The sequence below is a fragment of the Thamnophis elegans genome, chromosome 3, assembly GCF_009769535.1.
Source record: "Thamnophis elegans isolate rThaEle1 chromosome 3, rThaEle1.pri, whole genome shotgun sequence".
In the NCBI taxonomy this organism is placed as follows: Eukaryota; Metazoa; Chordata; class Lepidosauria; order Squamata; family Colubridae; genus Thamnophis; species Thamnophis elegans.
Window position 1 is genome coordinate 67094660 of NC_045543.1, and position 232198 is coordinate 67326857.

At 38.2% G+C, this 232198-nt stretch overlaps 2 protein-coding genes and 1 pseudogene across 4 annotated transcripts; 2 read left to right on the forward strand and 1 right to left on the reverse strand.

Moving 5' to 3' along the window:
- Positions 1 to 38714: 38714 nt before the first annotated feature.
- On the forward strand, positions 38715 to 56643 carry HACD4 (3-hydroxyacyl-CoA dehydratase 4). Its single transcript, XM_032214314.1, has 7 exons — positions 38715 to 38808; positions 40848 to 40961; positions 44416 to 44543; positions 51280 to 51392; positions 52542 to 52648; positions 54416 to 54547; positions 55752 to 56643. Exons 2-7 carry the CDS (start codon positions 40865 to 40867, stop codon positions 55832 to 55834), a joined length of 660 nt encoding a protein of 219 aa, XP_032070205.1. The 5' UTR covers positions 38715 to 38808; positions 40848 to 40864; the 3' UTR covers positions 55835 to 56643.
- A 3013-nt stretch (positions 56644 to 59656) lies between these two features.
- Positions 59657 to 200568, reverse strand: FOCAD (focadhesin). Of its 3 annotated transcripts, none has more exons than XM_032213512.1 (44): positions 200516 to 200568; positions 196005 to 196087; positions 195075 to 195149; positions 191864 to 192018; positions 185268 to 185372; positions 182774 to 182875; positions 181345 to 181549; positions 180580 to 180786; positions 177721 to 177808; positions 175266 to 175465; positions 172533 to 172790; positions 158586 to 158690; positions 157738 to 157839; positions 156493 to 156623; positions 154867 to 154993; positions 134964 to 135098; positions 131664 to 131714; positions 130905 to 130988; positions 129818 to 129953; positions 122243 to 122431; positions 120493 to 120614; positions 109054 to 109146; positions 105813 to 105901; positions 103749 to 103790; positions 102743 to 102851; positions 102043 to 102159; positions 95012 to 95250; positions 92471 to 92560; positions 85380 to 85527; positions 85113 to 85232; positions 83040 to 83162; positions 82017 to 82094; positions 81293 to 81364; positions 80252 to 80354; positions 79700 to 79780; positions 78801 to 78929; positions 77141 to 77256; positions 76526 to 76786; positions 74365 to 74454; positions 73116 to 73293; positions 67106 to 67203; positions 63336 to 63584; positions 60647 to 60722; positions 59657 to 60094 (listed from the first exon to the last, which is right to left on the reverse strand). In XM_032213512.1, exons 2-44 carry the CDS (start codon positions 196059 to 196061, stop codon positions 60021 to 60023), a joined length of 5409 nt encoding a protein of 1802 aa, XP_032069403.1. In that variant the 5' UTR covers positions 196062 to 196087; positions 200516 to 200568; the 3' UTR covers positions 59657 to 60020. The 3 variants fall into 3 exon arrangements, with proteins under 3 accessions (XP_032069403.1, XP_032069404.1, XP_032069405.1); XM_032213513.1 differs by lacking the exon at positions 200516 to 200568 and adding an exon at positions 200370 to 200471; XM_032213514.1 differs by lacking the exons at positions 191864 to 192018; positions 195075 to 195149; positions 196005 to 196087; positions 200516 to 200568 and adding an exon at positions 187550 to 187694.
- Positions 200569 to 208843: 8275 nt separating this feature from the next.
- LOC116506181 lies at positions 208844 to 210575 on the forward strand (annotated as a pseudogene).
- Positions 210576 to 232198: the final 21623 nt, after the last annotated feature.

Genomic DNA, 232198 nt, shown 5'->3' on the forward strand with positions numbered 1-232198 from the left:
GGTCGCAGTCAGTGTTGGTCGGAGGGCAGAGGTCAACCCCTAGGCCCCTCAATTATGGGGTGCCGCAGGGCTCGGTCCTGTCCCCCCTCCTATTTAACATCTACGTGAAGCCGCTGGGTGAGATCATACGGTGGCACAGGATTAAATACCATCAATATGTGGACCATACACAATTGTATCTGTCCGCCCCATGCCAAATCAGTGAAGCAGTAGAAGTGATGTGCCAGTGCCTGGAGGCTGTTAGGGTCTGGATGGGAACGAACAAGCTTGCACTCAATCCCGACAAGACTGAATGGCTATTGATGCTCCCTCCCAAAGATTGGCTAGCTATTCCATCTCTCAGTCTGGGGGGTGAAATTATATGCCCCTCAGAGAGGGTTTGCAATTTGGGAGTCCTCCTGGACCCACAGCTGACTTTAGATCACCATTTGTTGGCTGTGACCAGGGAGTCTTTGCCTAGGTCTGCCTGGTGCACCAATTGCGACCCTACCTGGACCGGGAGGCATTTCATATAGTCACTGACGCCCTCGTCACCTCAAGACTTGATTACTGTAACACGCTCTACATGGGGCTGCCCTTGAAAAGTGTTCAAAGACTTCAGCTAGTCCAGAATGCAGCCGCGCAAGCGATTGTGGGTGCACCTAGGTACACACACGTTACACCTCTCCTCTGCGAGCTGCACTGGCTGCCCATCAGTCTCCGGACACGGTTCAAGGTGCTAGTCGTTACTTATAAAGCCCTGCATGGCATCGGACCTGGGTACCTGAGAGACCGCCTCCTGCCAATTACCTCCCAAAGACCAATTCGATCGCACAGGCTTGGCCTTCTTCGGGTCCCATCTGCCAGCCAATGTCGGCTAGCAATCCCCCGGGGGAGAGCCTTCTCTATTGCTGCTCCGGCCCTCTGGAACGAGCTCTCCATGAAGATCCGGACCCTTACTACCCTCCCAGCCTTCCGTAAAGCTACTAAGTCCTGGCTGTTCCGACAGGCCGGGGGCTGTTGAAGTATCCAGCCCCGCTCCAATTGTGAATGTTGTGTATTTTTAAATTGTTGTATTGTCCTACTTATCCCCTTTCCCTGTTTTATTGTGAGCCGCCCGGAGTCCACGGGAGCGGGTGGCATACAAAACTAATAAAACAAACAAACAAACAAACAAACATTTTTTATTACTGTTATTTTTAAAATTTATTTATGGCCTACCTTTATTTTTTATTACAAATAACTCAAAGTGACAAACATATCCAACACACCTCACTTTTCCTGTTTCCAACAACCTGTGAGGTAGATTGGGCAGAGAGAAAGTGACTGGCCCAAAGATCATACAGCTGGCTTTCATAGCAAAAGCAATAGCAGTTAGACTTATATACAGCTTCATAGGGCTTTCAGCCCTCTCTAAGCGGTTTACAGAGTCAGCATATTGCCCCCAACAATCCGGGTCCTCATTTTACCCACCTCGGAAGGATGGAAGGCTGAGTCAACCTTGAGCCGGTTACATTTGAACAGCTGAACTTCAGAACTGCAGTCAGCTGAAGTAGCCTGCAGTGCTGCATTAACCACTGCGCCACCTCGGCTCATGACTAAGGCAAGACCTGAACTCATGACCTCTCACTTTCTGGCCTGGTGCCTTAACCACTAGACCAAACTGGCTCTTCAGTTCAATATTGTGACAATGTCACTGTGATTTGTCAACTATGGTTGTGACAGAACGTGCAGCGTAAGTATTTATATTGAGCATCTTTTATGTGTGGATGGGAAGGAATAGGTCCAACTCAGCCCTAGCAAGACTGGATGACTATGAATTTGAAGATTCTCTGAAACTGGAGCACATTGGTGGTCAACTCTAGATGTTGTACCACTGCCATTAACTGAGTTAGTCTCCTGCTTGGGCAGGGGTTGGCCTAGAAGACCTGCAAATTCCCTTCCAAGTCTGTTTTTATCTATTCTCTTATGTAGTTTATTTTGAATTCCCCCCCCCCCATAATCAGGAGACACTCCCCCAAGGAAAAATCTTCCTGAAGGAGTAAGGAGAAATCCGCATAAGAAAGCACCCTGATCCCTTTATTTTCCTTTAAATCGCTTATGCCATCTGTCAGCACCACTTATTAAGATGGAGACAGTTTCCCTCCATTCATAAAATACAATGTTTCCTTAAATAAATTAAGGCGGAGATATAATATATATCTCATAACTTCCGAAAGTCAGGAAAGTAATAAACTAGAGGCGCTGAAGATCGCTCAAGGTACTAAGATCCCAGACAGACGGAGATAGACTACTGAAATCAAACCTTTAACCACAGATTGGCAATAGCGGAGATATGTTTTCTCACACGACCTTAGATAAACCAAAGAAAGTAATAATATGAAGGTCTAGGAACCGTGATGGCGAACCTATGGCATGCGTGCCACAGGTGGCACACAGAGCCAGATCAGCGGGCATGCGAACCATTACCCTAGCTTGGCTCCAGCGTGCATGCATGCGCTGGCCAGTTGATTTTCAACTGACCCAACCACACTGCCCTTCCCTTCGCAGGAGTCTCCACGAGATGCCAAGTAAGTTCAGGGCTGGTGCAGAGGCTCTGGGAGGGGGTTTTCAGCCTCCAGGGGGCCTCCGATGGGGGCATGGGGGCGTTTTTGCCTTCCCCAGGCTCCTAAAAGCTGTGCACGCATGCGTGGAGCAGCTGGGGGGGGTGTCACACGCACATGCACGGGGGCACGGCATGGGGTGATTAAATTATTGGTGTGGGCACGTGTGCATGCGCGGTAGCATGTGCATGTGTACTATTGGAACCTGAGGTGAAAATGGTTCGCCATCACTTCTCTAGTAGGTGGCAGTAAAAAAAGCACAGAAAGCAGGAATCAATCATTGCAGCCAATCTACATTTAAAAGCCATGGGAATTTAACACTTATTCCCATGCTTCTTGCACCCATAAAAGCCAATGACAAAATCCATGTGCCTAACCAGGAAGATCTTCTCTGATAAAGGAGATAAGAAAACAAAAATTTTCCTCTAAATTCTACTGATCATAATTATACATCATGCTCACATTTGTTTCACGGAGGCCTCAAATTCTTATAAAAATCTTGCTGATGTGCCAGTCAGTTGCCAGCTGCCCCCAAAACAACTTTATATTGCTTTTGGAAATAAAAAGAGAGACCTCCTTTACAGCAGCTAGCCTTCTGTTTTGATTCCTCTTTTTCTGACTCCAAAGAAAAGGGACCCCAAGAAATTCTTCCAACACTCTCATCATGACTTATGACCATAATTGTCAGGCTCCATTGCGGTTGTAAGTTGAGGACTACCTGTATTGTTATTCATAATTGTTTATACTCTTTTTTGGAATATCATCTATATATGATCTGGTTTGTGCAATCAGGTTAGTAAAAAGATCCTACAAGATTTATCAGTGGAGAATTCTAGACTCTCAGAAATTATTTTACAGGGAACAAGTAAATACTGAAGCCATAATATCTATTACAACACCAAAAAACCCCTATTTTAAATTCATTTTAAAAATAATTAGGGACGATGAAAGTTTCATCTGATTGTTAACTTTCAGTTAACAGTTTTGATTTGATTTAATTTTGGGGGGAAATGTACACATTCAACATTCTGTTTTCCAAATATGACCGCCTTTCAGAATGGTTTGGGGGTATACATAAGGGAAAAAAAAAAGTGAAAATCAGAATACAGAGAATCAGTAAAGAAACAGAAAAAAGAAATTTCAATATCCTAGTGGTATAAATACAAAGATGCAGCAGACTGAGGAGCATCTTTCAAAAGAACCAATCTTCCAGATTCCACTTTTGAAAAGAGGTCACATTCCTTCATCTTCATTATGAAGACACAATTTTGGTTTCTGCAAATCTGTCTAGTGATGTTCTTCACCAAAGTCTCATCTCAGCACTGCGATCAACTTCACAGCAGACTACAAGAAGCCAACAAAGGAAACCTGGAACTCTTGGGAAGTCATATGGGAGCCACCATTCCCTTCCAATGTATTGGAGATATTGTAGACTTCTCACCTCTCAATGAAGAACATTTAATGAGCATGAATGAAGTATCTCAGGAAGAGGATGCCAAAATAGCGATAAAAGAAATGCTCCAACAAACAGACCTCATCTTCAAACAAGTTCCTGCTGAATTGTTTTGGGATGAGAATTCTCTAAGAAATTTCCATACTGGATTGGATCAGCAGATTAAGAATCTGGAAACATGCCAAAATGCAGAGTTAGGCACTGGCACCGTATCGAGTCCAAGGGATCAGAAACAGCAGCTCACCAGATTAAGAGTGAAGAGGTATTTTCAAGGGCTGAATGATTTCATGACAGATAAGAAACACAGCTCCTGCGCCTGGGAGATTGTCCAGATCCAACTCAGAGAAAGTTTCCTATTGATTCATCAACTTATCCAAAGGATTCCAACTCAAGGTATCAAGTACTTCTTAAACACTATTTTTCATTAGAATTGAAAGGGAAATGGGGAAATTAGGAAAATTTACAGTTACTTCTTATGATATTTACATCAAAATTCTGTCTTCCCCCCAAAAATTGATGATTCTTTTGAGAAACAATGTATGAATTACCTGACTATTATGTTTGATGTCATTGTCAATATCATTGACAATATTTTTGTTAACAACCTACATTGAGAGTTTTCTGTAATCTTATATAGGAATAATTGCTACACTCTTTGTCCACATTAACTATAGTGGTTCCCACTGAATATGTTATGCTAGGAATTTTCTGTTTCACCTCTGAATTTTCCTTCAAGTTACCTTTAGATCCCTAATACAAGCAACTATGAAGAATCAACTTTTCTCAACAAGTGATGGCCCAATTCAATTGTGAACCCTGTGAATCTAGGATTATCAAATGGTGTCCATAAAAAAAATCATTCTATAAAAATATCTCACTCTACAATGCTCCACCATTTGGAATTACAATACAGATTCCCCCCTCCCCCTGTATTATATGGTTTATTTTAAAAGGCCTCTGACTGGCGATTTTGCATCTAAAAAAGATGCAGATGTGGTGATTATAGCTTTAATATATAGCTGGACCTAAATCTTTAGCATTTAGACTACTTCTTTTGATTAAATTACTACAATCTTTGACCTTTGAATGTTACAAAAGGGAAAAATTGAATGGCAACTCAATCTGCTATAAGAATAATAGGGCTACGCAAATAAATGCATAACACAATTTGTTCATGAGGGAAATGCCTCTCTGGATCTACTTCTCAAATGGTGAAGTAGAAGCAGTTATGTCAAGGCGTGTCCTGATCATCTGAGCACCATTGAACGATTTGTATGGCTCTAATAAGTAAAATCATACAATTTTCATGAATCCAACATTTTAGGAATTCCTTGGTTTAAATTAGGCTAGGTGGAGAAATATAGTACATTTTTATTCCAAGCATGGATACAACAATGTTTATTAATTTGAATTAAAATCCTTAATAGTTTAATTGTTAACATGAATAGGAATTTCTAACTGTTTTTCCTTTTCCTTCTAGCCTGACTTGCTCCCTATGATGCAATATGAAAAGCAGCAATATGAAGCCACTCAAATTTCACTCAGTGCCTTTCACTTATTCCTAGAAAGCGTCTGACATTTCCTCTTTCTACTTTCTCTTTGACTGCATTGCTTCACCATGTTATGAAATGAAAAGCAAAATAAAACAATTGCCATTCAAAAAAAAATAAAGGACCAAAAACATGAAAATCCATAGAAAAAGTCCTCCCGAAACAAAAGGAATGATTTTCTGCAAAATTTGTCAGGCTTCACTTCTACAGATTCCAATGTGGACTTTATCCAAGAATTCTGCACGAAAAGATAAAATTGTGTTCTTTCGTTCACCCCATTCCCTTAAATGTAATGCATGTTTCTTGGGTATTATATGCAGGGTAAAAATACATGATCTTAAAAACAAATGAAACCAGTAGAATTTAAATTGTGCCTAACTGGACTCAATGATACAAGGAGGTTTCAGTTAACTAACAGGGACAGTTGACATGAGACGAGAGACGTACTGGAAAATTTATCACCATTGTAACCCAGGGAAACCACACCAACCATAATGGAACCAGATGAAAGTAGTTTCCACTATATTTTGTATTGAAACACAGCAAAAGATGCCGCAATGCACCTGCAGAACTGATTCAATGACTACGGAAAGTTCTGTGATTCATTTGACTCTCCGAGACCACTTGAACCACAAAACCAATAAAGAGAAGCAATTTCACGCGAGATAACAAGCCAATATTGCTAACTTTGCTTTCTTTGGAGACAAATTATGCAGAGATATTTTTCTAGGGATAAAATTAGGTAGAAAATACTCCAATGGAATAGATGCGATCCAATATAACTACTGAGTACAGATGTTGAAGGGTCGTAGAAATAGTACTGGTGAAACTATTTTATTTTATTCTTTTTAAAAAAATATTAATTTCACTAGAGAGTTACAGTATTATTTATTTATTTATTTATTTATTTATTTATTTATTTATTTATTTATTTATTTATTTATGTTTTGTCTTTGTAACAAAACAATGTATACTGTATAGCAATGCGTGTGGCCAAAATTTATTTATTATTCATTTATGTACATTATTTATCTATTTATTTATGCTATATGTTTATACTATCCTAGTCTTCATTGCTATGTTATAAAATTCAAGAAGTCTCTCTATTAAAATGCTAACTTCAAATAAAATTGGTAGTTTGGATTATTTCATCTATTTTAGTGTAGGCATATAGCTTCCCTCCAGTGGTGATTTGCTAACCGGTTTACTACCGGTTAGGTTGTGCTTGTGCACACGCTCGCGTGCATGCACAGAAACTTCAGTGCATACCCAGAAGCGTCCAGGTGGATGGGCGGAGCCTCCTGCCGCCACCACTACCGGTTCAGCAAAACCGGGACAAATCAGGAGCAACCCACCTTTCCTTCCTTCCTTCCTTCCTTCCTTCCTTCCTTCCTTCCTTCCTTCCTTCCTTCCTTCCTTCTTTCCTACCTTTTATGTGGTAGGATTTTATGCAGCTTTATTTGGAAAAAACTAAATTAGAAATCAAAAAAAGCAGAAATCCTCCTTTAACAAAGTTGTAAAATGTGTTAATTCATGAAGCTGTTTCCGTAGTATTTGATCACATCTTGATTGACACAAACACTGGCATGTTGTCATATAAGTGTTTAAACTATAATCTGCATTGAAATCATAACACATGATTTACAACGGGAACTTCAGGGCTAGCCATTACCGGGGAAGGCGGGTCCGCTACGTCACAGCGATCCCCCCTTCCGGCCCTGTTAGTTCCACTCCAGGGCCAGATGGCGAGAATTGTCAGGGCCCTGGTCTCAGGCTGTTGTTGCTAAATGCCAGGTCTGTGGTTCATAAAGCTCCCCACATCTGGGACCTAATAGTAGACGAGGGGGCAGACCTGGCATGTATTACTGAAACCTGGCTGGGCCCGGAGGGAGGAGTCCCCCTCACTGAAATGTGCCCAGAGGGATTTCAGGTGCTCCATCAGCCGCAACCCCAGGAAGGGGTAGGGGAGTGGCTGTCATCGTCCGAAGATCATTAGTTCCTCGTAGGATCCCTGTTCCAGAGCTTGTCAGGTGTGAGTCCTTGTTGTTGAAGTTGGACCTTGGGGGTCAAGTGGGCTTGCTGTTAACATACCTACCTCCCAACAGCATTGCAACAGCCCTCCCCTCGCTCCTCGAGTCAGTAGCCGAGCTGGCGGTAGAGTTCCCCAGGCTTATGGTGCTGGGGGATTTCAACCTGCCTACGCTCGGTGAACGCTCTGATAGGGCACAGGAGTTCATGGCTTCCATGACAGCCATGGACTTGACCCAAGTAATCCGGGGTTCGACTCACTCAGCGGGTCACACACTTGACCTCGTATTCCTCTCGGAGCAGTGGAGGCGTGATCTAGAGTTGAGGGGTATTAAGATCTTGCCCTTGTCATGGTCTGATCACTTCCTACTGAGGCTTGACTTTCGGAAACCAATCCCCCACTGTAGGGAGGAGGAACCGATTAGGTGGTTCCGCCCCAGACGCCTGATGGACCCTATGGGATTTCAGACGGTGCTTGGAGTGATACCTGACACTCTTGTCCACAGTCCGGTTGAGTCCTTAGTCGCTGCTTGGAATATAGCAGCGATGGAGGCTCTAAACCGGATTGCGCCTTTGCGACCTCTCCAAGGTAGCGGATCCAGGAGAGCTCCTTGGTTCACCGAGGAACTCCGGGAGATGAAGTGCCAAAAGAGACACCTAGAGTGCCACTGGAGGGCCAGTAAATCTGAGTCAGACCAAGCACTGATGAGAGCCTATATCAGAGCCTATCTCGTGGCAGTGTGGGCGGCGAAATGTTCGCATTTTGCCACTCTTATTACATCCGCTGAATCATGCCCAGCCACCTTGTTTAGGATAACCCGCTCCTTCCTGAAAGGGAGGGATGCGGATGAACCTTTACAAGGTAGAGGTGAGGAATTTGTCCAGTATTTAACAGATAAAGTCGCTCGGATTCGGACAGACCTGGACTCCAATTGCACGGTACCAGCCGAGGTACCGGGGGAAGGTCTTGAGCAGAGCTTATGGAATGAGTTTCAACTTTTCGCACCTGAGGAAGTGGACAAAGCCATGGGAGCAGTGTGCGCCTCCACTTGTATACTGGACCTGTGCCCTTCCTGGCTGGTTTCGACCAGCAGGGAGGTGACACGTGGCTGGATCCAGACGATAATTAACACCTCTCTCCAGGAGGGATCCTTCCCGCTCCTCCTAAAGGATGCGGTGGTGAGACCCCACCTGAAGAAACCGTCTCTGGACCCAGACATTTTGAGCAACTATCATCCGGTCTCCAACCTCCCCTTTGTAGGGAAGGTTGTTGAGAAAATGGTGGCCTCTCAACTCTGACGGTCCTTGGATGAAACCGATTATCTGGATCCCCTTCAGTCTGGTTTCAGGCCTGGTTACAGCACGGAAACTGCTTTGGTCGCGCTGATCAATGATCTCTGATGAACCAGGGATAGGGGTCAGTCTTCTATCCTAGTGCTCCTTGACCTCTCAGCGGCCTTCGATACCATCGACCATGGTATCCTTCTGCAACGGTTGCAAGAGGTGGGAGTGGGAGGCACCATTCTTGGGTGGTTCTCATCCTACCTCTCGGACAGGTCGCAGTCAGTGTTGGTCGGAGGGCAGAGGTCAACCCCTAGGCCCCTCAATTATGGGGTGCCGCAGGGCTCGGTCCTGTCCCCCCTCCTATTTAACATCTACGTGAAGCCGCTGGGTGAGATCATACGGTGGCACAGGATTAAATACCATCAATATGTGGACCATACACAATTGTATCTGTCCGCCCCATGCCAAATCAGTGAAGCAGTAGAAGTGATGTGCCAGTGCCTGGAGGCTGTTAGGGTCTGGATGGGAACGAACAAGCTTGCACTCAATCCCGACAAGACTGAATGGCTATTGATGCTCCCTCCCAAAGATTGGCTAGCTATTCCATCTCTCAGTCTGGGGGGTGAAATTATATGCCCCTCAGAGAGGGTTTGCAATTTGGGAGTCCTCCTGGACCCACAGCTGACTTTAGATCACCATTTGTTGGCTGTGACCAGGGAGTCTTTGCCTAGGTCTGCCTGGTGCACCAATTGCGACCCTACCTGGACCGGGAGGCATTTCATATAGTCACTGACGCCCTCGTCACCTCAAGACTTGATTACTGTAACACGCTCTACATGGGGCTGCCCTTGAAAAGTGTTCAAAGACTTCAGCTAGTCCAGAATGCAGCCGCGCAAGCGATTGTGGGTGCACCTAGGTACACACACGTTACACCTCTCCTCTGCGAGCTGCACTGGCTGCCCATCAGTCTCCGGACACGGTTCAAGGTGCTAGTCGTTACTTATAAAGCCCTGCATGGCATCGGACCTGGGTACCTGAGAGACCGCCTCCTGCCAATTACCTCCCAAAGACCAATTCGATCGCACAGGCTTGGCCTTCTTCGGGTCCCATCTGCCAGCCAATGTCGGCTAGCAATCCCCCGGGGGAGAGCCTTCTCTATTGCTGCTCCGGCCCTCTGGAACGAGCTCTCCATGAAGATCCGGACCCTTACTACCCTCCCAGCCTTCCGTAAAGCTACTAAGTCCTGGCTGTTCCGACAGGCCGGGGGCTGTTGAAGTATCCAGCCCCGCTCCAATTGTGAATGTTGTGTATTTTTAAATTGTTGTATTGTCCTACTTATCCCCTTTCCCTGTTTTATTGTGAGCCGCCCGGAGTCCACGGGAGCGGGTGGCATACAAAACTAATAAAACAAACAAACAAACAAACAAACATTTTTTATTACTGTTATTTTTAAAATTTATTTATGGCCTACCTTTATTTTTTATTACAAATAACTCAAAGTGACAAACATATCCAACACACCTCACTTTTCCTGTTTCCAACAACCTGTGAGGTAGATTGGGCAGAGAGAAAGTGACTGGCCCAAAGATCATACAGCTGGCTTTCATAGCAAAAGCAATAGCAGTTAGACTTATATACAGCTTCATAGGGCTTTCAGCCCTCTCTAAGCGGTTTACAGAGTCAGCATATTGCCCCCAACAATCCGGGTCCTCATTTTACCCACCTCGGAAGGATGGAAGGCTGAGTCAACCTTGAGCCGGTTACATTTGAACAGCTGAACTTCAGAACTGCAGTCAGCTGAAGTAGCCTGCAGTGCTGCATTAACCACTGCGCCACCTCGGCTCATGACTAAGGCAAGACCTGAACTCATGACCTCTCACTTTCTGGCCTGGTGCCTTAACCACTAGACCAAACTGGCTCTTCAGTTCAATATTGTGACAATGTCACTGTGATTTGTCAACTATGGTTGTGACAGAACGTGCAGCGTAAGTATTTATATTGAGCATCTTTTATGTGTGGATGGGAAGGAATAGGTCCAACTCAGCCCTAGCAAGACTGGATGACTATGAATTTGAAGATTCTCTGAAACTGGAGCACATTGGTGGTCAACTCTAGATGTTGTACCACTGCCATTAACTGAGTTAGTCTCCTGCTTGGGCAGGGGTTGGCCTAGAAGACCTGCAAATTCCCTTCCAAGTCTGTTTTTATCTATTCTCTTATGTAGTTTATTTTGAATTCCCCCCCCCCCCCATAATCAGGAGACACTCCCCCAAGGAAAAATCTTCCTGAAGGAGTAAGGAGAAATCCGCATAAGAAAGCACCCTGATCCCTTTATTTTCCTTTAAATCGCTTATGCCATCTGTCAGCACCACTTATTAAGATGGAGACAGTTTCCCTCCATTCATAAAATACAATGTTTCCTTAAATAAATTAAGGCGGAGATATAATATATATCTCATAACTTCCGAAAGTCAGGAAAGTAATAAACTAGAGGCGCTGAAGATCGCTCAAGGTACTAAGATCCCAGACAGACGGAGATAGACTACTGAAATCAAACCTTTAACCACAGATTGGCAATAGCGGAGATATGTTTTCTCACACGACCTTAGATAAACCAAAGAAAGTAATAATATGAAGGTCTAGGAACCGTGATGGCGAACCTATGGCATGCGTGCCACAGGTGGCACACAGAGCCAGATCAGCGGGCATGCGAACCATTACCCTAGCTTGGCTCCAGCGTGCATGCATGCGCTGGCCAGTTGATTTTCAACTGACCCAACCACACTGCCCTTCCCTTCGCAGGAGTCTCCACGAGATGCCAAGTAAGTTCAGGGCTGGTGCAGAGGCTCTGGGAGGGGGTTTTCAGCCTCCAGGGGGCCTCCGATGGGGGCATGGGGGCGTTTTTGCCTTCCCCAGGCTCCTAAAAGCTGTGCACGCATGCGTGGAGCAGCTGGGGGGGGTGTCACACGCACATGCACGGGGGCACGGCATGGGGTGATTAAATTATTGGTGTGGGCACGTGTGCATGCGCGGTAGCATGTGCATGTGTACTATTGGAACCTGAGGTGAAAATGGTTCGCCATCACTTCTCTAGTAGGTGGCAGTAAAAAAAGCACAGAAAGCAGGAATCAATCATTGCAGCCAATCTACATTTAAAAGCCATGGGAATTTAACACTTATTCCCATGCTTCTTGCACCCATAAAAGCCAATGACAAAATCCATGTGCCTAACCAGGAAGATCTTCTCTGATAAAGGAGATAAGAAAACAAAAATTTTCCTCTAAATTCTACTGATCATAATTATACATCATGCTCACATTTGTTTCACGGAGGCCTCAAATTCTTATAAAAATCTTGCTGATGTGCCAGTCAGTTGCCAGCTGCCCCCAAAACAACTTTATATTGCTTTTGGAAATAAAAAGAGAGACCTCCTTTACAGCAGCTAGCCTTCTGTTTTGATTCCTCTTTTTCTGACTCCAAAGAAAAGGGACCCCAAGAAATTCTTCCAACACTCTCATCATGACTTATGACCATAATTGTCAGGCTCCATTGCGGTTGTAAGTTGAGGACTACCTGTATTGTTATTCATAATTGTTTATACTCTTTTTTGGAATATCATCTATATATGATCTGGTTTGTGCAATCAGGTTAGTAAAAAGATCCTACAAGATTTATCAGTGGAGAATTCTAGACTCTCAGAAATTATTTTACAGGGAACAAGTAAATACTGAAGCCATAATATCTATTACAACACCAAAAAACCCCCTATTTTAAATTCATTTTAAAAATAATTAGGGACGATGAAAGTTTCATCTGATTGTTAACTTTCAGTTAACAGTTTTGATTTGATTTAATTTTGGGGGGAAATGTACACATTCAACATTCTGTTTTCCAAATATGACCGCCTTTCAGAATGGTTTGGGGGTATACATAAGGGAAAAAAAAAAAGTGAAAATCAGAATACAGAGAATCAGTAAAGAAACAGAAAAAAGAAATTTCAATATCCTAGTGGTATAAATACAAAGATGCAGCAGACTGAGGAGCATCTTTCAAAAGAACCAATCTTCCAGATTCCACTTTTGAAAAGAGGTCACATTCCTTCATCTTCATTATGAAGACACAATTTTGGTTTCTGCAAATCTGTCTAGTGATGTTCTTCACCAAAGTCTCATCTCAGCACTGCGATCAACTTCACAGCAGACTACAAGAAGCCAACAAAGGAAACCTGGAACTCTTGGGAAGTCATATGGGAGCCACCATTCCCTTCCAATGTATTGGAGATATTGTAGACTTCTCACCTCTCAATGAAGAACATTTAATGAGCATGAATGAAGTATCTCAGGAAGAGGATGCCAAAATAGCGATAAAAGAAATGCTCCAACAAACAGACCTCATCTTCAAACAAGTTCCTGCTGAATTGTTTTGGGATGAGAATTCTCTAAGAAATTTCCATACTGGATTGGATCAGCAGATTAAGAATCTGGAAACATGCCAAAATGCAGAGTTAGGCACTGGCACCGTATCGAGTCCAAGGGATCAGAAACAGCAGCTCACCAGATTAAGAGTGAAGAGGTATTTTCAAGGGCTGAATGATTTCATGACAGATAAGAAACACAGCTCCTGCGCCTGGGAGATTGTCCAGATCCAACTCAGAGAAAGTTTCCTATTGATTCATCAACTTATCCAAAGGATTCCAACTCAAGGTATCAAGTACTTCTTAAACACTATTTTTCATTAGAATTGAAAGGGAAATGGGGAAATTAGGAAAATTTACAGTTACTTCTTATGATATTTACATCAAAATTCTGTCTTCCCCCCAAAAATTGATGATTCTTTTGAGAAACAATGTATGAATTACCTGACTATTATGTTTGATGTCATTGTCAATATCATTGACAATATTTTTGTTAACAACCTACATTGAGAGTTTTCTGTAATCTTATATAGGAATAATTGCTACACTCTTTGTCCACCTTAACTATAGTGGTTCCCACTGAATATGTTATGCTAGGAATTTTCTGTTTCACCTCTGAATTTTCCTTCAAGTTACCTTTAGATCCCTAATACAAGCAACTATGAAGAATCAACTTTTCTCAACAAGTGATGGCCCAACACAATTATGAACCCTGTGAATCTAGGATTATCAAATGGTGTCCATAAAAAAAATCATTCTATAAAAATATCTCACTCTACAATGCTCCACCATTTGGAATTACAATACAGATTTCCCCCCCCTCCCCCTGTATTATATGGTTTCTTTTAAAAGGCCTCTGACTGGCGATTTTGCATCTAAAAAAGATGCAGATGTGGTGATTATAGCTTTAATATATAGCTGGACCTAAATCTTTAGCATTTAGACTACTTCTTTTGATTAAATTACTACAATCTTTGACCTTTGAATGTTACAAAAGGGAAAAATTGAATGGCAACTCAATCTGCTATAAGAATAATAGGGCTACGCAAATAAATGCATAACACAATTTGTTCATGAGGGAAATGCCTCTCTGGATCTACTTCTCAAATGGTGAAGTAGAAGCAGTTATGTCAAGGCGTGTCCTGATCATCTGAGCACCATTGAACGATTTGTACGGCTCTAATAAGTAAAATCATACAATTTTCATGAATCCAACATTTTAGGAATTCCTTGGTTTAAATTAGGCTAGGTGGAGAAATATAGTACATTTTTATTCCAAGCATGGATACACCAATGTTTATTAATTTGAATTAAAATCCTTAATAGTTTAATTGTTAACATGAATAGGAATTTCTAACTGTTTTTCCTTTTCCTTCTAGCCTGACTTGCTCCCTATGATGCAATATGAAAAGCAGCAATATGAAGCCACTCAACTTTCACTCAGTGCCTTTCACTTATTCCTAGAAAGCGTCTGACATTTCCTCTTTCTACTTTCTCTTTGACTGCATTGCTTCAACATGTTATGAACTGAAAAGCAAAATAAAACAATTCAGTTATGAACTGAAAAGCAAGATAAAACAATTGCCTTATTCAAAAGAAAGGACCAAAAACATGAAAATCCATAGAAAGTCCTCCTGAAACAAAAGGAAAGATTTTCTGCAAAATTTGTCAGGCTTCACTTCTACAGATTCCAATGTGGACTTTATCCAAGAATTCTGCACGAAAAGATAAAATTGTGTTCTTTCATTCATCCCATTCTCTTAAATGTAATGCATGTTTCTAGGGTATTATATACAGGGTAAAAATACATGAACTTAAAATCAAATGAAACCAGTAGAATTTAAATTGTGCCTAACTGGACTCAATGATACAAGGAGGTTTCAGTTAACTAACAGGGACAGTTGACATGAGACGAGAGACGTACTGGAAAATTTATCACCATTGTAACCCAGGGAAACCACACCAACCAGAATGGAACCAGATGAAAGTAGTTTCCACTATATTTTGTATTGAAACACAGCAAAAGATGCCGCAATGCACCTGCAGAACTGATTCAATGACTACGGAAAGTTCCGTGATTCATTTGACTCTACGAGACCACTTGAACCACAAAGCCAATAAAGAGAAGCAATTTCAGGCGAGATAACAAGCCAATATTGCTAACTTTGCTTTCTTTGGAGACAAATTATGCGGAGATATTTTTCCAGGGATAAAATTAGGTAGAAAATACTCCAATGGAATAGATGCGATCCAATATAACTACTGAGTACAGATGTTGAAGGGTCGTAGAAATAGTACTGGTGAAACTATTTTACAAACTATCTATTCTTTTTTAAAAAAATATTAATTTCACTAGAGAATTACAGTATTATTTATTTATTTATTTATTTATTTATTTATTTATTTATGTTTTGTCTTTGTAACAAAACAATGTATACTGTATAACAATGTATGCTGGCCAAAATTTATTTATTATTCATTTATATACATTATTTATCTATTTATTTATGCTATATGTTTATACTATCCTAGTCTTCATTGCTATGTTATAAAATTCAAGAAGTCTCTCTATTAAAATGCTAACTTCAAATAAAATTGGTAGTTTGGATTATTTCATCTATTTTAGTGTAGGCATACAGCTTCCCTCCAGTGGTGATTTGCTAACCGGTTTACTACCGGTTAGGTTGTGCTTGTGCGCACGCTCGTGTGCATGCGCAGAAATTTCAGTGCATACCCAGAAGCGTCCAGGTGGATGGGCGGAGCCTCCTGCCGCCACCACTACCAGTTCAGCCAAACCGGGACAAATCAGGAGCAACCCAACTTCCTTCCTTCCTTCCTTCCTTCCCTCCTTCCTTCCTACCTACCTACCTACCTACCTACCTACCTACCTACCTACCTTTTATGTGGTAGGATTTTATGCAGCTTTATTTGGAAAAAACTAAATTAGAAATCAAAAAAATCAGAAATCCTCCTTTAACACAGTTGTAAAATGTGTTAATTCATGAAGCTGTTTCCGTAGTATTTGATCACATCTTGATTGACACAAACACTGGCATGTTGTCATATAAGTGTTTAAACTATAATCTGCATTGAAATCCTAACATATGATTTACAACGGGAACTTCAGGGCTAGCCATTACCGGGGAAGGAGGGTCCGCTACGTCACAGCGATCCCCCCTTCCGGCCCTGTTAGTTCCACTCCAGGGCCAGATGGCAAGAATTGTCAGGGCCCTGGTCTCAGGCTGTTGTTGCTAAATGCCAGGTCTGTGGTTCATAAAGCTCCCCTCATCTGGGACCTAATAGTAGACGAGGGGGCAGACCTGGCATTTATTACTGAAACCTGGCTGGGCCCGGAGGGAGGAGTCCCCCTCACTGAAATGTGCCCAGAGGGATTTCAGGTGCTCCATCAGCCCCAACCCCAGGAAGGGGTAGGGGAGTGGCTGTCATCGTCCGAAGATCATTAGTTCCTCGTAGGATCCCTGCTCCAGAGCTTGTCGGGTGTGAGTCCTTGTTGTTGAAGTTGGACCTTGGGGGTCAAGTGGGCTTGCTGTTAACATACCTACCTCCCAACAGCGTTGCAACAGCCCTCCCCTCGCTCCTCGAGTCAGTAGCCGAGCTGGCGGTAGAGTTCCCCAGGCTTATGGTGCTGGGGGATTTCAACCTGCCTACGCTCGGTGAACGCTCTGATAGGGCACAGGAGTTCATGGCTTCCATGACAGCCATGGACTTGACCCAAGTAATCCGGGGTTCGACTCACTCAGCCGGTCACACACTTGACCTCGTATTCCTCTCGGAGCAGTGGAGGCGTGATCTAGAGTTGAGGGGTATTAAGATCTTGCCCTTGTCATGGTCTGATCACTTCCTACTGAGGCTTGACTTTCGGAAACCAATCCCCCACTGTAGGGAGGAGGAACCGATTAGGTGGTTCCGCCCCAGATGCCTGATGGACCCTATGGGATTTCAGACGGTGCTTGGAGTGATACCTGACACTCTTGTCCGCAGTCCGGTCGAGTCCTTAGTCGCTCCTTGGAATATAGCAGCGATGGAGGCTCTAAACCGGATTGCGCCTTTGCGACCTCTCCGAGGTAGCGGATCCAGGAGAGCTCCTTGGTTCACCGAGGAACTCCAAGAGATGAAGTGCCAAAAGAGACACCTAGAGCGCCGCTGGAGGGCCAGTAAATCTGAGTCAGACCAAGCTCAGTGCCTTCCACTTATTCCTAGAAAGCGTCTGACATTTCCTCTTTCTACTTTCTCTTTGACTGCATTGCTTCAACATGTTATGAACTGAAAAGCAAAATAAAACAATTGCCTTATTCAAAAACAAAGGACCAAAAACATGAAAATCCATAGAAAAAGTCCTCCTGAAACAAAAGGAAAGACTTTCTGCAAAATTTGTCAGGCTTCACTTCTACAGATTCCAATGTGGACTTTATCCAAGAATTCTGCACGAAAAGATAAAATTGTGTTCTTTCGTTCACCCCATTCCCTTAAATGTAATGCATGTTTCTAGGGTATTATATACAGGGTAAAAATACATGAACTTAAAATCAAATGAAACCAGTAGAATTTAAATTGTGCCTAACTGGACTCAATGATACAAGGAGGTTTCAGTTAACTAACAGGGACAGTTGACATGAGACGAGAGACGTACTGGAAAATTTATCACCATTGTAACCCAGGGAAACCACACCAACCAGAATGGAACCAGATGAAAGTAGTTTCCACTATATTTTGTATCGAAACACAGCAAAAGATGCCGCAATGCACCTGCAGAACTGATTCAATGACTACGGAAAGTTCCGTGATTCATTTGACTCTACGAGACCACTTGAACCACAAAGCCAATAAAGAGAAGCAATTTCAGGAGAGATAACAAGCCAATATTGCTAACTTTGCTTTCTTTGGAGACAAATTATGCGGAGATATTTTTCCAGGGATAAAATTAGGTAGAAAATACTCCAACGGAATAGATGCGATCCAATATAACTACTGAGTACAGATGTTGAAGGGTCGTAGAAATAGTACTGGTGAAACTATTTTACAAACTATCTTTATTCTTTTTTTAAAAATATTAATTTCACTAGAGAGTTACAGTAGTATTTATTTATTTATTTATTTATTTATTTATTTATTTATTTATTTATGTTTTGTCTTTGTAACAAAACAATGTGTACTGTATAACAATGTGTGTGGCCAAAATTTATTTATTATTCATTTATATACATTATTTATCTATTTATTTATGCTATATGTTTATACTATCCTAGTCTTCATTGCTATGTTATAAAATTCAAGAAGTCTCTCTATTAAAATGCTAACTTCAAATAAAATTGGTAGTTTGGATTATTTCATCTATTTTAGTGTAGGCATATAGCTTCCCTCCAATGGTGGTGTGCTAACCGGTTTACTACTGGTTAGGTTGTGCTTGCGTGCACGCTCGTGTGCATGCGCAGAAACTTCAGTGCATACCCAGAAGCGTCCAGGTGGATGGGCGGAGCCTCCTGCCACTGCTACTACCGGTTCGGACAAACCGGGCCAAATCAGGAGCAACCCACCTTTCCTTCCTTCCTTCCTTCCTTCCTTCCTTCCTTCCTTCCTTCCTTCTATGAGGTAGGATCTTATGCAGCTTTATTTGGAACAAACTAAATTAGAAATCACCAAGTTTCTTTCCATGAATGTATAGAATTATGGTATTACAACTGTACTTTTTATAATAATTATAAATCATATAAATACATTATGAAAGATAATATCATACAAATTCATGAAACCCAAATTTTAGTCATTCTCCCACAATCAAAAAAATCAGAAATCCTCCTTTAACGAAGTTGTAAAATGTATTAATTCATGAAGCTGTTTCCGTAGTATTTGATCATATCTTGATTGAAAAAAACACTGGCATGTTGTCGTATAAGTTTTGAAACTATAATCTGCATTGAAATCATAAGACATTTTTATTATTGTTATTTTTAAAATTTATTTATATCCTACCTTTATTTTTTATTACAAATAACTCAAAGTGACAAACATATCCAACACACCTCACTTTTCCTGTTTCCAACAACCTGTGAGGTAGATTGGGCAGAGAGAAAGTGACTGGCCCAAAGATCATACAGCTGGCTTTCATGACTAAGGCAAGACCTGAACTCATGACCTCTCACTTTCTGGCCCAGTGCCTTAACCACTAGACCATACTGGCTCTTCAGTTCAATATCTTGAACTGTTTGAAGACAGTTCAAGATATTATTTTCATAGGTGATAAAAATAATGTTTCTTCTCTCCACAATACAATTGCCTGCTTTTTATTGTTCCTTCTTTCAACCAAATTAAATATAAAAATGTTAATGCAAATCCATTTTGGACAATTCTTGTGCTTGTAGGGCACAAATAGGATTTTGACTCAGTGACGTTAAAGCAGATAAAACCACAATTCATTGAAGTGATTTAGGATTCCCCCAGTTTTCATTGTCCCCAGTTCAACAGAAGATAATGTCAAACAAAATAATATTTATCACAAAGCAAGGGCTAAAATTTTAAGATATTTCTATAGTGTACTGTACTTCTGGTTCAGTGTCAAGTTCAACAGAAGTATTAGATTTTCAGCTTTAGTTCTACATTGTAAACAATGACTTGCACTAGTTTTTTTCTTCATAAAATCATTTTTTTTCCTTTTGTCATTAAAGATTGGTGTATTCTTTGTTATAAACAGAACAGAAAAAGAGAGAGGCAGAGTTTGCTTACAAGGAGTTCCAGTTCAGTGGACAGCAGAAAACAGCCAGCAAAATATTGTTTTTATTCTTATGTTGTAAACCTATGATTTTGGGCAATTGTGTGGAGCAATTCCGCAATCAGATAATCAGATAAATGAAAACAACATGATGATGTTCAACTGAATAGACACAGAGTATAACCTGGGTTCCTGTCCTGTAACTGGGCATAGAATAAGGTTCTGCATAGACTACTTCAGTTACACCAGGGGTGTCAAACTCATGGCCCGTGGCCCAGATTCGGCCCACAGGGTGCTTAGATTTGGCAGTGGACCTGTGCTGGAAACAGTGAAGGCAGTGGTAAAATTCAAATTTTTTAAATACCGGCTCTGTGGGCGTGGCTTGGTGGGCGTGGTAGGACTTGGTGGGCGTGGCTTGGTGGGTGTGGCAGAGGAAGGATACTGCAAAATCTCAATTCCCACCCTACTCTGGGGCCAGCCAGAGGTGGCATTTTCCAGTTCTCCGAACTACTCAAAATTTCCACTATTTGTTCTCCGAACTACTCAATGTTTCCGCTACCATTTCTCCAGAACCTGCTGGATTTCACCACTGAGGGAAGAGCTGGCCCATGGTGCCTCTGCCAGCAAAAATGGAGCCCGGGCTGGCTGTGAGTGACCTCCGCAAGCTCCATTTTTGTGGTAATGGGCTGCAGAAGGGCATTGCAGTTGAAAATGGAGCCTGGGCAGGCCATGCACAGCCCCGCCAAGCTCCATTTTTGCTAGCAGAGGTCTACAGGAGGCCATCGCAGCTGAAAATGAAGCTCAATGAATGACAGCGAACTGGCCACATCCCTGGCCATTACACTAATACTTGAAGTGCTCTATCGATGTAGAAAGAAAACATCATCGTTCAGATACCCCTGATCAGGCTTTCATCCCAGTTCAGACAGAAAATAACCAACCCCATTACAAGAAATAGCCATATGCAGGCAGTTCTCAACTTACAACACTTCATTTAATGAATATTCGAAGTTACAATGGCACTGGGAAAAAGTGACCATTTTTCACACTTACAATCATTGCAGCATCCCCATGGTTACAAGATCAAAACTCTGACACTTTGAGAACCGATTCATATTTATAATAGTGGCAGTGTCCTGGGGTCATGAGATCACTTTTTGTGACCTTCTGACAAGCAAAGTTAAGGGGGAAATCAGATTCACTTAACAACAGTGTTACTAACTTAACAACTACACTAATTCACTGAATGACCATAGCAAGAAAGATCACAAATTCACTTAACAGATGTCTCGATTAGCAACATAAATTGTGGGCTCAATTATGGTCGTAAATCAAGGTCTACCTGTATGTTTGCATTGTTTATTTATAGTAGTTCTCACTTAACAATGAGCACTAAGCAACACAGTCATAAAATGCAATATCATGTGACTGGACTAATTTAACAATGGCTATTGCGTTATTAAGCAAATCTCTTGTAGTGCCAGAATTCCACTGTCATGTGGTCACTATTTGTGACCTCCTGTCAACTTTCCTGTTAACTTTGCTTGTCAGAAGTCAGCAGTCAAGGTTACAAATGAAGATCACTTGACTGTGGGACACTGCAATCATCATAATTGTGAGCCAGTTTGTCAATCATAATCTTGTGCTAGTGGGCACAATTCAATGGCTGCAACTATGGGGAAGGATCATAATTCCCCTCATTCAGTGACATCTTAACTATGAACAGTCTTTGAATGGTTGGTCGCTAACTGAGGACTACTTGTGAACAAACCACCATTCTGAATGAAGTATATTCTTGCTATTAGCAAAGAATATTTGGGGATGATTGGCGAACTTACCAAAGATGGTTATGTTAAAATGTACCTGTTTTACATAAATAAACTTTCTATATATCCTGTTACACAGTTCAATCATTATTTTAATAAAATAAAAACTATTATTATTTTCCAGCAAATTTTCTGGAAAAATTAAATAAACAATTTCCCCTGGTATTCACTTTCTTTCATTTTAATCAGCGCCATTTATGTAGCAAAAATATCTGAATACAGAATGTTGAATAGAGACCCCAAATCTTCTCTAACTCCAAATGGTAAAAGTAGTATTGACTATTTTATATATTTGGATATTATTATGGATGGAAATGTATTTATAATTGTTTATGCAGATATATCAAATTTATTCTGATCTCGTAAGTAGTTATCACTACATTCAATTGTTCCTTCTTGAAAAACAGTGTGATACAAATTCAATGAAGTTGAACTTTTTTTCTGGAAATATTTTGAAGGAAAAAAAAATCCTATTATCTAGACTTCCATTGTTTCTTCTAGACCTAAAAATGGGGGAGGAAGAATTGTCTTTTAACCAAGTTCTCAAATTATTAATTCAAATGACTATGACACAATCCAGAATATCCTTGCAGTATCTCTTAATTAGTTGTCTACCAAATGATAAAAACTGAGATTCCTGTCTTCTTACTGAAACAGGAATTGAGCTTTTGAGTCATCTTTGGCTTCCAGCTATCTATCCCTGAAGTGAGGCCACATATAGGCCTAGAAACCAAGTGGCTATGAGTTCTAGACCTGCTTTAGGCATGAAAGGCAGCTGGTAACTTTGGGCCAGTCTCTGTCACTCCAATTCACCTCACAAGATGGTTGTTGTGGGGAAAATAGGAGAAGGAAAAAGTACGGTGTAAATTTGCCGCCTTGAGTTATTTACAAAAAACAATAAAGGCAATATATAAGTAGTCCTTAACTTACAAGCGTTTGTTTAGTGACCATTCAAAGTTATAAGCGCTGAAAAAAGTGACCTATGACCATTTTTTATACTTATAACCGTTGTAGCTTCCTCGTGGTCACGTGATCAAAATTCAGACACTCAGCAACCGGTTCATATTTATGACAGTTGCAGTACCCCGAGGTCATGTGATCATGTTTTGTGACCTTCTGACAAGCAAAGTCAATGGGGAAGGCAAGATTCACTTAACAACTGTGTTACTAACTTAGCAATTGCTGTGATTTACTTAACAACTGTGGGAGGAAAGGGTATAAAAAAGGGTTAAATGCACTTAACAAATATCTCGCTTAGCAATAGCAATTTTGGCCACAATTATGGTGGTAAATTAAGAACTATCTGTATAAATCAAACAAACAAACCAGTGGTGGATTCCCACCCGTTCGACCCAGTTTGGCCAAACCGGTAGTGGTAGGGCGGCCTGGGTTGCTGGAACCAGCAGCGACCCAAGCCTGCCACGCCCCTGAACTGGTTCTCTGGTCGGCGCCATTGGTGGTGCCATCTTGTTTTTTAGTTCTGCGCAAGCGCAGAACAATTTCTATTGAACTCTGCATGCGCGCCTAGCACGCATCCAGTGCATCCAGCATCCACACACGAGCAAACCAGCAGTAGCACCAGCCAGAACCCATCCCTGAAACAAACTGCTTGGAATTTGCAATACAATTCACAGTACCCAATTCTTGAATGTACAGCTGATTCTGACTCCAGTTGTGCATTTACACTTCCAAATCCATTAACAGTATTCATGTGCAGATAGGTTTCAACCTATTTGATCCCTGCAGGATTGAGAAACTGACCTCATTTAAAGAGGCAATCAGATTAGCTGCAGTAAACTCCACTAGATTATTTTTTTAAAAAAATAATTTTAATTAAAAGAAAAATTAGCAAAGAAAATTCCACAGCTTGAAATCACAGGCTGACAACCCAAAACTGAAAATGAAATTGAGAGGGAGGGGGGGAAAAAGAAGAAGAATGCATATTCCGGTTGAACAGATTGGGAAATTTTTCAAGCTAAAATGGACTAATTGAAAACAGAAATGGTGATATCTAAGGCAAGAATGTAGTTATTACTCTGTGACAGATGAGTTTATTTTGAATTAAAATTGAGTTAAATAATTGAGTTTATCTTACAAAGAATGTACCCTGTTTTCCAAAAAATAAGACCTCACAAGATAATAAGCCCAATCGGGCTTTTGAGCATGTGCGCTAAAATAATCCCTCCCCCGAAAATAATCCCTCCCTGAAAATATTGCAACACAGCAGCAGCCATGAGGTGACCATGCTCACCGCCTCCTGCACCTCAAAAATAATAAGACTTCCCCGAAAATAAGCCCAAGCACTTATTTTGGGGGTCAAAAGAAAATAAGATCCTCTCTTATTTTCGGGGAAACGCAGTATACAGTTCTTGGTGATCATCACAGCAGTCCTCAGTCTTTTGGGCCCCAGGGGCCACTTTTTCCATGGAGCGGAGGGGGCGTGGTTTTGCATACTATTTGCATCCCACAGATGAGGCTTTGCTTGTTTGCGTGGCCCAGTTGCTGGCATGTCACGGACCAGTTCTGATCCAAGAACCAGGGGATGGGGACCCTGGATCTATTATGTCCAGTGCAGCCAAATGTGAGAATGTTGATGCAATCAAACTTTGCATCATTCTAAAGCTGATACTTCAGTATCAGATACTTGTGCTTCAAACAAAGCAAATGCATTTATAAAAGTCATCCTTTTTAACCCTACCATTACAAACAATCCTTCTTCAACTTGAAATTCTGTGTGTCATTTGAGATTAAAACTTCTAACCTTGAATTATGAGATTTGTAGTCCCGACACTTTCAGATGGCCCAAGATTGGAAAGATTGCTCTGGTTTATGCCATAATAAGTAAATGCATAAGGAAAAGTTTGAGACAATTCTAGTTGGATTCCTCCAGTTTATTCCCAACAAAATTATAAGCATCACACATGTAAGTAGAATCAAGCCAACTAAGTACATCTCCTAAGAAAAAGATGGGATCTAATGCTACCATGTTTTTTGCTGCAAAACTCCAGAGGACACCTAGGTGGCATCGGAATTGTCTACAATGTTTTGCTGCCATCTAGTGGTTCCCCCAAGCTAAGATATAAAATACAGGTAGTCCTCAACCTACGACCACAATTGAGACTCAAATTTATGTTGTTAAGTGTAAAATTTGTTAAGTGAGTTTTGCCCCATTTTACGACTTTTCTCACCACCTTTGTAGAGTGAATCACTGCAGTTCTTAAATTACTAGGACAGTTGTTAAGTGAATCTGGTTTCCCCCTTGACTTTGCTAGTCAGAAGGTTGCAAAAGGAGATCACATGACCCTGGAACATGGCAACCATCATAAATGTGAGTCAGTTGTCATGCATCCCAATGTAAATCTCATGACCATGGGTATGCTGCCAAGGTCCTAAGTGTGGAAAATGGTCATAACTCACTTTTTTCTTTGCCATTGTAACTTAGAACGGTCACTAAGTGAATTGTTGTAAATCAAGTACTACCTGTACTTTTAACAATTGATATTCCAAAGCAAATTGCCTTGAAGATTAAAGTTAGTTATCGTTTGGGTTATTCATATTTTGCCTTTCTTTCAGGAGCTACAACATAGTTGTAATCAGGGAGACAGGGGGTAACATAGGATTTGCCAACCCATTTCAAGGACCCTGTTGTTAATTAGTTGTGAAGTAGTGTCTGAACCATCGCAACCCCATGGACAACGTTCTTCCAGGCCTTCCTGTCCTCTAGCATCCTCTGGAGTCCATTTCAGCTCACACCAACTGCTTTGATGACTTCATCCAGCCACCTCATTCTCTGTTGTCCCATTCTTCTTTTGCCCTCAATCTTTCTCAGCATGAGGCTCTTCTCCAGTGAGTCCTTCCTTCTCATTAGGTGGCCAAAGGATTTGAGTTTCATCTTCAGGATCTGGCCTTCTAAAGAGCAGTCAGAGTTGATCTCCTTTAGGACTGACCGGTTGGATTGCCTTGCAGTCCAAGGGACTCGCAGGAGTCTTCTCCAGCACCATAGTTCAAAGGCCTCAATTCTTTGGTGCTCAGCCTTCTTTATGCTCCAACTTTCACAGTCATATATTGCAGCTGTATTCAAGGACCCTACAAACAACTAAAGAAAGGGTTTCCCAGGCTAACTTACAGTATTTCATAGACTTTGGGTGAAAAAAAATTGAAATAATGTTGTAGCTCCTGAAGGAAAGAAAGAAAGAATATAAATAACTCATCCCTGATGCTGATATGGATAACATTTATGTAGCCTTAACTCCAATGTTTTCTGTATCCCAAAATACCTAGCAGCTACAACCTGTGCAGTTGACAAACGGAGTCAGGAAAAGGTAGCATAATGCCGGACTAATTTTCCCGCTTCCAATGCAATGGATGGATTTCCATAAGGGCTGCATAAATGAGGAAAATGAGGAAGTTTTCCTAATGGGGTGACATGATAGCAGTGTTCCAATATTTGAGGGGCTGCCACAAAAGGGAGGGAGTCAACCAATTTTCCAAAGAACATGAAGGCAAGACAAGAAACAATGGATGGAAACAAGAAGACAAGCAGCCTAGAAACTAAGGACAAATTTCCTAACAGTGGAAGAACTTGCCTTCAGAAGTTGTGAGTGCTCCAACCCTGGAGATTTTACAGCCAGGAGTAGAAAATCTCCAATTCTGTTATTCTGTAAAAGTAAAAAAGTCATGGATGGGTCAAGCTCAAACAAAGGTGAGTGTGCATTTGAATTACTATATCACACTGAATATTCAGATTATCCTAAGTATTTTTAATGAGCATCTAACTGACTAGTTCGCCCTGTGTAGAAGACGGTGCGAATTACTGTCTTGGCCAAATAACCTCTCATAAACTGGAAGACAAGCACACAACTGGACCAGAGGTGGTATTCAGCAGGTTCTGACCAGTTCTAGAGAACCGGTAGTGGAAATTTGAGTAGTTCGGAGAACTGGTAAATACCACCTCTGGCTGGCCCCGCCCCCATCTATTCTCTGCCTCCCAAGTCCCAGCCAATCGGGAGGGAATGGAGATTTTACAGTATCCTTCCCCTGGAGTGGAGTGGGAATGGAGATTTTACAGTATCCTTCCCCTGGAGTGGAGTGGGAATGGAGATTTTACAGTATCCTTCCCCTGCCACATCCACCAAGCCACACCCACCACGTCATGCCATGCCCACAGATCCAATAGTAAAAATTTTTTGAATCCCACCACTGAACTGGACTGCAAATCCCATAACGTTCAATCATGGAAATTGTAGTCTAAAATCTGCAAAAGGCATTGAGGATTACTTAGCTAGTATTCATCAATCTTCTGTCCCTAGAGATTGCATAAGTACAATATAGCTTTCCTCATCTCTGACAATTAGCTAGACCAGCTGGGGAAAAATGTATGCTGTAGTCCAAAAATAGACAGAGAATACATCCTCACCCCAATTTCAAATTCCATCTCATCAGTCATCTTTGATGCATTCTGTCTGCTCCACTGGGGATTTACAATACCTAATTAAAAAGAGGGGAGAAAAAAACCTGATTTATCAGTCTATGCATTGGTTTCTTAGCTGTTAACGATGAAAAGCATGTGATTTTCAAACTCTTTTTTAACAACGGGAATCACTCAGCAGCTGCAGAGTGACGATAGGAAAGTGAAAGTGATGACAGAAAGCCGAGCATTTGATGCTGTGGTAACTTTACCTCTAACAAATCGAAAGACAAATCTCAAAAGCTCCAAAAATAATTTGGAGTTATATTAAAAAAGGAAAATATCCATCTTTATCTTCATCAATCACTTTTTGCACATATTGATAGACTTACTGAATTTAATCAGTTAACATTAAATTATTCTCTCATTCTCTAATAAGGGAAAATAATATAATGCTGTTAAATTAGAGAGCTTTTTTATTAAAAAAAGAAAGTCCTAAAATAAGAGTAATTACAGGGATTTTTAAAATAAGTTTTATAGATTATTCATTTAGTATTTGAAGTTGGTCTGTTATGTAACTTGTCAAACTTCATACTCATCTTTTAAAATACGTTACAATAGGTTTATCAAGAGCCTGGGAAATCAGAAGATTCAGGAGTTCAAATGAGTATAAAGATTTATTGCATGCTTAAGCTCTCTACAAGAATCTGATCAACTAACAGTCAAGAGAAATGAGATAAGAAAGGCATTCAAAGTGGGCTGGACTTAGATCTCTTGCAGGCATGCAGGGATTCATGACTTATGACACATTTGACCCTTCCCTAGGGATCAGCCTGGTCACCAAGATTTTGACATTAGATTTTATTATTAATACTGTAGTCTATTTAAAATGTGCTTTCATATCTATATGAGGAAACTTTCTGTTTAAATAGCATTAAATAGCATTAAATAGCAACCCTTCCTCCTTCCTTCCTTCCTTCCTTCCTTCCTTCCTTCCTTCCTTCCTTCATTCATTCATTCATTCATTCATTCATGTCCTCTCTCCCACCAACACTGGCAAGGCAAGCTATTTGTATATAAACATAGGAAAAAAAACCATTCCCTTCCCTTCTAACACTAATGATGTTACCTAGCTGGGAAATGAAACGTCTGCAAGAAAACAATCAAAGTCAAAGAGCACCAAAGAACCCACAATTCAACCCTCAATTACAAAATATTAACTTCTCTTGATAAATCAAATACCCATTAAGGCTGGTATGAGGCACAGGTCACCATATGAATGACTTTGATTACTGTTGTGCAAAACAATCCACTCTTATTTTTACTTTTTTTGGTAATTGATTTGATTGATTGATTTTATTATATTGATAATAAAATCAATTTATTTATTATATTTAATGGAAGATGGGGATGATGGTGGTTGTAGTTCCACCTAGATAGCTCAAACTGAAAGTCTATATTTCAATCTACCATGAAGGGGAAGAGGGTAATTCAAAAATTACCAAGCTAAATCATTGAAAATGAAAATGAAAATGAAAAATGCTAGGACTGGGGAAGTTTTCTGCAGCTCTAATAAATAAACTCAGGAAAATGGTACCCAGACTCAAACATCTCAAAGAATCCTTGAAGAAGGTCCAGGGTCTTGGCTTTCCATACGGGTCACTGAAAAGGCATCACCATGATCTCAGGTTGCTTCCAGTACATTGTCCTCTTGCTTTTACTTTCCTCTGGAATCAGAAGTCTCAACTGTAACCATATTGTGAAATGCCAACAAGATGAAACTATGAACACCATAAAGCTTTTGGAGTCAATGGGACCAAAAATGATTCCCTGGCAATGCTTCAATCAAATTCAAGACTTTGCCTTCCCAATAGGCAATGATACTGGGTCCATCAAAGAGGATGCAAGAGCAACCGTTGGTCTGATGCTGGAACAGATTAACAGAATATTTTCACAAAACTTTACCAAAGCTGAATGGAACATGACAATCACTGAACATTTTCAAATATCTCTGGACCAGCAGCTTGTGCAGTGGGAGAAGTGCTCAGTTGCAGAGACTGGAAAGAAAGCAACATTTAAAGATGTCCGTACAAAACTCAAACTGAGGAAGTACTTTTTAAGACTAGACAGGTTCCTAAAGGATGAAGAATACAGTTCTTGTGCCTGGGAAGCTGTGCGGCATGAAATTATGGGCATCCAGTTTGTATTCCTTGACCAACTTTTGAGAACTCTTCAACACTAAAGGTAAGATATTTATCTGATGTTTATTTTAAAACATGTAATAAACTATTCATCTTGAATTGTTTTCCTGTTATAAAAGTATATTTACCATGTTTCCCCGAAAATAAGACAGGCTCTTATTTTTGGGGAAACACAGTGAATATATTTTTACAGGGTCTTATTTTCTTTTTACCCCCAAAATGAGCACTTGGCCTTATTTTCAGGGAGGTCTTATTATTTTTGAAGTGCAGGAGGCCGTAAGTGTGGTCACCTTATGGCTGCTGCTGTGTTGCAATATTGTTGAGGAGGGCTTATTTTTTTTGGAGGATTTATTTTAGCGCATGCGGTCAAAAGCCCGATTGGGCTTCTTATCTAGGGATGTCTGGATATATATTACAATGTTGTATTTATTAGCCTGTTTTTTATACCAAAAATAATAATTTCACATTCTCCGAAGCAACCTTTCATTGGTTTAGTAAATTTATAGACCTCCAGGAGGCAGTATATAACTTGTCCCATCCTGCTTGGGATAGGTGCATGGTGGTTCATATGATTCGGATGCTTGGTGGACAAGCAACAAGTTTGAGACCCGAGTGTTGCCCTGGGATAGGGCGAGCTCCTGTCCTTCACTCCAACTGGTATCCCCTGGGCAATAGTGATGTCACTGTCTAATTTTTTAAACCCCTGAAAAGCCTCGGTGCTTCTGACATGAATGCAATGAAATCCTTCTTGTGATCATCATCATCATCATCATCATCATTATATATATATACATACATACATACATACATACATACATACATACATACATACACACACACACACACACACACACACACACACACATAGCCAGATCTTATTCTACAGAATTTAGATCTTCTATTGGAGACTAAACTCATGGTCTGTTAGATGACTATAGAGTTGGGGTTTTTATTTAAGAGGCACAGTTTATCCTTCAGAATATGCATTTATTACCCATTTTTAAATTGCCACTGTTTCTTAACGTGAGCTTTTTGGACGTCAAATGCTAAAACTACATCTATCACCTAACATTTTTCTTTTTTCTTCTGCATTACAGGTTCAACAAAATTTCTGGGATGATAAGGGACACACAGCCTCATCTTGAAGCAGATACGCAAGAACAAAGGACATCACAAGAACTCTGGAACAATCATTTAACAAGAACCGAGACTTTAAATATAGTTGAGATCAAGCTTTCAAACTTGACTTCTCAATCACCTGAATACAAGCCAGCAAACCTTCACCAATCCTATAGCTTCAGATGTGATTGTCATCCTGGAGAAGTAACTACTTGAAATTTAAACATAGCATTTTAAAATTATTTATTTATTTACTTATTTTATTTATACAATTCCAGATATTATTTATTTTTAATATTTAACATTCTGTCTTTTAAAAAAAGAGTATTTAAGTGACGCATCCTTCAGATGTTATTTGTACTTAGGGGTATCACCCAAACATTGCTTCACTATTTAATTTTTCTATAGTTGTAAGTAGAAGTGCAGGCATGAAATGGAATCCTGATTTGTATTTTGTCAGAACAAATACCTTAATACATTGATTTTCAGACATAAAGAAAGCCTCAAACAAGGTTGAAAAGATCCTTTCCCCAAATGACGCCAGAATACAGGTAGTCCTCAATTTACAGCCACAATTGAGCCCAACATTTCTGTTGCTAAGTGATACCACTGTTAAGTGAGTTACCTGTCTTGTCACAGATGTTAAGTAAATCACTGTAGTGGTTAGTAATACTGTTGTTAAGTGAATCTCACTTCCCTGTTGACTTCGCTTGTCCAGTAGCAAAAGGTGATCACATGATCCCAGGACACTAAGACCATCATACCTATGAATCAGTTGTCAAGAATCTGAATTTTGATCACATGACTACGAGAACTACCTGTACATTCCTCAGTTTTTCCTGCCTAGAAAAACTTTGGAACTGGGAAAAATAATATTTTTAAGGATTGCTTTGACTGATAAACCTTACCGTGGCTTTCAATTGCTAGATAATTTTATCATCACTGAAACAATTCCCTGTTGTTATTATCTGACATTCATCCATGATGGTCATTTGTTGTATAGTATTTGCATTCTTTTTACTGCCTTTTATCGGTTCTACAATTTTATCAGCTATAAAATGTTTTAATAAAGTTTCCATTGTAGTTTTATAGGAAAATAATAATATTTATTTTCTAAATAAAGAGCAATCTAAATGTTCCTGAGCTTTTCTCCATTATATATAATATCAGAAATGAAGACAGCTGAAAAAGTTGAAGTCCTTTGATCTTATTTGTAAACACTCCTTCATTTACTAGTCAATCAATCAATTCATTTAGATTCAAGTTTTCAGAGATGGTGAAAAAAGTAAGGTTCTACATTTAGGCAAGAAAAACCAAATGCATAAGTATAGTATAGGTGGTAGCTGGCTCAATGATGTAACTATGAGAGGGATCTTGGAGTTCAGGTGGACGATAACTTAAATATGAGCCTGCAGTGTGCTGCCGATGCCAAAAAACAACAACACAGTCCTAAGATGCATTAACAGAGGGATAGAATCAAGATCATGTGAGGTGTTAATATCACTCTATAATGCCTTGGTAAGGCCATATTTGGAATACTTCATCTAGTTTTGGTCACCACAATGTAAAAAGGATATTGATACTCTAGAAAGAGTGCAGAGAAGAGCAACAAAGATCATTAGAGGACTGGAGGTTAAAACATATGAAGAACGGTTGTAGGAACTGGGTATGTCTAGTTTAATGAAAAGTAGGACTAGGGGTGACATGATAGCAGTGTTCCAATATCTCAGGGATTGCCACAAAGAAGAAGAGGGAGTCAAGAGGCAGCTAAAGCACCTGAAGGCAGGACAAGAAGCAAGGGGTGGAAACTCATCAAGGAGAGAAGTAACACAGAACTAAAGAGGAATTTTCTGACAATTAGAACAATTAATCAGTGGAACAATTTGCCTCCAGAACTTGTGAATGTTCCAACACTGGAAGTCTTTAAGAAGAGATTGGGCAACCATTTGTCTGAAACCATTTCCTGCCTGAGCAGCGGGTTAAAAGACCAATGTAATTTTAGGTTGCATTACTGGAAATATAGTATAGTGCTAGTGAGAAGGGAATTGTCTCCACAAGTTATGAATGCTCCAACACTGGACATTTTAAAGAAGAGATTGGACAACCATTTGTCTGAAATGTTATAGGGTTTTCTACTTGGACAAGAGGTTGGACTAGAAGACCTCCAAGGTTCCTTCCAATTTTTTTATTCAGTTATTCTGGGATACATCATGGCAAAGCCATATACACATAGTAAAGGGGATAAGCAAAATATATCAGTTATGGCTATCAATCCTTTACTTTGTTGCTTACTATCATGGGCTCAAGAGATGTCAGTACCTTTAGTAAACATGTAAAATACCCTTCAATAAACCCTTTTCCTAGAGATCATATGGAAGCATGCAGGTTTTGTCAATACTGCAAAAATGGTTTGCCTTATGGTGGTCCAAGTGCTAAGTTCTAAGTACATATACTTTTATCCAAGTATTAGGCTAGCCAATTCGATTTAGCTATTCAATATCAGTTAAATTTGAATTTTTTTAAAATGAAAAATTGTACAGAAATATTGTACATGAAGTCCTCAATTTACAACCAGAACTGGGTCTGGAATTTTGGTTTTAAGTCATTGCGGTCATAAGTGAAGGCTCCCATATGACTGGACCTAAGTTTTTGATTGTTTTTATGGTGATTGTTAAGCAAATCACATGGCTATTAAGTGAATCCATTTATCCTGTCAGGAACCAGTGAAAACCATTGCAAGTTGAGGTCATGTGACCGTGGGATGCTACAACTAGTCATAGATACAAACTAGATACAAGCCAGATTGCCAAGCACCCAAAATTTAGTCCTGTGGCTGTGGGAGAGGATGGTTTGATGTTTATTGATAGATGGAACTATTTTACGAATCACGCACCCTTTCCAATACCGTCATAACTTTGAATGGTCATTAAACTATTGGTAGTAAGTCAAGGACTATCTATACAGGTAGTCCTTGACTTACGACCACAACTGAACTCAAAATTTCTGTTTCTAAGTGAAACATTTGTTAAGTGAATTTTGCCCCATTTTACTACTTTTCTTGCCACAGTTGTTAAGTGTTGTAAGTGAATTAACAAGCATGTTAAATTAGTAACATGGTTGTTAAGTGAATCTGGTTTCCCCATTGACTTTGCTTGTCAGGAGGTCACCAAATGGGATCACATGACTTTGGGACACTACAACCGTCATAAATATGAGTCAGTTGCCAAGGATCTGAATTTTGATCACATGACCATGGGGATGCTGTAAGAGTTATAAGTGTGAAAAACAGCCATAAGTCACTTTTCCAGTGACGTTGCAATTTTGAACGGTCACTAAATGAACGCACAGGTAGTCTTCACTAAGTCGAGGACTACCTGTACATTGGTGCTGCATTACCTTTAAAAGATGTTATACCTCTGCTGTGCACTAGAGGGCAAAATGAGACCAAGGCTCTATAAAGAAACTTCACTGATGCTGTAAAATTAATCACATTTGTAATGTAGTGGATTGAACATAGTTTAACAGTTGAAAAGGTGAGATCTTTCAGAAAATGTGCTGGGCAATATGCCTAACCACAGTTCCACCCAATTAATCAACTGCACACCTTTTCCAGGATTTTAATCCATTCCGCTTCCCCACACATTATCTTTCCCCCAGCTCTGGAGGAAAGTTCTGCAATCATTCACTTAGAGTACTTAGTTCTAATTTTTCTCAATGGTTGGAGTTTCCTTTTGTTTAAGAGAAAGAAGATTGACCCATTAAGCTATTGACCCATTTGCCCCCCCCCCCAAAGGCCTTTTTAAAAAAATAATTTAAATGAGACTTCACTGCATATGCTGAGAGGTGGCTTCCTTTTGAAGACATATTGGTGAAAAGACTTCGTATAGTTACTTATATTTTACAAATTGCCCTCATTTACAGACCACAATTGGGACCGGCAACTTGATTGTTAGGTGAAGCAGTTGCTAAGTGAAACTGTGACTGTGCTTAAGACCTTACTTCATCTTTCCTTTGCTTTACAGACATGCAAAGGTTGTAAATACAAGGATTTGTCAAAACGTGATTTTTTCATCACTATCGTAACTGTGAAGGATTGCGAAACAAGGCAGTCACTAAATAAGGACTACTTACATTATTTATTAAGCATTTGCAGCGTTTCCCCAGTTACAGTATATCCAAATAGCCCATCATGCCAATTCACCGAACAGTCCCTAAGTGGAGTCAATTGATTGGCTTTATTATTAATATTATGAATTTATTATGAATATTAACAGCTTGCAGGGAGAATCGGTTTCTTCATACTTATTAGATAATAATGTTAATTCTTCTCTATTCCACCATGTACCTTTCCTGAAGAAGTTCAGCAATGCATTTGTGTCTAGGCGTTTGTTTCCTAATTTAGTACTTTCCTAAGAGGAAAATATTTCAATTAAAGTACTATAAACTTTCAGACTTCACCTTGTTAGCAGCGCCTTTGTCAACCTTGGCTGATTTCAGAAAATGAAGCTGAGCTGGACCTGGATATAATTTGGATAAAAAATTACCAGAAATATCAGGGCTGTAGGCTAGAACTCAAACTTAAAACAATTAAGCTCTTGTTTCTTTTTGGCAACCACTAATTTTAAGAACTCAAGTCTATAAATGTTTTCCTATGATGGATATAAACAATTGGCACAATATCTTTGTTGTAATTACCCTGTGGTACATAAATTGCATTACGTTTATTAATGCTGATTGACAGGTATCATTAATCATCATTTATAAACCTAACCCATCAATGGCAGAAGGAAGTGTGAGACAATCCTAAGAAGCAAACATAACTAATTGGTGTGCAAAACTCACTGGCAGGCAAAAAGGAATAAAACCTTAACCAAGATAACGTGTCCAATCTGACTCAAAGAAGATCTCACCTGTTAACCATTTATTTATCTTAGTTTGTTTGATTTTATCCTGGTTGAATAGAATAGAAAATTGAATTAAAAGCCAAATATTAAAAAGAAGTAAGAGAAAAGAAATAAAAGAGGCTATTAAATCACAAGGACTCACACTTTTCCTGTAATGAGAAATGTATGAATAGATGAGATTCCTGAACAAAGGAGAATTAATGGTGGTATCTGAACATACTTCCCATATTGTTTCTTTCATTTTGTGTAGGTGGATCATGTTAATATATTGCAGGCTAAAGTAATGTCCCACATCTCTCTTTAGGCTATGAGTCTGTTTCTCTTCTTGAACTACAGATGAAAGATTGGGGACCAAAACATATGAAAAATGGCTGCAGGGTTTGGGTTTGGCTAGTCTAAAGAAAAGGATTACATGAGAGCAGTATTCCATTATTTGAGAGGCTGCCACAAAGAGGAGAGGGTCAATTTATTGAGCAGGGGACTGGACTAGAAGATCTCCAATGTTCCTTCCAGCTCCATAAATGCAGTCTAATTGCCAAGCACCTAGAGTGGTGTCATGTGACACCCCCCCACCCCACCCCCCGGGTTGTTAAACATCAGAACTTTGAATCTGGGTTGTAAATCCAGGACTATCTGTACACAAATTTGAAATGGATTCAAGAGTAGGCATTGGAGGTGACCATAGCTATGTTTGAATAACACAGAGAACCATAAATTTGCCAACTGTATTTTAACATAGCTTGTTATGAAAACTGTGCTGTGCTGCTAACTTTGTGGCTTCAGGTATAGTATAAAATCAAAATGCTGGATTACGGAGGCATCTGTATATCTGGGGGCAAATTGCCAAACAAGGGTTGCATTGTCATGGCATGATGTAAGTTCTACCACATTTGTAGTGCATTATGATACACACATTTAGGGCAGAGCTTGTGGTGCAATGTTGCATGCTTGTTTCATGAAATCCAGGACTCTGCAGACCCCCTCTGTTGAGTGAAGTCAACTACTGTAAGTAAATAACAACAACAACAGTAGCAATAACAACAACAATAATAATGGGACTTTCGAATAGAGACGGATCATCATTTGGAATACAACACACCAGATATCACAGTTGTAGAGGACCGAAGAGTACAGTTTATTGATATTGCTGTACCAGGAGATACCAGAGTCGAAGAAAAAGAACTAGAAAAAAATCACAAAATCGGTGACCTGACCATCAAAACTACACGACTATGGATGAAACATATAACAGTGATACCCATTGTCACTGGGGCATTTGGTACCATGTCCAAGAATTTTATAAGATACATCAAGAAATTGCAGCATCCTGCAATAACACCAGCATAACTGCAAAAAAACTGTGCTGCTGGGAACATTGCATATTTTAAGAAGGTAATTGTTTGATACCTAGGGCACTGATAGCAACCCGTATCAACCATTAGCACCAGTCAATGGTATTTGTGATGCACTTTTGAATGTTCAATTGACTGAGTTTCATGTTTAGTAAATAAAGTATAATAATAATCGGGGCACTTGGTACCATGTCCAAGAATTTTACAAAACACATCAAGAAATTGCAGCTTCCTGCAATAACACCAGCAGAACAACAACAAAAAAACCTGTGCTACTAGGAACTTCATATATTTTAAGAAGATACTTGGTTGGTACCCAAGACACTGGCAGTATAAACCATTAGCACCAGTCAATGGTATTTGCGACACATCTTAAAATGTTCAGTTGACTGAGTTTCATATTTAATGAATGAAATAAATAATAATGAAAGAGTTGTGCTTTACTTAAACATGGGAAAACGCCCTGTGTGTGAATATGAAGTCAGAGGAAGATGAACTTGGCAATAAACTTTGGGACAAAAGAGGACCATAGGATGGTTGAAATCACAAAGACCCCATCCTGTGTCATGATTATAGCCGACTTACCAGGGCTTCTTACTCAAACTAGAATCTCCCTCTAGCCCTCAGCCCAGACTAAATTGTCCCATCCCAGAAGTAGCATAATATTTCTTGCCATCACATTCCATGCAAATATTGAGACATGGTGGGGAGGCTGCCAGTAACATGGGAGAGCAGCCTTGGATCCACATCATTCTGATTGATTTGCCAGGTCTCACCTGGTATCACTTCCTTATCTAATGGCTCCTAATTAAAAAAAAAATCCAAAGCATCCCAACAGGTTTTAATTGGGTATGCCGTGTGCTCTAATTGATAAGGGGTGGGAGTAAAGGGGGAAGCCCTCCATTGCTGTTGAAGCATTTTTGTGAATTGGGTCTCTGTCGTTCCTCCTTGACAGCCCAATATAGCTACACTTTAAGCAATAGCAATAGCAATAGCAGTAGACTTATATACCGCTTCATAGGCCTTTCAGGCCTCTCTAAGCGGTTTACAGAGAGTCAGCATATTGCCCCCAACAATCTGGGTCCTCATTTTACCCACCTCGGAAGGATGGAAGGCTGAGTCAACCCTGAGCCGGTGAGATTTGAACCGCTGACCTGCTGATCTAGCAGTAGCCTGCAGTGCTGCATTTAACCACTGCGCCACCTTAGGTTAAGGGTGTTGTGTGAAGGCTCCGTGTGCGGCCAAATTTTCCTCCCCGCCCCGGGACGGCAGGGAAGCTGCCCCGTGTATGTGTGTGTGTGTGTGTGTGTGTGTGAGGCCAAACATTTTTCTTAGTCCGCTTGGAAGAGAAGTAAATAAAAATTCGCCTCCGTTGATGGCCTTCTTGGTCAGTGAGAGCAGAATTGCGCAAGCATTTTGTTCGGGTTGCCGGGGAAATTGCCTAAGTTTTCAACGCAAGGCTGCAAAAGAGGGAAGCCGCTGACATGCCATTTCTTAAACCGGGCACACAGAGGCATATTTCTTTGACAGCTGCAGCCGCAAGGAAAAGGCAAGGAAAGGGTCACCATCCCTGCAGAAACGCGCAGCCCGGCGTCGCCATTGCATTCCTAGCTTGAGCAAAACCTTCCGGCCCACACACACAAACACAAACACACACACAGCCTCCGCTGTTTCGAAAGAAGGGACCCCCCCCCCGTCCCCACCCCACGCTGTTCCTTCTGATCCATTAAAAGTTCAGACTTCGGACACCATCGCCGGCTTTGGCCGCACTGGCTAGAGACGTAAACGGGGAGGAAGGGAAGGGAGGGAAGGAGGAGGGAGGGACGATTTCCAGCTCGCCTCAGCTCAGGGTAGGGAATCGGCCAGGGGTGAAAAAAGGAAGGCGCGACCGTCGGAGAGCGCGCGAGCCCGTAAAACCCTCAGCCTAAGGAGCGGAGAGCCGGAGCCGGAGTGCCCCGGGGGTAAGTAAGGGCTTGGTGCGAAAAACTGACAGGACTCCCCTTGTCACTGGGGGTTTCCTCCGCACGCCGCGCGTGCGCAGGGAGGTTCTAGTGAGAGGGTGAGGGTTTGTTTGAGGCTCTCTTTCCCCTTTTTGGGACCCCCCTCCTCCTTTCCGATGTTTCTGGGCAGTGGGTTGCCTCTGCAGTCTGGAAAGCGTTGCGCCTCCAGAGAGGATCCAGGACACAGAGGCTTTTGAGACGTGTGGGGTGGATTCCATCGCTCGTTTTAATCTAATTCAATCTAATTTAATCTAATCTTTATTATTGGGCACAGGTAGTCCTCGGCTTGCAACCGTTCGTTTAGTGGCCGTTCAAAGTTACAAGGGCACTGAAAAAAAGTGACTTGTGACCGTTTTTTCCCCCCTACACTTAACTGCAGCATCCCCATGGTCACGTCATCCAAATTTGGCCACTTGTAACTGACTCAGATTTATGACAGTTGCAGGGCCCCTGGGGTCACATCGGCTTTTGAGACCTTCTGACAAGCAGAGTCGGTGCAAAAGCCAGATTTAACAACTAACTAATGCAGCAACTACAGTGATTCACTAAGCAACTGGGGCAAGAAAGGTCATAAAGTGGGGCAAAATTCACTTAAGAACTGCCGCGCTTAGCAACAGAAACGTGGGTCTTAATTGTGGTCATGCGTCAAAGATTACCTGTACTTTGCCAGCTCTTCGAGCTACCAGTGGGAAGATAAAGAGATTGGCTGGATGCCGATGGAGTAGTTGAGTAGTAATGTGTTATAGTTGAAAGGAAGTCAGATGTCTTGATCAGGGTTGAATCATCCTCCAGCTACACTGGTTTCTCGTCTTCTGCACTAGAGAAGGCAGCTGTCAATTTTTTAAGAATATTTTTTATTCCACCTTTAAGTACCGTAATTCAAAGTGGCGAACGTACCAATACGCCCATTTCCTCCTATTTTCCCACAACAACAACCTTGTGAGGTGAGTTGGGCTGAGAGAGAACGACTGGCCAAAGTCAACCAGCTGGCTTTATCGAAAGCATGCAAAAAGCAGTGGCACTAAGTGCTTGGCTGCCACCAAAGGAGAAATTTGCAAAGAAGCAATGAAGTTGCTTCCTCAAATGTTATGTGCAAATAAGTGTGAGCCCTGTTGCTATATATATAGACAGGCTTCTCTGGTTTAGGAACCATGTCAAAATGCCACAGCTGACCCTTGTGGTTAACTCAGTTCCTAATATCTACGGCACACCAAAACATCCGTTGCCTTTTTAAAAAATGGAAGGAGTGGGTGACAAATATTTGACTAAGTTTGTCATGTGCCTATATTCTTATGACCCAGAAAAGAAGGGAAGTGTAACCAGTTGGTCTTAGGATATCGATATTGATTTTGGCCCCATCCAAAAGTAGCCTTTTGAGGGGTCCTTGATGTACTCTAATCTTGGTTGTTTTCTTGCAGGCGTTTCATTAGCCTAACCAGGTAACATCATCAGTGCTAGTCAATGAAATTATGTGTAATGAAACATCTGCAAGAAAACAACCAAGCTCAGAGAGCACCAAGGGGCCCTTATTTCAACTCTGAGCTACAAATATTTTCTTTTATTGGCAGTCTGTTGAATTTTGTTTCAAATGTTGCTGGTGCCCATTGTTGTTTTGCTTCAGCTAATGAAAATTGTTCTTACTCTTTCAGCTTTCTTAGCTTAAATGAGGGCTTATCATTATTTATTTTGAGTTTTTCTACTCTGTGGTTTGCCATGCCACCACACACACATACAAAAATAGAGGGGACACATTATCAGAAAAATAATTTTTTAAATTTCCTAGTACTCTAATGCAAATAAATAAAAAATAATGGTATGAGCATTCAAACTTTTAAATGTGGTTTTCTTTCTTCCTTCGTTGCTTTGGCATAATTTGTAAGATATTAGTGTGATATAGAAAATGCTTTAAAGAAAATAGAGAGCAGGTAAGATATGATTCTTTGCTATTAGAATTCTGAGATCAGGCTTTGGTGTTTGAATTAGTATTTTTGTCTTTTCAGAAAAGAACAGAAAAACAATGAATGCATATATATTCAGCTATTATTTAATTCAGTTTTGTGGACATTCATGGATATTTACCAACATGTTCATCAGATTTCTTTCATTTGGGGAAGGTAGGCTCATGTCATACATTTTACTTTTTGCTAAAGCTTGTTAATAAACAAATTAAGTATTAACTGAAGTAGATCTAACAGTGATATTGCTCTAGAAATTTGGACTTGAAAGTATAGAACCCTTTTTACCCATATATAATACGTATGTTAAATTCCCGCCCCCAAATGTAAGAGAACCATTGTATTTATATTTTTATTCACTGAGAAGCTATTTTGAAATTTAAAAAATAGTGACAATAGAACTATAAAATCAATCCAAATCAGTTTTCTGGTTGTTGTTTCTTAAAATTACATTCAGGAAACCATGGTTCATTTGTTTTTAAATATCCATTTATCTCTCTGATGATGGTCTCTTCATATTTTTCTTTGAAATCATGAGGAAAAAAAAGGCTATCAAAATGACAGCCTGACCAAGCAGTCTAAGTCCTGCCCCTTTTAAAATTGTGCTTTATAAGATGTTGCACACAAAGGGGATGAGGTGAAGTGCCCTGTCATGCCTGCCATTTTGGCATTATTGACACCTTCGCTTACAGATAAACCCTGGGGAAGAAAGTGTAGGCACTGTGGGCCTAATCATGTCTTTATTGCAGTGTTTCCTTCAGACCCACATTTCTGACTTCCTGGTGTGGAACAGATGACTGAAGGTGAATTATAAACATTAGCCTAAATGGAAGTGTAGTTCTGTTCACAGTTGGGATTCAGATGGTTGTGTGAAATAGGGTTGATTTGATCCCAGTTCCTGAAAAGTGGAAAGATTTTCAAAAATAAAGAACCAGTATTATAGATTAAGGCAAAGGTGCTCTAACTCTACAGTGTCAAACCCTGTAAATTGGAGGTGTGAAACTCGCGCTGTCATGGCGTCCTCACATTACATATCACAACTTTTTCCCCTTCACTAAATCGGGAATGGGCCTGGCCAGTGCATGATGCATCCAACCTGTGGGCCACAAGTTTGACAACCAATGATAAATGCAGATTCATTCCCCTTATGAATAAAACAAACTATGATTATGAAACTATGAATAGAACAGGCCAATGGGGTGGCTCAGCAGTTAAGATGCAGGGCTTGTCTGCTGGAAAGTCCGCAGCCCGGGTTTGAGACCAAGTGTCACGCAAGCTCCTGTTCTTACCCTAGCTCCTGCCAACCTAGCAGTTTGAAAGCATGCAAATTCAAGTAGATAAATAGGTAGCACTTCAGTGGGAAGGTAAATAGGTACTTCAGTGGCCACATGACAGTGGAAATGTCTTCGGACAACGTTGGCTTAATGGCCTTGAAGCAGAGATAAGCATTGCCCCCCTATAGTCACAAATGACTAGTGGAGTCCTTTACCTTTTTTTAATGAAAAGAACTGGTAGTTTGGGCAAATGGTTAGATCCATGGGTTTAGCCATTTCTCAAAAGTCAGTCCAGGTTTTGCTGTCCATATTAAGGTAGATAGATATTGGATAGATGGATGGATGGATGGATGCAGAGAGAGATCTATAAGTTGCTTATAACCTCCTTGAATATTATGACCTATAGTTTGAAAAAAAAAGTTAACTAGGGAAGTAGCGGTGTGAGGCAACAATCTGGTTAAGGCAGTACAATTATGTGTTACTTTTGGCAATTTCAATTACCCAAACCTGGGCCTTTTTCTGGGTGATTCTGAATGGAAATGAGATTAAAAAACAAATTGTCCCCATACTTTTGCAATATATATTCATTGACAATTATCAATCTTAATTACGTAGGGATTGGTTTTGGAAGAAAGTTCTTCTCTTACATGTTTTGAACTGTTTTTGTACTTTTCATTCCCTTTTCAGTCTTAGGATCCCCCAAATCCCCTAATATTTTATCCTTTTGTGTACAAAAAATTATCTGCTACAATGTCCTACCTGTCAATGACTACTTCAGCTTCAACCACAACAATACATCAGCACACAGTAGATACAAACTTAAGGTAAACCGCTCCAAGCTTGAGTTCAGAAAATACAACTTCAGCAACAGAGAGGTCAATGTCTGGAATGCACTACCTGACGCTGTTGTTACATCCTCAAACCTCCACAGCTTTAACCTAAGACTGTCTACTGTTGACCTCACCCCATTCCTAAGAGGTCTGTAAGGGGGCATGCATAAGCACACCAAAGTGCCTACCGTCCCTGTCCTAATGTCACCATTTATTTGTATCCATTTCATATATTCATAATCATGTTTATGCTTATATCTGTTATCTCATACATGCTTGCCAAATAATAAATAAAATTTAAAAAAATTCAATATGGGAACATCCAAGCAGGCTTGACATCTCCCAATTACAGGCAACTTTTAGCAAGATTAATTTGGGGTTCTTTCCTTTAAAACTCCATTTTCTGCATGTCCACGTTTATGCAATTCTGAAGCAATTAGTATAGTTATTCCAGTAAAACTCAAACAATTAATCATCTAGGGACTTTTTTTCAACCTTTTAATTCCTAACACATTGCATATGCCCAAACCATTTAGTTTAATCAACTGATCAAAGTTGATCACGAATATTGGAAAAAGAGAGAGGTTGTAAGTAATTATAACTGACTGTTCACTTCCTATATAACAGAAATGACATCAGACCAATCCAGCTAAAGTAAATCATGACTAAGTTACATTAAATGCACATTAATCAAATGGATTAAAGTCCCAGTGAATAACAATTGCTGGGAGACCCGCGATCTGAAAACCCTATAGCATTTAATTGCACTGTAAAAGCTTTGAGCCCATTTTTAGAACATGTGGAACTTATTACTTAAAGGAAACCCTAACATTTTGCGTCTGAAAATGCAGAGGAAATGATCAGTCAGTGTATAATCAAGGATTGATATAGCAATAAATCAAGTCCCAGCAAAAAGAACTATATTGAATAATGGCCTATTATTTTAATCGATTTTACATGAATATAGTCTACGTAAAACTGAACTAGATTAGAATGCACAGCAGCTCAAATGTTACTACAGACAGTACTTGGGATAAAATTACTAGTAGATTAACAGAATGATTTGTTATCCAAAGAAAAAAGAGAGAGAATAGAAGCCTAGCCATTTTTAGGAGGGGGCAATAATTCAAATTCCTGGAAATTTAATTCATAAATTTGGTCTTGAATTACTTTCCCATATTGTCACCAAATTAAATGCCATGTATTCTACAGGCCCATGTTCCACAGGCATGATTTCCACATTTCATCTATTCTCCTTTGAAAACCTTGTAGAAAAAATTTGCACAGTATTCTCTGTGCCAAAACATACACAAAGACAAAAACATCCAAATGTTCAGGAATTATTATTTATATATGTACAGGAAATCTTCAAAAATCTTTAAGGCCAGTTTTGGAAAGTGGGCAAGTATTAACATCCTATCCTCTTGAAGGTCAGTGGGAAGAAGGAAGAATTTGACAAAGGGAGTGTCCTAAAAGTTTAAATCAGTGTTTTTCCTTTTGCATCTGTAGATTCTGTTGCAGACACTTTCCACTCTATTGGACTTGGGATGCGTATTTGCCAGCTAGCCTCTATACTAGAGCTTCTGCATATTTGGTTTGGCATTGAGAAGGATCAGTTTTTCCCAAGATTCTTACAGGTATGGGCAAACTTATCATCATATTCAAGAAGATTAGGACTTTGGTATTTGGAATTCAATCTTCTTTGATTATTCTTACTGTTGCATAAAATCTTACAGCAGACACTTATGATGAACCTGAACAAACCCAACTTGGAAAGTCAATGAGAGAAAGTTCATACATGACTGTTTATTCACTATGGGAAAGTAAACCTATCTGTGTGCACTTCCGGGGTTATACAGTACCTGAAAGCTGCCTTTGATAATTTTCACACATGCAGTTTATGTTGCCACTAACTACTGAAGGAATTAGGAGGTGTTGCCTTTGTTTTCATTACTATGTGGGGAAAATAATTGAATTAATTTCAATCACTCTGTAAAAATAGTGAACTTATCTAGGAATCCAGATATGAATATTATTCATTGGAGTATCATATCCAAATGGGGTGATTGCATGTTTCTCCTCTCAAAAGCACCTAAGTGCTAGTTGCATATGAATTTCAGGTTACACATCTTCTCACTAAGTTTAGCTCCTGTCCTTGGATCAGGGAGAAGAGTCTCTACTTCCTGCAGATGTTCCTGGAATCTAGTTTTCATCGTATCCAACTACAAAATGAGCTAAATCATGCAGTCAGGTTTTTTTTAATGTTTCATGTTTTGTTCTTGCCAACCTTCCACCCAGCATCTTTATTTATTTATGTATTAAATTTATATGTGGTTTATGATCACACTATCATACTAGAGCCAAATCAATCAATCTTGGTAGCTAATACTCAGATGTTCTGAATCGTTTAGATAGAGGTAGTCCTCAACTTACAACAGTCCATTTAGTGACCGTTCAAAGTTATAAAGGTACTGAAAAAAGTTCCGTTCGTACTTTTTGTACAGACAGTACTTATGATTGATTTTCACCGTTATGACCATTGCAGCATCCTTGTGGCCATGTGATTTACATTTGGATGTTTGAAAACTGACTCACGTTTATGACAGTTCAGTGTCCCAGAGTCATGGGATCCCCTTTTGCAACCTTCTGACAAGCAAAGTCAATGGGGAAACCAGATTCATTAACAACCCTGTTACTAATTTAACAACTGCGGTGATTCACTTAAGAAATGTGGCAGGAAATGTCATAACATGGGACAAAACTCACTTAACAAATGTCTCTGTTAGCAACATAAATTTTGGGCTCATTTGTGGTCATAAGTTGAGGACTGCCTGTATAATGGCTTTGGCCACTGCTACAATAAGCCACTGGTTACTTCAAATTATCTTGAAAGTCCTGGCAAAATAACACACTGTTTAATTACAGTTATCAAAGGCTACCAGGAAGGAACACATAAGATATCCATTCCAATAACCTTATTGGAGCAAAAATGAATGAAGAATAATGGATCTAACACAGTGAAATTATGGCTATTTTCCTTTTCTGCCTTTTTCTGCCCGGAGGTTACACTTCCTTTTAATAGAGGTCCTAATTGACTAGATGCTCATAGCTGCATACAATTAAGTTAAGGGATACACATGGCCCTAAAGGCCACAGGTTGTCACCTCTGCCCCTATCAAGTCAAACGAGCATTTGGAAAATGGTTGTTTTGCAAAACAGTCAATTTTGGATACCAAAAGACCCCTGCAAAAGGAAAAGGGCATAAGTCAAAGAACAGAATTTGGAATGGTTTTTGTTTTCTTTTCTTTTTTTTAATAGAAAAACTGGTTAATTAGTGACTTGAAAGGAAAGGGAGAGAAACAAATTAACCAGAATGAAGATAGTTTATTTGCATTTCTTCAATAGAATTTGGATTTGAGAAAATGAATTTGTAGGATAAATAAGAACGAAGGTATAATCAATATGCCACACCAATGCACAAGATAATGACATTTTAAAAATAATTTTAGAATATGCTGTTTTTCTTTAGTGGATAGATTGACAGCTTTCATTTCAGCCTAGGCTTCTGATTATGCTTTGGGTGTAAAGAATGGCTGTAATAAATATAATGCTGAGTCAGAAGGTGCTTACTCCCACGTAACACACATTAGATTTAGCGAGATTGACAATACAATATACTCAGATTATAATAGAAGATGCATTGTAGGATGACCTATTCACTACATAGATAGGGAATTATAAATGTTTAATTGTTTACCTGGAGAACATAGTTGTTGGACTGTATGAGATTTACTTTTGACTTTTTAGGATAGCACTTTTCAATATTTTTCTCAGTCTATATCCCCTACATAACCCCTTTTTACTAGAACTCATAGTCAGTGGTGGGATTAATTTTTTTTTACTACCAGTTCTGTGGGCGTGGCTTGGGCGCGACATGGTTTGGTGGACATGGCAGGGGAAGGATGCTGTAAAATCTCCATTCACTCCCCACTCCAGGGGAAGGATACTGCAAAATCCCCATTCCCCCCTGATCAGCTGGGACTTGGTAGGCAGAGAATAGATGGGGGCGGGGCCAGCCAGAGGTGGTATTTACCAGTTCTCCAAACTACTCAAAATTTCCACTACCGGTTCTCCAGAACTGGTCAGAACCTGCTGAATATCATCTCTGGTTCTAAGTCTGAATTCTGGATACCATTTTAATGTTCCCAATTAAAAACATGGGTAACAAAAATGCTCAGTTCACAGTAGATCAGCGTTTTGGAAGAAAGCTTAGTATAGATGAAAAATATGATCAGAAGACAATCAGATAGTTTTAGCAAATTTTATAAAAGCTGTCGTTTTTGATCGTCAAATGATTCTCTATACACTAAACCTGCATCATTCTTTTCTCATTAAAACTGAGGAAACTATCTTCTAATACAGGAATAGGCAAGGTAATGCCCGCCAGATATTTTGAATTTAAATACTTATTAGTTAACATGGCTATGATGTCAAATAGCAATTCATTATTGGACTTGGAATTCAAAAGATATGCAGGGCAGAAGTTTGACTATTTCTGACATAATGTTTCGGCTCAGTCTATCATTTTCATGTTTCCTAGTATTCTATATGGTGACAATATTTAGGCAATATAAAAATGATACCAAACTGTCACAGTATTAAATAGGCAACAGATGTACAGTACTGATATCCAATCATTTCTAGTTCAAACCTTTCCTCTGCTTCTTCCTAACTGATCTTAGACAAACTAAAATAAGCTACTTTTTGACCACACCAAAAAGAAGAAAAACGTGTTTATACAAATCATTAAAATCATTTTTAAGCAGCAAATTAAAATGAGATATGATATCATATTATCTAAACTTGCCTCCAGGGATACAAAGATAATTCAGAGGTTGAGAATTGATAAATTTGATTTGGCCAGCTTTAAGAGTCTGTTATATACATGTGTCCTTCCTATGAGCATTTTTATTTTCTTTTGCAACACTCAAGGCAAAATAAATCCAGAGCTTTTCATGCATAATTTCCAGATTCTTGGAATATAATTTAATGACAGATTAGCATCTTTAAATCTTATCTTCTTCCCAAGAACTTGATTCACTAGCTTGAAAGGTATTGTCAGCGAAGATGACCGAAGTATGTGCACAAATATTTTCCCAAATTTATTGTAAATTGTGCTATATAAATGTACATTTTTTGCTTGAGTTTCTTGAGTTAGGTGTGAAATTTAAAGATTAGAGTCTCTTGATGGCACAAGACATTTCACATCCGAGATAAAAAGCAAGATGTTGTTCTCCCTCTCTATTATAAGAACTGATCAGCCCAGCAATTCAATTTATTTTGACACGGGTGCTGCTGAGCTATGGCTTCTCTTTTGTGGGTGAGGGTGGAAAACTAGTTAGGGAGCCCAGTGCTTTGCCTTCCAATTCTTGGATACTTTTTCCTGGATTTAGGATCGGCTGCTTGAGACAATTGTGCTTAAAGACAAAAACTGGCTTTATTTGGATGAGCTAATTCTTTCCCTATATACTACATGTTTAAACGGGATTCAGCATTTTTATTTCATTTTCTGTGACTGTCTATTTTGTGGTCTCACTAGCTCTTGCTTGCTGACAAATGTTATATCTTGCAGCTATGTCAATGCGCCATTGTTGCTATTTTGTCATGCTGTTATTTGCAATCAGACCGTGCGATATTCTTGCAGCAGCTAACCAGGTGGTCCTCAACTTCTTTTCAAAGGTGGCATTTGCTGTCTGTTGCTGGTTTTTCAGTTTTGTCTTTGAAGCATATGGTTCTTAAGACTTGATCTTGTACAGTCAGGATTAGACCCTCTGTCTCTTTCTTCAATTTTTCCAGCTCTTAGTCATTGTCAGATTATATGCTTTGACTGCTATTTTTTTTTATTTACTGGCCATGTAATACTTTGCCTTGCCATGTCTCCTTCCTGTTTTCCATTTGGTCTTTCTTGTAGGGCAGTTCGGTCTCTCCAGTACTCAGTAAACCTTCGTAGCATACTAGCTTCCATGTCCTTCAGATATTCTTCCAATGCCCTTTTCTTCGTCTTCAACTATTTGGTGTACTTGCCACCTTCCATTCTCACCTATCTTTCTTGGCATGTAGAATCTGTCAATGTTCCTACATGGATGAAAGGCAAGATTGATTGTCATTATGTTTCCAGTCATTACGTGCAGAGCTAGGCACTGTGGTCTTTCATAGTTGACAAATGGACATTTTTGTTAATATATAGATTTTATAAACACTGTCTAAGGCTTTTTGGTATGGCACCAACTGGAACCACCATGACTGGTGTATGCCATAATCTTTCAACTTTGATTTTTGGATCTTGATAGTTTATGATCGTATCCAATTCTTGCCCTTCCATTCTACCAATCCTTGGTATTGCGACATCAATTACCCACTTTCTTTTTTTTTCAACCAGAGTTTAATCTTGTATGTTATGAGCTAAGACCATATCCGTTTGTATTCAAAAACTCACACTATTTTAACCTGCTCATTTTTACAACTTTTTCAACTATCTATTCTCACCACTTTTTCATTATTGGCAAATGATTGTTTTAACAGATGTTCCAGTGAATCATTTTGGTGACTGCAGTGCCACTGTTTATAATATGTTTGTGCATAAACTGAGTATATGATTGGAGTATGTAATGAATGAGTATCACTCATTTAGTGCTATTATAATGTCTAACAGTCACCGAACAAACGGTCAGCAAGCAGGAATTATAACACTGAACATTTTGTTCAGTAATTCAAGACAGGATATATCATATTCCCAAAGCCATTTTTTTGTCCACAAGTTTGTGGCAATGATTAGGCCATTAACATACTGACTGATCTAAAGTCTCTCTGAGACTTTCCCTAATTGAAGGTGAACTGTAACCTGCATTCTTGGTTTCTGCCATCACCCCTTTTAAAAATGTGATCTTTCTGGGATAATCAGATTAGAATTGTGTCTGGACATGACACACATTGAATAAATTGCATTTTTCATGGGGGTGGGGAGATGGGAAGGCTAGAGGAGGAAATCTTTCTCGCTAGAACAGAATGTGAACAGAATTTCCTAACCAAGTTAGGATTTGAAACACACTATATATTTGTAAACGTTGTTTTAATTGTGGGCTATTAATTGATTTAGGATCTGCTGTTGAACTGATTAAGCCACAAAGTAGCACCTCAGAATCCTGAATGTCTGCTTAAAAAATGGGGAATGGAGTATAAAGGTAGAGGGAATTCAAGAACAATAGTACAAATGAAAAAGAAGGAATTTTTGCACACATTTTATAAGATAGTGGCACATGTTTTCAGTGTTTGGCATCTGGTTTTAGAAAACAGGATGTGGAATTTGGATTTCGAACTTCAGTCTTTTTAAAAAATGAAAACCAACCAAATGAATATGAAAATGCACAATTTCAAAAAAGTATCTACAGGATGAAAATGTGCAATTTCAAAAAAGTATCTACAGGTACCGGTAGTCCTTGTTTGCAGTTGGGACCAGCAACTGTCATTAAGTAAAACTAACTGGGAAATCACAGGTGCTCAACTGTGCTTTCCTTTTCTTCACTCCCTGCCCTTTGTTAATGCTTATTCTAGTGATTCATAGCATGATTTTATGGCCTTATTTCATCTTTCCTTTGCTTTTACAGACCTATGATGGTAATAAACGTGAAGACGTTGCAAAGTTACTTTTTCATCACTGTCTTAACTGCAAAACGTTGCTAAACCAAGCAATGAAAACAAGGATTACCTGCATATATTTAACTAAAGAACTAGTGTTTCACCCCAGTTCAAATATGTAGCTAAACTTAATTCTGATTTGCATAAAATAAGTCACCTTCACACTGTATTCATATACTCAAGGTTCTGCAAACCTGCTACCCATTTTTTTATGGCAACTCAGTTGTTTGGAAATTTAGTGAGAGGGCAAATAATGCTACTTATTAATGGATAATAATCTACTTTGCAAACTAAAGTTTTCTAAGTTAAAATAGCAGAAGCATTTAACGTCAAAATTAAAATATAGAAAAAGTGTATTTTATTGTCTTAGTATTTAGTGCATCCAATGCTGCACTGCTGCAGCTGTGTTTATATAATACTCTGATTAGATAAATATTTTTTAAATTCATCGTGGTATGTGAATTCCGCCTCCGTGCTTATCAATATATCAAAACCAGAAAATTAGGGTGAGTAAATAACTTAATTGATTGAAGGGCTTATGTCACACAACTACAGGCCACTTGTCTTCTACGATACAACTTTTACCATAATGGAAAATAGTATCTCCTATGGCTGCTTTTATCACACTGATAGTCCCAAGAGAATTAATTGAGAAATAAACTATTTGACTTTTTCCAGATCACAGAAAGAATTGTCATCTTATTTGTTGCAATAGCAAGTCAAGAAGAAGTTCAAGGGAAGGGCATTGTATGTGTCTTATTTTTCCTTTGGAGTTGCACTGATGTCATCAGGTGAGAATTTAATGCCACTCCTGTGGAAACACAGCCAAGATGTTCCCCATATTTATCTTCCCTGTATGGAATTCACTGAGAGGTTTCCTTTGCAACATAGCTCAAGAAGATAAGGATGTGCGTTCTCTTACCAAAAACATTTAACTTTTCTAGCTATAGATCACATATTGTCTTCTTTTATGGAACATTATCAATAGAAAGCAATAACCAGAATATTAGAATCCAAGATTTTGATAATATCAGAATACCCAGACCATCTGAATACTGCAAACACATTATTAATTAAATCATTTGCTTTAGACTCTGTTGATTCCTGAGAATTGAGGCAACACAAAAACATTGTATGATTCAGTGAGCAAAAATGTAAGCAAACTAGTTTCTCGAGGTTCCTGCAATTTATTGGAACTAATAAAAAACAGAAGGTCACTGCTGATTAACTGTGATTTCTGTGAAACCTAGCAAATGTTAAAAGAGTTGACCAATCAAATCATCCTTCCCAAATATGCTTTTACCTTTTGGTCTGTTTTCAATTTGGCCAGGCAGGTCAGGGATGCTGCAGTCCCCATTTGGCAAAGAAGGTCAACTGGCGAGAACAAGGACCTTCTCTGTCGTAGGTCCCAGCCTCCTGGAATATTCTTCCTTTGATATCCAGTTGAGTCCAACCCTGTTAGCCTTTCATAAGGTTATGAAGATAGAGTTGTATTCCTGAGCTTGGAGCCTTGAGTGTGCAAAGGGCTTTTTCTTTTCTTGGTTGCATCAACATCCATAGTAGCAGCTTTCTTTGGTGCCAACTATATATTTTTGTAGTGTTTTAATTGTTCTAATAGTTTTAATTGTTCTTATGTCTTATGAAGTACGCCACCCAAGATTACTTGTTGAGATGAGTGGTTATTAGAAATCACATACATACATAGTACATCAATCAATCCTCTTGACCAGGTTTCAAATATAATCATTTCATCATTTCTAGTAACAGTCTTCTAAGTTGGAACAATGGCATTTATAACACAACTGCAGGGAACCTGGGTTATGAAGGCTGCATGGGATCTCTCTGACCCATAAGCAACCAGTACTAATCATAATGATACCATATGCATTATTTATTTGATAATATGGCACACAACTCCCTTGCCTTGATTTTCCTTCTAGGTACACATACTGCATATTATTGGAGACAGGGATATACTTTCAGGGACTTGCTTGGCTCTACCATTCGCTGTGGATTCCCTTCTATCCTCTCTCTGTTTTGGCTCAAGGTAAGAAGAGGAAGAGGCTATAATTTCTGAGATTGCAATTCTGCACAGGTAGTCCTCACTTAATGACTCTAATTGGGGCCAACATTTCCATCACTAAGCAGAATGATCATTAGGTGAAACATTACATGAATGCATAGCAGTTCTGGCAGTGGTTGTTAGGGGAGGACCATGTTGTTGTTAACTGAGGACCTCATTTTTTTGTCATGCCGTTATACTTGCCTCCATTCAGCGTCCTCCTCGCCTATGGAGGCACCCATCTCTGCCCCTTTGATCATTAGCCACACTCCATTACACTCCACTCTTGGCCATCTTTTTCCTCCTGCGGCTAATGATGCATTCCTAGTTGACCCTTCGTGCAAACTTGTAAAGAGTCAGCAAGTGGCCTCAGCCAGGTACACCTCAATAATGGGAGGAAGATGATGGTAAACATCAGCTGAGGGTGGCAGAAGCAGGCGATGGTAGAGTGCAAGATGGCCAAAAGGGCAGAGATGGGGGAGGGAAGATATGTGGGGAGGGAGTTGAAGTACATGCTGTAGTCGTTTGTAAATATGGATGGGCTGTCTGGCACCCATATGACCACAGGGGTGCTTCAGCGACTGTATTTTTGAGGACTGGCTGTAACTGCCATTCATTCAATCCTACTGTAACTTGAAATAGTTGCTTAACAAATGGTTGTTAAACAAAGACTGTTTATACCTGTATATACCTAATTAGCAGTAAGTTTCATTGGATCATTCAACTTACAACAGTTCATTTCGTGATTGTTCAAAGCTATAGGTACTAAAAAAAATGACTTATGACCATTTTTCACAGTTATGACCTTTGCAGCATCCCCTTGCTCACATAATCAAAATTTAGAAGCTTGGCAGCTGACTCATATTTATGACAAATTGCAGTGTCCCAAGGTAACGGGATCTCCTTCTGTGGCCTTCTGACAAGCAAAGTCAATGGAGTAGCAAGATTCACTTAATAATTGTGTTACTAACTTAACAACTGCAACAATTCACTTTACAACCGCGGCAAGAAAGGTAGTAAAATGGGGCAAAACTCACTTAACCAATGTTTCACTTAGAAACCTAAATTATGGGCTCAATTGTGGTCATAGGTCGAGGACTACCTGTAGATGTTTATGGGCTTGTAGAATGTGTTTATTATTTGCAGTAAGATAAATATGATGGCTCTCCACAAGAAAATATTTCCAATAAAGAGTCACATACTTTGCAAGGCAAATATTATCCAGCAACAATTGTTCCAAAAGTTGATAATTTTTTCTGTGATGCTACCTCTTGGAAAAACGATTTCTCTAAAACAGCATGGTGTGTGTGTGTGTGTGTGTGTCTCACAGGAATACTCCTTCAAATCAGCTTCAGTTCTTTAGAGTAGAACAGGAGCATCCAACCTTGGCAACTTTAAGATGTGTGAACTTCAACTTCATGGTGGATGGGGAATTCTGGGAATTGAAGTCCATAAGTTGCCAAGGCTGGGCATCCCTGAGGTAGAAGAAAGGATTTGTGCTCTTCCAGGTGTACTGAACCACAGCTCCCAGCTATTGGCTATATTGTATAACTATGAAAATTGGGATTCAATTTAATCTGGAGATTAGCCACTCGTGTTCTATAATGGAAATTGCTAATTGTGAATCTCTAGTCCTGCTTGAAACCTGAGCCTAACCTATATCCATATGAATTGAATGTATTATGCAGAAATGAGACATTTCTACGTATTTGGAAATTTTCACTTGGCTGATTTTTCTTTTTTGTCCCCCAGCATTTGCCATATATGAATCATTGCCTCACTTTGAAACCTCAGGCACTTACTCCATCCGAATAATCTTTCCATTTGATCTAACTATTTACTTTCCCTATGTACTGAAAATGTACCTGGCAATGTTATTTGGGGGTAAGTTTTTTTATTTCTTAGCAAATATACCATAAGATTTATCTATAATGCATTGGCAGGATTGGATAATACACTCTCATCCCTCACTGGGGCCTGATTGCTATAGGAAGTTCTTTATTCACATAAGCCTCTGCTCTCTCATTATACCAGTGTGGAGTTTAGAGGTATTCAGCACAGTTACATCAGATTCATGGTCAAACTATATACTAACTCTGAAACAGCTATAAACAGATGGGTACAGTATATATTAATGCAAAGTTCTCTTCAGCCATAGTGTGTTTTCCCACAGATACTGAATCCCAAATGGAAATAATCATGCCTATTTCTTTAAATGATTTAAATGACAATATATTTTCTAATTGTCAGAAGTGGGCTATTCTATCGGGAGCCATGGTCGCACAGTGGTTAGAATGCAGTATTGCAGGCTAATTCTGCTGACTGCCAGGAGTTTGATTCTGACTGGCTCAAAGTTGACTCAGCCTTCCATCCTTCCGAGGTGGGTAAAATGAGGACGCAGATTGTTGGGGGCAATATGCTGACTCTGTAAACCGCTTAGAGAGGGCTATAAAGCACTGTGAAGTGGTATATAAGCCTAAGTGCTATTGCTATTTTGTGTGTTCGGCTATTTGGATATATGTATACTTATATATGTACTGTTCAGAACACAAATTAATATTGCCTAACACACAGATGTCAAACTCACTGTGTCACGTGACATATTGCAACGTTTGCCTTCGCGGAGCTGGGGTGGATGTGGCCTGTGCATGATGCATCCGGCCCACAGACTGTCAGTTTGACACCCCTGATCTGAATGATCAAAAAGAATGAGGATTGTCCTGCTCTCATGGTGATTTTCCTAACACCATTTCAAGTAATTTTGAACCTAATTTCCATCTTCATTTTGGTAGTAGGCCTAATACAGATTTTAGTTTTTCTGAATATATTAAACAATAGGAAACAAAGAATCTTGGGGGACTAAGCAAAGATCCCCGTGGTTACTGAATCAGGAAAATGTGCTATTTTTTTAATAAAATATAAGTTGCTGTAAGTTAAATTAATAATTTCATTCATTTTAATATAAATACATTTGAACCAACTTTAAGGCCTGAAGATTTGGGAGAGAGACTATTATTTGATAAGAGTAATGCTATTATGTTTTTTTCTTTTCTTTTTATGTTTCAAACCTGCTTTGGTTTGGGTTTAGGTGCATACTTCATTATCCAACATCTTTATATGGAACGGAAGACTTATCTAGGAAGCAACAACATCAAAGAGAAAAGAAGCTAACTCATGACAAATTTCATCTTCTATGAAACAGCCTTTGCAACAATTACTAAAATATCAAGATCTAGTCATTTGGAGATTTCAAATTTTAAAAAGCATACTACACTTTCTTAGCAATTAGATTGTGGCTCACAGACTTTGTATACAGAGGCACATCAGGCAGAATCAAAAGAATTCCTTGACTGCTTAAAGTTAAACATTTTCAATAGCTTCTCATTATATTCAGTGGAATGCAAAAGCTACGTGCTCTGTTGCTGTTACAGTTAGGCAGGATGTTATGTACATGTATGTACATAATCTATATCTATACATACATACATACATACATACATACATACATACATACATACATACATACATACATACATATATACAGAGAGAGAGAGACAGACAGACACTCGAGAATTCTTTTAAAGTTATCTAGGAAGTGTTCATTGTTTCGGACACTGCCAAAAAGCACCACAGCCGAAAATGACCTTATTCTTCCAACCTAAGTTTTTATCAGTTGGTACCTTTGAAGAAATATTATGTAGAAACCAGAAAGAATGAAATAATTTGATAGCAATAATTAACCTTTTTAAAAGTAAGATATATTGTCGAGCACTTTGTGCGCACCTGAAATTTTGATTACGTGTCTGGCGATATGTTGCAGGTTGTAACATGTATCCACCCAGCTACAGATAAAACAGGAATGGGCTTTCTATAACTCAGAACCTTATTTATTCCCAAATCTGTATTTTGCTATTATTCTGGAGCTTCTTTTTTTTTAAATAGTTTTTATTAAACATTATTACCTTTAAAAACAGAAAGAAAAATACAACAACATAAGAAAAGACAAAACATACATAACAATATAAAGTAAATATACAGCCTTTTGTATCGGCATTCATTAGTTATACATTTTTTTTAAGCGTAAAACATACAGATACAAATACAATTTTAAACATACAACCCCCCCCCCCCCCCCCAGTGACAGTCATTCACAGCCCAACTTTTTTTTCCCCTTCCTCATTGTTAGGTCTCTAAGCCACATCTTCTCATTACAAAGTTCAGGGATCTATTACAATACCCATGTTCACTTTTAACTTTCCCCATTTTAAGTCCCTGCTGTTCTCCTTGTCGCCCACATATACCATAAGTTCCAGCTAAGGTAATGTTCCGTTTCTCCTTTGTCCCTCAGCCAACCCGTCATTCTATCCATTTCTGCACATTCATAGATCTTTTTAATTATAGCATCTTCCGACGGTATGGTAGTGGATTTCCAAAATTGTGCATAGGTTATTCTTGCGGCCACAATTATATGTAGGCTCAAATGCCATATTGAACTGCTTATGTTTTCTGGTTTAATGCTTAGTAGAAGGTTCTCGGGTCTCCATTCCATGTTTGCCCCGGTAATCTCTTTTAGCCATTTTTTAATCCTTTTCCAATATTTCGTGGCCTCAGTACAGGACCACCAAATATGGTAGAATGTGCCATCCTTTCTTCCACATTTCCAACACAATGGAGATAACCCAGGGAACATCTTGGCTAACCTCGTTGGGGGGGAGTGCCACCTATAAACCATCTTGTATATGTTTTCTTTGAATGCTGTAGATATTGTAAGTTTAATGGTCTTACGCCATAGATCCCACCATTTGCCCATTTCAATTTCATAGCCAAGGTTTCTCTCCCATGCTATTAGAAGGCTTTTGTCCATCTCTTCATTAGCATCTTGGCAGGTCAAAAATTGGTAAATCTTCGATAACATTCTCTTGTCTCCACCAAACAAAATCTTATCTAGCCCCTGAGGGTTTGGGTAGATCCCAAAACGTACCTTATCACTTTTAAACCTGTCTCTAACCTGTAAATATTCCCACCATTCCAAATTCCTGTCCTGCTGCTCTAATTCCATCTTTGTTTTCATGTTGCCATCTTCTGTCATGATATCTTTATATGTTATGTTTCTTGTCCAATTAAATACACTGGGATGTGTTAAGGCCTCTAATGGTGCCAATCAGCACGGAACCCTAAGATAGTATTTTTTCCTCATCTTTTCCCAGACCCCCATCAAAATCTTCCGAATATAATGTCCCATGAAGTACCTATGGGGGGTGTCTCTTTCTTGCCAGAGGGAGGCATGCCATCCCTGAGGGAGGTCATGTCCCTCTATAGCCAATAGGCGCCTTCTACTCAACATCACCCAATCTTTCACCCATGTCATAATTGCTGCATTATAGTATGCTTCCCAGTTGGGTACTCCAAAGCCTCCCAGTTCTCTACGTTTTTGCAATATTTGGGCTTTAATTCATGCTTTCTTGCCTTGCCATATAAATCGAGTCACTATTGTCTCCAAATATTTTAAAAAAAATTTGTCCAATTTAGTTGGTGCCGTTTGAAACAGAAACAAAAATTTTGGTAATACATATGTCTTGACTGTCGCAATCCTGCCCATCAGAGACAGTTGTTTGCCACTCCAATTAGTCATATCTTTAGATACCTGCTGTAGCAATTTCATATAGTTATCTACCTTGATAGAGGAACATCTCTCCATGAGCCAAATTCCCAAGTATTGTACTTTGTGGGCCATGTTAATCCCTAACAGGCTTTGTACTTCCCTTTTCTGGTTCAGAGTCATATTCTTAATTAACAGTTTTGTCTTCTCTTTGTTTATACGTAGCCCCGCTATCCTACCGTACTCCTCTATTTTACGTAAAAGTTGTATCCCAGAAGCCATAGGATCCTCCAGGATAAAAACAAGGTCATCGGCATTCTGGAGCTTCTTAGGATCATGCCATTGAATTTAATGGCTTCTTCTCATTAACAAATTCAAGAGGCTTCTTGTCAGCCACATGATTTTAAATATGTTTTTAGGATTTTCAAAATAAGTATGCTAAGCCTTTCAAAACCTTAAAACTCTGATTTCTTGTGTTCTTTCTCTCAATCAGTCACATCTTTGAAATGCTCAGGTTGAAAAATTATTTTTAAAATGGTGCTCAACCCTGTGATAAAGTGTATGTGTGAATGTGTTCCTTATGATTAGACTTTATATAATAGTAGCAACATTTTTGAAAGTCCTCCAAACTTCAATACTGATTGCGCTCTCCTTGTGACTTCTTTTTAATCTACATCTTTCCTTGGGCAAATCCTCCCTTCCCTTGTTCCATAGTTGCACTCCATTTCATAAATGCAGTAACCAAAGATATTTAAAGGAAGAATAAAGTATGCTGAAATGAGTGGAGATTTTAGGGAGATAGAAATATTGAAGTTCAAAACATTGGGAGATGGGTAGGGATAATAGATAGAGAAATCTTGATATTAACCAGGTACAGAAACCAGAACTTTTTATATGAATGTTGTTGGATCAAACCCCAACATATCTCCATCAGTTCTCCTGTAGCTCTTTTTCTGGGAAACTTTCTTTTGATCTGAGGCTTAAACATAGACTAGGGTGCTAGGATCCTCTTCCGTGTCTTCTCTATCACCATAACGGAAGTATTTTTTTAAAGCCTATGACCTGATATTTTGAAGCAAATTTAAATGCTTAAGGCAAGAAAACCTATCTCTTGGCCATACAGAGGCCTAATTCTGATTAAAATGGCACACCTCTGATTGAACTATAGCCCTCCATACTTGTAGGCTCATTAATGTGTATGAATCTCCATCTAAAACATTTTTCCCACAGAGAAAACCAGTGCAAAATAGGGTCATTTATTTCCATGTTGAAGGAACCCTTGGGGAAATACTTTCTTGTCGGCCTAATTTCCTTGGTACCGATAGTGGCAGTAGGAATATCAATAAACAGTGGTTAGCCGCATTGTCTAAGAAATAAAACACATTCAAAAGTTCAATTTTTCAAAACAATATCTTTAATCTTAACACACCGAAGTTGTCAAGTGCAATGGTGACCAACCTTTTGTGAAATCTACTTGCCTTGTTTAAACTCCCTTACCTCCCACTTTCTAATAGTAATTCATTCATTCTTTCATTCTTTCTTTCATTCTTTCTTTCATTTTCCTTCCTTCCTTCTTTCTTCTCTTTCTCTCTCATTAATAGAACAAATGGTATATATGCAAATACGGAGGATTTTTAAGTATCTTTCCCCAGGAAAGATAACAATATGTCTATAACAGAAGCTTGTATTCCACAGCATAAAAGGTTTTTAGCAAGGTATGTATCACCAACAGATACGGTATCTGTTTCTTCAAGATCCCTACCAGCCATAAGCTTTTGTCCATACTGCTTTCTTCTTAAACTCTGGAAGAGATCTCAGGGCCAATAAAGAAGCTGTTAAAAGAACACACACAATATCAACAATGGAAACAGAAACAAGTCTTCTACTGTTGCCTGCTTGAAAGAATTTGAAAGTCAATTAACTTCACGGGTAAACTCCCTTGGATTAAATCAAAGGCCCATCAAGCCCAGCCTTCTTTTTTTGAGAGCAGCGAGTGCTTACGGGAAACCCACAAACAGGAACTGAACAGAAGAAACATTTGAGTTCTTCACATCAGAAGGTAACTACTATAAGCCAATAAGAGGCTCGTCCTCTAGGAAAAGTATTTATATGAAAAACATTTCAAAGTCCCTGAAGTAGTCTTTTTTAGTGGATGTTAACCAAATTGTCGCAGCCAATACAGGCAAAAGTCTGAGACCTGAAGTTGAAAGAGCCTACCCCCAACTGTCCCACAACATTATAATGTGATGTGTAAAATAAGTTTAAATAACTACCTTTTGTAAACATGTTTTGCTTTTAAATTGATATAAATCACCTTTTAAAAAAAGCAAGCGTTATTATTTATCTAAGTTGGAAGTCTACAAATAACTCAGTTTCTACCATACCTTTCAAAAGATCTCTGGAAGATTGAGTGAGTATTTCATTAGCATTCTCCATTAGGCTAAACAGCCAGTCAATAAACTGTGAATAAATTTAAAACTCAAATGTTAGATTTTTTTAATTTTTTTAAAAAAATATCTCAATTAAGCCTTCTCAACTTTGTCCAGACATGTTGGAATATAGTTATTGCCATCTCAAAAGTCACCGATTATGTGGGTTGGTGCAGATGGGAAATGTAGTTCAAAGCATTGGGAGGGAGAGAGGGGTAACAAAACATCGGAGAAACCTGCTTTAATTAAAGTTGACAAGCTGATGCAGAAATTGTCATTATTGCTTAAAAAATATATCTGGACTTCAAATATAAAGTCCAAACTGTTTCATATGAAATGCATTTTAATGGCAATTCAACATAATCAAGATGAGAACAAAGAAATGTGTGAGTATTTAACCATTCCTTTGAAAAGCAACTTCACTCCCCCACAAAAAAACACAACTTCTTAGAAATGAGACACATTAAATGGATTTATAATCTATCACGTAATCTAATCTATCACATAATCTAATCTATCACATAATCTAATTTCAAGTTCTCAATTCTACTGGCCAACTGTGATTGATATTGCATGCTGATCTGTGTAATTATTAGAGATAAGAGTGAGAGCTGCATGTTACCTTGCAAGCAAGGAAGAACAGCATTGCTGCTATTCTTTCAGGACTTTGAAAAATTAATCGCTGTTTGTAAACTCCCTGCAATGCCATACTTTAAAATCCTACTTTGTAATCCTAATATTATAAATCTGTCAGTGTTGGGCAGCATTTCAGAGTGAAAGGCATGCTAAATTGCATCTTTACGCACTTCCTTAGAGCAGCATTGTCTCTTCCCAGGAATCTATGGCTACTTTCCAATGCAACTCCATAGCTCGTGCAATCCTGGAAAGTTTGAATTTCATTTAAAGATCTGTCAACAGGTTTCATATCGTGCTTCAGTGTGTTTTATGCCCAGCCCTAATTTCAATCATGCCAAGTTCTTCTCATGTGGAGTGCTATTCACTGGATGATTTTGGGAGGATGCTGCAATTATCCACATGCCACTTAGAGAAGATACACTGGGTTTAAGCTGCCAATATTCCAAACATCTCTTCATCAGACTAACAAGTTCATAGCTAGGAAAGAGGTTACAATGGTCTTAAAAATGTATTGGGAAAGATGAAGATGTGATGGTAATTCTTTCTTTCATCATCAGTTCCTTCTATAAAACACATATAACTATAAACAAGCAGAAATTGAAGCCAGATCCCAATATTAGAATGCAGACATGGTGGTCTTCTTGTCAAGAAGAGAATATACCAACAGGTATGACACTTAATTTCTCAAAATATTTATGGATTTATTTAACGATTGCACTGATATACTGCTGCAATCTACAGATTCCTATTTCTACTATATGTGAGTCCAGCTGCTGGCAGATCAGAAAGGATCCTGCAAAGGATTCTTTCACATTGTGAGATCAGACTTGTGAGTGAACTAGTGTCAAGATATGATAGTGGCAGACTAGTTTTCATGATTTCTGTGCAAAACATGGATGAGTATTTGACTCCATTTAAAAAAAAAAACTTTTACTCTACATTCTCTCAAGTTTATTTTTATTACCTATGCCAGCGATGGCGAACCTTTTTTGGCTTGTGTGCCATAAGGGGAAGAAGCGCAGGGGGGGTCATGCGCGGGCATGCCGCACCCATAATGCAACACGTGAACCCCCCCATGTGCATGCACACATGAGAGGCGCTCCCCCCATTTTTCCATGCTTTTTTCACCCTCCCCAGGCTCCAGAGACTTTATAGGAGCCTAGGGAGGGTGAAAACAGCCCCCCCGGAGGCGCTCTGGAGGCTTCAGGGACCTTCAGGAGGCTTCCTGGAAGCCCCCAAATGGCAAAAAAGGACCCTACAAGCAAACCAGAAGTCACTTCCAGTTTGCTCGGAGGGTCGGCTTAAGCCCTCCGGAGGCTTCAGGGACCATCAGAAGGCTTCCCTGAAGCCTCCGGAGGACTAAAAAGGAACTTACTTCCGGTTTGCTCATAGGGTCCTTTTTAGTCCTCCGGAGGCTTCAGGGAAGCCTCTTGAAGGTCCCTGAAGCCTCCGGAGGGCTTAAACCGAACCCACAAGCAAACCGGAAGTCCGTTCCTGAACTTCCTGTTTGCCAATAGGGCCGGTGTTTTGCACTCCGGAGGCTTTATAGGAGCCTGGGGAGGCTCTTTTCGCCCTCCCCAGGCTCCTATAAAGCCTCTGGAGCCAGGGGAGGGCGAAAAATGGCTTTAAAAAAGGCTGAACTCAGCTGGCCAGCGCGCGGATGCGCGTTGGCCAGCTGACAGGGCACCACCTTGCACGCCCTGACAAATGGCTCTGCATGCCACAGGTGGCATGCAAGCCATAGGTTCGCCATCCATGCCATAGGTTCGCCATCCCGGACCTATACAAACATTTTAATTGTCCGATTTTAGCTGGTGGAACTTTCCATTCACTGTTGTTCTTAGTAATTATTATGTAATTATTACTCTAAATGACTTTGGTGATTTGCAGGATAAAAGTTCCACCCAGACAGACTGTCTTCTGAATGGCAATACTGAGTTCAAGCAATCAAAAAAAAATTTCAAGCCCATCATGAGTTCAGTGGACATGTGCAACCTAAAACACGTACCTTTGGTGTCTGCTCTTTCCAAGGCTCTTTGGTCAACAGAATTTGCAAGCTACCTGGAAGAAGAGTGAGTATCTCTTTGACTGCCAAAGTATCCACTGGACGCTTGCCTAAGCCACGTGCAAGGACTCTGTCTATTGTTTCACACTGCCAGGCAGACCAGTCTGCACTAAGGCCAAGTAGCATTGGCAAGGCATGATCAGCCCAGGCAACCACACAAGCGGCGAAAATCCACAACAGGAAGCTGACAGCCTGAACAGGAAACAGATGCACATTTTGCTAAGGGGATCAGTGAAGTCTGGAAAGGACTAGAGTCACAATAATTTATAAATTATGGAGTTCAAACAATTAAGAAGAAGAACGTTACCAGAACATTTTAATGGTCTTAAAGCTAGTATCATTTTTTTAACATGAGCTATATCAGGCTGGAAAAAAAACTTTTATTTTTAATTTCCAGAAAGACCAAGTGAGCTTGTACAAATGACTAAGTACAATATTTTATAGTATATACTACTATGTTGTAAATAAGCCTGTTCGTCTAATATAAAAAATTCTGCAAAAAGTTCTATTGGGGCACATTGCAATAACTATAGTACAGCGAGTTCCAGATTTCAAATCTGGAGGATCATATTTTATTAGTGTCAAGCCCTCGGAGTTATGACCGGCACCAGGCAAGAATGTCTGGGTCTGTTCTTAGCGCCTGCAACGCACCTGCTTGCAGGCGCAAGAATTGCAACCCCCAGATTGGCTGCCCACCTCACAGCAATCATATAAATAGCTGTCAGGCGTTCCCTGTCAGTTGTTGTTGTTACGTGTGTTAGCAAGTTAATAAAGCATTCTATGGAAGCTGAGGCGTCTGTCTTATATTAGCTTAACCAGAACAAAGCACTGGCGATGAGGATGGCGACATTCTCGACTGCGTGCATGTTCACTGAATTCTGCCCTGAACGGCAACCGTGGGAAGCCTTTCTCGAGCGCTTCAAGTGTTTCCTTCAAGCACAAGATTTTGTGGAACTGTCACCTGACAGAAAGAGGGGTTTCTTTCTAAGCTCGTGTGGACCAGAAATATTCGCTACGGTTTGCACTCTAGTTGTGCCTACCCCTGTCCACGCTGTTCAATGGGACATTCTGTTGACCAAGCTAAAAGGGCACTATGCCCCCGTGCCATCCCACTTTGCCTGGAGACACGCTTTTCGCCAATGCATGCAGAGAGACAATCAGTCCGTCAACCAGTATGTCGTGTCTCTGAGGGCATCAGCTGTCCACTGCAAGTTCACAGATCTGGTAGAGGCTCTGCTCGAGCAATTCATTTATGGAGTCCGTGATATGCGACTCCAGCGCAGGTTACTAGCCCAGTCTGAACTTTCCCTTAACCTGGCCGTGGACGAAGCACAGGCATCCAAAATGGCAGAGTGCACGTCTGTTCTCCAGAAATATCAGCAGAACAATGCCTCATTCTCCAAGCCTTCCTCTGTCCATCATCAAGATGGGGACAACGGCCTAGACTTTGAGGGAGGTGATGAAATCAGTTGCCTCAGGGTGACAGGACAGAGGCCCAATTATGCCGGCGCAGCAGGGAAGAACTCCCTCAGCTGTGGGGGAAAACATCTCCGTTCGCAATGTAAATTTAAATCCACAGTGTGCCACCGCTGCGGGAAAAAGGGACACTTAGCCTCCTTTTGCAGGGCACCTCTACCATGTCTACCCTCCTCAGCGGACAAGATCAGGGCCCGGCGCTGTGACAGAGTCTACAAGGGCCGTGATGACTGTTTTACTGTCTCCGACAGGGAAAGCGCTTTTGACAAGTGGTCTGTCAGCTCAGTAACAATCAATCACCAGGGCCAAGCGAAAATTCACCTCACTATTGTGATTGAGGGACAAGACTATAGAATGGAGTTGGATACCGGATCTGCCAAATCCATCATCTCCTGGGACATGCTCTGGAGGATCATGCCTTCCATTAAACGGGACCAGCTGGCTGCCTGCCCTTGCCGCCTGAAAGATTATCAGGGCAACACAATCCCAATTATTGGCTGCGGGCACTTTGGAGTGTAGTATGGGCAGTTCAAGGGCCGTCTTCCCTTAAACGTGGTGGCTAAGCCCTTAGCTTCCCTCTGGGGGCTTGATTGGTTCCAGGCTTTAGGCTTGTCTATCGAGTGAATCCATTCTACTAAACCCAGGAATGAGTTTGATGACTTAATGCAAGAGTTCGCCGATGTATTTGACAGCTCTTTAGATGAATATAAGGGCACCTCTATTTCCCTAAATCTAGATCCCCCAGGTTGCGCCCATCCGCCTCATTCCCCTATCCCTGAGGGGGAGGGTGGATGCCGAGCTAGACAAGTTGATAGCTCAGGGAGTACTAGAGCCTGTGAATCACGCCCCCTGGGAGACCCCTATTGTTATTCCTTTAAAGGCCAACCGCTCAATCAGAATCTGTGCGGATTTCAAGTCAACGCTAAACAAAGCGTTGCAAGCCCACCCCTATCTCGTCCCAGTTGTGCAACATGTGTTGCACTCGTTGGGACAGGGGAGGGTCTTTGCTAAAGTCGACTTGGTGCAGGCCTATCAACAGCTGCTGGTAGATGAGGCTACCATGGCTGTGCAAACAATAGTAACTCACCGTGATGCATTTAAATGCCACCGATTCCAATTTAGAGTCAACGTCGGCCCTGGTCTCTTTCAGAATCTCATGGAGCGCTTGCTCCATGGGGTTTCGGGTTTGATTTCCTATTTTGACGATGTTCTGGTCGCTGCCACCAGCTGATCAGAACTCATTGGAAAGCTTTGGGATGTGTTCTGCAGTTTCAGACAGTCTGGCCTCAAGCTGAAATGGTCCAAATGTTGATTAGGGGTCCCCTCAGTGAATTCCTTGGTTATCTGATTGATAGTCACGGAATCCATCCAACACCAGCTAAGGTAGAAGGTATCTTGACCACCCCAATTCCTAAAACAAAGGCTGACCTACAAGTCTTTCTAGGACTTCTTAATTTCTACTCCATTTTCCTCCCTCATAAAGCAACAGTCACAGAGCCTCTCCATCACTTATTGGACAGCATAACTCCATGGGTTTGGACCAGCCATGAAGCACATGCGTTTGTGGCTGTCAAACAGTTACTGACCTCCTTGGCTGTGCTGGTCCAGTACAGCGAGCACCTCCCATTGGTACTGGCATGTGACACCTCCCCTTTTGGCTTCTTGATATTCCTCAGAAAGAGTTTACTGTATTTTTCGGAGTATAAGACGCACCCTTTTCCCTCAAAAAAGAGGCTGAAAATCTGGGTGCGTCTTATACACTGAATGCAGCTTTTTTGCCTCCCTAAACTCCGCCTCTTCACCAAAATGGCTGTGCATAGCTTTTAGAAGGCTTTCAGAGAGCGCCTGGGGGCTGGGGAGGGCAGAAATGAACGAAAAGCGGCCTGTTTTTTGCCCCCCCAGGCCCCAGCAGCACTTTATAAGCTTCCTAAAGGCTATCCATGCCCTTTTTTGACAAAAAACAGGCTGTTTTTTTGCTCGGTTTTGCCCCCCACCCCCGGGAGCACTCTACAAACCTCATAAGGGCTATTCATGCCCTTTTGTTGAAGAAAAAAGGCCCTGTTTTTGCAAAAAATGGGCCGTTTTTGGGAGGTTTGCAAAGTGCAAAAAAATTTCCTCTTCAAAACCTTGCTGCATCTTATACTCTGGTGTTTCTTATACTCAAAAAATATGGTAAATCACACATTTCAACCTGTTTTCCTTGTCTGAAAACAAAATGTAATTTTTCAGCAATGTACCTCTTGGGGAGAAACATTTTGCATAGAGGCCGTATTTAAGGAAACTTTTTTAATATATCCCATGAATTCCAAGAGCCACTCCATTCGTTTTAAGACTCCTGTAAAAGCAAAAGCAGAGAGGTCAAAATCACACACCCATTTTCAAATGTTGTAATCATAATCTTATGGACGTTTTCTCCACATGTCCAGTCGTAACACAAGTAAGAGTTCCACAACCACTCGAAAAATATGGTAAATCACACATTTCAACTTGTTTTCCTTGTCTGAAAACAAAATGTAATTTTTCAGCAATGTACCTCTTGGGGAGAAACATTTTGCATTCCCTTCAGATATATTGAAAAATGATGTGCATACTGGATTTAAGGGCCTAAATAGTTACTATTAGAGTATTGCTTTAAATACTTTCTAATGGTCAATAGGTGGCAGTAGCTAGTTACTTCTTGGATGGGAGGCAACCAGGAAATCCCAGAATAGTTCCAGATTAGACATGAAACTCAAAAAGCATATCAGAAGATGGCAATAGAAAAAAAAACTATTGAAATAAAGAGAGGTACGAGACAAGGTTGCCCATTATCACCATTACTCGTTGTCTTAACATTAGAGGTCTTAAACAGAAAGATTAGAGAAGAAGAAATAAGAGGAATGAAAATTAAGAAAGAAGAATATAAGCTACAAGCGTTTGCAGATGATCTAGTTTTTATTCTTGAAGATCCATTAGAAACAGCACCCAAACTGATAGAAAGAATAGAGGAATATGGAAAAGTAGCAGGCTTGAAAATAAACAAAGACAAAACAAAGATTATGACAAAGAATATGCCAGCAACACAAAAGGAAGAGTTGTCAGAAATTTGCAGATTCAAATTACAAGTAAGGTTAAATATTTGGGGATATACTTAACACCTAGATGCAGTACTCTTAAGGAGGACAATTATACTAGACTAAAACAACAAATAGAGACTGATCTGAAAATTTGCATCTATCAATGATGGGAAGAATTTCTACAATTAAAATGAACATTTTACCTAGAATTTTATACCTGTTCCAGACAATCCCAATCAGATTGGGTAAGGACTTTTTTCAAGATTTAAACAAAATAGTTTTGAAGTTTATTTGGCAAGGGAAAAAAGCTAGAATAAAACTTAAATTTTTACAAGATGCTAGAATTAGAGGAGGATTGGGCCTACCTGATTGGGAGTTATACTACCAAGCAACAAACTTTATGTGGATTAAGGAGTGGATATCATTAAAAAATTCTAGATTATTGAATGTAGAAAGTCATGATTTACTGTTGGGATGGCATGCTTTCTTATGGTATAAGGAAACTAAAGCACATGGTTATTTTAGAAGACATTATATAAGGGAGGCGTTGTTATTAAACTGGGAAAAGATAAAAAGATTACACTACTTAAAAATTCCAGTCTGGATATCAACAATTGAAGCATTTTGATATCCAATAATATATATATAAAAAAACAGTTAGATATGTTGAAATATTGCATGCAGAGGGTGAACTCAAATCTATCCAAGAGTTGAAACAAGAAGGGATAGAAATGAGCTGGTATTCATATGTACAGATACAATCTAGATATAATGAAGATAGAAAATCCAAAGGTTTTTACAATAAAATGACTGAGTTAGACAAAATTTTAACAGGTACTGATGAAAAAGTAATTAAAAAACTATACGGATATTTATTGGAGGTTAAATTACAAGAAGAACAAGTCAAAGAAACTATGATAGCTTGGGAGAAAATTTTTAGGTATGGGATTGATTTAGAGAAATGGCAGAAACTGTGGTCTCAAAATTATAAAATGACAATGTCTACTGCATATAGAGAAAATTTGTATAAGATGTTTTACAGGTGGCATTTACCCACAACGAGAATTGCAAGAATGTCCAAGAATAAATCAGAAAAGTGTTGGAAATGTCATCAGATACTGGGCTCATATTACCACATATGGTGAACTTGCATTGAAGCTAAAAGATACTGGACTAAAATCCACATGTGGTTGGAGAAAATGACACACAAACAAATAGACTTTAAACTAGAGGTCTTTTTATTGTGGATCATACCAGAAATTTATAACAAAGGCTTAAAATATCTGATTGTAAATGTGTTAACAGCAGCCAGAATCGTATTTGCAAAAAACTGGAAAAATGAAACAATACCAAAACAGGAAGAAGTTATTCGAAAAATAATGGACTGTGCTGAAATGAGTAAATTGACACTTAAATTAGAGAACAAGATGACGAGCAATTTTATAAGATATGGGACTTGTTTTATCAGTGGCTGGGGGAAAAAACTTGGAAATGAAAAATGTTTTACTCATGCTTTAACTGAAGGAGTTAAATGATAACACAATCATACTGTGAAATAACTTAACAATGATACAATGAAAAACTAATATATCTATGAATTGAATACTTTAGAATTTTTTGCTTTAAAAGGGATAAGAATAATAATGATTTATGTATACTTGATAGAGGATTGGTGATATAATGTATAACGTTAAGAGCATATTACAATGATATCTTGTTGTTGATAAATAATTTTAATAAGGGAATAATTGAAAATTGGTATATATGTAGTGACAATTTAGAATAGTTTGTTGAAAAATGAAGGAATAAGATTTCTGTTTGAATGTATGATGTACAAGGATAATAATGAACATAAGCATACCTGATAGTTGATTGGTGGAATTATGCATAATTGAAAATAAGTGATATACAAATATAAATGGTTGGTAAAAAAAAAATTTTCTATCACATGGGATTATATAAAGGTATACTGTTATCAAATAGACAATCAAGAATGTAAGGGAATCATAATTTACTGGAAAAAAATAATACTAATTGTAACTGAACATATACTGTACAATGAAAGTGAGGTATTTAGTTATACTAGATGAAAAATCTGAGATGATAAATGTTATTCGAGAATATGGATGTTAAAACACCTGTAACCAAACGACATGCTGTATGTGATGATGGTTTTATTTTTGTTGTTTTCTTTTTTTGTTTTTTTATTGTTGTGTGTATGTGTTGTCTATGTAATAAAAATTTAAAAAAAAAGAAAAAAAGAAAAAAAAACTATTATGTAATTGCCAAGAAACTGACATGGCTATGGCTGTATAAAGGAGTGGGACCTGATTCAGTGGAAACTGCTTTTATAATCACTATTTTGCAGCTGCAGAGAAGCCAGATTGGTGTAGTATCAAGCTAAAAACTCAAGAGATTGCAACTTCTACTTCCATCTTAGGCATGAAGCTATCTGGATGACTTCAGGCTAGTCACACACTCTCAACCCTAGGAAGCAGGCAATGGTAGATCACTTTTGCAATCTTGCAAAGAAAACCACAGAGACTTGTCCTGCCAGGCACCAAAAGACAAGACTGACTTGAAGACACATAAACACACAGCCACAAAGACTGTTTTAAATGTAAGATACTTAATTCAGTATCACCTTTCCTCCAGAAACTATGAAGCCTGCAGATTTTTGAGAATTGCTTGGAGGCAATAATGGACTGATCAATGGTCGAATAATCAAAGATGAGTTAAGAAAAAACACCTTAATCTCTTTTGACTAATGCAGCAATTTTAAGAACACATGTGTCTTGGAGTCATCCCTCCCCTCTCTCTCCAAATAGCCTCTATAGTGACCAAAAAAACCCCTCAATTTCAGATGGTGCAGGAGCTATGACTGCATGAAGTCAAGGATTGTTTAGCCTCACGGATCCCTTCTATAATAATCTCTCAAATTACTGCACTGGATGCTACACTGAATTATTCTTGAAGATGGTCTGGCAGGTGCAATTGATTAGAACTTATTTAATTAATTGTTAAATTATTGAATGAGTTCTCAACCACAGTACAGGTGATCCTTGACTTACGACCACAATTGAGCCTAAAATTTCTGGAGTACTGCATCCAGTTCTGGTCATCACAATATAAAAAAACATGTTGAGACTCTGGAAAGAATACAGAGCAGAGCAACAAGAATGATCAGGAGGCTAAAACATATGAACAACAATTACAGGAACTGGGTATGTCTAATGAAAAGAAGGACTATGGGAGACATGATAGCACTGTTTCAATATATGAGGGGCTCCTACAAAGACGAAGTGGTCAAAGTATTTTCCAAAGCATCAAAAGGCAAAAGAGAAACAATGGATGGAAACTAACCAAGGAGAGAAGCAACCTAGAACTAAGGAGAAATTTCCTAATGGCGAGAGCAATCAACCAATGGAAGTTGTGGGTGCTCTATCACCAGAGGCTTTCAAAAAGAGACTGGACAACCATTTGTCTGAAATTGTATACGGTCTCCTGCTCAAGCAGGGGGTTGGACTAGAACACCTCCAAGGTCCCTTCCAACTCTATTACTTTATGTTCTATTCTGTTTTATGTTCTATGGCAGGGGTGTCAAACTCGTGTCATCACGGCAGCATCACGTGATGTATCGGGACTTCCCCCCTTCGCTAAACTGGGCAGGGGTGGAGCCAGCATCCATCCGCAGTCCTTGAATTTGACACCCCCATTTTCTGGAGATATGGCCATTCATACAGGCATTTTAAGAGTTGTAGGATAATAACTCTTCCAAATTAGATTGTCTTACAGATTTTTTTCAATAAAAAAATGTTACTTCAAGTTTTAATTCCTATCAGTTTTTGGAACTGAGATGAAGATCAATGCTTCTTTTATAAATAATGGCTTCCACCTTGTTATTCTTTCATGAATCCCATTTCTATACAGTATTTTTCTGATGGTGGATTTATGAATATTGGATTTAACCAGGGTGAGAGAAGCATAAAGATCCTTAATGTTGTTTGTGACTCCTTAATGACTTCCTGGTGATCTTATGCTGTGCTCTTGGATCAATTTGGACAGGACAATTACTCTTGGGAAGATTCACTATTGCCCAAGTCTTCTCTGTCTCAACACTGTGTCTCTGACTGTACATCACCAGCCTAGAGCTTTCTAAAGTATTTGGATGTAACTTTTTTTTTACAGAAACGGATAGGTATCAATAACTTTTTAATAAAAGTCTTCAAAAACATTTTAGAGCAGGATAGGGTGTGCTTTTAGAATTTGTATAGTAATGTTGTGGCAAAGTTTGTAAGGTTTATATAGGGCAGGAGGGGTCCGGAAGTGAGATTCAGCCAGTTTGAATGAACCGGTAGCTCCAACAATCAGCTGAGAGTGAATCGGTTTGCTCCGACGATCAGGATGCCCAACCCGCTCTCCTTTGCGCTTTTCTTACCTATATCCTCTCAACTGATTAGTGCAGCAGAGTGGATTGCCGTGCTTCAGTTGTGTTACTCCCCAAGAAATAACTTACCTTTGGTAAAACTCAGATGCGTGAAGCGCAAGTGTGCACGTGAAACACTGAACCAGTTGTTAAACCGGCAGGATCCCACCACTGGAGGGATCCAAATCTGTTTATTGAAATACTCAAATACAATTGGCTCTTATTATTTTAACTGAATTGACTGGATGGGGTGGGAGAGGGATTACTTGAGCATAGTGCTCAATGAACAAATTTATGAAATAAGTGAAACAAATACCAAACTTTGTTGTTATTTCCCCCCCCACACACACACAGTTTCTCTTTATATATTAGTAGGGCCCACACAAAACTCTGATAAAATTAAAGGGAAAAGTTATACCAACATGGGGTAGGGTGGGGTGAAGAAATATTTTTTAAAAGGACTGTAAATAATATGCACCAGGAATTTATGCTGACCTTGCACAATTTATGTTGCACAAGGCCAAATGCAGTCTACTAGCACTTCAATAAATCTCCATCTTTCTGACGTCTGCCTGGAACTGGGGGAGGGGGAGGGGATATTGGCAGCATGCATAGTTCTACAGAAGGACTTGGGAGAAAATAATTAGCAAATGTGAATAAAAGGAGCTTTGAAACATTACTTTACTATTAGTAATTATAATAAATGGAGATTAGTGGATCACCCAGATTTTTTTTTCTTTTTGGGGGAGGGGCATGATTTCTTACCAGTGTTTTCATGGCTCAGGATTCGTGCATGATAAAAGCTGTGCAGCAGCATCCAGACAATGGTTTCTTTCTGCTGGCACCCAGCCGCAACACTAATCACATCGTTCCATCTCAGCAAAGGAAATCTGCCTTGAGAAACTAAATAAACTCTGACAAATGCAACCTTTTCCAAATTGTTCTGCAAAACAAACCATGAAATGGATGAAAAATAGGAAACAGGCTCTATGGTGTAAGCTCTTACTCATTATTATTTGAAGACAGGAAACATTTCCTCATGATTTCTCAGGAAAAAAAGGGACATCGCCTAATCAGAAAAGAGTTCTCCATTGAAAATGTTTCTGGCGATGATCCTGAATGTCACATTAACAAAATGTCACATTTAAAATGTTTTTGAGCATACCCTAATTGAAAATCAGGAAGCAGTTGCATACATCTCCTTCCCAACTCTTCATGAATTAAATCATTTTTTCTTCCCTTCACTGCCCATTTTATATATACACACACATGAAAATCATAGCAAATTTAAATTGTGATTACTTTATAATTCATAAATTGTAGCCATGGATTTAAAGAGTTCTCTAGTTATGGGCACGAATAAACTAGGTTGTGTAAAATGTAACATAGTGTTGCACAATTATTGTTCTGAATCAATGCTTAATACTACTAAACAAAAGAAAGAAGGAAATCAGGCTTGAAAAATAAAAAACAAAAAAACCTTTCACAATAGTACACCGTAGTTTATAAACCATGATTCATGAGGTCAGAGCATTTCAAGAATAACTCGGAGAGCAAAAATAATGTTACATGTACACATAGGACAGCAACACTTCACTTCATATAAACTACACAAATATTGGGAGTTGCATCTTTCTGCGTGTGTGCGTGTGTGTGTGTGTGTGTGTGTATCGGTCTCTTTCTCCCATGTGAAATCATCAATACTGATACTGTCTCAGACTGGCGGGGATAGCAGTAATAAATTAAAGCCATTCTGCCTATCTCATCAGGACCAAAATAGACTAGTTCCTGGCATTCTACTTACTTTAAGAAAACCATGTACATAACTTTATTTTTGTGAATGGTATCATCTTTCAAACTATTGTTTTAATGTTATTTGGATTTTAGTTCAGTATCTACTTCCAAACTGGACATGGAACTGGAATGATAATGATAATGTTATGCAGAACAGTAGACAGACACAATTATCTGCATCTCCATAAAAGATTCATAAGGCTAAAATGCATCTATCTACCTTTGAAACTTCTGTAATCCGTTCAACTTCTGTATCAACCATTTCTGAGAGACATTTTGCTGCAAGTATATACATCTTTACATCATTCTGCTGAAGAAATAAAAACAAATGTATGTTTTAGCCAAAGCCAAGCCAGAAAAATCATTATGTTATGACATCTCACCTTCTTCTGTTTCAAATTCTAAACCTCCACTTAATGTTATTAGTGATACCAATGTGAATAAATAATACCTTGTACCAGAAACAATAATGCTTTAAACACAAACCAAAACTATCTTGAGATTACTGGAAAATGAAGGAAGGACAATATTGTGACAAATACAGTATCATACATGCCCACAGTATATCTCTATTTATTAATTGATCAAACTAGTGATTCTTAGTGCACAGGATTATATGAATGTGCCTATTGTACAGAATGTGCCTATTATTAAAAAAACCAATCCTAATTTATACCCCATCAATTTATTTCCCAGGTTGTTTTGTAAGACTAAAATGTTCAGAAGCATCACAATTAAATTAAGGCATACTATATATGACCAGCACACATTTTTGGGGGAGGATCTTTTCATGTCCTCTGGACAACAGTTTATAGCTGGCTAATCCTTTCAATCCAGAAGCATCCAAAGAATAGTGAGGTGCTCATTTCCACATATGACTAAAATACTATCAGTGCAAACATAAAAATAGTATTACTGCTCATACTAATATTGGAATCTGTGTCTGTTGGAACATAAACTATCATTCATCATCTTCCTACTAATGAAGTAAGCAACAACATCTTGAAAAAAAAAGACTGTACTGAGATTTCCTGAATGTAGCCCATGCTTCAATAAGCAAGAAAACTAGACAAAAGCAGAAGAAAGAGGTAAGGCAGGATATTAAAGGCAATATAAACAGGGTAGTTGTAAGGAAGAAATATGCCCCATTGCCATGACAGCTGTTAGGGAGGTACAGACTTAAATCACTGTCATGTATGCCTCCATTTTTTTAAGATCAAGAGAGTTAAAAAAAACACCTGCTTGTGGCCTGGAAATTAATACTCTTTGGTTCAATAACTTTGTGTTATGTTACTGGTAACTAGCCAGGCTCTTTAAAAAATCAAAATTGTTTTGGGATGTTTTTATTCTGTAACTAGATACACTCAAATTATGAAAACATAAAGAATCTAATGTATGAAAGGATTATATTTCTGCTTCTTTTAATACTGGATAACTTACATTTGCCTTCTTTACAATTCTGCATATATACATATAATTGTCTACTAAGTTTTTTTTCCTCATTTCATGTCACTTCATCCTTCTTTACATTTTCCTAGACTTCAATAATGTAATATTAAAAAAAGTATGCCTTGATAAAATAAAGATGCCTAATTGTAAATGTTCAAATTTGCAATAAATATAAAAATAAACATACTCTTGATCAACAGAATGCAATCATTTTAGAATGATTTTAGAGGAACTTAGTCCCACGCACATGAGAAGATGAGGAAGTTGGGATTAGTATGAATCACCCCACTGCCCACTTTTTCCTCACATGTGTGCAAATCAATATGTGAAAAGGGCTTCAGTGTTGTCCATTAAGACTAGAGTCCCTTACAAGTCCGGCAATCCTAATTCTAAATTCGTGGGCAAAATTAAATATGACTTCGCTCTATTAACTAAAAATAATAGCATGGGTCATTTCAAAATCCATTTTACATATTTGCTATATTAGGCCTTTTGCAAAATAACATTTCAATTACTCTTATTCACGCAGTACTTATGTTTCTAACATGAACTCAGTTCAGTGAATATCTTCTGAGTGGAACCCCAACTTAATTGAGTTAATAGATACTTTTTGAAGCAATGGAATCAAATGTGATTCTTAGGATCAACAGTACAGCAATCAGAGAAAAAGACATTTCTAATGTTGATCTAAGTTGTTCTCAAATTAGATGCACACTCATTTTAAAAAGTCCAAGAGATTATCCTACAGCCTACTTGTGTAAGGCAATATCTATGAAAGCTCTGATTAAAATATTGTACGCAGTAAAATATCTGCATATGTCACAGCTCATTCTTTTTCATCTAGCCTTTCCAGTTCGCCAACCTCTTTTGTCTTCCCAAATGAGACCTTTTTCAGCAAAGTTGTAATACTTCAAATGTTTACTTTTTCTTACCCAAATCTCATCTGGCAAAAGCTCAAATATCTTCTCAGCAGCCTTGCAAAAACAACTCCAGCTGTGCTGAGTTGGGCTAGGCGATTTCATAGCTTGGCTGAGTCCTTGCAAAATATTCCAGCAAAGGTCTGGTTTTTTTGACTGTTTCTTTGTCTCGAAATGCTGCACCATAAACACTTCAGTGAAGATCTGTTGTTTGTCTTCGGCTACATATTTCATCCACAGAGGTAAGGAAGCAAAAAGGTATCTCTTGGCTTGTATCTGATGAGCAAATTCAGAGCATTAGGGATTCACAAGAATCTAATATGCATAACAATATTAAATCATAGTTGATTGTTTACTTTATTATTTTCAATAAATACCTTTGAAAAATACATGTATGTATCTGAAGAATACATAAACCAATATGATTTAATATTACATTTGTGGATGTGTCTTTTTTTTTCATTCAGAGAGTAGGTTAGTTTAAAAAAAGAGTACAACTCTATTACACTAAGATAAGTCCCCCCCCCCCACTTTCTATTGAATGGAGAGGAACCATACAGTAAAAGGAACTGACTTTTCACATCCACCCCTATGACTGGGAAATAGAACAATTAGAGAAACAACACATACACTTAGACTGTAGACCAGAGGTGGTGCCACCCACATGCCTAAAATCATTGCCGCATTCTGAGATGATTGAGCCTGGGTCACAGCTAGTTCAATACACAACTGCTGTATTTCTTCTCCTAAAAGAAAAAAAGGATGGAGAGAACTGAAGCCATAAGACAACATAGCAAAAGGATTGGAATAAATCACCAGCCTCAACTTCCTATACCAGAGGTCTGCCACCTTAAACACACAAAGAGCCATTTGGACCTGTTTCGCACAGAAAACAAAACACCGGGAACCACAAAACTTGAATGGGTGTGGCTAACTCAATGTCACTCCCACCCACTCACACAACCCTCCTAGCCATGCCCACCTAACTAATCATTAGGGCAGAGAACCGGTTGTTATTGCCCTGGAAAACATAATAGAATACAAGTAATGTTTCAGGGACCATTGAAAAGCAGTACAGTGGTAATCCTTGTCTTACAACAGTTCATTCAGTGACCATTCAAAGTTACAATGGCACTGAAAAAAGTGACTTATGAACATTTTTCACAGTTACAAATTTTGTAGCATCCCCATGATCACATGATCAACATTCAGACAGTTGGCAACTGGTTCATATTGTTGCTATGTCCCAAGGTCATCTGATCACCTTTTATGACCTTCTGGCAAGCAAAGTCAATGGTGAAGCCCAATTCTCTGAACAGCTGGGTTACTCACTCAATCAACTGCAGTGATTCGCTTAACAACTAAGGTAAGAAAGGTTGTAAAATGGGGCAATAAACTCAATAAATTTCTCACTTAACAACAGAAATTTTGGGCTCAATTGTGATCATAAGTTGAGGACTACCTATACACTCACTAATGGTGATCCTGGTTGAAAAGACTAAATAAAAAAAGCAATTCAACTGACCCAAATTTGTTCTTTATGTGGGGGAGGGTGTGTGTGCCTGGTTCTGCGCAAAAATGTAAACCAAGTGAAATGAACTTTATCTCTTATTTACTTATTTCAAAGACATGAAATATTTATTTCATTTGTTTACATTTACCATTTATTTTTGCTATATTCCAACAGATACCCAATTCAATAGACTGCAATTACATTTTGATTTGATATTGAGTTACAAAAAATATTCTAAAAGAGTAATAAAATTAAAATCCAATTACAGAAGCATGATAAATAGAAAAATTTGCATTAGTCGACTAAGGCCAAGTAGGACTTTAAACAAAATTTAAATATGTTAGAATAGAAGAACTTGACTTGAATTTAGATTTAAACAAACAGTACAATGAAAATGATATTTACATGAACCGAGAAATAAAGGAATCCATAATCAGTTCTCTGCCCCGCCATGTATCCAAGTCCTGTCATATAGGAGAGGACGCTGCACTTTTGCTCTAATTGTATTTCCTCTGCCCCTTGAAATCTATGATGCAAATTTAAATTTCCAAACGTCGCCACAAACAAATGGTGTAATGGAGCCCATTAAGTTACAAGGAAATTCATAAACCGAATGTATAAAATTTTCCACCTTCTATGAAGAATGCTTAATAATGGATAAACAGGAATAAATAAAAAACGTTGTTCTATACTAAAAGAAGAGATCTGATTAAATTATTTATCTACTCAGAGGAATACAGACAGGATTCAGTCATTTATTCTTTAAAAAAAGCATACCAAAATCTAGCCGCAGCAGAGGAGCGAGAATTGATGCCCAGTTCAAAGGGGGATACTGATAGCTCCCTCCAATCAATGCAATGGGTGCCATGGCTGCCTTTAAGAAGCTTGGATGGACTTGTTCAGGCCCTAAAACAAAGCCTCCAATTATTACTTTAACAATTAGATACCTTGAATAACTGATATGTCTTACAATGATAAAAACAAAGAACCACTGGATTATTTTTTGTGAGTTTTAACTGTATTTTACTGAGTTTCCAAAATACAATCATTTTTATCTCCATAGTAATATCTGATATAAAAGCCCTTCATCAGGGTAAGGTTCAGGTCCATTTCCCTCTTTTCTTCAGATATACAAAATAAGTATACAAACACTGTCCAGATACCCCTCCATTTCCTCCCAAAGAATCCCAATTTGATATGCAAGAAGTTAAAACTGACACAAGCAAATAGCATTTGCCACTCTTTATTCCAGAGTCCAGGGGTCCCCAACACCCGCTTCGCGGCCCACTGTTAGGCTGCCATCCGTTCAGAACCGGGTCACAGGAGTGGTGGGGAGCGAGCGTGCACACGCAGCTGCATTTGTGAAAGTGGGCACAGACCCTTTACTTTCTATTATGAATATCTTCTTGTAAATGGTAAAAATTGGGATTCTTTGGGAAAAAGTGGAGGGATATTCTTGGCTGTGTCCATATTACAGACATTCAATATGTGTAGAAGTTCACATCACAATGTAAGTCTTCTCCGATTGTAAAAGAGAATGCTGATAATTTCTATAGTAAAAAAAATGTTAGGACCATACTTTCAGTTATCATGTTACATTTGTGGGAGAGAAGAGAAATAATTATTTCATTTCCTCACTGGGAGATGTTTTCCCCATAGAAGAATTTTTCATTTACCTTTCTTTCCGCCTTCTATAATAAAATCAATGGTTGCTCTAAGGAAACTTTTCTCAGGGAGGTAGCTAAAGTCAGAAGGAACTGTAAAGACAAAGGCAAGTCAGGTTAACCAGTTGCACATTCACACTTGACAATTTTGTAACAGAATATAGGAAGGTGCCTATAATTCAAAACTAAGGTCCACGCATAATATTTTTGTAGTGTGCTGGAAATAGTAGACAGGACCATATCAAAAACTAACTTTCATTTCATTTACATTTAATGAAATGAAAGCTAATATGATTAACTCTTCATCCCAGGGCAACTTAGAGCAGGAAAAAGCAGGCTGTGGGAAATTCAGTGAGAGCTAGAAAACCAGAAACAAAAAAAATCTCTATTAGAGTTATCAACAGGTGCCCCCTCTCTCCATGAACTGAAAAAAGGACACTCTACTCAAGTTGACCTCATTGCCTCAAAAATAAGTCCCAGCCTAACAAAACTCTTTATTATTATTCTCTCTTTCCACTGACATTTTTATGAATCTACAAACTCATATGAGAAGCTTCAACTTACCAGATGTTCGACTACGGGTTGCAGACACATTAGAAAGGTACAAATGTCCTAACATCCATGCAGCATTTACCTGAAGGCCTATCACCCCAGAAAAGCTGATTACCTAAAAGGAGAATCGTCACAAACGAACCCAAATTATAATTCATTTTATGTAGGTTATCATAATTATAAAATGAATGCCACTAGTTTAATGTGTTGTTTGCATAAGATAAAGGCACACTCAATATTTAGGTGAGTAGACCATATTCTGCACAGAATAAAAGTTGCTTTATTCTTTGAGGAAAAAAATAGGCATGTGTTGAAGGAAGGAATGCCCCAATAATGATCATTCAATTATCTATGGATATTTTCTCGTAGCAAAGCTAATTTCTATCCTCAATAAGAAACCTTAATCAAAAATAAGAAGAATAACAGCAAAATACCAACTATATAAAACTATTTGGGGATTGTTGCCTGATTATACCCATATTCGGAAGTCATTCTGTTCAAATGGAAGTACACTTCTATGAATATTTAATAGGTGTGAAATACAAAATACAAAGCAAGGAAACCAATTATTCCAAAATTGGAAAGGGAATTTTAATCAGTATGACCATAAATGCATGCTGCTATTAAGGTGTCCTTTTTCTTAATGATTATTGGAGTGAGACAGGCTGGAATAAAGACTACTGATAAAGCTGAAGATGAAACTATGGCATGTTAGATCCAATGGATAGTGGATAGCAGCTTCAATGACTATTTCCCAACCTCGTTAAAAGACTGATATGATTACTAACCATTTCCAAGCCAACTCTTTCAGAAAAAGAAATGGGCCCAGGAAAGAAATAAGCAAGGTAAGCTCAGGAACAAAATATGTGTTTGAATCATATTAATTACACTGGTAATTAAATTATTCCATTATATTTAATCACTTTACCATGTCACAAAAAATGTCACAGCAACTTTTGAAATAGAGCACCTGAAGACTTAAAGGACTGCCTAGATAATCCCATACTTTACCCCAAAAGAATTTCACAGCAATGTCAACAGGTTAAGCCATACCTGAGTCAGGGTTCGGATGACTTCATTAAGTTTGCTTTGAAACTGAGAAGATTGGATAGCTTCTGATTTCAGCTATTTTTTAAAAAAAGGAAAAAGAAATGGGAGAACACTGATGGATGAAAAAATAATTGCACAGAAAGCCAAAGCTGTATGGTGAGGGACTTTTATGTATGTGCACACATACATACATGCACACAAATGTTTTGCTTTAATGTTTATTTAATATGAAAACAATTTTATTTTCTAACACCATCTAACGCATGCTGCCAAAGCAATGTTGGGTACGGTCTAGTGGTTAAAGCACCAGGACAGAAAGCAGGAGAGTCTAGTCCCACCTTAGTCATGAAAGCCAGCTTTATGCCACAAAGTCACTTTATCTCAGCCCTTTTGCAACGCTATGGGGCTTGTTCAATTCACCAGAAAATATAATGTAAGCCGTGAAAAATCAATACCATATGGTAAATTCCAAATAAAAAGATTTATTGCTCAAGCCTAAACACAAGAATCTAGCCCATTAATTGGTCAGCACTAAATTGGTGCTAGATAAGAATCAACAGAATTCAAGAGGGCCCGGACTTGGGGCATCTGTGGACATGTAACAAGTTTAGGCTGAGTCCTTTTTCGATTCTGCTTCTCCTACATCTATTCTATAAAGTTGCCTCCCTATTCTTAAATTTGAAAACTATGTAAATTCAAGATGGAAATTATCATGCCCTTATTTTACCTGTATCATGGTACTTTCAGAACCCACTAGAGAGACCAAGCCATTGACCGCTGCTAGTCTTTGCATTGTAGGGGCTCCCTAGAATCAAAGCAAAACCAAAGTTTGTAAGAGAAAAGGCGAATGTTCTTGAACTGCTTTCTTGCAAGAAAAGGTTCCCCCCTCCCCAAATTCTTCCACCCACTGATCCAATGACAGACATCCTGATACCAAATATGCTATCATCAGCATTGTGAAATGGATAGCTTTCTACACATCATCTCAGGATCCAATTCATAACTTATTCAGCCTTTCAATCATTTCAGAAATGATGTGCAGCTATGGGACTCTGTGGTCAGGAAGAGATGAATAGCACAAAAGGGAAGAGAAAAATGACTGCTTAGAAACTTTCACCTTCAACCACTTTAACCCTCGAAATCTTTGTGGTTGCTTTTCTATCTGTTAAAAAACAATACTGCGGTAAAGCAACGGGTTGGGGAGAACAGATGGACAGGGAAGTGTTAAGTAGCTTCACTTAACTTTTACCATGCCACTGGTTTTCAGTTAAAAGCAGTGTAGGAACCAGGAAATGCATCTGCTGATATAACTTTGGCCCCATGTCAAACTTATATCAAACAGAAGCTCATTCAGCTCCACTGCATGAATCCTGGAACTTCAGATGTACTTCAGATGAGTGGGGGAGATAGAAACAAAAGAATGGAATTGAACACAAAAATAGTTTGTCACGAAAGCATCTGCCTGCGAAGGCTCCTGGATTGGGGCTGAAAGGCAAAAGTGGAAGCAGTATGCTCCGTCCCATAGTTGGGAAGACCTGGTTGCCCTGATAGACCGGTCTCAAAGGGGGGTGGGATGGATAGAATCAGCCCATTCTAAGCCTCAAGACGTCCCATTAACCACAGCTAGCAGAAACAAACTGCTTTATTCCATAGGTTTGTTTTTTTTTTTAAAAAAGAAGCAGACTGGCACATTGCATCCCCAGGAATGGTTCAAGCTGTCAGTCAACTCATACAGTTCCAAGTGCTTTACCTCAGCAAGTACAGTTTTCATCCAGGCAGGAAATAGCTTATTGCTGAGAACGTCTGCTTTTCCATGTCCGCATATAGATAATCCATGAACAAGGCTCCCCAAGGCTAAGGCAAAACCTGGTGTCTGGAGCAGAACAAGATATAAAGCAGGCAGCACATCAGGAAGGCCGTTTGTTTTGCATTGTTTCAAAAGTGAGAGAAAAAGAGTGAGGAAAGTGGGGGGGGGGGCAGAGAAATCCTTAATTTAAGAAACATACTGTAGTACTGTTGTGAGTTCTTTAAAACAAACAAAATCAAAATGCTTTTATGTTGTTGCAGTCAAGCATGGAAAATGAACTTGGACTGTATAGTATTGGACACAGAGCAGCCCTTCTTCCAAACCAGATAAAATACTGCTTAAGATCAAGTGTAATTAAAAGTGAAAAAAAATCTTAGCATTCACAAACAAAAATATACCAGATTAAAAGATTGCAAAGCCATGAATGTCTTCATTATATTGTAAACACCATCCACTTTGAAGTGACCCATTTCGGTTTACTAGTGTTCTTTATATAATTGCATTAAAAATTAGAAGGGTAGACTCTTAGCAGGGAAACAGTTGACATAATGACATCAAAGTACTGAATAAGATGACCATGTTTCATGGAACAGCCTTTTTCAACTGGTACCCTGCAAATGTGTTGGGATTATACTCTTAAATTTTTCAATTATTTGGACATTGTAAGAAGAAACCATGTTAATTGACAGTGGCAAAAAAAATTAAGAGTGAATAAGAATTTTTATTTAAATTTTTTATTATGCTTTTTTGAACTGCAACTCACTTCATTGATTGCAAGTGAAGGATTTAAATTGGGCAAAGGCAGGAGAAAGAAAAGTAAAAGTGATTATACAGATGCAATTTACTTATAAAACAAATCACAAGTATCTTATTAATTAGCAATTGTAATGTATTAATATATGTCAGTTTTGTATCCATTAAGTCCTTTGCACAAAGACTTTTTCTCCCATTTGTCCTAGATAGAATCCAGAAGGAAGAGGCTGAAGCACCACACTAGAAACCAAGAAACCAGAAGTTCTGGTCCTGCCATAAGTACAACCCCAGTTACTCTCTCACAAGTCTAGGAAGAACACAACAGCAAACCACTTCCAAAAATCCTTGCAAAGAAAACTGCAGGTACTTGTCCAGGCAGTCACCAGAAGTCAATAACTCATGACCTACACATAAAAATTTCAGATAGGTATTGTTGGCAGATGATCGCATACATCACAATGGAAGCAAAGCAATAGCAATAGCACTTAGACTTATATACCGCTTCATAGCGCTTTTACAGCCCTCTCTAAGTGGTTTATAGAGTCAGCCTCTTGCCCCCAACAATCTGGGTCTTCATTTTACCCACCTCGGAAGGATGGAAGGCTGAGTCAACCTTGAGCCTGGTGAGATTTGAACTGCTGAACTGCAGCTAGCAGTCAGCTGAAGTAGCCTGCAGTACTGCACTCTAACCACTGTGTATATGAAATGCTTCTAATCTTATGTGTGTTCTTGTTAGATCCTGATAGGTCACAAATTTTATTTCAGGATTCAAAACAAGGATAAAGTAATATCAAAGCATTTCAATCTCCCAACAAATTTCCAAGTGACTATTTTGGAAAAGCAGAACTTTAACAGTAGGTTATTTACACATTACAATTGTTAACAGATAAGGTACTTGAAATATGCCACATCTGTAACCCTGAATCTGAATATTGTAACTATCTTTCCCTCCCTTTTCCTGCTTCAACTTCATTCAAGTTTAAATCCTATCTCAGTCTGAGAACTGAAGAAGTTTCTTGGATGAGAATTGAAATGGTTTCAAGGGAGAAAAACCAAAGTCGAATTCTTTTTTGGAAAAGCACCTTTGGGACAACTATCACCACAACTATCCACAGACATACAGGTTTCTTTCTGCCTCCATTTGAAGAAGCAGTTTGATTAGCTTTTCAGATCATTCATGCTATTGCAGCAAATATTAGGATGACATAAAACATTACAGAAATATTTTGAAAGCATAAAATCGATCTACAAGCTTTATATGACCTGCTGATTCATTTCTGTTAATTTCTGCAGCTTGTCCATAACATCTTCAGCCTCTGTAGCCTCAACAATCCTAGTACTGAAAGCAGAAACACAGACACAGGCAATTGTGTAGGCAAGGATCTAGAAAATAGAAAAAGTAAGAAATGATTAGAATGAATTCATTATTTAAAAGTATGTTTTATGCACACACAATCTGGGAAAGACAAACATGCTGGAGAAACAGCAGATGAAAAGCAAGCATTGGGAAAGTAAACAGCATTCTCTTACTTCCTGTAATGTTCGGCTTTGGTCTTCTGCATCATCCAAGTACTTGCAAAGTTTACGCAGAGAGGTAGAGATGTGAGCTTCAGAATCTGTCAAGTTGCTGTGACTCATCAGTGACAGAACAAGTCCTACCCCCAAGATACATCCAGTGCTAAATATAGGAAATTATAGAAAAAGAAAGTGTTAAGACAGTCAGAATTCTAATTTAACCAGATATAGAGAATTTTATTTTTTCACATTCCAGTAAATTCTGGATTCCTATTAGTGTCATTTGTAAGAAATCATAATGATGTCAAAATGATTACACATGTGATGACATGATCACATGACTGATATAATTACACACTTGTGTCCTGCATAGAAGTCATTGCATTTTCAAGACGACATGATTATAAAGTTGTGTCTTGTTTACAAACTTTATACAAATATTAATGTTTATGTAATTTGGGATCAATATTACAACTTCATTTTATATTCATATGTTAAAGTTACACACAGCCTCAGAACTATATTTTTAGATGCCTGTTTAAACAAGTATGTGCAATCATTATTCAGTTCACAGCAGTTCATAGATAAGTTAAGAAACTGACATATCTGAAATGAAATTCATTACAACAGATCACTCCAGGTTCTGCCTGACCTATAGTTATAATAATTTATTAAACTTGTATGCCACTCAACAGTGGTCCAAGCATAATTGGATCCACTAAAAAGCATTGAGACAATGTGAAGAGATATGTATGACAGCCTTTTCAGACAGGTGATTCTCATCAAGTAACAAAATACATCGCTCTTACTCCACAGTGTGGAAGTCCCTGCTATTCAGTCCTTCTACTGGAAACAATGAGAAATATCTGTAAAGCTGTATGATATTAGGCACATCATGCAGCACATGTGGAGACTCATAATGAACATCCACAATGCAAGAACTGTGTAAATTTGGAAAACACCTGCCATTCGCTAGTATTAGCAGCTACATAAAAATAAAAACAATTATATCAGTGATGGCCCCGATGTAGTCATACCTTCATAGAGCTGAAGCATATTTATTCAATTCATGAAGAAGATATTTAAGAAAAAATTAATGCTGGTATAACAATTTCTCACTGTTGTTGCTTTAATCCAGGGGTATACAAACTGTGGAACTTTAAGACTTGTGGATTTCAACTCCCAGAATTCCAGCATGGCTGGCTGGGGAATTTTGGCAGCTCAAGTCCACAAGTCTTAAAGTTCCCCAGTTTGGACACCCCTGCTTTAATCATTCAGTCCTATCCAACTGTTGGTGACTTCCTAAGCAAGTGCTCTCTACGCTACCCTGTCAAGCACATTCAATTGTTGGATGTCCATCTTTGTATCAATTTTGATGCTATCCATCCAGCGTGTTCTTAGTTTTCCTCTTCTCCGTGTTTCACTAACCATTCCTAGCATCATTGTAATTCCTGATTACTTATGTTTAAAAATTACATTGTGAGCAATCCACCACTAGATGGCAATAAAGTCTTATAGGAAGGCTGCCACTGTCCCCTATCAAAAAATGGTATGTGAAACTATAAAAAATACCCATCTCAACAAGCTGGGTCCCATAAACATTTTTATTTAGATTATTTAGAAGCACTTATTATCAATACATTCCAGGAACCATAGATTCTTATGCTTCTAAAAACAGAGAAGAACTGTTTTGAGACTTCCATCAAATCACAGAAACTCCTGTGTGATTACATCAATTCCCCTTTCCTCGTCCAGCTTCTGTCCACCATCAAAATCTTATGTTAAAGAATCAAGGGAATCTCTACCAATAGTTGGGAGAGGAAGAGAGGAACTCCACTTGTGAGAGTGACGCTCATTTAACAAGCAGATTTGATGTAGAAAGGTTCTTGGGTTTTTAAAATATATTATTTCATTACAGTCATAGCAAACACGCATGACTATAAATGGTTTGAACTCGACACCTTAAAGATCATTTAAAAACGTATCAAACTTTGTAAAATGTTAAGAAAAATAAACAAGGAAACTTCTCCCCAAGCAGTTCCATCAAGATGGTGAACGTTCACACAATGGGTAAAATCAGAGAGAAATGGAAGCACAATCGGAATAATGATTATGGTTAATAGTAAATATTTTGTTGCAAGTTTGTTGTATAAAGTGTTGAGTAGTCATGTTTTGAATACTCCCCGCTCTAGTTTCGCTTGTGTAAGAAATGGTATTGTTAGTGTGGAGAAAGTGAGGGGGGAGGAAACAAACAGAAAACAAAATGGAGGAGCACAAAAAATAAATGAACAAGAACAACAAAAACAAATCCTCAGAAAATCAACAGGTTCAATTAACTGAACATTCTTCTTATGAAAACTGTACAGTGTTCTTTCAGAAAAATTTCTTTCCCTTCCTCTTAAAAGATATTAGATGGCAGTGGTTAAGCAATAGCCCTAATTGATAATATATTTAATAGTAATATATCAGATAAAAGGCAAACCCTTCTTTACGTAATACATAATTAAATTATGGAGATTGATGCACCTAATTTAGAGAATTAAGGATATTAAAGAATAGGGTTTCCAATGGTTTCCAGAGGGGAACTGAACCATTTTAGAGATATTTAAAGCAGGATTCCCTCCAAAATGCTTCCAAAACAGAATCAAATTTGGAACTTCCTGAAAGGCAGATAATGAACCTGTAAAAAATGGCAGCTTTATTTTCATTTTCTGTGATGTCAAATTTCATACTGATCATATCCTATCCACCCTGAGAAGCATAAGCTCTGCTATACCTTTTTCTTTCTCTACTTGGACCTTAATTGTTATTTTGAATGCTGTGTTCTCTCTGTAGTTCTCTAGTGTATATTTCAGTAATTACTGTTTCTTGAATTATATACCGTTCTGCCTCACAGTGCTCCTTCTGTGGGCCTTTTATTTAATTCCCTGTGTACTCTGTATTGTATGGGCATTTTATTTTACATGCACATCATTATGAATAATATAGTATACATATTCATAGTGCTAATAAATAGTTATTTACTCTCAGTTCATTGGGAGGGCAGACTACATAATCCACATGGGAGAATTAAAGAAGGGAGAGATTTCATCTTCTAACAAAATCCCAGTAGGAGATGACCAGACTGAGCCTAAGGGAGGGGTTAAACAGATCATCAGTCTTGAGTCCCTTCAGGGCCACAAGAGATCTAAATCCACCCCCTCTTGAATTCCATTGACTCTTATTTACCGCCAATTTGTTTTAACCATTAAGAGTTCAGATTTTGTAGAGAATAGTAGCATACAATAAACCTATATTCATTTGAACTGCCATCAGATTTAATTTTTTTCCCCATAGGATCAATTATATGAAAACCACATATTTAAGGAACGTCCACTACTGCCTAAATATGTCCACTTTGTGAAATCCTTGCATTCCTTTCTCTGGGATTTTATAGACCCATTTTTAGAAAAAAATTGCTGTACCTACTTTTGTAGACATCCTAGGCTGGTCAATTAGAGCCACAATGTTTAACTAATTTTAGAGCCATTCATCACACGAGCAAGCAACTCTGGGCAGCACACAACAAAAGAAAAATTTATGATTTCAAAATTTAGTCCACATTTTGCTCTGAATCAAATTGTCCAGAATCTAAAATGTTTCAGTCAAATCAGACTGTTTTCCAAATGATCACTTCAGCATCTGAACTGGGTGGTTGTTATATGCCCTAACGTTTAACAATTAAATTCTAAAAAAAAAACAAAACAATAAGGTATTTTAATGGATAAAATATGAATTCGTTATGTACATCCCTACAAAAATTATTTGGCCTATATGAGTACTTAGTTTCTTGATACAGTTTTTAAAACTGTACTTTAGAATGAGGTATTAAGATACTCTTTCTTCAATTATTTTATGAACTAGGAATATTTGCAACCTAAAATGACATTCAGTATCGGTAATAACCAGATTTTTATTTAGCTCATTTTGCCCCAAACCATACCTAAAATAGGAGGCAAAAGATCCTACTCTTTCATCTCCCCACCACTGCACTATACCTCCATCTGCTCTTGGCTGGCAGGGAAAGCTAATTTGGCTACAATAATCAAGCTTTTATCTTATGCTACATGGGCACTCAGACATGAAACAGTGGGCATTGCAAAGCAATGTGGCTAATGCATCTCCCTTTTACCATATGTGCCTGCTATCATGCCAGAAGACAGTCGAGCTATGCCAATTTGATTCTAAACTCAGCTCTCCTTAGATTACAGTGAGGGTAGCATCTAATCAGTGCCAAAGAAAAGTCTAAAATCTCTGCCAACGAAACATGGAATCTGCATACATTTGCATACATTTGCACAGCTAGGTATTTCCCGTTTGCTTCCAAGTGTCAGATTCTCAAATAGCAAAAGAAAGTAAGAAGACTGAACACTTATTCTTTGTGGCATAAAATAAGAGAGGAAAAAAGGAAGGAATTGAAGGATGAAAAGGGGGGGGTAACCTAGCTGAGGCAACTAGATACTGAATCAGGACTGATTCATTAATGCTTACAATTTAAATAGATTTTGGAAGTGTAAACCTGAAATTCACCTCTAAAATGGCCTTTTTACCTAAACATTGATTCTGACAATTGCTTTAATGGTCAGGATACACCTCAGGGGCCATGTAATTTTAAATGTTTTTTCCCAGCATCACCGTTCCATACATCTTAGTCTTTTCCCAGTTTCCCAGCCTTTTTGTTCAACACCTAAAGTTGTAGCCTGCTGCTTGGCAGACCTAAATAAGTTTCCTTTCATCCATACTTTACATCCAATCTCCAGCTGTTAAATTAACACAATAGCTCCTCCAGATAAAGGAGCAGGGTGAGACAGCTGCTCCTGAAGCTCAGACTGTATTATAAGCACATGTCTGTTCTAACAACAGGTTCCAGAGATGGTAGGCTTAACTCAACCTTACCAACAAAAGCTTCAAAAGTACATTTTATTAATTAACTTGTCAAGGATGAGTCTTCTGTCAACACTGGCCGACTTCATGATGCCATTACTGCGCTCTATTTTATCTTAAATGCTCCAAATCCTCAGTGTTCTAGGTCTAGGACAGTGATTGTGAAGCTTTTCGGCACCAAGTGCCCAAACCGGAAAGTCTGTACGTGCGCTGGAAACCCAAAGATAAGCTGGGCGGTGCACATGAGCGCACTGGCCAGCTGGTCTTCAGATTTCCGACACTCGCATGCATGCTTCTGGAAGACCAACTGGCCGGCGCACATGTGCATGCTGTAAACAAGAAGAACAGCTGGTGATGGTGCGTGTACCCACAGAGAGGGCTCTGTGTGCCACCTCTGGCACGCATGCCATAGGTTCACCATCACGGGTCTAGGATCTAAGTGACACTGCATAGTTATCTTTATTATGTACTTTGCTTTTTCTGCTTAGCAGAAAAGCAAAGAAAATGTATTTGCTGGGATGGCAAGAAATGCCATCCCAGCAAATACATAAACTAAGTTCCATTTATTGAACAGACCCAGAACACATAGAAATATATTTAGGGGCTGTGTTCTAAATTCTAAATATATCCCTTAAATTAAGTTGATACAAATAAGTCTGCAGGAAATACCATATATATATATATATATATACCTCCGTGGAATAAGAATAAAAAAATTAAGTGCCTGAAACCATTTTCCCATGTACTCATAACAAAAAGGATATCCTTCTGTTCATATGGAATACGTTTTTCCCTATACAAATCATACTTCAGTTTAGGAAAAAAGTAATGAATGAAGCAGTCCTATAGTTTTCTACATATTGCATGGAATTTATAAATTCTTCCACAGCTGTGGGAAGAAAACAATGAAATCCAGTAACACAGAAGACTGGGTGTCTCGGTTTCAGAGGGTATGACTGTAGATATCTGCCTTTTGGAGATGTTTTAAATCTCTACTATATTTATAGCAAGCGTATATTATATATGTAGCATGCCCCACTTTGTACCATGTAATAGGCAAGGTTTTTTTACTGCACAAATACTGTGAAAATATATAACAGAAAACTTTATAAAGTACAGTTAATTATTCAACATATGGAGCTGTTCTAAATACATATAAATCTTATGTCTCATAAGAAGCCCAGCTATAATACAATATGGTAAATCTCTACCATCACTGTTTTCAACCTAACCTCATTACTGTTCCCAAAACAGTGTGGATAACATGAGTAAAATAACAGAAATTGCAATACTAAAAAAAGGAAAACACGTGGCATACTAAAGCACAAAACTGCAATAAAATTAAGCAATCTAAAATTTAAGCATTTTAAATTTAAAAGGTATTTTAAATATATATATTTATTTCGTTTATTCAAAGAATCCCCTTTGGGATGCATCTCATTTTAGTACAACAAAAAAGCATATAACTTTTTTATAGTGGATAATCAAGCAAACATTGTTTATTCCTTCTATTTATACCATTTTTTTCCGTAAAGTGCTCAGGAATATGTACATTGCCTATAGTTTTATCTTCAAAAACATTTTAGAAAGTAGAATTAAGATAATATTATGCAACTGGTATGAGACCAATAAAGAGTCACAACTAAGCTCTATGATCCAGTTTTAACTTTATTAAACCTGGAACTGAATGATGCTGGTGAATTACAGTTCCTAGTATTCCTGTCAATAGTCATGTTGTTTGGTTATTGGGTGTTATAGCTCCGCATATAGAGCAGGGGTGTCAAACTCGATTTCATTGAAGGCTGCATTTGAGTTGTGTTTGACCTCAGGGGGCCAGGGTGGGCATAGCCAGCTTGACATTACTCATGTTGGGGGTGCCTGTGGTAACCCGAGCACTCTGCCAGCGAAAACAGGCTCCCAGTCTCAGTTTTCAGCTACGACAGCCTCCTGCAACGCTCTGCCACCAAAAACAGAGCTTGGGAGGGCCACGTGCAGCCCCCCCCCCAAGCTCCATTTTCACTGCCAGAGGCAGTGCAGGCCACTCCTTCACTATTTGCAGGGCAGATCTGGCCTTGAGGTGACACCCTGATCTAGAGGAATATAATTCCTGCCCTCGATCTATGCACAACTTCACCCTACACATCAAAATACAAGCATAACAACAAATATATAAATGTACATACTTGTACTCAAGACTTGTGTCGAAGCAGCAATCTTCTAATGCCTCCAGGGACTTCATCAATAGGAGATTCATTTGTTTGTCAGCTACATCACTAGGGGAGGAAAAGTAGTGGTAATATATCCTAGCTGATACATTGTAAGTCCTGTAAATTATTACAGTGTTTCTTGATCTGATAATCAGTTGGCTATTATTATTTATATATTTTTTCCAGTCTGATACAAATCAACATTTTGCATCCATGGGCAACAGAACTATATGCACACACACAGAAACTAGCTAACTACACAACATACAATGTGGTGTAGTAAGAAGGTGGATTCCAAGGAGAGGGTGTGTGCATTCCAAAGGAATAAGAGGCAACTAAGTCCAGATCTTATGTATGGAAGAAAGAGGGTAAAGACAGGACCTCCCTAATCATTCACAGAGTATATTGTAAATGCAGACAGTGAAGTCCTCAGTCTGGCAAAACTTTTTCTATAGGCATGAAACAATACGGAACTCAACTTGGAAGAATCATCATGTGTCGTTATTTTTGAGATACACACACTTCCAAAAACAGCATCCACAATCATGCCAATGGGAAGTGTTGCTAACTTCTCTTTCTTCTCTTTTGATTTTTAACAAACATATCTCAAAAGACCAAAAGAGAGAGAACTTCCTTATCCTTTGACTCCATTCTCTATGCAACAGAAGCTTTAAAGGATGAAAGGATATGATTCAAAATCAATTTCTAGACAATTTTTTCTTTCAATCTTTCCATCCTTCTGATTACTATAAAGTGCAAATCTATTTCCTTTCCACTCTTCTCACATGTTAAGTGTTGTAGCCTAAACGATCTTGCAAGAGCAGAGATAAATAGTTATAGAAAACCGAATCAGCTTTATTCTCTCTCTCTCTCAATTTCAAAAATAGCAACTTTCTTAAAAATGTAAGTTTCCTTTTTCTGCTGAAACTATCAAAGTCTGCACTTTTATATGGTATGTCTCTCAATGAAAGAAATCACTGTGACCTAAGATACTAAGTCCCAAATAGGATGAATGGATGGATGGATGGGGAAATTATCATGAGTAGTTGCTTAGTTCCACATTATACAATACTGTGGTGTCTTTTTTTATTAACAGTAGAGAGATAACTTTGCTCCCATGTATAATGCACTGATGTAATTTTATCTATTTCTTTTTAAACTACTTTTGATTTTATTGCTCCTATACTGTGTTTTCCAAGCAGTTTTTTCAACAACAATGGGAAAATATATATATAACTGTAATCTCATGAATTAGTTCAGGTAGTCCTCAATTTACAAGTATTCACTTAGTGATCCTTTGAAATTACAATGGGACTGAAAAAAGTGACTTATGACTGTTGCAGCATTCCCATGGTCACGTCATTTACATTTGGATGCTTAACAATTGACTCACATGTATGACAGTTGCAGTGTCCCAAGGTCATGTGATCACCTTTTGCAACCTTCTGAGAAGCACAGCCAATAGGAAAACCAGATTCACTTAACAATTGTGTTACTAATTTAACAACTTTCACTTAACAACTGTGGCAAGAAAAGTCGTAAAATAGGGCAAAACTCACAACAAATTTCTCACTTAGCAACATAAATTTTGGGCTCAATTGCGGTTGTAAATTGAGGACCACCTGTAATTACTTTTAAGCAAAATGACAGGGGAGAGCAAGATATATTCATTTCAAATATTAGTAGACACGTCTAGTTTTGAAGTATATTGAATACCCAAATAAAAAATAAAATTACAATCCAATGCGGCAAACAACCACTATAGGGATTAAAAAAAGTTTTAGTCATCCTTTTCTTCTCCAAATAAAAATTTGATTATTACTATTTTTAATGTGAGTAGCTGCTTTGTATCCTTTCATTCTGAGATTGGAATAATCCAGAATTTTCTCTTGTTTTCTACTCAAAAGTAATATTGTTTTTCATGATGCTCATTAAGCCTTTCTTGGGATATCAATGTAAAGTCTGGACTGGATGAGGAAGCAAATCTGTTTTGCTGTTGTTGCTGCTTATACAAAATGTATCAAAATGATCCAGTATTGGAATACTAAGAAAGCCCTATCCAATCTGGGGACATCCAAATGTCAGACATTTTATATGATTTCCAGCCAGCAAGATAACAGTAATGCTGGCTACGGAGGATGTGCTATAGCAAAACACACCTGGAGGATACTAGGTTGGGAAAAGCTTAGACTACATGGGTTAAGACTTTTGATTTTATTTTTGCAGAAAAGTCCACACTGAAGGGGCTTTCTCACTGTGAACGTAATCCATGAGGAGGCCTCAGACACCGCTGCAATCTTGAAATAGGGAAAGCGATAACTTACATGGCAGTGAAATAAGCGGAAGAAGGAAGAAGATGGGGGACCAAGGAAGTAGTTCAAAATGAAAGCATCTTGCAGAATGACTTGGGAATTGTGAAAGGCAGAAGGCTATACATGTTGCTCTGCATAATATGAATATCTAGTGTGGGAGGAAGCAAAAGTTATTTGCACACCTGCCATAGGATGGAATTCATACCTGACTTTCTCTTCACATAACCGTGAAATAAACATCCCCAATGCAAGGCTCATGTGGATTTGAACAGCCTGAGACTCATCTGCATTTGGTTTCCCAGGTAACATGGCAATCAGTAAATTCAGGACTTCCTCAACCCTTTCCTTGTAGGATACAATAAAAACCGGCACCAAGAGAGACAAAGAGGTTGCTGCACAGGAACGAGCAATAGCACTTGCGGTATTTTCACCAGAGTAGGATTTCTAGGACACAAAAGAAAAGTCCCAAAGATTCTTAGTTTTATCCTTTTGTTTCTGCGTATAAAAGCTTTCAGCACATTGCAGACCTATCTAGGAAAGCGAAAGGAAGATATAATAATGATTTTGACAGTGTGACTCTGCATACCTTTGCCTTTTATTTGGTAATACTGAAATAAGCTTTACTTGAAGAAAACAAAAGCAAATCTGTATTTTCTAAAATATACAAATATAAATTAAAATTATCAATTCATCATATAACTTTATTGGAATTTCCTCAGCAGGCAGGAGATGAGGAGAAGAGAATCAACATCAATAAAAGCACTATGTGAAAATGAAAAGAATACATAATAGTTGCAGAAACATCAAATACCAAATGCAAGGGAACTAAACACTTTAATAATTAATACACATTTCAGTGTATTTCTTAAAGTGTATAAACACTTTAGACTCACCTGTCAGTTTGTAGGTACTAACAAAAGTTTATAACAATTAAATATACAGTCTTGGAGGAAGAAATATCCTGAAATCTTAAAACTCACTAACTATGATTAGTGCCTTACTTTCAATGGGATTTACTTTTCAATACATATCTATAGGACTGATCATCAAAACACACTAAATTATATCTTTCCTTTGAGGCAACATTACCATGGCTAAATTACATAGAGAAGCACACTTTGCATAATGAGAAAAAAGAAAGCAACTGGAACAACAGAACAGTATGAAGTCAAGTGACATTTATTTCAAAGCAGTGAAATCAGTCAAATTTGTAAAAAAAAATGGAACAGTTTATAGGTGGATTTATAGAAATACAAGGGAAGTTAGAGAAAAATAGTCATACTGAGCGTTAGGGAATTTATGCCTTGGGAATTGTTTTAAGCACAGAATTCAGATAACTACCAAATGAACCTGTTTGGGAACAACTCAAGATTTTTAATTTCATTTAATTAACCATACAAAAAACAAAATAACAAATTAAGTTATAGAAAGATAGTGAGATAAAAGAATCCTTAAAAATTAGAAAGGAAAACATAGTACATAGAGAAGGTCTTCATGGACACATATGCATTCATAAATGTTCTACATAAACATTTCAATGACTGCTGGCCATATTTCATTATAATCACCCATAACTAATTTATGCTGATAAATGATTCGTTTGTAAACTGTTAACATCAGTTCTGCAGACTATTCAGTGGTTGGAGTTGTATTTTATCTTCCTAGTGCTTAAGAATAAGACTAGCAGCTATAAGCAAGAGAATCAACTTTCTTTATTCAGATGTCAATTTCTGTACAATAGAAATATACTTCAAAAGATAATAAATATCTGAGATTATTAAATCTTGTCTCAATGCTGAATTAATATATATAATAGCTTCCTCTACAAATGAAATTATTATGGGACACTCTACAAACATATGGTTAAATGAAGCATTACTCTCAATGTACAGGTACTCCTCGAGTAACGAATGTAGTGGAGCCTGTCAATTACATTCATAACCCAAGGATTCATAGGAGTGAATCACATACCTTGAACATGATCACTCCCTACTTTCGCAATGCACAGGTCGTTAAGTGAATAAGGTATTTCAGGGTGGAGAAGGCCATGGGGAGCCTACTGCTTCTGACCACCCAAGACCTCCCCAGACCCACTGAGATATCTCATGCTCCCCTCACCACATCCTGCCCTACTGGATCACTTACGTTACATAAATATTGATGATCAATGCAGCTGTCTCCTCACCAGCCTGTGTATTGTGGTTTTGTCTTGAGCAAAGATTAGCCAAGGCCTAGAACAGTGATGGCGAACCTATGGCACGCGTGCCACAGGTGGCACGCTGAGCCATTTGTCAGGGCATGCGAGGCGCTGCCCTGTCGGCTGGCCAGCGCGCATATGCGTGCTGGCCAGCTGAGTTCACCCTTTTTTAAAACCGTTTTTCGCCCTCCTCAGGCTCCAGAGGCTTTATTAGAGCCTAGGGAGGGCGACAAGAGCCTCCCCTGCCCCCTCAAGGCCCTCCGGAGGCTTCATGAGCTTCCCTGAAGCCTACGGAGTGCAAAAACAGGCCCTATGGGCAAACTGGAAGTTTGGGAATGGACTTCCTGTTTGCTTGGAGGGTTGTTTTTACTGGTTCCTGAAGCCTTCAGAGCGCTTAAAATGAGCCTCTGAGCAAACCGGAAGTGACTTCCTGTTTGCTCGGAGGGTCGTTTTGACTGCTGCCGAGGCTTCAGGGAAGCCTCCTGAAAGTCCCTGAAGGCTTCCGGGGGTGGGGGGGAGGCTATAGAAAGCCTCTGAAGCCTGGGAGGCGAAAAAAGCATGCAAAAATGGGGGGGGTCGCGCCTGTAGTGGGCCCATGTGCATTGGGGGGGTCACGCATTGCATTATGGGTGCGGCACACCTGCACATAACCCCCCTGAACTCCCCCCACTTATGGCACCCGAGCCAAAAAAGGTTCGCCATTGGTAGCCTAGAAGGATGAGAGGTTGCATCCCTATAGGCTCTGGTCAGCTTTGCAAAAAGCCTTTGCCAACAAGAACGAGCTCCATTCTTGTTAGCAAAGGAGTTGAGGAAAGTCCTTTGCCAATGAAAATGGAGCCCCAGAGAGATGCACTCGCCTCTCCTGGGCTCTCTTCTCAGTGGCAAAGGACTTGAGAAAAGGCCTTTGCCGATGAGAACAGAGGCCCAGAGGGACAGATGCGTCCCTCCTGGCCTCTGTTCTTGGCGAGAAAGGCTTTTTGCAAAGACAGCAAAAAGCTTTGCAAATGGAGGCAAGGCTTTGGTGCTTCAGGTCTTCCCTCCGTTTAAAAAGCCTTTTGCTGCAGTTCTCATCCAGGCTTCCGTTTGCAGAGGACAGAGGCCTAAAGTTCAATGAGATCATGAGAAATCAGTAGTGCAAGATCTCACACGACCGATCTTGTATAATACTTAAGGCCTCCGTTCTCTGCACTCACACTGAAGGCCTGAAGCACCAAAGCAGGCCAAGAAACCCAAGGCTCGCTAAATCTTCCCAAGATAAGTATCCACAGGTCTAGTGCCTGTGGAGACATGAGGAGGGGGGGAATAGTCACGGTGAATGTTGCAGAGCCTCTGTGATCGTTCTTAAGTGTGAACCACTGCCATGGTACCGCAACATTTGTAAGTTTGGGACTGTGTTGTAAGTACTTGAGAAGCTATGTCATAACTGTGAACGGTTGCTAAGTAAACTGTCATAATTCAAGGATTACCTGTATCTCCCTCAACATGATAATTTATTCAATCCTTTTCTATATAATTGCAATGGAGACTAGTAAGTATAAAATATTTTGTTGCGCAAGATGTAATCTAAGATTTACTAAAGTTTTTGGCTTTGATGTTAACACCTCTTCCCACTGTCTCTTCCCAGAAAATAGAAATTATTAATTTATTATTCCACCTGACCATTAAAATTTGCATAACATGCCAAATTTTCTAATCAGCAACAGAATTTTATAAAGAATAATTGTAACTTGTTACAGCTGTAATTCTGGCTTGCAGTAGATTAGATATTTCTAAGGCAGAAAATACTACAGATTCAACTTGAGGTGTCAACAAATACTGCAGTTATAAATACTACCAGTGATTTTGTACCAATTAATACTTGGCCTTTGAAGTAGAAAACAAAATTTTTCCATGCTTAGATATTAATTGAGCCTTATTTTAAATCCTAGCTTCTACCCCAGTTTTTGATTTTAAAAAAGTTCTTATATTGTGAGATTTGGATTATTCAACAGCATACATTTAGCATGAGAAAAAGGATAAAACAAGGAAAGAATTACCATAAATCTCAAGTTGATAAAGGAATTTGACATCTATTTTGCTCCCAAGATAGTCCAACTAACCAAAGTTATATTGTGTGAATATCTCTAGAGTGGCCCATTAGACTTTCTATTAGAAAAATTCATCCCAGATTTGATTCTAATCAGACATGGAAATGATTTAATTCAACACCTGAAAAAATTATGTTCATACCTCCTTAACAGACATCTAGTGTCTTTTCAAAAAGGGTTATTATTTTGATCCACCTACCAATTCAGCACTTAACTGAAAATCATTTAGAACAGATCATAGAGCTATAGCAGTTCCACCCCCCCAAAAAAATAATGTTCCCAAATATGTTGGCCTTCAATTCCCACAATCCACTGACAAACACCAATTTAGTTCATGTAAGAATTGTGGGAATTGATTTGTAAAACCTCTAAAAACCAGCAGGTTGAGAAAGGCTGTCCTATCATATTTCCACCATCCACAATTGCCAAGCTACTTAGATGAGTCCATAGCTCCTTGGGAAAATCTGCAATTAGTTATTTGCTGGATCTTTCCAGCAGAAAGTCAGGAAAGAAAAGAGAGGAAAATGGTGCCCCCATTCACTTCTGTATAAAAGCCTCTGTACAAAAGGATCGCCATCTTATTTAACTGAAGTAACGTGCGGAATGTCGTTCTATTAGAATAGATGAGAATGCAAATGCTACTTCTTCTGTTCCTGTCCCTCCTATCAGTCCCAAGACTTTGTGGGGAGGCACAGCCTATGTTCATAATGTACACAGGGAGGTTTATTAAAGAGAACTACAGAAGCAGCAAAAGGGAGAGAGAGAGAGACCAAGTGACCAGAGCCCAAAGCAGAAAAACTAACTACATGTTCATTCCATCTCCCATAAATCAGAAGAATCAGATCCTAGGGGAAAACATCAGGTTGTGAAGCTATATGAATGTTCATCTCCTATAAGATGAATGGGTTCTACAGTGCAGTTTTTTTTGCCTTAGGGTTCCCTTGAGTGCCCATTCATTCTAAAGAAGTAGATTATTAGTAACTTACACCTAATTGGAGATATATTATTAAAACGATTCTATGATACCATAAATGAAAATGTAACTTTTTAAATTTTGTTTGACTGACACTATATGTTAACTGACAAGGGCACCTGGGTTTGGTTCTTTCTCTCTCACACATACAATGAAATTGCTGTAACACTATTGCATCATTCCTTGAGTGCAGCCTTTTGTAACAAGATAGTCTCTTTCACAGCATGGAAGAAGTGATATCAAAGATTCCCAAGACAGGGGTGGAGATTAACATAGACATACCATTTTTAGAGTGATAATTTCAATGTTGCCAGCCATGTATATTTTTTCCTTAGAGTGCTCTAACTTACAAACTTGAAAGCTGCATGCTGTTCAAGCTTTGTTATCAACCATTTTGAACCTCCCTAACGCTATTCTGCTCATCCCATTCATTCAGACTCCTCCTTACTTCACTAAAACATCATTTTAAAGCTGCACTGTGCTTATGTTCCTCCAAAAGCTATGCCTTTTCTGTTTATAATTGACCAAAATGATATACAACCTTTTCATCTTTTATTTCTTCAGCAGTTACGAATCGGTAGCTACTATCTATGGCAAAGAGGGTCCATCTTTCAGTGGTGAAGGGCCACAGATTAGAAGACAATGATCACAGTCAGCATGGAACTGAGATGATAATATCACCAAAGTTGATTATGGCAGGATTTTGAGAAGATTCCAGGCCTGATGCTTTTTTGGTAGGGTAAAGTTTAAAAGGAGGTTATATAATTATATAATTGTTTTATTTTGCTATCTAAGGAATTTAAGCTACCCAAATTTTATTTAAATTGGTATGCCACCCATCTCTCTAAAAAGAAACTCTGGGTAGCTTACATAACCATAAATAACAGAGTAAAGCAATTATAGGATTACAACGTTAGACATTAAAAGCTAAAATGTTAAAATTAATATTAAAACAGATACAAAAAGCAATGCATAGATAGGGTTGATGTGAGCTCTTGTACTAATCTACTAACCCCCTTTAAAATAGTATGTCCCCATTGGGGCCCCATGCCAGTTGGCAAAACCAGGTTTTCAGACTCTTTCAGAAGGTCATGAAATTGGAGGCAGATGTCAACTTGGAGGACATATTTCAAAGGGCAGAAGAAAAGAACCTTCTCTTGGACTCTGCCAGCTGCAATTCCTGGGCCGATGAGATCTAGAGAATGCCCCTTCTGCCAGAGTAAGTGGGGTGGGCCAATCCCATTGGGTTGAGACATTTGAGACATTTCCTCAGATAACTTGGTCCTATTGCATCTAGGGCTTTAAAGGTTATAACCAACACCTGGAGTTGCACCTGGAAGTAAAGCTGCAAACAGTGCAGTTTGCACAACAGTGGTTTAACATGGGTCACCTCAGATCCCCTAAGACTGTTTATGCTGCTGCATTTTGTACCAGTTGTACCTTCCAAGTATAGTCTCATGTAGAGTGCATTGCAGCAGTCCAAGCACAAGATGGCCAGGGCATGAGTGACTAAATGCATGGCCTCACAAACTAGGAAAGGGCACAACTGTTGCACAATCTGAAGTTGTGCATTGTGCAAAGACTGTCCCAGTCATGACCACCACTTGCTCTTTAAACAGGAGTTGTGAGTCCAGGAGGATGGCCAGGCTTCACACGGATTCTGTCTGGGAAAGAGCAATCCTAGCAAAAAACTAAAGATATTAATCTCTAGGATCCTGAGGCTGTAGCTGCCCAAAGCCACTTGGTTTTACCAGGATTCAGCTGATTTTTGACTGCTTTTTGATGCCACTGACAGATCTACACTGAAGGCATGCCTACGATTAGAGAATGAGACTAGATTCCATGTACTGTATTATTTCAAATGTAAGGTCATTCTAAAAGCCGAGACGAACAAAGTAAAATCCAAATCGATTTCTTTCTCCAGTACAATAAAGTACAGTTGTAATAATGATTCTTAGTTAAAAACTGCTTTGACCTACCTGATAAAACCAAGGAAAGATTCGGCCCTTGGGAAAATAGTGACTGTCTACAATGCTAAGGAGGGTATCGATCACCATGGAAAGCCAGTGTTTTGTTGGAAGAAAGTCTGGCTCAGTCTGCAGAGAAGAAAAGCACTGAAAATTATCTAACAATATTTTTTGTTTTTTTTAAATCTGGTTATTTAAATGATGTAATAATTTTATGAACTGCCCAATAATAGAACACTAGGCACCATTATAAAAAAATACTCCTGAATTAGTATCTATATGTACATATACACATAAAGACTGAATGACATTATATTTATGTGTGTGTGTGTGTGTGTGTGTACACACAATATCTTTTGCGTGCGCACGTACACACACACACACACACACACACAATATATTGTTTAAAAAGAATTGCTGTACAATTCAAATTTTATTACTGTGAGAAGTAATTTTCATTGTGGTCGAATGGATATAGGAATGCAATTTTAAATAAGCAATTTATATAGATTTTTTTAATCATTGTTCTTGTTCTCATAGTCATGAACTATTCATGTTTCCAGTAATATTTTAAGCAAGTACATTTAAAACTCATGTACGCGATTGTGCCTTATACTAGAAATAGCACAGTAAGAACATCATGGCCAGCTATTAATGTTTACATATACAGTATTTGTTTTACAGTTAGAGCAATCAAGTCATTTTAACTCACATCAAATTGTTCCTCAATGTCTGAAGAAAGTTCTTTTTCATGCTTTGCAACAGCAACTGCCAGTCCTGTTAATGCTAGAAGACAATTCCCTTTAACTACTGGGCTTTCTCTGTTGAAATTCATGTATCAGTTGTCAATGAAATAAAGGAAAAAATAAAGGAAGGAGAATGAGGTTAGAGAAATAGAATGAAAAGTAAGACCATTTCAATAATCTGGTATCTTCTAAAACGTTTAAGATTTACAAATTTTAGGATTACCACGCAACATATATAATTTGAATTATGAAAGTAGTAGGTCTAGCATAGCTAAAAGATTTCACGTTAGGAAAAAGAAAATTGACTTTTATTATCATTTAGTATACTCTCCATGAACTACAATAGAGGTTTAAATATGTATGGGTTTTGGAGGACGGGATTAAATTACAAGTTAAATCATTTTTAAAAAGGTTTGAAATTGTTTGCGTACATTTCCTAGAAATGGCTTCCAGTATCAGTATTCAGAGATGATGGATGAAAGGACCAGGATTAATTTTTTAAAAAAAATGTTTAAAAAAACCCCAAAGCCCTTCCTTCCCATACCAGGATCCTGATCCAGATTAGGCTATCCACCCTTGCTTTTGAAAAAGACCCTTTTCACTAATTGAACCAAGGGTATCACATTTAGTATGTCTCCAGTAATGTTTTGTAACTGTTATGTTAATACCCATAATAAAGATAACAGAGAAATTACTTTATATTTATTTAGATAGTGAAAAGAACAAAAATATAAATGTGTGTGTGTGTGAGAGAGTAAAAAAATCTATGAAAGCAATTTTGTTTTCCAGATGTTCATCTTGTATGATGGGATAGTGTTTTTTTAGGGAGATTTTCTTTTAAACAACCTTTGGTTAGATAGTGCTTCTTAAGGAAAGCTTCTCATTAGATGGACATAATCATATTTGTTTAAAGTAGATTGAACAACAACAACAACAAAACATCCTGCATTTATTAAGAAGCAAAGATCTTACTTGGAAGCTCCTTTGACTGCATCAGTTAGCATATCTCTAACCCTGTTAAAAGAGAGAAACAAGAAAGTAAAGAATGTGCTATGGAATTAGACAGTTTTAACTGGGGGGTGGGGGGGAATGGAGTATCTATCAGTGAGTATCCTAACAGGTCTGAGTTGGATAGAAAGCAAAATATGGGGGAGACTAGAGATGGAAGAACTGTAATTGGTTGTAAAATCATCCCCCAATTAAGATCCTGTTCCAGGCAATATCTAAGAAATGGGTGTGCACTCTTGATTGTGTGCATCAACTGAAATTCTATTATTGAATTATATACAGGATTGCTCAAATACTGAACTGATATATGTACCGTAGTTTTCTAGAAGAGGCAGTGATCCATCAAAGACAGATCAGTAGGAATTTCTAAAGTATTTATTGAACAGAATGAAAACAATAGATTGAGATTTATAATCTTTGCAGTGATAGGGAAATTTATTTTTTGCATTGTTTGCAGATTTCTTGGAGATTCTGAATATTCCAGTCACTAGAATTGGTTGATCTGTTAAAGCAATAATGGATTTGCAGAATAAGGAGATAATTGACATGTAGACTCCTAAGCAGCCTCTCTCACTGTTTCACTTCAGATTATTTTATCACAATTCTATATCAGTATAAAACAATACATATTCTTTGGACCATATTTTGTTGCATAGCCACAGAGGCTACATTATTGCATTATGTTAGGCAAACTCAGAGAAACTTTATTTATTAAAAGGTTCCTCAAGTAATGCGCCATTGTAAAAATTAACCAATTCTCACTAATAAGAAAATGTTTATCTTAATTATCTTCTGATTTGTCTCTACACAGAGACAGATTAATCTTTTTTAATTTAGTTTTTTTACAGGGACATAAGAATATTATAGGGATGTGGTGGCTCAGTGGCTAAGACGCTGAGCTTGCCAATCAGAAAGGTCAGCTGTTTGGCAGTTCGAATCCCTAGCGCCACGTAACGGAGTGAGCTCCTATTACTTGTCCCACCTTCTGCCAACCTAGCAGTTCTAAACCACGTAAAAAATGCAAATAGAAGGTAACAGCGCTCCATGCACCTTCGGCATTTAGTCATGCCGGCCACATGACCACAGAGACATCTTTGGACAGTGCTGGCTCTTTGGCTTTGAAACAGAGATGAGCACTGCTCCCTAGAGTTGGGAACAACTAGCACATATATGTGAAGGGAACCTTTACCTTTACCTTTAAGAATATTATAAGAAAGTTCACCATAATCAAATCATCTTCATTTATCGCTAGTGCAATTAAACCCACAGTTCAACAGTGAGGTGTGGTCTTCCTTGAGACTAGATAACTGCCTTTATTATTAAGATAAACTTAAAATTCCAAAATCTGAACCAGAAAAGCTTGAATTGCATACAATTTTCCATTTCATAACTGAATTTCTATTTTTGTTCTATTTCATGTTTAGAGGCACAGTTGACATTACCTTGAAAATAATCTATCAAATTTGATGTTTTGGATTATGTTTTTAACAACATTTAGATTTCTATGTGGCAAGGAAACAGCCTAATGTTGGATAAATATTACATGTATGTATTTAATATACATATATTTCTATATTGCAATCACAACCAGGCATATTTTTATACTGAATCTATACATTTAGATACACTGAACGTAAGAAACTGAAGTATGGTCACTGATATTACTTTTATTAAACGCAAAGTCATGCGTTTAAATGCTAAGCACATTTTCTATATGCATCAAATTACTGAACAGTCAGAAAGAAATTTCAGAACAAGCAGCTTGTTTAGGGATGTGGTGCCAATTCCGTCATCAAAATTCTTCAGACGTTCTTCATACAGAAAATAACTACTGGTGCAAAAACAATTCTTTGTGATTACCCTTGGTATTTGCCATTTCTCTGCAAGACCGTATCTGGTTTTTATCATTAACACTTTTAAAGTTAGTAAAACTTACAACTTTGAATCCTTCAAATTATACTACTTGTTTCTTTCCACAATACCCCACCACTGTTCTAGGTGACAAGGAATAGCTAGTCATTGCCTTACCAGAGCCAGGCTGTAAATTGCTTGTATTGTACTTGTTCTAGTTCCTCTTTTCCATGCTTTAACTGCATCTCTAATTCAGCTTGCCTCCCCTGTATAATCATAACAAAAATCAGCAGGGGCACTTACATAGGTAGTAACACAGTGATTTCTACAGGGAACACACAACAGATACAACCTTTTGCCTGAGCACTATTCCACAGTTAAATCCAAATGCCCTTTATGGATCTTTTCTGCATAATAAGCTGTGTCTTAAGTGATGGAATCTGAAATTTTAGGTTTGAAGAATGAAGGTGCATCTCTTCAAGAGCCCAATATATTCTCATTACTTTCATTAATGATTGCCACTTTTGGGGAAATTCTCTAAAAAGCAATGTATGTTTAGACAGTTCAGTACGCTTTGATGCTATAATTTGAGAAAAGTTGCTTGGTCCATTATTTCTAAACAACTATAGCCTTCAGCTTAAATATCACAATAAATATCGAGGAGATGCAATTCTAATATTAAGAAGAAAGTTTCTAAATTTCCTAAGTGTACAGAAATGGAAAGAGACTATTTCTTGGAACACTCTGCAAATTCTGCTGTGATCTAAAGATTAAAAAATATATATGCAATACTGAATCTTTGTGAGAAAGTATACTAAAATAAGTATCTTTACCAGTTATTTGTCACATTTTTCTGGTATGTTCAAATTATAAAAATATAATTTTTAGTAAGGTGGATAAATAACAATGATAAAATTCTTCACAAAGTTATGTTTGTGAAGCAAACATTCCTTCATTAATTGAGATTGGCAATTATTTCTTCATGGTAATGGTTTGCAGAGGTTACCCTAATCTTTTGAAGTTATAAATACTCACATATATACAGGCAGCGACACACACACACACCTACAAATTTAACAGCTATTAGGTTCTGGTAGTTCATGGCTGAACTACCACAACCTAATAGATAGCTTTGTTCATTCAGCTCTAGTTAAGTGAAAAGTTAAACACAGATTCAAAAAGAATTTTTGTACAGCAGTTACAAAGCAGGAAATTTCCATGATTTAAGTTAATTTAAGATTTTTAAATTTAAGTTTTTTTAAAAAGTAACAGTAAACATTAAAAAAAAATCTTAGAATTAGAAAGTTGGATGCTAGTGGACTTGTTGCAGTGCTATGAAGACCAAACGTACTAGCAAAATTCATTGAAATTATTCTATATTCCTAATAGATACAGAATTCTACTCAGTGTCACGTAATACTTCCTTTACTTCCTCTTGTTCTTCCTCAGCATTACACAATAAATGAAGCAAATTTGGTCCAGTTCTTCCAAAAGCATCTAAGTACACAACACTGAAAATCTGTTCTATTACTGATATTCCAGCTACTCACATTCAATATTGGATACACACCTTTATTAGGTAAAGGTTTTCCCTGTCCAGTCACTTCTGACTTTAGGGGGTGAGATTCATTTCTTTGCTGAGAAAGCCAGAATCATTTCTGTGGTCATGTGGCCAGCATAACTATACGTGGAGGCACACAGAATACTGTTGCCTTCCCACCAAAGTGGTACCTATTTATCATCTTGCATTTGCATGCTTTCAAACTGCTAGGTAGGCAGGATCTGGGGCAAGTAATAGAGGGTCACCCTGTCATGCAGCACCTCATATTAGTTATCTTAAATCCCACTGAAATCAATAGGATTTAATTTTAAAAAATCAGTGTGGATTTAACCCTAGCCTATAGCCTTGAAATGGGAATCACTTTGGCAGGTTCTTCAATGAGCTGGCAGGAACAGATACCTTTCATTAAATGTACATACTGAAAATTAATGTTATTTTTTCATCTTAAATCCAGACTGTGGCATACGGTTATAATAAACACTGCTTTATTTACTTACTTGACTTTATATATCCATTGAGTTTATATATCATTCCAATTCAGAACATATCTTTCAGAAACCCTACCCTACCTTAAACTTGGAGGATATATGGGTGTTACATGACTGTGGGTCATTTTATGAAAGCTGTTAAATCTTATTCTCAGAATTTTTAAAAAAAATCTTAAACCAGTGATGGCTAACTTTTTTCTCTTTGCGTGCCAAAATTGTATGCACACGTGCGACAGTCCCCCCTCCCACACATACGCGCACATGTGCCCCACACCCCATTTTGGGCCTAGCAGGTCTCCCTGAAGCCTCCTGGGACCAAAAACGGGCCACACGTGACCCCTCCCCACACATGCGCACACATCTGCATACACGGCAGAGACCAAAAAATCAGCTGGCTGGTGGGAAGTGTGCACGTATGCACAGTGGAGATGAGCTGGGTAACAGCTTGCACACTTGCCATAGGTTCGCCATCACGGTCCTAAACCATGTTTCTCAACCTAGGGAACTTTAAGATGTGTAGACTTCAACTCCCAGAAAGCTGATTACGGAGCTCTGGAGTTGAAATCCACGTATTTTAAAGTTGTCAAGTTGAGAAACACTGTCATCAGTGGTGAAATTCATTTTTTTTTTTACTACCAGTTCTGTGAGCGTGGCTTGGTGGGCGTGGCAAGATCTCAATTCCCTCCACACTCTGGGGCCAGCCAGAGGTGGTATTTTCTGGTTCTTGAATTACTCAAAATTCCCACTACAAGGTCTCCAGAACCTGTGAGAATCTGCTGAATTTCACCCCTGACATAGACATTTATACTCATATCATATCAAGGAGACATTTTATACCCATATTTCTCTAATGTTAAACTTAGACCTCTCAAGAGCCCAAAGTACAGGTAGTCCTCGACTTACAATAGTTCACTTAGTGACCAAAGTTACGATGATACTGAAAAAAGTGACTTATGACCATTTTTCACACTTATTACTGTTGCAGAATCCCCTTCGTCCTATGATTTACATTTGGATGCATGACAACTGGTTGCAGCATCTCGGAGTCACGTGATCCCCTTTTTGCAACCTTCTTACCAGGAAAGTCAACAGGGAAGCCAGATTCACTTAACAATCATGTTACTTATTTAAGAACTGCAGTGATTCACTTAACAAATGAGGTAAGAAAAATAGTAAAATGGGGCAAACTCACTTAACAAATTTCTCACTTAGTAGCATAGATGTTGGGCTCAATTGTGGTGGTCGAGAACTACCTGTAACTGAAAGCATCAGGCATACTTACTTATGTATTTAGACAAAAAGTTCACCCCAAAATGTAAGAAAACTTAAGAATAACCATTGATATACTGTATATGTTAGTATCTCATACTTGTATAATTGCATGGTATGCTCTCTCCATAAATCCAGCCCAGGAATGAGGCAGCAACAAGGAATGATGCCACTCTGAAGGCTGAATGTTAACCTGCATATCAAAGAAAAGGGAATAAACTGAACAAAAATATGCAGCTACGAAGTAAAACATACACACAAGCACACACACGATCTCAAATTTATACTGGATCGCTGCCATTATCAGATTTTTTTTCTTTGTATCTAGTACCAGTTTTGAAGTTTGTATAAATAAAAAACTCATATATTTTTATATTTCCTTCTGGTTATTCAGTTTTACAGATTTTTCATGCAGAAAAATGAAATTGTAATTCAAAGGACAAAACAACTTGTCGTGAAAGCCTCATTAGTCTTATCTGATGGGAAATTGCTTCTCCGTCTTCTACCAAACAGTTAGGGAATTACTACATGAATAAATAAATAAAGTACTGCACTTTGAGAAGGCTTTCAAATGCAGTTTATGTAGCAAAATAGACATCTTGTTAAAGATTTCATAATACAATGTCTCCAAGGTACCACAAGGACTTGTAAACTATAAATAAATTTGGTCTTTAAATCCATAGTACACTAATTGCACTATATTTATAAATTATTGAATATTTTACAATAGAATCTTAGTCATAAGGAAAAATTATCCATATATAGGAAAGGAAAGCTTTTACCTCAATTTACTTTGGCTAAGTATCATTTAAGATATAACAGAACTACAGTCAGCTTTTTAAAAAAGAAACTAATAGGACAACTCCACATTTCTTTGTAAAATAGTTTTACTCTAGCAAATTGCCTGGGATCACTTCTATTTGTTCTGGGACTTCAAAGACCCCTACATTTTAAAAAGAAAAAGAGCACTGTAATTAAAATGATTGTGCTGCATTGTTATGTCTCATAATATTGCATGGCAGGCAAAAGAATCAGTTTTTTGTTCCTGTGTCCAATTATTTTTAGTATGGCCTCAACCAAAAACATTGGAAGTTGCCATGACAGCCATTTGGAGCCTATTAAACACAAGTTATGAGAACTTGGCAGTTTTCAGGTCAACATAAATTCAGGACATAATGCTGACTACTATGTAACAGATACACAGACACATCTTGGTCTACAAACATATACATTTTGATTTGTTTCACCAATATGTAGGAACTAAATTTTGTCACTCCCCACTTCCAATTTTATTCTTACAAAAGTCATTTTGTGGAACTATCCAGAGATAAAGTAACTGATCCAACATTACTCAGCTTCATGGTTAAGTGTGTATCTGAACTAGAAGCTCACCAATCCAGGTCCAATGTACACAAGCCAGCTCCAATTATAATACATTTTTTTCCAATACCTACTGTTATATTTTTATTTAAAAACATTAGAATTATTTATTTAAAAAACCCAACTTCAATTTTATGTTCAATTCAGTTTCTTTCAATTCTTTATGTTCGATCCCGTTTCTTTCATTTCAATCACAGTGCTTAAAAGTCAGCAACAGATTACACTCGGGTAATTTGAATAAGAAATATTAAAAAAAATAAAGGAGTACCATTCTAACAAGAATAATAGAGGTTTTAAATCTTAAAAATCAAGGAACACTGAGGAAAGGAGAACTTTCAAAACCACCTGTTGAAGAATGAAATTAATTAATTAATTCCAGCTGAGGCAGATCCATACTACATTGGGCTACATAGATAAAACTTTGACCTACAATCCTATCTCCCAAAGTTCTTTTGATAAATAAAATAAAGTGGCAATCTTTCAGAACTTGTCTTTCTATGTAAGCAACAAACATCTTAAACTATGCTCAGAAAAAAAGGACAACCTGGAAGCTTGTGCAATATAGTAACATTGTTTTTAGTGCTGTTAAAAAAAAGCCCAAAGTAGTTTAAATATTCTGCACCATTTGAAGTATCTGAACACTTTTCAACATTAACCCTATTGTAAAGTATGTTGCAATGATCAGCCTATCTAGGATTCACCCTCATCATCTTAGTCCTCATGCAAGCTATTACTTTCTGCAGATGCCTTGGCATCATTTGAAAATGGAACATAGAGCTAACTATCATCTGCACAATCTCAATTCTCTGAATGCCTTATTGGCTATTTCATGAAAATCAGCTACCAGATTCTGGTTGGAAATGATGGAGTTGTTACCAACACATCTAAAGAGGAACAGATTGGGGAAGCTAGACGTAGCTATTAGAGAGAGAAAAGGATTAAAAATAGAGTCATAGGAAAGTGTCTACGGAGATTCTCAGTCATTCAGGTCGTGGTTGTTCCCAAGGTGCTTTTGCAAAAGATATCTGAACTTTCTGGGTTTTTTTTTTCTTTGAAGACATTTCGCTTCTCATTCAACAGTGCAGAAAGCATAGCTCCACAACACAATCCTTTCAGCAGTTCCAAGGCTCCATAACCTGAGGTAACCTGAGATAAACCTCCAAATGGCCTCAACGATTCTCTAAAAGGATGCAAATGACCAGCTGTCTGCAAGGAATATAAATCCTTCCATTCCCCACCATCCAGTCAGAGCTGAAGAAGCTTCTTGGATGAAATGTGAAATGTCTTCAAAGAAAAAACAAGAAAGCCCAGTTGCCTCTTGGAAAAAAAAAACACCTTTGAGAATCATAGGAAGTTCCATAATTCAATAATGAAAGTTTTAATTATCCTAGATTGCATTTCTGGAATATTTATCAAGGTAAGATGAGACTCATTGCAAGGATAAGCAAGAAAATGACGATCTTTTAAATACCATATTACCTATGGGAATGTTTGTGTAGTTCTGTTTTATCCAATGTACAGGTAGTCCTTGACTTGCAACAGCTCATATAGTGACTGTTTGACATGACAAAGGCACTGAAAAAAGTGACTTATGACCATTGCAGAATCTCCATGGTGATGCGATCAAATTTAGATGCTTGGCAATTGACTCATATTTATGATGGTTGCAGTGTCCCTGGGTCATGTGATCATCTTTTCCCACCCTTTGACAAGCAGAGTTAATGGGGAAGGCAGACTCACTTAACAATCATGTTACTTACTTAACAACAACAGTGATTCACTTAACAACTCTGGTAAGAAAGGTCATAAAAGGGGGCAAAAGTCATCTAACAAATGTCTCACTTAGCAATAGAAATCTTGGGCTCAATTGCAGTCATAAGTCAAGGACTACTTGTAGTCAAAAGAATTAGCTTCAAAGTTTTAACTTCTGTTTTAGATTATTAGAATTGGTTTCTTCTGTTTTAGATTATTAGAATTGGTTTCTTCTGTTTTAGATTATTAGAACTAGTTTCTTCTCCAAACCTTGGCAAACCGTAATTAATCTTAACTAACAAGATGAAATGTATGTGTCTAATCATGGCACATTGGAATAGAAGGATTCTGCTGATGGTTCTGTTGTCTCCCAGTGGAACTTGTGAAAGTGTCCCTGATTTTCTCTCTAATAGGACTGTTTTCCCTGAAATGTTGCATACTGAGCAATTTTCTACATCACTGTCACATTCTTGTCATCTGGAATAGTTGAGGATGTCATAGCAACCACGGGCCTCTTAATTAATGTGACAAGATATACTCATGACGTATTATTTGCTGGAACAGATGAAAGTGATCTACAAAAAAGGCAGAACGAGAAGTTCAAAAGAACCACATTATTGATGGATCACTACTCATAAACTTTGCGCAGGAATGGAAAAAGGGTTATTAACATGGCCTTTGAAAATTACTAGATTCTGCTGCCACAAGCCATAGTGATCTTGATGAAAATCTGGTTGATCTGTGGAACAGGGATAGGGCAACAGTTGACAGCAGTTGACATAATCAGTCCCAAGCACCCTCTCATACTGCATGAAGTCCAGGTTTTGATTTTCTGGGGAGCTGACAGCAGTGTTTGAGTAGATAATTAGTGTAACAATGGAAAAGGACTTAGCATTAAGCCAGCAAAGGATCAAAGGATGGTCCATACATTTATTAGATATCATTTGGATTATTGAGCTCTAAGGGGATTGTTTAGTTTAGAATGTTAGCAACATTATCTGGGTCAGGATGCTAATGTGAACAGCTATGTTCAGATTATTCACATTGATATTTTTGAGAAGGAACAAAAAAAAGACAGCACCATGGAGAGCTCCAATATGGGAAGGGGGACAGGGAAGGGGGGAGCTATTGAAAGCCAGAACATTACATATGATTCTTTGACTGAATCTTATATAGGATGTTAGCTTTCATTTGTTTTTATCATAACCTAAAGAGGATCTTATCTTGATCAATACTAAATTGACTGTGGTATGATGAAGATTTTAATATTTGAGAGTGTTAATGTGTCCTCCTCAATACCACAATGGGAATTAGTCTCAGGGTGATGATGTCTCCCCCCCCCCCCCCCCGGAGAAGAAGGTTTTCAGCTAGTTCAAAGAGATGCTTCTGATGCCAAATCCTCTTACTGGTCAGAAAGACTATATCAATAATTTCTTGTTTTAGGAAAAGGAATAAGATTTTAGAATCAAGACATATCTCTATCATTAGAACAAGGCAGGCATCTTCCAGTGAATAAGATTATGGAAGAGGTAACATTATGGAAGAGGTACTGGTATAACTGTAACATTTTGCACAACATTTCCCTGATAAAATAAACAACTAATAATAAATAAGCAATAAGGAACAATAAGGAATTGGACTAGAAATGAGAGGGGACCTAAGTTTTGTTTCACTCTCTGTCATTGTCAGGTGGAAGCAACCAGAACTACTTGTGAAAACCCTCCAGGTCGTAACTTCTGGAGAGATTCAGAGAGGCAGCCTACACGACAGCTCTTCATTTTTTTGCCATATTACTGGTTATACGTTTTGCAGAGCCACCTTCAGGCTGCAATTTTTTAAATCCAGAAGTCTCAATCTTTGCTTTTTAGAGTAAAGTTCTAAAGCAGTGACATAACAAACAACAGAGTCTTCTTGGATTTATTTATTTATTTTGGATCCTTTATAATCTGACTTCAGTTCTGATTTGGAAAGAGAAACAGTTTTGAATCTCTTGGTAAGATGATTAATATTGAGCCTAAGCCAGGTAGTATTGCTCATTCTGAAGCCTTTTATCTATAGCATTGTTCACTGTACCTTTCTGCTAAAGGAGATATTACAGAGTTCTGACCAAAAGCATATTCAAATTTTGCACCTGGTGTGTGTGTGTGTGTGTGTGTGTGTGTGTGTGTGTGCGCGCGCGCGCATATATATGTATGTATATGTATGTGTGTGTGGGTATGTGTGTGTGTGTGTGTGTACACACACACACACACACACATATACACATACATACATACACACAACTTTGGATTCCTGCTCATAAAACTGTCTTTAATTGAAAATAAATTCTAAAGAATGTGAAGGATGCTTTATATACTAAATCAATTTCTATTGATAGGCACTGTATACCCTAACAAAGATTATCCAAAAAATTACATCAGATAATGGTTATTGTATCAGTTGGATATAAGCATATAAACATGATATATACATATGCTCTTCATACATATTTAACCATGTTAGCCAACTTAAATGCTCAACTAGATAAAATGTCTCATTCATTGTGTGAATATGTCCATATGTTTTGTATATAACATGAGCATTCTGCCTAACACTGACATCCGTTATTTACCATATATGCTCAAGAAACACAAAACATAATTTTAAAACAGCAGTTTTTAGTTTTACACTTTTCACCGAAAATAGTGTCTTCAGATGCATCTTTTAATAAAAATGCCACTTAAAAATTCATTTAGAAAGTAACTATCATAAGCTTCTCTGCATGCAATTTACATTCCAATCCCAGCTACAAAACTCCACACATTGAAAAGAATCAGTGGTGAAATTCTTTTTTTTTTTTTGCTTGATGGGTGTGGCATGGGAAGGATATTGCAAAATCTCCATCCCCACCCTACTCAGGGGCCAGCCAGAGGTGGGTTTTGCCGGTTCTCTGAACTACTCAAAATTTCCACTACTGGTTCTCCAGAACCTATCAGAACCTGCTGAATTTCACCCAGAAAAGAACTCATTTAACTGCTCCTAAATTAACTTTTGAGAATTTAGTTCAAACGCATCCTATGGATTCCTCTCTAAGCAAAATTAAGGAGTTCCTTAATAAATTCTTACAGAATTAATAAAGAACTTGACAAAAGAGAAAAATAGTAAGAATGTTTAAAACTCATGAGAAATCTCTACAGTGGTGTTTTGGTAGGTAAAGGACAATAATTCATGTAGAAAAGCAACATGTTGAATGAGTTTCTTAGAATATAATAATGATAAAGCTGTCATATCATAGAATTATTTTATCTTCAGAATCATAGAATTATTTTATAATCATAGAATTATAATATATATATATATATATATATATATATATATATAATATCATAGAATTATTTTATCTTAAGAAAGTATGTGTATGTATGTATGTATGTGTATAATTAAGAGGTATCAATGCAGTAATATTTGAAAAATGATTACCTATATGAATTCAAGGGGAGCTTATTATATAGAGTAAATGAAAGCATTATATTTAGAGGGGCTAAAAAACTTTAAGAGTGGGCAATTTGATCCCTTCCGCATATACAGTACTTCTCAGCATTCCCAAAGCCATCCACACAGACTGGAGTTTCTAGGAACTGTTTGGAAACATCTTTAGAGGCTTAAGTTATTTATCATCAAGTAGCAGGAAGGAAACATGAGGTATCTGTCAGCAATCCCCACAGTAGTGTGCTAGACTTCTTCCTGGAATCTTAGTTCTTACCCTTTCTTCTGGGAGAAAACTCCACGCAAGAATTCTTTAATCTGTGGAGTCTTTGGTGCTCTCTGAACTTGGTTGTTTTCTTGCAGATGTTAGTTGCCTGAACTGGATGCATATAAGTGATATGCAGTTTTGTTTCCTCTTTGTATGTTACACTACTTAGTAAACCAGGTTTACTAATTCTGATCAAAAATAATGTTTCCAAGATCCAGACAGCTCCAGGCTGTTGATCCCTGATGTCCAAAGACATTTGAGCTTCACAACTAATACAATACAAAATGCAAATCACGTGGAAAACGATGAAAGTTAATCTCTAGGGTGTATTGTCCATAATGTTTGGCTCTGGACAGTATTTAAATACTGTAAAATGAAGCACTACAGTTTTTAACAATAATGAAGAATAACAAAGTGGCAGAGCTGACTCCCATTGGAACAGAGATATATTAAATCAGAGACAAGTTGAGAATTCTCAAGTTTCAGATTTGTCCCCTTCAAATCAAGTAATCAACTGAGAGCCTTTCTCAAATATTTCTAATGAAGAATTAGAATTATTGTGGAATTATTTGACCCCACTGCATCCCTTTGTTAAGAAAAAACCCTTCCTTCCTTTTTTTTGCCTTTCATTCATTCGATTAAACACGTTATTTTATCAAGAAAAGCAGTGGAATAGTCTTGCAAATATGTGAAAACATACTGGGTAAACATAATAATGGCAATGCAAAAATATTTAAGATACAAATATTAATGAAATCTGAAGGTTTTCTTTTAGATATGATGGACAAGCCAATTGAAAAACAATTTGGGGTGCTATTCCTTCATATGGTGATGGCTGCAAGAACTGCACTTGCCAAATACCGGAAAGAAAAAGGAACACAGGCTGTTGAATAATGTACTTTGAAATAGACTAAATTAGCAGAGATGGCAAAATTAACTGCTTTGATTAGAGATAATGGACTAGGCAGCTTTATAAGACACTGGAAACTGACTTTAGACTTTCTATGAGCTAAATATAATAACAGATGGCTAACAGAGGGATTTGAAGATTAGTGTAATGATTAGTTCAACCTGTTGCCTTCTTTTTATTCTTTCTTCATATGAAAAATCAGTAATTTCTCCTCCCCTTTTACATACATATATATGTGTGTGTGTGTGTGTGTGTAAAAGGGGAGGATAATTTACTGCTTTTTCTTTTCTTTCAGCACCCAGACATATTTTTTTTTCTTTTTTGTTGTTGTTAGGGTTGAATGTATGCTTTTGTTGCATTTCATTTTATTTGTTTGTTTCACTGTTTTTTATTTTATTTTTATGATAAAATAATAAATAATATATAAAAAAAGAAAAGCAGTAGAAGTGAAATGTTATTTTGCAAATACTATATTTACAGCTGCCGGAAGCTGGCTACTTTTTTTTGCCAAAGAAAAAAATGTTTCTGAAAATGAAATTACCATTTCAAATAACTTTTATTAAGCTATAGCAGGAGCAAGGTTTCATCTTAACATCTTGCATCCTACAGAAAAAAAATTGCCACACAAATGATATAGCTCTGAATCATGTTTCCAAAGCCTAGAACAGCATATGCAAAACACTCTTCTCTCTCATCATTTTCTCAGTTTTTTATTTTTCCTCTGATTCAAATTTAATACAAACATGTGTATTTCTGAATGCCTGTCAAGCCAAAAGGAAATTTAGCCCCACATGAAACAAACAAAAGCCTTGAAGTTATAAAATAAAACACAGACATTTCCTTTTATAAGATAAAAATATACTCCAAACTCTGAAGGAGAAAAGAAAGATTTTTGTAGTTGATAGCAAATAAAAAATGAATTCATAGCAAAAAATATTTATTATTATTGTCAATTTATTTGCCGTGCATCTCGCAGTTCAAAGTGATTCTTAAATAAGAATCTCCTATAGAAAAAGAGAAGAATGTAAGACAACACAGAAGTTCGGGGCAATTAATAAAACATTTCGGATGAGACAGACAGATTTATTCAGGTGATTGTATTTAAAAAAAGTTTTGGTTTTCCTTTTGAATCTAGCAACCAAGAGCCCAACGTCTACCTCCAATAATCCTTCTAACTACCTCTATTCAACTACCTCTAACTACCTATAAGCAAAAACACTATGAAGAACTGAAGCTTATTTTTCAGGCTAGAATGGCTCAACTGCTAGATAATTCCCATTACTGCTAAGTATTACTTTAGTTAACTTCCTTGCCTCTTCTTATCTGAAGCACAAAATGTGGAAGAAGAGTCTGGCATTTAGCAGAAAAACAGATTCATCCAGTGCCAGGTTTTAATTACATTTATAAGCAATTATTACTATTTCCTGAAATCAAGGTTTTTATTTAACTTTTATGCTGTAAACTGCCCAGGGTCATTAACATGAGATGGGCACCAAATAAATAAGTAAAAAATAAATAACAAACAAATAAATATAAATTTTCAAATCCAAGCCTGAGAACACAATTATCAAGAATTGCATTGTTCTTTCTTTTTTTTTTTGCCTGAATTCAAACAATAGAATTTAAATCTACATTTTCAATCGTGACTGTACATTGTTTTACAATTATTTTAATATTCACTCTTCAACTTTAGTACTTCTCAATTGTTCTCCATTATATTTTGGTGCTATGGGTTGCCTTGTCCTAATAGATAAACAACTTTGCAATATATTAAATAAATCAGGGAATAAACTTATTTTTATGCTATTTTTCCTACCAAAACCATTGTAAGCAACATAAAAATAATATTTTCTGTTAACAGAAGTCAATTTAAGACTATAAGATATGAAATATATGACGGAAACAAATACCTTCAAATTATTTTAAGTGATTGCCTCCTGATTATCCTCAGAAATTTGGCTCTGTGAAGTAAGGCTTACTGAACACAAAACAAGACAGATTTTTATAACTTCATTATTAATTCTATAGGGAGGTGGATTCTTCAAGAAAAAGAGGCCACATGGTTTTTACTAATGACTGAGAATATCCAAGCACTGTACATGTAGCTGGAGAGCTGAGCCACTGACATCTTTCAACAACCCAGGAAAGTGTGAAAGCTAAGAAAGTTAGAACTTGGAGTACTGTACAAGCTAGTCAAAACAGACAAGAGTACTGGAAAAGATTCTACACTCTTTAGCTGAAAACTGAAAAGTGATAGGTAGTGTTAATATGAAAGCAAGATCCCTGCGCCAGATTTAGATTTTTTAAATTGTGTATTTTATCTCAGTCTGACCTCTATAGTATTTTACATCAGAATTCAGCAAAGACCCATAAAGGTGTAAGAGAAGTGCCACTGGATTAGATTTTTTAAAAATAGGAATTTCAGAAGAATAGTTGCAATGTTGCATCTTAAAGATCAATAAGCACAGCATTCTGCAGGTTTACAGATTTAATAACTACTCCTGAACCTGGAATTCTTTAGACCTATCACAGATCAATGACATGATAGTAAAATTTAGAATGCAATTATATCATATCGTGCACTGTGTGTTCTGAAAAAACAGTGGGGGAAATGGGGTGACAATTATTTAATTCAGCTTCCCAAAGTTCTGCCCTTCCAAAAGTGTTGGAAGAATTTTCAGCTTTGATGGACAGTGGAGGAAATGAGGTGACAATTATTTAATTCAGCTTCCCAAAGTTCTGCCCTTCCAAAAGTGTTGGAAGAATTTTCAGCTTTGATGGCTAATTTAAGGGATCCTGAGAATTACATTTCCAGCCTTTCTGGGTGGCACAAGACTGCTCTAATACCTGTAGTTTCTACAATTTAAGAAATGTTAAAGAAAATAAAATAGAAACTCTTCTTCAAAAGTTTGTCTACTCTCATAAAGTTGAGTAAAATTCAAAATGTTCTTCAGTAACTCTTCCTTAGTCTGCAGGGTACCCATTATCCGAATAGAGGTAGATGTAAATTTTTCCTGGCAACCCAGCTGCCATTCAAATGCCAGAACAGACAGGAAATAATTTTACATAGTTAGCTTGCTCAGAAAACCTTCCTCCAGTTATAAAAATAGCACCAATAATATAGCAGTTTGATGCAATCTGACAGAAATGCCAACATACCCGTCACATGATTTCATACGTCTTCTATCTGCTCTCTGCAATTTCTAAAAATCAGTTGTTGTAAGTAGTATAAGAATTACAGTTAATTATACATCCTTTCCTTATTTTTTGTCCCTGCCTTAACTCATATTTCATGCAGGAAAGGTACAGCTTCAGTTTATAAAACTTTAGTGCAACTTCAGTTCTATTAATATAATGCCCCAAGATGCTAAGAACAATGAAGAGACATACTGTGTTGTTGTTGTTATACAGTAGTAACAAGACATATGGGTGACTCCATAGGTTGCCATCCCCTAATTGTTTTTCAGGCAAGCCTGAAACTGTCAAGAATGTCAGCTGCTTAAGCAAAACTGTTTAAAAGAGTTGAAGATAAAACTCTGATGCTCTGGTTTGTGTTTTAGAGAAAACACTTCAACTCAGAGAGCATTTCATTAGATAAATTTATGTTTTCCATTCTCCTTAAGTTGACTTAATTAAGAGCAAATTACAACAGCACATTGCTTGCAGCTACCATTTCATAATTAAATATAAGCAAATGGAAGCTCAGGTAGAGAAATAAATGCTTTGAATGGTTATGCAAAAAGAAGGAGAATGGCACCATTTACCTCATGGATGAGAGCTATAAACATCTGGTGGAAGTTTCGCCCCCTGCTGGCTAAAAACCGACTGATAGGTTTGCCGTCTTTGCCCACATGAATTGGAAGATCATAACTCAGTAACATGCCAGCTGAAAAAAGTGTTTATACGTGCATTTAATTGCTGATAACTGTTCCAAAAACATATGTTAACATTATTGTAAAATTATATAAAACTGTAATACAGAAAAGGTGAAAACGGGGATTTCAGAAGAATTTGGTAATTATTTCTTAAAGGGGAGGGGGAGATGCAAATTACCGATTTTCTTTTCAGTATATCAGAAAATATATTTTTTCTTCTATTCAGGACTCACTTTTCTTATAGCAAACTTATTCTATAATACACCCATGAATGGGCATGGAGACCTGATCTATACCAAGTTAACATGCGGAATAAGAGGAAAGCATTTTCCAAAGGCATTTTATTACACAAAATTTACCTATTATCTATCTATTCGCATGAACTATGTTGCTTTTGTTTAGACTTTCACTAGATGCCATTGGAATATTTAATAATTCATGCACTTGGATGAGGCATGGTCTGGATGAAGATCCAGGTCTTCCCCACTCTTCTAAATAACAGCAGAGTGAGGGAGGGGTCATCTGGTTTTTAGGGGAAGTCTCATTCCAGAGGGCAGCTGCTGCTACAGAGAAGTATGCTTCCAAAATCCTAAAAGATGGCATTATTTAATTGAAGGAATCCAGAGCATGCTAACCCTATAGAATCAAAATGGCTGGGCAATCCCTCAAGTAATCAGGCCCTACAAACTATAGGTAACAACCTAGATAGTGAACCTATGGCACACGTACCACAGATGACCCACGGAGCCATTCGTTAGGGCACATGAGGCATTGCCCTGTCGGCTCCAGTGTACACCATCTAACTTCAGCCTCATTTTCGGCTATTTTTTGTCCTCCGAAGGTTTCCCTAAAGCCTCTGGAGGGCAAAAAACAACCTAACGTGCAAACCAGAGGTTTGGGAACGAACTTCTGGTTTTCCTGTAGGGCCGTTTTTTGCACTTCTGGGCACTTTTCACACTTCATCCATTTCTTAAATTCCAGGTTACTCATAGGACTATTTTTTGCCCTCCGGAGGCTTCAGGGAAGCCTACTGAAGCCTCTAGAGGGCCTCCGGGTGGTGGTGGGAGGTCGTTTTCACCCTCTTCAGGCTCCTAGAAAGCCTCTGGAGCCTGGGGAGGGTGAAAAACGGGCCCATCATGTGCCAAAAGCGGGGGGAGGGTGGGGGTCACATGCATAGAGTTATGAGTGTGGGCATGCCCACGCATGACCCCCCCTGTGCTCCCCCCGCTTTTGGCACGTGATGGGAAAAGGGTTAGCCATCACTGACCTAGAATATTAGTTTTGGTGACATTTCAATCATAGAATGCTTTGCTTTATGTGCAATATATTTTAAGTCTTTTAAACTATTCAAGTATCTTATTATTCAGGCTTTAAAAATTTTGTTGTGGCTTTTTAAAATCCCTGCTCTTAGTAATCAGAACTGGAATAAGAACACTTAGTAGACAGCATTACTGGGTGACTGCGCAGTGTTCTTGTTTTTTTAAAAAAGAAATGTAAAGGCAAGGCATACATGGTATTTATTCTGAATGTCAAGTTATGCCAATTGTGACATTTAAATGTTTTAAATGTATGAATGCCTCCCAGAGTGACATAAAAATAAAGTCAATAGGTACACAAAGAGACACTGAAAGAATCTTACCTGCAATGCCAGGTTTGAGCCCAGGCTGCTTGTTCCTCTCATGCATTTTTATCATAAAGTTTGGAACACTTGATAGTGTTTTTCCATGGTCTGACCGCACTGCATTACCTCGCAGTGCAGAATGGTATATTCCACGAGGCATGTTAGCCATCTCTTCTTTCACAAGTGATGTTGCAAACTCTACAAAAGCTAAAGGGGAGGAGGGGAAGAAGTGAAAAGGCAGTGAGGAGACTGAAAGAAAACAAAGGGCAACTGACTGGAGAAAGCAGAACCACCCAACCAAAGCAGAACCACAATGATTATCTGGGAATGTTATATTGAAATAAGTGGTAACTCCATTTTCAATCACAGCTTCAAGGTCATGGTTTCTGTAATTCCTAAGCAAGACTTCATATTCACCTCCCACTCAAAATGTCAGCTCAGGAAGCCTTCAATAAATGGTGTCAGATGTTCCAGCTCAGGAACAAAAACAAACAGCCCAAAATGGCTTATATGTTGATCAATGGACCCTTTGTCTGACCATTCAAATGAGACCCCCAATTTGAAACAACAGAAGTGACTTTAGCCTTACAGCATCCAAAAACTATCCCACAATGCTTATTGTGATTTAAAATAAACAATGCAAGACAGATACTGTGAAAAATAGATAGATGCAACAGGGTTAGGTTGATCAAAGATAGCAAAGCTGGGGTTTTAAAATCACGCTAAGTGATGAAATTTTTAACAATTGTTATAATTGGGAAACTGAAATGCAAGGGCCTCTGTAGTCAGAGGGACCACAGCAGGTCACACCACTCATTGCTTCATCATCAATAGGCAAAGTAAGGCAACATTTGTTAGGTTTAACAATCTGTATGTGTTTTTTATTACATAATGAGAACTTGCATTTTTTTCCCTCAGAGGGAAAAAACAACTGTTTCTCATTAGCTGGGTGGATCTGATGTACAGTTTTGCTAAAACATATACAGAGCTCGGTATCTTATAAACTGGAGCTAGTATTGACTGAAAACTTATTCATATACTCATTCCTGCAAGCCAGACATACACAAAGTGTCACAAATCAGTTAACAAAATCCAGTCAGATTCTGATGCTCTTTTACTTTTCATCCTCCAATCTTTTCTTATTTCATCTATTCTCCTGAAAACGACCCACTCTCCCACCCCACTTCCTGCCTGTTATTTCTCTTAATAACAGCGAGAGGGAAGTGTCAGAAAAAGCAGTCCATTATTTATAGGAAGACTAGGACAACTTTTCAAATCTACTAGCAGATCAAAAAATTAACATGACCATAACACCAAATCTGTGCTTCTATTTAGGAATACTTTGGTTATTTCTTGAGATTTTTGTTCATGCTGCCTAAAGTGCATCCGTCAAACATATCTTTGGGGGTTTCCTCTTGCCCCTATTAACTATATATTTTGGACAACTGACAGAGATTCATATAAAACAATTTAATAAAGGAAGAGAGGAAAAACTCCTTATGCAAACATTCCAATAGACATTACTTAGAAATGTTATCCAGAATAATTTCTTTTATAACTATTTAAACCAAACTATTTATTTTACCGCAAATACCAACAGTTCCTTTGTCAATACCATAGATCCTTTATTTGTTACAATAACTTTTATTTACTGCTTAAGAATCAGTTTTATAAATGATACCAAGGTTAGGATTATTGTTAGGAATTCTATTGGCTACATATTGTCTTGAACAAATAAATACAAATACAATAGCAGAGTTGCAAAGGACCTTGGAGGTCTTCTAGTCCAACCCCCTGCCTAGGCAGAAAACCCTATACCATTTCAGACAAATGGCTATCCAACATCTTCTTAAAGACTTCCAGTGTTGGGGCATTCACAACTTCTGGAGGCAAGTTGTTCCACTGATTAATTGTTCTAACTGTCAGGAAATTTCTCCTCAGTTCTAAGTTGCTTCTCTCCTTGATTAGTTTCCACTCATTGCTTCTTGTTCTACACTCATATATGATATATTTATCAGCACAAATACAACACTAATGTAACAAAGGCAACAGTAAAAATATTGGGTTTCTGTCTGGATGGTCTTTTATGACGAGCCGATGGACAGAGAATGGAAGCAGTGAACTTCCTCCCATATTTGGGCATACCAGGGGTTGTGACTTTAAATATATACCTTTCTCCCTGGCTCAGCTGATAAGGAGAAGAACCCTGTGGCTTAATGGTTAACACATCTGCCTAAGATGCAATACAGCACAGGTTGCAATCCCAGTAAGGGTATGGCTAGCTGATGAGAGCTAAATAGCTTGAAATAGATCTATACTAGTCTCCCTTTATTTATCTATCAGCACAAATACAACACAAATGTAACAAAAGGCAACAGTAAAAATATTGGGTTTCTGTCTGGATGGTCTCTTGTGACGAGCCGATGGACAGAGAATGGAAGTAGTGAACTTCCTCCCATATTTGGGCATACCAGGGGTTGTGACTTTAAATATGTATGTATGTATGTATGTATGTATGTATGTATATGTATATATACATACATACATACACACACATACATACATATATACATACATACATACATACACACACATTATTATCATTATCAATCAGTTATTTAACTGTATCCATTATCACTTCGTTTTATACATGATGCTCTAAATTTAACTAAACTGACTTAATTTTTTATTATAAGCTTTCATTACATCAACCTGTGTCTTTCCAGGAATAGTGCAGTCTTATGTCTCTTGCCATTTGTGGCATTAGTATTCTGGTTATTTCCTTAGTAAGTTTTGTATGGACTTCTCTTCACTTATTGCATATCTTGTATAAACTCAAAACCCTCCATCTGCTTCTTCGATCAGCTTATCTTTGGTTATCACTAGTGCTTCTGACAAAATTTCTCTCCTTAGTTCCATCAATTCTTCTCTCTTTTCTTCTTCTATACTTTGAGATCTGGGGTAGAGCTCCAGTCCATCTATCTCCCCTTTCCATATTCCACTCTTTCCATTTCCAACCACGCTCAGTTCACTGTCAGTATCAACCATTTTCTTTTCTCTTTGTTTATTTATTCCTTCAGTTTTTAGAACTCTGATCTCCACTTTATTCATTTGGTGAACATCCTCAATTTTTCCATCAAATTTTGCTGTTCTAAGATCTATGTTCTCCAATCTCTTCTCAATTCTCTGTTACTTCTAATAGTTTTTGAATTTCAAACACAATCTTTTTCAATGTTAAAAGTTTCTTTTTCATGTTGCACCATTCTTCCAACCTGTAAACACTGCCACTCTGGCATTCAAAACTTTTTATTAAATTTAAAGCAAGTTCATTTACAATCTTTCAAGACAAGGCTTTGTTTTCACTCCACTTTAGCTGCCAATGAAGCTCCCGAGAAGGACCTGTATAAACAACCCGTGCTCTTCTCACTCTCTGTAAACAAGCTGAAGAACCTTGAAATGCAAAATCAAATTATCAAAGAGAAAAAAGAATAGACAATATTTCCAAGCTTTCCAAGTCTCCAGCCTCCAAGTGGCAGTGTTACTTCCTTTCCCTCTGTTATTACAGCCCTCTTTGTATTCCTTTTATATCTTCTTTATATTCCAGGCTTAGAAAACAAAATTCTTAAATGGAGCAAAAAAAAAACAAAACCCATCCAATCCAGCATTATAAAAATAAGGAAAAATATTTTAATCCATAGGTATTAAAAAAAGAATATAAAAAGTAGTAGAAGAAAAACTAATCCATTCAATTTAAAGAATAGGAAACATTTGCAAAAGTTCCAGTCGTATAAGAAAATTTTTTAAAAAGGGATAACACACTATCTAATGTAGCTTAATTTAGCCACTTGTTCTCTTCTGTTTTCAAATGTAATTTAGCTTTAATTTTTTTTTGGAGGGGTAGTCTCTTTTATAATAATATTTCCTCACCAGATGAACACACTTTCTCTTTCCATTTTCCTTCCATTCTGGAACTGTCCCAACTTCAGCAGCTTCAATGGCTGCACTTCTATTGCCGGCAAAAAAAGATTCTCCTGGATCAATCAGGGACTTTGTGGTGTCCAAGATCAGCAGGACGTACTCTTCCCTATCACCGTCTCTTCAGGACAGTTTAGGTCCAAAAGGACAGTCCAACGGCAAAAGTATCGACTGTGATCTTGGGAGCTCTACGTCAGATCCTCCTCTCTCACTTCACGTGATTTTGAGTCTATCCCTCTGTTTATGTAGCCCAGAATTGTGTTGGCCTTTTTGGCAGCTGCTGCACACTGCTGGCTCATATTTAAATGGTTGTCCACTAGGACTCCAAGATCCCTCTCACAATTACTACTATTGAGCAAGATACCACCTATACTGTACCTGTGCATTTCGTTTTTCTTGCCTAAATGTAGAATCTTACTCTTTTCACCATTGAATTTCATTTTATTAGATAGTGCCCAATGTTCAAGTTTGTCAAGATCCTTCTGTATCTTAAGCCTATCATCTGGAATATTGGCTATTCCTGCCAGCTTGGTGTCATCTGCAAATTTGATGCGTTCCCCATTTATTCCCTCATCCAAATCATTGATGAAGATGTTGGTACCTTTTTGGTACTTTTTTCCAAGCACATACAAATATAAGGACATCCATCAAACACAGGTTAGAATCAGCCAAAAACCAGGCCCTAAGATGGATCAAAACAATATTTATATTAAATTCTGTTCCAGATTCACAGGTGGTGGCTATGTTTAAGGGAACAAAGTTTTCTTTTTATGAACTTTTTGCAATTCTACTGCTTTTAAATTAGTTCTACAGTGTTCCTTATCTGAATAAATAATTTCCAAAACTATGCATGTAAATAAAAACATATAGGGATACATATTTGTGTTTGGTTTCTAAACAATTGGAAACAAGGATTAGAGAAACATCCTAAACTTTCACTCTAATTCTATTTCAATTCACTCAGGAAACATCAAACCTGAATTGAGTGTCTTGCCTCCTTCAACTCTGTCCCATACCCAGATCACCAACTTTTATAAAACAAACACCTCTTCAAGCTGAGAAGGAGTGTGTGAAGGCAATTACTACTTGGACCTTATTTCTTCTTATTTATTTATTATCAAAATTTATATGCCACCCAATCCCGAAGGACTCTGGGCGGCTTACAAAAAAAGAAGAAAAAAAAGAGAAAAAAGGACAGTCTAAAATCACAAAACCACATGCATTCATTCTAATCAGGGCTGGACCTCAACAATGAGGTCAACAGCCCCAGGCCTGCCAGAACAGCCAGGTTTTTACAGCTTTCCTGAAGGCCATGAGAGTGGGTATGGTCCAGATCTCTGGGGCTAGTTGATTCCAAAGAGTCAGAGCAGCCACAGAGAAGGCTCTCCTCCGGGGGCCCGCCAGCTGACACTGTTTGGCTGACGGCATCTGAAGGAGGCCCAATCTGTGGGATCTTTCTGGCCACTGGGAGGTATGTGGCAGTCGGTGGTCTCGAAGATACGCTGGCCCTAAGCCATGTAGGGCTTTAAAGATAATAACCAACACTTTGAATTGTGTCCGGAGACCAATGGGTAGCCAGTGCAACTCGCGGGGGACAGGTGTAACGTGGGTGTACCTCGGTGCACCCAATATCGCTCACGCGGCCGCATTCTGGACTAGCTGCAGTCTCCGAACGCTTTTCAAGGGTAGCCCCATGTAGAGCACGTTGCAATAATCCAGCCTTGAGGTGACAAGGGCGTGAGTAACCGTTTAAAGTGCCTCCCGATCCAAATAGGGCCGCAATTGGTGCACCAGACGAACCTGGGAAAAGGCCCCCCTGGTCACAGCCGATAGATGATGTTCCAGTTTCAGTTGCGAATCCAGGAGGACCCCCAAATTGCGGACCCTCTCTGAGGGGTGTAAATTTTCACCCTCCAGGGTTAAGGGTAGACTGTCTAAGCTGTCCTTCGGGGGCAGCATCCAAAGCCACTCAGTCTTATCAGGATTGAGTACAAGTTTGTTCACCCCCATCCAGATCCTAACAGCCTCCAGGCATTGGCACATCACATCTGCCGCTACACTGAGCTGGCATGGGGCAGAAAGATACAGTTGAGTATCATCTGCGTATTGCTGGTATTTTACCCCGCGCTGTCGCATGATCTCACCCAGCGGCTTCATGTAGATGTTAAATAGGAGGGGGGACAAGACCGAACCCTGTGGCACACCACATTTGAGGGCCCTAGGGGTCGACCTTTGCCCCCCGACCAACAACGACTGCGACCTGTCAGAGAGGTAAGAGGAGAACCACCGTAAAACGGTGCCTCTCACTCCCACCTCCTCCAGACGTCGCAGAAGGAAACCATGGTTGATGGTATCAAAGGCCGCTGAGAGGTCAAGAAGCACCTGGATAGAGGAATGTCCTCTATCCCTGGCCCGCCAGAGATCATCGGTCAGGGTGACCAAAGCGGTTTCCGTGCTGTACCCAGGCCTGAAACCGGCTGAAAGGAGTCTAGATAATCCGTTTCATTGAAGGTCCGTCGGAGTTGAAGCGCCACCACCTTCTCAGCAACCTTCCCCCAAAAAGGAAGGTTGGAGACAGGACAATAGTTTTTCAAAATAGCTGGGTCCAGGGAAGGCTTCTTGAGGAGGGGTCTTACCACTGCTTCCTTTAATGGTTGCGGGAAAGACGCCTCCTGCAAAGATGCATTAGTAATTGTCTGGAGCCAGCCTCGTGTCACCTCTCTGCTGGTCGAAACCAGCCAGGAGGGGCACGGGTCCAGTAAACAGGTGGAGGCATTCATTGCTCCCATGGCCTTGTCCACTTCCTCAGGGGTGACAAATTCAAACTCATCCCAGAAAATCTGATTAAGACTAACCCTCAGCATTTCGGCTGGTACTGCCCAAGGGGAGTCCAGGTCTGTCCGAACCTGAGTGATTTTATCTGACAGAAACTGAACAAACTCCTCAGCTGTTCCCTGCAGGGATTCCCCCGCCTCTTCATCTTTCAGGAGGGAGCGGGTCACCCTAAACAGGGCGACTGGGCGAGATTCCACGGACGCAATAAGAGCGGAAAAATGTGTACATTTTGCTGCCCGTATCGCCACTAGGTAAGTCCTGATAAAGGCTCTTAACAGTGATCGATCAGATTAGCACAAATGATTGCTTGGTATATTTTACTTAGACAGGTAATCCTCAACTTACAACCACAATTGAGCCTAAAATTTTTGTTGCTAAATGAGACAGTTGTTAAGTGAGTTTTTCCCCATTTGATGACTTTTTTTGCCACATGTATTAAGTGAATCATTGATTTTGCTTGTTAAAAGGTCACAAAAGGGGATCACATGACCCCGGGACACTGCAATCATCATAAATATGAGTCAGTTGTCAAGCATCTGAATTTTGATCACATGACCATGGGGATGCTGCAATAGTCATAAGTGTGAAAAACACCCACAAGGAGTCATTTTTTTCAGTGCCATTGTAACTTTGAATGGCCACTAAATGAACTATTGTTAAGTCGTGGACCAAAAGCGCCATTTCCAAACTGAACTTTTAGAAATAATTTAAATAAACTATATGTTTGATGTTATAAAATTTTAAAACTATTACAAATTATCATGCTTTATGAATATGCTGTACCTTGTAAAACAGGAGGAGGAGTGAGCATCAACAACTTGATATATGAGTGGCCAGGCACAGACAAATCTGCTTCTTCTTCTTCCTCCCCCTCCTCTATCTCTACGTCCATTTTTTGTTGATCCAATTCTGGTCTTGCCTGTATGCATGATAAATCATGAAAAAGAAAAAAAGTGCCTGCAATTGGTTATACAGAATCGAACTTTAACAACTGAAAATAAGTTTCCCTAAGTCCACTGAAAGGAAGGGCAACTAAACTTGGACCTTCCTCAGTTTAATTCCTTCTAAACATAACTAGAGTTCACATAATTCCCAGACTTCATAGTTATTGGAGAAGTTGTTATAAATAAATTTGGTCCCACTAAAGGCTTTATTTTCTTTTCTAAAAAAATATTGCAACCTTCCTATAAGTGCTATAACCAAAAGATGTTTGAGTCCTCTCAGATTAAAAAAAACTGGAGTTAGGAAATATCAACTCTATACAGACTAAATTGTAATCTGCTAAATTTTGAATTGATGCATTATGTCAGGGGTGTCAAACTCAATTTCATTGAGGGCCACATCAGAGTTGTGTTTAACCTTGGGGTGGTTTGTTCTCAGAAACTATTATTAAAATCTTATTAGAAACAATCTCCTAAGTCAAAAGAAAAAAAAAACATGATACATGTTGCTTCTCTGTAAATCTTTTACAACTGTATTGGAGCACACAATCGCCCTATTAATTGACTATTAAGGATGAGAGGTAGGGGTTGGGGTATTTTTTGGCTTGGCTTATCCACCCCATTATGACTTTATTGATCCAGCTCCTGCTTACTATGCAGCTGGAACATCTGATTATTTTCAAAACAAATCTTCCCATTTAAAGAAGACTTTGCTTCCAAACTTCCACATGCAACAGGTAGAAGGATATGAGTCCAGGCAACTGGAATATATTGTAATACAAGAGACATAGTAGCAACCATACAGCCATTTCCTATTAAGATCAGATGAATTACTGAATGTCCAAGCAAGGTTTGGACACTGTTTCCACACTGTTTTGTATTCCTGTTGATTACAACACTTACCCATAATTAAAGTAAGAAAGATCTACCTGTTCAGGAAGATGGAGGATGGTGTATTCTTCAGGATGAAATTCAGAGAGAGATTTATATGCAGAGATAGCTACAAGAGAATCCTAAAGAAAAATATTGCCATCACATCATTGCAAATAAGGATGGATAAGGAAAAATACTGTATTGATCTATTATGTTAAATGCATCATTGATTTCCCAAGTAGAGAATGTAGGACAAGTTCTAAATTGTCTTGAACCTTGTGGTTAAAAGCAAATAGTGTGTGCTAAAAATCACATATCCCAAACTTACTGAGCAAAAGAAACCTTTTTTTTTTTACTGTACATAAGTTGTATTATTCTGCAATAGTTAGATTATAGTAGGGCTTTGGGGTAAACATCTGAGATATTACTTAATGGTAAGATCAAAACTTTCAAAATAAAAATTGACTGTCTTATATTTTGAACCTTCTGACTGTTAAATGTTTTAGAAATAAAGAATGGTGACTTGCCCAAAGCAACACACAGTTCATTTACTATGACTGTATTGTGGTCTTGATGAAATTTGTGGATTTTTATGGAAAATTATCAATATCATTGACCAATCATAACTAGGCAATAAAGAATTAAGAAGGTATGCAGTAGTTGTAGAAAAAAAGATTGCCTTTTTAATAACATGTCATAATCATGATTATGTGACACATAATTGGACAGAGAAACTAGATGCTTAATGCAACACCAGAAAATATTTAAATAAGCCTAGTACCTGGCCAAAGTCAGTTCATTTTCTAGTATCTCACCTTGCTTTGTGTGTGGCTCCATAGGAAACTGACAACTTGAGCTTTAAACTTCTATAACGTCAAATGTAGGAGAGAGAACAAAATCCAACTTATAAAGATTCTTTTTATTAAGGAAACATGATAGAAAATTGAGGTAAATAACACATTGTAAAATAAACCAAGACAGGCATTTATGGATTAGCATTTTATTTGAGGCAGTGCCAAGGGAAAAATATTTCTTTGCGGCCACTGGAGTTTAATTTAAAATAACAAGAAAGGTTTTTGCAATTTAGCTGGCTCCAAAATGAAGACTAATAGTCCTTATTACACTTACTGAGAAAATTTCAAAGGTCAAAAATTATATTCAAGATCCCATATTCAATGATGTATAATAAAAATGCAAAGTACTACTTGAGGTTGAGGGGGAGGGTTGACCTTTAAGTACCCTTAAAGAGGCAATTCACAAAACGTTTTCAATGTTACAATCTCAACCATGTAAACAGATTTAAATGCTTTTAGAAGCATAGACGTTACCTATTAAAACATTCTGCTCAGTCTTTCGTTGACAGAATAATTATATTAAATATATGCAACTGCATTTGCAATATGAACACCAGATACAGCCAAATGACCCTAAGAGAGCCATCTTTCTGCTCATTAGAGCAAACTGTGTGTATGTGGTGAGGGGGGGGGGTAGGGAAAACATAGCACTAGAATTTACTCAATATTTAACTGGATTTTACCAAATTCTTTGGAAAATATATCTATGGAGTAATATGACACAAATCCCCAACCTTTTTGGGTCTGCGGACTGGTGGCAGCGGCTTCAATGGTAGAGGAAAATGGGTTAGGGTTTCACAGTGCAACCGAAACCCTGTGCATACACAAATGAAGCTTCGCATGCTTGCCTGCTACTTCAACAGCCCAGTTCAAAACGGCACAGCCTAATAGTGAACCACAGCCCAGGATTTGGGCATCCTTGATATAAGAGACTGCACTGTAAAGTAGCTGATTATATCCTTTTATCAAAGATCCCAATGATCTTCAATACAAGGATATAATCATCCTATTTACTCGCTTTCAGATAATTTATTTCCATCAGGACAAAACAAAACAAATTGCAGTCTAATATTATACAGGTAGTCCTCAATTTACAACCATTCATTTAGTGACTGTTCAAGCATCCTAATTTTGATGATTTGCAATGGCACTGGAATAAGCGTTTTTCACACCTATGAACGTTGCAGCATCCCCATGGTCAAATCATCAAAATTAGGATGCTTGGCAACTGGAGTGTAGTTAGGATGGATGCAAGGTCCTGGGATCACACAGTCACATTTTGCAACCTTCTGACAAGCATAGGAAATGGGGAAAACAGTTTCATTTAATAACCAGGTTACTAATTTAACAACTGCAGTGATTCACTTAATAACTGTAGCAAGAAAGGTTGTAAAATGGTGAAAAAGTTATTTAACGGTCTTGTTTAGGAACATACATTTTGAGCTCAATTGTGGTTGCAAGTTGAGGAGTACCTGTATAGCTGTAATATACCAAAAATATATCAAGCAATTATCTGTATGTAGCTTAAGTGTATGTTCATAGACTAGGAAAACTACCCTGATTTTATAATGGCTAATTCAATTAAAATATCTGCCTATAAGACAGCTGTTATTAAAAAGTCAAATTTTGTATAGGCATCTAAAATGGAATGTATTTTTCATAACTCTTCCACATTAGATTGGCATTTTATGAAATAAATTGAATACCTAACTGCCGCTGTTACAAGATTTGATTCGATTGTTCATTGCTCATTTACTTTTTTTAAAAAATGTAGGCTGGAAAAATGCACCACCCCAATGATTACAGTGTTGTACAAACTCTGCAATACCAAAAGGTTAAATTATTTGGAGGTTTTCACCTCAAGGAAATAGCATGCTTAGTGGAATGAACATTTGGGATCTGTTAGACATTTAACAGTTAAATTCGTACAGAATACAGTTATCCACCTAGCTATTTGTAGATTATTTATAAAATGTAGTATGCTTCTGAATACTAGTTGCTAGGCAACATAAGGAGAAAGTGCTAATACATTCATATTGCGCCTATGGAAGTATAGAGGATGGCTTCTTTAGAATAGAATGCTGAGCTAGATAAGCTTTTGGTCTAATCTGGAGAAGGCTTATTTACTTGTGGCAAACAAAACTATTTAAAATTAAAGTAATTTTCAAGTTGTTATAGAGATGGTTCCAGCCAATGAGAAAACTAAGGGCAAATTCCTATTTAGATTGATTCTTCCTGAATACGATTCCTTTTCCATAAGTTATTAAGAAATCCTCAATAATTCCATGAAAGCGCCAGACTTTCAATTTTAACAAAATGATCATAAAAACCTTCAGCTCTTCAGTCCATTCTAGTTTTAATCGCTACTCAGCCATGAAATATAGGTTGTCCTTGACTTGCAATTTGTTTGTTTAGTGACCGAAGTTACGCCACTGAAAAAGTGTTCCTACAACCATTTTTCAACTTATGACCGTTGCAGCATCCCCATGGTCATGTGATCAAAATTTAGACACTTGGCAACTGACTTATATTTATGACAGTTCCACTGTCCTAGGGTCCTGTGATCCCCTTTTGCGACCTTCTGACAAGCAAAGTCAATGCGGAAGCCAGATTAAGTTAACTGTGTTATTAATTTAGCAACTGCAGTGGTTCACTTAATACCTGTAGCAAAAACTGTCATAAAAAGAGCGCAAAACTCACTTAAGAACTGTCTCACTTAGCAACAGAAATTTCAGGCTCAATTGTGGTTGTAAGTCGAGGGTACCTCTAAACATTAGTTCTGGCCCCGAGTAGTTCTATGATTGGTCTGAACTTCTCAAATCTCCAATGTATTTAATGCATCTTACTTAGAAATAAAGATAAAATCTCCTTTAGAGTACTGGCAACAAAAAAAATGGCTTGCCACTGCTGTCTGTTGGAATATTTTTCAATTTCTTAAACTTACCTATGTCTAGCGAATTCAAAGTGCTCTGCTATCCAAATACTAATGAGGTCCAATCCTGCTTAGCTTTTTTGAAGAACACCAAGGTTGATTGTTATCTGCTAATCTATAAAAATAACAATTCTTCAAAAGTTGAAGGAAAAATAGCAAAGGAAATCTGGCTCTACTGCTTTCCAATAATGCCATTAGAACATTGCCTTGACTCTGCAGTTCAATTGCCTTCACTTATGTTCATAAACAATCTTCAAGGAAGTATTAACTTGATTGCCTTATTTAAAATTACGGATTTTAAAAAAAGTAAATCAGTATGAGACACATACCTCATATTCACTCGAATTTACCATTAACGAAGGGACAAGAGAGAACAGTTCATTGAGTGTTTTTAAAATAAATGGCCGGGTATCACAGTTCAGTTTTGGTGAGAGTGCATTCCATGTAGAACGAATGCAAACAACCTAGAATAGAGAAACAAAGGCTGCTTTAAGCATGGCAGAGGCTCTGTGTGTGTGTGTTTAAAATATGTTTAACGATATATGATATATGGATTAGAAATAGCACTTACAAATTGCATTTTGTAGGCACTCCGGATGTGCCATGTTTCAGATAGAAACTTAATTATTATTAAGCAACTAAAATTTAACCAAAATTAAGTCCATTTTATACTGTTGATATTTACCATGGATATAATAAACGTATTAATGAAATCCAGATCTTGATAGCTTTAACAGAAGATTGAAAAGTATAATTAACATGCATATATACCATCATAAAATTCCCTTTTGCTTTAAGCAACATTATGTAAAACACAGAATGGGAATAAGAATAGTAAGCAAAAGAAATTAAAGATATGACATAAGAAAAATGAACACAGTCGGAACTAGTTTATATCAACAACACACACTACATACTGTGTACCAAAAAAAAGACACCAGGTCTTATTTTCAGAGGATGTTTAATTACTGACTCACCTCAAGGCGGTGGCACTGACAGCCCCGCCCAGCAGGAGCCTGTTGCTGGCCCACTTCTCCTGCAACTGCTTGTTATCAGCTGCAAAGGGCTTTCCAGAAGGCCTCTGCAGCTGATAACAGATTGATTTGGAGCTCTGTTATTGGCTGCATGACAACAAAATGGAGGCCAGGGGCGATGTATGCGAGCGGTGGCAAACAGCCGTAAAAGTGAGCCTGCAAGATGAGGCAGATGTTGGGGTGTACGAGGCCTGGTAAGTAGGACAGCTCCACCACCACTCCATTCCTACCCTAGCTTAATTTTTACTTGTGTGCCTCACACCATCTGGTGCACCTTAGTGGACAGGGTCTTAACTAGGGCTTATTTTGGGGGTAGGATTTATATTGGGCTCATGTGTAAAAATCAAGCTAGGACTTACTTTTGGGGTAGGTCATCTTTTCAATACTTTTCATACTTTTTTGACCTTGTAAATTACATTCTTCCTTCCAGCATGTCCATAGACTGTCACAAACATTGCCTTTGCTTTATTAAAATTCTCATCTCTCTCTTTTCCAGGATCTCATCAACTACCAAAATTGCCCAGTTTCCCCCTACTCTCAATCCATTCATCCTATTTTCATTTTTGTTTCACAATTTGATCCTCAATACCGGTTCTGTGGGCTTGGTGGGCATGGCAGGGGAAGGATACTATAAAATCTCTACTTCTACCTCACTCCAGGGGAAGGATACTGCAAAATCCCATTCCCTCCTGATCAGCTGGAACTCGGGAGGCAGAGAATAGATGGGGGCAGGGCCAGTCAGAGGTGGTATTTGCCAGTTCTCCAAACTACTCAAATTTTCCTTTACCGGTTCTCCAGAACTGGTCAGAACCTGCTGAATACCACCTCTGATTCAGGCCCCATTCTTGACTGTACTTGTTTTCCACATTAAATATCTCTCTCCTATTGAATTGAATGTTCTGTTTATTTCTCCTGATATACAGTATAACTGTCACTCTCATATAACTCCTATATAACAAAATGAGTAAACTGGTCAGAACATGTTGTTATGCATAGTTTTGCTTCTTTTGATAATCATATATATGTTCCATTAACTCCACATTGTGGCACACAGTAAAATCATTATTTTATATATTCCAGGCATAAAACCTCCATATGTCAAGTTTCCATTCACACTATTAGATTAATCCAGTTTATAATGCTTTTTTAAACAAGACTTTTTCCCCACTTTCTGAAGTTGTTATGCTTTTAGTTTCTTTCAAATCTGACTACCTTTATTAATCTGTTAGTTCTTTCTCTTTCACTTTCCTTCTTTCCTTCCCTCCTTCCCTTTCTTTTTTCTTATAGTGTTCTGTTTTGATTTGTTCCTCTTACATTCTAATATGCCATGGTCATCATAGGTAAGCCCACAGATACTGACATATCCTTTGCTCCTCATATCTGTGAGGCCAAAGTTAGAAAGGTGTAGACAAGGTGAACAGTTTTAGCCACACCTATGGCACATGCAGTATTCCTTGCTAATGGTAAATGCAATACAAGTCTTCAATACATTTTGGCCAGCATGCCATACGCACAAACAAAATCCACTTTTTTTCAGGCACGTTCATGTCATTCTATGGGTATATAATACAGTGATTGCCCTGCAAGATAATATAGTATTGCCTAAATTCCAATAATTAGAAGGGATAAGCAATGTAGAAATATACATATAGAGGGCCTATTTTAAAAAATCTCAAATAATTACACAAATTTGTTGTATTTATTCATAGCTAGAAATTAGCCCTTGCAGGATCACTAGAGTGAAAAATACTTTGTGTTAATAGGATAAGAAAAGATCCATCAATAAATAGGAAAATCTGACTCATATATAAAATCAATTTTGGTGAAACACATAGTTTTTTATAGTTGGAAATAACAATTTACCATTAAAAGGACATCAATTTGAAAAAGTTAGAGTAAGAACTACAATTCATTAACATTCCCTTAACATACAATAATTTAACAGTAAAAGGTGAATCATGGTTGAAACTGTTTTCATCGGACATATTATCAAAACTGAAATTTGTTTTGGCAAAAATCTCTGAACAAAGTGAGCACCATCTGTCAATGCAGGTAAGGTTCTAAAGAAGCAGCCTTAGTAGAACTCAAGATTTGAATAAATATAGCCCTAATTAAAAAAGCCTATAAATTATAGAGGTATGCTAATATGTTGTCCCCATTTGTGCATAAATCAATGGAACTGAACATTCACTCATGGCAAAATTTATTACCTTTAGGCAATCTAATTGTATTCATTACTAATTATCTGACCATTATTGACCCAGGACAAGCTACTACAATAAAAGTTGCTTCTGCTTCAACATTTTACCATCTCAGAATCCCCTATGGAATTTTCAGCCTTTAAATCCATACACTTTCAAAACTCTATATTTTGATATAAAAGATTTTTAAAAAAGAAATATGCTACCATTTTATGACAGCGATTTTGAGTCTAACAAACTGTAACTTGTGTCCATGCATGAGCCTACTTGCTTCAAAATTATAGCTTAATAAGTCAATGCTGAAGCAGTTTGTTTTCTAGATGAGCCCCCAGAGAGCTATATGAATGAAATTCAAGAAAAGCAATAATTTAGAGAGGTGTAATGCACATCTAGACTAGGCAATGTATTACTAGATGTCAAGGTGGTATTAATACCATTTATTAAGTCAACTGATTTTTAAACACAGAAATCTAAGCTCTAGTCAGTAAACACAACAACATATATCCATCTACTGCCCAATAGAATTTATTACATGGTCATGACTGAAAAAGCCATCAAGCAAATAATTAATGTGCAATCTTGGGAACAATAGAGTTTTTTGAAGAATGCTGTGTATGAATAAAAGACACTACCTTATTACCATGGGACAACTATTGTCTTTCATGTTCTATGATAGGCATCTCCTTTTTATTTTTAGTATGAAATTCATATACTCTTGCTACATTGAAGTTCTTCTTTAGATATGGTTTCAAAGGACCAGACATTTAAAAATTTTGAGTAGAGTAAGGCATCACAGAGAAAAGATTTCAGTTTCAGGATTCCCAACTGTATTGTCAACATCCTTACTGACCAGGAAATCTAGAAGTTGTAGTTCTTAGAAATCTGAAGAACGCCAGAGTAGATAAAAACTGCAATTCAACATAGATGGCAATGTCACATATAGAGGAAACAAGGGCATTAATAGCTGATCCCAAAAGGTAATCAATATATTGTAAAATGTTCATTTCAGTTTTATGGTTTTGCTAAGGGATGTAATATTATAGACTAAGGGTTTTGCTTCATTTCTTTTTTAATGTGTACATTTTGATTAAGCTAAACAGTGTTTTTTTTAAAAAAATAGTAATATCAGCAATAATATTAGCAGTTCTACTTCAACACTGAAGTTTTCCCATTGCCTCCCATTAAGAATGAGATTGTTAATGTATAATTTCTTGTTATTTTGTTAGTAGAATTAAAATGGTGAGGCTTACACTTTTCTTATTGTAAATGCGGTTCACAAGGTTCCCCTCGTCCGGGACTTAATTTTAGACGAGGGGGCAGACCTGGCATGTATTACTGAAACCTGGCTGGGCCCAGAGGGAGGAGTCCCCCTCACTGAGATGTGCCCAGAGGGTTTTCAGGTGCTTCACCAGCCACGACCCCAGAGTAGGGGTGGGGGAGTGGCCGTGGTTATCCGAGAGTCTCTAGTTCCTCATAGGAGCCCTGCTCCGGAGCTTGTCGGGTGTGAGTCCTTGCTGGTGAGGTTGGACCCTGCGGGTCAAGTGGGCTTGCTGCTAACGTACCTGCCTCCCAACAGCGTCGCAGCAGCTCTTCCCTCGCTCCTCGAGTCAGTAGCCGAGCTGGCAGTTGAGTTCCCCAGGCTTATGGTGCTGGGGGATTTCAACTTGCCTTCGCTCGGAGAGCACTCTGATGGGGCGCAGGAGTTCATGGCTTCCATGACAGCCATGGGCTTGACCCAAGTAATTCGGGAGTTGACTCACTTGGCGGGTCACACACAACCTCGTATTCCTCTCGGAGCAGTGGAGTTGCGATCTTGGTCTGAGGGGTATTGAGAACTTGCCCCTGTCCCATTCCCGTCCAGTCTCCAACCTCCCCTTTGTTGGGAAGGTTGTTGAGAAAGTGGTGGCCTCTCAGCTCTGGCAGTCCTTGGAAGAAGCCGATTATCTAGGCGCCTTTCAATCTGGTTTCAGGCCTGGCTACAGCACGGAAACTGCTTTGGTCGCACTGACTGATGATTTCTGGAGAGCCAGAGACGGGGGCCAGGCCTCCGTTCTGGTTCTCCTGGACCCCTCAGCGGCCTTCGATACCATCAACCATGGTATCCTTCTGTGACGGTTGCGAGAGGTGGGGGTGGGAGGCACCGTTTTTCGGTGGTTCTCCTCCTACCTCTCAGGCAGGTCGCAGTCGGTGTTGGTCGGAGGACAGAGGTCGTCCCCTAGGCCCCTTAATTATGGAGTGCTGCAGGGGTCGGTCCTGTCCCCCTCCTGTTTAACATCTACATGAAGCCGCTGGGAGAGATCATCCGACGGCACGGGAAAAAATACCACCAGTATGCGGACGATACTCAATTGTATCTGTCCGCCCCGTGCCAGCTCAGTGAAGCAGTTGACGTGATGTGTCAGTGCCTGGAGGATGTGAGGGTCTGGATGGGGGTTAACAAGCTGGCTCTCAATCCTGACAAGACCAAGTGGTTTGTGTTTTTTCCTCCCACAAATTGGCAAGGTATTCCATCTCTCAGGCTGGGGGGTGAAATTATACACCCCTCAGACAGGGTTCGCAATTTGGGAGTCCTCCTGGACCCACAGCTGACCTTAGATCACCATCTGTCGGCTGTGACCAGGGGGGCATTTGCCCAGGTTCGCCTGTGCATCAATTTGCGGCCTTACCTGAACCGGGAGGATCTTACAACAGTCACTCACGCCCTTGTGACCTCAGAACTGGACTACTGCAATGCGCTCTACATGGGGCAGCCCTTGAAAAGTGTTTGGAGACCTCAGCTGGTCCAGAATGCAGCCACGCGAGCGATTGTGGGTGCACCTTGGTACACCCACGTTACACCTATCCTCCGCGAGGTGCACTGGCTGCCTATTGGTCTCCGGATACGCTTCAAGGTGCTAGTCATCACTTATAAAGCCCTACATGGTATTGGACCTGGGTACTTGAGAGACCGCCTCCTGCCAATTGCCTCCCATAGACCCATTAGATCCCACAGATTAGGCCTCCTCCGAATTCCATCTGCCGGCCAATGCCGGCTGTCGACTACCTGGAGGAGGGCCTTCTCTGTGGCTGCTCCGGCCCTTTGGAACGAGCTCCCTGTGGAGATTCGGACCCTCACCACCCTTCAGGCCTTCCGGACAGCCGCTAAGACCTGGCTGTCCCAGCAAGCCTGGGGTTGAGTTCCCCCCACCCTACTCGAACTGTTGTGCTTGCTGTGTTTTTTAAGTTGTTGTATTGCTGTCCTGTTTGTCTTACTTTTTTCTATTTGTTCCCCTTCCCTTGGTTTTTGTTCAGCCGCCCTGAGTCCCTTCAGGGAATAGGGCGACCTACAAATCGAATAAATACCAAATACCAATACCAATACCAAATGCATCATAGCAGCATCAGCTGAGAGCCAGTTCTCTTTAGTTGCTAGATGCTAGCCTAAAAAGCAGGACATTGTGAATTTTACACCTTTCATACGCATGAAAGCTAGCTGGATGACTTTGGACTTGTTTCTCTCTCTCAATCCAACCTACCTCACAGGCTTGTTGTTGAGAAAAAAGAGGCAAGAATATTATGTTCACTGCTTTGACTTATACATGTAAAAAAGGCAGGATAAAAATCTAATAATAATAAAACTGTAAATATTAACATTTTTTCCACAAAAAATTATTCCATGCTCCAATTCCTGAAATTTTCAAGAGACACTAGTTTCCTAAGTTGTCTAACATATCCTTTATTCTTCAGGCCACTTGGAAATATATTAAGTAAGATCATAACTTAAAAGAAATAGATCAAGCAACCAATAATTTACTTTTTGGGACATTTAAGCTGCTTTCTCCTTTAGTTTTCCCCACAAGGCATTCTCCAAAGCTGCCCCCCCCCCCAAATCTCTGCAGGGAGCAAACCATTGTAATAAAGACTTCAATGGATTTCCCTGGGGTCAATCCATAGACAGAAATGCATAAAAGTTCCCTTCAGGAATTTCAACTTTTCAGACGTTGTTATCATATCTGCAGGTTTCGGCCAGTTGCCTGCAATTATCATGAATCATTCAAGTCTATGCTGTAATGGCAGCAGAAATATTGACAGACAAGTAAAATTGGCTAGAAAAAAAATTCTTCCAAAAATTAAAACAGCAAGATGATACTAAGGGGAAGAAGACAAAGTAGTGTCTAAATTAGGGTTGCACATTTGGTTTTATATTGAAAATAAAGGAAGTAGATGCCAAAAACAGTTTCATAATATATATAAAATTGTAAGAAAACTGCAATTGCCTCTGCCAAGTGGGAGAATCAAATATCTGTATGGGCAGATAAATGAGTTGACATTGTCCTTGGATGCTCATTTTGAAAAGATAATGAGTTAATGAAATCACTACAGCAATATTTTATGCTAGAAAAAAATCAAAACGTAGGGCATCAGAATTAAACAGCCACTTTGGCAGCTGTAGAAATACTTTAAGGGAACCATTTCAAAATCAGTAATGATAAAGCTTTTAAGAACTCCTATTGAGTTAAGACCTTTTAACGAACAGGCGGATCCATGAAGACAATTCCAGTGTAACTCATGTTGACAGTTACTGAAACTTAATCTGATTATATGTTGAGTGAAAATGACACTTCTCCACCTCCACTTTAGAAAACATTGATCTCAATAACTAGACAAAACAATTCATGTGGAGAATGTATATAGGCAAAAGAGAAAATGAAAACAAAATCCTGAAATTGGGAGAAATCATAAATATTTATTTACAAACTAATTGAAAAACATATTAATCAGTGTATTATACCACAAGAAAAATAAATAGAAAGAATAGTAAATCTATGCCTTCTCTGTGTTTTTTTTTGTGTAAAATGATACCGAGCCTTTATTTTGCAAAAAAAATATATTAAACTAGAGACATTTTTATAAGTGACTATTATCTTAGAAGTATGTCAGTTAAGATTGTAAATTCTATTATAATTTACATCAAGATCCAGAGTCTGGTCAATGAGAAAATGACAACACATTGACACTGATCAAGTCTACAAGAGCAGATGTTAGTACTAGTAACAAGCAAGTAAATATTTTTGTTTGTTAGCAGCATCAGGCTTCAATTTCATACTGACTAACCTGGGAATAATTTTGTCATGGTCCCAAAGAATTCCTACTTAACATGAATTTCTATCAGGAGGAATTACCAACATTAATTTTGCAAATAGTTACACTTTTTGGAAAGCACACAAAATAAAAATCACCAAAAAATGTGTGTAAAGTAGCGTTAGTGAGTGAGTGAATGAGTGAGTCAGTGAGTGAGAGTGTGTGTATGTGTACATGCATGTGAATACTATATACCCATGATGACAAACCTATGACATGCATTGCAGAAGTGGTATGCAGAGCCCTCTCTGTGGGCACGCACGCAGTCGCCAGCTGCTGGCTTCTGGGTTCCGTCGTGCACAAACATGCTGGCCAATTAGCCTTTGTGCAATACATGCCTAATATGATCCTCAGATCAGAATAATTATATAAAGGGATGGAAGAGATACAGTAAGACTTACTGCACATGTTAGCTAACCATTATCATTAAAAAGATATGCCTCCGTTACATGAAAGTTGTTTGATTGTTGAGGAGTGCTGGTATTAAACTGGAATATTCAGTTAGACTGCAACATCTAATCAAATAATCTGTATCTTAAAAGTTTTTCTTTTTTTCCAAAATAATAATCGACAAAACATTACACTCAGTGATTGCTTTCAAAGGGACTGTATGTTCTCTAGGGCAGAGATGCACAATCAGCAGTTTAGGGTTAAATGCAGCCAGCTGTTTTAAACTATCCTGTTGAACTGCATTATTTAATGTGATAGCATGGGTACATTATTAAACACATGCTGTATGCACATATTAAATGTATAATACTGTAAAATATATTAACTTAATTAACTTAACACAGTTCAATTTTCAAAGAATTTTAATTTTAAACAAATTTAAGTTTTCTCCATCATACAGTCTTAAAGCTTTAAATTGGCCCCTAAAAAGGTTGCTCATCTAGAGCATTTTCTGGAAAGCATCTGGAAAGAAACTTCCTCCAGAACCATAATATAATGAAACCATCTTACTTAAATACTATGATAAATGTTCCTCAACTAACTTCCTCAGTTTTACACATTTATAGTTCAAAACATGTACCATAGTTATCATGTTATCACAGAGCAACTTTAAGCGTGACATCTGGCCGCCGGCCCCCAGTGTCCTCTAAGTTGAAACACCATAAAAAAAGATTAATGCTTTTAAAAAAAAATCAAAACCTAAATCAAGACAGATATGCACCAAGATAGTATAATAGCATTGATGATTATCATACTTTGAGTCATGGTATTATTTCCAGCTCAGTGGGGTTCATTCACCAATCGTGATTTGCAGCCAGTCAGCCAGGCTTCTCTGCTGGTGGTTGGGTTTCCCTTGTTCATAACAGACAAAGTCAAAATTTCCCTAGCCTTCAAAGCTGCTGATCTTTTCCAAATGCCCTTGGAACTTTGTTGAGATACAGTAAATCAATGGAGAAAGAAGAAAGAAGAGAAGAGAGAGAGAGAGAGAGAGAGAGAGAGAGAGAGAGAGAGAGAGAGAGAGAGAGAGAGAGAAAGAAAGAAAGAAAGAAAGAAAGAAAGAAAGAAAGAAAGAAAGAAAGAAAGAAAGAAAGATCAGGATGGATTAAAGATAGATTATGATTTTTGAAACTCCAGCATTTCAGTTTTAAAAACCATCTCAGTTTTATCCAATAAGAATCTCAGATTAGTCAAGATATTAATAATCAGGCTGTATGTATATTGATTTGATTTGATTTTGATTTTGATTTTATTAACATTTGTAGGCCGCCCTTTTCCCTGAGGGGACTCAGGGCGGCTCACATAAAATCAGGGGGGGGGGAAGTACAAACAGTAACATAGACACATATAATAAAAGCAATAAGCAACATACATTCATCATTCGGGAGGGGCAACTATCCTTGTCCCCAGGCCTGACGGGATAGCCAGTTCTTGAGGGCTGTGCGGAAGGCCTGGACGGTGGTGAGGGTACGAATCTCCACGGGGAGTTCGTTCCAAAGGGTCGGGGCTACTACTGAGAAGGCCCTCCTCCTTGTACCTCCTTGTATATCCACATTCAAGGCACAGGATATAATATATTCTGAAAAGTATACCCATTTATCTGATTTCCATAGAAAGAACACATTATATAACTTAAATTTTGCATATTGTAAAGATAAAATTTGTGGGGTATAAATGCTATATTACCTTAATATTGGTAATTTTGTGCTACAACATAAAGTTGAATTTAGACCTGTGGAGTCTGTCCCAGGCATTTATTTTATAAAAAAAGAACATTACAGGTAGCCCTTGACCTATGACCACACTGGTTGCAAATCATTGTGGTCATAAGGCACCATTGATGAATTCAATTTTATGACCATTTTTATGACTTATCACTTGCAATCATAAATTTAATCATATGATTTGTTAAGTGAATCCCTTCTTGTAAATGGGTCCTTTTTGCTGGAAACTGACATAAAATATTACAAATGGTAGTTCTCTAGTCATGGGATGCCGCAACCAGTTGAAAATGTGAGCTGGTTGCCAAGTGCCCAAAATGTGATTGATCTCTGCAAAACAGGCAGTCATAACTTTGAGAACAGGCTGTAAGTAGTTTTTTTGTAAATATTTGAAAGGTTGTTTAATAATTGGGTGAAATTCAAAGACTACCCATAAGCTTCACAGAAAAACAGCTGGTCTTATCCTGAATTGTAAAGGAAAGGTTGATCTGGTTTGGTAACATTTAATGGTAGAAAAAAAACAAACTGGTAACAGGTCAGGGTCTGAATATCTGATAATCTGGAGGAAAGATAATAATTAGTAGCCCTCCAGATGTTATTGAACTACAGCCCTCATCCACTGGTGATTTAAGCTGTACATTTATTTTTATATATATATATTTATTTATAATCACTATCCTAAGGAGCTTGTAGAAAAATGGAATCTATAAAAGCAGGAAACTATGGTAAAACGAAATCAAATAAATAATTATAAAGCATGCTATCATAAACATGGTGATAGTAACAAACAGGCACTAAAGGGTTAAAAGACATAATCAGGTTGTAGTAACTACGACCCAAAAATGAGAGCAAAAAGTCAGGTCTTCTTCTCTTACCAAGACATATCGAATTACATGTTATTTTATTTTTGAACAATACCATACAATTTTCCTAGCATTTTAAGTACATAATGAGATCAAAAAACTTTGAGGTCTTCTTTAAATTGCTGTTCATCCAGTGTAATTGCTCTTCAAGCAATGTTATTTAATTAATAGTATTGGCCTACTCTGTACAACCTTTTTCCATGCCTTCTGAATGTATTGAAGTATACCTCAGAAAATTCCCAACTACTCTAAGCAATGGTCTACTAGCTGGAAACTATACAATTATAGTCTAATAGACCTACAAAGTGAAAGGCTAACAAAAATTAGTAGAAAATGATATTCTATCACTTTATCACCACTCCTAAAAGCACATTTTTGTGCCTAGGGCTTTATAACATGAGTATCCCTTATTTGTTATTTAGGTAAATGTATACTAAATATCTTTTCCTATAAAGCAATAAGGTTAGCTTCTAATTTTAATCTATGCTTGAATTGTTTTCTATATCATGAGAAATGTTTCTATAATTCTTCTTTTCAATAGCACCAGTAGTCATTATTGCCTCAAATAAAACACTAAAGCCTGAGAAAAGGTGAATATATTGTATGTTACAACATGAAAAATATGTCATGTTTAATACAGCAACCTTACATGAGAACATACATTCCTATCTCATAAAGTTAAACACAACATTCTGAGTTAGCAGTATACAGTGAAGCCAATCAGAAATGCAGTTTCTTAGCACCACACTATTAAGATATCTTTGGAACCTTTGGAATAAAAACCCATGCTCAATTTAAAGCATATACCGGTAATCATATATATTCTGCTAGCTTTAAGGAAATGTTTATTGATACTGAAATATTTGTATAATAAAATGTATTTGAACAAACTTGATTTCAAATTCAAATGTTTTATTACCTCTTTCTGCAAAACAGGTTTTTTAGAATAATGAAACAAAACAGCAAAATTGAGAGTCAGCTATAGTCAAATGTTCTCATGTTACACAGAAACCAAATTTATCCTTTTTTAAAAATATATATTTTAAAAAAATGTAAACAAATGCAAAGGTAATAACAGCATTACAGTAACAATTTTAGTATGGTGCATTTCCGGGGGAGCAGCCAATTCTGTCTTGTGATAAACGGCTTGCAGTGAACTCTTTCTCTCGGTCATGAATCCCCAGGAAATGCCCAGTGTCTGGATAGTTATTGCTCAATTGTACATTGCTGTTATTTGAGAACACAACACCCTCTAGGAGTCGCAGAAGATGAAAGCAGTTTTGTGCCTCAATATGGGGGCACCTATTAGTTCTGACACAACGGAGCGATAGCTGATCAGAAAGCATCTTTGTAACTCCGGGCAGTGTTCAAAGGCTGAGGGTGCAAACAGTCTTTGTAAGTTTGTTTTAAACTTTGTGCTTATTGTTCCTTTCTTTATTGTTGTTTTAGCATGAATAGATGATTTCCATCTCTAAGAACTAACAAGGATTTAATGTCACAGATTTCAGGACTATTGACAGTGTCTTTTTTTATGCTTCTGTGCAACAGAACACGCCGATTTGATATACACTTTCAACCAGAAAATGCTTTAATTATCCTTGCCAAAGCTGAGAATGGACATGAATAGAAGAGTACATTGTTAGTGAAATCATTTGCATAAAGGAAAATAAAACTTAATAAACCTTTCTGTTAGAAACAAAGATCATACAGTAGGTTTATGAGTGCAGTAAGTACTTTCAGAAGTTATTCTAACTTGTATGAAGATCTGAAATGTATTTTATAGTATACTAACCCTCTTCTATGTAACCATTGCAGAAAGTTGGGAGGAAAAATGAGGACTTAATTCTTGTCAGACTTCAGCCAAAATTGTGAATACTTCAATTGAGAGCCAAATTAGATGTGATTCCATTATTCTTAAAAATGGCATTCATATTTATATAAATGTCAAGGAGGAGGAAGAAAGGGAGGGAGGAAAAAGATGAAAGGAAGAAGAGACAATCCAGACTGAAGTCAACAGGTCTCGAGAAATAATGTACTTTAGTAAAAAAAATTCCTTGAGCAACTGGAAATTGTTAAGGTATTTTGATTAAACTATACTGTATACACTGCCTTTTGTTTTTAACTCAACTGATGGAGGAGAAAATATATTCTGCTCAGAGTAAGTTCTGATGGAAACAACCTATAAGCCCTGTAACATAAACAAAGTTCCCTTATACAATATTTTCTTGAGCCTTGGTACCTAAATGTTGTGAAGGAGATCTACCAGTTTTTCAAACTATACAAATACTACAGTGAGGTTTCTTCTTCTTCTTGAGGCTTGGGATAATCATATACAGATAGTCCTTGACTTATGACTGTAATGGAGTCTGCCCATCACAGTCGTAATGGCTGTAAAACAAGCTGGACATGTGACAGACCAAAGTTTACATTCTTTTTTTGTGGCACTTGTTAAGTAAATGATTCACTATGGACATTTTTGCCCAAAACAAAAAGTGCCAGTTTTTAGCAAAACCATCATAAAACACCATCATGTGACCTTGTAACACTGCAAACTACGTGAATGCAGCCAATTGGTGAGGGCCTTATTTTACTATAACAAAGGAATCGGAAGTCAATGCCTTTTTTTCTTTTTCCCCTTGCTTTCCCCCACTATCCACTTCCGTTTTCCCTCCCCTAACTTCCCTACTATTTACTTTTGTATTCTCTTTGTATGTCATATTATAAACTAATACAAATTTTATTTAAAATATGCTGTTGAGTGCCCAACATTTGGTCTTGACTGGAGTGGATTGTTGGAACTTCAATTTGGAATTGTAAGTAGCCTCAAAGTAGATTCATCAAAACTTTGCATTGTCACTGAGCAACCTGTTTTAATTCAAGAACTACATGTATGACTGCTCTATAGCTGTGCACTGGATGGAATCTCAGTATGGCTTACTTATTGGGCTCACTTATGTTAGACAGTGCTGAGAACTTCTCTAAAATTCAGTTCTGACCTATGAAGCAAAGCCTGATTGGCTGTGTTTGGACACTGGATTTCCTTTCCCCTTGTCACTTGCTTCTCCCTTGAATCTGTCACTTGACTGACAGTTTACCAACTCAGATTTGTGCCTTGCGGTTGGACCACAAGGACTTTGACTTTGCTTGTTGGAAGTCGGATGGCAAGATTATAAATGGTTTTCACATGACTCCGGGAAGTGCAATGGTCACAAATACACTCCAATTGCCACATGCCTAAATTTTGATCACATGATCAAGGGGATACCGCAATGTGAAAACTGGTCATAAATCACTTTCTTCATTGCTGCTGTATCTTTGAAGCGTCACTAAATGAGTGGTTGCATGTCAAGGACTATCTGTACTAGATTGTGGAAGAACCACAACTGCATGTATAAACTAAGAACAGGTTGATAACTAGTAGTTTATTACTGGGAAGGCAGCCATGCTACACCTAAAAGGATACCCCTAATAACAAGTATAGGAAGTTGGTTTATTACTTATCATCCAAGAAAAATGAAAGAGGCATTTTGAAGGGCCATTTAAAGTTTTAGTCTATTGGTTCCAAGAACCTGAGTTCTTAAAATCATTTAAAATACCACTTGAAAAAAATTGATTCCTATACTTCACTTTCTTATTCAAATTCAAGACTATTTGATACCTGGTATTTTAAAAAGTGAATTATAATCACATTATTAAAAGTTGTCTGTATCATGTTTTGTGGTGATAATATTTTGTCTTCCTCAAAATATCCAGAATCATTGGTGTTCCTGGATAATATGAAGATAAAGTTGTCCCTTTTTTAAAATGGTACCTCTGTGTTTCACTATGTTTACCTGTGTCTAGCAGGAAGCACATGGAATAAATCTCATAAGAATAGGTTGTTAGTCTCCAAGGAAAAAAATTTTCAACCCAAAGAAACTCAGTTTCTGCTTTTCCTTAATCTACAAAAAAAATATTTCTTCAGATTTTAATAGCGAAGTTATTTTAGGAATGGCCAAGAAACAATTTTCTTTCTCATTGTCAAATTCACTAGGTGATGTAATTTGTCATCATCACAGTCCCCATTGTATTATTCTGTTCTGTCAGTCTCCCTTCATTTTTGCTTTTCTGTATGTCTTCTCTCTGGTCAAAGCCTGATAAATGTAGGATCAAGGAATAAACCACCCTAAAATTGCTTCCAGGGAAGAAAAGACTATAAACACACACTCACCACACAAACTTAGCTTTTTCACTTCTGAATCTTAGCCTCCCTGATAATAGTTCCCATATGAAATCTATTATAGACCAGGACATGAAGGCTCATAAAAACTATGCCGGCTTCTGTTGAATTATTCTAGTAAAAAAATGGATTTGCCAAGACTTAACAAATATGGTCTGGCAAGGATTACTTTGTATGTCTTCCAGGTTTGACATGGAAAGCAAAGAATACTATAAGTATCATTTATGGGGTATATCATTTAAATGTCCAAAAAGAATTAGCTGTCTTCACAAAACCTGAAAGCAAGCCAAATACTCAGAAGTAATATGAGTGATTCATGAATAGTGTTTTGCATTTCATATAAGCTATTGTATTTAGTAAAGGCAATCATTTCAATTTTAAAAAGTAGTTAAAAGTTGCAGGTTACAGTAGAACTTCTGGTCACGACTATAATTCATTCCATAATTTTGGCCGCAGCCTGATTTGGTCGTGACCTGAATCTAACCAAAATTAATGCACCGGCCACACGAGGTTGCTGTTGTTTGGTGCTTACAAAAAATGGTGTGGAAGGTGAAATCAGCAGTGGCCATGTTTGATCACCACCCGAGTATGTGTTCGTGACCAGATTCAAACATTTATTTTTTGGTCAGAACCTGATTTGGTCATGGTCAGAACCGTTTGTGACCAGAGGTTCTACTGTATTCTGTAAGGTTCAGATTCAAGATTGACTTCCAGTGTTGATTGTTATGGTGTTCTCCTTTAAAGGCATTCTTAAATTGATACAATCCCAGGACCACAGAACTGGGGGGGGGGCAGGGAGAACACAATTCAAACAGAAGCTTTCTAGTGGGAACATAGTCACTGATGGGAGACTCACCAACTCTCTGAGAAATTGGCCTTTATGATTACTTCTCTCCATTCAGTTGGAATCTTCTTTCTCATATTTCAAACTATTATTCTTTCATCAGCCACTTTGAGATAATAGAGAACAATCTTGACCTTTTTTATGACATCCTTTCCAGAATTAGAAGTGTACTCAAGACTAATGCCCAACGGGTTTAATTTTTTCCCCACAGGATTTTGTTTCTTGTTCTTTAATCATTTTTCATTACCCTTCTCTAAACTTTAATGTAACTCACAGAGCAGAGGTATAACATGAACTGATATAGGTGGGCATATAACAGCCTGCACCACTGAATTTTGTACCAGCTGAAGCTTCCAGATGCTCTTCGAGGGCAGCAACAGAGGTGGGTTTTCACCGGTACAGTACGGTACAGTTGAATAGGTAGTAACTCTAGCAGACATGTGACCGTACCAGTTATATCCTCGGCGACGCCATCTTGATTTTCTGCAAATTGTTTTGGGCACCGAACCGGTAGTAATGGCAGCAGGAACCCACCCCTGGGCAACAACATGTATGGCATGTTTCCCATCCTGTATCTGTGCATTTGATTTCTAAGTATATGTGTTAAACTTCATTTTGTTATTTTTAGCTATGAATCCATTCTATTGTCATACCATCTGACTAACATTTAACTTACTTGCTAACAAAATCATCATAAGGTATTTTGTAAAAAAAAATCACTGATATTAAGGAATATTAAATCCATAACATTGTCACAATCTATTAAAGAAGTTGCCCAAAAGAAATAATAATGTGATATTATTGTCTGGCAAGATCAAGTCTTGAAAAAACTGTGCTAACTTCTGCTAACCACTTCGTAGTATTCAAGATTGATAGCTCTGGAATCTTCCCAGCTATCTGTGCCAGACTTCCTAGTCTGTAATTCCCTAGATCTTTTTACTCCCTTTTAAAGAAATGGGCATTTTGCTTTTTTCAGTTATCTAGTATGTCATCTATTCTCTAACAATTCTCAAGGATAAGAGACTGAGGCTCAGACAAATTGAAGACCACACATACTTCAAAGCATCTTTTTGCCTCTTAATCCAAAGCACAGCACAATTCTTCTGTATCGGTCTCTTTCTTTTCAAACATATACACTAAGAAACTTATTTATTCATTCAGTCAGTCATTCAATTTTTATCATGAAACGTCTCATCGTGTGACTCTGAGTGGCTTTTAGGCTTTCACGTTAGTTTCTATTGTCATTCATATTTTTCCCAATGAAATTGTTTGCAATTGTGTTTTTAGTATTTCTTTTTAAAATCCTGCGTTCCATTTCCAATTAGCTTCTCTGGTCACTGAATCCTGCTCTAGTTTAATAAAATAGGCTTTCTTAAAGTCCAAGGTACTTATTCAATATAGCAGGTATAATAGATGCTTTCCCTCAAAAAGAGTCTGATTTTGTGTGACTTCAGTGATACACCCATGCAGGTTTCTTGGCAATAGTATGTAGTTTGCCATTCTCTTCTACCAGGATATTTTTCAACTTCCTAAAATATCTTACAGCCCCATCATTTTCTAATGATCTCCTATACAAGCACTAACCAGGTTTCTTACCCCAGATAAGTTAGCTTTAGTTTCTCTTTTTAGTCTCTTTCCTCCAATGTTCCTGTTATTTCCATTTAAGGTAAAAAAAGGAGTCCCTGCGGATTTTACTTTACTAGTCATTGTCAACTCTAGGGAGCAGTGCTCATCTCCATTTTAAGGCCATTGTACCAATGCTGTCAAAGACATTTCCACAATCATGTGGCCAGGATGAAGCACTATTACCTTCCCACCCAAGTGGTACCTATTTATCTACTCACATTTGCAGGCCTTTGAATTGCTAGATTTGGCAGGAACCGGGACAAGGACAGGACCGCACCACATTGCGTGACAGGTCTCGAACCGGGGCTGCCGACTTTCCTGTCAACAAGCTTAGCATCTTAACCATTGAGCCACCGCTCCACCGAATTCTAAGTTAAGTCCAGAAGAAAAATAAATCCCACCCCCATCATCTGAAGGCGATCACCACCAGTAGCACTGTAATAGTTTAAGACCACAAGATGTTTTTCATAGTTCAGTATCAACTGCAAAAAATGTCTCTTCAAGCACTTCTGTTTCTCCATTAAATTCCTTCCCTAAAATTGAGTTCTATCTCTCTCATATCAGAAGTATCTAATGTAAAATTGTATTTAGAGGCTGTTCTCCTGCTACCCCTATTATAAAGACTAGTAGGTGGCTGCAAAAGAAAAAGGGTTTTCTAACTATGATATGTAAGCTACAGGCAGCTATCCTGGGGCTCTTAAACTGTCTGCTGTTCTTCTAACAGTTTTTTTTTATTTTCCACACCATATTTTCATTCCATTTTCTAAAACTTTCACAAAATTCATTTAAGTTTTTACATTTTAATTGTCAAAAAGTGTGCTATTTCAGAGGATTCGTTAATTATATTATCTGTTCCTGAAAACTTTAATATTCCATTTTCTCCTTTTATAGGTTATAATTGTACCTTAATGTTTCACTGATGGTTCTAATTCTAAGCTATCTGCAAAAACTCACTGGATGTCATAAAAATACAACAAAAAAAATAAAGTTATGCCTACACATGAAGTGGGAGAGGCTGTGTGGTGCTTTGAACTTTCTATTTCTGAATGGATTCAATAATTTAGGATGTGCAATGAAAATGTAAATGACTTCTACTACTGCAATGCTCCATAGTCTTTCTATTACTTTTATACATTCTCCATTTGTGAGTTCTAGCTATAGAAATATAATGATCAAGTGCAGGAATAGCCCCTAGCACAGTGATGGTAAACCTTTTAGATACTGAGTGCCCAAACTGTATGTGCATGCATGCCGAAACTGAAAGGTTCACGTACATGCGCGTGAGCATGCACAGCAGAGACGCGAAGACCAGCTGCTCGGTGGGAGGCACAGCATCCCAACACCAGCAGCACAGCAAGAGGTAACATCTTTTTCTTTGGTGAGCTTCTGTTTTGTCATTTGCAGGGAAACAGAAGCTCATGAAAGAAGTGCCATGGAGATCTGACCTGGGGCGACAGTGCGTGCCAGCAGAGAGAGCTCTGTGTGCCACCTCTGGCACACGTGCCATAGGTTCGCCATCATGGCCCTAGCATCATGCTATTTCATTATTCCGAATTCCCCTGCATTTGTTTCCAACTGTACCATCCACAGTATGAGATGCCACAGAATACCGGATGCCATACCAGCTTACACCCAAACATCTCCATTGTCATATAACCAACAGTATCACAATCCTAAGGAATATTTTCCTCATTCCGCTTATATTTTCTTCTCTCCTATCTTTAGAAAAATCTACCACTTGCTGCTGTTCTGTTTAATATTATTAGCTAACAAAACAATTGAGGAAACCTAAATACTGCTGTAATTGATATCTCAGATACTACAAATTCTACCCCCCCCCTAATAACAAGGGAGAAAATAGGTCCTTGGACATCAACATAAAACCAGAATCAAAATAAATTCAAGGCACAATTGCAATGTATATGTCAAGAACAACACTTTTCAGAGTCAGTCCATCAATTACTGAAATATAATTTGACTATAACTCTCCAGTAACTTTCAGTTACTAGAAGATTAGTGAAAGAGGAAAATAGAATCTTATTTAACAGGAATGAAATATGGAATTTTGTTCCAACAACTACTACTAGAAGGAATGATGAACAAAACATGCAATACATAAAGGAGAAAAATAGCCCTCTGAACTCAGTAAACTGTACCTCAGCTTGACAAAGTGCATGAAGTCCTTGTAAGACTAAGGCAGCAGGTGTGGCTTGATCAGGTTTTGTGCATTCATTCAGTACCTTAGAAATTGCAGCCAGCATATCTGCCCCATGTTGGTAAGGTCTAACAAGATACAAAAGTTTTCATGTAGTTATAGAACAATAGAAAATGAACATAATTGCATGGCAATGTCAAGATCTGTAGTAGTTTGGTCTAGTAGTTTAAGGCACCGGGCTAGAAAGCTGGAGTTCCACCTTGGCCATGAAAGCCAATTGGGTGATCTTGGGCCAGTCATTCTCTCTCTCGGCTTAACTCACTTCACAGGGTTGCTGTTGTGGGGGAAATAGGATGAGGAAGATGTGTTGGATATGTTTGTCACCTTGAGTTATTTGTAAAAACAATAAAGGTGGGATAAAAATACATACATACATGCATGCATACTCTGTCTCTGAAAAGGAATCTGTGGCCATCCATATATTATTAATCTACCATTCCAAGCGCTGACCATTATGAATGGGGAATCTGGAATCTGAAATTTAACTACAGCTAGAAGAGCATAATTCACCAACTCTAGCAAAGAGAAAACATAAAAATGCTTGGAACTAGGAAAACTATAATCTTCCATGATATTTTAAAATTCTTAGTTTATTCATCTTTATTATATTCCATTATTCTTTTTTCATATTTTCTTCTGTATTTGTGTAGTTTCTTTAGAGAATCCAGTTTAAAAAAATGAACATGTGTGACACTAACCACTTGTCTGTGGTTTAACATAATGTAAGCTTGACTATTGAATCTTATTCAATAAATCATTATTGTATTAAGTTCAGTAACAGTGACAGCTCAACTTGTGGAAAAGGCATGAAATAAATTGACTTCATTCTCAGACATAACAGATTCATTAAGGATTTAGTTAGATCTTAACCAATTTTTCAAACAAATGCTAAAAATCTTGAAACAGCTTGAATCAATTGAAAACAATTTGGTCTAGGACAGTAGGAAATGAGATGAAGAAATCCTGTGAAAAAGCAGATGGGTTGATGATACTGTATTCCTTTAAGATACACAATGGTCAAACCAAATGTTCTTGAAGCAGAGACAGATGATAAAGTGAAAACCGGAAAAGATGAACATGAAGCTCAGTAAATAAAAGTTTGGAGAAGCAAGGACACAGAATCATAACACATATACTAAGGCTCGTGAGTTCAAGGTTTGTATACCACCTAGTTCTGAGGCTGTTATGATGCCCTTTCTTAAGCCATACTCCCTACTAACATTATTATAAGTATAAAAATACATTATTTCATTTTTTTTCTTTTCTACGAAAGAAAAAATGCAAGTACACACAAGAGCATTAAAGAACTGAAATCAGCCCAATTTTAGAACTGATAAACTTACATCAGTTTAAAGAAAAAAAAAGGGGGGGGGGAGTTGGAGAAAGGAATGAAAATTATGGTATAAATAGAACAGCTCCAAAAACTTTGATCATATTGTACAAAACCCTTTTGCCTTGAACCCTTGCCAAAAAAACCAAGAGTTAACATTCTAATAGGAACAAACAATATACAGTACCAAGTCAAGAAGAACATAAGCTAATTTAATATAGGAAACCTAACATTTACCTTTGCTTGCATATATCTCTGATAGAAGCAGCTTTGGCAATCACCTTCTCCCACTGAGTATCTTTACTAACAGATAATGAAGCCATATCAGACATTGCCATGAATCTCTGAAGTTCTGGATAAACTCGATCCTAAACATATTTTGATAGGAGAAAAGGAAATAGAAGATTAGCGTATGACAATGTATTGCCCTACTGTTATTTATTAATCTATCTTTCAAACATCTAATATTTGAGGCCCTGGCAATAACTGCACCCAGTGTGTGTGTGTTTGTGTGTGCGCGAGCGTGTGTGTGTCTTTCAAGATTCCCAAACTGTATGATATGATAATCATACTAGAGCTCTCACAAGATTTCATGCAATGAATGAAAACGCAGAATATTTGACAAAATTTGGGACAATTTTTAAAACGCAGGGAAAGGACATAAAGTAGGGCTTCTGAATTTTTTTCAAGTTTTTTTTTTTTTTTACCAGCAGTTCCTATAGGAGGCCTCTGGTTTTTCTTCCACTTAACAGAGTGAGAACACATGTGTATATAAGCTCTCATGGCAGAAAGCATTGGGAAAGTTATAAATGGTGATCACATGACCTCAGGCCAGAGCAACTGTCATAAATACATACCAGTTGCTGCAAAGGTCGTAAGTGTGAAAAACAATCATAAGTCGCTTTTTTCAATGCTGTTATAATTTTGAATGGTTAGTAAATGATGGTTGTTGTAAGTCGAGGACTACCTGTATTGCCCAGTGTTTTTCTCATCAAAAGAGGAAACATTACTGGAACTGTTTTCACTATGATGCTCAGACAGATCCCAGGCACTTTTTAAAAAAATCTTTCTTTTGTCAGCTTCTTCACAGACCAAATATGATTTTACCCCGCAATCAATTCTGTTCAGTTTTTTTAAACTACACACTGATAGAGATGATCTTAAGCCCTTTTATATCATTTTTTCCAAACCCCCAATTTGGATTAAAATGGATGAAAAAAGAGGATATCTGAAAAAGGTACTGATCCCTGTACACAATATTTTAACTAATTTTCAGGTAAGAGTTTATATTATGTATGCAGTTACATATACCCCTCCAAAAGTCCCAGCATGTTTATCAAATACTTAAATAAAAAGAGGCTTTGAAGAAGGGATTATATTCCCATCTCTTTAAGTTTGTAACAGTAGAGTTTGCTACAGCAATGAATGACACTGTTAAGCATTTTTTGTCAAACTGAAAATTAACAGTTTGCAAAGCTTTACCTGTTTTTCCCATAAACATGTCATCAGACGTAACGTAACAGCTTGAAGTTTCGGTGTGTTTCCTAACACCTGCAGCACACGTAAAATCTGGGCAACACAGACCTAGAAGATTTTTTTTTTAATAAATGCAATTTCTTGTATATTCATTTATCATGTAAAATAAATCCAGAGAGATTAATTTTGTACCATCTCCAGACCCACTGATATGCTCTCCTTGTTTAAGACATCAATCACAAAATAATTTTTAATTTGATTGTACAATTTAGTATTACAAGTAGACAAAGCAGAAAGCGGGGTTGTAAAAATTGGAGGTACGGCATACAGTTGTCTGTATCTTGATAAATTACAAGATGACAACCTATTACCACTTTCTTCTTCATTATTTCCTACCTGCCAACGTTTGAATTCTTCCCCCATTCACTGATTCCTGTGAATAACTGTTTTAAAATCCATTTATAAAGCACATGTTCTTCATCTTCTTCCATACCACTAGAATAGCATTTTGCAAATTTACATGGTACCTACTTAAAAGGAATCACTTACAATGTATATAGCCATAATTGTCTTGAGCCATGTAACTGCATATTCCAAGGATTACTATGGCAGCATAGAAATAAAGCACCAAAATATCCTCCTAGGCCAACAATCAGGACAATTATAGTTAATATTTTAAATTTGTATAATCAGAACTGTGTATAAGATTTGGACATAGCTATCTGGGTCCCAATGTTATAGCTTTCAACATTATTATTACAAATATCAAAGATCCTCTGGAAAATAACCATGGCATTGAAATTAATTGTACTTCATGTAAATAATATGAGAGAGAAGTTATATTTCATGCAGACCTTATGAACTCCCAAAGCAGGTAAGGTATACAAGATGTCCCGGCAGAGTGTGGCCTCCAGTGGTCTTCCCAATTTAAACATCAGAACTGGAATCAGATTTGGCACCTAAATATAAAAGCAACCAACCTAAAACTAGCATATTAGATTGCTTATAAATACTAATACAGATAAATAGAAGCTTTTCTTTTGTGCTAACTTTCCCTAATTTCAGAACAGAATCAGGATTGAGGCAAAACACCAAAAGAAATTAAAAGCTTCTGTGAAATATTGCACTTTATATTGCAAATTAAAAAAATGGACTGTTTACAACTGAAGTTTGATAATGAAGCAAAAACAATCAGCCTAGGAGGTAGACAGTATCTTATATTATGACAATTTATATTATGTTAAAATATATAACAGGCCTCAGTTTCACACATTCCTCTTCCAGTCTGCCTTCCAATATGTCTGAGATAATTTGCAGGTTGTACACTTCTATTTTTGCAAAATACAACCTTCTCTGTTATCTACAAGATTTATAACATCTACAATTACTTCTAAAAAGCTTGGTTGTTCAAAACGTACCAGAATTAATGTTAAACATTTAACATTTGCTAATCTGGATAACAAAACTACCATTAAAGGGAATGTTTCAAAATGTTTTCCTATAGGAAGGAAGGAATAAGGATGGTTCATTCTTGCTGTAATAAACTATCATAGTTCCCATGAGCATTCATACCCTCCAGCAGTTCAATAATAGCACTCCTCAACTATTTCCACTTTTATGAATTGGATTATATTAATTAAAAGGGATGTGCAGTGGTGCTTCAGATTGAAAGGGAAAAGGTGCCTTGGCATATGAGCTGGTGTCTATTAATACCTGCTGGGAATGCCTTAAACCAATTAAATCTTTACACAGGATCATACTGTAGCTGAAGACAACCACTGAATTCTATGAAAAAATGCTTTTACATTAAAGAGCTGATTGTTAAAGTCTCTCAGACAGGAATTTATGCACCAATCTAAATCTTTCAGTTCCATTAAAAAAATTTTAAAAATTATTAAAAATTAACATTTTCCCCATATATAATTTTTCTGCATATGCCAAGCTGGAAATAAAGTATTCTCTTAAAAAAAAATTGTTTCTAATATACATTTCCAAACAAGCTACAGAAATTACGATATGTACAACATCTGGAGTTGTTTCTAACAACAACAACAACAATAATGCCACTTTAGGACAAGGAGAAGAAATGAAAAGATGGGGAAGAGAGGAAGAGGGGTTTGGAGGGAGGAGTCCACAACACTGTAGTTTGCTCTTCATATATATTGTGTTGGAAGATTTTTTTCCTCACTCTTCAACCTCTGTCAATTTGGACAATTTTTGAACTTTATTTCCTTGAGTTTTCCAACCATACCAAAGTTAACCTTATTTTGTTCAATTTTCAAAAAGTTATCCTGCACACCATTGAGTTGTAAAGAATCAAATGTAGGAACCTTCAGCATATCTAATTTGTATTGAATTCGAGACATACAATATTTGGTTGATTCTGAACCAATTTTTGAACTCGAAATGCTCAAAACTAGAGGATTCAATTCATTGCTGTCTGGTGTGATGAATTCAATATACTTAACTACTCTCATACCTGTAATGCAGGCCTGTCAAATTGGCGGCCTGTGGGAGGGATACGGCCCATGCAGGCCATGCCCACCTGACTCCGTAAAGGCAAAATAACATCATACAGCCTGCGATGCAATCGGGTTTGACAATCCTGCTGTAATGTGTCACTGATGACTAAGTTATTTTTTATTTGCAATTTGAAAGAGGCTATGTAGCATTCTTGATGAGTTGCTCCCCCCTGGTAACCCGGCTACACTTGCGTTTGAATGGATTTGAAGCAGAAAGAGTAGGCTGCACAGAGAAATGGAGGGAAGCCCCCCACCACTACCAAAAATGGATACATTGATCAAAGAAGTTATCAATTTCTGCTGTGGACAAAAAAACCATGATTATGAAGATTAGCAGGTGAATAATTGGGACCTCGACCTGGGATTAGGGTTTTTCTTTTCTTTGTCCCAATACTTGTATGTTTTCATTTTCTTCCCCCATTGAATCTCAATCTGAATCTTGCTCATAGACACAAACAGATACACTGATCTGGTTTATGAATATGTACCCTAGGAAAGTAAAGTGGAGATGACTTGGCTCATTGACAGAGAAAAAGAAATTTGAAATTTGTCCTTACAACATGAGTCTATTTTACTGGAGCAAAAAAACGTGAATGTCTTTGGAAGACATGCTTAAAAATATTCTTGTAATGAGGTTTTTGGCAGGTTACTTGTCTTTCATTTCCTTCTGCCTGCCTTTTCTAAAAAAGGACATTTTGTGATTGACCCATTCCCATTGCTTGCTATTTTGTAAATCCTGTCATGTCCATCATTTTGTGATCCACCAAGCTTTCAAAATTAAGATGAGCCCCAAAGTTGAGAATCCCCATAAAATATACAAATTCTGCCAGTATTTGCTCAAACTGTGTTTTCAACAGGATTTATTTCCACTGTGCCAAAGGTTCCAGTTTGCTGGAACTGGAAATAAATTAAGCATCTTTAGTTTCTAAATTAGTTTTTTAGGCTACAATATTGCTCTGAAAATAAATTATTATATGACTTAATTCTATACCTTACATCTAAAATTTAAATTAAATGGGAGAGTTTGAATAAAGACTAAGAGAGTTATTGTTGCTAAAATAATTGCTATTAAAAATTAAATAATAAATATGTCTAATAATAATTTGGTAGATATTTTCATATTTACATTACATTTTGTATTCAAATTTAATTCTCAAGTATTCTTGGTATTTCAAACCATCAGATTCAATGACATGCTCCTCATGCAATAACATAATAAAATAATAATGCTATAAAAGGGAGTACATTTTAATACAAATTTCCTCATTTTAACCAAAATGTCATATCTACTGTATTTTTTACATACCAGCAAGATACAATTAACTCAACGTTAGTGTGGTTTTGAAAGGAATGCATGTTTCAGGAAAAAAAATCATAAATTCCAAAGGCTCTATCATGCGTATGGTAGAGAAAAATAAAAATTATCAAATTCAAACAAGGCACAGATCTTAGGAGTGGCGGGTCAGCACCAAACAAATAAAGGATGCACCTTCACATGCAGAAAAAATGTACCCATCCTAAAGTTTTGCAGGTTAGTTGAATCAGGTTTTACAGACAGCCTCACCCTATTTTATCTTACTGGAGCCAGGAGATTGTAGGTGTCTAATCAGGGCAGGAAAAAGCTGGAACTTATTAGGCTAAATAAATATATAAATAAATAAATAAATAAATATATACAGGTGCAGAAGAGGAGTACACCAAAATAAGCATTGGTCGAAGCAGTCCTGAACTTCTTACAAATCCATATTGTTTTTATTTGCCAGCAAAGGAGGATTCTTTGAACAATTTTTACAGAAGTTACTATTTCTCTGCAGTGCATCTTTAATTACATTAGCAGCTTACTGTGATGTACACAACTTTCCTTTGAACTCAGTTTTCAGATGATAATAACTTGAAATTGGCATAACTTCAGAAATGGGAATTAAGCATTCAAAAGCTATATGGTTCAAATAGCCATTAGGCTAACCATATTCAAAAGCCATTAGGCTATTCCTATAGGCCGCAGCAGCCGCTGCACTCTGAGCATAATGTCTTCCCCAGTTCCAAACTCCCAAATATGCTTGCCGAGTCTTCTAGCATCGGCCGCTCTAGGAGCGCTCTCTATGGTGGGCTGGCTGCTGGAAGACTCTCTGTCCAGAAGACTCTCTGTCCGGAAGACTCTCTGTCCAACAGCCATGGGAGCTGGGGGGCGGGCAGAGTGCCATGTGGCTTGGCGCCTTAGTGATACCCTCTAGGTCAGTGAATGGTGCTCTGCCCGGCTGGAGAGGGGATTTGCTGGGCAGTTGCTCATGAGCTTGGTCACCTCATGGCTGCTTCGCCCCTGAGGCTGTGCCCGGATTTTCGGGAGCCAGTTTGCAAGGGAGCAGCCACCCGGCAACTCCCCCCCTCCGGCCAGGCAGAACACCACTCCCCAACCTAGCGGTATCCCGAAGGCACCAAGCAATGTGAGCGCCTTCCCTCCCAGCTCCTGCAGCTTGGTGCCTTCAGGATACCGCTATGTCGGTGAGCGGTGCTCTGCATGGCTGGGGTTGTCCAGGGGGTTTGTTTTCGGGGTGGGCTTATATTTTTGCCCACGTGAAAAATGTGGCAAGGCTTTAATTTCAGGATAGGTCGTATTTTTGGGGAAACACGGTACTTCCAACTGAAAAAAATCATTAAAGGTTAATATATTTAAATTTAGCAGCTAGAACAGTGCAGCTGTACAATGAGCCAGAACACACAGTTATAGTTGATTGATTGGAGAGTGCTGGCTCCCACGTGAAGGCAATCTATGTTGTGATTGGTTGCTATGGATCTGGAGGGTGAGTTTCCCTTTTTCCTCACCTTTTTTCTTAGGTGTGCTCTGTGATTTACCTCATGTTGTAGTGATGTGCCTGACTATATTGTTTGCTTTATATATAGATATAAATAGAGAACACAGATTGTTGGGGACAATACGCTGACTCTGTAAACCATTTAGAAAGGGCTATAAAGCACTGTGAAGCGGTATGTAAGTCTCAGTGCTATTGCTATATGTAAAATTACAGGTTAGTGTCACCATCTCTGACTTCATTTGCACCCCGGCTACATAATTCTCTGACAAGATCTAAGTAAGGATATCCTCGAAAAGCACTCAAACTAGAAATGTCTCTCTGGAACCAAATATACAGAGAGAATTAAACTGATAGTGGGGATACACTGATAATTATATACGTATTTGTTTGTAAAGCAGCTACCAATGTTATACCAATAACTACTTTATAAATTATGTTAAGATCATAAACCAATGGTTTCTGAAGTTTTGTTGTACTCAACTAGGTTTTTAAAATCCAACAAAAGCTACCTCTTAACTTCTGGCATAAAGAAAGGGAGGCTATGCCCTTACCAATGCTAAATGAGCATTTACTTTTCAACCTTTTTCCCTTAAGAGTTCTTTCCACCCCTTTCTTCATTGCTTTGCACTGCCTATGAACAGACTCAGAAAGCTATTGAATGTGTTGCTTAGCAATGCAGCATTTTCAACCCCTCACCATCTCCAAAGATTCAGCAGCTAGGCCAACCCTCCCCATTAGATGCCTGACAAAGAGTTAGCATATTCATCCCTCCCTTTTTCTTTCTTTCTGCAGACAATAAACTGTAGTTTAAAAACAAAATTTCAGTCAAGCCAATCATGCGAACAGACTTACAGGCTGCTCTTAAAATTATTAGCCAGGATCAAAATATGATCCTTCACAAAATAGAATTGCTACCAATGTTTATATTCTGACAGCAAGTCAGTCTTCATTTAGCCACACAGCAATTACCTTGCAAAAGAAAAAAGAGGGGAGGGGAGAGGAGAGGGGATAAGAGAAGGACAGGGAGAAGGAATGAGAAAAGGGAGAAGAAAAAAGAAGAGAAGAGAAAACAAAGCCATCTGATGATATAGAAAAAATATTTCTAATTCAAAATACAATATAATACTATATATTGCTACCTAATAGTAGTACTATTAGTACTAACAATTGAACCAACAACTTTTATAAAAGTTCAATTGTTAGTACTAATAATACTACTATCTGAAGGAGAGTGATAGTTGTAGCAGATGGGCATGTATTATATATTGTAGCATCCTTCATATTTTTTTATTTTCATTTTGGATGGATAAGATTTGGGAAAAAGCATTCTTTGTAAAACAAAGTCCTTGGATTCACAACTACATACATCTTCTTTTGAAAAAAAAAAAAAGAAGTTCTTAGAGAAATGAAAATTCCAGACACAACTATCATTTTAAACTAGTTTGCACAGAAACTGTCTAACAAATGAGGATGGGGGGATGTCTGTATTCTATCTGGAAAACATGAAGGAGTGAGTGTTTATTGTGCAGATAGTAAGGCAGCAGGAGACAAAATAACTTCAAGGAAAAAATAAGGAAGGAACTAATTGGGAAAAAGAGCAGACTGAAGTTGAGGGCCCGGAGAAAGCATTGTCTTCAGGCCTCAACCTTGACAATGCAACTTAAAATTGCTGCCATTTTAAAGACACAAACTGCTGCAACTGAAATATAAGATTTCAGGGTAAGAACAATGCTGTTATTCTCCTAATAGCATCACCTTCACTACAATATCATTTCTGCTATAAATTAATGCAAAGCATATGAGATTTAATTTTCTACCATGTTCTTCAAACTGTAAAACTGATTAATATATATATTTATCTGTCACATTTCAGAATTTTGAAATTGTATATACGTTACTGTTATTTCATCTTTTGCAATCTGCAAACCAGTCTCTTTGTACCTGGACAGTGCTTTTAATTTTGCATTTTATTTTAATCTGATGTGTTTTTACTATTCTATACTGTACAATGCCATAATTTCACATTACTCATATGTTCCTTTATAATGATCGTTATATTCCCTTTGTAATGTAATTTCTAGTTATTAAAAGACAAAAAGCATTTTTACACACACACACACACACACACACACACGTTCCCAAACTGAGACTGTGAAATACCCTTTTTGCTTAAAATCAAGTTTCATTTATTCTTTCATTTGATTTGTTCTTGGCCTTCCAGTTGAGTCCAAAGTAATATAGAAGAGAACTATCTTCATATGAATTTCCCAAAAGACTGTCATTTACAACTAAATATTTTACTGCTGCAGTTTAGCTAGACCATAAAAGGGTGAATATCCCCCGGGGACTCATAATCCACTAATAATGGTAATAGATCTTGTATTACAATGCACAAATGACCTCTCAGTCAAACGATTTAATTTTTTATTCTTGCAGCATGGTTGGATTCACACACAACATAATAATAGTGTTTTTGACACAATGAGTCCATTCAACCTATTAGGAAAGCAGCATTAAAATCTTTTGCCAACAAAACAAATCAGTATGACTTCTGTAGTGATTTTCATCATTCAAAGTAGCATCACGCTCATCTAAGAGATCTTGAACTTCCTAATTGTTCCAAATCATTCTTTGCCTAATAAGATGCATTGGAAGCATATAGACTGCAAATGTTAAATAGCTCCATACGGAGTAAGTATTTAGGTCTCCTTTGCTTAACCTTGTATCAGACTGCAATTGTTATAAGGCCCATATTGGCTATTTTGCACAGTATGCAAATGACCTCAATAAAAATCAGTGACAGATGCCCCTATAAGCATATACAACATTCATGTGGCAAGCAGAGCTACATATCTCACTCCAGAGCAGATTCTTTATGATCTTAGACAAGTCGCAATTGATCTCTTAAGTAGAATATAAGAAAGCAAAATAAAGTTGGGGGGGGGGGACTGCCAAAGAGTATTTATTTTGCACTGCCTTTTTAAAAGCAGTTTTATTTTTCCTCTAAAAATGAATACTGGAATACTTACAGGGCCCAATTTAGATTCTTTCCTAAGAGGGATTTCTATAGATGCATTTCTCTATTTAGTCATAATCTAACAATCAACTTGTGCTGACCCAAACGAAGGCCTCATTTGGGGAACATATGCCTTTAAATGACCAGATACTGTGCAAGTTAAGAAATGGCAGCTTTCTATGCCTATTTCCCCTCTTCCATCTTATCAGCTGTCCCTGGTATATTGAGCTAAGCAGAATTCCTGCAAAAAGGGGATCAAGGAAAAGTGTGATAAACTGCAACTTTTCTACTTCTTTCTTTTTAAATATTAATAAGTACTGGATAAAATAGGGACTTGGTGACTCAGTGGCTAAGACGCTGAGCTTGTTGATCAGAAAGGTTGGCAGTTTGGCTGTTCAAATCCCTAGTGCCACGTATTGGGGTGAGCTCCCGTTACTTGTCCCAGCTTCTGCCAATCTAACAGTTCAAAAGCATCTAAAAATAAAAGTAGAAAATTAGGGACCACTTTTGGTGGGAAGGTAACAGCGTTCTGTGCTCCTTCGGCATGTAGTCATGCCGGCCACATGACCACGAAGACAGCGCTGGCTCTTCGGCCTTGAAATGGAGATGAGCGCCGCCCCCTAGAGTTGGGAACGGCTAGCACATATGTGCGAGGGGAACCTTTACCTTTATCTTACTGGATAAGCCATTCAATTAGGGGTCACTATTAGTCAACACTGACTTGTAGTACTGTAAGCTACAAAAGCTATTGTAGCTACAAGCTAAAGCAACTACAATTGGCCATGAAAGGAAAGCTTATGGAACAACATGTCTCTTTTAAAATCCATTTGGATATGTCAATTAGCCAGCTCTCGGCAAGGTCTTGTTCTTCAGAAAGAAAAACATTATCTACATGATTATGAAATTAAAATTCATGCTCTGCTCCTCTGACTGCAAAAGTTGTACTGGTGTAAAGATCAGACACTGACTGTAAAAATAAAAGGGTGCACCATAAATAAATATAATGGAATATGTTTATGTGACCTTTGATATAACATGTTCAAGATACTTTTGTGCTAAGAAGCAGAAAACTATCAGAGCATCATTTATGGCAGAAAGGCTTGGTTGATGGAAAGATTCTAAAGGCAGAGAATTGTATCATATTGCTAGTTATATAGTTGCTTTTACATAAGCTACTGAAAATGAAAGCATTAAGAGTTATAGGTTACAAATTACAGGTAGTTCTTACTTTATAGAATTGGGACTAGCAACTCTGTCACTAAAGAGTTATAAAGTGTGATATTCACATGACTGCACCAACTTAGAATTTCTAGGACTTCTGTTAAGCAAACCCTATTTAGTTAAATGCAATGTCACATGGTTACAATTTGTAGTTTTTTACCCAGCTTTTTCACTAACATGCCTACTGGAAACTGGGCACAAAGGACACAAATGGCAGTCACATAACCACAGGATGCTGCAGCAACATAATTGCAAGTTGGTTGCCTAAATCATGAACATATATGACTGCGGGGATGCTGTGACCGCCACAACTACAAAGACTAGTTGTAAGTCCCACTTGTTCATTGACATCGTAATGTCAAATGTTCATGGAACAAGTGGTCATTAAATGTATTTGGAAGAAAGCATTTGAATTTTTAACCAAAATAAAGAGCCAATTATCTATAGCTTCCATCCACATACCGTTTTTCCCCGAAAATACCCCCTGGACAACCCCCCCTCCGGCCAGGCAGAGCACTGTTCACCGACCTAGTGGTATCTCGAAGGTTCCAAGCCGTGGGAGCCGGGGGGAAAGGTGCTCACGTTGCTTGGCGTATTCAGTATACCGCTAGGTTGGGGAGTGGCGTTCTGCCTGGCCAGAGGGGGGAGTTGGTGGGTGGCTGCTCCCTTGCGAGCAGGCTCCTGAAGAGCCGGGCATAGCCTCAGGGGCAAAGCAGCCATAAGGTAACCATGCTCACAAGCAGCCGCCCGGCAAATCACCTCTCCAGCCGGGCAGAGCACCATTCACTGACCTAGGGGGTATCACTAAGGTGCCAAGCCACGTGACGCTCTGCCTGCCTCCCAGCTCCCGCGGCTTGGCACATTCAGGATACCCCCTAGGTCAGTGCATGGAGCTCTGCCTGGCTGGAGAGGGGGCTGCACGAGTGCCTGTCCCGCCCCCAGCCTCACCAAGCCCTTGCGCAGCTCTCCCAGGGCACCGCCGCTGGCCATCACTAGCCGCCGCCACAGCCACCATGCTCTGAACATAACTTCCAAACTCCAAAACTGGAGGTTGAGTCTTCCGGCATCGGCCGCTCTAGGAGTGCTCTCTATGGTGGGCCGGCTGCTGGAAGACTTTCTGTCCAGAAGACTCTCTGTCCGGAAGACTCTCTGTCCGGAAGACTCTCTGTCCGGAAGACTCTCTGTCTGGCAACTGCAGGAGCTGGGGGGCAGGCAGAATGCCATGTGGCTTGGCGCCTTAGTGATACCCCCTAGGTCAGTGAATGGCACTCTGCGCAGCTGGAGAGGGGATTTGCCGGGCAGCTGCTCGTGAACATGGTTACCTTATGGCTGCTTTGCCCCTGAGGCTGTGCCCAGCTCTTCAGGAGCCTGCTTGCAAGGGAACAGCCGCCCGGCAACCCCAAAACAATAAGCCGTCCCTGATAATAAGCCCAAGGCCATATTTCATGGGGCAAAAGAAAATAAGACCCTGTCATATTTTCAGGAAAACACGGTAGTAGAACAGGATCCAAAGAGAGCTTAAACAAGGCATTGTTAATATTTGAGGAGGTGCAGAGGCACTCACTAACTCACAGGTATTCGTTGTTAGTATCCAAAAGAATATTTGGGTACCTGATGAGCCATCTCTCCCTAATGGGATTAGTCTGCCCCAGAGGTGCGTTGCTACCGGCATTACTGCCAGTTCGGCGCACAAAAAATGTTCCAATAGTGTGCGCATTTACACACAAAAAGGTCTATGCATGAGCAGAACATATGAAAAGGGGAAAAATACATTTCTGCAATGGAGATTGTTCTGTGCATGTGCAGAAGCAAAATAAAGATGGAGCCACCGACAATGGAACCGGTTCGGATGTGTGGGCGGCTGAGTTCCTACCTACTTGGCCAAACTGGTCCAAACTGGTAGGAACCCACCTCTGGTCTGCACCACATGCACCACTTTTCTGCTAAGGAATTCCAGGAGGTGGGTTGAAGATGAGCCTTTCCAACTGTGGTTCCATCCCTGTGGAACTTCTACCACTGAAGTTAAGAACTGCTCCCACTCTTTTGGCCTGGGACTCCAAAGAGGAGGCTTCTGGAGGAGGCTGACAATATAAGGAGAAGTCATCCCAGTCTTCTCCATTTCTTAGTTCTGGTTTCATTATATTTTTATTATAATAATCTTTGTAATTTAAACATTTTAATATGTTAATTATTAATTTTAATTATTTTATAACATATTCAGAGTCATCTTATATGGGAGATGTGCAGCATAAAAATTTAATAAATAAATAAATTTCTTGAAAAGAAAAGTTTTTTTCCTACTTCACAGTTGCAGCACACACAAATATATCTCTGAAGTCCTATCAATATGCCTTAGGAGTATTCACAACAACCTTAAATAGTAAATGATAAATTAAGATTAATGTTTTTCACATCTTCTATTACATTTTTCCTAGTTAGAATGCCTAATGTATTAAAATATTATACAAACATCAAACAAGAACAGGCTTCTGCAATTTGATCCCATAGATGAAAATTAAATTGTAGAGCAAAATATCTCAATTCCAAATGTAAATAATTTACAGCAAAATAGATAGCTATCATATTGCCTATGTAAATTGCAAAAACTTGGTTTAAATATTTTTGTTACTTATATTTTATGTTTATTTGATCACTATTTTGCAGATTATAATGCTTCGTTCAAAAATGTTGTTAGGAATATAATCTAACGGTTGGGTTGGCGATATATAAATCATGTAACAAGGCTGTACCTGTTTCTTTAAATCATGCTGTAAATGTGATTGGTTGCTGTTTCCTCAATCGGCCATAAGATGGAGCCAGAATCATTGTTAGATGCTGATCTGATCTGAGGGTTTTGGAAGCTGGCTGTTAGAAGTGCGGTATAGTGATCAGCATGAGGTATTGTAAGTTTTGCAACTGCTAGCAAACTTAGAGTACTGAACTGATTATATGATACTGGACTATGTTATTTGGATTATCCCTTAATTGAAAGACGTTGATGACTGACTGTCTTAACTGTGTATGACTTGGACTGTTTGATGGACTCTGATACCTCTATTTCCACGAAAGTAAAAGCCTATTTAAACTGCAGTGTCTCTGTATGCTGGTTTGTGTGTTCTCCAATACCACCCTCACAACGCTTCTCTGAACGTACTCGCTCTCCCAATGGGGAGCTTACCTAACAAATGTTGTATCTGTCTTAAGCTTTCTTCACGATTTTAGCACATGAACTCTAAATAAATTAGTCTGCTAGAATTTTAATTTATCATAATCAATTATTTTCCAATGTTCTAAAACCTATTGTGACCCACTTGTAAAAGAAAACTACACAAAAGCATCTTCTGCGAATAATAAACTTAACCATAAACCTCCCAACAAGCCAAATACCTAAAGGTTTAAAACTGCTTTTTTTTAGCACTCAATGTGGTTGATCTAGGGTTAACCCATATCCTCATCCATAACTATGCAAATAATTTACAGCAGACTGCCATTGGCAACAGTCTCTGTGGTTCTAACCTTCTTCCGTTCCTCTATTCTATACTAAAAATAATTGAAAAAAATCAGCACAAAATATTGAACAAAGACAATTCAGGCCATTTGAGGTTGAAAAGAAATTCCCAAGCTCCCCATTTTGTGTAAAGTAGTTCCCATTTATCTGTTCTGAATTAATATGATAAAAGCATGCTGAACAAAAACCATCCAGAGACAGCTGTTCCCACAGAGAGCTGCAAACTGTAAAGCAGAATTCCTCTCTTATCATTAAGTCTTTTTTTTTTGCATTTTGAATGCATGTTTTTCCCAAGGAAATTGAATACAATGGATCAGCTGTAGTATATCCACAACATAAGATTTTCTCTCACTATTTTATTGTTAACTTTTGCAATTCTATGTACTTTATGATACTTAAACAGCCATTTAATAGGTTCTGTTCTGCATGTTTTAATAATTTTACAGTGAGAAACAAATGTAGTATTTGAATGTATCCCAAAGTGTTTAATGTTAATAGAATACAATTACTGAATGCTTCATAGTTATTAATGAATTGCATTTTTTATTCTTGCAAAGCTTATTTCTCATAATTCAATGGTTCAGCTCTTTTTGTATTTTAACATTATATCACCCTATTTTAATGCTTCCAATATACCCAACGTTAATAAAAAATAGTCCATGAGTATTTTCATATATGTATAGATTAGTCTGTTAAGGTTTCATACAAAGCCTCTGTAGATGAAATTAATAATCACTAACTTCACATCTGATTATCTGCTGCTTTAGTTATTCAAATGTATTTAAAAACAAACATTTTTAAAAGCTCAAAAAAAGGATAATGGTTCAAAGTATCTTTTATGCCAGAAAATACAGGAATACAGATAATTCTGTTAACCTTCAGCTCAATATTCATTTAGTGTTTGTTCAGCAACCATTTGAAGTTAAGTGGTGAATATACAGTATTTACCCTGGCATGCAAAGTTACACCCAGTGCAGAGCCCCTGCAAACATGCGATGAAAATTTAGGCACTTGGCAGCTCACTGCACTTACAATTGCAGAAGTGGTCATTCAACTCCCCACTTGCCTTTCTCCACCCATCTCTCCCCTGCCAGCCTTACTACCCTATGGTATACCAATCCTGCCATTTGAGGCCTTCCAAAGCCTTGCAAAAAGATCGTATGTGAAGACTTCCAAAGTCTTGCAAGAAGACCACACACAACCTGGAACATACAACCTTAGGAAAAAGGCCGGCACCTGCCCTGGGGTGGTGGCCAAGTCAGCTGGGGCTTTGCACTGGGGCTTTGGGCCATGGTTTGGGACCTAAGGAAGTACTCCTTGGTGGTAGTGACAGTGGCAAACTCAAGGCTGAAATAAAGGTCTGGCAACTGCTGCTGGGCAGTGCAGGCAAAAGCACTTGGGGGCAGAGGCAGGTGAGGGGAGTTCAAGAGGAAGCCGTCTTAAAAATGTTTGGGGCTGGGAGGGACCAAGCCGGCAAAGATTGGATAGGGATGGGCCCTTGCCTAATGCCAGATGGCATTCAGTAAACAACAGCAATGAGAACTGTCACTAACAGAATAACAGTTGAAAGGAAAAAGAGATTTAAAAGAGGAGCTGGGAAGAACACATAACAAAAAAGTGATATGCAAAAAGCCAAAAGCTATAGAGGTAAGAAGCTCAGACTGATTTTGAGAGGTCATTTGAATATTAGGTGTAGGCCATTTATCAAAAATCAATCTTACCTGAGATGAATCCACCTTTGCAATTTCTATGGTAGCATCCAGCACACTATGAAGATTATCCCCATTCTCTTGAATGAGGAGATATGCTACCAGGACAACAACATGGACAGAGACTTGTGTTGCAATAGGAAGCATTGATTTAATAGAAGACAACCAATCAAGCATAGCGGTCTTGTCTCTCAAAAGCCAAAGGAGTTGCCAAGTGACATGCAATGAACCATAGGTACTATTTATGGGGAAGTAATGCTCCCAAGAGACCTGTGGGAAATTAAAAAAGCCTATTATAACAATGAAACTGTTTTCCTTCATGAAGCCAAAGATGAATATTTTAGTCAACTTTCAAAAATATATTAAAATCATCATTCCCATAACTCACAGCCTGTATGGACAAAGAAAATACTGATTGGGAATTGTGGAAATATTGAACCGGCACATCTAAACAGTCCCAAGTTGGGGAAAGTTGGCCAGTGCAAAGAACAATTACATTATATAATTGCTGTTAAAAGAGTTTTTTTTTTCATTCAAATAAATCACCAACATCACTGTTGTCAATTATGGCTTCCTCTTTTAAACTAAACCTACAATTATACTTGTATTTTGCACCCTCTTAAAACTTCCCAAATGTCAATCACTATAAAGGAAGTGCTAGAGTTCCGTTACTAAAGAGCACGCTTAAAGCCGCAAGCAATTATGAATGATTGACATGATAAAATTAGCTGGAGCTCCTTAACATACAAAGGGATTCTTGTTTCCTATTTAAGCAGGTTCTTCGAAGAAGCATCCCATTGCGATTCCAAGTGGACCTAAACATTTCTGGATGTTAAGGCCTATTATACATGACTATATCAATATGGGCTTAATAGAAGGAAGGGGACATGTTTTGGAAGCTCTCCAAACCATTCAGATGAACTGCTGGACTAACCCAGAGGAAACTCGATTTAGCCCCTGATGAACTTGGTTTTATTTGGGACTTATTAATTCTATTTGCCAATTAAATTCCCCATTTTGTATGAATTACAGGTAATCCTCGAGTTATGAATGTAATGGGGCTTGCCAATTACATTTGTAACTCGAGGATTCATAGGAGTGAATCACGTAACTTGAACATGATTGCTCCCTGCTTTAGCCATTTGCTAATCGAATGAGCAAGTTAAGTGCATGAGGTATCAGAGTGGGGAAAGCCATGGCAGGCTAGTGAAGGAACCAGCCACCCAAAGCCTCCCCGACTTAGAGATACCTCATGTTTTCCCCCTCAAATCCTGCAGCGCGGATGGGTGCCCGAAATCGTATGAGGTAACTGTCATTTCACTTGGCACAAAAAGTATTTGCAAGCCAACCGGATGCTGGAAGGAAAATTGTCCTGCTCTCCTTTCCCTCAAAAGCAAAGAAACTGTGGCAGAGAGGAGACAGTTCTTTGCAAAATAAGTGAGTGCAGCAGGACGGGAGGAGGGGAAGCAGTTGTTGGGGGCAGGGAATAGGGTGAATGTTGTAGTGCCTCTGTGGTCGTTTGTAAGGGCGAACTACTGCTGTGGTGCTGCAACAGTTGTAATTTTGAGACTTTGTCATAACCACTTGGGGGGATTATCGGGTAACTTCGAATGGTCACTAAATGAACTGTCACAACTCAAAGAGAGAGAAGCTTTATAGGCGTCCTATATAACAACCTACAAATCTGGCTTCGTCCATTTTACTTTGCTTCTCAGAATATTCTCTATTCATAAGAATCTTCAGTACTAGAAGATAAAATTAGGTCTACATTCATTATTACTAAATCAGAATGCAATAGAAACTGATGGAATATCTACAGAACTATGGCAAGTTAACAGAAGAAGAATCGATAAAAGTCCTAACCAAATGATGCCAGCAAAACCTGAAAATGACTCAGTCGCAAACAGATTGGGAGAATCCAATTTGTATAACCAGTACCAAAGAAAGGACAATTGAATGCTAGCTAAATAATGCTATCTATCATCCAGTGCAAACTAGAACCTTTCATGTTCAAGCAGTTTTTTTTTAATTTAAAAAAAAGGTTGAGAAGCAAGGGCCATTATTATACTGAATAATTGAAAAAGCCCAATAATGCCAAAATTATTTAATATATGCTTCATTGAGTATGGAAAAACTAGAGAAGAAGAATCATCTTCTGGATTGTTGAATATCCTCTTGTGAATTTCTAAATGCCTACTGTTGTACAAAGAGAACACTGGACAACATGATCAAGAACACTGGACTTAACATGATCTCATACTTTAGATCAGGCATGTCCAACCCATGGCCCATACGATGAGGCTCCACAAGATTGCATTAAAATATTAAAAATACACTTTATTTATATACATTAACTATATTATATATTTTGTATGACTCAAGATCATTCCTCTTCACTCAATGCAGCCCAGGCAATCCAAAGGTTAGACACCCATTCTTTAGGTACCTAACAGTCCTGACACATTAACCAAAAGACCATCTCAAACCAAGATTCTACTTCAGTAAAGGCCAATCCAATGTCTTTTAAGAGGTCACAAATATGATATGAGCTAACAATTACCACATGTGCTTATTTATATTGCCCTTTCATAATCTGATTTATTCTAATATTCTTTCTCCATACTTCAGTACATATTTTAATATTTTACATTGTTTGGTTTGAAATAAGAGTTGAAAGTTTGAATTATTATATAATTATTATTTTCCCACAGCTGGAAAACTTAAAAGTAAGCATGAAAACCTCACCAAGGGCTGCTCCTTAAGCTCTTCCTGCTGTACAATCTCTAGAAGATTAATGGCTAATTGCTGCCTAGTCGTGCTATCATTCTCCTCAGTCATGTTGTCCTGACCAGTGGTAGATGATAATATTTGCAATGCAGGCATCACTAAGATGACAGCCATCAATGGAGTCATCTTGGTTTCCGAACCTGATAGAAGCTTGATGGCTATAAAAACAAGAGAACATCTGTATTAAGAATTTTAAAACCCAGAAACATCTAATACAATACTGAAAAGCAGTAGACAAAATCTTCCTTTAGAATAGAAGGGTATTCAAAAACATGCAACATTCAACATCCTAGGGCAGTGATGGCGAATCTTTTTGTAAAGGTGTGCCAAAATTGTGTGTGCATGCTATTGCGCGTGTGTGCATGCCCACACCCACAATTCAATGCACCCCACCCATATGTGCATGCACAGATGACCCCCGCGCATGCACATGTGACCCATCTCCCATGTGCAGGGGGGAATTTCACCCTCCCTAGCCTCCGGAGGCTTTCCTGAAGCCTGGGGAGAATGAAAACAGCCTCTTCTGCCCTACCGAAGGCTCTCCAGTAGCCGGAAACAGATCATTTACAAACTTCCAGTTGGCTTGTTGGGCCCATTTTTCACCCTCCCCAGGCTCCAGAGGCTTTCCTGAAGCCTGGGGAGGTTGAAAATGGCCTCCCTGGGCCCCTGGAGGTCCTCTGGAAGCCGGAAATGGATCATTTCCAAACTTCAAGTTGGCCCTGTTTTTCGCCCTCCCCAGGCTCCAGAGGCTTTCCTGAAGCCTGGGGAGGATGAAAACAGCCCTCCAGAAGACCAAAAATCAGCTGGCCGACGCATGCATGCATGCTGGAACAGATGGCTCGTGTACCACTTGTGGCATGTGTGCCATAGGTTCGCCATCACGGTCCTAGGGAATCATAATCAAGTGGCTGCATTCACATGTATATTCAAAGTTCCTTCAGTAGACAAATATTCTTTAATTCTAATATAATTTTACAATTCTGTCTCATTCAGAGAATATCAGCTCCCACAATACTAAATGTAAATTTATTATGGAATCAATGTACAAATGAGAATTTGAGATTCCTGGGTCGAATGGTGACAAACTTAGTTTATAACTTTGATACCTTCCAAGGACAAGGGACCAAGAAAGCTCAGAGTTGAAATGCGGAGTTCTTGGTGCTTTCTGAGCTTGGCTGTTTTCTTCATTAAGTTTCTTCATTGGTGGTTTTCTTCATTACCCAAACTAGATAACATCAGCGCACACTGATGTTATCTAGTTTGGGTAATGAAACATCTGCAAGAAAACAACCAAACTCAAAGAGCATCAAAAAAAACCTCAAGGATGAGGTAGTATTTCAGCATATTTTCATTGCATTTAATAAGTAGCTCTAATTCTTAAGTGGAAAACCCTTTGTCTTGCTTCATTTATCAATACCTAGGACCTGTAAGCAAACCACAAAAATATAATAAATAAGAATTGGACCATTGTTTCCAGGGAAAGTAGCTACTTAAGTGAGCTGTAGAACAACAGAAAGCTTTAGCTTCTGACACATTTATTCCCCATCCACAAGAGTAAGATAAAGTAACTGAGGGGAGCGGGGGGGACTATGTTGAGTTTTTACTGTCCTACTGCTATGAAGTTTTTAAGATGTACTCTTATGGGATCACAGCCAGCATTTATCCCAGCTAGTGGGATTTTTGGAATAAAATACAAAGGAGATAATGATTTCTCCAGATCTGACTCCACAAACAGTTCAGAAGCAGATGTTATTCAGAAAAGCCCACTGGGCAGGAAATCAAAAAGAAATTAATTCTTTTTTTCCCTTTTTTCCAGCAATTTGTCACAGATGCTCCAGAGAAGTTTATTGTGTACTACATTTGAAGAAATGTAGTAGCAGCTTTTTAAATGCTCAGTATTTTTCTTTTTACATTTTTAGAGGGAGATGAAGTACTTTGGATTAGGGCCAACAGTTGGGAAGAGGGAAAGTCTCCATACTCTATGTCAGTACATCTTACCTGGAAATCTATTAATATTTTCTTTTTTCAGATTTCTTTTTTTCTTTTCCTTCTTTAACAGTCTTTATTTGTATTTTATTAAGTGTTCATTATGATTTTATTAAATACTAATGGAAAAATGTTGACAGTGACTCTGGTATGTGGAGTACATAAATTATTAATCTGATTGTCCACCTATTCACAATGGATGAAAACCTTGGGCATAAAAATAGCTAAACAAATATATATTTATGACATATAATCTCCTATTCATCTTTATGAACAACAATTTCAATCTATTATTGTTGCCAACAATAACAACAAAGTGATACTTCCTGATAATCTGAAATTATTAAGAAAATGTTCCCTCCCAGAAAGCTAAATAAAGGAAGTAATTTTTTCAGGGAATTATTAAAATTTTACAATGAAGTCTTACCTAGATTTAAAATAGGCTTTTGCTGACTAGCTGGAATCTGCAGTAGGAGCACACCTAATCCAATGATGGTCATCTGAAATGGAAAACCCTGAAGAACCAAGATACACAATCAAGTCTGATTTTCTTTCCAAGTATAACATACAACACAGCCTATGGAAATAAACATCCTAAGCAAATTTTACAGTCTTGGCTTTAAAAAAAATCAAATGAAGCATATTTCCTCAGCCTTAACATGTAAAATAAATAACTCTTAAGTTCTTTCTGATTTTACTTGGTGCTGGTAACATAGCTACTTTCCATGTTTCCATTTCCGCAGCAGCAGGCAACAGTGTCATAACATAAGAGCCAGTGACTGACTCTGACTCTGACTCCTCCCAAGAGAGTTAATGAATACTAACTGGTGTTTAAACATATTGCTTGAATAAGTGTATATATACATGAAAAACGCCAGCCAGATTTCCCTTCTCTGGTCTTGGACTGCAACAACAGCTTTCTTTGATCCTCATTACACAAGAAAAAACAAAGCCAAAAAGTCTATGTAGCATAGCTAATTTATACTGTTCCATTTTATAATAAGGTTAGAGTAATCTCCACACATAGCTGCTCACTTGTCAAAAAAGTTAATTTTCTTTTAAAGTCAGCTTTTACAAATAATGAATCCTTGATTTGTAAACTAGCGAATCCTGTAATTCTCTACATTACTAAAAATGTTCCAACGGGAACAAAGACAGTAAGACTCAGATTTATTTCCTAGCATAATCATACAGAAGATAGAAAAAAAATGCTACCTGAAACATTATAGCGAAATAATGACTGGCTTCACTCTTTGTGTTAAGCCAATGACATGACTTCTTTGTATATTCTATTTTAGCATGTATTTTTATGAATTATGATTTGGGCCTTGCTTTTCTAACACAATGCTTTTCTTGTGTCTGCATAACCCTGACTTCTAGTAAAGATAATTTCAGCTGTTTAAAAAAATGAAGAATTGATAATACACATATTTTTTGGACTCAAAGATGCTCTGGACTCAAAGATGCACCTAGGTTTTGGGGAGGAAAACAAAAAAAAACTGCCTCTGCCTCCCAGCAATTTGCCTCCTTGCAGCAAACAGCAAACAGTCTGGTCAGCTTCAGCACAGCCTGATTTAGCACGAGCAACTGATTATTGGCCTCCCAGAAATACCAACGATCAGCTGTTTCAGGCTGCAGGGATTGCCACCACCTATCGCTACCTCCATGTGCCCCATTTTTGGTCTCCATGTGTCCCATTTTCAGCCCATTCCAGGTGGTGGGGATCACTGCTACCTATCACCACCAAATGGGACACACAGAAAACAGGACACACAGAGGCCAAAAATGGGGCATGCGAAGGCAGCGATAGGTGGCAATGATCCCCACAGCCTGGAACAGCTGATTGTTGGTATTCTGGGAGGCCAATCCAACCATCAATCAGCTGCTCGTGTTAAATCAGGCTGTGCTGATGCTGACTAAACTATTTGCTGTTTGTTGCAATGAGGCAAATTGCTGGGAGGCAGAAGCTGAAGAGTGGGGGCCGGTGGGTTGGCGGGGCTTCGGCAACATTTGCTCTATAAGAAACACAAACATTTCCACCCACTTTTTTTGGGGGGGAGTGCATTTTATAACCCGAAAAATATGGTACCTCAAAGTTTGTTTAACAATTGTTTAAAGTTACAATGGCCTCGGAAAGGATGTTTACATAGAACAGCCCAGCACTCACTCTCCTGCAATCACATAATCACGATCTAAGCATTTAGCAACCTGTTGGGACTTACAACCAGTTGCCAAACATGTTATCATCATTTTAAATCTTTTCTACCAGCTTTCCCAGAAAGTCAATGGGGAAGCAAGCAGGGAAAGTTATAAGCTGCCGTTGCCAACCAAAAGGACTTTCTCTTGTCTCTGGGGATTGGCTAAAAGATCTGTCCACCAAGAGGCACTGAACACCTTCAGCAAGGTGGATAAACAGAGCTCCGATCCTGATGATTTGATATCTGTTTCAGCACCTCATGGAAGAAGTTTCTTTCTGCCTGCAGAGAAAAGCTGACATCCTTCCATTCAGTGCAAAAATGGAACTCAGATCCTAACAATTTGAACTCCATTTCTCCACCCAGCAGAAGCTGTTCCTTTCCGAACTCAGAGGAGAGCTGACATCCTTCAGGAGGCAGCTCTTGCAGCCCTAGAGATGATAGGAAGCCAAAATTCAAGCAGAGAATAGAGAGGCAGTGTGGTAAGGTAATCAGCACAGAGTACTTTAGGCAGATGGGGGAAGACCGGGAGGTGGGGTTCCATCCTTCCTGTTCTTCTTTCCCTTCCTCCCTTCCCCTCTCTTTCTTCCTCCTCTGTGTAAGTGGCTGCTGCTAGATGGGTAAGGGATTGAGGGTTTGTGAGAGTGGCTAGGAAACTACAAATATTGAAAATAAAGATCACATGAGTGAAGCCTCAGCCCAATATATACTTAAGCAATAAACAACTTTCCCAAATTTTATTGTCTCAGATGATATGACTCCTAGATTTGGGGCACATTCTATAAGTTAGTCCATTTAAAGTACCTTGGTTAAAAAATTGTTGACCTAGGATGCACAGTTTTGTCCAGTTAAAAGTTGTGAAAATGAGAGTTTTGGTAGTATATAGATGCTTATAAAGTTACATGATGACTTACATTTTTCTACAATAAATCTAATTATCAGCAACTCTTGTGTCCTTAAATATCTGAGATACCTGTTCCCAGTCCAGCTTACTAACAAAACCCTTACAACTAAGGCCAAAATTTAAGGGCCATCACTCAAATTAGGTATAATACATATTTAAAAGTTATCTTATTCCTCAGAGAGCCTACCTCTTTCAGAAGCTCAACATTTTCCTCCATTAAGCGAATTAAAGATGAACATTCCCCTGTGGCCTGCAGGCTAACCTCACAGAAAACCAGAAGCTGCAGACAAAGGTGACACAATTGCGTCTTCCAAAAACTAGGGTAACGCAGCAGACTCCGAAATAATCCTTCCAAAAAAAGCAATGCTTCCGTGATCTGTAGAGCGTCTTTTACCTACGGAAACAAAAGAAACAAGACTGCATCATACATGCAAAGGCTCAGCACTGAGGACCACATAAAATGTTGGCAGATATGTATAAATGAAGAATTTACATAGAGAGAGGTATTGTATTCCTAGTATGTCAATTTAGCTGGAATAGGTAATCTAAGATCCCATCTCTATATGCATTCTAGAAACACCTCCCTGATATTGTGCTGATACTTAGTTGTACATCTCTCTCCCCAGCTGCCAAGTAATATTGTCAAGGTGCTTTCCTAATGACTGGAATCCATGAGAGTCTGGATCAACCCTGACAAGAACAAATGCCTATGGGTCTCAGGGTCCCTTGTATGCAGTGATCTTTGAGTGGGGTAACTCTCCTCCAGGCAGAGTTCATGTACAATCTGAGGTTTCCCTTAGGCTCAGAGTTCCTCTTCAAGGCGGCTGCAGGAGGGAATGGGTTGAGCCATCGTACTCCCTGGCCACATACACGTTAAAGAAATTAAGAAAAAAATAGAAAGTAAATAAATAAAATAATGTGCACTGAGAGGTTAGCACTGGAGAAGCTTTACCTGATAATACGGGACTAGGTCACAAAACAATTGAAGGAGATGGCATTCAAGGCCAGGGGGCTCCTCTTTGTTGAAAGGTCCATATGGCTGAAGCAAGACTCTAAGCAGGCTCATCCGTAATTCTGCATGCTCCCGCAACTGGTAAGGTTCACAATATAGGTACCTTAGAAATGGCCTCATTATATTGACACATGCACGTTCTGCCCTGAAATTGTAAGAAATAATTTTAAGAAACTGCAAGACATTTATCAGATCAATGTATCGATCGTTTCCTTTGGTATACAATAAATTAGAAAAATACCAAAAAAAGTAATTAATTTCTACACCCTCAAGGTTTAAAACATAAAGGTAAAGGCATCCCTCGCACATGTGTGCTAGTCATTCCCAACTCTAGGGATGGTGCTCATCTCTGTCTCAAAGCCGAAGAGCCAGCACTGTCCGAAGATCTTTCCATGGTCATGTGGCCGGCATGGCTAAAAGCCGAAGGTGCATAGAGCGCTGTTACCTTCCCACCAAAAGTGGCCCCTATTTTTCTACTTGCATTTTTTACATGCTTTCAAACTGCTAGGCTGGCAGAAGCTGGGATAAGTAACAGAAGCTCACTCCGTTACACGGCGCTAGAGATTCAAACCGCCGAACTGCCGACCTTTCTGATCGGCAACCTCAGCGTCTTAGCCACTGAGCCACCACATCCCTTATTTAAAACATGCAAACCAACAAATGCAACCAAAGGGAAGCAAATAAAACACTGCTACTTCAAGCTGAAGAGACCTGAATTAAAATGTCTTCTAGAATACAGAGCAGTTGTTGATTCCTAATCAGAGAAAAGATTAGAAAGAATGAGAGACAAAATAGGTGACAATCTGCAGATTGCAGTGCAACCAGCAAGACCTTATCCAATACCTTAGTATTTTCATGGGTATATACTAGATAAAGGATCATAGAAGACAATCAAGCCCAACTGTTCGAAAGTCCATAGGCTACCTGAAACATGAATCAGCCTAGGTATCTAATACAATTTGTGAAACAGTGAAGAAACAAGTGGTATTTTAACCACATGTTAATATGATATGATTATTGGCAGAATACTACACTTTGCTGAACTAGTGGCAGAGTTAATGTACAGTATTGTAGGCAAACTCTAACCACAGCCTGGAGTTTGAGCCTGAAAAGGGCTCAAAGTTGACTCAGCTTTCCATTTGTCTGAGGTCAGTAAAATGAGGACCCAGACTGTTGGGGGCAATAGGCAAATAATACTTACACTGTAAACTGCCCAGAAATACTGTAAAGCACTATAGGGCTTCAAGCCTAAAATGCTATGCCCTGTTACCACTCTATTAATCAGCAGAAAAAATCCTGTATTGAATTCACATAAGAACCTAGAGGCCAACTGTGTCACCAATTACTTATACTTATTTTATTTTCTTACCCTTTTGGACATTGCTGGAAAAATGTGGTCATATGTTGAAGAAGGAATGGCCAGCAATCAGGTCTGTTTTCAACTATAATAATTAGAGGGTGAGGAGAGTTTCTGTGAGAAAACAAAAATGAGGAGAAATGCATTAAAAATAAAACTTGCAAATCTGATTATCCTAAAAATAAACACAACCATAAATTCAGTATTTTAATAAAATAGAGAGTTGCCCATTAGATATGCTTTGTTAATAGAAGAGGAGTACATGTTCATGAAAGCTGTATTTAAAGGCAATACATTACTAACTCTTTAATGACCTTCATGAATGGTGATAATGACTCTAATGAAGATATGTTTATTATTGTGATAGCAGAAATTTTTCCTACAATATGTTCCTAAAGGCATAAATTTTTAATAATAAATGCATAACATTTCTTCTTTGATGTGAATAAATATATCCGTACAATTTCATACTATACATACTGTGTTGTGCCCTCCTTACTACTGTCTCTTTTCAGATGCTCAAAGGCCATTACAAAGAAAAAATGATAATAGAGGAAAAATACTGGGTAATATTTCATATTTTCTGATATACAGGATGTAGCTTGTTCAGAACTGTATTCCACCCACTCACCCAAATGAAAAAATACGAAATTGCCTCTGTTAAAATTCATTCTGATTTTCTGGCAAGTTTTGGCTTTGATTTTGTTGCTGTTAACTGTGATATTCAATTTCATGTCATTTGCAATTTTACTTTTCACCCTGCCATCCAAGTTATTATTTAATTCTAAAGAACTCTCTATACAAACTCTGACTCTATATCACTCCACTAAATACACCTTTCCAATTCGCTTGTTAAGTTTCAAGTTTTTAATAGCTATTGACCCACCTAATAGACATACTATAAACTAAATTGTTAATTAATGGTATAGGCTATGTTGTAAAATACTTTGCTGACTAATTTCTTTTTGTGTTCAAAGTATTCTCCTGATCTACAGGGAGGGAGGGAGGGAGGGAGGGAGGGAGGGAGGGAGGGAGGGAGGAAGGAAGGAAGGAAGGAAGTCTGATAAGATTTGTTCTCACCAAATCCATACTGAATTCCAGTAATCACTGTATTTGCATTCAAAGTGTTTATAGACCTGTTGTTTTATTATCTTCGCAAATATCTTTCAGGTATCAAATTTCACTTCCCCCAAATCCTTTCGTCTCTTTTTAAAAAAGAATCAATTACTCTCTTTAAATTGTCTGGCATTTCACCAATTCTCTGGGCTTTTTCACTGTTAATGGATATAGATTTGATCAAATAATTAGGTTATATCTATAATGCAGGAGGTTTTTACTTTGGCTTTGGAGATTTAAACCCTTTCACTGTAAATATGTGTCTATTAACCTCAAGCCGCATTTCTATCCCTTCATCATTCTCCATAATTGTCTACTTGAACATATGCTGCTGATTGGAGAATACTAAGCCAAAGGTTTAGCCGAAGTTTTATTTTATTTATTTATGTACAGCCTTTATTATTTTTACAAATAAGTCAAAGGAGTGAACATGACCAACACATCTTCCTCCTCCTATTTTCTGACAACAACCCATTGAGGTGCTGCGAGCTAAGAGAGCGTGTCTGACCCAAGGTCATTAATTTGGTTTTCATGGCCAAGGTGGGACTTGAACTCATAGTCCCTTGCTTTCTAGCCCAGTGCCTTAACTACTAAACCAAAATTACTTTCCAGCTTTAGGCTTTCCCCCCAAACCTAGTTGTACTTTTTTTGTAGTTGTTGCCTAACGAAGCGGATTTTATTATATTTTTAGGAACCAACATTTCAGGCAATTTTTTTATTTGCACACCTGCAACTAATATTTATTTGCAGATTTCATATTTTCAAATTTATCTACTGATTAAATGTATTTGTAACTACAAAAACGAACATTTGTGACATTTTTGTGATATAATGGGTTGTGAAGATAAACTTGAGAAATAGGAGGAAAAGTCACAGCCAATACAATAGTCAGATAAAGAGAAATCTTGCAAGGTTTGATTACTGTAACCCTGTAATAAAGAGTTTTAATATTCATAATGTTGGGGTTTCAGTCTTTTTTACTTCAAAGTGCTAACATTAGTCTTGTAAATCCGAATGTTTCTTTCAGTTCCTTGCCTTAATAGGGAAGGTTAAGCTTCAGATATTTTCTCAAATTCCATTCTTGATTTGGATTTATCTGATTTATTGATTATTATTTATTATTTACTCAGATTTATCTGATCATTGCCTTGACTGTGGCTCTTCCTCTTAATCTCAAGGAACATGTGGTCATTTATGGACATGCAGAATGGAGAAAAATTGGGTTGTCCAAGACATATATTCTTAGCTAAAGTTTCAGTACTCATTAATTTAGTGTTCAAAATGACTTTATAAAATCAATACTGCAAATAATGAGAATCCTTGGTACTTGCAATATTAATCATGTTACCATTCAAAACAACATGCCAAATTTGACTGATTTAAGGCATACCTAATTGCATATAAGTCAAGCTGTTGCTGTTCTTCACTTTGTGATGTCTTCAAGGCTTGCATCTGTAATAGCTTTACAATGATTTTTATCAAGCCCTGGACATTCCTATCAAAAGCAAAGTAAAAATGCATGTTCAATCAACAGATTTCTACAAAAAGAGAAACATTTTCATGATGTCTCTTAACATATTTTTAATTTGAAATAACTTACCAGTATATATCATTAATGCAGGATCAAAACATAATTCAATATACCACTTTTTCATTTGGTTTGTTCTGATTCCTATAGCTATATGCCCAGTTTTACATAGTAAATTATCTCTTAGGCATTATCAGAAGACAGCCTTAATTTTGAAAGTATTCTCTTTGGAGATATAACAGGTCATATATGCATACACCAGAGATCCTTAAGTGTCAGTCCTGATGTCAGCAAAAAGTCAATTAACAGCATACCAGTACTTAGTTTAACTTTGATTAAATAAACCAACTTTATATTCCTTCCTTTATTCTAACCATCTCAGTCTTTAATCTCTTCAAGTAATATCATTGAATCTTATTGTTTCTTTGTTCCTTATCACAAAACTCTTCAAAACATTAACAAGCCACTTTTTATAAATATAGAAAAATTACCCAGGTCACTCTCTTCCTCTTGCTGTTTCGGTATCCCTTTTAATTGTTAAGACATCAGCAAAGTTTTTGTATGTCTAGTGTAGAATCTTTTTCCATGACATTCTTATAGAAATCTACCATGTTTCCCTGAAAATACGACCTACCCTGAAAGTAAGTCACAGCTTGATTTTTACAAGTGCACCCAATATAAGCCCTCCCCCCAAATAAGCCCTAATTAAAACCCCGTTCACTTCAGGGTGCACGGGTAAAAGTTAAGCTAGGGTGGTAATAGGGGGGGTGGAGCTCCCCTACTACTTACCTTAGGACAGTTGCAACCAGGCTTCACACACCTTGACACCTGCCTTGCTGGCCCATTTTTTCTGCAGCTGACAAGGCCAGCACAGCTTTCCTGACGGCCTCTGCAGCCGATAACAGAGCTCCAGATCAATCCGGAGCTTTGTTATTGGCTGAAGAGGCCTTCAGGAAAGCCTTGCAAGCCAAAGAAGTTCCTGAAGGCCCCTAACAATGATAAGGAGGCCGGGGACAACATCTGCAAGTGATATGAGTCAGTGAATTATATTCCACCCAAAAATAAGACCTGGTGCCTTTTTTGGTGGAAAAAATTATAAGACAGGGTCTTATTTTCGGGAAAACATGGGTACTTTCAACTCAGTCCTACTCTTATCAGGTAGAACTTGCTCCACTTCCATAAAATTCTTTAGACACAGTCTATCTATAGAGTCACCTTTAGTGTTAAATTTAATTTCTCAGTCCATTGTACAAAAGTATTCTTCAAGATGTCTAATGTTAAAATAATTCGTTTCATTCTGTAACTATAAATTGAGTTTAAGTGTTTTTCTCTTCTAACTGTAATTTTAATTCCTTCTGGTTTCCCTTAGTATCCATTTTAAAAAAATCTTCTATTATGTTTTAAAACGAAACAATTTTCACATGGGAATGGTTGCTTATAATTAATTCCAAAATCTTATTGCAAATTTAACTGGATACTTAGTCCATTTTTATCTTTCTAAAATTAAAGTTTTAATCATTCTTGCTGTTTATTCCATAATTTTTTTAAAGTTCTTAAATTTACTGCTAAAACTTCTTTCACTGTTTGAAGGAAATTCACATACTGTAGTGTTATAAAACTCACACAATCCAAAAGTTTCTAATAGCTGAAAAATGGTTAATAAACATTTTCCAAAAGTAATTAGAAAAGGAAGTATGTGAACCTAGTGTCCTTTTGAAGGGAAAAAAAAAACCATACTGAAGACCAAGACAAAATGGATACTGTCCTCCAGGCTTCTAAAAGCCAACTGAGAGGGGAACCCAAGGTCTTGACTGGCTCTTTGCATTCATTTTTTAAATTGTGCTATATATCAGCCCTCTTCTTATACTGTGGTGAATTAGGGAGTGGACTCTTTCTGAGCCCCTTTCATATATTTTCTGTATGTTGTGGACTTAAGTTTTGTTTCACCCATCACTTTGGTGAAAGAGCTTGCATATTTCCATCAAGGTCACCTTCCTTACTGTCTACAGCCCATTTGATTATGTATTGTTAAGTTGGTGTTGACTCTTAGCAATCATCTAGATTTTGTCCATGACCTGTTCCTAATCTAATCCTTCAAATCTTCCAATGGTATATAAATCACCATTGTAATTGAGCCCACTTACCTTTCTGCTAGTTGTCCTCTTCTCCTCTTTCACTCTCAGCATTACAGCCTTCTTCAGAGAGCTCTGTCTTTGCATAATTAATCCAAAGTAGCGTAATTTCAGCCTCCAGTGCACCAGCTTGATTGATTTGTTTGATGATCTACTTTTTTGTTTTCTTGGCTGTCCACGGTACTCCCAGGAGTCTTCTTCAACAGCGAAGTTAAAAAACAGCAATATTCTTCCTGTTCTACTTCTTCAAAGTCTAATTTTTGCTTTCATAGGGTGCCACAGGGAATGTCATTTCTTGCACTATTCTGATCTTTGTGAGTATAAACACATCACAGCATCTGAACATCCTTTCAAAGACTTCCGCAGCTGCTCTATCTTGTTTATGATTTATTTGACTGCTCTTTCCTTTACTAATGATTGTTGATCCTGAAAGGTAGAAGCTATTTACCACTTAGATATCTTGTGAATTCTAAGAATGGTTGTTCTAGCTGTTGTCATTTCTTTAGTCTTCTTTATATTTAATTTCATTTCCATTTTTTCTTTTTAACTATTATTACTAGAGCTTAGAGATCTTTTGTATTTTCAGCTTAGGTTATTGATTTTTCTTCCTCCAAAGTAACATATTCACATATTGATCTGCTTCCAATCCAAATTCCCTTAATATATATATATTCAGGATATGGGTTGAATAAATGGATAGTATAAAGTCAGTCCTACAAGGTAGATCAAACTGAGAAACTAATGTCAGGTAGATTAATACTATTTTTATTATAAAAGCTATAGTAACAGAATCTTGCAAGTCTGAATATGCTCCTTTCCTTTATCTCCACTGAATTAGGGAATGGGCTTACCAAATTACTCTCTTGATGCAGCTTCAGTCTCCTTTTACCTCCCAACTGTCCAACAAGGCCATTCCTTGTCATCAACACTTTTCTCACCCCTTCGCTGACCTGAAACCAATGTGTTTTATTATGTACTATCCATATTGTGGCTTCCTGATCTATATATATATATTTTTTCTTGAGGGCTTGAGGACAATGCTTGAGGACAATGAGATGTCCTGGGATTCCCAATTTTTTTAATTGATGTTTCAGTTTCATATGTTGACATAATCAAAAGCATTTCTATAAATCAATGAAGCACATGCTGACTTCTTTCTGGTATTTTTTGGCTTTCTTAATTATTCAGCATGCTCAGCAATATATTTTGTGGCTTAGCATTTTTTAGCATCAGCTTGAACATCTGGCATCTCTTTTTCTATGTAGGCTCCAATCTGCATTGGATGATCTCAAGCATTATTTTGTTGATATATCAAATTAAGGATATTGTGTAATAGTTTGCATACTCTGTTAAGTCTTCTTTTTCATATTGGGATATAAATTTTCCAATCTGTTGGCCACTGTGTTGTCCTCCAGATTTGCTTCATTAGAATCTTCACCCATTTTGCTAATAGCCTGGTTAGAATCATTACTGATTCTTCTTCTGTTGGTTGCCATATTTAAGCAAATATTCCACCCATTTCTGCACCTTCTGACTAGGTAAAGACTGGATGTTGATTTAATTTCATCTTCTAGTACTAGAGGTTCTTGTAAGTAGAAATATCTTCTATAATACCTTGGACATTGACAACTTCATTTTACAGTATTTAAGGCTATTCATTCCATTTTTTGAATCAGTTGAAGCTATCTACTGGCATCCTTTAGCACCATGATGGTGAACCTGTGGCACGCATAGCCATATCTTCAGGCCCTAGCTTGCTCCAGTGCGGCCAGCTGATTTTCAGCTGGCCCACCCATGCTACCCTTCCCTTCCCAGGAGTCTCCACATGATGCCAGATAAGTACAGAACTCATACGGTGACTCTGGGAGGACATTTTTGGCCTCCGGAGAGCCTCCAGGCAGGGGAGAACGTTTTCACCCTCCCCAGACTCCCAGAAAATCTCTGGAGCCTGGGGAGGGTGGAAAATGGGCCTACCTGGCTCACCGGAAATTGGGAAATGGGCCATTTCAGGCCTCCGGAGGCTTCAATGAGGCCTGCTAGGCCCAAACCAGGGCGCAGGTGATCATACACACATGCGTGAGAGCATGGGGGGTTGAATGCGCATAGGAAGGGGTTGGGATGCGGGGGGATTGAATTATGGGTGTGGGCATGCGCATGCGTGCTTTTGGCACCCGTGGGGAAAAAGGTACTCCATCATTGCTTTAGCATATTAGTTTGAGGTTACAACCCACTTCTAGAGTTCAGAGATATTTTGGAAGACTTTCCATGATTTCCATGTCTGTTTCCATCTTCAGTATCTTTACAGAAGTACTCTTAGTACTGTTTTTTGTCTCTTCTAACAGCTTTCTGAAATTGTTTGATAGGTTTCTTCTTGAGATTTTGTTTTTCTTGGCTCTGGCTTCCTTTCCTTGGTAATTTCCATGATCTGTTCTGACATCCTATGTTGATTTCTTGTTTCTTTGTCTTTGGCAGTGTCTTTTCACATTCCTCCTTAACAACTTTGTTATGTTCAATCCATAGTTCCTCTGATTCTCTGTCAATGAGGCTCAGGATTTGCAAGAAATTCCTAATGTTCTCATTGAAAATGGGGCTTATATGCTCAAGAAGATATTGCAGAAATTGTTTTATTTTCCTGTTCTTCTTTAGCTTAACTCCTGCTCTTACTTTGACAAGTAACCTAGTTTTCTTTAACCCTCTTCAGGACTTGGATTATATTTTTCAGTGATACCCTAATGTACGTTATATGCTGGTAATACACAGCTAGCGTTTAATAGAGTATTTTGGTAGTGTGTAAAAAAAGATTGCTGTTTTACTGTGCTGGGTTAGGGGTTGAAAGGGATGTATTGCTTTTAATAGTTGAAGCAAGGCACGTTCAAAATGTAATTTTTTGAAAGTTAGAATGTAGAAATATGTTTTGATGGTACAAATCATAGAATCTCTGACTTTGAGGGTCAATGACCTTATAATACAGTACAGGTGGAAAACCAAATTACTAACCTTGAGCAATAAAACAACCTCTATGCAAAGAGCAGAAATCTGTAGGTGATTAAGCTTCAGCATCATTGCAATTATTCTTTTTCATCATTTACCTATTTATTTTTTGCTGCACCACTCTCTGCTCCAACATTTATCTAACTCCAATTTAAGAATAGAAGAGAAGAGGCAGAACATCAACGAACATGTTTAGCTTTGGCAAACTTCCATAAAATCTGTTTGGGTTTGGGTTGACAAAGACCTCATGAACACTGAATCCATAGTCAATTCAATAAGATCACTGGGGTCTCAAAAGAAATGGCAAAAAAAAAGTATTTGGTTGTGTTTTCATTCACAACACCAAAATGTTTGAACGAAGCTGAGAATACCTTTGAGCATTATAAGGAAACTGTTACATGCCCAACAGCTTTCTTGGAAGAAATGCATTGTTATTTGACCCAGGCCCAAGACCTGTAGAGAGAATCTCTGAATGACAAAAAGAGAGAGAGAGAGATTGGGTGTTCCATAGATCAGGAAAAACAACTTGACTCTGAAGCCCCATCACTATTTAATGTTTGGACACTGGGAAAGGAGGGACACTGGAGCAGTAAATAGCAGAGGTGTCAGCCCTGTGAGGTAGGCCAGGTCACCAGAAAGGATTCCTGGAATGTTCTTTGTTGCAATAAGGTAAAAAACAGGATCTAGTCCAAGTTTTTCTCTGCTGCATTATATATTAAACAAAACCGAGGTAGAGTTATTTTGCATCTTTCTCATGCTTTCCTCTGTCTCAGGATTGTACAGGTAATCCTTGATTTACAACCGTTTGTTCAGTGACTGTCCAAAGTTACAACAGCACTGAAAAATGTGATTTATGACCAGTGTTCACAGTTATGGCCTTTGCAGCATCCCTATGATCATGTGATCAAAATTCAGATGCTTGGTAACTGGTTCATAATTATGACTGCTGCTGTGTCCCAAGGTCATGTGATCATCTTTTGTGACATTCTGACAAGCAAAGTCAGTGGAGAATCCAGGTTCACTTAACAACCACGTTACTTACTTAAAAACTGCAGTAATTTACTTAACAACTGTGACAAGAAAGGTCATAAAACAGGGCAAAACTCACTTAACAAATGTGTCACTTAACAACAGAAATTTTGGGCTCAACTGTGGTTGTAAGTCAAAGACAACCCATATAATTTTTTTCTACCTTATTATCTCATTCCTTCCTTCCTCCATTCCTTTTGCGTTTTCCCCGGGGTCAAGCCTACCTTCTTTTTACAAGATGGTATCACTGATTCTGAACTACAAACTCAAAAGAGCTGATCTTTAATTAAAGGAAATGACCATCACCTGGCTGAAGGAATGAGGCTGAGTGCTGTGTTAAGAATGTAGCCAAACTCTGCATGATCTTGTTTGACAAGCTTCACCACAGCCTCACAGCAGGTTGTCCGGACCATCATATTGTCACTGCAGGACTTTTCCCAGAGCAAATTTAACGCTGGGGTCTGGAATCAAAGAGAGAGGAGAAACAAGCTCCATTATTCAGGACTGATGACATAAATTCAATTATTGTTCTCGCAGCTATTCTACTTCAATTGATATCTGAGCAAAAACAGAGAAAGTTAAGGAATATTTGACTCTTTCCTCACTTGCCACTGGGTGAATATATAGTTAATTTACCTCAAACTCAAAACTAGGTAAAATTTACCAATGTGATACAAGAAACTGTTGACATGGAAGACTCCTGCTTTTACTAGTTGTGTAAGACATTGGAGCGTGGCTGGAATATCAAATATCACTCTCAGGACAGTATGGGAAATAAAATAATATATGAAAAAGGAATTTTCAGTAGTGGCCTCATAATTAGGGAAGCACCTCATAAAAATGGTTCCCCCCTCCTCTTGTTTTTTGGCATTTAGAATATAAGTTTCTGGCATCCCAAAGGTGCTTTTTCAAGAGGCAACTGAACTTGAAAAAGCACCTTTGGGACAACCATGACCTGGATGGCTGAGAATCTCCATAGACATTGGGTTTCTGGCATCTTTTGAGACAGTTTGAGTTTGAGTTTGAGTTTGATTTCATTTGTATGCCGCCCTTTTCCCTGAGGGGACTCAGGGCGGCTCACAGCTCAAAAAGGGAAGGGGGGATACAAACAGTTTAGCAACAACACAGAACAATACATAGTTAAAAAAGCACAACAATCATACCATTCGAAATAGGGGGCAGCAAATCTTTAGCCCCAGGCCTGTCGGAACAGCCAGGTTTTAAGGGCTATGCGGAAGGCCTGGAGGGTGGTGAGGGTAGGAATCTCCACGGGGAGTTCGTTCCAGAGGGTCGGAGCAGCCACAGAGAAGGCTCTCCTCTGGGTAGTCGCCAGTCGACACTGGCCGGCGGATGGAATTCGGAGGAGGCCTAGTCTGTGGGATCTAATTGGTCTAGTGGAGGTAATTGGCAGTAGGCGGTCTCTCAGTTTATTTTAGAGTTTGCTATGAATTTATTAGGATTGACATTTAATTTTAATTTAATCAAAATCTGTAATTTAATTCTGATATGGTTGGTAGTTATCCTATTGCAATTTTAATATTTGATACTTCTAAAAATATAGCTAAATTTTTTTAACTGCACCTAGCCATTTAAATCAGTCAATGGATTGCAAACACGTTTGGTTATGGACTGAACTTCCTAATGGAAACCAGTACTTTAATTTTTACTCTCCTCATTTAGAATTGGCCAAAACATAAAAAGCCTGTTTCAAAAGTCAAACTATTTAGCATGGCAAATATTCTATGAGAGGACAAAATATCTGGCCTTCTAATAAAAAAAAAGGCATGTTTCCATTTAATACTCAGAAAAATATCTAGTGGATAGTTTACAGTTTGCTACACTTTTATTGTATATATGGTATGTGTATATGTATGTGTGTGTATATTGAAAAAACAAAGCCTGTAGAATGCTTGGGAAGCCGGAAGATTGCAAAAACTGTTTTGTTTTTTTTTAATTTACCTCTTCAAAATCATGGTGTGTCTTATACTCTGGTGCGTATTATAGTCCAAAAAAACCTGGAAATTTTGAGTCCACCGTGCTTTCTAAGTTCTAGCTATCGCACAGGGTTATTAAGGAGAGAAACAGGAAGAGGGAATTCTATGTATGGTATATTGTCCTTGCCTCTTGAATGAAAGCCAGATATAAAGTGATCAAGCACTAAGTAAGCAAAGTTGCAACAAATAGTTTTAGCTCCAACAATTCTAAATTTAAGTTCAGAAACGTAAGTTTTATTCCATTTAAATCTAATGAACAAAGTAAACATCAGGAAATAGATAATGGAATAGGAAAATGTATTTTATATCAGAACCAGGTAATCTATTGCTAGATTTTGAAAATCTTTTGAAAATCTTTCTTCAATTATATTACAGATTTTTACAAATCTCAGCATCTCTCAGTCAAGACAAACAATTGATGAAAATCAAACAAATTTCTATACAAATAGTCCTTGAGTTGCTGTTCGCATTTATGACCGTTTCAGCATCCCTGTGGTCACATGATCAAAATTTGGACACTTGGCAACTGGCATGTATTTTTGATAGTTGCAGTGTCCTAGAGTCATGTGATCACATTTTGCGACTTTCTGAGAAGCAAAGTTAATGGGGAAGCCAGATTCACTTAAGAACCTTGTTGTTACTAACAGCTGCAGTACTTCACTTAATAAACTGTGGCAAGAAAGGTCATACAATGGGGCAAAACTCACAAAAACTGCCTGGCTTAACAACAGAAATTTTGGGCTCAGTTGTGGTTGTAAGTCAAAGACTATCTGTATATGCCAGTTAGTTAATTTTTTGTTTATTTACTTCTGGTAATTGGGACCAGAATTTCCATAGCTAAATGATGCAGTCAGAAAGTATAAAATCATATGACCACATTAGCAGGAAGTCCTAGGCAGTTCACAAGCAGGTCAGCAGGCAAGTAAGTGCCTGCTGTGGCCTGACCAAAGTGCAGCCAGGCCAGGGCTGGTTGCTGCCATGGGTGAAAGGATGAGCAAGCCATTCTGCACTCTACCATCCCAAGCACCGAAATTTTGATCACATGACCACAGGGGCATTGTATTGGCCATGACTTCAAGAACCAGGCTTATGTATCATTCAACATTGTCATAACTTTGTACAAAGGGTTGTTAAGCAAGGACTACCTGTAGGTTCTCTTAATTCTTAATACGGGTTACACCAAAGAGCTAAAATTTCACCATACTTGTAAAAAATAGTTTGCACATTTTCAGTAAGAGAAATTCCAGTAGACCAGAGAGCCGTTTAAAGTGTTCCTTGCCTCATAAAATGTTAGTATTCATGCTCTGCATGAATCTACCCATTCTAGACAGTGCATCATTATCATTAGATATTGTTACGTACACCATTTCAATGGTTTTTTTTCCTTTCTCATATATTATCCTCTATATTATTCTCTAGCTGTGAAAATTTAAAATTACTGGAATTGAATTTCAATCATGTTGCACCACAAAAGCAGTTCTCAGGGCAATGGGGGAAAGAAAAATGAAAGCAAAGTCACAAACCTGGTTACTGGACTGGCTGATCTTGTTAGATAAAACATTTTCTTTCAGCACTGCAGCAATAAGATGGCCCACAGCCTGTGAATAAACATAAATCACTAAACTATGATGTTTATTGCAGCCAGCAGCAACCACATCCTACCCACCACACACTGCTACATTAGTTAAACAACAACATGAAGGCTAAGGTTATATTGCGGAAAATAATTTATCAAACACAATTCAATAGTAGCAACTTGATATTCTCTTTATCTTCACAGAGAATTCTGAAATATAATATCTTGATGTTAAAAATATGGCCACTCACAACTATTTAGATTGTCAATACAAGTGGATCAGAACTTGCTACCTGAATAAGCATAGCAAAAATGTATTAAAGTTAATGTTAAAATATTACTAGATGAGGCTTTACTTAGGAGTTACATATATGAGAAAGTCCTCAGTCTCCCTTAAAAAGTGATTTAATAACTGTTCCTGGTAATACAAAAAGTTCTGCCTAGGACATGAGATACTGTGATCTATCATTACAATGTCAGCAAATCTGGTGACAGCTGGAGATCAAGAATCACTCCAGAATCCATTAATCTCTTATTTCAAGGAGAATGCAACCAACTCCAAAACGATCTCAAGCTCAATCTCTGACTCCTATGTAATAACAGTACCTCTGTTTTGGCTGGATTAAACAACAGCTTGTTATTTCCCATCCAGTCCATAATGGCACTTTGGCAATACTCCAGGATATCAAATAACTTACTTGAAACGGGGTGGTAGGAAGCAGCAAAGCAGGGTGTCCTCATCCTGAAGGCATCTCACTCAAAATTCTTCCCCAGGGGTTTCATATAAAGAATTCATTTTTCAACAAGTACAAGTGCCTATGTGTGGATCAATCTATTCAGGCCACATATGGTACACACCAAACAAAAGCTTTCTCACCTGTGACTGAATAAGCGTGTTAGGAAAATCAAGCCTTTTTCTGATTTCTTCAGACATTGTTTGATTAATCTATAGACAAACTTCTGAAACAATAAAAGTAGATATAAAATGTCAACATCATCACTAATTTGGTTTTTAAATTTGCTGAATAAACTGCAGTGAATAAACATAAACCAAAAATTTGAGTTTATACATTTACACTAAGCCTATGTCAAACTAACCACATTATGGCTAAGCCACATGTGCACTCTGAATAAAAGTTATTTAATTGAAGGTCCACAAAAGTCTAAACAATAATCTTGTTAAAATAAGAGCACATAGTGTAACACAGCAGTCCCCAAATTTTACGGCTTGGTGGCCCAGGAGGGGGGAGGGGAACCAGCCCACAGGTCGCACAAATTGAGCTGTGTGTTTATGCACTGGCCAGCTGTTGGAGCAGCTTGGTTTGAAACAGACCGTGGTCTGGTAATTGTAGACCCCTGGTTTAGCATATTCAGAGATCTGAAATAGACATAAACAGTTATCTGTGGAGATTCTCAGTCGCCCGGGTCATAGTTGTCCCAAAGATGCTTTTTCAAAAGGAAACTGGACTTTTTTTTTTCTTAAAGACTTTCGCTTCTCATCCAAGCAGCTTCTTCAGTTCTGACTGAATCAGAATTGAAGAAGCTTCTTGGATGTGAAACAAGATGTCTTCAAGGAAAAAATAAAGTCCAGTTGCCTTTTGAAAAAGCACCTTTGGGAGATAAATTGTTACATTATGGTGAAAGGAACCAATTTCTATGTTATAGCTATGTGCTGGAATTTCCCTTTGTAACATCCATTTGTATCATTTTAATATTTCTGACATTAGCCACAAAATGATTATTATTATTTTGGCATATATAAACTGACATATTATGTTACCCATAGGGTCTCAACAATTTTGTTAACTTTCTTGAATGCTTGAGTGTACTTGGCCTGCAATATTTTAAAAGAGCTGTTTTTCCATTATAGTCTGTGGCAGCCTTCATTACTCTGGTGCCCTCATGATGGTTTGGATTTTCATTCAAATTCCCAGCATGTTGCACAGTAGATATTCACATCATAGTGTAAAACATCTGGAAACACCAGTTTGAGAAAGAGTGCTATAGATGTATTGCGGGAACTGAAGATGTTTTTCCCAGTACATATGTTGCTGTGAGCATAGCACATATACTGAAGCACTAAAGGACTAGAAGGGAGATGTCGTTTGTCTAACAGTCACATGTGAACTTAAGCAACCATGTTATAGCTTTTTAGATAAAGAATCTTGCTCAACATCAGGTATGAACCATTCACTGAACCAGTTGCAGAGAAGATTCAACTGTACAGCTATAGATGAAGAGCTACTGAAAGATCTTTTTTTAAAGCAGTCTTGGAAGCTTAGTCTGCTGCCCTAACAATCTTCCAAACTACTATATGTTCATTTTGTTGAAAACAAACAAACTGTTGAGAACAGTTATCTTTATTGCAGAAAGTATAGACTATAGTAAGGTTTTTTCAACTTAAAATAATTGCTAATTTGTTTCTATTGCTTTATATTTAAACCAAAGCTCTGTCCTTGTAGCTGCTTGTTTTTGTCTAGGACCGAGATGGCGAACCTATGGCACATGTATCACAGGTGGCACACGGAGCCATTTCTGAGGGCACATGAAGCGTTGCCATGTCAGCTGATTTTCAATCTTGATTTTCAGCCGTGTTTGCCCTCCGGAGGCTTTTTGAAGCCTCCAGTGAAAAACCACCCAACGCACTTCCGGGTTGCGTGTTGGGCCATTTTTCACCCTCCCCAGGCTCCCAGAAAGCCTCTGGAGCCTGGGGAGTGCAAAAAAAGGAAATGTTTCCTGCCTCCAAGAGGGAGGCCATTTTTGCCCTCCTCAGGATCCTAGAAAGCCTCTAGAGCCTGGGGAGGGTGAAAAACGGACCGACAAGGCTCACTGGAAGTTGGAAAACAGGCCATTTCCAGCTTCTGCAGGGCCTCCGGAGGTGGTGGGAGGCTGTTTCTGCCTTCCCCAGGCTCCAAGAAAGTTGTGCGCACATGAGCGGGGCAGGGGGGGTGTCATATGCATATGCGCAGGGAGCACGGCACAGGGGAGCATTAAATTATGTGGATGGGCACACAAGCATGTGCAACAGCGCGCATGCGTGTACTTTTGGCACCTGAGGCGAAAAAGGTTCGGCCTCACTGGTCTAGGAGATGAAGAAGGGATCATACCAGAACTATCCCTGCCTGATTTTACCCTGACAACAATTTTGAAATGTAAGCTGCTCAGACTGCTAGTGAACTACTTAGCAATCTGTAAGCAATTTGTAAACTGCCCAGAGATGCTTTACAAAGTGGGATGGGTGGCTTATAAATTAAACAAATAAACATGCAATTTGAACCTAATTTCCCATCCTTAGCCCAATCCTTTAACCATACAGTACACCACAAAAGACACTGAACTGAAGTGCCTTATTAACAAGATGCTTGGGGGTGGGATCTGTTCTGATTTTTTACCAGCTGAATAAGGTATTAGCTCAACCATCTTATTTATTTATAATTACTCTTCTGTAATATCAATACATTGTCAAAATTCTGAATCCTTCTCTTAATCCAGTCAGATTTTTTTGCCTGAAATCCTAGATCATTGTATTCCACATGTCACAGTGAATACAGAAAATTTATACCAGGGGTGTCAAACTGGCAGTCCATTGGCTGGATGCATCATGAGCAGGCCATGCCCAACTCATATCCACAAAGGGAAAAAAACATCACGTGACAGCAATGGGACACCATGAGTTTGACAGCCATGGTCTATACCAGGGGTAGTCAACCTTTTTATACCTAGCGTCCATTTTTGTATCTCTGTTAGTAGTAAAATTTTCTAACCGCCCACCGGTTCCACAGTAATGGTGATTTTATGAAAACGTAATGAAAATTTTTAAATAATGCTATGATTTTTTTTAAAGTCAATTAAATTTAAAAAAAGGAAAGTGTTTCAGTATTGGACAAAACCCCTACCACCCACCATGAAAGCTGGAACACCCACTAGTAGGTGGTAGGGACCAGGTTGACTACCACTGGTCTATACCCTTATTAAAAATGCCAGGTTTTAGAAATATAAGAAAATCAGATCAAGATAAAACACTTCAGAATTGTTTCCATCTTCATAACATATAAGCTGTACAATCAATTAAAAAACAAACTGAAAATTGTCTTGTGGTGAATTTTTTTAAAAAAAAAAAACTGGCATTTTAATAGGGGTGTATAGACTGCTTACAGTATATCCACTATATATTAACTTTTGTTTTGCTTTAACTTTCTGGTACTATTGCTCTATTTCTTAATCATGTCACATATTCTGTGTCAGCAAACATATATCATGTTCAGGCTGAGGGTTGTCAATCCTATTGCTCCAAGAACACCGGAAAAGGCATTGGATGTTTACAGTATGAAAAACCAGATGAGTAGAGGTGAGTACTCTGCAATATCATTTAAAATGTTAGCTGACATGTATATGAAACATTCAGCCTTAAAAGTGTTTGCATCAACTGAGTTTTATCCATGTCAAAGAGAGTGACAGTCTACATGTATTAACTGAAGAATATAACAATTTACTGCATCATCAGGAACCTTGCTTCATATCTTCACAGAGCAAGTTTGGAGATAAGGGACCAAGGATGGGACCAGCATACACTAGTCTGCTCCTATCATACCTGCTTTAACACCACCTTTAAACTTCTCCACTGTACAGCATGTCTTATAATAGTGCCAAGCGCCAAGTTAGCAAGGATTGCGTCTCTAAAATTCTGAAGCAAGTTGAAATAGTACTGGTTTGAATCAAGCCTTGTTCTATAGTCCAAAGCTCTGTTCTTGTTATAGCAGCTTAGGTTTGTTACACAATTCTAATTCATCTTATTCATGTTGCAGTGGTTTTAAATTAATTTCAAATTTTATATAAACAAATCTAAACATTTTTTAAAAAGCAGCATGGAGTTTCAGAAGACTCTGGTAGCCCTATAATCCAACAAGGACTACATACAACTAGATAAGTAATTTCCCCAGAAGTGAACTAACTGCTAAACCATTACAAATCTCAGGAAAGACTCTAGACCTCTATTATTTCAGCTTTTTAGAAATGGTGGGCTGCAACCCCACCATTGCCAGACAGCCAAGCCATTCTGCATGGAGATTATAAAAACTAGGAGACCAACTGATGGAGGACTTCAGCTTGTGGAAGCTTGCCTTAGATTAGAATAAACTGCAGCGACCGAGTTAGGGAATGAGAAGAGCGTGTTGCCTTCTTAAAACGTGGCATGCATCAACTCAATCCAGAAGAAGAAAAGACATTAAAAAGTTTGAATTACTTTCAATTGCACGCTTCAACAGCCCTGCGCCACCCACTAACACTGCAGAGGCGTGCAGATCCACTATTGGAAGGCTACGATCGGCAGCGTTCGAAGCAAGCGTTTCAAACCGAAAGCAGCCTCTTAAGGCCGAAACAGGCGCTCACCTGCGTTCACTCGAGATCCCTCTGTCAAACCCCGCAGCAACGTCCCGTGGCCGGAGACGCGGTATACAGCGCAGGCTCAGTAGCGATTGTTCGGTCGCCCTGACTCACAAAAGGGCAGGTTGGCTACATTGTTGCTTCTGAGCATGCCCGGGAAGAGGATTATGAGGAGGGAGGAGGTGGAGCCGCGTTACAAATAAGGAAGATTTGGTTTCGTAGAGTGGTGTGTTAAAGCTGCTGAAGTGTCGGTGACTTGTCAATTTTCTGTGGGCTGTTTTTAAATCTAATATGACTGATTTTTCACTTTCTTCATATTGTTTGTACGTACTGTGTCGCTGCTTATTACAGTCATACATAAGCCTATATATAGCTACAATGAAGCAATTAGAAATCTCTGAGTTATTTAATAGACTGAACATGGAAGAGAATTTAATGACCTGGAAAAGTTAATTTCTTCATACACTATTGTTTAAAAACAGCTGCCTCAAAAAAAAAAATCCATATCTACAAAATAACATAAATACAATAAAATTAACCTACCCTCCAAACCAAACCACTCTAATTTTATTTAAAATGTGTGGGATTCTAACGAGTTAAACAATTTATTCTGTTTTATTAAAAAAGTCATCCTAGGCATACCACTGTTACATAAAAACAATTAAAACACTATACTATGACAATATATCCATCAAAATAAAAATAGCCTCAAATTACAATCCCATTAAAGAAATGATACTAAAACACATAAACATTAATTCAAATAACTGGTTAAACAAAAAGATTTTCTGTAATAAATTTAATAAACTGAACTGTAATACCAAAGTTGGGGAAAGGTATTTTATAATAAATTAATACAACAAAATATTTCTCCCTTACTCTATTCACACTATGTGCTAAGCTATAATTCATTCATAGTTTATTAAACTAATATTGCCTGACATTGTATAATACACAAAAATATAATTTACAAATTAAAGTGGCTAGGTCTGTACAATATACTAACCATGTTATGTGAAAGCCACGTTGTGGCTCAGTACAATGTGTATATTATAGACAGTGTGAGCAACATTCAATACTCTCAGATAAAAGATCTGAATATATTGGATTGTGACTTTAAAAAAAAATTCTATGAAAATGGGCACCAAATATTCTATTTAGTTCTCATTTCAGATCTGTTGGTGAAACAGAGAAACTAATAAAGCTCTTTTCTTTTAGAGAAACAATCCTAATTGTTCATATAATTCTAAGTATGAAATATTTTATTGTGGTCATTAGTTAGCATGTGGTCATTAGAAATCAATATGCAAATAACCAAACCTGAATTGATAATATCAGACTAGTTAGGAGAAACACCTACAAAGAATTTTAATTTAAAAAGAGAAGTTATTTGTCCTGGGTACCCATGGGTAATGAATGGTATGTGGAAATGACTTTGGTAGGCAGACAGAAAATCCACAACCTCAATAATACTGTGATAAACGAAATTTGAGTTCAAAGGAGGCGGTGGCAGAATGTCTCACGATGTTTCCTAGTTTTCAAGAAAATAAAAGGGACGGAAGAGAAGAGTTCTTTCAATCATTTTTTAAAAAACATTGCTTTTAAAATAATAAAAAAGACAACAAATAAAACACAAGGATAATTATAATACATTTTCAAAGATAAGGCTGGATATTAAAAGTTTTAAAAAGTGAAAAATACAACATAGAAAATAAAGGAATTAACATTTATAGTTTATACATATATACATATACACATACATATACATACACACACATAACACCTATACGCACACACACACACAGACAGAATAGAATATTCAAGTATGATATATTTCTAATATATTTATAGAAATCAAACTATCATTCTTTTCAAAATTCTGCTAATTCAATCTTACAATAAAGATGGAAGTAATCAACTCTGTCAAAGAATCCAAAATTTTTGCCACCAAAAACGTGACAGAACCCTTCCCCCACCTTTATTGGCTCTCAGAGGTCATGTGACTCCCTCTGGGAACAGAAAACTGGCTGGTTATTTAAAGGGCCAGGTGCATCCCCACCTATAGCAACAGATTTTTCTTTGTGAAACAAACCATTGTGATCTGCTAATGGTAACTATCAGGGAGGTCATGCAAAACCAGAAGCAAAGAAAATGTAATGCTTCATGGGTTATACATGGACTACTAGCCTATTGTATTTGAAGTTCAGAAATAATATTGGGGGGGGGGCTTCCGGGGAGGGACCTTGCCGTCGCCGGCGGCTCAAGTGAGCTGCCCCCAGATTTCTGGTTCGTTATCTACTTATTATCAGTAGATATCTGTTTCTTCAGGCAAGAAGACAACAGTGAGTGACCCAGCCAGTAAGAGCTTTCTTTGAAGTTTGCAGTTGTTTTTTTTTGCTGTGAACAGAAGGGGAGAGACGGCCAAAGCTGAGTCATGGTGGTGGCCTTCCAGCTTCAACGGTCCTTGGAGGAAGCTAGTTACCTTGACCCCTTCCAGTCCGGCTTCAGACCTGGTTACAGCACAGAAACCGCTTTGGTCGCATTGACCGATGATCTCTGGAGAGCCAGGGATGGAGGCCATGCGTCCATCCTGGTTCTCCTTGACCTCTCGGCGGCTTTCGATACCATCGACCATGGTATCCTTCTGCGACGACTGCGGGAGGTGGGGTTGGGAGGCACTGTTTTGCAGTGGTTCTCCTCCTACCTCTCGGACAGGTCGCAGTCGGTGTTGGTTGGGGGGCAGAGATCGTCCCCGAGGCCCCTAACATATGGGGTGCCGCAGGGTTCGGTCTTATCACCCCTACTATTTAACATTTACATGAAACCGCTGGGCGAGATCATTCAGAGGCACGGGATAAAATACCACCAATACGCGGATGATACTCAGCTGTATCTGTCCGCCCCGTGCCAACTCAATGAAGCGGTGGACGTGATGAACCGGGGTCTTGAGGCCGTTAAGAACTGGATGAGAGCTAACAAACTGGTACTCAACCCAGACAAGACCGAGTGGCTGTTGTGTTTTCCTCCCAATAATTTGGCCAGTGTTCCATCGCTCAGGCTGGGGGGTCAAATTTTACACCCCTCAGATAGGGTTCGCAACTTGGGAGTCCTCCTGGACCCACAGCTGACTTTCGACCATCATTTGTCGGCTGTGACCAGGGGAGCATTTGCCCTGGTTCGCCTGGTTCGCCAGTTGCGACCCTACCTGAACCGGGAGGCCCTCACAACAGTCACTCGAGCCCTTGTGATCTCTAGGCTGGAATACTGCAATGTGCTCTACATGGGGTTGCCCTTGAAGAGCATCCGGCGACTTCAGCTAGTCCAGAATGCGGCCGAGCGAGTGATTGTGGGCGCACCGGGGTTCGCCCACATAACACCTATCCTCCGCGAGCTGCGCTGGCTACCTGTTGATCTCCGGGTGCGCTTCAAGGTGCTACTCAACATCCATAAATCTCTCCATGGTAGTGGATCTGAGTACTTGAGAGACCGCCTCCTGCCGATTACCTCCCTTCGACCGATTAGATCGCACAGATTAGGCCTCCTCCGAGTTCCATCCGCCAGTCAGTGCCGACTGGCGACTACGCGGAGGAGAGCCTTCTCAGTAGCAGCTCCGACCCTTTGGAACGATCTCCCCGTGGAGATTCGCACCCTCACCACCGTCCAGACCTTCCGCACAGCCCTTAGGATCTGGCTATCCCGTCAGGCCTGGGGATAAGATTCTAATTTGCCCCACCCGAATGTTGAATGAAAGTTGTGTTTTATTGTTTTATTTTTATTTATGCACTGTCTTGTGTTTTTGTTTTGCACCCCCCTTCCCATGTATTGTAAGCCGCCCTGAGTCCCCTCAGGGAAAAGGGCGGCCTATAAATCATAATAAACTACAAACTACAAACTCATACCTCCGGCCAGAAAATCTCAGCTGTTTTTTTTGCAGCACAAGGCAAGGGAACCCCCCCCCCCCTTAGGACAATTTCTGAAACTATTTTATCTGAAATTAATACAAGCAGAGACTGGACCTGAGAACTTTATTTGCCTTTTTTAGAGAAAATCCTAGCTTCAACGCTATAAAAGCTCCTTTGTGTAATTGTTTTCAAGATGGTGATTTTGTAGCTTCTGCATTTGCTATAATGGCATATCTTTAATTCCCTGGCACGACTGACAGAGAGAAAGATCAAAGAAACAGCCAGATAGCTTTCTCTGACTAATTAGATTTGTTTCTTTGAAGACCTACCAAGAATTCCTTTTTCTCTCTTATCAATTTTTAAAAGCTCCAAAGCCTCCTTGTCAATAAAGGGACACTCTAAACACAGACGAATATGAACTGTTTCATTACAATGCTAATCTTTTGAAACTTGCCTTGTTATAACGCTTTTTTCTGACATCTTTTGAAAAACTTCTACGAACAAATTAGGGGGGACATAATACTTTTTTCCCTTGTAAGCTAAATAACGGGCCAGCTGAGTTTGAATAACTGTTGAATAATTGTTTGAAGAAAAGAAATAATGGCACCAAAATCAAAGTCGGGGAGACGTCCTTTTAGCAATACACCTCATGCATTTGGCACAAAGTCGCAGCTTTTACCTTCTACGCCCCCTACTGGAGATTTGCTAACGAAAGAATTTCTTTTTGAGACTCTTAGAGAATTTAGAGAGGAGATGAAGCAACTTATTACAGACTTATGTGATAAGCTTGATACCAGGATTGCTAAAACAAAGGATGATATGGTAGGACTTGTAACTGTACTGACAGAGTATGTTGCTGGAATGGAAGATAAGCTAGAGCTTCTGGAAGAAGCCAACACCAACCTGACATCCAAAATTGAAGTGATGCAACAAAAAGTTGAAAATGCAGAAAAACAAATTGTTATGATAAATTATAAACAGATGGAGCTTGCATTAAGAGTTAGGGGACTGCGTGAAAACGAACAGGAGAACTTGAAACAGATTTTTTCAGAGGCCTTCAGTCGTCTGGTGGGAAGACCGGGAAGCAACTTTGACTGGCAGATCGAAAAAATTTATCGTCAGAACTCGTGGACGGCAAAACAGAGACAGCTTCCCAGAGATGTAATTATATACTTTGCTACAAGAGAGTCTAGAAATGTGATACTACAAGAGTCTTATAATACCAAGTTACAAATTGGCGGACACTTGATTGTCTTCAAAGAAATACCACCCCAAATGTTAAGAGCCAGGAGAGACTACGCCTTTCTAGTCAAAGAACTCAGAAACCGTCAGATACAGTATAGATGGGATGTGCCATTTGGTATTATAATTACATTCGGTGAGCAAAAATATCGTCTCAACTCTGTATGGGAAGCCCGAGATTTCTATCATAAGACCCTGAAGGTAGGACACCCTGAATCATCTGGATCTGGAGAAAGACAACGAGAAGGACAAGATAAACAACAAATCACACAACTACAAGACAAAAAGCATTATTTTTCCCTTCCGGAAGGGCAGGAGACCAGAGAACAAGGATCTAGCCATACGACTACCAGACGAATGGGAAAACAAGGCAGACTGCAACAACCTTAATAATCATCGGCCATTGATTAAGGAGTTATGTCTGAACTCATTATAAAAGAGAAAGAAAATATTTTGCTATTTTAAACAGCTCAAAAACAATATGACTTATCTGTAAGAGAACTATATTAAACTAACTGATTTAAAATATTTGCTCAATCTCGAATTTGGTCAATATTTTGGAACTCTTGTTACGCAAAAGAAAAATGGTATAGTTGTATACTGAAGAAGAGACATTAAGGCTGAACGAACTGAGGCAGATCTCTTTGGAAGATATATTGCATTGGATTTAAAAAGACTTGATGGACAACTTTGAATTTTTATACAAATCACTAATGATTTATTTTCTAGGGTGAAGAAGACAAAGATTGCGGTGAGGGTTCTCTTGGATCACAACCCAGTTTGGACGCAATTGGGAAGTGTAGTGTAGGCAAGAAGGTCTTGGAGGTCGAATGGGAGCTTATTTTGATACGGAAAGCATATTAATGATTGTAAAAATTGTTATCTGAATACACTGTTTGGAACATGAATAAGGGTATATCCAGGGAATTTGTAGGAGATTTAGGTAAAGCATATATGAGAGGAGTACTGATGAATATAATATATATATATATATATATATATATATATATATATATATGTGTGTGTGTGTGTGTGTGTGTGTGTGTGTGTGTGTGTGTGTATGGACACAAACAAAGGCAAAAACGAAAAGAGTTGGAAGAGGAAACCAAAAGAAAAATTTGAAATGTATCTAAATTGTGTTATAGAGGAAGGAGGCACAAAGGGGACAAATTAAGGGTTTGGACAGATAGATATTTAGATAAAGAGATAAGGCCCCTAGCTAGAGAAGAGTTCTATTTGGTTAATTTATTTGGTTTTAATACATTTGGAAATCCTGCAGGTAATTAATTAATTAAGATTAGGAACAATGTAAACTGCTTAAGTTTGTGTAACCGTAAGAAGCTGAGTTCAATGCAGAGATTTTACTGACCTTTTCTTTCTTATTCTTTTTTCTTTTCCCTGTTTTTTCTTTATCACTTTTTTTTTCTTTTTTTTTTTCTTAACTTACTTGGTTTTAATACATTCTAGACTGTGTTTGATAAAAAGCTATACCGGGTACGGGCTCTGGGAAGTCGGAAGGGGGGAAGGGAGGTGGGGTCATAGGGGGGAGGGGGGGAAATATAGTTTGTGCCAATTTTTAAAACAACATGAATGCACTTGTATACTGTTGCCTTTTTTTTTCTTTAATTCTAGTATAAAATAAGAAGCTGAATATATCGATGAATAGTAGAAATACACCGAAGTGAGGAGCAGAGGGAAAGAAGAGGGAGGGGCAGAGAGGGAGTGAGAGAGGTATGGAAGGAGGGTGAGATGGAAGGGAGGGGGAGAAAGGAGTGTTAGAGGGGGAGGGGAAGTAGGAGAGGGGAATGTTGGAGGGGAGAAAGGAAAGTTGGAGGGGGGAGAAAGAAAGGGTGTATGGAGGGTTGAAGCGCTATATTGGTTTTGTATTTTGGGGAATACAAGGAGGGTTGTGTTTATTGCTCAATGTTACATGGCCTCAATCAGGCACAGTATATATGTGAATGTATGAAATGAAAATGAAAATGAAATAAAAAATTTGAACACAGAAATAATATTGGGGGAGGGGGTTTAATATCCAGAAAACTAATTACATCAGTTTATCTTGGCAGTCTACTGTTTTGTTTTAAACTATCATAAATAAAATATTTATATAAAATTTCAAATTGTCATTGTGGAATTTCAGGGTATGCTGCTGTTTATACTGTCATACATCCCAATTCACATTTTTCAGCAAAGAAGGATTCTTCTTTATACATGCTATTTTAATCACTTTCAGCTTATTGTCATAGCTAAGTGGGAGAATATGGTTTGCGCAAACAGAAGTTGGAAGAACATTTGAACTAATGTTCCATCCTGTATAGGAAAACCACTGCTGGAGCATGTGTGACAAATGCCCATCCAAACTTTGCTTGAACAGATCAAGTGAATAAGAGTCCATCTCCCAATGCAGTCCATTTCATTGTGAACTACACTTATTGGGGAAATGTTCAATCAAGGAGAGAAGCAACCTGAACTGAGGAGAAATTTTCTGAGAGTTAGAACAATTAATGAGTGGAACAACTTGCCTGCAAAGTTGTGAATGCTCCAACATTGGAAGTTTTAAAGAAGAGATTGGAAACCATTTGTCTGAAATGGTATAGGCCTTCCTGCCTGAGCAGAGGGTTGGACTAGAACAGTAGTTCTTAACCTGGGCGATATCGCCCCCCACGGGGTGATTTTGTTTTTCGGGGGGGAATGGAACGAAAAGGGGTGATGCAGGGGTGAAGGAACGGAAGGGGGGCAATATGGGGGTGATGGAGCGAGAAGTTTTGGGGACACTTTTGAGACTTTTTTCATACAGTGAACCGCTGTATATCTGTCATACAAAAACATGAGATCACTTGCTATTAGTGGATTGAAATGTGTTTTAAAATGTTCCTCCAGCTAGCTTCAGTACAGAATGGCGTACATATGTGAATATTCATCGCTCATCTTCATGCGCGTTGCGCAGCAGCCTCTATCACTCTACCCATTCAGTGGCGCGTCATTGGCCAGAATGGGCGGTGATGGAGGGGTGAGTGCTTCTTTCAAAACATCGCATGCTGAGTGGCTGTCCCTTGTGATGTCAGCTGTAATGTCAACGTAACTGTTGAAGCTAGGTTTATTGACGTCCACATGTGTTTTATAGTGTTCCAGTGCAGTCTAAAATTTAATTTGCAGTTAGAGCCTTTCCTTTCGAAGACCTCTCAACATGGCCGAGAAGAGGAAGTGCTAACAATATTCAACAGAATACCTAAAATTGGGATTCATTCCATCTCCTCCCAATGTACAGCTTCTGTTTTGTCTTCTTTGTGAGAAAACATTTTCAAATGAAGCTACTGAAAGACCATTTGGTAAGAATTCATTCAGATAAAGCCAACAAACCGGTATCATTTTTCCAATCCTTAAAGGCAAGTTTGAGGATCGCAGCACTGTTGAGAAGTTATTTGGAAAATCATCACTCAACGCCGACAAGAGACTCATTTGTTCCTATGAAGTATATTTGTTGATAGCAAAATGTGGCAAACCTCACACTATCGGAGAAACGCTGATTTTACCAGCAGTGAAACAGATTGTTGCCACCATGTTGGGGCCCATCGCAAGCACTTTCATGCAATCAATTCCTTTGAGCAATGACACCGTATCAAAAAGAATTGATGAAATGGCTGCTGAAGTGGAAGAAAGGCTTATTGACACCTTGAAAAGTACAGAATTTGTGATGCAGATTGATGAGTCAACGATTCATGAAAATGAAGTCTTGTTATTGGCTTATGTTTGTTTCATCAACGGAAATGAAGAGATCAGGGAAGAACTGTTATTTACTCAAAATTTAGCCACCAACACAAAAGGTTCGTCGATATTTTAAAAGGTTGAAGGGTTTTTTAATGAGAAAAACATCCCTTTGACAAACGTGATGGCATGTGCAACCGACGGAGTTGCATTCATGGTTGGATGATATCGCGGATTTCAAGCTCATCTAAAATTGGTTGTACCTGGAGTTATGACTGTCCATTGCGTCGTTCATAGACAGCACCTTGTCCCAAAAAATTGAGTGGCCATTTGCATGAGTCTATACGTTACGTCATTAACGCTGTGAATAAAATTAAGTTGAATGCCCTGAACAATCGACTTTTTCACAAGCTTTGTGAAGAAAATGACGAGGAGTTTGAATGTCTCCTTTTGCACACTGAAGTAAGGTGGCTTTCAAAAGGAAAGTGTTTGCGGTGATTCCACAAACCTTTTGACACAGTTGTTGAATTTCTTGAATCCATTGATCCAAATTTCCACATCTGGATGTAGCTTATCTCGCTGATGTTTTTGACAAGCTGAATGAAATGAACGTAAAGCTGCAAGGAGATAAAATCAATTTTCTTAAGGCCAAAGGAGTAATCTGCTCATTTATTTCAAAATTGGACCTCCTTACAAGCAATAAGAGTCGCCAGGAGTTGTATCAGTTCCCAATCCTTGGTAACGAACGTCAACTCCAAGCAGAAGATTTGGACATTTTTTGCTGCCACTTGAAGCAACTAAAAGAAGATATGGAAACCAGATTCTATGATCTGATAAATCTGGAAGTGCCCACTTGGGTGCTAAATCCTTTCACAGCAGACTTTGCACAACTTCATCCTAAACTGCAAGAGCCACTGACAGATCTGAAAAATGACTGTAATGCCCAATCACATTTTCAGAGTTACGGCTGCGAAGCTTTTGAAGTGAAAATGAGAAACACTTACCCAATATTGTGGGAGGAAGTTAAGTTGCTTCTTTTAGCCTTTCCTTCCACTTACTTAGTGGAGTGGGGCTTCAGCGCCGTCCAACAGATCCTTTCTAAGTCAAGGAACATGTTGAAGATCACTGAGTGTGATTTAAGAATGAGATTAACAAAAATGGTTCCAGACATCAAGAAATTGGCATCAGCTCACCAAGCACAAGGCAGCCATTGATATTCTTTTTTTGCTTTTTGTGTACATACATTTTCTTCGTTAATAATTGTCTCAGCTCTTATTGTTGTATTTGCTTGCATTGGATTTCACGTTCCAGTTTGAGTTTTGGGCTTCATTTTCGAATTCTTGTTGTGCTCTGTAAAACATTTTGTGTGTCTCTTTGTATTATACTTTTTTAGCGTGCACTCCAGTTTGATATTATATTTTCTCAGTTTTATGGTTTCAATTTTTGTTGTGCTCTTCATGTAAACTTTTTGTGTAGATTTTTTTTTCTTCTGTTTAACGCATTAAATTTGTCGCTCTGATTTTTGTGGCTTTCCTTCTGTAAAAATTTTCTTTGTGTCTTTTTAACCCTTTTTACATTGTGCATGAATATATATTTTCCTCGAATCTTAATTTAGTTTCAGAATTTTTGTCTTGAAATTCTTAGTTCCTGCATTGTGGTTTGTTCTTATGCCCTTTTTGTATTTCTTTTTGTGTCTTAAAATTCACTTGGAATTAAATCATTAAATGTTACTGTTTTTTCGGGCATTTCATTTTCTTGCAATTGAATTTTGTTTTTAGTGGTCATTGCATTTAAGTGTCTTGAATAAATAAGTTAATAATGAAATACATGTATCACGAAGTTTGGGAGTAAAGTGATGGGTGGCATCAGAATTTTTCACATAGTTGAGATATGGGAAAAAGACTTTAAATAAATTATTTGCGTTGATATGTCCTGATGACAAATTTAAAGAAAACAAAAAATGTGTTTGCATAAATTGAAGAATTATTTCCCTGTGTTGTGATTGAGAGATTATGTTGTGGGAGGGGGGTGATGATAACTTCCTCAATGGCTCAAGGGGGCAATTATTTCAAAAAGGTTAAGAACCACTGGACTAGAAGATATCCAAGATCCCTTCCAACTTGGTTATTCTGTATTCTATATCCATAATAAAACCTATTTCTTTGTAATGAAGCCATTTGCTTTATGGAAAAACTGAACAATCCTGCTCTGTCCTTTTTGTTATATCAGTTGTTTATATTATAGTAGTCCTTGACTTACAACTTATTTGTTTAGTGACCATTTGAAATTACGTCAGTGAAAAAAGTGACTTATGACTGGTTTTCGCACTCCTGACTGTTGCAATCATGTGATGAAAATTTGGCAACTTGGCAATGACAGTTGCAGTGGGGATCATCTTTTGTGATCATCTGACAAGCAAAGTCAATGGGGAAGCCAATTCATTTAACAGCCATGTTATTAATTTAAAACTGCAGTGATTCACTTAACAACTGTGGCAAGAAAGTTTATAAAATGATGCAGAACTCACTTAGCTGTCTCAGCAGTAGAAATTTTGGACTCAATTGTGGTCATAAGTCAAGGATTATCTGTGTCAAGTAATGCACCCATTGAAAGCAGAACTCCGAGGCAGGTAGATTTGTCTAAGAACAATTTATTGGATACATCATATTGGCACAACTGGTGAAAGACAACTAATTAAAAAATGAAATTTCCACCTTTCCCCAAGTCGTTGGTCGCATTGTCCAATAGAGGTGCTGGCCGATTGCTTGGTTACTTCACTCCTCCTCTCCCCAGCTACCTGTTAGAATACCCTTGGTTCCCACAGGAAACTTTTTGTTTTGGGTACAACATCCCCTCCATATACTTTCCCCCTCACTGTCCCTTCTTCCTTCTTGTGGCAACCCTGAAGCCTCAAAGATGGCCTCATTTGATGGAAATAATGTGAATATTATTCAGTAGTGTAAATTTAAGATCCTTGTCCATGTTATTGGAATTCAACAAACTTGTCCATTAATTCAGGAATGCCTGGACAGAAATTATATCTGTAGCATCCAAAGTCCATTAAATAGGGAATTATAGCTTATGAATAAGGATGATGTAAGAGCTAGGACTTTGTTTTGTAGCATCCTAGCTCCCACTTTTTAAAAATAAAATCAGCAAAGTAGATTATAAAAGAAATGTCTACAGGGACACAGTGTGCTACACTGGTGGCCCATACACTAAGCTAAAATGTAAGCTAGCAATTTGGGGCCTAAAATCTTTTTTCAATCACCATTTCTTGTCAGAGAATAACACCAAACTACATTAATTTGTGCACAATAAAAGGATCCACCAAGTTCATATTATCTTAAACAGCATTTTTAAAAACTGTATTTCTTAAAATAAATCTTAAGATAAAAAAAACCAAACATCAAAGAAAATGACAGTTTAAAATGTACAATAGGAATCTTTCCAAGTAAAGCCTTCCATTTAAAATAATATTTATTTTAAAGTGCTTAATCCAGGCAGTAAAATATAACTTGACCAAAAGAGTGTTAATCATTTCCATGAATACATGTAATTTAAAACAAAGTAAACTTTTAGGTGCAGCTACTTTTAACCTAAATGATGGTTGATAAGGTTCAAATCCACACAAGCAATATATCCTTCATTCAGACAGCTGGCAAAATGTGTGGCCTGCATTATGTAGAATTAAGGTATGAAAAGACCATTATAGATGGTCTATACTGTATGTAAGTCACTTCTGCAATGCATAGGAAAATCTGGAAATCCAGACAGTTAAGGTCTCTACAAGAATCTGAACTACTACAGTCAGAGCAAATTGGCATCAGATAAGAGTCAATGAAGATCAAGGTGGGCTGGACTTAGATCTTTTATGGATACAAAGGGACTCAAGACTGATGACACATTTGTCACCTCCCTCAGGCTCAGCCGGGTCATCTCCTAGGATTCATTGCTGTGAAGGTCAGCCTGCTTTCTCTCTGCTGCCTATTACTTCTTTGCCGTCTTCTCTTTTTAGTGGACCAACTATTTCCTTGATTTTTTTTTCTTGTTACTTATATGTTGGAAGAAACTTTTTTATTATTATTTTTGACTTTTGTTGCAAGCGTTTCTTCATTCTGAGCCTTGCACTGAAAATGCTATTTGCTTTGCCAGCCAAAGGTACAGACTTAAGGGCATTTCTCCCAGAAACACAGCTGGGTCAGGACCCTTTTAGGATTATTTATGTCAAATTGGGAACCCAAAGCCCTACACCTTTTAAAAGGTAATCCCAGCTAATATGATTTGTTGAAAAAAGTTGGGAGTTTAGGTTTATCATACCACCCTACTGTACACAATAGGGAGCTCTATGACAAGACCAGTTGCTGTTAAGGTTTCAAAATTTGACCTCAACAGGCCTGAAATGAAGTTAGAAGAATATTCATGTTGCTTAAAAAGTGGCATGATTATAATATGTGACTATTCTATCATTCATGCTGAACTGTCAGGAGTTCAATGCTGACCGGCTCAAGGTTGACTCAGCCTTCCATCCTTCCAAGGTCAGTAAAATGAGGACACCGATTGTTGGAGCTAATATGCTGACTCTGTAAACTGCTTAGAGAAGGCTGTAAAGCACCATGAAGTGGTGCATAAGTCTAAGTTGCTATTTATATTGCACTCTGATCTATATTGTTGTATGGGTCTTAGATATAACAGAAATGAAATTTTAGTAGTAGTAGTATCACAGGGGCTCAAATTAACTGGATGGTCTAAATACCTAGAAAAATGGTAAATATGCTGATGCTGACTCACATGTTTTGGATTGGTTCACATCAGTGGTGGGTTTCAAAAATTTTTAGAACCTCTTCCGTAGGTGTGACCTGCTTTGTGGGAGTGGCTTGCTGGCCCTGTGACCGGGTGGGAGTGGCTTGCCAGCCATGTGACTGGGTGAGCGTGACCAACTTATAAAATGTGGTGAAGCTCACTTAACAACGCTCTTGCTTAGCAACCAAAATGCTCAGAAACTCTGGCATTTGAAGCACGCAAGTCTTAAAGCTATCAAGTTACAAGATCCTTGTACCCCTAACCCTTTAGGAAAAAAACCCAGGGGTGTTCAAACTTGACAGCTTTAAGACTTGTGGATTTCAACTCCCAGAATTCCTCCTCTCGCTCTTCATCTTGATGATTGCGGACGGGCAGGAGGAGGGAGCTGGAATCGATTCTGAACGGCACTGTAGATTTGTGGAACCTCTTCTATAGAAGAGGTTAGAACTGGCAGGAACCCACCTTTGGTTCACATAAACATTTAAAAATGGATTATTTTTTAGCAAACATAAGCCACCGTGCCCTGGTGTGCACTCCATACTAAGTCAAAATGAACAAGTGTTAGTGTCATGTGTGAAGCAGGCATGCCTTTTCTTTTCAAAATCATTTTTTATCCAACTTTCTCTCAACAGATGTTGCTTTCAGTCACAGAGCTTCACCAAAGCAAAAACATATGTGGTAAAGCAGATTTTGTTAGTACAATCCTGGTGCAAAGGGACCTCAGCTCGACTCCCTTGTCTCAGTCACCATCCTATACAATAATAACAGGAACCAAAAGATTCTGTGAATAAATATCTAAGTGGAAGTAATTTTGGAGAACTAGTAAAGAACTGCTAAGGTAACAACTATTGTAAAATGAGTTGCCGGTTGCAAAAAAATACTAAATAAAGGTTGTTCTACTATACACCAATCTCCTGTGGTGTTGTTTTACAAATTTGATACCTTGTGTTAGAGTGAAATATTACATTCTGCTGATTTTGAAACATTTGGATTGGGCCTGATGAGCTTCTGAGCTGTTTAGTTGGGTCAGGAGAACACTGTACACATTTATTTCCATTAAGATCTTTAATAATTGTGAATCACTATCTTCAATTCATATACAGTACAGTACTACATAACTGGAATCCCCAATTACTTGAGTAGAACAAGTCTCTACCACTCTGTCTCAGGAATTCTGAGAGTTGAAGTCCACAAGTCATAAAAGGGCCATGGTTCCTCACTGCTCTACCAGGTAACACTAAGCAATGGAACCATGCCAGTCCATGTATTTTACTTATTTTGTGACTTTAAACAAGCAGTGTCTGTTGCTATATATGAAAGATTCTTTTGTGATGAATTCCATAAAGCGGGTGTAGGCCAACTCTCATCAAAGTTAATGAAAGGATTGCATTACTTCCATGGACTTCAAGTGAAATTACTCTGTTGGTGAGGGTCTCTCCACTGAATATATACTCACAGCCATCAAAGAGAGTTTGTACAAACTTTGTATGAATGTGTATGATTATAAAAACACACAGTTACTAAATCTGGAAGTTGTGCCTTGATCAAAGGTGATTAAAGAAGCAGCTGTTAGTTTTGGAAGCAGATGCTGAAATGAGGAAATCACAGCAGTCATAATATAATCAGTCTTGAATAAATCAGGCAGGATCATGAATTTACCATGAATAGAAAAAACTTCACCTATTAAATGTCTACACATCCTGAACAAGAGACCTATCACAAAATATGAGGTTATTTTCTTTCTTGTGGGTTTTTAATTTTTTTTAGCTTTTAAGACAGTTGTTTTAAATCATTTGCTAGAAGGTGCTGGCATTTTTGGACATGTATTAAGTAGTGTTATTATTTTCCTGTTCATTATAGAGTGCTACACTACAGTATAGTATATTCATTTAATCTATGATAATTACACTATGATTTGTCTTTAACAAACCTTCAAATATTAGTATCTTTGAATTCCACTGAACATCATCTAAGTGTCATGAAGACAACTAGGGATGTATTTGCACATTCTTTACAAAGTTGCAAACTTTGTAAACTCTCTATGCCACATTTATTTTATTTTTACTTATTTATATTCTGCCTTTACTCTTTTTATAAATAAATCAAAGTAGCAAACATACTTAACACACCTTCCCCCTCCTACTTTCCCCACAACGATCCTGTGAAGTGTGTTAGGTTTTGAGAGAGAGAGAGAGTAATTGGCCCAAAGTCCCCTAGCTGGCTTTCATTCGTAAGGCAGAATTAGAACTCATGATCTCCCAGTTTCTAACCTATTGCCTTAACCACTAGACCGAAACTGGCTCTATTTAATTTATTTTTAACTGAGAATTTAAGCTTGCCATTTTGTTTAACCCCTAAATGGTTAAAAATAGTGACTCTTTTTTTACCCAGATGCTGTAACTTACCATAAACAATAAGGGCTCTAAGGAGGAAGTTGTTTAAGGCTTAAATATTAAAACAGTGGAACAGTGGAATAGTGACATTCAAATAAATATTCTATGAATGTTGTCACCTTCACTTGACAAATTCACATTTTTATTATTGCAGTTTATTTATTTACAATCAAAATTAATAAAATCACAAACACATAACATCAAACAAGAAGTTAATATAATAAGCGCCAATAAGTAAATCAATAAAGTTACAATAAAGTTAGGAAATGAATAAACATTTCCAGTATTAAAACCAAAGCCCTCTGATGGCTGTTACAATCACAAAAACCTTGGCAATCCTCTCATATGTTTCTGGAGATGGTTCCACTTCTTAAATTTCTGTAAAAGATAAAATATAAAAAATATTTAAAAACCCAAGAAAAAGGGAAGAAAAAAATAGGGAAGGAGTAGATGCAAAGAAATAATTGGGGGGGAAGTAGAAAAAAAAAACAACTTTCAACTTTTTTTGGTATAGTTACCAAAATAAAATACATTAAACTTTTATTCTTAAATTCAATTAAATTATGCAACATTTCTATAATTATAAACAATTATAATTGCCAATTTCCAAAATTAATATAGTATTTCTAGCAAAAAGTCCAAAATCCAGGCAGAAACAAGTTTTCTTCAATGTAGTTTTTTTTTTCCTTTTTAAAGGTGAAGTCAAGCCTTTAAGAGCGAAGTACCACTCAGAAAGATTCACAATCAACAGTCATTATTATGTTTATTGTCAAGAACAGGAATTAATACCATTCATTCATTAATGAAATTATGAAGATGACACCCCTCTCTCAAACATCTTTTCCCAAAACTGAAAGGCTAATCCTTTTTTTTCCAGATGAGCTTGACACTAAAATATCCATCTGTTTGTACTGACATATTCTTATTTTTCCCCAGCCTCAGTATCTGCCCTGAGATCACACCCACAGATAAATTTTATTTATTTAGCAAATTTTAAAACCATGGATGATGTACAGATAAAACATAAAGCCATAAAAACAGTATATTTAAAGTTTAAATTTTAAAGGAAAGGATGCATTAAAATTAGTGTGAAAGTTAATTAAAAGCTGGGGGGAGAGATTTCAGAGTGCTAATCAGCTCCACGGGTGCATGCTCTTACGTGAACCCCAAGCCCACAGACCCATGTTTTCGCACCTTTCTAAAAGGCCACAAGAGCAGTGGCATGCCTCACCTAGGGCGGAATGTTCCATAGGGTGGGGGCCAGAGGTGGATTCCTATTGGTATGGTACGGTTCGGCCAAATAGATAGTAACTTCGGCGGACAAGTGACCATACCGGTTCTATCCTTGGAATCTTGATTTTCTGTTCTGCACATGTAGTGCCATCACCAGTAGTAATGGCAGCAGGAACCCACCCCTGGTGGGGGCAACAGCCAAGAGGCCTCTTTCCTGGACTCCAATCAGGTAAAATTCTTTAGCTAATAGAGTCCGTAACATACCTTCCTGCCTGACAAGATGGGATCAGCCAATGTAATCAAATACAATCCTGAAAGTAACATGGTGCTATGCCATATAGGGTATCAAATGGCAACAACAAATAATTCAGGTTACATAGTGTCAGCAAGTTGGGGGGAAATGATAATACATACATGTAGATTCTATGACGTATTTATGTCACTTTTTGGGATGGAAATACACAAGGGCAGCATTTGAATATACTTTACTTCTGTATTAAAAGCACTGAAGTGCTTCCATGGTGAAAGGATTTGTTGATAACATCACCATTGCCCTGGGGACACCCAGTTGGGACACCCAGCTTTGTGTCCTTGTGAAGTTGCCCACCAAAATGATTCCAATTTATCTTCTTGCCCATTTTTGAACCACTGAATTGACAGGATCTGGACCGTTTGATGAGAGCTCACCCCACCTAGCAGCAGGTTTCGAACATGAGCCTGCCAATCGTCAGCCCAGAGTTCTAACCTCATGAGCCTCCACACTCCTACAGCATTTGAGTGATGTCACCATGTATATCTTGACATTTTGTCACAGAGGTTTGTTGCAGAATGCTGCTGAATTTAGCATCTATTATTGAATAAGACATTGCTGGCTAAATCAACTAAGTTATCAATCTATTTAGACATCATAACAGGAAGTTTGATGTTTAATGTAGTGCATGAAACTGTATACTACTCAAAATCTCCAGAGATGGAGAGGCTTATACGTTATATTAAATCCACCACTCAAACAACGTATACAATATGATGCACAACCTTCCCTACCGGTTTGCAAATGTGAGTGCACACACACACACACACACACACACACACACACACACACACACACTCACACACGCTTCTCTTGCTTGCTCACCTCCGCACATGCACAGATCCTTCCGTGAATGCGCTTTTGGCAAAAAAGGATCTAAATGGGATGCCATAGATCTGAGTGTGGGTGCGCGGAGCCACCCACAATTTCCGCTAGCGGTTCAGGCGATCCAGTTTGAACCATTAGAATAACACCTCTGATATGGTGATATTACAATTAATCAAAAGACTACAGAGTTAATACAAAATGTTGTTTGTTAGTTATTACAAATTTTGCTGCTGAACAGTGCTAGTCTGTTTAGTTCACTATTGGATGATATTTGGGGTGCACTACAGGGGGGTGAAACTACCAGAAAGACACCACCCCAGAAAGACAGGTGGCATTCTGAAGATCATCTGGAGCCGTCTCCCATTACTTCTGTTGCAATCAGGCATCACATCCAGGTAGAACCAGCACCGGCAGGGGTTCAATTGTCTGTATGAAACACCATCACATTTCCCACTGAAGTGGTACCTATTTATCTACTTGCACATAACATGCTTTTGAAGTGCTAGATGGGCACACGTTGAGGCAAGTGATGGGTGCTCACTCCGCCACAAGGTGCTAGGACTCAAACCGCAGGAGCAAAGACCATCTCCAGTGTTTTAAATCCACTGAGCCACTGCGCCTTCTTATCAGAGAACAAAATTGGTGAGAAGATTATTACACTGACAAAAATAATTGCCTGGATAAGGAATTATATAATAGTTCTGCCACAAATAACACTACTTTCTGCAGCCAGGTGCTCTCCAGAAATATTAGCCTATGACAGTAACGGCTAACCTTTTCGCCGCTATGTGCCGAAAGCGTGCGCACACACTCATAATGCAATGCAATGCATGCGCCCCTTTGTGCATATGCTTTCCCCCCTATGCCACCATAAATGTGCACATGACACCCCTGCATGCGTCCCACCCCCACGCATGCACCCCCTGGCCTGCTTGCACGCCACCTCCCACGAATGCGGAGCAGAGACCCCAAAACCAGCTGGCAGGCTGGAGGCACAGACACATGCATGGTGAAGCTGAGCTGAGGCAATGGTTCGCGTTCCCGCAGAAAGGACTCTGTGTGCCATAGGTTTGTCATCACAGGCCTATAATGACCATGCATGCTGGGGATGATGGAAGTTATATATGGAAAGTTTTTCAGAATTTCCATAGTCAAGGGTCCTGTTTGTTCCTGAAACTAAAGGAAACTAAAAGACTGCCACATTTTTCTCTCTAGTTATAGCTCTTAAATTCAGCACATAATTCAACAAATACATAAGATAATTGATTTTTGAACAGAGTAGGAGCCAATAGTTATGATTGTTTTAATCCAGTCAAAATAGCATTAGAAACAGATTAGACTGAAGGCCCCTCGCTGATTATATATGTACAGTGGCTGAAGGAAATAATTTGTTGAGTCAGCTTTGTATTTGTTATGCTGTATTTTCTCCAGGGAATAATGTTTTTGAGGCAATCAGAAGTCAAATGCATCCATGTAGGTGTCTCAGGAGGAAAGCCCAAGCTTTTATTATTTGTCACTAGGGGACTATAACATTTCATTTATTTCCTTTTTTTAAAAAGGTCCACAGCTAATCTCTTATGCGGCTAGACATATTTACAACCTTTGTATTTATTCCCTGTCATCTAGCTCTCCTATTAAACTGGGAAGATAATCAGTAATAATAGCATATATTAAGGCTAGCAGAGCTGGGCTAAAAATAAAATCTAAATAATTACAAGATAATCACAAAAAGGCAAAGTTTCCTTTGCTGTGATCTTGATTTTTGCAGCTCAGATTTCGTAGCCCTCATATATGTTGTTATGACTGATTATTGCTGATTATCATCCCAGTCTAATGGGACAGCCAGAGCACCAGGAATTGATGAGTCAATGTTCAAATCCAGCCAACTGGATTAATCCAGTAAACCAAGGGCTGGGATGTTGTGTGATCATAGCCATATTGTAGAATTAGGGATAGGACTTAGGCTTCATGTAATTGTTTTGGTTCATCAAAGAATTAAATATTTCATAGTAGATGTGACCTACTTTCACTAGAAGAGGAATTCATTGACAGAAAGAGAATCTGCTTGGCAAATGCAAATCTGCCTAGTGTTATATTCTTATGGGAGATTATTTTTACCTCCTATATCTGTGATGGTGAACTATGGCATGTGTGCCAGAGGTGGCACGCAGAGCCCTCTCTGCTGGCACGCACCCCATTTTCCCAGGTCAGACCTCATGTCGTTTTTTTCATGAGCTTCTATTTCCCTGCAAGCAACGAAACAGAAGCTCACGAAAGAAAAAGATCTTACCTCTTGCTGTGCTGCTGGTGTTGGGATGCCTGCCTCCCACCAGCCAGCTGGTCTTTGGGTCTCTGCTGCACATGCATGCATGTCCATACATGTGCACATCCATGTGCAGGCACACACCTTTCAGTTTGGGCATGAGCGCCCACAGTTTGGGCACTCGGTGTCTAAAAGGTTTGCCATCACTGTCCTATATACTGTACATGATCATGTGATCCAAATTCAGATGCTTGGCAACTGGTTCACATTTATGATCATTGCTGTGTCCCAAGGTCATGTGATCACCTTTTACAACCTTCTGACAAGCAGAAGGAAAGCCAATGGGAAGCCAGATTCACTTAGCAAATGCAGTGAGTCACTTAACAACCGAGGCAAGAAAGGTAGCAAAATGAGGCAGGTTCAAGTTTATTCAACTTGTATGCCGCCCTATTCCCGAGGGACTCAGGGCGGCTAACAAACCAAAGGGAAGGGGAATACAAACAGAACAGAAGACACACAAAATTAAAAACAAAACAACAGTCACAACAGTTTAAGTGGGGCCGGGAACTCGTCAGCCCCAGGCCTGCCGGAACAGCCAGGTCTTAGTGGCTTTGCGGAAAGCCGGAAGGGTGGTGAAGGTCCGGATCTCCATGGGGAGATCGTTCCAGAAGGCCGGAGCAGCCACAGAGAAGGCCCTCCCCTGAGGCAAAATTTGCATAACAAATTCTCATCCAACGAAAGAAATTTTGGGTTCATTTTTGGTTGTAAGTCGAGGACTACCTGTACTGCACAGAATCTGCATTATCATTTAAGTTTTCATAGTTTATTCAATAATAATTTTAAAAGGCGGTGTGAAAAGAAAACAGCAAGCTGGATAACAACAAAAAGTGAAATAAACTGAGTTGATCTATTAAAGTTTCTTTTAGCTCTGGTGCCTCTTTTCTTTTCCATGGCCATTTTTGTTTACTCCTTGCCACACCAAGAAGAGTCATGCACTGATTATCCCCCAACAAACCCATCCCATTGTTTTCGGTTGGGAACCAAAACAGCTGATCCAAGATCTGTATATCTATTTTTAAATAGAACTATTCACTGAACGGGGAGGATTTGCCAATAGCCTCATTGGCCTCTCACCCTTGCTGCCTTCTCAAAGTGACCCTGTGCCAAAGAGGCAGCTTGCTAAGGAGTGTCACACGCACACACAAAGGGAGATTTCAGACATGCCATAGAAAGAAATTTTAAGGCATCTTTTTCACCAACAATGTGAATACCTAAAAGCACACATAAAGGAATGTGGATTTAAAATTGCCTTTAACTCTTCTTTTTAAAGGGTCTCATTCTATGGTAAACTGACTTTTAATCATCCCTTTTGCTCTTTTTTCCCCATAAAACTACAGATTTAGTTGCAGGATTTTTCTTACCTTAATAGGTACCATTTCTTTTTTTGATCGCTAGTAAATTCATTTTCTTCATTTCATTTCATTCCTATACCTCTTCCTTCCTAGAAGAAGCCCAGAGCAATTTTCAAGAAAACAATAACAAGCAATCTTTATCAAACTCATTAACCAGTGATGCCCCAAAACAGTAATTTCAAAAATTAAAACAAAGTTAATTTTGAAATGATATAAAAGCTAGATAACAGGCAATCTAAAAACAGACTTTTACTAGAATAGCTATTATCCTACAAATACCTTTGAGAATCTACAATTCTCAAAGGCTTCTGTAGCTTTTTGGATCAAGTGGGAGGGAAAAATATTGCTGAGCATTAATATATGGAGCACAGTATACAGAAGGCAGTGTGCCCATATTTCTGGATGACTACAGAAATACAACTACTTATGACCACAAGTGAGCCCGAAATTTCTATTGATAATGTGAGACATTTGTTATGTGAATTCTGCCCCATTTTACGATCTTTCTTGCCCAGTCATTAAGCGAATCCCTGCAGTTGTTAAATTAGTAGCCCGGTTATTAAGTGAATCGGGCTTCCCCATTGACTTTGCTTTCCAGAAGGTTGCAAAAGATTATCACATGACCCTGGGATACAGCAATGGTCTTAAGTATGAACCCGTTGCCAAGCATCTAAATTTTGATCACATGATCCTGGGGATTCCTGAAAGATTGCAACTATGAAAAATGGTCATGTCACTTTTTTCAGTGCTCTCGTAACTTTGAACGGTAAGCTAAATGAACTGTTGTAAATTGAGCACTACTTGTACTTTCAGCGTAGATATTGAATAGCCAAAAATGGCGCCCACTACTCAAGTACCATAAGAAATCTGCCACAGCCCCTCACTGGTGACCGAGCTGCTGAAAGGAATGAAGCTATTCCTATCAGCCCAACCTGTTGAGCCTCTCCAGTAATATTCTTTCATCAGTCCAGGAATCTAACATGGTAGCTCTTGCTACCATGTTTCTGTCCCTACAAAGGTAAAAGATCAAGCATCCCGAAGCCAGACTGAAATAGAGCCAGACTATGGTTTCTTGAATTATGTTCTGCAGAAATTGAGTATATTCTAAATAACTTTGGGAAATTCCACAGAGAGTTAATTGGGCATAGGAATTCAAACTTTACTAACCAAATAATTGTCCTATCCATAAATGAGGAGTCTTACAGCTCTCTCTTCATATGTCATACTGAAACCCAGTCTCTCAGGAGAAAATCTACAGAAAACAGGATTTCAAAGTGAAAAAGCATTGAAAGTCTGTTCTTAGATTTTCTTTTATATATCTCACAACAAATTTTGAAGAAATATGTCATTATACTCAATATTTTTTTTTATTAAAATGGATGTATTAAATAAAAAAGAACAAAGCTAAATGTTTTATTTCACTGTTCTCCCTTCCCCTTTCCTTTAATTTTTTAAAAAGTAACAGTTATGTACTTTGTTTTAAAAAATGTATTGTTTGGCGTTGTATAGCTTTGTGGCCTGAAGTCCCTTTTCTCATTAAATTCAAAGCAATACATGGCCCTAACATTTAGATCTGCGTACAAGTAATCCTCGACTTACAACAGTTCATTTAGTGACCATTCAAAGTTACAATGGCACTGAAAAAATGTGACTGATGACCATTTTTCATAGTTACGACCTTTGCAGCATCCACCATGGTCATGTGATCCAAATTCAGATGCTTGGCCACTGGTTTATATTTAAGACCATTGCCCTGTCCCAATATCATGTGACAGCCCCTTTTGTGACCTTCCTACAAGCAAAGTCAATGGGGGAGCCAGGTTCACTTAACAATCATGTTACAGTGAGTCACTTAAAACTGGCAAGCAAGGTTACAAAATGAGGCAAAACTCATTTAACAACTGTCTCCTTTAGCAACAGAAATTTTGGCCTCAACTGTGGTCGTAAGTCAAGGATTACCTGTAGTAGGTATCCAAAGCATCAAGATCAGGAGAAGGTAGTTTTCAGGAGAATCCACATCCCCATGTTTCTCAAGATGTTGGGAATAATTCCTTCAAGCAGAGAAGCTTTGACCAATCCTTGGATATATCCAGTAGGACACATGTGCGCACACCCGTACACACACACACACACACACACACACACACACACACATAAACCAGGGGTGGGTTCCTGCCAGTTCTAACCTGTTCTATAGAAGAGGTTCCACAAATCTACAGTGCCATTTAGAATCGATTCCAGCTCCCTCCCCCCGCCCGTCCGCAATCATCAAGATGAAGAGCGAGAGGAGGAATTCTGGGAGTTGAAGTCCACAAGTCTTAAAGCTGTCAAGTTTGAACACCCCTGGGGTTTTTTTCTAAAGGGTTAGGGGTGCAAGGGTCTTGTAACTTGACAGCTTTAAGACTTGCGTGCTTCAAATGCCAGAATTTCTGAGCCAACGTTTTGGTTGCTAAGCAAGAGTGTTGTTAAGTGAGTGTCACCACATTTTACAAGTTGGCCACACTCACCCAGTCACATGACTGCCAAGCCACTCCCACTCATCACATGACTGGAAAGCCACTCCCATCAGGTCACATGGCTGGCAAGCCACTTCCACAAAGCAGGCCACACCTACAGAAGAGGTTCTAAAAAAATTTGAAACCCACCACTGACACAAACACACTGGATCTTACCATTCAGAATGGGCAAGAGCCTATAGCACCAATATACATGCTTTGTGGGTTAGTTTTGCATATTGTGCATCATCCTAGTTTTCTGGGTGGTATACAATACAGTATATTGGACCATAAAGTGGTCACACATGACCAGGATTTGCCGGAGAGACTAAGCTAAAATGTGCTTAGTTATTTTGTGGTTAAGTGTGCAAATAAAGTCACTGTATGTCCCTCTTCCTAGACAATGGAAGAAATATAAATTGATAGCATTATGTTCTGCTTTAATCCATGTGCTTTACATTGCCATTATTACAATACATCCGGCTTGAAAATCTAGGATGTGACATTAAACACTGTACAGAAACTTTACAGTGTGGGTGTGTTTATTAATGCATACCTTTTTTATATCTTTGTTGAGATTGAGTCAGATGAAAACAGATTAACTGCACAGCTGGGAAATCTAGCTGAGTTTGAGATAGGTTTTTAACATGATAGTTTCTGGCTGGGGAGGGGAGAAACATCCATTTAGCCCATAATTAGCTATCGTAGCTGCTTACTCAGCCTAAAAATGACTGAGGATGATATTTAGATCATTAGAATCGTTTATTCAAGCTGGAAGAGATGCACAATTCCCAGAGACACAAGAAGAGTAATAAACTATAGAAAAAAAATGAAAAGCGACTGTCAGAGAAAATCAAGCGATGCATTATATAGGCGGGACAGGAATCAGATTCTTTTAACAGGAGTTTCACAGGAAAGCCCATATTCATATGCTCAATTATTTTAACTAGGAAAAACTCGGCAATTAGGGTTCAATGCTTAAATTGCACTTGAGAAGAAGTTGCAGTCTAAAAATAGCACATCATTTCCAAACTACTGACATTCGCTAACAGCAAGACAGATTAAGCCTTAGAAGCTATTTTAAAACTCAGAGTGTTGTTCACCTGAAGGAAAGGGAAAATTCCCTCTATATATTTAGCCCGCATAACTACGGCCCACACTGCTTAATACGCAAGCTGTTCTTCTCCAAGTCTTCTCTTATTTACTGGGATAATTAAAATTATTTGCTCTGGTTCTTGGAATAGAGCTTTTTCAGACTGACAGACTCGGTAATAAAATATTACTTCCTTTTTTCCCCCTCCATTGTTTTTCTCTCCTAAAATCAAAGATCCATAAACAGAAGTTTACCGTGAGCTCAAATATTTTAAATAACTCCTTGAATGAGCCAAGGTGGCGCAGTGGTTAAATGCAGCACTGCAGGCTACTGCTAGATCAGCAGGTCAGCGGTTCAAATCTCACCGGCTCAGGGTTGACTCAGCCTTCCATCCTTCCGAGGTGGGTAAAATGAGGACCCAGATTGTTGGGGGCAATATGCTGACTCTCTGTAAACCGCTTAGAGAGGCCTGAAAGGCCTATGAAGCGGTATATAAGTCTACTGCTATTGCTATTGCTATTGCTATTGCTATTGAATTAAGTATTAACAGATCAGTTTTACAGTGCCACAAGAAGTGTAATAACCTATCAATCCTGTTAAGTACTGAAAAATATTTTGGAGTAGGAGGGGATACTTTACATGAAGTTCTGAAGCATTATTTTCCTACACAGGTAGTGTTCAACTTACAACAGTTCATTTAGTGACCATTCAAAGTTACAATGGTACTGAAAAAAAGTGACTTATGACAATTTTTCACACTTATGACCCCTGCAGCATCCTCATGGTCATGTGATTTACATTCAGATGCTTGACAACTGGTTCATATTTATGATGGTTGCAGTATCATGTGATCATCTTTTGCAACCTTCTGACAAGCAAAGTCAATGGGGAAACCAGATTCACTTATCAACCAACTTATTTAACAACTGCAATGATTCACTTAATACATGTGGCAAGAAAAGTTATCAAATGGGGAAAAACTCACTTAACAAATTTCTCACTTAGCAACATACATTCTGGGCTCAATTGTAGTCGTATGTCAAGGACTACCTGTACTAAGCTCATCCAGTAGGAATAGGAGGAGGCATCATTTTATTTGCCCATATATTTCTTAAAGATGTATCATATCTGGGTTGCAAAATCAAACAGCAAGAAAGAGATATAATATTGCTTGCTAGTTGTTGGCATCTAGACATGGTTCAGATTTGAGGGGCAGATATAGTAACTTTTTCATTCTTGTTACACAATTCCTCTCAATAATACAAAGAAATTGCTCATTCACACAACACACAAAGCCCCAATATGGTTTGAGTGTGTAGATTTAATTCAATGAATTGTGGGAATCCAGCCAAAATACAGTTAAATAAATCACAGTATACCTAGTTAAAACATAAAGGGAATTGTTTTGTTTTGGTACAGTTTGATTTGTGAACCCAGCCATTGCCTCTCACAGGTGATTTTTTTTAATGATGAGTCACCCCTGATACAAGAATTTTAATAATATTTGGATGAATAATGCTAAAATATTGACCAGAACTTGTTTCTTGCAGCTCATGCACTTTAACTCTAATTTCAATTTCAAAAGCTACTTGAGATCCACTCAGAAATGGTGAATAGAAGCAGGCTTATTGGTTGAAATTATCATCATTGCTGACTGGTTTACAAAGCATCTTAAGTACAGCAGAAACAATAACAGATTTTAGCACTTTAAAGACTAAGGAATGCTTATGGCATCGGCTTTCATGGACCACATTGAAGTGGCCACTGGATATTCCCCCACAATAGATATGTTAGTGTTTCAGCTATCACAAGATGCTTATCTTATTTTCACTGTAAAAGACTAGCATGGTTACTCCTAAAGTGAAGAAGGTGTGGAACAGAATCAAATGCCTTTATACATGTATTTCTATCCAAACCATAAACAAATTATAAAATCCCTTCTCACCCCCATAGTGGGTGGTATGCATGTTCCTCAAAATTGGGTCCTGTACCAGCCTGGGAGTTTCAAGGTTCTGCACAATATCGTAGCTGTTCCTAAGACAGCACTCTTCTGGACAGACAGCTCTGATTTCCTTCATCGGATCTATTGCAGTGGTGGGATTCAATTTTTTTTACTACCGTTTCTGTGGGCGTGGCTTGGTGGGCATGGCTTGTCTTGTGGGCATGGCTTGGTGGCAGGGGAAGAATACTGTAAAATCTCCATTCCCTCCACACTCCAGGAGAAGGTTAGTACAAAATTCCCATTTCCTCCCAATCAGCTGGGACTCGGGAGGCAGAATAATTGGGGTGGGGCCAGTCAGAGGTGGTATTTACTGGTTCTCTGAGCTACTCAAAATTTCCACTACCGGTTCTCCAGAACTGGTCGGAACCGGCTGAATACCACCTCTGATCTGTTGGCGTCTCTGTCCCAGCTTAGGAGTCATGGACCCAAGTGCTCCTACCACAATTGGTAGGAGCACTTTGAACCCTGTGCTACCACATTCTTTCTAGTTCCTCCATTAGGCTCTGGTCTTTCTCCAGCTTCTCATGCTCCTTCATCCTGATTTTGCTGTCACTTAATACCACTAGATCTATCACCACTGCTGCCTTCTGGTCCTTGTCTACTACCATGATATCTGATTGACTGGCCAGTATCTGTCTGGATTTGGAAGTCCAACAGATCTGTTATGTTTCACAAAATAACTTCCATGGAATCTCCCATCTGCCCCTATGAGGGTCTAGCCCAAACACCATGCAGATGTTCCTGTACATAATGCCAGCTGCTTAGTTGTGCCAGTGTATGCTGTTCTTGCTTGCATCCTACACCTATCACTATGTCTTGAACTGTCTTTAAGGCCTCTCTGTATAGATTGCACCTTGAATACTGTCTAGTTTTGTAGACCCCTGTTTTTCTTGGAACTGGTGCATAGCTGCTGTTTCTCTGCTGCTATGATCAATGCCTCAATGTTGTTTTTTAATCAAGCCCTTTCCATCTATTGGTAGGCTTTCTCAATGTCAGCCATCTCAACTATCTGTTGATTACAAATATTTATATCAATAGTATATCTATCTATCTCTATCCCCTATTTTCTTTCTTTCTTTCTTTCTTTCTTTCTTTCTTTCCTTCCTTCCTTCCTCCCTCCCTCCCTCCCTCCCTCCCTTTCTTTCTACCTACTACCTACCTACCTATCTGAGGCAGTGAACATATCTAATACTCCTTTTTTTTCCTATTTTCCCTACAACAGCAACCCTGTTCAGTATATTTGTCTGACAGTGAATGACTTGAGTCACCCAGCTAGTTTTCATGCCTAAGGCAGGGCTAGAGTTAGGATTAGAATGTAGAGTATGCATAACGCACATTAAAAAGGGATAGAGCTTTAATTGCATAATCACAGCTTCTATCTTGATTTTTTTTACCTCTCCTGCAGCCACTTTAATCTCAGAATACCTAACAGGAGTGTTTCCATGATAGTCGAGGTAACAGTAGGCATAGGTTTTCTGTGATGATCAACCTATTTTTACTGAACTACAAAGACTGGATTGTCAAATAATGCTAGCTAAAATCATGGTTGATCTGTTTTTGTTTTTAAACCATGGTTTATTGCATGATATATGAACCCATTTGTTAAATCTCAGACACCAGTAATAGGGATACAAAATAGAGTGGCTTAGTGATGCATGGCCACATTGTGGTCTTAAATGTGATTCCAGTGTACTCATATTTTATGTGTGTATTAGATGTCATGTGAAGTTTCTCCAGACACATACAACTAATGCATTATAATTCAATATAAGGTAATTTGAGACTTGTAAGTAGCAGTGGGCATAGGATGTTAAAATGTACATGTGACTGAAAATAGTTCCGTAAGTGGTCTATTGTAATTGTTATATGCACATGCATTATATTATATGTAAGGATTCTCAGAGGCACAACCAAATTGACTATATAGTGATCTTGAGGTCACAAGTGGTTCTGCTTTGTTTTTGCACTATAATTTGTACCATGTGAGCTTTGCAACCATGTGCAGCCATAAGAAAAGCATGATCTCAATCATAAGGTGAAAAGGACTCGATAAATGTGTTCTGAGTACCAACATGCACAAATATTCATTGAAGTATACCTAACCACTTGCAAAATATTGCCTGGATTCTGCCTTTAGAGTATGCACATATGTAGGTATTGTCTTAGTAGCAAATTGCTCTACATTACTATTACATTAATTTAGAGTTCAACACATCTTCATGGTGAAACTCAGACTGACCAAGAACTGTAGGGTCGTTTGGAAGAGGTCAAGTGAGGACAAAAGTTCAAAGATTGTTTACGCCATCTGCTGGCTGAACGTATCATTTTCCATCGTTACTGATACAGGATAAAAACAGAAACCTTGGAATGTTTTTAAACTATGGTTTGCAAATTGTAAAAGTCAGATGGGAAAATACTTATCCAAAGCATGGAGAAAATGTTGCTTACTGCAATACTACATACATGTATGTATATACATGTGTATGTGCGCACATGAATGAATGAGTTAACTTTTGTAAATAATATAAATACATTTCTCTTTCCCAGCCCAGAAAATTATGCTACATAGTTCAAACGAACAGCAATTAAAAAAACACTTTTCAGAATCTTCCAAAGGATGCCACATTGCAATGAGTGATGATAAAAGCAGTTCTTAAATATTATTCGATGTGCCACTTTCCTCCTCTAATCCATCATCACCAGTTGCATTTATTCAATTAGTACATTCTTTGAATTTTTCTTTCCCTTTGTTTTTTAAGGTAAGTTTGCTGGGTTCACAATTAGTGTCTAACTTTGCCTGTGTATTTAGAATCTTTCCAACCTTTACCTTCCAAACCCTTGCACATTGTTTGTTTTTTATTGTAGGTCTTTTTCAGGGTGAGGTTTGCAGAGTCCATCAAAGAGGAACACAAACAATCCATTTTACAAGGTTGTAGGAAGCAATTTTATTTGAAAAAAATCCTCTATTGTGTATTCAAAGCAAGAACTACTTTTAGTATTCTTTCCAACTGCAAATCTCCAATTGAATAATATAAGATTGGCTTACTGATTAATATATTTCAGCAACTTATTTCATTTTACTCAACACAAATGTCAGGGATTGTAATTTATGCTGCAGTTGTTAACTGTCAAAGTCAATATTTCATGTGAAGACATCCAAAAGGTTTCCATTAGAATGCCTTCCCTACAACTACCACCAGGTCTGATCCACCAAATGGAAAGGTCTGACTTAAACTGAACCCTCTTAATTTCAAGTATTGGTGTTAAAAGTTATTTGTGCACTCACTTTCACAAGCCAATTTCAATATTGTGTGAACAGGCTTACGTACACCAAATGGACCTCTCTCTCTTTCCTCGGCTACCCCTACAACCTCTCAGCATAGGTGAAGGCTACGCTGTGGCATGCAGAGAGAGATTTCCTTCTCCCTTTTTTTCAGGTGATAATGTAAGAATTGGACACCACTTTTTGCACACTTAAAAGGATGGGTATTCTTTTTTGAATGAGAGGTGGAAAGATCCTTTACTGATCAATTGTTGATTTGATGCTAGGAAAAGCAGGTGACAATGATTTTACTGGAGGATATGAGGCTGAACTTCGTTTATTTGAGGGAGAACTCAAGCAAAATAGTTTTGGTATTCTACTAGTGATGTAACATTAATTGTAGCTGAAAAAAGTGCTGAAAATTGGAAATTTCTGCACTTTGGTTAGACAATACTGGGGCTGAAAAGATGGAGTCAGAACATTGCATGTATTCTGTAGTGTTGCCTCCTTTATTGCGCCTTGGTTTTGTGGTCTTTTGCATATTTTCTTACACTATCTCAATTTTACATAAACATTCAGCCCACTTTGAAGAAAGAGAGAAAGAAAGAAAAACAGAAAAAAACAATTACTAATCAAACTAAGATTGGTAATAACTAAAGCAGTTATGTTGATAAAAAGATGGGAAATCTTTCTTTACTTTCCTCATATTGGACAATAAAGATACAATAATGGTTTAAACTATA

Coding starts and splice junctions, on each gene's coding strand:
- HACD4 (XM_032214314.1), top strand. CDS start 40,865: ATGAATGCATATATATTCAGCTATTATTTAATTCAGTTTTGTGGACAT. Junction 40,962..44,415: donor ATTTCTTTCATTTGGGGAAG/GTAGGCTCATGT, acceptor TTGCATCTGTAG/ATTCTGTTGCAGACACTTTC. Junction 44,544..51,279: donor TTTTCCCAAGATTCTTACAG/GTATGGGCAAAC, acceptor GACTTTTTCCAG/ATCACAGAAAGAATTGTCAT.
- FOCAD (XM_032213512.1), bottom strand. CDS start 196,061: ATGTCTGAAGAAATCAGAAAAAGGCTTGATTTTCCTAACACGCTTATT. Junction 177,809..180,579: donor ATGTTGAGCTTCTGAAAGAG/GTAGGCTCTCTG, acceptor TTGGTTCTTCAG/GGTTTTCCATTTCAGATGAC. Junction 77,257..78,800: donor TCTGCTGCGGCTAGATTTTG/GTATGCTTTTTT, acceptor TTTTTCTTTTAG/GAGAAGAAATACAGCAGTTG.